The 275,713-nt window shown below is 39.2% G+C and overlaps 3 protein-coding genes across 5 annotated transcripts; 1 reads left to right on the top strand and 2 right to left on the bottom strand.

Annotated features, from left to right (window-relative positions):
* Positions 1-8,673: 8,673 nt before the first annotated feature.
* pde6a (phosphodiesterase 6A, cGMP-specific, rod, alpha) lies at positions 8,674-41,572 on the bottom strand. The gene is made up of 25 exons (XM_070836365.1): positions 41,511-41,572; positions 36,430-36,501; positions 34,752-35,088; positions 34,077-34,218; positions 31,007-31,159; positions 28,986-29,075; positions 28,400-28,540; positions 27,283-27,357; positions 26,573-26,637; positions 25,880-25,946; positions 22,773-22,820; positions 20,879-21,028; positions 19,505-19,648; positions 18,964-19,029; positions 18,460-18,606; positions 17,657-17,764; positions 16,910-17,019; positions 15,236-15,323; positions 14,806-14,906; positions 14,605-14,712; positions 14,443-14,506; positions 11,872-11,946; positions 9,900-9,983; positions 9,444-9,612; positions 8,674-9,140 (listed from the first exon to the last, which is right to left on the bottom strand). The coding sequence occupies exons 3-25, from the start codon at positions 35,078-35,080 to the stop codon at positions 9,097-9,099; spliced, it is 2,568 nt and encodes an 855-aa protein (XP_070692466.1). The 5' UTR covers positions 35,081-35,088; positions 36,430-36,501; positions 41,511-41,572; the 3' UTR covers positions 8,674-9,096.
* On the top strand, positions 38,397-44,480 carry slc26a2 (solute carrier family 26 member 2). Its single transcript, XM_070836364.1, has 5 exons — positions 38,397-38,473; positions 39,849-40,461; positions 40,715-41,005; positions 41,515-41,963; positions 43,576-44,480. The coding sequence occupies exons 2-5, from the start codon at positions 39,865-39,867 to the stop codon at positions 44,408-44,410; spliced, it is 2,172 nt and encodes a 723-aa protein (XP_070692465.1). The 5' UTR covers positions 38,397-38,473; positions 39,849-39,864; the 3' UTR covers positions 44,411-44,480.
* A 45,474-nt stretch (positions 44,481-89,954) lies between these two features.
* Positions 89,955-241,496, bottom strand: htr4 (5-hydroxytryptamine receptor 4). Of its 3 annotated transcripts, XM_070836647.1 has the most exons (8): positions 241,090-241,496; positions 197,132-197,210; positions 161,764-161,877; positions 154,732-154,932; positions 138,587-138,740; positions 132,782-133,362; positions 114,023-114,122; positions 91,267-91,325 (listed from the first exon to the last, which is right to left on the bottom strand). In XM_070836647.1, exons 2-7 carry the CDS (start codon positions 197,185-197,187, stop codon positions 114,059-114,061), a joined length of 1,170 nt encoding a protein of 389 aa, XP_070692748.1. In that variant the 5' UTR covers positions 197,188-197,210; positions 241,090-241,496; the 3' UTR covers positions 91,267-91,325; positions 114,023-114,058. The 3 variants fall into 3 exon arrangements, with proteins under 3 accessions (XP_070692746.1, XP_070692747.1, XP_070692748.1); XM_070836645.1 differs by lacking the exon at positions 114,023-114,122 and having other exon boundaries at positions 89,955-91,325; XM_070836646.1 differs by lacking the exons at positions 114,023-114,122; positions 241,090-241,496 and adding an exon at positions 240,306-240,328 and having other exon boundaries at positions 89,955-91,325.
* Between the last annotated feature and the right edge of the window lie 34,217 nt (positions 241,497-275,713).

The following is a 275,713-nucleotide window of genomic DNA, read 5'->3' as shown; positions in this document are numbered from 1 at the left end:
CATCTAATGACTATCAAATTCACGAATGATTTCTTCTTTTTTAACTTAGTTTTTGGTAAAAACAAAAAAGGTAAATACTGCTAGTGAGATTTTATATTTTTTACATACATTGGTTTTATTTTGTGTTTTTTTTTTTTTATTTATACGCCACTTAGTTTGGATGTCTTTAAATGGTGTTATTTTCTCCGTTTTGTGTGATTTCATATGTCTTGAGAATGTGGAGACAAAGGCATTTCAGTATTTTTGAATTGTTAAAATCTAGTTTCATAGAAGCGGAAGTATCTGATGTTATAAATTATATTTTAATTCATGTAAATAGTTTAAAACAGAAGACTATGGCTTCCTTTTAAACTGAATACATTTCTCTTCAGAGATTGTTTACATTATGAAACTGTAGAGATGTGCTCCTCATATACTGTATAAAGTACATATATTCATTGATTTGCCTCCAAAAATAAAACCCTAATGAACAGCAGTCTTTCAGTCCACGTGATGATTTTTTAACGATGTAGAAATCCCACATTAGAATGTTTTTGGTTTAGCTCAATATTTTATGTATTAAGTTTCAGCTTCTCTTAACAGGACATTTTAGGATTTAAAAAAAAAAAGAGAATTTTACCCGTGTGAAAATGCTTATTTAGTTTATTTTCGTGCTGTATTGAGTACTTCAGCAGGACGGCGGAAATGGGTCAAAATAAACTAAGTGTGCAGTTTATGTATTCATGGTAATGAAAGACCATGTTACCCAGAGAGGCTCATTTCTGTATTTTTACAAGTAGGTGCCGAGGAATAAGAAATGCCATGTTTGGATACTCATGTTGGTTTGAATCTTTAAAAAAAAAAATCTTTTTATTGAACTGAATATTTAAATTTATTAAATATTCCAGTGAATATTGAATTGATTGTTTTGGTTCTGTTTTATAAACATTTCTTGAAGCATCTGTAGAATTCCATTAGAGTTATGATGATGATGATTATTATTATTATTATTATTATTATGAAGAAGAATTTTGGTGCTTCAAACAGAAACCGAGCCCCATCCCCTGACAGCATTGTTGGATTGTAATGAAATCTGCCCAGTGGGTTGTCACGTCCTCAGTGTGCTTCTACCTTGCATGATTGAATTTTGCTGTGGCCCATGAAAGGTTTCTTCTAGAGCACAATACAATTAGATTATTTCTTTATTTTATATTAGTTTTTTTAAGTTATTTATTTAAAAATGGGAAGTCTACATGCTGTCAGGAATTGGGCTTGGCTTTGATCACTCAAAATATCATAGATACATCTTCACGATGACATACTGAAGGGCTACAACAGACGGCACAAGGTAGTCTACAGGTGCATGCACTTGGTCTATTATGATTTGTATGAGGTTATGGCTGTACAGGGTTTCTCTGTAAGTACACTGTACTCTGTAAACAAAGACAAATGTCAGTTTCTCAGAGCAGTTCTTCATCTTTACTCATACACAAACACAAATAACACTCATGCAGGCGTAAGGAGTAGTAATAGCTAAAGCTGGATGTTAGCATGCCTACACAACACTAGGTTTTGTGTGACTGCTGTGATCAGTCTTATCCATGCTGTGGAGAGGTTTGGCTTTATACAACGGTACACTTATGGACACTCATTCTTTCCAGTCTTCCCCTGGTTAAACAGCATCCTATTAACAGGCCGCTGGCAATTTTCCGCCTGGCTAAACTGTGATTCACATGTCAGTGACTGCACTGATGATGTGTGTGCACGGGACATCACTATACCAGCACTGCTGTACTCATGGTCTCAGGTCTCCTGTCACTCCCACACCAGCAAAAAAACACATGGCAACATTTGTTTCACAAAGCCCCAAGGCTACAATGGAAGAGGAAAATCTGGATTTACCACAATACCAAATATCAATTGTCTTTAACCTGGTATGGAGCAAAATGGTCCGTGAGAGGGCAGAAGGAAAGAGACAAGATAGGAAACATAATTTCATGGATGATGAAATGTGAACGTTTCATTACGATATCATCTCAGATTAATGTCTTAATGATTATTTCAAGACTTCATGACCACTAAAAATCTGAATTCTTACAGTTTTATAACTCTATAAACCTTTCAGGATTTACGAAACAAACCTTTTGTGCACAACTGTTCACACCACTACTTCTTGCATTTTTGACCTGAAACCAGCATATGGGGCAACAAAAAGTTGCAGCCAGATCCAACAAATTACAGGAAATTATCACAAAACACTCAATATAGTAACTTCTTTGTTACATACCCAGAAGTCTATCATCAGTCGTATCATAGCCTCAGACAGGAGCCGACTCTCGCTCCAACAACCTCACATTTTGGTTACCCACCATTGATGAGTCACAGTCGCTACATCATTTGCAAAAAGAAGATATGCAACCCACTCCCTAGCTAAGATGGCACAGGTTCTGTTCAGTGAATATCACAAACCGAATCGGTGACAGGGAACAGCCTCGACAGAGCCTTCAGAGAATACAAACACAGCTCTCCTTTATTTCTAATTGAGCCAAATGGCTTGTAGAAACAACTCAACAAACTATATATCCTGCAGTATCTCAAAGACACCATTTTCTAATGAGGGTAGACTAGATGCATAACATAGTTCAAAAGCAACCCAAATTAAGTTGAATCAATACTTCTCTAAAGTAGTTTCAACAAAAACAAAACATAATCTTCATGAAGGAAGGAGATTGCGAGGCTGATGTATTAGACTGAATTAGTTTTAGCAGGGTGTTCCTAATAAACTCCCAACTAAGAGTATAGACTAACAAACGTCTACACTAGTGAGATGGGTATTGATTAATTCATGTATCATTAAAATAACGTTTCATTGGTTAATATGACCATTTGTATAGCATCAACTGTTTTTTTCTTTTTTTTTTCACGTTGGTGATTAATCGTACAGCCCAAAGCCAGAGGAGAAAGCAGACAATTAGAAATCATCCTGTCAGCCATTTCCTGCCCTGATGTCCTCTGTTTGGTTGTTTCTGTGGGGCAGTCGTGACTGCAGCAAACAGAGCTGCTCTGCAGTGCAGTGCAGAGTTATTAGACACACTGTGTCATCCCCATGAGCTTCAGCTTAACTCTGACAGGAACACCAGGACAAGACACCACTGTCAACCATGAACCTCATGACTTCAAATTATTTGTCACAGTCTCTCGTGTTGAGATTGAGTAAATGACGTTTCTTTATCGAATCTATCTGATCGCGTTGTGCCCAAATTTCTGGCCTTTTTAGAATCACACTGATCGGGTTCTGTTGGATTAGGGGCACATTTGGTCACTTATGTGTGTCAGCCGTCCATCAGTGTGTAACATGTAAACACACTGATGGCTAATTTGTTACTGAACCCTTAGCAAAAGAAATGCATCTCAAGACCGCCGCGGACGTTGTCTCACATTAATCTGCTTTTCTGTACGGCCACAACCTGTGATTTTTTGCTGCTACTGTATGGATCATTTGATCAGAATAAATGTGGGGCTCACGCTGTACACGAGCATGGAGCCCCCCTGTTGATTTTGTCTGTTTAAAACTCCAATATAGTTTATTCAAAGAAGACGGCAGCTGTTGACAAAAGGAGAGAAAGGAACTAATAGTTTGTGCAATTCTACATGGACAGAAAATGAGGAGGAAAAAGAAAACCATGCAGCTGCAAATGGCTAGAAGACTGCAGTTATTGCCCACGGAAAATACCACTCCAGTAATATGAAAAGTAGTTCACACTGCAGACTGTGGAACTGCTCAAATTGCAGCCAAATGAAGCTTCAGACATGTCAAATCCAACTGGTTGTCTGAGAGCCGGATCATTCATCGTTGATAAATCAGTTAAATGATAACCAATTCGGCAGAATTCGGCCTAGTTTTAAAATAGTTGGGAGATAAAACACAAGGTAAAATTAGGCTTAATCCGTACAGTGTCTTCAGAGGAATTGGCAGATGATTGAGCACCAAATTGACAGAATTATGCATCTAAATGTTACATTTCAGCGTTTTAATAATTACACTTCCTATTGGGGAAAGTTAGAAGCCTGAATGAATTCTACCATTTGAAGAATATACTGTCAGGGGAACATCCACACGCATTGCATTTGACAGTGTAGGTCTTCCAGACAATAGCGTGCACTACAGAAACAAGTTTTATCTAAATCCTATATGCAATTATATTAGGTACAGGGTAAATAATTTGGGGCAAAACTGGGCAACATGTTTGGACTTTTTTCTATCAAATTGAACGAACATTTAGAAACATTCTCAAAACCACTTCATTAAGCTTTAAATTGATTTCAATACAGTTTAATTATATTCATTTTAGAAATTAGGTTGTCATTTCAGCATTGTTTCTTGGGACACCAACCGAGCTCAGCCAGCACATGACGCGTTGCAATGACACATTTTTGATATAAAAATAGATGATATCACCCCCAAAACATCCCAACACCTCAAAGGCTTTTAATCCTAAGATAGAGAGCAATTACTTCTCAGTACACTATTATTTGGAGCTATAATCACCAAACAGAAAGTCAATGAGTTGCAGTTTGTGATTTGGTTGGTTTCTGCACAGATCCTGCATATTGCTCAAGTTGTAGGAAAAGCCTCTTAACTGTCCTCATGAGACATGCTGATCCAAGCAGCCACATACATCAGACCTGCTGGCATGATTTTTTTTTGCATGTATTAAATGCTAGAAAAGACATGATGAAATCACATCTCCTCGCTCAGTTTTTGTTACTTTTGTTGATGACGACAGGAAAAAGTCAGCTATCCCGCGGTTATTTTACACTGTTCTTAGCACTTCTCTTCTCTCTGCGTATGAGTCATGAGTGTAAGTAGGACTAAGCTCCTAAACTAGCATATAACTGCACTTTGTCTTTTTTCTTCTTCTTCTTAGCTTTTTGCAATGTGATCATCCCACATTGATTCATAGGGATTTAACATGCCCCATTTATGTGAACACACAACTGTTTTTTTTAAAAATAATCAAATCAACTAGTTGCACTTTCAAAGTAAAACAGCATCTATGTATTTCCACTGCAACTCTGCATTGAGATTTAGGGAATTATTACTTAAACAATAGCAGTAAAACCATATTTCACACCATGATGGTAGTTGATGTGGGTCACAGATGTATACTGATCTATATTGAAGTAGAAAAGCCTCACATTTTAGCACTAATTCGGATTATATTGGCTGTTAATCACATTTACCAAGACAGTACCTTGGACTCTAGTTATTTCCAATGGGCATTTGACATTTCATGCACTGACTAATCAATTAACCTACATAAATCAACCTTCATAAGTGGCCTACATAAATTAAATTGTGGTTATATCTGTGGTTTGAATGCTGCTGATTGTGACCAACTGTCAGAATTTCAGGTAAGAAATCTTTCAGGTTAGATGGTCAGAGCAATGGGTTGCAGCTAAATAGAATAAATACAATGTATACAAATGCGCATCAGAAAATGCTGATAACACTGCATTGCTGTGGCAATGAAGCCTGAGCAAACTAGTCAGGGGACTTCTTCTGCATAGAAACTGCAGCCGACCCATGCATAGTCGTCCTATAAATAGTCCTGCATCGCTCTCACGGCTGTGGCTTGCAGGCTGGCAGCTCTGCAGTCACGACAGCCCCCGATCGCTGCTCGAATGAGGCTAAAGCTCTCTTCCTGTAGGCTCACTGGTGCTACTGCAGCTGCTGCTCTCCCTCTCTCTCTCTCTCTCTCTCTCTCTGCAGTCACGGGTTACTCCTGCGTCACAGCAAAGCTTTGCAAGCTTCGCTGATCATCACAGCCATATACGGCAATCCTTTGAGCTCCCAGCATGCCCTTACGTCATGGGGATTTACGTCATACCTCAGTGACGACACACTTAGATTATGTATCCACGCTCTTATTATATTACTACAGAATGTGAGGGAGGGAGAGAGGGAGGGAGGGATGGGCGATGATGAATTTAGCTCATGTCCTGCCCCCCCGTTGTGGCTCCAGTGGCGATGAGGTTTCATTATCCCACTCTGGGATCATGTTGCGTATTGTAAGAGTATTATGTATGGCAATGTGGGCAAATTAGCTAGTGTGTACAAACACAGACACATGCACACAGATAGTGCAGTTGGCAGATACTTAAACATTGTCAGCTGTTGTGTAAGTTGTCTTTTATGCACGTTTCCTTCAGCGACCCTGCATTAGTGCTGCAGACAACTCTCTCATCCACACAAATATTTAGTTACTCACATACAACCGGTTTCCAGATGTTTACTTCTCAACAAATATTTACATGTTGTGCAATGAGAAAGACATGTACGCTTCAATAAGAATGTACTCCCATAGCCGTTACGTGCATCTGTTTTGCAATTTTCCTCTGATTTCAATTCAAAACAGGTTCCAAAGCTGTTTCAATTAGACTTTTCCAATGATTGGTTTGATTCTTAACATGGGTTTACCATGAAAAATTTTATGCTGAGGATGGGCCGTGCGTGGTGCCAGGATTTATCATCTAAATGTCTGGGTTCACACTGAGCTAAAAGTGCTTAAAAAGCTCAACTTTTGCAGACATATATGACGACAGTATTTAGCCATCGTTGAAATATAGGAAAAACAATGCTGTAACAAGAGTTGTTATATGTAACCTATGTGTCTGAAAACCTCTTAAATTTCAACAGAATTAAACTCAGTTTTATCCTAGATCTGTTTTGAAAATCAGCAGTTACAGGGTTGCTCAAGCTCAGTAATAAGGAAAAACACTCAATAATCCAACCTTAAGTTCTTGTGTTTTGGGATGAAAAGATTTTGAATTTTGTTTTTGATGCAAAGGCACACTACCAGGGGGGGATACCTATTTTGGGGGAAATACACTTTGGCACAACACTTGGCTGGCTCCTCCACTTTGCTGTCAGTCAAATGCTTGGTGGGTTGTAAATCCTCATGGTTGAAAAGAGTGCAAAACTTTTCCAAACAGAGTCTCTTGGGAATGAAATAAAAGTGCAGTGAGAGTTCAACAAACATGCAGAAGAAAATCTAACATGTGTGTCTTAGAAATGAAAAGCTGACAGAATTGCATTGAAATATGCTGTCTATGTAGAAATACGTCACCATACGTACAGAAACATGTGTTTAATGCCGAATAATATTTTTTTCTGTGCAGACTTTGCAACTACACAAACAGATGTGGATGCAGTGGGCTTTCACACTGTGCACACAAACTAAACACGCACACACACAACACTCAACATCATTGGTGTATGTGTATGGAGGTATATTTTTCACAAAAGTAGCTACGATTGGCAGAATATACCAAGACACAAGAAACTGGAAATTATCTTCAGTGCACTCAGCAAAAACTAACACACTAACACTTCACATAATGTTAACACTAACTGCCACACGGACACAGCTCAGTAAAAAGACAGACACCAAAGTTATTTCGTAGGAAAATAGCGATACATCTTTACTAATCTCAGCAAAGTGACCTATAAGCAATTTCCTCATTATCAACTACAGTTAAAGTCATACATCCTGTGTGTTGAGTGAGAACTTAATCCACAGAAAGACATTTTTTTCCTATGTTGATTCATTATAGTTTTCTGCAGAAGTATTTACAAAATTTCACATGAGGACGATGGTGCTGCATGTAATTCTACAAAACTTAAACTAACAAATGAACATATAACAGACATAAATATATATTAAAACCAATGCTGCGGAGCAGAAAGCAACATTATACAAATGGTATTTGCATCGTTCATCTATTTTACAAGCAATGTTATCGGATTCTTTTCGTGGTCAATTGCATTACAAAGTTATAAATTCTGACCACTTGACAGCATGTAGACAAACAAGCTGAGATGAAGGTGGCAACATAGCCAACGTCACAAGACTCAAGCAAAAAAAAAAGAAATGAAATAATTGACATTTGATTACCAGACACCGTTTGACAAACCCAGTAAGGGAAGTTACCTGTGAGGATCGCAGTTGTTTCCCTCTCTGTGTTTATAAAACTGCATCAAAATGGATCTACATCTACAAAATCCACGATATTAAGCAAAATACCTTAAAATACCAAAATACCATCGATTGTCTTAGATCTATTTTGACATTATTTTCATTTTCTTGACATAATTCATAATCGTCTTACGCAACAATGAGCATATATTTGCCTGGTCGAGTCAAGTGCCTCCATCTTTCAAGTTAGAAAGATTTTCTCACTTCCTCAGACTGCATTTTTTTTTTACAACATTTTGCTACTCCCATCCTGCTGTGAACCACCAGAAATTCAACCAAATTCCATTTTGTTTCAAATTCAAAAGCGTTTTGCGCAAACTATTATTCTAAAGCACATACATTGAATATGCCAGCTGATCCTGAAGTATTAAGTTTAATCAGGTTTCATCTGGTCCATCTGCCGATAATCCACCAGCCATTATCATGGGTACTTTAAATTGACTCTTGAAGGAACAAACTGATGCTTTTCATGCTTTAGCCCATTAACTACTCAACAGACTGTGTATTGTAACACTTCTGCAGAACATTTTTATAGCACAGAAAGCAGCACAGCAGCTGCTGCTTTCAGTTAATGTCAGTGCAGCATTATAATCTGTTTAAAGTGACTGTTCTGGAAACTGAGTGTATTAGGAAGGTCTAACTGACATTCAACACTTCAGGAACACTTTGAACGTAAGGAGCTTCCAGATTTTGACAAATTCCGTGTTTCCTTATTGTTGGTGTGATACGTAGCTTGGAGTGTGTAATGCGTCTCGGTAAGTGACTCTCAAATGTTGAAATGCTGGAGCTTCTCACAAACACCTGAACACACCATCAGGCCAAGTGCATCTAATAATAATATAACTAATAAGTTACACAATATCAAAGAATGGACAGGAATAAGCAGTGCAGAATGAAAACAGGACAGAGAAAAGACGAGACGGACAGCAATAAATAGGAGATAACTGTGAAAGGTATTTTGAAGCGAGAGATTTGTTCTCTGTAAACTGGATCTTTCAGATGAGATGTCAAAAACCCAGGGAAACCCAGCTATGGACCACAACCATGTAGCAAGCAACCTGGTAAGGTTGTAGCATCTCTAGCTGATAATACAAGTCTTTGATTGTGCCTGGGATGCAGACGCTGCAGGGTGAAGGAAAGAAAGAACAAAGGAAAAAGGAAAGGAAAAAACAGAAAAGCAAAGAGGAAGTTATTTTCTATCATTTAAAGTGATATGAAAAATAAATTCAAAACTACATACACCTCTATGTGTGTATTTATACGTCTCTCTGTGCTATTATGGTTACTAAGCAGCAGTTTTAGCACACAATTCTCACTCAAATGTACTTCAAAACTGACACATGGACTGTTTAGGATCAGAGACATTTAGATCCTACGTGAAATAGAAAGTGTGATGTGACAGTGTGTGTTCACATGTCCTCCTACCTTGTTTTGTTGCTGCAACTTTCTGATCTTGCTCCTCCTTAGCCTTCTTGGCCTCCTCAAGTTCAGCCAGCTTGGCCTCGTGCACCTCCTTCAGGGCGTTCCACTCCTTCCTGTTGTTCAGCAGGCGGTCCAGCATGGGGGTAATCTCCACATGGAAACGACTAAACTCCTGATGAGCAGGAGAGGAAGACAAGTCAACACAAATCAAATCACCTCAAATCAATAGTTTTTACATACAACATGTATTAAATCATTTGAATATAACACCAACAAATGAAGGTTGGAACACAGTTGATTGTGGTAATGCAGTCACACCCCTGACCCACAATAAAACAATACACGCACTTGCATGTAAATATCAATAGTTCAGCCAGCTGCTCGTGTTCAGTGCAGTGGATGTTGGGTAGGTTAAAGAAGATGTGTAGTGAGTGTTACTGTGGTGTGATGATGTCTGACCTTGTATACAAAAGCGCAAACGAAGTCGATGAAACCACACTGCATTTTCGGCAGGTCGGCTGATTTGGTTCTGTCCATCATGGGCTGAAGGAGAGAGAGAAAAGTGTTTATTGCACTCACGCATACTGATCCAACCATACTGCAAAGCCCCTTGCATTTTAACGCCTCGATCTGTACTATGATTGAATATTGCAAGCATAATACCAATTTGTCTTTTTTAATGTAACTTGTTGCAAAGGTATTTGTGCATAAAAAAAACACATCAAGGCCTTAACAAAGTGTATAAAGTGTTGTCACACCGGTAATCTTTGGAGTTTAAACAAGCACAGAAAGACGGACGCTTTTAATGGATTTCTCAACTACAAAGCTTGGCTGAAACTACTTATTGTATATTGTTAAACGTATGCAAATACTAATGCATCTTTGAGATCCGTGTTGCATTTGTCTTTGTACTGTATGCACTTGTAAACAATCACCAGTTTTACCAGCAACAGAACAATCGCATATAGAGAAAGTGCTCCTTCTCCCCTAAGAGAGTAACTGTTGATTCACCCTGTTTGTCCAGAAAAATTTCAAATAACAGAATCATCCAACTGGAACCCAAATAGTTTCCTAAAAGCAGCAGTGAGTGAATGCTCCTTGGTATAAGAAAAAAAAATTAAATCAAAAAGTGTAAACTCTATATCTACATCTATAATGTATGATGGTGTTACTTTCCCAAACGATGCGAATGTGAGCACAGCTCTGACTGTAAAACCCTGAGAAAAGTTCACTCTGGCTGTAATTGCCGGTGAAATTGCCCACCTACGTTTCCTGATAAAATTGTTCGAGTGTCGCAGCCTCTGCAAAGTCTTTTTTTCTTGTCAGACCACAATGAGTCACAGAATGGACTGCTGGGAAAATACAAACTGATCAAAATGAAAAGTTTTCCCTGCTGACACAGATGCTATTAAATTCGGAGCACTGTAAGGTGAGAGTGTGGGATGGTGCTTCTCGCACTTCAAGTGTCTCAAGGACATGAGGGAATGAAACAGTGCAAGAAGAGAGAGAGACAGAGGCAGAATGGAGGAGAGAGAGCCAGGGGAGGGTACGGTTGGCTGGGTTAGGACCACAGAGTCGCTCTTTCTGTATCGGTGCTCCACATAATGGCCTGTACATCGCTCAGCGCCGCCGCCACAGGGAACTAAATCTGTCTTTTCATTTCGTCTTCCAGCTGCGTTGCTGCCTCTTGTTCTCCTTCTTTCTCATTGTGTCCTTCCTGCTCTTCACCCCAAATTGAGGCCCCAAGGAGAGTCTTGCCCTGTCTTAATTCCCATGATTCTTTTCCACCCACCAAATCCTCTTCCTACTCTCTTCAAACTTGCTGCTTACTGGCACAAACTGATTTAAAAAAATTAAACAACAATAAATAACAAAACAATGACAAAATAATAATTGAAAAGTTCATGTAACAAAACTATCTAAGCTCAAAGGCCCACCTACCAGTTTTGGGGATATTTCAACAACAAAAGAAGTCATCATGGCCAAATCAGAATCAAAAACACAATTTACTTGTGTTAGTTTCTAAGAAAAACAATCATATTTGTTGAAATCATATTTCAACATGTAGTGTTTCATTTAATGAATCTGCAATCAATGAAATTGCATCAAATCATTACATCACACGTGACAGAACCAGATCAGATTTATAAGAAAAGGTTGAATCAGCCTCAGATTTTAGCAAACAAGATGTTTTTGCTAATATTTTAGTCTTCCTACGTCCTGCCATGACCCATAGAGTGATTATTATGTTATGCTTTATTGATTCTCGATTTTTTTTATGTCAGATGTCGACTGTAAACACGACTACAGCACCATTGGGGCTTGAGAAAGTTCTGCATTTTTGCTCCAGGGAATGATGCCGCCTCCATCCAGCCCTCTAAACCTTCTCTAAGCATCTATCTCACGAGCATCATGCTCTTTGTGTCCTTACGATGGGCTGTTGCTCCAGGACTGTCCTCTCCAGGTCTCCCTGCTCCCAGAACTCTGCTGCGACAGACAGCGCCACCTAGAGGGTGAATCAAAATGGTTTGAGATGTCAGTCAAAAGCAGTTTGTCTCATTGGCACTATTGACAAAAGAACAAGCGTTTACAATCATAACTGTTATGTTGATAATCGCTTGAGTCCACTGGACAAACGCAACATGTGTGATGGTTGAGCAAATAACCAAGATGTTTTTAAGTTGGGGATCAAGGTTTGAAAACACGAGTGACAATATGTTTTTTCTGTAACTGTAGGGCTACAGCATCACATGTTCAGGGCCAAACATGTTATCTTTAAGTTCCTTGTTTTGTGCAACCCAAAGATGCTAAATGCACATAGAAGGTGAAAAGTAGCAAGTCATCATACTTGAGGAACCAGAGAAAAGTGTTAACCTGGATTTATTTTCCTCCAGTTTACAAAGTAAGATTAATGATTTCAGCACTACATGTTCTGATGGAATTCTGCTTTAAGAAACAGGCACGATTTCCATGGCGTGACTTGAGAATCATTTCAAAAAGTAGTAAATCATCCCGTAAAATCATCATATAAAGCTTTCCCAATGTCCCCTGAGTGAGAATCTTATTCGCAGCTCACAAAGCAGTTTCAGGCTTTGTGTCTTGATGAGATGAAAGCCTGGTTTGTCTGCCCTCTCAAAACTAAAATGGAGCAACGTGAGATCTGGTGAATAATATGTGAATTCTGTATTCAGGGTAGAGACCTCATTTTAGAATGACTTAGTCACCAAGCCAGTTTTGGGGAACAATTGCCATGAGGCTGGTGCAGCCTGTAGACAGATATTCTGTGTGTGTGGGAAGCAGAACTGAGTGAAAAAATATAATACCAGCTATAAAGATGTCAGTGGAATATCTTATCAAGAATGAAGCAGCTAGAGCTTTTGTCTGAGTAGAGAGAGGGCTGTCTATCATCACTGAAACTCTGAAACACTGAAAATTTATCTGTACTGATGTACTGATGATTCTTATGTGGGAATCCGATCTTATCAACTTAAATCAAAAAGTAAAGCTACAATAGAGAGATGTGCTCTTGTTACGGCACATGATAATCACCAAAACTAGAGTTTAGAGGGTTTCACACGACAGCTATAATATGTTATCACTGCACTCAGGGTGGAATTCAACTTTAAAAAGAGAGAAGTAGTCATCAAACTGCTTTTGGAGCACAATTCGCAGGAGGGCAGCCAGTGCTGTAGATAGATACCCTGACAGTGTGTGTGGGATGTGGAGCTGACTCACCAGGTGCGGACAAAGGTGAAATCAAACTAGAAAAAAAACATCTGCCAAAAATAAAAAGTGGAGTATCCTAATTGGCAGTAGTTGTGCAATGCAGGAGGAGTAACTGAACTGTTCTGAAGTCAGATATTTTCTTGTCAGTTAATGTATAGTAAAAATGACATGTTGCAATAACAATGCTAGGTATGGTAATAATTATTAATCAGTTCAAGTTCATGTTCATATGATGGAATTTTCTGTTCAATATTAGAATGCACATAGCTCATAATGTAGCCGAGTCAGTACAGTAGACCTATTAACAGTTTATGTCGCCCTCAGTCAACTAGACTACTGTTGTTCCGTTTGTGAACGCAAAAAAGAAAAAAATTTCTAGCCATGCTGGACAGATAATCATTAGACCAAATCATCTGGAGAGGAACGTGCGTAGGCATCTTCTAGTTAAGACGTTGGATGGAAAAAACATGGACAAAGGTAAGGCTGTTTGCTGACTTTGTAAAGCTAAAGTTCAGTAATGTTAGGCCTTAGTCACAGCCTTGTATTCACCAATAACCCCACTTTAAACAAAACATTGAGCATGACTACAGTTTGGCGTAGTGATGTCACTTTGTCAAGAGTTCCTCATTCACGATTTCATCGATAGACGACCTCTATCGGGTTGTATCGACTTGCTTTCTGTTCATCACCAAGACTACACCAACTGTGCTTCAAATTACCATTACTGGTTTTGTTTTGGGGTTCTATGATGATGAAATTGCTATGAGCCTCCAGTTTATGTGTGTGTTTAAGAAAATGAAGCAGGCATAACTGAAAGAGAGCATATATTACCAGTCACTTGCAGACAAATAAAGGTAAAAAAAATTACCCTCCAGCAATGGCTGTCAAACAGCCAGAGACGCTTCCTGTTCTTATTGATATGCCTGTGTGTGCGGGCTCAATGGCGATGTGTATATTAGATATTTTACTGTAATAAAATGCTGAGCCTGCCAGGCAGTGATGAGGAGAATGAAAAGCGCCAACTTGCATTTGATGCATGAGGCCGTCAGGAATCACTGCTGAACGCTGCCGAGAGAAATGGCAGCGCTGACAAAATGTCATTCTCTGTCTACTTTATCATGGGCTCCCCTCTCACAGAGCCTCTCCAGGAGCCTATGTACGAGTGTGTGTCCCATTACTGTGAACGGCTGGATGTTAGTGAGGCTGGAGAGCTATTTTATAACTACTACTCTGAAGTATGAGAGGGACCTTTTGTAGAGACCGCACAAATGTGTACCTTGCTCTGAATCTCCCACGGTTTGGCGATGGCAGACAGGTCACAAGCAGTCATCATCATGGCCCTAGAAACACAACACACGACTGAGATCTGTATGTCTGCATATCTCTGTTAGTACCTTCCTGTGTGTGTGTGTGTGTGTGTGTGTTAATTTGTGCCTACATGACAATCTCTTTGCGTGTGGTCTCCAGCATCATGTATTTGGTCCAGTCGTTCCAGTTCTCGTAGGTCTTGGACTGGTCCACGATCTTCTGGAACATCGTCCTCTTCCTGCACGGAAACAAATAAAATCCAATAACAACAGCTCCAATTGTTTGATCAATAAATAGCTGTGTTCATGTATTCGCATGCTGCTGTACTGACTTAAAGTAGAGAGCCAGGTCAGTGGCGATAATGGCGATGTCCATGAGGTGGATGACGGTATCGTGCTGACGCCGGTTGAGATTCTGGTAAATGTTCAATGCCTGAAACACAAGAGAAAGGCAAAAATAGTCATTTCTCAAAAAGGCAAGCTTCAGAATGTATGAGGAGAGGTGCCTGTGAGGGAGCGGGCTGATCCCAAAGGTTGAGGTTCTTATATTCAAGACTGGAGTGATAATCCAGCATATCTGGTAAAGTAACAGTGGAATAAAAATGATCATTTTCAATTATTTCAAACATTTTTCTTTTTGTCTTCACTGAGTTGGTAGTTTAACAAAGGCTTCCAAAGAGAGGGGTGGGGCTTTGGTTGTTTATATTTATGTATCCCCCTTTATGCATGTGTGTGTGTGTGTGTGTGTATTCTGCAGCATACGTCATCTCTCAGCAGAGTCTTTCCAATGTCCAGATGGTGTCTTTCCAAGATGGAGGAGCCATGAAGCTTCGCCAGAGGATTACCAGACCTGGAAGCGCGCGCGCACACACACACACACACACACACACACAGGGAGGTTACACTATGATAAATCATGCATGTTAAACCCAGGGTGGGCCAGGCCTGCTGTGTCCACGGCTAATGGCGGCTCTCATTAGCTCATCCATCAGCAGGCGGAGCAGAGCAGCTGGAGGTGTATCTGGTCAATATCAGCTCACTGATGTTCTCAGTGAACTGACATTACCTTCAACTAACATGCTGAGGTCAGCGCGTTTGTACATAGGAGGAGTGGCTGCTGTCACTTTGAGTCTATGAAAGGGTCTCAGAATAACCAATAAGTCTGATTTCCAAAATGAAATTAATTGCATCACTGCTGCAGTAAGTGATTAATAAAATCTTATATGTAAAGCATCATAATATTTCTCTTATTGCTGTCCGTATTGAATTTAATGAGCTTTTTTCTCATTTGACATGTTTTTCCCTTAGTTTACAGTTGTCTGCACGGCAAGTCCTATTAGACTTAAAAGTGCCTGCTATGTCTAGCGGTAGCTCTCCCCGACCAAAGAGAAATCACTTGTGAGCTACAACAATGTGCAGGTATTGTATTTTGTAGGCTCTTTGTTGAAAGTACTTGTTACTCAGCTAGTCTCTTTTCGCCTCAGCAACCTTTATGTTCTCGTTTATCAAACCTTGAAGCCAAATATTGTGAAAGCCTCGGTGTTCTCAGACTGATTCTAATATTTGCAGTTCGATGAATCCCAAGAGCCTCTGAGCTAAATAAATACAGTTTTGCAGAAACAACCACACCCCTAACCTAAAGCACCAAAAACCACGTTAATACGAAAAAAATACATACTGTAACTAAACAGTTGGTGTCGATTCTAATCATATTGGCTAAAATCACAAAAGACAGCTTAGTTAAATCATTAATAACTTCTAAAATGACTAGCTCTACACGTCCGTATGTCAGAAGCTGAGGCTGCCATCAGAGGCAGTTATGCCATTTCGCTTCATTTAATAATTAAATATAAGAATAATTTACGTTCTTGAGTGAATATTTTTGGTTAATCAAGACTAAATACGAATAACAAATACAGAAATTAATATATGTTAATTCTGTGTGAAACCAACATATTGTTGCACTGTGTTTGGGTAGTTAGGAGGTGCCCTCCACACCTGCCAGGCTAAATGGAGGAAGCTGGGTTATTGCTGCAAAGAAATATTTCTGAAGACTAAGTCAAGAGAAGAAGGTTGAGTCGACATGAGGTATGCTCTTATGTTTGTTTCAACATTGTGTTTGTAATTACTGGATATGTTGGCGGAGTTGATTGATGGAGCTCATTTATGTTTCACTTATTGCTCAAGAAAGCTAGTTTTGCATACTTCTTCTACTTCCTTATAGCCTTAAGATTAAACTAATGTATTATGAAACAACTTGTGTTACTGAGATTTGTTTTGTCTAAATGATTATTCTCTCTAAGAATGTATTTCACCACAAATATTATATATATATATATATATATATATATACATATATATATATATATATATATATGATTAAAACGCTGAAACACCCCCATTCTTCTTCCTTTTCTTCCCCCCTGTAGCTCTTACTTCATCTGGTAGAGATTGTTGGTCCCTCTGTGGTCAATGTCATGACACAAGCCAGCGGTCACCATGGCCATACACTCCAGGTCCGTGTAGTAACGCTTCAGATCACCAGTCTAAGACCACAAACACACACAAGTCAGAAAAGGAAAGAGGGGATAGATGGTTTATTTATAGGGTCACTTGTACACAAGTGACTATGTATGCAATCACTATTCATTGAGCTGTAACAATGAGTTATGTTAAAAAAAAGTCTGCACACACGCATGCATGTGTGCACACACACACACACACACACACACACAGGCTGGGTTTCCCCATATGGGCTGTATGTTCATAAACAATAACGACACTCACTGGTTTTCTTATTAATGACCAGTTCAGGCAACACTAACTCACTTTTCATTTACAGACACACTTCATTATCTCTCTCATTTACACACAAACACCCACAAGCATACAATTCACACCGACAAGTATGATCGCATATACAATACATTCCAGACGATAATACAGGGAATGAAAGAGGGGGAGAGAGAATGCTTATTACTTTGAGTCAGAGAGAGGAGGAGGAAAAGGAAGGGTGACTGATGAGGAAAGATGAGGGAAAGGAGGAGAGGAATGGGTGTACCAGAGAGAGGAGGACGAAAAGATTGAATGTAGGAGGTGAGGGATTGATGAGTCCTTAGGGAGAAGAGGGAGATGGAAGGAGAGGGGGGTGGAAGAGTGAGTCAGTTTATCTGTGTGTCTGACCATCAGCAGGGTGAACATGGTCTGTCCGACATTGAATCCGTGTCTCCAGTTGTGGTAGGTGATCCTCCTGTAGCCTTTGCTGAGAGAGTAAATGAACCTCACCAGGGCCTGCAGAACACACACACACACACACAGCTTTTTAACGTTTAACATGACGATTTAAAAAAGGGAAACATAAATAAACAACCACAGATAAAAAGCTCTGTGAAATACGACACCGTTTTAAAATTTTGCAACATCATTGCTCAATAAACAAATGGTTTCATTTCAGGGAGAAAAGAACATCAATCTATGTGTTTGACTTAATGCTGCATGTCCGTGCAACAATTTTTCACTTCTCTCACTGTATCCTCACCGTTTGACTTGAACTGAATCCCAATGTGATTATAGGACCTTGTGTTATTATTGTTATTATTATAAATGAATGATTCTGAGCAAGCTGTAATTAAGACTTTGGTCACATGTACGGCATGACAGGCGAACACTGCTTTGAGCATCGATTTGATTATTTTATGTGTAATCTTGCAATCGTGATACACTACTATCAGAAAATATACTTTTTAATATTGTAAAAATGATTTCTACCATATTTCAAAAGCCCTAATTGAGACAGATGTCATTTCAGATCTAAATCCACCGTTTTTATTGGGACTCTTTTGTCAAAGCATCATTTAATGCATTACAAAGCAGTATGACAGGAGCTTCCAACTTCCTGAATCTCCACTGTGACATTGCAGCCCTTTGAGATGCATATTACGAAAAATTTACTTATCAAATGTGAGAAGAATGTCACCGCCACCCACCTCTCTGGGAATGTGAAACTTGTCCACCACTTTCAACTCGTAGTACATCTTGATACCGCATTTCACCAGCTCCACTTCAGAGTGATGGATGTCATAGAAGTGAAACTCGAAGATCTCGGCCTTCTTCGAGTTTGGCAAGACCTCTGACTGTGGTGAGAGATTGTCAAATCAATATAAATTCATGTTGTAGATTTCTTGTGAGATTATTTATGCATGTAGAATAAATATAATTATTAATAAAGATTATTGACACATGTAGAATAAATCTTGAAGATAGAAGAACGAAACTGTCCCATACTGTGGTGGAAAAGCCGGAAAATGAGAAACCTTACATGATAACCAAAAGGTTACAGGGTTAATAAAAGTGGTTTTTACTTCATAACCAACTTCAAACTCCCACGTTTCTCTCCACCTTGACAGAATCATTTTGTATCGGGGGAAATGCATTTGCTTTTTGTGCATCTACTTCAGGATTTTCTTCTTTTTTCTTTTGTCGTTGTTTACCAGAATCTCCTGGAGCTCCTCCTCCTCACACTCATCCGGCTCCTTCCCCCATCTCTCCCTGGTATTCTGGGGAAACACACATCATCAACGCTCACCTTGGATGAAACGGTTCAGCATCAATCAACTGACTCCTGATCTAAGGTCAAACCAGGTCATCTCTCTGCTTTTGTTCCCTCTGTCTCTCCTTGTCCATTGACAAATCACCTCATAGAAAATCTGACAGCTTATTTCGGTTTAAAAACGATGCTCACCTCTTATTCATATCTTTGACATCAACTGACTGGTTCAAAACTGACTGGTTTTGTTCTGTCTAGCACAAATATCAAAAGGATAAAGCAAGCACCAACTCTGCAGGGTTGGGAATTACATTCCCGGTGTAACTAGTGCGCTCCGTCTCCCGCTTTTTTTCTCCATTTACTTAAGAATACATTCTTCATCTCATCCTGGAAGCACTGGATGTGGTTTTTATTTACTTTCAACATTAAAACAACTGCTATTATAAAACGTCTATTAAAATGTTCCATTCGATGTTATTACTAACCAGAACATTCTGGATTTCATCCTTGCGACATTTGACGTGGTACATCACCATGTCCTGGAAGATGTCCTTCCTGTTCTCCAGCTTGTTCATCCTGTCATAGGTGTCAGTGTTCAGCACTGACCAGCCCAGGAACTGCGTCAGAGACTGGACACAGGTGTGTGTTTGTGTGTGAGAGAGAGAGAGAAAGAAAGAGAGAGAGAGTTAATAGCCTATTACTGTTGAAAGTGTTGAAAACAAAAAAGGGTTGAAGTGTTGAAAACATATAAAAACAACTACATAAATGAGATAAAACTGTCTGTCCTTTACTTGAGTAAAAGTTGCAACACCACAATGTGAAAAACTTAAATGTGAAACTTCAATAAAATGTACGGGAGCGTTATCACTTATAATGGAGAAGATAAGGTCGTAAAGAGAACGTATTGTGCAGTTTGTGACTCTCCAGTGTTTCTGTGAACCATGTTGTTTATTTCTAACCTCCTGTAGGCAAACAAAATTTTGAATTATATTCACACTTTTCTGCAGGCGTAAAGACGATATACGTCAATTATGTTTTATTTTTATGCTTTTATCACACAGACTGCACAAAACTGTTGTAAACTCTGAACATGAACAAAAGCGGGACAAAGATACAAATGGCGTCCATGTCTGAAATAAAACCTTGGGGTATTTAGATTATATGTTGAAACTGTCTTGCTTTAGTCATAAAATGCATAATTGCTTTGCCTATCAGCCCCACTATTATTGTTATTGAGCTATCATTGCCGGTGAATTAATGTGGAAGCAGCATTTTAATGTTGCAACATCACGGTGAAACTACTTTTATGTTGCATTTGTATGCTGCATTTTATGTTGATCGTATGTTGGGTGTAAAATCTTAATCTGCAAAGTAATTGGTGTAACTATAGATGCCAAATAAATGTAGTGGAGCATTTCCTTATATTGGTTTTAAACAAACCAATATAAATTCACTTCATGTATAAAGGCTCAAGTATCTTATAATCATAATTGTACTTGAATAAAAGTTACCTTCCACCACTGTCAGTTTGTTTGGCAAACGTCACTACATCAGAACCGCTGGATTTTGGTCAAATCACTTTTGCAGCGGAGCAATTAAAGATTAGCCAGTCATATTCAAATGTCTAAATGAAGACTGCTGCCTCAAACTACTTTGATTTTAAGGAGCACTTGAGGATCAAACTGTCATGATGTGTATTTTAACTGAATTCTGAGCAGAGAGGCACATAGAGAAACTTCAGTAGAGAGCCTCCAGGCCCAATGATAAATAATGTAGACACTCCGAATGGTCTGAGTGTATTTATAAACCAGTGACTCAGTGCTGCCACACACACACACACACACACACACAGCCCGTACCTCCATCAGTGTTTCGTCCATTTCATCAAAGGGTTTCCCATCCTTTCTGTTATAGAAGGTGGCCACACCCACTATCTCTTCTTTCTTGTTGACGATTGGCAGAGACAGAATGTTCTTAATGGTCCAGCCAGAGTCGTCCAGGGGCTCTCTCTGTGTACAAACACACACAGAGTTCAGCATGCATTATTTCTATTACTACACATCACAATCAGCTTCATTATCACTTTGATATGTTTAAGGCAGTAGCCTAATGTAGGGGCACATTTTTACAATTCTTTGATCGTGATTATGATGAGGAAAGCACGAAACTTACAAAAATGTAACATGACCTTCTACATTCAGGGGAAATGTGAAAGGGAATCAATAATTCACTGCTCGCTGCCCCCAAAATCAACAGCAGCAGCAGCTGATGTTTCACTTTTGATGAACTACTGCTACACTTCAGTTGGAAATGTTTACAGCTACACAGCTAATGTTAATGTTTAGGAAAAAATAAAACCAGAAAAGTCTTGTGTTACGTGATGACGAACTAGATGAATAAAATATTTTCATCCTTCACAGAGTTCAGGCATAACTGTCGTGTAGTATGTTCAGACTGGAAAAGTGACAAAATGAAGAGCAGACATGATAGTAATTTCATTAGAAGTGAAAATCCAAAGTTTGGTTTGAGTGACATCTGATTTTTGAATATTCACTGTTTAAAAACTGTGCTTTGATAATTAGTATATAGTACATACAGGACAGCATAGAATTACTATGTAGTATGGCTTTGGGACACACCAACAGACTGATTTCTGCAATCAGAGGAGCATTAAGACCAGAATGCAACACTGCAATGCACTAGCGTACTGAACAACATAAGTTACGTGACCTAAACTATTCCTTAGCTTGCTCATGAAATTAGTTACAACACATAGTACCAAAATAACTCCCGGATCTCAATGAATGAACACACACTGAGATCAAACTGAGAAAGAGAATCAGTGGATTTTCATGGTAACATTCAGACCCTAATTGTCAGCACTAGGATTGATGTATGAGCAGGAACAATGGCTACCACTGTGTCAGGAACAGGGTGTAATAAGAATAAATACAATGGGTGCTTTATAGCTCTAATTCAAACTAAGGAGAGCAGAGAATGAGGAACATGTCATCTATTCAGTTACTGCAGCACTATATACCACAATCATTCCTGTCGATTGTTCCCTGGCGGTCTTTCATGGTACATGAGAGTCCATTATATTGCTAAGGTGATTTTTAATACGTTATTTCAGCATATATTCTAAGACCTAACCCTAACTCAAGAGTAGTGGTTTACACATGATGAAATTACTGTGATCTGACTTCGAAATGTCAATGTCATCTATTGCTTTACGGAAAAAAATCTGAGTGCAGATAATGGGACAAATTGTTCAACAAATGGTGTTAATGTACATAAGGATATGAACGTGATACAAACGGCAGCTTTGAGTATATTCTCTCCAGGATAACTAAATGTATGACAAGAAAAATTATAAATTAAAACTGATGTTGTGGATGGATCATATTTGTACTTCCCTGTGGACGAGTGTGCCTATTCAGATTTCAGTTATTAATTAGGACATTTTCATTTGCCTGCACATTAAATCAATTTTGGAAGCAAAGTAGCAAGAGTTTAATGAATTCTAGTGTCTGCAGACGTCCATAGAAGATGAAGACACAGAGATAACTGTGTCAGAGACCTGTAAGTCCAGTGAGGTGTTTTTAAGAGCATGCTGAAGAAAAACTGACACATGTTGGTGTGTATGTGGTTTTTATCTTGCTTGTATTACTCTGTTGTTGCAGCTGAGTGGTTTGTGGGTTTTTTTTTGTCTCTTAACCAGTGCTACCTTGAAAAAAGTTGCAACCATCTTACCTGGAAGTTGAAAAAATCATCCTCAGCTGCATTCATTATGTTGCAAATCTGTTGAAAAAGGAAAACAAGAAGAGTTAACAGAGTTGAGGACGTCGATAATTGATGAGTGGCTACATTGTCGGAGGAAGGGGGGGGATTTGATTCTCGTGATGAGAAGAATTCTAATGTTTATACCTTGAATTTGAAAACAAAATTAATTCCCAGAGTAAGGGCATTGCAAAAATAAGAAGCTGTCATATTTGTTCTCATGTTCTCACATGAGAACTCATATGTGTCATGTTCAAAGCTGACAAAGTTGTTTTGCCCCACAGGGAATCAAAATCTCTTGTGGTGCATCCAAAGCCATTAGTGTCAAACTGCCATGTCTTTTTCCCATCAGCTTATAGAAGGTGGCTCAGTGGAAAAATTAAGTTTTCTCCTCTTACATGATGTAGAATAGGAGGGAAAAAAAAGAAGAAGATGTGGGAGGAAAGATGATGTAGAGTTGAAAAATGGCAAGCGCCAAAGACAATGAAAGGACAGGACAGGAGGAGGACAGACAGGGATGAAGCAGGAGGGATAGATAGATGAGCGACGGCACGCTCAGCGGTTTGGGAAAAGCACACTGTGATTAATTACAACGGCTGCAGAAATTACAATTATACATCATAGCAGCGTGTGGCTGAGCACTTTTCATTTCCACAACTGTGTGCACACTGACAACTGTGTAATAAGGCCTAATGGTGTTCTGCTCGTCTGACCACCTGCAGCCTCCAATGAAGATCCTTTGAAATAAAGACATTATAAAAGGACACTGGTTTTACAAGGACTCCTGCACAGCTGAAGAGAAAGTTGTCCACTAAGTCAGAGTAAACGATGACAAGAATTTTGTTCAAAATAAAAGTTTTGGTTGAATCAGGACACACTCACTGATTTTGAAAACATTACATGACTGAAATAATGCTGGACAACATTTATGCTCACAATAAGTGATAAAGCACGTAAAGATGATCCTTAATTTCACCATACAACGTCCATTAATATCTGCTAGACTAAATCAGAGTTGAGATATCGTTATGAATTGGCGCTATATAAATAAAAATTGATTGATTGATTGATGTAAATCTTGTGTATATGCTAGTTTGCTACTAATTGTACATATAAATGTGTGTAAATTTGGGGTTTTCTAAGATGCTGCTTAGGAAGCAATCTTCTTAAATCCATAAATGTTTGGTTTAAATTATTATGGTTTAGTTTTGGTAACTGTAAAGATGGTTAGCTCAAAAGGAGTGATAGACAAGGAAAAAGTAGAAGTTAAATGGAAATAATGTCCTCCTCACTGTAGTTTCGCCTTAATTTGTATTCAAACCTCAACTTGTATTTGACTTTGAAAATCATAAAAGTGATTCTAAATTGGTTTATATGTATGCAGAGACAATTGGTAAAATTGCCAGGCTTATCTTTAGTAGTGGAAAAAATGTCAAATTTAAAAAAAATATTGCAAGGATTGGCTCAATATGCCTTTAAGGCTTGTCTGCACAGTTTCAGCTCTGTTTTTCCGTTGTATTATTAGAGCAAGACAGTTCTGCATTTATGATTGTGTGACTTTTAGTCCCAAAAAGACCTTGTGTTGGGATTTTCTGTTCCACTTGTTTGATAAAATCTGCTGTAAAATGGTCAAATAAATTCTGTTTTGCATCACTTAAGTTGTTGTCGTTATTACTGTTTTTAAGTTGGCTTGCTGAATAGATCTGCCACTCTTTGTATTCAACCTGCGCACTGGCCAGTGGCCTTTCATTAATTATTCATGTTGTTGTTTAATTCATACATGTTTTGGGCTCTGGGGTAGCTGAGTAGTTATTGAAAGGTCACATATTCAATATCCTCGGTCACTGTGTGACACATGACACACAAAAGCGCCCTTCATTAACTCATTGTAACTTAATGTAAATGTGAGAGCTAGATGCCTTAAATTCAAATCTGATTATACCTCTTGTCCTCAGATGGTCTGGTCAGATTTAGGGCTTTTGAGGGAACTAACTTACAGCAGCCTTATGAAATATTTCTGTCAGAAAGGTTAGACGTCTACAAAATTCACACAGTCCATTTACCATTTACTAAATTGAGAAAGAGTGATGGAATATGCTTTGACACCTTAAATGTGCTCAGAAAGCACAGAGTTGATGGCTATTAACACCGACTTACAGGGGGGCCTGTGGAGTTTTCTTGTAAATAAACGAAAGTTGTGTGTACATTCAGTGTTTCTCACAAAACGAACTAACTTTTCCTTCCTCATAAAACATTTGCAAAGCCAATTTAAGCATTTCATATTAAGCATTCATGATAATAACTTGGATTTGTACGGCGCCTTTCAAGAAACCCAAGGAAACTTTACATAGAGAGCAAAGAAGAGAAAGCAAGAGCAGAAGCAGAGTCAGGAGAGGTTTGCATTGTTGACTAGCTTGCCGTTTTCTTCTGCAGTGCACATTGCTAAAGTAGTAGTGCTTAATAGTGTCACACCATTGGTTGGAGTGTTTGGTTGGACCTATACGTGTGTGCATCCTCGTGTACTTGCATGAGATACAGTAAAAATAAAAAACAAGGGGGACCCACTTTTAGAAAAACTGCTCTGTAGCACTACTAGAGGTCTAAAACTCCATGGGGAACCTTTAAAAGGTGGCATAAAGAAACTCCCCGGGGCAGGCTGCTGTTAATTCAGGTGTTTTCTAGCTTCATGTAAATATGCAAATTCAAAGTAGAAGCCAAATCAAGCCAAGTCAACCTAAAACTGCATTGAATTTCACAATTCAGATCTCAGCAGTCAAAAAATTTCTCTGACGCTATTCAAAGCCTTTTCTGTGCAGTGCAATGACATACCTGAGCCAATGAAAGAGAAATATTTATCTGGAGTCAATTTGTTGGACTTGTAGGCCTCACTGGATGTTGTATGAGGTGGAAGGCTGTGGAGTTCAGCTTTGATACCCAACACATGACAAGTGTACAAATGGGAGCGTTTTTGTGAGAGTTCATTCTTTCTTTCAGGATGTCGTGTGAGATTTATTCAGAACCTCAGAGCAAACTTGAGATAAAGGAGAGGACAGGAGCACTACAGAAAAACACACACTGACCAGCCCAGTCTCTGCTACGTAGGTTGGTAAACCGCTAACCAGGCACCAGTGATCTGCTGGAGGATTCCTGAGGATGAAACACGACAAGCAGAAAAGTAAATTGCTATAATAATCACCTTATGAAAACGACAGGGAAACAAAATAATCATGTAAATGACTTTCTCGTTCAGTGATAAGAGAAATTTGACTCACCCAGGGTGATCTAAAGATTATGTAAAATCATTAAAGTCAAATAATCCATAAACAACTTTTTTACGCAGGTTAAATTATTTTGCAGTGAGATATTTGAAAAGCAATTATTTCTGTTTACAAGCGGAGCAATGTTAGAAAATCGAAAAAAAGGACACACACAGGATCAGAATGTCAGTGACTTGTGTTAATTAAAATCAAATTAAAATGACGACATCTAGCCTTGGAAATGATCTTGTAGGATTTTTCATAAAAGGTCAAATGTAGATCATATTCAGTTTTGTCAGGGAGGAACAGACAACATTAATATACCTCTGGTAACAACTCCCCAAAAACCTTAAATGTGCTCTGTAGAGTCTTCTCATAAACAAAAGTTATGTTAACATCCAGCACATGTGCGTCCACAAGCATAAGAACAAACAAAATGGGGGCTTACAATTTAAAAACCTGCTTCATCACACGACTAATAGTCAACCTCTAAAGTAGATCTCTGTGTTGACTTACGGTATGACTTTGATGTCCTCTTTGCCATGTAGGATGTAGTCAATCAGTTTGTAGAAGATAACTTCCTTGAAAAGACACACACAACATCACAATTAGACAGACATTATGTGGAGAAGACATTTAAACTGAATCAATTGGGATCAAAAAACTCCCAACGACGATACAAACAGAGTAATATATTGCATGACAACATTAACTCTTCATTAAGTGTAGACAAAATGTAGTAACTGTGACTTAGTAACAGTTATTTACTATATATAATAATTATTGTATTTTCCAAGTTTGCTAATAAGCAGTACTGGGAAACTAATTTATATCAAATTGTGAAGAAAAGGTCCAGGTTTGTTGATGTGTGAAATACTGATGGCTGTGAAAACTCCACCTGAGTAAAAAACATTTTAAAAAACACGAGTTGCAGTTGAAAACTCAAGTAAAACGTACAGCATAAAGAGAACTGGACATGGCGTCAGAGGCGAGGCTCCGTTCATTCCTATGAAAGTTGTACAGTGGTGCAAGAAGTCTTCCACCATTAACCTGGGAGCATGAATCTGCTCAGTAGGCTGCCAAAAGTTTTACTGTTTACCTCTCGTGGATAAGTGACAGTCAAGGGGACATTTTGGCCTGAGGGGGGCAGTAGAGTAAATGAGCAGGAGCAGTGACAGTACTGGCAATGGCGGTAGTTGTCGTAGCAGTGATCAATATTTCCTCACCCTGCCATCAGGAGTTTTAGGTCCGTCATATGGTGGAACTTCTCCCATCAGAACTGGCCACAGGTCAAAGAACTCCTACACACACACAAACACAGAGAAAAAACAGGAGATTTTAAGTGAAACAACATTGCTGATACGGACGCTTCTGTTGTTTCATTATTTAGATGCACTTACTGTATATAGTAGGTCCAGCCTGAAAATACTAATGCCAGCAGCCTCTTAGGAGCTTGTAATATTTTCTGTTCTTTCTTCAAAAAGTGCAGTTTTTAAAACATGGGCTCAAAGCTGAGCCACTACTTTTGTTTATTCTTAAGTGGTTTATTCATGAGATCCAGTGTTGTTACCAGACAGCCATCTGTGCAGGCAGACAACATGTGTTTGTTCTCAGATAGCAGGTGCTAGGAATCAACTGGCAGCTGTGTGTAATTAGGTGACAGCCACAGCCAATAAGTAGTATCTATGGCAATATGGTAGTTATCACAAATACATAGGGATTGAACACCACTGATCAGAACGGGGTGTTTAGTATTTCTTTCATGAAGGTCTGACAAAGAAACCCCAAAGGAGTACTCTTCCCAAATGAGGAGGGAGAAAAACAGGAGAGGAATCTCAATAAACTCTGAAGAGAATGGTACAAACACATCAGTGAATAATCAATGAGCAATGGATGCACGTAGTTTCAAATTTGTAAAAGTTGATTGTAATGGTGGTTCCATTTTCCCAGGATGTCACGGTTCACTGTGGCTCGTGCCAAGTTTTAGGATTTTGTGAAACCGAGCACTGTTACGTTTCTCAAAATCTAATTCAAGCCCCAGATGTAGATTATTTCTCCCTGGTCTGCTTTTATATTAAAGTTTAAGAAGTTTGACTACTTAAGCTTTATTTGGGTGACCTGGCTCCTAACTCTGCAAATGAGTGTAAATCTGATGCAACAAAACTTAATATTCCGGTGACATCACAGTGTAAACTTGGAACCTGACCATTTAAAAACAGTGAAGCACGGATAGTAAACCACAGACAGCGGATTATGGTGCTGCTTCCTGACCTCTGTATTAATAGTTTTGCTTGTTTACAGCTTTTCCCTGACTTCTCTGGGTGTGTATCTATGGAAACCCACCTTGGTCTTGGTCATGTCCAGGAGACCCACAGAGTAACGGTCACAGTTGAGGAAAGCTCTGACTGTGTACAAGGCCTTGTGGAACTGCCTCTCAATGTCCGTCAGCTCTTCAAACACCTTGCTGGCCGACCACAGCAGCACCTGTACAATGTTGTGGATACAGAACAGTTGCAAAGTTCATGTGCGCCATAGAACCTGAGGATTAACCTGTAAATTCTCCTCCTGTCTGACTGTCGCTTCTCTTACTATTACGACACATTTTTTTTTTACAGTTTGTGCTTTTAGAATCAGGCCAAATCGAGGCACCTCGTCAAATACACTAATCAATTTGTAGGACTCTCTTTCCATCTTTTTCATGCTCCTTTCTTCCATATAACTATGTCATCAAGAGAAGAAGAAATGTGGATCCATGCACCTTTTTGCTGTTCACATTGAGTCTAATAAGCATCAGATCTGAGACTAAGATGGAAAAAAGGTCAGATGTGGGACACTTTCAGCTTGTGTGAATGCAGCCTGAGAACAAACTCAAATGAAATATTTCCCAAGGGAAAGACTAATTGAAGTCCTGCATGCTCTGCCTGCTCACCTGTCCCCTCCTGGTCTCACAGTTGTGCAGGTAGCTCAGGTGGAAAACTCTCAGGAGCAGGTTGCCAAAGTTGAGATACTTGTTCAAGGTCTGGAAAAAAAAAAAAACAGCACACTTTTCACACACTTTCAGCTGCTTTGTGTAAATGCTTAGAGGTGGTTATGATTGCGGGTTCTCAGCAAAGGCCCAGAAATAAACATTAAAATATTCATCAGTTTTAATTGATGTGCTCCTCACTTTTACTTTTGTACCACCACTCAGAGCAGGTGACACATTTCACACAAATGGCAGATCTCTCATTTTTGAGTCAAAGAATTGCAAATAGCTACATGGTTCAACTGCTCTTTTAGATATAAGTGATTTAGGTAACATCGTCTCCTCTCTTGACAAAGAAAATGCATTTCTGTGTGGTCTGAATGCCACAGAGAGCTCTCAGGTGATGAAACACAGATTCAGGCGGCCACAGTGGAGGCCCACAACTGTTGCTTGTTAATTGTTCGTGTAAAGTTAAGCACACACTTTGATTTAGGGATGATTTCACAACTTGTACTGACTTTGTGACTGACTTTAAACTATTTTATAGTTTTGGTGGTGAAGCATCTGCTGTGATGTTTTAGTTTGTAGTTAGTTTTGTGTCTTAGTTTATCGCTTTGCACCCACTAGAGATCTCTCTCTCTAAATGTTCTATGACAGGCCTCTCTTGGCTGAAAAATGTTCTCCTGTCAGCTTTCAGAAAGTTAAAGGATTAGAATTGCTAGTAATGACTGGAGGGGCTTTAGATTTATGTAGCAATATATCAGCATAGTTTAGGTGACTTATACAACAACTGCTACTGCAGGCCAGAGTAGGAGCCATAAAGCAAACACATGGTTTTATGCAAATAAAATATTAAACTTACTGACTTAACCACATCAATTGTTCCAGTCCTATATAAAACACTGACTTTACTGGTTGGGAGTTTAAATGTCAAGCTAATTTAATATTTCATCATGATTGTCTCCCAATCATGATGGTTCGGCTCTGTTCAGCTCTGTTCTAATAGATTAGAATTTAGATACTGTCCAAAAACCCAGGGTGCCAGCAGCCAGCCAGCAAATTGTCTATATCAAATACAGATTCTAAATTAAAATTTAACAAACTGGGAGAATAATTGTACCCAATGCTCTCTGAGTCATTTCTAGTTGGTATTTTGCACCTTCCCATCATATTTAGAGTAAAACAAGGATTATATAAAGTTATAATGTAATGTAATTGTACATTACATGTCCTCAGCTAACTTGACGACAGGGTACTAGGATGCATGCACCCAAAGTACCACTGACGAAGCAGGAAAATACAGCAGATTAGCCGCAAAAGCATTACAAGCAGGGCCACAACTGTCTGTCAAGACCCCAAATTAGCATCACCAATTCTGTATACAACCAAATGAGAAACATGGACACAATCTTCCCTTCTGTTCCTGAGTTATGTCATTGAATAATGGCCTGAAAAGTGTTTTTGCAGGACATAATGATGTCACAGTGAAGCTGACCTTTGACCCTTTGCATATAAACTGACATCACGTCATCATTTTATTCTATTAGACATTGACTAAAATGTCGTAATTAGCATATGAATTGAGTCATGGCCATATACATTTATACCACATTTGAAGAGATTCCCTGTCACAGTTGCAAAGTGATTATTATTATTATTATTATTATTAGCAGTAGTAGTTGCAGTAGTATTTGTGGCAATCATGTTCTCAGTTGTATTGTAATGAACTAATGTCCTGTTCTACAAACACCAGTTTGAACATTTTTATTCAACAAAGTGAGAAGAAAACAAACAAAAAAACCTTCAAAGTCATCCATCTAAATAAAGATAGCCCTGTGCACATTGGGCACCTAGTCCAGGACCATGCGCTGCAGCAAGTTGCTCGTAAAAGACATAATAGTTATGGTGTTCTCTATAAAGCCGAAAATGGAATTCATGGAAGTAAGTGAATGTGCTGAATTTCCAAGACAGTATTAGATTGTTACCTCTTCATCTTTTGCAGTGAAGGATGGCCCATCCAACTTGTTGAGGGCCATCATGACTGCCACCATGTCTTTACCGTTCATGATGGGGATGGCGAGGACATTCTTGGTCGAATACTCAGTCAGCTCGTCCACAAAGTCACTGAAATGAGGGCTCTAAGAAGAGAGAGAGAGAGAGAGAGTATTTCATTGTATTAATTGCCGGGTCAGTGCCCCTGCACCCTTCAAAACATCCAGACTTTGGTGAACACTGCTTGCAAAGACATTCTCTTATGCACAAACTCAAGACCCTTTCTGCTACACTCCACCTACTGCTCCTCCTGTGCAGCAAGGGCCATCAGTTGCGTTTCTCCAGGCGTGAAACAGAGCAAGAGCGACTCATTAACTCCCATAAACTAAAACCTGAAGAAAGCACACTTCAGAGGACCAAAATTGGTGACAGAGCCCAGGTTAGGAAAAGGCAAGGTGTGAGATTTTGTGCAGATTTTACTCTCTGGTTAGAAAAAGACAAACTCATAAGCAGGGTGCATTCAGGGAATCAGTAAGTTAGTAGAGTTTGCAAGAGAAGCATAGTTTATAATATTTTGCAGAGTGCATAATACATATAGTCTGATTGATAAAGGACAGGTGGAGAAATTATTGAATTAACTATTTCCAAACACATCTATGTCATTGCTGTACTTAAATTTTTTGGAATTTATCGGCTGATACAAGTGGCAATACTGATATATTTTGCAATAAGCTCGTATTGGCCGATTTATCTGTCAGGCTCTACTGCTTTATCTGCCCCTTTAACAACCTCACACTCACCAACAGGAGAAAACTCCTCAGAATCAAACATTTGTGTCATTAAAGTTTCATCCTCCAGCCTCAGAAACTTTAATGGTGCTGCAGTCACGTGCAAAGGTAAGAAGCCTGAGCAGAAACTCAAACACACTTCTACTGAGCTACAGATACACATCCTGGATCTGCGTCCTGCATCCTGAAAAGACCTTTCATGGGTTTAATGCATTTGTGGGTCAGACCAAATGCAGTAGACTGACTCTACTGCATGTTATACTTCAAAAGGAAAAGTGCAACATGTTCCTTTTGAAGTATGCACCTGCCCTTTCTCATTCTCGGTTTTTATTTTGAAGTTGTACATCTGTTTGAGCATCAGTAATGGGATTTATGCAGTCAACAGAACAAACTAAATCAGCCTATTTATTAATGTTAAAATTTGTTTTTCTCTCCCTTATTTTGCTGATCCTGGATCAGCAACGCATATTGACTTGTTCGAGTGCAGCCTCACACAGCTTAGAAATGAACTTGTTCCAAAGATATGGGCCGTTTGACAGGTTCTTATTGGATGACCTTTGACCCCCTAAAGCCCAGAGAAGTCTTCATCCTGCCTGTTATCAGGGCACGCTTTGCCCTGACCTTTACTCAGGAACTCTACACTTTAGAAACATAATCTAAGTGCAAGTTATATAAGTATATATTCATAGACACCATTTATTTATGTAATTATATATAACATACATAGACACAAGGTGTCTCTCTGGCCAATTTAATTTCTCAAGTTATGACACATTAAGTGGATTTCAGTGTTTCTTCTTCAAAGATGAAAATTGGAAACAATACTGTGTAACAGACTAGATTAAAGGTGTGTTATAGTGCTGAGTCTGTGAAAATGGCTCTGGGCCTGTGTGACCTCTGGGAGTAATCTGGGATCGCTCTAATTCAGGACAGATTAACCGGCTTCATCTGCATCCTCCCCCACTAACATTCCCCACCTCTCACACGCACATCCCTCGAGTAACCACACCTCATATAATGGTCAAAGTTATTAGTCTGTAAATTATGGGATGATTAAAGTTACTTTGAAGGAGAAAGGGATAGAAGAAGCGGGAGAAATGAGGCCAGCTGTTGCTCACCACATAATCCCAGTGAAACATAATTCCCACCTTCCACCTACATGAACCCTGACTAGTTGCACTGGATTGGACTGGGATGGAAATAGAGCACAGAGAGACAGTGATTCCCAGTCTCTGCATTACTCTGAAAGGCCATCCTTAGTGCATTAGCATCATAAAGCCAACCAATTATATGGAAACATAGCTGTTCTTTCACTACGACTGGGGAGACTGAGGCTTGGAGGCTTTGATATCGTTCCAGTTGCCACATTTCCCAATCGTGCTTCAATGTGTTTGTGTGAGACAGACGAATGCAGGTTTTGAACAGCGAGATGGTGTCTGTTCTGCGGTGGCTCACAGTGAAGGCACAACCGGCCGGCCTGGCAGCAAAACTGACAGATAAAAACCAAACGCGAACAATCAACCCGGGTCTGTTTTGTTCGTACATCAGCAGCTGAGCTTTCTAATCTCCCATGAAATGAAGTGGTTGAACTGATACAGAGGAGGGCTTGTAATCCATCAGTTATGCAGAGTGGGCTGTTGCCTTATTATGTGTAAATGTCACAATAACAGTTTGTGCAGGGGTGGCCAGGAAGGAGGGGGTGGAAGTGAAGTTAGTGGACCTGCAGCAGCATGACAAACTTGAAATGTACATGGGAATGAGCTTGCCAGCCATTTTCAAATGCCAAAGGTATTGGCTATAATGAGATTGAACTGGCTTTGGTTGGAGGGAATTAGTGGAAGGTACACTGTGATGTCAAGTCGCCATCTGGTGGTCAAATAGAGACAGAGCAACAGGAGACAGTTTTTTACTCCTTGGCAAACAGAGGAAATTGTTACTTTCTATTGTCTAATCTTTAAAAAAATGTCTGGCCATGACCTGTGCTGTACTGATTACACGACTAATCAGACTGCTTTTAAGTTACCATGTGGCAGTAACAGAGGGAGGACTTTATCTTATATATAAGATATATATATATATATATATATATATTATATATATTTTCTTTTACATATGTTATTGTGGATGATAGATTTGAGTTTTTGCATGTTTTGTAATGAGAAGTAAAGAAGTAAAATTGAGGATGAAAATCAATTGGGAGGAAAACGTTTTACTCTTTAAATATATATTGAAAGTATGTGTGGGAAGATTCAAACAAACAGTTGCATTTATCTACCTCAGCCACATTAGGAATGTTGACCATCTTCTTGCTGGACGCCACGTGGCCCACAATGCCCAAATCCAGCGGGTACACAATCTCACTGTCAGGTGGCACCAGGCATTCATCAAACACCGCATCTTTATGCACATTGAATAACCTGAAGGTAAAGATAAAAAAATATAATGTGTTGTGTAACTGAAACAGGTTGATATCTTTTTTTTTTTTTAATTCTTTAACTCAAACATTTAACTTCAAAGCATTAAAACCTGCACAAAACTCAATCACTAAAGACAGGAAATGCAAATGTCCCTCAACACTTCTCAAGGTTCTAAATCATCACTGGAGCTGTCAGCAGTCAAAGTCTGCTTGTAGTGGGCACCTGATGTTGGCATGAAAATATGTGGGAAAAAAAAACATTCTATTAATTGAGCTGCCAAATATGAGTGTCTGAGATAGTGTCAGTGTGCTGGTGAAAAAGAGTAAGTGTGTTCATTCAATACGTATTCCAGAGGGATTTATCTGAGAATGATCTTTGTCCAAGATGTTTAGTTTTCCAGGCTTAACTGTTGCTGCTTACTAACAAAATCTATGCAGTTCAAGTCATACCTTTATCATCTTTTGACACTAACACATAATCTCTGTTTCTCAGAATAAGCTACATGTTAAACTTTAGCAGAGATCCCCAGTAACCTGGTTGCCAGCTCAGCCACTCCATTCCTCTGGCGGTACATGAAGAGACTCATGCGGTCGGCCCTCATCATGAAGCTGAGGTGTCTCATGAGGTTGAAGACAGACTTCTCCATCTGCAGGTTGTCCTGGATGTCTCGCATCAGGTCGAAGAGGATCTCGCTCTCGTCCGCCATCGTCAGGTCGTGGTACTTGCTGATGTCCAGCACCACCTTCCGGTTGTTGTCCAGCAGGTCTGAGACGACCTTAGGCCGGAAGTTCGTGTCGTAGTACTGCTTGGCGAACTGAGGGTTGGCATCCAGGAACTGCTCTGCTGCCGCTGCGTCCACCATGGCTGCTGCTGACGGGGCACAATTTAAAACAGATGGCATTAATTTTTGGGGCTGGATGCTCAGCAATCAAAATGCAGAGTGAGAAAAGTCTGGTTAGGGAAAGTGTATTCAAAAAACCTCCTTTCATTCAAAAATTACTCATTAACTGCTACTTAGCAGTGTATTAAACCAAAACTGATCCAACAGAAAAAGCCTTCCACTTAAAGATACAATGATTGTTTGATTACTTCAGGTCTGAGCTAATGCACAACAAGGAAAAAAGTCATATCAGTCCAACATTTACTTCCTCTTTTAGCTCCAGTACGGTCTCAAACAACTCGTGCTGGGCAGGTAGTGCACAGGGATGATGAAAACACTGAGACTGAACCATACAGTCAATGTGTAACGAATGAATGTCTTTATTGTCATTGCAACAAGTACAACAAAATTGAAAGGTGCAACCTCCTTTAGGTGCCATAAAAGGTATAAAAGAAAACACAAATAAATAGAATAAAAAGTACACTAAAGTGCAATGTAGGAAAAAATAAATAAATATCATCCACACCCAAACAACACGTCACTTCAAAAAGATGCGAAAAGGAAAGATAGAGCTGGAGCTGGAGATGATTATTGATTAATTCTAATTGGGTTTATCACTGCAAGAGCCCTTCCCTGTAACAGGCAGCCATATTAGTTAGCATATAGGTGGTAAGTAAGTACTAAGCAGTACATACAGCATTAAGTAGTATATACAGTAGTCTTATTCAACTTGGGTTCATCAATAGTTCATGTAGACAGACAGTAATTTCATAATAGATGGAAACCTGTTATTGTCCGTCTCCAGTTACGCTTATCTTGAAAAACTGTGAAACAAATTGAAAACACAACTTAAACAAAGGCTGTGTGTTTCATAGCTCTGTCACCATGTCTCTAATCATGAGTCTTTGACGCGCACTGAAAATGTTATTTTGTTGTTCAATTTCAACTTCACGTCTTTGGCTCTTAACCTTCACTGTCGGCTATGGAGACATCTATGCTTATTCTATCATAACACAGAATAATTGAAAAAAAAATGCGTTGTGATAAAAGCAAAGTGGGCGTCATCCCTTTAAATCACCATAATATGAACGTTAAGGCCAAATGACTCCCGACAATGAATTCAACAGGCTTTGTGTTGTCACAACAGGACACATTTAAGTTCATTTAGTACTTCCCTGTGATTTTCTGTCCTGTGTTGCTGTTCCTTATCAAAGGTACATCAAATACATTCACCAATAAAGTTATGCAATATAATAATAGTAAAATACAAGTGACCCCTCTGTCCCACAAACCTTATATAGATTACTTTAATAAAAGATGAACAGTCCTACCTGTTAAAGTCCTTGTATTGTCTCCAGCAAAGTGTGTAATCCGTCTGTCCTGCTAACCAACTCTGCAGGTGTCTGAGAAAAGAAAAGGGATTACCAGGATGGTTTTAAATGGTCATGTGTAGACATAAGCCTGCATCCAATTACAACGCTGGGATTACGACACCTTCCATGTTTAATGATACAACATGGGATTCCTTTTTCTGTGTCACTCTAAGGCACCCAAAGCACTCGATTGTATTGGTTCCTGTGTAGTGTCACGAAAAATTAGTACTCATGGCGTATAGCTTGCTGATTTGAGATACTGTGTTCATAAGATATATGACAACCTCTTGTCTGCATGATTTTGGAGATACCTCCACCCAAAAAGCTCATTAGGAATACCAGATAAAGACATTTTTAACGGACGTAGTTTTAGTTTAACACTTCTAACACATTCAGTTAGACCTCAATGAGCTAAACTCTCTCAGAAAGTGTCCCAATTTCACTGTAAAAATGTTACTTTGCTAGAAATTTGGGGTTCGCAGGCAATATGGTAACGGTACTGCATGTCTGTGTTCATAACAAGAAGTATTTAAGTTACACTTCCGTCAAAGGCTCTCATTTTAGAATAAATGACTCCCTGTTTGCTTCAACGGTGGCCGATAGAAGATGGTTATTTCCTCTCCTCTTGAATATATCAGTTACAAACAATCCCAATGGTAACAAGATTTCAGAGATCACGTAGAAACAACTTATACATTTTATAGTAATACAGTAATATACCATAAAATAAGAGTTTGAGCTAAATGGAGGAGACGTTGACAATGAGTTATAATACACAACACACTAATAAACTTTTGTTGAAAAGTAACTTCTGTTAATCAAGTTGCTCATCAGTCTATATTCTCAAGAATCCAAAACTTAATCTAAAAGTACACTGTGCTATTTCTATTTTTAACGAGTTGCTAAAAACTCTCAGTATTTCATAACCATGACAAGAGGCCTGAAAAACATTAATATCAGTCTCTGTTGCTTGCTACTGTACAAATGAGCAATATAAATTATGATATCATTTAGTCATTTAGTCAGATTGCTCATGTCATGTCATGTAGGGCCTCAGCAAAACTGTGAGTGCAAAACCAAGACTCACCAACACCCTCTCCCTTCTGACCCTCTATTACCTTATTACCTTATTACCTGCTGGCATGCCATGGGATTCAGAAGTGTTTGGCCATAGCAAAAACAAAGAATAGTCATTTACTATCATTATTATTATTATATCAAGTGCCTCCACCTGTGGTGATAAATCAGAAACATCAGTCACCCTAACGCCCCCTCTAAGCAATCTGAGACAGAATAACAAACAGCAGGAACAGAAGTCATGTCATTGGTGATAACAAAAACCTTCACAGAGCTGCACAGCTGCTTTCACTTGTATGGACTCAATCAATCTGTTCAGAGAGTTGAAAAGCTAAATGAATACTCACTATCCCTGGATGCCCTGTCACCAACCTCAATATGAGTTACAGAATGAGTGGCTCATGGACTTTGGGTTGGAGAACAGTTTTTCCCTGACTAACTATATGCCAGATATTTCTACACTAGTTTTCCACTGTTATTCTGTTTTCCAAATATGCGTTAAAAAAACAGTTTAGGGATTTTTTTTTTATTCAGCCAATTGTTGAAATAGAAAAGTTATGATAGCTGGCCTTCTGTTTAGGTGTTTTTCAAGAGCTGTGTGACTGTGCAAGGATTTTACATTATGAAGATATACTTATTTTTTTAATGTAAACCTTGTTATCTGAACATAACTACACATAGTAGCTTCCCTTGCCTTAAATTCGGCATTATAATTTATAATAATTACACATTTCTTATTTTGCTACAAAGTGATTCATCTTCCTACACAAACTATCTTTTGTCTCAGTCGGTCATGTGACGCACGTTCCGTAAACGTCATGACGCACGGCGCTAAAGACCGGTCCCTAATGCAATTGAAGCAGGATGACACTCAACTGTCTGAAGTCACGAGTAACTTTGTAAACCACGACTGACTCGAGCTCAGGTCAGTTACACTTTACACTTGTACACAACAATGTTTTTTTTCTCTCCTCCTGCGGAAAAGTAGACTGTTGCGTTAGTTAACCTCCGTTAGCTTAAAGTTTCAGCTGGTGTCCACGTTGACAACTTGTTTACAATAGTGCCCATTCAGGGCTCCGCTAACGCAGCGTTGGCAGGAGTTATGTTAGCTAGTTAACCCTGCGGGGACTGAGCTAATAAGGGATTTTCGCAAGTAAACAATGACTTTGAGGAGATTTTTACACCGGCAACATTAGATATAAGCGTTAGTATATATTACCGTTTAGTAATGCTGCTATACAAGTTAACATTTTGGTGATAACGCTTCCAATTAACAACTGTCTGCATTTAAATGGTCTGCAGGCATGGCCGATCATCTCATTAACATCACTACACGTGAGTCCTTTGGGGAAACAAAACGAGTTAAGGTCACTGTAATCCTATTGACGTTATAATTTTGAGAATGCATGCTGTGGAGAAGTAGTCACACAGTCCCAGTAGGGATTACTGTAAGCACAGTTTGGGTATCTACAGGGTAAAAAACGCCTGTTAAATGTGATCAGCTGGGTTGTGAGGTGATAGTTTTGTTTTTGATGTGCTTGTTATATAAAACCAATTCGATCCCCAGCGTTGAAGTTAGTTTCAGTTCAGTTTCTACACGTGGTTAGGTCTTTTTTGGACAAAATATAGTCGCTTTAATGTTGGTCTGTAGTAAAAACTGACTTTTCAACCAAGTTATGCCCAGACTTAACTTACGCCAACTTACAATTTTTGACATGGTAATTCTAGAATTGGGAAACAGAAATAAAGGATCCAGTCATTATGTAGCTCAGGCCTCTTTACATGATGACCTCAAGCGGCCAAGTCTGTTGAGGGGAATAACATATCACATTACGTGAGCCATTATTGACATCTTCCTTGGATTCCTGTTTTTGTCCTGGTAGAGATCTGCACTCGGGATTACCAGCAAATGATAAAGCCTTATTTTTCTGTGTACGGGTCGCTAAAAGCTTTTCAGCACAAGCTGAATTGTATGAATAAGGGGAAGTGTCTTATCTGTATTGTGATGTAACATCAAGAGGAGGGAATATTCCTTAGTCTCACCAGAATGTCAGCAATATGTAGTCAAGCCCACGCTAACTGTCATGAGATTTGAATAGCACTTCTCCTCACCCCGCACCTATTGAGTGTATGTGGTTATTATTGTAGCGAGCAGCAAATGTTAAAATATGCATTAGAGCAGATGATTTGGCTCAGGCAGGGGTGTGGAGGTCCACTCATTATTTTGCCTGTTGTAATCAGTTGTTTGAGATAAAGCTGCTATGACTACTGGGCTAAACTGAACTCTATTTTTTTTCTAGTCACCACAGATTGATCATGACTCATGGCGATGAGGAAGATGGAGCTGAAAGCGACCAGCAGCAGCCTCTCATTCTGGCGAGACTGGAGAAAGAAACGGCCAAAGGCTGGCAATCTGTCGTGTCACATCGGCTTAAGAAACACTGCTTGTGCACCCCAAAGAAAGCAAAAACCAAAGTTCTGGGCTTTGTCCCGATTCTGAAATGGTTGCCTCGCTACCAGCTCAGGGAATGGCTGCTGGGCGATGCCATGTCAGGACTGATTGTTGGAATCCTATTGGTCCCCCAGTCCATAGCGTACTCCTTACTGGCCAGCCAGGACCCCATATATGGTCTCTATACTTCGTTCTTCTCCTCCATCATCTATGCTTTCTTGGGCACGTCTAAACACATCTCAGTGGGGATTTTTGGGGTGCTCTGCCTGCTCGTGGGTCAGGTTGTGGATAGAGAGTTGGCTCTGGCGGGATACGCCACGGAAAGCAGCAGCATCGGTAGTAACAGTAGTGCCATTCTGCTGGCTGCCCAGGGGAATGGCAGCGTTGCTTTGGAATGTGACAGAAGCTGCTATGCAATCACAGTGGGAGCTACAGTTACCTTTACTGCTGGGGTTTACCAGGTAAGTGAGCAGGGATGACCTAAAGCACTAGAATCCAACAAATCTGCAGCATGCTACTGTAAACAAATGCTGTCTGATTCAGCTCAGTCACAGCTCATGACTTTGGTAAACTAGGAGGAAATGCAGTATAGTCTGGAATCTATGAACAGACCAAACAATATCTCTAGCGTCTTTTTGCGAATACTTCTATGTATGTCAATTTCCTGCTTGTTTGGAAACTGTTGACTTACTCCTGCGTATCGCCTTCTCTCAGGTACTAATGGGCATTTTCCAGGTAGGCTTTGTCTCCGTCTATCTCTCCGACTCCCTTCTCAGTGGCTTCGCTACAGGAGCCTCCCTGACCATCCTTACTTCCCAGTTCAAGTACCTTCTTGGCCTGAAAATCCCCAGGCCCCAGGGCTGGTTCACGCTGTTTAAGACCTGGTACAACCTGCTCATCAACCTGGGAAACACCAACATTTGTGACTTGGTGACCAGTCTGGTGTGCTTGCTGATACTGATACCCACCAAGGAGCTCAACGATCGCTTCAAAGCCAAGCTAAAGGTAAAAGTAAATGGATAAGGTGCGGCTAATCTGATTTCAAATAGAACTCTGCTTTTTTTCTGAAATGATTTGCAGCAACAGTACAACAATCTTTGTCAAGATTGCAATCAAAAAAGGTCGGTGGGATGGTGATGTTTGGTCATCACTTGGCTACCCTGCTGTTTTTTCCCCCAATGTAATTGGTCCATGAAATTGCGAAGTTGGATTAAGGCTCAAGCTAAAATATGGCTATGTGTAGATGTATGCCTTAAGATCCAAGGGTCCAAATGAGTTGAGGCATAAAAAGCGCAACTAAATCAGACAAGTTCATACCCTAAGAAGGCCACCATACGCAGTACAACCACTTGACTTATCTTGTCATGGTATTTCCCCCACAATCCTCAGACCAAACTTTACATTTGTAACCCCGCTAGTGGTAACAATGTTAAAATTAAACTAACATCCTTACTTTTTTGTTATTCTAACAAAAAAAATAACATCCAAGAATTGTGTGTCTTTTCCTTACCCAGGCTCCAATTCCCTTTGAGCTCTTTGTGGTGATAATTGCGACACTGGCCTCTCACTTTGGTCGCTTCAATATCGACTATGGGTCGGGCGTGGCTGGCAACATCCCCACGGGCTTCCTCCCTCCCCAGCTGCCCATGTGGTCTCTGATCCCCAATGTGGCCGTTGACGCCTTCTCCATTGCCATCGTGGGATTCGCCATCACCGTCTCACTGTCGGAGATGTTTGCCAAAAAGCACGGTTACACAGTGGATGCCAACCAGGAGATGTACGCCATTGGCTTCTGCAACATCCTGCCATCGTTCTTCCGCTGCTTCACCACCAGTGCAGCGCTAACTAAAAGCCTCGTCAAGGAGTCAACGGGGTGCCAGACTCAGGTGTCTGGGCTGGTCAGCGCCCTCGTCCTGCTGCTGGTGCTGCTGGTTATCGCACCGCTCTTCTATTCCCTTCAAAAGTAAGCACAACAAAATCTTAATTAGCAGTATTTAATTAACGTTAATTATTCCTCTTGTGAGTTAAACCTTTTATTAGTAGGTGAGAGCAGTTAAATGGTAATTAAATCTGATTTAGTGGAATGACAGCTTGCTCTCATCAATACAGTGATGAACTTTAATCAGCTTGTTTGGAGTGGTGTTTTCACATTGATAAAATTTCCACTTGTAAAGGTTATATAAATCATAATAGCAAAACAGAAGACATATACAGTCACACGATGGGAGTGGTAGAATAACAAAAATCAGCTGTGTGTAAAAAGCAAATAAGCAATATGCAGAAACCACTTCCTAAACATCTCTAACCTATAAAATGCATGTTGAGGAGAATCATCAGTGTGGAGCAAACATCACCAGCCTGCCACATGCAATTTAGAGCCACACACATTTTGGTTCTGAGCAAACACCCAGGCCCAGTGTCAAGGTTGATACATTTAAAAAAAAATAAAACCTTGCTAAAATAAATTCAATGGTAGAAGGACATAAATGCATGTCATCTGTAAAGCATAGTTTCTACATAGATCGATTAAATTAATGAAGATTTTTGTTCAAAAAAGCCAATATTGGAATATTAAAATGGTAAAATTCTGTAAGTGATATTCCACCCAAAGTTTAAATTGCAACACATAGCAGCATACAGCTCTGACACAAACATTGACATTATTTGTTTTATGAGTCAAAGGTTTTCTATCCAGTGTAATGAAAAACCTAAACGTTTGCTTCTGGTTCTTATCTTGTTTACCGTGAAAAGAAGTTTCAAGGGTAGACTTAGACAAATACAGATAACCAGCAGAGTCTGCGTTAACAATAGGTCTCTCTGCAGAGGCTGTGCTAGTTCAAATATCTTTAAGCAACAACGTGGAAGTGACGACACAGATGTTCAAAAATGTTTAAATTCATAATAATTCAAAAACCAATTAGGAATAAGGGGGAGCAAGGAGCAAAAATATCAGTTTATAAAAAGAGGTAATTGCTAATTAGAAGGCAAAGAGGGCTTTTTATCCATTAGGAGACGCTTTGGGTCTCATGTGAGCCTCGATCGCTGCCTATTGATTGAGATTGCAGCTGATGATTGGTATTGATTTGCTTCTGTTACCTACGTACACACCCGTAAACAAACACACTCGCCAATTCACTGATCGTATGGAATGTCTTTGTCAGTATCGACACCCATCTGTTAAGTGCAGTTTTTAATCTTCGTTCCTTTTCTTCTTTTATTATCCTTCCTCTCTTATTTCTGTAGGGCTTGAGCTGACACCGTCTGCTGCTCTCATTATCTCCTTCGCCCCTCAGTGTTTTTGCTTTTGAAAAATATGAAAAAACACAAGTTTTCATCTTTTTTATTTTTTAATGGTAAAAGGTTGCACTGACAATTTAAAAACCTTAAAGTTGACAGAAGCCAAATGTTTTTATACTGCAAATGGAAAGTGAAGACTTGTAACCTTGTGTTTCTTGAACAGCTTAAAATACCTTTTACTCTTCAGATTCAGTTGCCTCCTACCATGAATACCACCAAGTGACACTCATAACCTTTATGTTTTTCTGCTTGTTTTCTTGCTTCCCTCTCCTGCCCAGATGTGTATTAGCTGTCATCATTGTGGTTAACCTCCGCGGAGCTTTACGAAAATTCACAGACGTTCCCCGCATGTGGCGAGTCAACCGCGTCGATACTGCCATCTGGGTGATCACCATGGCGACCTCAGCGCTGGTCAATACAGAGCTGGGTCTCCTTGTGGGAGTCCTGGTGTCAGCCCTCTGCGTCCTTGGCCGAACTCAGAGAGCCCAGGTCCTAGAGCTCGGCCAGGCTACAAACAGGGAACATTATGAGGACCTGTCATCTTACCACGGCCTTCAAACGCATCCCGGAGTGGCTGTTTTTAGATATGAGGCTCCAATCTATTATGCCAACCAGAGCCTGTTCAAAAAATGTCTCTACAGGTGTGCAGGGCTCGATCCTGTGAAGGAGAAAACTCGCCGTATGAAGCTCACGAAGAAGAGCAAACAACAAGCTGAGGACACAGGAGTCGCAAATATGAAGTCAGACGAGAAGAATGCTGCGGATAACGAGGATGAGGTCGAAGCTGGTGCGCCTGTAACCTTGATACTTGACAAGAAATCTTCCCGTAGATTACACAGCTTGGTGATCGACTGCAGCGCCATCTTGTTTCTAGATACGGCTGGAGTGAATGCTCTGAAAGAGGTCCGCAAAGATTACGGAGAACTTGGGATCAAGGTTGTCCTGGCCCAGTGTAGTGCCTCAGTACTGGACGATCTGGAAAGAGGGGGATACTACACCGACAAAAAAGAATATGATGGAGAGAACAAAACCATATTCTTCACCATTGGAGACGCTGTCCGCTACGCCCAAAGCCTTTCAACTCCTAATGGAGATTATGACAGAAAATGCTAAAAAGATAATCTGTCCAAATATCTATGTTTACATGTAAGCAGTTTACATCTCACAGAATACAAAAGAACGGCCCGTTGTTTCCTACGTGCCTTGTAATGCTACAGTAATTGCTGAAGTTATGAAATTTTGTCAGAACTGCTTCAGACAATCTTTATTCAATACTGTTTCAGCAGGTCCAAACAGCAAGTCTACCTTATAGAAATGGAGTCAAAGTACCGAGTAAACCGTAAAACTCGACAATGGCTACATCTGTTGTAGAGGTTGACCGATTAGCTGATGATAAAGCTTTGAAAAGCAGATAACCATTTAAAAATCGGCCAATATTCCTCCCCACTATCAGAGCCAATTGTGCTAATACTGATAACGCATGCAATCAGTGCTGATGATTTGGCCAGCAGATTAATCAGTCAACCTCTAATCTGTAATTCTTAGAGCAACAGTTTCTCCTTTTTGCACGCAGAGACCGAAATGAGTTCAGTCACCTGCCACCTGCCACCTGCACAGGCTTATGTAGTCACATGCTGACTCAGTTTGAAATTGTGAAACTGGAAAAATTTCTCTCTCTCTCTCTCTCTCTCTCTCTCTCTCTCTCTCTCTCTCTCTCTCTCTCTCTCTCTCTCTCTCTCTCTCTCTCTCTCTCTCTCTCTCTCTCTCTCTCTCTCTCTCTCTCTCTCTCTCTCTCTATATATATATATATATATATATATATATATATATGATAGAGTTACAATAGCAATACAGTTCTGTTTGTTTTTCTAAATCTACTGTACAGCACAGTAAACGTTCAATAATCAGTGTCATTTGCTATTCTAGAAATATTTATTTTGTAAGAAATTGCCAGACTGTGCCTGAACATGAATGCACTATAAGCAATGGTAGCCCATAATGTGGTTTACCAGTGATAATCAAGGGAAAGGGTTTTTTTTTTTTTCCTGTGGGAAAGACATGGTCGTGTTTACAAAGCCATAAAGCAGTAAATGGCGATAGGTATGATATTGTAGAGCAGACAAACGTCAGTATCTTTCCATTTTGCGGCCTTCGTGTATCCAGACTGCAGTGCCTTCACTATGCAGATGTATATTCTGTGAATGTTTTCATATCAGGTCCTTTGACATATGAATGCCAGTCATCTTTGACTGTTACAGCTGGACAACTAACTTGCTACTAACTAAAACTATGTATTTCTATTTCTTCCAGAGAGCACCTTTAGCTCATAACCCACAATCTTCTTGTTACTGTAACTGTTTTTTTGTCATTTCATGAGATCAAAGATCATGTTTTTTGACGTGAAGGATCTCACATTTAAGGATGTGGTGTTTTTACAACCTGGTAGGCCTATGCTGAATGTGTCACTTTGGTTAAGTACTTTATGAAGTTTGTCCTCAATCCATGTTTGCTGAGGGCGACAACATTACTGACGTCGCTTTAGCCTCTGTTACTTGGTAGTTACTGAGCTTGGTAAACACACCAGCTGGGTGATGAATGTGGGGCAAAGTTTAAGTTAAAAAAGATGTACATGAAAACAGCCTCCTGATGCTTGTTTTGGTGACTTTTCTGTTGAATTGTATGTAAGAGAATGGCTCATCAAACTACAAGCTAGTTTATTATTGTTAGTATAATTACAACTACTGACATCCATTCATTTCTCTTTTTATAATAGCACAATGTTAAATGAAGATGTGATTGTGTTCTTGGTTAAAAGGTACCCCTGTGGAGTTTTTGACCTTTAATAGTGCTTTGAAGCCGCATTTTCTTTGACCGGGCCTCTGATTTCGCTATGATGCAGCAATACAGCTGCAAAAATAAAGAATGCTAGTTAGTATCCACGAATGCAAACAATGCAGGTTTAAAAAAAAAAAGGAAGGAAATTAACCCACACACATTTCTGAGGTCTCAATGATTCATTTTGTTAAGTAACCCTGAATGTTAACATAACTGTTTATAAAAACAAAATCCACAGAGTGCCTTTAAACAATATCCCAAACAGTAGAGCAGAAAAGACAGGACGTTCTGGTCTCAAATAGCCTTTGCCTTTGCTGCAGGGTGTGTGAGGTCTGGGAGGAGCAGCGTTGAAAGTCAGGTAGGGAGTGTAGGCCTAAAACAAACATGAGGTTCTCTGGAGCTGGAGGAAACATTGTTTTCTCTCAAGGACTCCTGCAGCGTAAATACTGTCACAGGGGATTGGATCATCTTTGTCTAGGACAGTCCAGATTTATTTATGCAACCCTCACTAAAGCCTTTCATGAGAATTCTTTTATTTTAAAAACTAGTAATGTGGTCCCCTGACTGTGGACTTTAATTCCAAAAACAATGACTGTTTGAAGAGTCTGGCTTGTAGTTTGAACTTGTGTTTTCTCTGTCGCACAAAAGACAAAGGGAGAATGATCCATGCTGGGGCTAAACCCAGTGGATACTGTTATGTTGTCTACATTTGTGTAAGTAGCTTTAGTTGCTAACATTAAAAAGCCCTTCTAAAATTGTTACAAATGACAGTTCTTTAAAAGTAACGTGACACAACTGTCTGTTGTATGTAACAATGCAAAACAGCATCAGTATCCCACACTGCTGTTTTACTGGTCATATTTTATATCCTATATATCTCCTATACATCTAAGTTTTTGAACAACTATTGTACATTTTTATTATGTGGGTAAAAAAAATGAAGCTACTGTATATTTTAATGAATTAATGTATAAGTTTGTATTATTTATAGAGGAACCAAAGCCCCATCGTCAGTCCAAAAGCCCCAGATCTACCATGAATAGCATGCATGCAACTGTACAAATATGAATTAGGTTTACTGTCACCAACTGATGCAGTTCTGTGGATTTACACCTGTTTTGCGAGAGCATTGTTTTATGTAACTGAAATGTTAGGACTTGCACTTGTAACACCACCGTTGAACCCCACCCTCTTCAATAACAACCTTTGCAACCCAGCTGTAAAGGCTTTTTGAACTGGGGCTCAGGGAAACCGCCACAAACCATCCCACTGCAACATGCCACCGCAAAGTCGAAGTTCATGTTCACGTTGTGTATAAGCTGAACTCAAGGTTTAAACTTGAGTGGACGCCCACTTCCTCTTCCTATTGCACAATCTCAGTGACTCTGTCCATTATGGAGAATGAAGGCCTAATCTTCTCCTCATCAGTAAACTGTAAAACCAACTCTGTCCACCTTCAACACAAACACACAAGTGTTATTGTACTCTTATCACCCAATTTAAAACAACTTTATTCAGCAAGAATACTTTTGTTTTGTCCTCCATTTAGACTGAATAAAATGACTGATAATGGTGATATGAATTGCTTCTGAAATGTAAAAAAAAAAAGTTGTTTATTCCTTATAATCATTTCATTAAACTAAGAAGGATTTCAAGGACGGAAGAACAATAGATTTTGTGTGTTCTGGTTTTTGTGCATTATTATATTAGAAACTTGAAATGTTGAGAGTTTTTTGTTCATAAGAATTGGCCTTGGGACACAATAGAACTTGTTTTGGGTTTGCCTCTTTTCTCTAATATTGTTGCTCTCACTTTTTATATATATATATATAAAGTGACAGCAGTATATTTATTTTATTTTAGTGTTTTTCAAATTGTTGTTTTTATAAAGAATACAGGCAACATACAACATTGCAGGAAAACATTGCAAAAGTGTATTTCAGAACAGACTATAACCCATCGATTCCTGTTCATTATGAAGTTCTTCTATAAATGATCTGTTGTGTAGACATGTTCAGTCAAGGATTTAAGTAACTTCTAGAAAATGATCCATACTTTTTGTTTCATTTTAGGTTGAATGCCAATTTGGAACTACTGACCTATTTATAGCACTCAAATAATCAAGGGAAAACTAAGTCTCTCAGCATTTGTACCTATTGTTCTTGATTTAGTAAAATGCTTCTGAATAGACTGCATCAATGTTGTTTTCATGAAGGAGGTCAGATAGCCCTTCCTAAACAAGTGTACTCAAAAATATTGACTCAAGTGCTCATTTACTTGACTCTTTTGTGTCGCAGCTGCTTAGCTCAGTGCACTGCTCTTAATGTAGAGAAAATGTCCACTAAATTGGAGGTTAAATCAGCTTTTGAATCATCTTTGTTTACCCAGTACCACAAACAGTCCAGTAGGTCCTGCATCACACGTTATTATGCCACTGAATTACTAACATGCTTCTATCAGCTCCTCACTGATGTCCTTGAAGATTTACTGGATATTCTGCTGTTCTGTCCCTGTTTTCAGGGATATTTGATTTAGCATTTCCATCACAAAAATGCATATGATGCTTGGATGCAATCATGGCTAACAACAAAAAATAAGCTGTGCTGTTTTGTAAATTACTTTATATATTTCAGTTACTTTACATTTAAAAAAAAAAAAGAAGCCCTACAAATATTGCTGCCATCTAGCAGTAGGAAGTCTTTCCTGCCTCTAAAACACAGTGACGTGACTAACTTTCGTCTCCCACATGAGCAGCAATAAACCTGAGGACCACATTGAACTATTGTTCTTACCCTTTGTTTCTCATTAAGGCCTTCCCCTGATGACAAATTGCAAAGGACAATAGAAACACTGGCTCCAGATAAAAGTCAATGCATGTTTCAAGGTGAATGAGAATCAGTCAATAGCTGAGTCCGGGTCTCTGAAATTCCAAATAAAACTATCAAGACAAAATAACCAGGACTTCTCTGTTCGAATTTCCCAGAGACCAAAACTATCAATGTCAACTGTCTGTCCTTGATGCCTCTAATGCAATGCCATGCCAACAATGGCCTTCCTCATGAGAACTGCAACATCCAAAGGGATTTACATGTGCTCAAACTAGTTTATTTTATAACATTCCTCCTCTCCTTACAGGTTCCTTCCTCTGTGATAGTAGACTGCCATTTATTTAACACTAAAGTTAGTTTTTAAGGTGAAGCTGAGTTAATTTTTCCAACCAAAGTTATATGATAATCTGACTTTTTCCAATTACTTTGTCAGAATACAACATTTTGGGCGGCAGGATATTGTGCTCTGAAAACTGGAGTGCTGGTAAGAACTGACTTTACAAAGCGAGGAAGTTTTTATTCACTTAAGAGTTTCAAGGAGAGTGAGATTCATGTAATTCTCCACCCAAGGTGAGGAGAAAGAATAGTCTACATCTTTGATAAGATATTAAAAAAAGAAAGGCAGTTACCAAGACCTAGACTCATGTCAAAACCATATTCAGCAATTTCGCACTACAGTAGATCCACTGAATAATAAGCTGGGAAGTTTATGCTGCAACCTGACTGTGCCACCGTTAATGCTGCAAACAACTGTTTAAAACCTTTTCACACTGCTTTGTATTAAAGTTCAGCTGTGATGGTCTTATACGAGGCAGATAACGTTAGCAATGCTTTAAACTGGATGTGAGCATTTTGTGCGAATATTTTTTCTGCATTTTCCTTCCCAAACATTCCAAGTATATAATGTTTCCACTGAATTACCCAAATTAGATTGTGGTCATTTAAAAGAGCTTGTGAAACTTCCTTCCATCAAATTATCGCATCAGTTGGCTAATGTAGTCTTCCTTAAGGCAATGGACAAAACAAGTGGCCAACATCCAACATCTCATACACACATTAGTGCACACGTGCACATTAGACTTTGTAACTACTACAGTTTTACTTTACTTTGTTCTACAGAAGAGCTGCATTAACTTTATGAGTCATTTGAATTGTACTTTTTATCCTGGTGTTCTTTCACTGTCTTTGTCACTTTACCCAGATGATAGTGGACCCTGTCTGGAAAAAGAAAATACAAAATATCGACGGGCATTTCAAAGTGACTAAGGATCATTCGATGCCCCATCGGTACTCTGATGCTTTAGTCAATAACCAATTTGGCTCTTGGTAAACTTGTGGGGGAGATAAGAGTTTATAGATTATAAGTTTTGACTTCGTCTTTATCTCCTGGTCTCATATTCTCCCTCCCCTTTATTCTACTCATCCTCATCTATCACTTTCACCGAGGCTACGACAAAGGAACAATGGTGTCATATTTGATATTTTTTCAACTACGTGTACATGATTGTGCGTTTCGACATGCATGTTCCCCTATGCCTCTTATCCATGCAATTAAATGTTATAGATGATGTACAAATAGATGAATCACTGAGTGTTTAGGGCATCTCTGATAGCTTAATTTAGTGTTTGCTATCTTGTATCAATGTGTGTTTCTAACCGTCCACAAAATCAATAGATTTTTCTCATGAGGCTAAAAAGGTGTTTGTGGAAGGATCATACTTGGGAATCATATGGAGGGAAAGTTTGGAAAATTGTCTTAGGACTTATTTCACTTATGGGTTTAAATAGCACTTTTCAAAACATTCAAAAAATGCAATTTATCAGAACGTGTTTTTCAAAAGAAATGTAAGGCTTCTTCTGTAGTCTCACTTATTTAGGCTGGTGCTGGGTTATTCTGTACTATCCCACCACAGGCAGTGACTTTATTTTGCCACAAGGGGTCAGCATTGACCAAAAAACTGGAGAGACCTTTGACAAAGACTGAAGTGACATTGTCAATCTGGGGAGAAGTGTGATTTCTACTTGGAGAAATACATTCTGATGCTTTCAATATTAAAACACAGGTCTATGAAAAATAATATTTCCATGCATTTAACTTATTACAGGGAAACCCAAGCCCAGAACAACACTGGAGGGAGAAAGTCCCATTATACACTACTCACAAAAAGTTAGGGATATTCGGCTTTCGGGTGAAATTTCAGGATGAACCTAAAATGCATTCTAACCTTTCCAGGTGAACTTAATGTGACCTTCTCTAAACTTTTGAATGCACATGTCCAACTGTTCAGTGTTTCAGTACTTTTTGCACAAGTTGCTGTTCTCTAACAAGAAGCTTAACAGCAAAATTCACAACAGGTTTGATCCATGAATCGACCAATACATTTCCTGCTTCAGTTAGAATTGGTATTTAAACAGTCCTCCTCATCATGCTGTTCACATTCTGACATCATGAGACCAAGACGACACCTAACAATTGATCAGCAGCACCTCGCCATTGCGAGGCTTCAAACAGGAAGTCCTCAGATGGTTTTTTCTGAGCTTAGAGGGTCACAGAGTGTCATCAGGAGGTTGTAACAGTGATACAGAGAGACTGGAAGAGTCACAGAAAGGAGAGGAGTGGACGTCCTTTGGCCACATCCCAATTTATTGAGACACTGAAAATTTTTTGTTGTGGTATACCTACCACTGTTGTTAGATTTTCTTTCAATAAATTGTTTAAAATGAAGAAATTACCATTGCATGCTTCTACTTAAATGCTGAACCTTATTTCAAATCAACCTGTTCAGCTCTGTGGGTGCTATACTGTATATTGTACATTATTGATAATCTACTGCACTTACAGACAACATTTTTTTAAACGTGTTGTAGCTCAAAATGAACTGGATTGCAGAAGGCAGGGACAAAAAGCTGCTGAATTCACAAAGACCATATCAGTCAGTTGGTCAGTTCCACTTCGTCTTAGAGCTCAGCTCCAGTTTGGTTCAAGTTGTGCATCCTGCAAACTTAATCAGGTAAAAAGAAAAAACAGACAGATGCGACTCAGTTGTCTGCAGAGAGTAGAGTAAAGCAGAGGTGATTATAGTCTCATTCACGGCTTGTTGCCTCTTGCAAATTACATTTACTGGGGAATGGCGCTTGTGTTGATTGGTACATGACGGAAAACTCCATACAGGACGAAGCTAGTAAAATTACACTCCATCTTACTTCCAGTCTTCATATTTTTTATTATCGCTAAATCCCAAGCTGACTTTCTTAATCAACCCAAGGAAAAAAAGAAACAAGTGTTTCTTCTTCTTGAGGCAAATGATTCTAATGTGATCCAAATTTCATCTACGGCAACTTTAACATGATGCTCAAGAATTTCTATGAAATCTATTAAACTTTTCCAACAAAGTACAAAAAGTGTCCTTCCTATATAAATATAAATCAATGTACTAATTTTTTCATATTACTTAAAAATGTGTTTTTTTATTGTATTATTGAAGTTAATAAACTATGACAAAATGTAATATGACTATTTTTCCAAGCTGTAGAGTAGTTTTACATTTGTATAGCACAAAAAGGGTATTTTTACTATTTTTTAGGCAATATTTGTTTTTATTAGAGAGATGACGATCAGAAATGCTACGTAACAAAAGGTCACAGATCCGACTCAAACTCCCAGGCTACCAGTGATCCGCACAGGGAGGAAGATGAGGTGGTGGGTTTGCTTAAGTACAAAGTGTTGATCTGTATCAGTAAAGACCAAGATTTGGATCCCATCTTCCGCCAACCAACCTTTATACAATTTTTTACACAATAAGACCTTGAGCAAGCAGCCGAATCATAAAAGAGGCAGAACTCATATGAACCGTTTGTTTTTCTTTTGAGATACGAGTCATTCTGAGTGGTGCTTACTGACCTGTTTTGTCATTTAGGCCAGGGATTTACTGTATGTATCAAATGCATTATGTATCAGGGAGATTTTTGTTAAATTTTGTCTCCAGTTCCTGTTTTCATCTGTAACCCACCAGGTTAATAGGCTTGAATAAGGCTACTGTAAGGTCAAGCGTAACCAACAACACATTCCATTTTCAGGTAATTGAGGCAGGAGTCTGGACAATGAGATACTTCACTGGGAGCACAATGGATCTCAAACAATTTCTGACTACAGTTCAGCAGGTTGTAGTGCTGCTCTTCTCTGTATTTTTAGTTTATTGTTATTTGCAATGTGGACAAAAGCTGCTACATCCCATCCCATCCCCATTTCAAGTGTGCATGTATTTTATGTTCTTTTATGCTTCCACTGCTGCACAATCAATTGACCCATCGGGGACAAATAAAGTTATTGAATTGAATTGAATTGAATTAACTGCAATGACTTTACAAGGCATCCAATTGTTTGTTTGTGTTTCCATAGACAGAGACAGACAAAGATTGAGGGAGAAAGCAGGAAAGAAAAGCTCATGGATAAAGCACTTGTCATCCAGAGGGGCATTTGTTTCAAGCTGTCAAAATCCCAGTGTTCTGTGAAGGGACATTGCTATATTTCAGAGGTTTCAACAGGAGAAGCCAATAGGCGTTTTATGTTTGCTGTCAAAAACAGTTTTATCACCACTCTCTGGCATTATTTTTTCCCCAGATACAGCTGACAGATCTGGAATATCTATATTTCTGCCAAAGAACTGTGTTCAGTGACATAATAGTGAATAAAAACATAGCTCACATGACTATTTTTCACATAATCTACTTTGCATAACTAAGAACCTGATAGCAGAATGGAGTTTTAACTGTACAGGTTGTTTTCTGATACAGAAATAACATCATTGCTTGTGTTAAATCAGCACTGGAAAACAACAAAAAATTTGAGAGAGGTTCTCACATAACTGCTGTATGCAAATAATTGTTGCTGTCTGTTTGACCTAACCAGAGCACCAGATGGGTGGGTTTGGTTTCATGGCATCAGCACAATGCCCGTGGTGTCAGACACTGTAGGAAAAGCTGTCAGTCAGAGGTGTACACCGAAGTGCCTTTTAAAAACGTGGCTCTACTTTTGTTAAAATTCTGGAAAACATTGTGGTGCCCCAACTGGGATGAACTCCAGTAAAACGGCTTGTTAAGGGGTCGGTTTACTCAAATCCTAAAACAATATTTCTCACTTACCAACAGAACTGTGCAGATAGTTTTACTTTTATGTGCCAAGCTTTTGAAATTTTTACTTTTGTATTGTGCCAAAAAAACAAGGATTACCACAATGTGAAAATAATGTGAATTAGAGGGAAACAATTACCAAAATTCTCATATTGAATTTGATAACATTTTGTTGGGACTTTCACAGCATTTGAATGACCTGCTCAAGTTGCTGAGCCACAGTCATCCAACATTTACCTTCTCTCATATCACTGAATGATCCTCATCCACACGAGTAATTCTGTGTGTGCCTGTTGTTGAGCGTCCCTCTCGTCTCTCCATGTGTAAAGAGAACTTGAGCGCTATTCGTGTAGTAAGCGATCATGAGTGAAGACAATGTCCCTGCAATTAACAGCAAACTAAGGGGCGTCCATTTGGCACAATATTAATTCAGAGCCATGATTGGACTCGCTAAAGTGGCCAACAGAGAGCAGAAAGGGACACTGGGTACTGCAGCGAGCAGATGGCGTGGAAGAGGCAGAGGGCAGCAACACACTCACTCACATACGTGCGCAAGTGACACACGAGCAAGTACACACACTCTCTCACATGCATGATGACCCTTCTGAGCCCCCACCACAACACCAAACACCCTGCTTCATACTCTGACTGAAAATTAATGGATCAGTGGATCAGCTAGGGATCACTCTCTCTCTCTCTCTCTCTCTCTCTCTCACACACACACACACACACACACACCATCATCCCACCACCAGAGGCTCTGACCACATATCCGCCAAAGAATAACTGTCAGATGGGCAATGAGAGTTCTCTGTTCTCAGTTCTATGTTGATGCCTGTGGGACGACATTAAGAGGGCTTAACTTGCAACACACTGCATACACAAGATCAGCAGCCAGAGAACATAAGTGACATACAAATTTAATGTCACGTACCATCTTGTCCTTGGACTAAAAAGACTCTTGTAAAACCAGAGCACAACTTAAATAGAGAGAAGGTGTTATTTATGCTGCATACTTGGCATACTGTGGTGGTTCGTAAATTTATTAGTGACAGGATTAATAGTAAACAATGTACCATCTGCAGATGTAATCTTTTAATGTGATCATTAAAAAATGTGTCTAATAGTGTTTATATTGTATTACTGTAGTTGAAAACTCAACAGCAAAATGTAGCTGGAGAGTAGTTTCACGTCGTTATGGCACAACAAACCTAGGGAGTATTTTTAGGTAGTTTATCCTTGTATTAGAGAGATTACAGGAAATGGGTAGAGAAAGATGTTCCAAAAGATGCCCGGTTGGACCTAAAAGGCCACCAGAGTGCTCCACACAGGGAGGTAGGCGAGGTGCACAGCGTCGGTCTATAATAGCCCAGCCCAAGATTTGCATCCCATCTACCATTAACTTTTAATACACCCTTTGCCCAACCTTAAGTACTTTTAGTTGTACATATTTAGTTTGGTTTCAGATGCTGAGAACCCATATTGAGAACCTTTAACACCACCTTCCATAAATAAACCCTTTGTCCCTTCTACTTTCTGTCATTACCACATTGTCATTGAGGTAAAATCACTTTCATCATTGCAATAAATACATGGTAATATGAAACTGCCATTTATTTTCCTCATCAGTGCTTGATTCTTGATTAAAAAGCAATCTGCACCCAAATTACAGAAGTTCTGGAAATCAGTCATACAAACTTTGTCTAAGATTGTTGGTGTGAGGGTGCCTCTTCACGCAAGGATGTGTGTGTTGGGTATATTTCCAAGTCAGTCAACACTCATCGACTTTGGATTCCTGCAGGCCAGGAGATTGATATCTTTATACTGGAAGAAAATGGACGTACCCTCAAGACATATGTGGGTGGGGGAGATGGCATCTTGTGTTGTACTGGAACAACTTACTTATATTGTCAGAGGAAGAGGAGGGGATTTTGAAAGAATATGGTCACCTTTAACTGAGTTTCTCAGATGTTACAAGGCCAATTAATTTTGACAGTGGTGCTGAATTGCTGAGCTGTATGCTGTGTGTTTATATTTATTTTTATTTATTTATTTTATTTTTTCATTCTTTCATTCTTTTATTTATTTGGGGGGACTATGTTGCTCTATGTTTGTTTTATGTTGAGTATATTGTTAATTATTTCATAATATAAAGCCCAATAAAGATATTGTTTAAAAAAAAAAAGCAATCTGCCAATAAAACCAAGAAACAATATTTGTGTATTATTGAGAAAAATGTGCATAGAAATATTTTGCTGCCTTAATTCGTGTACCATCTACTGTTATTTGCTGTGAGATAGTGAACCAGGTAGCCACTGTATTAGTTTGCGTCTTGGCTTTAACACCAGGGCCCCCTGGCACCTATGATCCCTGTGTGTTTTGTTGTACAACTGTGATACTTTGTGTCCCTTGTTTTTTTTTTTTTTTTTTTTTTTTTTTTTTTTTTTAAATTCTCTGTGCAATATTACCTACCTGAAAGTGAAGTGATGAAATTGCTGCTGTCATATTGATTTATTTCACTGAATATAGCAAAATAAGTCAAATTGAGCGTGGAATAAAAAGTCAACAACAACCTATCAGCATCAAACAATAATCCACAAGACAGCAAAAGAATGACAGAGACCTAGAGGGCAAAAGAGGCTGCAAAGATTGTATAATATTAATAGGTATTACACCGATTCTCAAAACAAACATCCAATGAATTATTAATACCAAACACTACATGTAGCCTATTTAAAAGAAAACTTTGTGGAGCCGATTGCAGTATACTCTAAATATTGAAATTCACAAGCAAACAGAACTGCCAATATCAGCATCAGGACAAACCTATGAACTTCGTCTCCTCACGAGGCTCACTGGCATCTGGCACTAATGCCTGTTTAATGAATAAAGACTCCTCATAAATGTCCCGTCTCCCTCCTCCAATAAAAGAAACGGCTGATGTGAAACACAAAAGGAGTCCATTTTCCCTCTGTCCAAATAAGTCGGCTCTTTAGTTCATCCTTGTTTCCCTTTCAAAGAGAAAAAGCTTTTTTTTAGCAAGTTCAAATGATGGATTCTAATATGGCCTCTGTGTTTTGCTGGGTTAACCTTAACACGATTATGGATGCTAATGGAATCTCAGCACAGCATTTACTTTAAATACAGCTGACACTTAATGCGTCTGTTTCCTTTTTGCTTCCATCTTCCTTTAAATTTGTGAGGACTAGTACAATGCAAATAAGTTGCTTTTCATTTAAAGGGAACATAATATGCAAAATGCCCTTTTTAATGTATTTTCAACATAAATGTGTCCCTGGTTTGAGTAGTGACCCTAAAACTATGCTAACAGACCGTTCTCTCTCTCCTTTTCTTCTGCTCCATTTTTTACTAAGTGTGTGTAAAAAACCCCTTTAGATTTGGCTCTCCTTATAATGGCAAGTGCAGGGCCAGGTATAACATGCAAATTGTTCTGCCTGTCTTTATGTCCTCCCAACATCTGTAGAAGTGAAGACGTGCGTGTAAAAAGCTGCTTTATTCATTCAAATGGTACATGTTCAGGGTGGATTGATACCCGCTGGAGGGGGGCTTGTCGTTCTGGTGAACAACAGGTGGTGCAATCCTGCTCATATAACTATCAAGGAGCGCATCTGCAGCCCGGACATTGAACTGTTAGCTGTTGGTCTTCGTCCACGCTGCCTGCCACGGGAGTTTTCACATGTTGTTGTGGTGACTGTTTACATTCCTCCTTTTGCCAACCCAACTTCGGCGTGTGACGTCATCCACTCCGCCATAGCCCGGGCACAGACTCTACACCCGAGTGCACTCACTGCTATCTCTGTCTTCAACCATGTCACCATGGCAAAGGCACTGCCCAACTTCACCCAGTACGGGAACTGTTTCACCAGAGAGGAGAGGACCCTGGACTCTGGACTCACCTGATTTACTTTTGTGTTTGAAGTTTATTCTTATTCTTTTGGAGCTGTGTGTAACAAAAAGCAATTTCCCCCTGGGGATTATTAAAGGAATTCTGATTCTGATTCGATCCGGCTCCCCTTTGGAGTACAGACTGCGTTCTGGAGATGTCAGAGCTGATCCAGGAGTTGGTGTGCGGTCCCTGCTTAGGTTTTTTAGGAGCTGACCAATCAGAGCAGACAGACTTTTTTGTCATCTTGTTTGTGAAGATATGTAGAGTGCACAGTATGAGAAAAATATTGTTTTTTTTTCACATTACAGCAAGTAAACATATTTTAGTTGAACCCCCAAATACAATTATGAACCTAAAAATGAGCAGAAGTCTCTTTTAAATTTTGCTGCCTGAAATCCGGGTTGCTTGATGAATGTTTTATATTAATTAATAGTAACTTCGGAAGTAGCCCCTGCTGAGTGCTTGCTATCTGCCTGCCTGCTTTGATAGTTTACATCAACTGCAATTTCAGTGTAAACTTTTTACAGTTTAATTATTTTCCCCGGCTATTAAAAGTACTTCCTCATGCATAGAGAGAGGTAGCGAGAAAAGGAAATGGAGGGGAAAACAAATAAGAATAACAAATAAAAAGAAAGATTAAGTTTCTCACCTGCTCAGAGGGCCGCCAGTGGCATGAATATTTTTTTTCTGTTTTGATGAACAGCACTTGGACTCACCAACAACCGTGCCAAAATGAAAACTGAACATCTAAAAACAGGTCAGCAGACTTCAGTTTGCATAAAAACAATATGCACTCACAGTACGAGATCAGCACTTCTTAAAGTGCTCATTTTCAAACATCAAACCAGACGCAGGTAGCAGCGATAAATCATTATTATTCAAATAAAGAGAATTAAAAGGGATATGGTAGTTTATGTCATACCATTTCAACACAGTAATTAGTATTAATTGTATTAAATTGTGGGACCATTTTACTCATGACCTTAAAAAAAGGATTTAGATTTCATTAGATGATCTAATTAATAAATTAATTAATTAAGTTTATCATTAAATTATTGATTAATTGATTGGTTATGTAATGACATACCCAATCATTCCACATTATAACATTTTACACCATACACACCAAACCATGCGCTTTATATTGATTTCAGGCAGCAAATGATATCCTGCTGTAGTCGGTCATGTGCAACCTTCTGTATGAAATAGAGTTTGACACCAGAAACCAGGTTTAATGTGACTCATGATACTTAAGTCTAGAGATGTGAAATCTGACCACATTCCAACATTAACCATTAAGAATATTACAAAACAAATTCATAAATGCTTGTGATTTTTTTTTATTTTTCAATACGAACAATGTGAGAGGGGGATGGACTAACCTCCAGGATAATTATTGGGGAATGAGAGTAATCAGTGATCTCTGTCGTCACTGTATGCCTCCTGGTAATGTTAATCCTGCGAAAACAAGGCTTCGCTGAAGAAAAGTTCTACCGAGTGTGCATTGTGCTGTATATTCCCCGTGTTTTGCATAATAATACAGCTTTTGAATAGAAAAGACAGCTATAATACCTGCACGGTGGAGGGAAAAGAGAGAAAGAAAAAGATAAAGTTAATGGGAGTGGAAACGTCCCATTACCTCCTCTTCACATCAGGTGAAAACTGAAAGTGAATTACTGCTGTAGAAATATGTACGTGAGCGACAGAATGAAGAAATGAGAAGAAAGGGGCGCTGCAATAAGCTGAGCAACGTAAGAAGCAGCAGCGTATGAGAATAGATCAACAAATGAGGTGTGCTGTTTAGCAAGCAGCTAACTACCTGTCTGGAAATTACACGATGCAAGTAGTTTAATGAGAGAAGATTCAACCCTCACAAAACACAAAAGTATAACAAATATACATAAAAACATAATGGTGATTCTTTCATCCTTAATAGTGGTTCATCATTGTACTTTTTGCATTTTTGCTATTGTATACCATGTACTAGCAGCCAACAGTTTCATTCTATACAGTTATATTTGCCAGCATTAGAAAAAAGTGGTTAGCGGCTACGAATTTCACCTTTTAAAGTTAATAAAACTAGCTATAATTAAAAATATCACTCTCATTACTCTAAAATTGCACTCTTGAAAATAGTGATTTTGTTTTCAAATGAGTAATAGTTCAAGGAGCGATGTAATAGCAACGATAAAAGGAAAGACAGACCATCAGGAGTTGAGTAAAATGACAATTTTTTTGTGTTTTTAGTGTCTCTTCGCTCCTCCCCTCTTTGGGTTTTCTGCTTTTTCAGTTAAGCAGGAAAGCACATTCACCGTACGTCCCATTTCAGATAAAAATTGAATAATAGGTTTTTTACGAGAAGAGCAGCACGACTCTGAACATCTGAGCACATCATATTTTTCTATGGCAAACGGGAAAGCTCAACCAGTAAAGCCAGATTTTCGGCTGCTGATCACAACTCAAAATCTGCTCATAGTGGACGAGTGGACGGTGACTTAAGCGGTTTGCAATTTCCTTTACTGCCCGTCTGCTTTGTGAATCAACGTCTGATGGCAACGTCCGACAGCAAAATCTCTCTCTTCCATCGTCATGTTAAAGCTGGTGTACAACACCCGGTAAAAATCAAGGATACGTTTAACATAAAACCTGCAAGAACAGTAAAAAACAAAGGATTTATTGTCAAGGGAAAAATAAATATCATCTGTGGAACCTGTTATCACCAAGAGCACGAGATTTTATGATGTGTTTTGCTCGGCCATTGTCACAAATGACTTGAACAGATGCTGAGTAAAAGACCCTTCAGCCTGTGAGCATCACTTTAAATGATCTTTTTAGCAGGACAAAATTGTTTCTTTCCACTTTGGGCATTAAAAAAGTCAATCTGGTGAAAAGTGAGCATTCGTGCTGTACATCGTCCTTCCTCATGTTTAAATTGTTTGACACAGTCTGAGGAATTTGTTTTGTTAATCATGAACTTGCTTCCTGCATCACCTTAAATGTAAACCATGAATTGTTTGTTAGTGTTTTTGAATTAGTGAGTTCACATTTGTGAAACTTTTCAAAGATTATTTTTGCAGGCTCACCCTAGTGTGAGCACCTCCTGAGATGCCCCCTGAGATGCCCCCTGCTGGACCATCCCTGCACAGCATCGGACTTGGCAGAGTTTAATGAGAAAGGTCAACAATGTGTTCAGCTGTGGATGAAATACATCTAGCCAAGCTATGGAACTTACTAGTGGACACGAAAGAAGAAGACCCTAGTGTTTATGAAAACTTGAAGTATCTAGAATTCAATTTGGATGGACAGGGGTGTTGGGCGAGACCACAGATTTAAGCGATGTGTCCTCTCTAAACATATTTGCACACCAACACCTATGGTGTTTTTCTGTGGTTTTCATGATTTTCCTTTTAATTCCCAAAGTCCTCTGAAACACAGAGCCCCGCACATTACTCTGTGCATCATATTGTACATCATTCTGAATTCACAATGCAGTCTTTGTATATTCTTTGTAAAAAAAAGTGTAGGGGTCTAAATACTTTCTGAATGCACACATTTTTCCTTATCAATCTGGAATCAATACAACATAATGGGAAAGAAAAACAGGATTTTAGATTCTTTTCAATGAATTTGCAACAAAAACAAATATCACATTGAAACAAGTACTCAGACACTTATGTCAGCACTTAGCTGACGTCCCATTGGCAGCAATTACAGCCTCTTCTGTAAGAATGACGCAACAAGTGTGCACACCGGGATTTGGGGATTTTCTTGCCATTCCTCTCTGCAGATCATTTCACCCTCTGTCAGGCTGCATGGGGACTGTTGGTCAACAGCCCTTTTCAGGTCTCTCCCGAGATGTTTGCTTGTATTCAAGTTGGGACCCGGGCTATTTGAGGACATTCATGTCTCTAAGCTGCTCCTGCATTGTTTTGGCTGTGTGCTTGGGGGTCATTGTCCTGTTTTAAGGTGACGCTTAGGCCGAGTCTGAGGTCCTGAGCACTCTGCACCAGTTTTTCCATCAAGGATGTCTCTGTACTCTGTACTCTGTCGCTGCCGCTAAAAAATGTCCCCACAGCATGAAGCTGCCACCACCTCGTCGCTGTCTAGGTGGTACTGGTCAGGTGATGAGTTGGACCTGGTTTCCTCAGAAATTAATGTTAAAATTGAGGCTAAACTGTTCAGTCTAGTTTCTTTTGACCCGCGTATTGTTTTAGAGACAGTCCATGAGTATTTTAGGTGCTACTGCAAGCTGGCTTTTGTGTGTGTGTCACGGTGGAGACCTTATAGGCAGATGTGTGCCTATCAAAATTACGTCTTAACAACTGAATTCAGCACCGGCAAACTCTAATCAGCACATAAAAGCATCAAAAATGATCAAGAGATGCAGGAATACTTAATGTCAATATGATATGATATATGATATATAATATGTTGATTTAAACAATTTTGGCACAAGGCTGCAATATAACAAAATGTTGAGTCTGAACACTTTACTCTATATGATCCTTGAATGTAGACTTTTCACTCTCGCTGAGCTTTTGAAGAGGCCATATTACATTAGTTCCCTTGGATTTTCACTATTAAAACAGCACTAAAGAGGGCAACAAGCACACCCTGGGGGCAAGTCAACAAGGACTGTACCACTACAGGAACACTTCGCTGGGTTTTTAATTTGATGAGTGGTCACCGGCAGCGAGTGCACGAAGCAGAAAAGGGCAGTGAAAATCTGTGATTCATGTGTCGAAGTGAGAAAATGACTGCTCATTTGGCTCAGATAAATCACTACTTGATGAAATCTTGCGGGCAAAAGGTCAATCCGCTCCACCAGCAATACATTTGACAAAAAGGTGGTATGAGGTTAATTTAACACAATTATGGATATTCAGAACTACCAGTAAACTTCTATAATTTTAGAGATCACGAGGCATTATTGATTACCGTTTCATAAGCGGCCTCAGTTCTTAAAAGTTTCAGGGTAAAACAAACAACTGAAATCCGGTGCCTGGCTGTCAGTAAACATGCACGTAGATAAGATCAACCTGCAAAGCGGATTTCCACCAATCCACATTTGGAAAGTCCAAATGTGTAACAAATTTATCAGATTTCAAAAGAGCTTCACATCATATTGTATGAGTTAAAGGTTTCCCAAAAAAACCCAAGCGCTGGTCGACTTCTGGAGGCTAGGTTGATTTAAAATGAGTAGTGACACAGGAGGTTTAAAGCAAGAAAAACGTCGTCATATTTTAGTACAGCCACAAAGAATCTGTTACATGTAAATAAGCTGAAGTTGTTGCCTTAGTTTAGTTGGAGTATGGTCTAAATCAGCCGCAAATGTATTAAAGCCTGTAAAACATGACCAATATCGGTGTAACTCCTGACTCTAAATTATTAGAGAAGTGGCTGCTGAAGAACAGACATTCACTTCTGAAATGTTTACTGTAAAAATGCTATGCTATTGCTATTAAACTCACATAAACACGTATGTTACATATAAGTAGGCAAGCTTTAACTTAAAAGGACATTAGATTGAGGCGAATATGTTGGCCTTGGGTGTTTATTTATGGAAAATCGCAAAGTCTTCCCCCACGAAAATCGAGATGAGAGTGGAGGCAGTGTTAGAGTGAAGATGGAAAGTGAGTAACTTATTGACTATTCTATCTGATATCAGGCAAGCAGCATCTTTCTCCAGATCTGATCATGTCATATTTGAAACAACCCTGATAAAAACCAAAATAATCCAAAGATGTTAACACTTGAATGTGCCAGCTTTCATGCACAATCTATAAATACACCATATTTGTTGTATAGACGTTCAAGTTTGCCACTGTAAAAATGCATAAAACCTAAAGAGGTCATTTTATCGTATTCTCCAGGAAACCATCCCTAGAAAGATCATATTCCTACTTTGATGAAAAGTAATAAAAATGTGTTCTAGGTCCATTTGTCTAGTTGAATGGTTTATGGTTTAAGTGCAACTCTCTAGGACTAAAAATAAGACAATTGTACTGTGAGGTAATTTTCTGAATCACTCACACAGACCTTGAGTGTGATAATTCCCAAACATGTCTCACATAATCATATTATTTCATGCATCACTGATAGTAATAAAACCTTGTACCTCACATATATGCAGCTATATTTCACTCAGCCACGGTGTCACAATTCTCAAAATCCACATTTGGTTTCTCTTTTGATTTAAGGGTCACAATTCAACTTTGCAGTCGCCAGTCCTGAAAGAAGAAATGCTAGTTATGTATTTTTTTTTTTCTAATAATCTTTTTAAATGTACCACAAGACCATATGGTCAAAATGTGAAAAGAATCAACTTATACCTGCAAAAAGCAGATCCCAGTGGTGGTGAATATGTCCTGACGTCGTGTTCGTGTTGTGTTGCCCGACGTGGCGTTTGGTACCTGGGTGTAGCATGGCCTACAAACTGTAGGTTTTTTTCTGTCAATCACTCGTTTGTTGTTTACATAATACACAGGGACTTAAAAGAAGATGGTTTTCCAGTTCTGTAGTTTCTCATCTCATTTTCATCTCATCTCCAAATCTGGCGGTGGCCATGCTGTTTTTGAAAAGTACAGCTTCAGGCAATCGATTTTTCTCTCTTTGTACGCACATAAGTAGGTGAGGAGGAAAAGAAAAAAAAAAAAAAAAAACCCCTAGGAGAATCGCCAGTCCTTTCATATTGTGCCAATTTAAATCAAGTGTGAAATAATATCTTGAAATGATCATGACGTCTTAAGAGCAAATAACTCATTTTGGCATGTCAGAATCATGTTGATGTCTCATCCTCACGTGTCCGAAGAAGAAAACCTTTAACTATTGTTTGTATCAACAGCATATTATTTACATTTCAGATTTTGTGCTGATAGACATTTTGTGATTTTGTGCTCCAAGTCTCTGTGGCAGCATTTGGAAAAGATTAGACTACTTACTCTATCTATTGCTACTTTGCAGCAACTTGAGTAAGATTAGGCAATTTACATTCAGTTCCCCAACGTAGCATTTCAGTATGTTAAGAAGGAAGCCAGCCGTAACAAGCAATATTCTGTGTATATATGATGCGGTGGTGGAGTCTCTACGATAGCAGTTACAAAAAAGTAAGATCTCGTGTGAAACTATATCACAGTTAAATACTCTGCACTCAAGATGAGGCTTGATGCACAATGCAGTCTCAATATTCTTTATAAGCCAAGGCTATAAAAACACCAGCAAAAACCTTCACAAGCATGCACACATACAATAAAGTAGAATTGGAAGCCATTTAGTATATAACAGTAGAAGGCACTTTTGTTTCAGTGCAAAGTCAGTCAATGATATCCTAACTCTCTTACAAAGATGAACACACATTTCTGAGCAAAGTGCTGCGCGCACACACACACACACACACACACACACACACACACACACACACACACACACACACACACCCAAGCGCACAGACAAAGTCAAGCACACACACACACACACGCCCAAGCACACAGACAAAGTCAAGCACACACGCACACTTCTCTGCATGAAGGGAGACAGAAATGTCTTCTCTTGTCAACAGGAATGACAAGGCAAGCAGACTGTCAGGATGAAAACAATGACAGCTGCATTCAGCAATTACCTGGAACATCAACAACAAACCCATTTACCAAGACAACCCACTGGGATGTCCCATTATTCCCCCTGTCAAGATATATGCCAGTGGGACTCCCCATTATTCCCTTTGCTATCAGGGGAAGCCACACACACACTGTGGACCAAGACGAAAGCAGTATGTCACATACACCCTGTGAACGGAGTATATGTGATAACATCTGAAACACGTATACACACCATCATGTCAAGAAATAACTATTATGTCTTCAACTTCAGATAGCCTCATGTGTGCACTAAAAAAGAAACACTTCGATTAGACAAAAAGAGTAAAAACCTCTTCCGTATTGAAATTATATGACTGGTTTAAAACAAACTGATGCATCATAGTGACATCTGCATTACTTTTAAGTCAGAATTTAAAATCTAGCAATCAAGTCTAGTAATCTAGTAAGTAAGTATTTCTATTAATTTCAAATCCATTACAACTTGCACTTCAAAGGGTCTATTTAGGTTTCAAGTCTATTTTCTGCCAAGTTAAGCACATAAAGCATATGATTAGACAGCAAAATGGCAACAACAAGCGATCGATAGATGAGATCGATAGGTTGTTGTGTGTCAGTTTTCACAAATAACTCTGGCATCAACATATTTCTTGCTCCTGGCAACAGGTACACGGCACATAAACACAGTGTCAGACTGGAAGGATGAAGTGAAACTAAATGTTAATTCAGTCTGAATATCACCCAAACTTTTCTCTGAAGTTAGACTTACAGAGTGACGACAGTCTAACAGATCCTGTTATAGGGTTATTCAGTGTCAAAACCCACTCATGTCCTATTCAACAGTAGACCCTGGACTGGCTCATAAAATCTCTTGATCTAATGATCCTGCAGCCAGCATGTAGCCAGTGTCGTGTACTAGTACAAGCAGTGAGTCATGCACCTTAATTACACTGCTTGTCTGTATGTGTGCAGTGTTAAACCCACACCTTAAAACCACAAACACGCAGACGGGTGTCAATTCAAAAGGAGGAACCTGAATAAACGAGTGGAGAAACATAATGAGTGCAGATGCTTCTACAAAGATGCAGCGAGGGCAGAATTTAGCATTCAACATCCAATCATGATCTGTGGCATGCATAAAATGTTGCGAATGCCCAGTTGATTCTTATTTTGTGTCATGGAAGCAAAAACAAAAGATCTATGACTGTATCCTACGATGAAACATGTCTCGTCTGATGAGAACGGACAATGCCCTCCATCCACAGGGCACAAAGAGTCACTGAGTGGTTTGATGAGTGTGAAAATGGTATGAATCATATGCTGTGGCCTTTATGTTGGTTTTTTCCTTTAAGTTGTAACCTGTCTGTGTATGTGTCTTTTCACATCAGCGATGGGCGGCACGTCATGAACTGACGTGTGTGTGTGGGTGTGTGCCCAGCATGCCACAACTGAGCTCCTTCTGATACTTCTCAGCAATGGAAAAGAAGGGAGGCGAGACAGAGGAAATACAGAGTTGACTTCAATCAAGTCAACATATGCTGCTCAGCTTTCTCAATCTGCACACACACAGACAAGCACACGTACAGGTAAGACACACACACACACACACACACACACACACACACACACACACACACACACACACACACACACACACACACACACACACACACACACACACACACACACACACACACACACACACACACACACACTCAGGGAAGCTCATGTAGCCTACACCACAAAAATATTCTTCCTGCCACCCTATAATTGTTGACAGACTGTTCTCAGATACAGAAACCAAATGAAAAGAACACTGTGATTCTTGTTACTCTTACTTTCTTTTTTCAAGTAAGTACAATGCCTTTCACTCAGTAAATAAGTGTAATTATGTTTCTTCATTTGATTTTCATTGAAAAATGTCTACAGATATACCTATCCAGTTATCAATCTCCCCGGAGGTCAATGAAAGTTTTATATAACTTGGTTCAGGAACAATGAACACGCCTCATTTCCACACCAAAGTATTAAAGCTCCACATGTCTTCCCCCTTTGACTCAGTTTTCACATCTCTCTCTCTCTAGACAATGAGAAGAGACAGCTCCCCCACCCAGAGTCTCGACACCGCGGTTCCCTCCTGTCTTTATTTTGCCAGCCGACAGGATCCATATTCCATATTCCCATCCTTCTACCCTCACCCCTTCATCCCTCAACTCTCCATCCATCCTACCTACTTCAACTCAGCCGAACTTCCTCCCTTTCTAATAAACCTTGAATCAGCTTTTTCCGTTTTCTGTTTCAAGAGATCCTTTGCTTTTTCAGAATGCAACAGGGTGAGCTTGCTGACAATGTAAAGTTAACTCTGCTCAACAGAAATGTTTCATGATTCAACAGCATCTGGATGTTTGGGCCACTTTTATTTTCCCACAGTAAGAGGCATCAAGATAAAATGCTGCACAAAAGGCCTGAAGGGTCACAAAGGAAAAGTATTCTGACATTATTTAGAGTTCAACAGGATCGCATGTTAATCCTGAATGGAGTTTGCTGTGCACTCTCTTCGATAATAATCTGCCAAAACTGTATACAGGTTGGATGCCAGCGTGCAGAGGAGGCCCCACTGCTCACTCAGTAGTGACACACTTTCAACTTCAAAAGCACTGATTAGATGCTCCTCTGGCTTTGCTTTCAGCTTGTTCTGTGCATGCAAATCTTGCAGACTGCTGCCACTCAAATATTATTTTCTACTCAGCTAGCACTTTTGTTGCTACAAAACTTCCAGAAACAAAAAACAAAACAAAAACATAAATAAAAAATATTTATATATATGCAACAAAGTTTCTCCTGTGGTTTTGGAATGATTGCATGCAGAGTTTCAAAATACTATGATGAGAAAAATGGATGGAATGGAAAATATGGAGTGTTATGGAGTGTTAAATGCATCTCTTCTCCTTGTTCGCCACCACATTTAATTTAGCCGAGGTGGGATTATGCATGTCTGACATCCCCTTTCTGTCTTTCATTCTACCAGTGTGCATTCATATTTCCTCCTCCTGAGACACAATGTGCTGCCTTCTGTTTCTGGCCTTTCACATCATTTAAATTCTCTTTTAAATATCTTTCAATATATTTCTTTCAAGTATCATCCCTACCCTTATTTCTGTCTTCAGAAATATTTTAATCTGTGGGAACTACTGTAAATACATGGCTTAGCAAGCCCACATGCATGTGCTTTCATCAAATGTGGCATCGCCTCAAACAGATACAAAAATGGTGCTGTTGAGGAAAAAAAAAAGTATCTATTGATTATTCATGAGTTTACCAACATGAAGCTCAAACTCCCATTTCAGCATCTTCTCCAGAGGGCCTGTAACGCATGTGTGAATGGAACATGGATTCAAATGCTTAGAAGACAACAAATAAAGCCTCAAAAGAAAAACAAACCCTAAAAATATGGAACAACATCCAAAAGGCCACTAGATCATGAACTAATTCCCAGTACAACTCTTCAACTCCACCAAAGAAAAAGTCAGCATTTGCAAAGCTATTCTAATAGCACAGTCTTTTAAAAATGAGCACACCTACATGTTCCTTTTCATACAACTGGTCCCAGCTAAGCTAAACTGATATTTTGTTTTAATAACCCTGTTTTAGTTGTTAAAAATGAACAAACATTTAATTTCAAAGACAAATATGTCTGCTTCTACTGAAGGCATGACTGTTATTAAAGCTCTTGAAACATCATTCTGCTGGTGATACAGGAATTTATCCTTATTCTACTAATGTGCCTTTTGAGAGTCAATCTGGACTAAAACACACACACACACAGAAGTTGCTCACACAGGGCCCTCACACCACCCACACTCTAATATGACAACCTGTTCCTACAAACATTACTTAGCATAATCACTGAACCCAAATACAAACTAAATCAGTCTCTTGTGCTTGGACCAAGTGAAAATTCAGTTTCTGTTGATAGTGACATGCTGTCCACACGAATTCCTTCAAGCAACTAAATTGAAAAGACCTTAAAGTACATAAATTACAGTCCTTTTTTAATAATTCACTGAATTAGTGCTGGTGTTTGAGTCAGCCAGGTATTGCAGTTGATTGAGATATGATTCAAGGTATTAGTACATTTTTTTTTCTGTCTGTGCAGAACTTAAGCATCTTATTCCTTCCTTACACACGTCGGCAGTAAATTTAATTCATAGATCTTGGTCAGGTGCGATTGAAATGCATCTCTACTGAGCTCAGTGCTGAGTGTGCGCTCATCTTCAACTTTTTGTTTTGCACGATTACATTTACCTTTGCACGTGCACCTGTCTTCTAGGTCTGCATTAGACTTTTTAAGACGTTTTTTTTTTTAAACACAACTAGTGCAATATGTACACTGGCTGCACTCTGTGTGTATTGATCCCCAGAGACGCTCAGCTGACACTGATAATTCACTATCATGAATTTCCACTTCATGGTTTTACTGATTACGATTATCAGGTGTTTACATTGCTTTTTGGAGGACAAGTGGTCAAGTACTTTGATTCTGCTACACACATGCACAGATACACACTGCATATGAACACACAATGTACAAATGGGTACTCACAGACACTTAAGGACAGATGAAAACCTAAGCCTATATGGTACACACATGCATGGATGCACAGAAACCCACACATTGATTCATGTTCTTAAAGGAAGCTGCAAAGCTCTGATATACTTTTCTATTTTTATGGTCACTGAGTGCAAAATCTATGTTCATTATTTGGCAAGCAAGGTGCATTTCATCTTTTTGCTAAACATTTCCAACTCTCAGCAAAACCTTTTGATTCAATTTAACAGGAACAAACTGCCCTCTTTCCAATTTAGTGTGTCTTCATCTTTTCTGTTCTGTAATTATAAAACAGTGAAAACTTACCGGACATGTCTGAAGTCTCTGAAAGGCAGATCATCCTTGAGCATTTCCTAGAGTGGCTGAACCCTTCCATGGTCCATTTGTGTTGCCTCTCTCTTTAGACGTGTAGTTATTGGACGGAATCCATTTATTCTTTTTTATATTTATCAATTCCTGCCAGGAGAAAGGATTAGCTTTTTTAGCGGGCACATACCATCACAGAAAATATATATATTCCCTATTAGATTTCAAATATTTCTAATATTCAAAAAGCAAGCAAAAGAGATGCTACCTCACTTCAATTTTAACAACACTTTGACTTTAGTCTTTTAACTTGAAAATTACTTTAGGCATACCCTCCCCATGCTTGAAGTCATATAAAAAAAGTGTACAGTGATACAATTCCTTACTTTCCTCTCAGTGAATACATTATTCCAACAATAAGCAATTACTTTGCTATAGCAGGTGGCAAAGATGCTTTTGAAATACACACCAGCAGACAAATAGCAGATGATCAGATCACCACAACTGAATGTGAAGACTTCAAAATACAGATGGCACCATGCCAAACTATTTAGTTCAGAACTTAAAAATGATTGTAACAGACCTTTTTCACTGCACATATTTTCGTATGTTGTAGCAGGAAAAGCACAGATGTAACTAATAACATTACTAACGGCAGAATCAACATTAGCTACAGTAGTTCTGAGGTTCTGGTATTCTGCATGCTGTTAACTGGTACACTTAGCCTTCTTTAATATATTGTGTATTGCGCCATTAGACCGCTTTTCCACGAGCACCTACTCGGCTCTACTCGACTCGACTCGACTCGGTCTTTAGGGTCTATTAAGTGATAGTACCTGATACCAGGTACGTTTTTAGTACCTACTCTGACGGGTTTCCAAGCGGGGGTCGAGCCGAAAATGTGACGTCAACAGACTGCAGGCCACTGATTGGCCAGGGAGTGACGTTACTGGATGAGTCATGAGAGCGACTCGTTCACAACAATCAAACCCCGCCATTTTTAAAACCATGGCAACAGCGACCGTCCTTAGTTGTGTTTTGTTTGTGTCGCATACAAATTACGCCACTGGAGTTTCGGGCCGCCTTGCTATGACGACGCCACCCACTTTCAGGTGGTTATCAATTGTAATGGAAAACGAGTAGTGCTAAAACTGTAATAAATATCTGCCTGAAAACATTTGCTGAAGGATAAAAAAAACTACTACTACTAACCCTAACCCAACTTGTTGGTTAAACTTAATAGCCAGGAAAACAGTTATGTTTCTAAATAACTTGACCTACTGCCTCAACAGAAACTTTTTGACAAGAATGAGTCGTCCACACAACAGTACAATTATTTTCAAGTACTGTCACAGTTCAGAAGACTGGACAGAGGCAGGGGTAAGTCAGCAGTGATTTTACTGAAGGATTTAGGCCGTGAAGTAAAGTGCAGTCCATTCCAGAAGTCAAAACCAAAAATACAAACAACCAGGCAGAGGTGAAAAGCTGTCAAGCAGAGATGCAGGCACAGGTCAAAAATCCAAAAGACAGTAGAAACTGGCAGGAGCACCAACTACAATCTGTGGAAGATCTAAGGCAAACTGAGTGGTACGAGTACCGAGGGCTACTGCTGCAGAAAACCAGCCACAGGTATGTGGCAGACTGAACGGGCTGGCAGCTGATAGGCTGACAGACAGTACAGAGGAAGTGCCAGTGGGTGTGGATGGTGGACTGAAAAGTTGGCAGGTGCTGACAAGAGGATGAGCAGAGGGGTGTGTGTGGATGGAAGAGAAGCAGGATGCTTTAGCAATGTCCATGACAAGTACCTTTTAACAAAAACATTAGTTAATTATAATTATAATTATTAAGCTAATTATAATGTCAAAGATAACATTAGCTTGATTAAGCTTGTCCACATTTTGGTGATAATTACAAAGCTTGGGGCTTTTTATGATACTCTCTGGATGAGTAGTTCTTGTTTTCTGACTACCGTGGCATTATGAATGAAACTTTGATTTAATTCAAATTTTCTTACCTGAAAATCATGTGACTGCAGTAGAATAACGTTAGGAGATGGAGTCCTGCACATCCACCGACTTTGTATTGCTTGAGGGGGCACTGGATGTTGTACTGCATCTTTCTGCTTGTAAACAAAAGGATGACTAAAAGCTGCTGTTGGTCAGCCCTATCTGGTGAGTAACACTCCACCATAGTATTGGTCGAACACCACTTTTAAAACAAAAAAACCAAAGCAGTGGAATTAATTTAGACAATAACATAAAACAACTAGAACACTGTAATCTGATGCTTGCTCATGTGGGGATTCTTGAATCCTTAATTTTGACTTCCTGAATCGTTGGGTCTCTCTCTTAATTAAAGAGTTTGGTCTAGACCAGCTGCTCTATATGTGAAGTGTCTTGAGATAACGCTGTTATGAACTGGCGCTATATAAATACTCCAAATAAGATCTCAGGCAAAGGAGCAATAAGAGCAGCAGTCCACAACCAGAGGCCTCCTCTCTCCAAAATAAGAGCCTTTATCAACTTCCTGTCCTGGGCCAGGTGCATCTCGTATTCAGGACTAATCAGGTGTAGAAGACCTAAGCAGTGCTACAGACAGGAGAGGAAAAGTGACAGGGAACACAAACACCCGTAATGCTGCTTTGTGGTGGGTTGCACTACCATCAGGGTAGTTTTTATAAGCTGCCAAACCAAAAAACTGAGCTTCTAAGAAGACAAAATGTAATTTTATATGTTAGGTATATTAAGTGAATATATATAATGGTCCCTTTATCTTAATTAAGATAAGGAGATCATTTTATTATTAGGGTAGAATTATATTAGAAAAATCTAGGCAAAGTCAAACACCACCATAACATCTAAAAACATTCTCACTAATAATTTTTTTGTCGTGCACAGTCTGTTTTAGCTACCTGGACACGCAACAGGAAGCATACAGTGAAAGGTAGGCATCAGATGGTTTCCACAAACACAAAAAGCAGTATCTGAGTCATCTGGTTTGTGGGGTGGTGGCCTGTTGTGATTGAGAAAAGAGCCCGTTTCAAAACACAAACAGGCCTGGTTTTACGCAGGGAGTTCTCTTTTTGAGAAAATAAAAAATAACACAGTTTGACACAAATCTGTTGGGTAGGAAATGAAAGCTGAGGATATAGTGGAAGTGGAGAGTTGGAAAGGCAACTCCACACTGAAATCAATCTTAAAGGAAGCTGGCTGAGTCAGAATCAAATTGATTTCTTCTTTCATTTTATTTGCTGTGAGGTATGGAAGAAAATAAACTCACTTTGAGTTTGGCAAGTGTGAGAGGAGGGAGACTGGAAGAAGAAGAAGACAAAGAAAACACTTTCATTTCAGAAATATTACAAATGTAATTGTAACAGTTTTTCCTACTTCAATTACATTTTTTTTTAACTCAAATGTGCCTGCAGATGAGGAGATCATTGCATAGATAAAACTGATATCTGGACTCAGATTAGGTTTAGATAGGTTAGGTAGATAGATTAACTGTGTCAGCAGGATCACTGTAGCCTATTACAGTTATTTTGTCTTAATTATTTAGTCAAATCAGTAGGTTGTGCTTTTATGTGTTTCCCATAAATCCATAAACTTGATGAGAAGCTTTGCAGAGACCTTTAAACACCCCACACAGGGGCCACGCAGGAAATGTCACCATCAGACAACAGAGTGCGTGACTTTATATCTACATTTCTTTAATATTTCAGTCAGTAAATCACAAGGCCCCTCGTGCCTCTGTTCTCCTCCACTGCCAAGTCCCAGCCACTAGACCTTAAATGCCAGACATACAGGCCAAGGAACAATGGTGTCATTGTCTTTTTTTCTCCTTAATATCAAATATTAATTTTTTTTCTCTGCCTCCTCAAACCAGAACAATTACAGTGAGGGCTGCAAATAGACATTGTGAGTGAAAATCCATTTAATACACTGGGCTAGAAATGAAAAGACTTCATGTGGGTGAAGGAATAATGGCCCACTGTCAGTCTGGCTGATAGATTAATACAGAATGAAAATTGCCCCTGCTTGAGCTCACATGTGAAGCTGTGGGGATGAAAGCATGTCTCAGGGGATATTTAGATATTCTTTTAAAGCATTTTCTCTATTGGGTATCTGTTTGGCTTTTTATATTTCATTTAAATTCAAATGCATGCAGAGAGCAGGAGATATTGCTGACTCTTCTCTCTCCAGCAGTTCAAGCTTGGTGAGCCTTGACCAACAAATCTGTACAAACACCATTAAGTCCAGTTACTCAGTTAAAAGTTGGACATGAAGTGAAGGAGCAGTGGGCTCAACAGGTGTGTGGTACTTAATATAAGTAGCCTTTAAGGAACAAATCAGTATAGAGACTTTCTTTGTCATAATGAACAAGGGATCAAGTATTGAATTAAGGTCCTTTACACCACATTGAACATCAATATAGCATAAAAAAAAAATTTGCTATGTAAACATATACTGGAGTAATGGTGTCCTGATCAGAGGATGAAGTCACACTCGCACTCACTGTTCACTACTGGAGAAGAGTGTGACGTGTGACATTTTTTCACTAAGAGGGACAAAGTATTAAAATCATTTCACAACTCTGACCATTTCCCCCGAGGCATGTTGTGTTTCCAGGCACATGGACTGATGTGGACTGTCAATGACACTATATGCTCCTTTGATAGTAGCTGTTTGTGTAAGAATAGTGAAAAAACAATACAATATGGATCTTACAATAAGGGAATAACGCTGCAACATTCCCGCCTTGAAAAGGTTGTGTAAAAGGTGCCTATGACTCGACTTCTCAAGCTAACATGTACCCTTGTCCGACTTGGCACTAATAACTCAGCATTATTAATTGGCTTTATTCCATCACTCAGTCCATGCAGCCTCAATTTAACTAGACAGATGTTCTAGAGTTTAATGAATCCTCATCCATTGGGTTAGGGGTCTGCCTGTGCATTGTGTGAATATAATAGACTAGCAATCAAATGACAAGTGAATAGCCAGTCTTTAGCAGCAGTTGACAGAAGGTTACAGACCACGACATGCCATAAGACATTCAGCACACACACGTATGTACACATGCATGTACGTATGTGTCAGAAATGTACATTTTCAGTACAATGTTTTTGTAAAGTACGAGCTCCTTTCTCTATTATTGTAATCTAATTATATATATTATAGTTCTTGGGGTACAACCCAGGTCTCTTAAATTGCATGTTTCCCTCAGTTGCGTCTTGGTCCGTCCCAACGAGGATTCATGGAGAGACGCAAGGAAATGCGAGGAGAGAGGAAATGAGGTAATATGATTTTTGACAGATGAGGCATACTTACCTCTGAAACGTCATGAGAAATGATGACGGTTTTTGGTGACGTGGCAGCTGATCGCAGCTGGTTCAGCTGATCAAAGCCTGATTAGCTATCAGTCGGCTTTAACAGCTGTAGAAAACATTTGTATCTGCACTGTTGCACTAATAGCAATGAAGGTACACAGTTGTCAGTGTCAGAGCAGCCCGTTGCCTGCTTAAAAAACACCTGCACATGAGGAACAAGCTGCTCTCTGTATCTGTACTGTGGACTGAGTCCTGCTTATATTATTTATTCATTATCTGCATCTGTATTTATTGATATTCTGATTGTGAAGTCATTATTCGATAATCCAGAATATTATTGTGGTGTCTTGTGAACACTGGAAAAAAAGCTATTTATGAGACCAAATGTTTCATGGATAATTGAAATGATGTAACTCACGTCACACCTAACGCTGAGGAATGATCAGCTTCACATGTGACTGAAAAGAAATTATTAACGCGGGAAATAAAAAATGTTTCTAATAAATTAGGTTTTCTGTCGCTCTGTATTCACTCCAGTGTGAAACTCCAGTGATGTTGTGAAGTATCAGGTCAGTTCCATCAGCCACAGTGTCCAATCAATAGCTGATATCCAATATGGGGGCATGTTGGCTGGTAAAAGACTTCCTGCTATATCCTCATTCACGGCTCCTCAGAAATCCCTCCTCTCTCCTTGATCCTCACTCCTCAGAGCAGAAATAAGAGCTCTGAGACGGCCTTCAAGATAGTGAAACAAAGTCAGATTCAAAGAGCAAGGAAATATCTAGTAAGAGACTTGGGATGCACCCCTTATATTCTTTCATTGATTTTCTGTATTCTGTATTCTGCAATCACGTGATGGAGTTGGATTTAGTCTAAACAGGTTTGCTTTAACTGCCTTTCCTTTCTCCTTTCCCTCCTCCACCGTGTCTTTCCCTCGAGGAGGAAACTCGCTTAAATGTTGCATTGGACCTTCTCCATGACTGTGTGTTAAAGGTCAATAGACTCCCTGCAGAAACAATAGAGACTACATCTGCTTGTTGACGTGGGCCATGACCTGAGCAAGCAATGAGAAGGAGAGGAAAGCTGCTTGCAAAGGTAGTGCACACTTTCACTGCACACACTGATGCACACACACTGGTAAGGTAAAAACAAAGCAAACGTGAAAAGGTGGTGATACAGACTGGGTGTCTGCACGTGTCTCCTCAGCTACCGAGTTCCTGAAAAGGTTAACTCGAGAATTTTTAAACCTGTGCCCTATTTTTACATACTGTGGATTTGAAAATAACAGATACAAAAGGACAGCAGATACAAAAGGTTTTTCAAAATTGTCCAGTTAATTGCCTCAACTGTAAATGAGCTACAATGGCTGTGATGTAAAATTACATTTGTCAAGTAAAATTACTGTTTTGTCAGTGGAGCCTGGTGGCTTTGAGCTGCACGATTCAATGACTGCACCTGGTTGAACAAAAAGAGATCTTACAGGTCTATCTCTGTAGGAATCCTTTCTACAATGTTGTCAGACACTTCAAATAACAATCTGAGCCAGTTGGTGGCAAAACCAAGACCTTTTGATGGAGTTACTTTAACATTGCTGACAATCACTGAATCACATTTGCAGTTGCTGGTTGAGGTGATCCACTTGACCAATTTAAGACCTTTTTGTACCGACCAGCTCTTTTGAACCCAAATAATGTAAAAATAAGCCCCAGTTTAAAAATGCCTCTGTCGGTTTATTACTTTTGTCACACCTGAAGCAGTTTTCTAAGAGTTCATCACATTTGGAAAAGCATGAATGCTGCTTATCACACATAATCACATATCTTTCTTTTTTTTTTATCATTATAGTTACTTAACTAGATAAATGCACCACTTGAGTTTAAGTCATCATTACATTCGAACAAGATAGATAGCAACATAATAAGACTGCCATCCATCATTATGTACAGTATGAGCACACAGTAAATGTTACATTATAAAAACAATCTTTGAAAGAAAAAAAGCATTACTATGAACCCTCTCAAAGGTGCATTTCTTTCAAATTCATCCATTATGGCAAGCCAGCCATACAGGCACGTTTTCTGTGGCTCATTTGTTCTCCATAACAAAGACATATTTCACAGCCATGGCGTTGATGGAGTACAGCGTTGCCGTGGATGCATTTTGTACAATCAATCCACAAGGTGGAAAAATTCTCAGGAGTAATGACTCCTCTTCCAAAACAACTGAGCAAACTGAAGAAGGGTCAAATATTTGTACCAAGTCCAATAAACCGTACTACTCACATCCCCAGGTGTACAGTTTCACAAACCTTTAACTTGGAAACTGCATTGCCTATTGTACACATAGGGACGTGTGACGAATGACATGGCATCTGAAGGACACTTAATATCAAGCTTTTGGGGATTCTTGTACAGAAATGATTCCAAATACAAGAATTGATGATGACAAATTTACACTATAAAATCCCACATGTAGGATCTTTCAGTTTGTGTGAGAGTTACTGTGAATACATACAGTGGCGTAACTTAAAGCTTGGTGTCTGAAGCCTTGTTGCTGCCACAGACAAGGAACCCTCAGAGAGCTGTCCTCAATCTGTAACCACATTAAACTCCAGTCAGGAAGGATTCTCTCTTCCTAATTGAATTGACTCAATGTGTGGGCTGGCTGCTTCGTTAACTTCACTATCTCTTTCTGCTCATCTTGTCTTTAGTCTTAATTTCTTTTCTGTTTAGCATGCTTTTGTTGGGTATGTCACTGTCTCTTCCCTTTTCAATTTGGTGGTGCTTTTTGTTGCTTTAGAATACAGAAGTACTTCCTGCAACAACAAAAAAAGAAACAACATAGAACAAGAACAATGAACAAAAACAGCAGTTTGATATCAATAAAAACAAAGTTGCAATACCAAATCAATTAGATCGTAACATTTTATATAATTTACTGCCAACTACATTTCAGTGCATGTCTGAAGAGGTCTTACAGATTTCCAAGAATTTTGCAAAAAAAATCTAAAATCAATATTCAAGTTCTTCTGCACCAGCATTCATGTCATTGTTAGTAGCCAGTTCTTAAATATTCAACTCATCATTTCAGGTTGTTTATCCGATCCTGTGCAGTCTATAAGTCTATCAGTTATAAAGGTGATTACTCGTAGCTTAAGTTTTTATCAAGAGTGGCTCCCAATGCAAGAATTATACAATATTCAACCATGATTGGCCACAGAGTGAGAGGAATCTGCTGATATGAGACTTTCTTGGTCTAATACAGCAAAATCACCTGATTAGATGGGGCTGACTAACTAGTTGATGAGAGAAGCCAATCAAGCCTAAGTACTGGTGTAACAGGGTTTGAGTGTTATCCTGAAATTGCATGGCAAAATGAACACATTTTAAAAATAAGTGTCCTCGTACCATTTCAAACAGCGTGTTATAATATTTCTATTGATGAATTCATTGCATAAAATAAAACATAGAAAACAGGTCAAAATGTAGGCTCCATCAATTACAGCAAATACTGTGGAGATCAACCAGCAGCCGAGCTGTGCACTGAAAATAGTAAACCAGTTACAGCTGGGTTTCCCCTGATACCACGCACAAGAGGTAAAAGCAGTGAACGAAGCTCAAATTCAAAGTGGAGCAAAATCCAGAACATGCATGTATAGCAATGAGAGAAAACTTCACATTTGTAAGCACATCTCTGAGAACCACAGCACAACACCTCTGTGCTTTGTAAAAAAAAAAAAGTGCTGCCCTACATGATGTGTTTTTCTCTGAGAACATGTATCCTCCAGGTTTGACCATATATCGACGTTCTGCTGAAAATTGTGGGTCTGTGGGGATGGATGCAGAGTCTGACTGAGCTGAATCCAACACATGCTGCCAAAGCAAAGTGAACTCCAAACCATAACAGTAAAACTGGATTTCAGTTTGAAGAACAACAGCAAAAGTTGAATCACTTCCAGTCCAAATTATGAACAATATGTAAATTAGTATTTATTCATTATTATTTTAGTTTTATCTGTGCATGAATGTGCATGTGTGTGTGCATGAATGTTTACCAGTGTATGTGTGCACAATGGGTTACATTTGAATCCCTGGTTGAATGTGTATCTTTGAACATATGATGGAGTTCATGGTCTCAGTGTTGCTCCTTGCACTGAGCTCTCTGACATGTATGTGAGTCATTTTGAACACAGTAAACAATAACATTTAATTTCTCTGTTTCTCGCTCCGCTGCGCCGCTGCGTCCCCGCTGGCCTGCAGATTACAGCCTCACATCGACTGTCAATGAAAAACAGAAAAACAGGAAGAAGTCCATCCAAAAGTTCGTTTCACAGAGCAGTTGGTTATGTGTCTTCTGTAGCTCCTGAATGCCTGAATAATGACACTGTCTGTTTGGAATTTTGACATAACTTAAAATGGTGTCACTGGAAGGTTGCACTGGGTAAGCCTGCAAGTGTGTCAGAAATGCAAAGTTAAATTTATTTTACTACTTTTACTACAAAAAAGTGTGATGTTGAGGCTAAGAAACTTCAATTAATCAGCCAACAAGCATAACTAACTTGCTCTTGATTCCATTCATGCAAAAGTGAGAGCTTTCTGGGTATTGTGTTACAGTCAGGTCCATAAATATTTGGACATTGACACAATTTTCAGCATTTCGGCTCTGTACACCACCACAATGGATTTGAAATGAAACAATCAAGATGTGCTTTAAGTGCACACTGTCAGCTTTCATTTGAAGGCATTTACATCCAAATCAGGTGCACGGTGTAGGAATTACAACACATTTTATATGTGCCCTCCACCTTTTTAAGGGACCAAAAGTAATTGGACAATTGGCTGCTCAGCTGTTCCATTGCCAGGCGTGTGCTATTCCCTCCTTATGTCCACATTTATGTACCAATACAATCCATTAATTTCAAGTAGAATTTAGAATGCAAAAACTGTAACAGAGTTTTTAAACACTGTGGTATTGATACTTTTACTTAAGCAGTAGAGTAGAGTACTTCCACCACTGTGACACACAACCAGCATGTGCAGGAATGCAACACTATCACTACATTAGATTTCACCGAGACCTCATTCCTGGTCTTGTCAACAATTCTTGATAGCGTATTTTCCTTTAAACCTGCAAATGCCATCAGTGTTCCACAAGATTAATAGCTGCGCACTGAAAGAGGAGAGGCTGAGGCATAGCGATGAGTTTGGAAGCTATGTCTGACGTACTGTTAGGGACTTTTTTTGAACCACCAGTTCATCAGCTCTTCTTTAAAGAGACACAGTGAAGGATCATACAACTACCATGTATTACTTCAGACAAATAATTGTGACAGCAACAAACCAGAACCATTCATTTATTTTACCTAAAATATAAAGCCAGACTGCATTTCCTGAGATTTTCTCACTTCTTCAGGAAATTCATATTGACGTGGTGCACCTAGAGTCTATTGCATTTTTTTTGTGTGTTTTTGTGTCACACTGAGTCACAACAGAAGAGACCTGCTTACCACTGCAGTTTGGACAGTGTTAATGTGTCACAGCAACAGTCAGAGAGGACATGCATGTGAAAATGTAAATGAGGACTATAGTATCTAAACCTAATTTACATACCAGAGACATGCAGCCAGAGCTGCGCGGATCTTTTTTCTTTCTTTACATGACTGCAGACTATATGCAGAATTGGGACAATGAGCATTTGCATATTCTAAGACTCAGGAGATAATGTTGCTTCTTCTTTTCTGCCAGAATGAATGTTAAACCAATTTTAAAATTTTAATAGCAACTCTTTAATAAATAAATGCTTTGGAAATTATATGTTACGATACTTTAACTCCCTGTGTACAGAATCAGTCGTTGGATCTGATATCAAAGGGTTTTGGCTTGAAGTCCAGTATGAAGAAAGGCTTGTCAATTCAGAGCTACTAAAACTAGAAAGATTTCTGTGTCTTCTGCTTGAAAATCATGAAACCCTTTCCTTTGAATGACCTCCTGACCTTTTCTCCGGCTTCTTAACATTTTTAGCTACAGTGCTGCTATTTTTGTTGTTCTGTTCCTTTAAATTCAAATTCAAAATGTTATTTACCAATTCAAAAGCTCCTAACTAAAGGACACACACTCACACGGACCAACTTACTCTACTAACAGTTATTTAAACCAAGACAAAACAATATATATATATATATATATATATATATATATATATATATATAGTGTATTGACCTAAAACGGTTCACTTGCAAGTGAGAGCTACCAAATAAAATAGAATGTGCATTGGCTAGTTGTTACTCACAAATCCCTGAGGAGTGATCTGAAACACGGACAAAAGATGATGAACTGGGCGATGAATGATGAGGGGAACGATGAGTGGAATTACAGGCTGGCTGGCTGGCGGCAACAGTAAAGATGAAGTGATAGCTGAGCCGGAGACATCTGCTCTTCCATTAGGATTGTTTCCAGGTCCTGTCAATCACTTTACTCATCCTGGGTTTCCTTTACTTCTCACACTGAGTTTGTTTGAGATTTAAACTAGCTAACAAAGTTAACACATACTAGCAATACACACAAGTAACATTAACTGCTACTACCTTGAAATAATATCAAAAGTGCACAATATATGCCAATCAATATTTTTGATTATGATAAACTGTTAAAAAATACAAGCACACAAAGTTGTGATATGTCGGTCTACCTTTACGATTGCAATGACAAACTGGTTACAACCAAAGCAATTAACAAAATGTGAAGATGGACAACCTAATGCACTCTGGGACGAGGTTGCACGCCAACCATGCCACTCTTATGGATTCTGTCTAGATGGTAATCCTAAATTTGTGAAACACTCACAAGATTTGGGTTAGGGGTTAAAGGTTAGGCTTGGGTTCATGGTCAGGGTAGCAGTAGAGTTTAGGGTTAGTGCTGCACAATGACAAACGCACACAACAAAGAAACAGCATGTACAAATCTTGCAACACTTGCAAATCTGTGGTTGCTCTAGACACAACCACTATGTGCACATTTGAATTTCATGTACCTTTCTTAACACAATGACAAAGATTTGTTTGTCCACCTATAGCATTTTTCACCCCTCAGGACTTCTGGAATGAAAATGAGCACGCTGACATCCAGAGGGTCCACAGGTTTAAGATACTTACCCTTGAATCGCAGCATCCCTCATTCAAGTCCTTTGTTGCGAGTGGTCCTTCATTTCGCTCCCCTCATTTCCAGTCAGCTCTACGCTGTCTCGCGTCTAATTGAGGCAAAAAGAAAGAGCGGCCTACATATGTGAAAGACTGACACGTGTTACTTCCATGGTGCCGTTTAGTATAAGCAGGCTGTTAGCCTTATCTTTGTCAGTGCTAGCAACTATAAAGACAATCAATCAGTAACCATTTTGATAAATTATTAATCATCAAAATAAAAAAAATGTATTCCTCACAATGCCAAATATTTGCTTGTTTCTTCTCAAATGTTGCTGCTTTTCTATATTTTAGAAAATTGTAAATTGAATTACTCTCAAGCAATTAATCAACTGAAAAAAGCAACATCAATACAATCAATCAGTCAATCAAAATGTAACCAATGAAAGGAAAATATTGATTGCAGCCCTAAAGATGAGCTATACTAGTATCATTTCCTGAGGTCCACCGAGCAGAATCAGAGAGTCATAATTCATTTGGTGTAGATGTGATGAATACAAAGAGTGAGAATTATCACCCTGACAAAGCTGCGATCGTGTGTCATGCTCTTTCCATTCATCACTATCGTGTATCTCTGCTAAGAATACGTCCTTTATGTGCTTTTATCTTTATGAGTTTTACTCTCTGTACCGCTGACTTAATCCTCCCGAGTTCCTCCAAGGCGTCAATGTTTCACTTACAAAAGAGAAAGCAGAGAGAAAGAGAGGGCTTGGATTAGCTCGTCGAGGAAACTGGAGGCCTTTGAGTGAAGTGAGCGCTTTAATGATGCTTTAATCAACGGGCTAACCGACGCACATGCTGTTATTGAAATCACAAAGAAAGTCAACACCAGATTATCAACATCTCTTTAATCTTTAATTAGCCTTTATCGGAACTGTCACATAGCAACAGAAAAAAGTCATACATGTTTCAGCTCCCTGAAAGAGAAGCCTTTTATGGTCTTTTAATACATGAAAATACCCATTTTGTTCTGTCAAAATAAATACTGAAGAGTTTTATAAAAGTTGTTTTTTGTCAGTTTGTGGAAGTTTTCTTTATCTACACATTCATGCTGTAAGCTGCAAACATAAATGAATAAATTAAAAGAGATGGAAGGGATACAGAGCAGGAGTGGCGAGGAATACAACTCAGGACGTTCCACCTACAGCAGCCATTGTCAAAGTCCAGCTCTTTGCACCACATTTACATGGGAATAACTCTGTCTTCAGTGATAAGGATCCAAATTAGTCTAGTGTCCTGCAATTGTGTCAAAAAGTAAGACTTAGACAGTGGCTGCATCTGAGAAATTCTGCAATTGACATTGAAGAAGGCAGGTAAGATGTCACAAACATATCCAAAGAAGTTTTGCAAATAAAGAAGGCAAAGAGGCTGTGCTGAGAACTTGTGCCTAATATTCCAGCACTTAAAAAAGTCATACCGGGACCAGAAATGTGATTATTCTAGATAAACTATAAGTCTCTCTATTCGAAGAACTATTGAACCGTCGATTACGGAAAAAGAAATGTTATCCTATAGATGATTGGGGCATACAAACTGAATCACGTGATATTTAGGAGGCAAAAGACTTTTAAGGGCTACAGATTTTCCTTAAGGTAGAAATAAATAGATTTTTTTTTCTGTTCTTTTATGAATCTCTATGAATTTTTGCCGAGAACTGTGACCATTATTATTATTTTTGGATTGGTTGCAATCTTTGCTGCTTTCTGAGCAAATTAGGCAAACTGAAACTAAGAGACAATGTCAGAACAGTAATCCAATAATTCTGAATTTGTCATGTAGTTTCAGATTGTAATTCCTCTTTTGCATTGATGAGAGTGACACATTTTCATTTTTCTGGCTTAGTTATATCTCTTTTTTGTAAATAATGTTTGCCTGTGATAAATTGAATATTTGACTAAAGAAGTATTCCCTTTGATTCAGAAGGACTAGGATTAGGATTAAAATCCTAATGTTTGTTTGTTTTAACTTTATTATGAATTATTTAATACTTAAAGGGTTTTAAGATGATTTTGGAAAGCCAACCAGGCGTCAGAGGAGACAGTGGGTGTTGGTCTGTATGTCTCTGTGGAGCATTAGCAAAGAACAGCTCACCTCCAGCACTCTGAGCTCACTATGCCGAATTTTTTCAAACGTATTGAATCAAACTGATGGTCACATGCACGCATCAAGCTCAGATATTACTAATGAACCACAGAATTCTAAGACAAACCACAGATTTTACTAACTTAAATCAACCATAACAGGTGGACGGATGCTCCAACTGTTTCTTTGAAGTGTTGAAAAGAAAAAATCTAAACTTGAATGTAATTCCATTTGGGGCAGCGGGCTTTGCTTCTCGCTCCTCCTTGGCTTTGTTCTACCTGAAATAGCTACATGACCCCTTGAATCTCTCAGATGGTTCCCAACTGGAGCGTGCTCAGATTGATTTTTTTGTAACTCATGATGTGTTTGGTAGATCTCCAAAAATGGCCTTCCTCACACTTCTTGGCTCATTAAATTTCATGAAGGTAGGCGAACTCAGATTTCAAATTTTAGACTTTTGAGGAGCTTACCCAGGCAGCACACACATGCACACACACTCACACCCATGCACAAACTTCTCTGCACAAGAATGGACGTACACACAGCCTGACATCAGGCTTCCACAGATGTCATGGAAACTACAGCCGTGGAAGTGGGCGGCTATTGAACAGCAAAGTAAAAACACAGAAAAACAAAAATGAGTCATGCCAGAAAGACCGTCTCCTTTTATACTTCAGGAAGACCGACAAACAGATGTGTGCTAGAAAAGAAAATTGTGGGTCTGAAGATGCTGAAAACATGAATAAAAAAGGTTGAATATGCAACTTCTTAGAACTGAAAACGTCTCTGCGGAACTGTGTATCATTTCGTTTATATTCTGCTGTCTTTGTTCGCAGCCATTTGTGGCCTCGCTCTGCAGTTAGAGGTATGTTAGAGAAAGTTAGAGTGAGGACTTCTTAAAGTCAATCACGAGGATGCTTTTTCAGGGAAGGAAGAAAAGTCAAACATATAACAATATCATTAATCATAAAAAATTTTACTCTCATTACTAACTTTCACTAATTTCAAGCTCCATTTATTCAATAATGGAAATTCAAAATCATCTGAAAGTTAAGGCCAACTTCCTCTGGGAGCAAAAACTACTAGGACACTTTTAATGAAACAAACTTATCAGACTAACGTCCATCAAATCTGAGTTAGCCAGTCCAAGTCAAAATGGAATAAGAAATGCCTTTTTGTCAATTTTCATGTTCAGCTCTACTTTTCATAAACTACAGTTCAAAAAAGTCATTATCTTTTTTTAAGAAAAACGAAATTGGAATTTTACAATCACTTAATCTTTCCCCACATGCTGTAAAACTTTCTTTCCGTAACTGTTTCCGTAAAAAGTTTAAAAATGAACATTGACCTTTGCAAAAGGGGAACAAATGGCGACTGGTCCTCATGCATTATTTGCATAATTGGAGTTCAATATCAAAATAGGTCATCTAGATCTTAATTATCTTAACAGCAAAGATCAGAAAATAAATAATATTCGAATGCCCTTCAAAAAGACATCCACAGGTTGTTCTTGGGTGGGATTATCAATTTATGGAATTGCTCTAATAAAATTATGTCAGACTAACTGCTAAATTGATCCTTCTTTAAATCACAAAAAAAGTGCTTGTGCTTCAATTATGGAAGAGGTCACAGTTTGAATGAATCCCTTTTGGAAGAAGAACAAGTATAAACTTGTTCATCAAAGAATAGGAAACATTTCTCATTTTCTTTCAATTGTTTGATGTTGACATTTCATTTGCATTACAAATAAAAAGTAGACAATTCTGAAGTAGCCACAAAAATTCAGCATCCATATAGTAAACTCCTCCTATGATAGCCTTGTCTGAGTGCTTCCTTGTCAGCTTGCTACACTACAAACACCACAGCATACAGACAGACTTTTCATGGGTTTTTCTTAAGACTTGAGATCATAAGTCACTGAACTGAGCCAACAACAGAATGAAAATGGGTTTTGAAGCTTTTCCAATATTGTGACAAAGCATCTTGGATTTGAGAAAGAACTCTACACTTTCCTGAATTACTTTTTTACTTGCTGTACATTGAGATACACAATTTTGCTGATGTTTGCATGGCACTTTTATGAACCTATTCTCAGTCAGACTGAGTATTTTAGAAGTGTTTAGAAACAACTGAAAAAAAGAAGCGGCAGTTCTCTTCCAAGAACACTGAGCTGAAGAACATCATCTGCGCCAACTACAGGAAATTATTGAAAATGGAAAGTAGTCTATGGGTAGAAGGGGATTTATGATGGCAAACATGTTTTTCATGCTGTGAAATTGGAGTGTAACAGCATGAACTGAGGACTAACTGTCTGGTATCATGAGTAGTGGTTTCTCTGTGTGTTTTTTTATTAACTTGTGTGGAAAAACAACAGTTTATCTGAATACATTTGTTTTTTAACTCTTTCCAGTAGCCCCAAACTTGGTAGGATGTTAGGCTACCAGAACTCTATACACAAGTGCAGCGTCAAGCCACCACTATGCCACCATTCACTATGCCACAGAGTAGGAAAAGCATTGAATCCCCATGAGCTTTGAAGGCATTCTAAAGGCAGTATCAAACATACCACTTTAAAAGCAGTCTGTAAAAGCAGAACAATTTTCACAGCAGGGAAATGTATCAAAACATCCATAGAAACATCTGAAATCACTCAAGCAGCATATTCCACTTTTCTGCCATTGATCTGTATGCCTAATATATTCCTTTTGCAAAATATGGCTAAATATAATGCTCCTCACCATCAAAATCCTTGATTGTCCTTCAGCAGAACCGGTCTTTCACCATATTTTCAGAAGTAAATGACTCTTTGGACAATACTGATATGGATAACAGAGAACAGGGTTAACCCATGTAGAAGAAGACGGTCTGTTGACCTTGTGTAACGCTCCCTAAAAGTTCTAAAGGTGAAGAACGGCCTGAACCTTTACAGAACATCCAGGACGTTCCTAAAACGTCCTCTTTTGGTTATGAAAGTGCTGCAGTTCAAAATTTAGGACATTTAACTCATATAGTTACATAGCACCATTACAAAAAGGACATTTGGAAACATTACATTATATACTATATTACATTATAGTAATGTTCAGGACAAAACGTTTCTAGCCGGGATGCTGCAGGAATGGTTGGAGAAATTCCTATTTACATTCTGTTACTTAAAAGTCAACGGTGCATTTCAACTTCCATTTTAGCCAACATAATCAAAGCTGACTTCAGTGGCTGTCGTAATGAATGAAACTACAAAATTCTTACAGCCTTTATTGAAGCCCACAGAAGGTGGATGATATCTCTTAAAAACTAATTTCAAGGACAGTTCAGCATGATAAACAGTTGCCTGCAGATGGAAATCATCTTTCACTTCATACTGGTACTATACACCAACTGGCATTGGCAATATTCATGTTGAATGTTGGTAATGGTTCCTGAAAGTTAACAAAAATTGTAATATTCAAAATATAGACATTGGATAGAGTATCAATCTAAGTGAGCTCTGTAGCACTTAAGTGTCATTGTTGACATAAACATGAGTCTTTTTGGAATGAAATATGGCTTAAAATGTGGACATTTCACTGTCTGCTATGTAACATTTTCTGACATGATACAGACAGAATTGAAATGAATTGTGGTGTCCTAAACTTCAGAAAAATGCACATCATGTGCGATGGTCTCAGTGAACCAGCTGTCCTTCACCTCACTCTCCTGGCTGAAATGTAATGTGTGAGGGCCATATTTATGTATCTGGAGTAACATGAGAGCTGGTGTCACTTATGAAGCCCAGATTGGATATTTCTACTGAACCATGATTTGCTAAACTGGGTCAATAGGCTTGTCTCTGCAGGGTTTTTTTAATTAGCTCTCCTGCCCGGTGTTATCAAGAGCTTTTTGGCTTTTCTTTTTGCCAGTGAACCAGTGGTCAACTGTGTTTTCATCTGATTAACTTGAGAAGGCTGTGTTTGTCCCTCTGCAGCCCTGTTTAGGGCTCACTTTTGGAAGACATGATGTTCACTATTTTGTAGCGGTCCTCTGAAAGCTGTGTTTCCAAAATGTCAACTTTCAATTAACGAAAGACAAACAGTCTTGCTTTAAGCTCTATAACATAGTAATATAATAGTATAACATAGTCTTTGACTTTATCTGTAAACTGAAATTCAATGAATTTAGAGATGCATGGTTGTCACTCAACAGCAAAAAATGTTGCAGAATTGTACGTGTGATTCATAGAAAGTTGGGCAGCAACCATTTATGGGGTTTGTAACTACACTTTAGTCTTTGGTCTGGTCTTTGGAGGTCATTAAAATGACCAAGCTCTAAAGTCAAACTTGGAATAATGCTTTTGATTAATTGATTTTAGCTGCATTAATTATGTCTGAGCACTCCGCAAAAGGCTGACTGAGACAGCCATGACATATTGCAAGTTTAGAAAGCTGTTATGGCTAATGTTTTGGCAGTTTCTGGTGTATTTGCAAATCTAGCAGACACAAAACAGCATTACTAAACTATTGTCGCGTTTCTCTCCACCTAATGAATGCAAGTCCGATATTCACGCCCCTTTTAGCTCTGCTTTGGTTTCCACCAACTCCTGAGAACATGACCTGGCACTAGATGGTCCACTGCCTTCTCAACCTATTTCCTAACTTTGTCTATCTGCTGTTTGGTGCTGGGCAGGTAGCTTACGATAGGTTTATTAGAACTGGTTTGGTGACTAATGACGTATTGAGATTCAGCCTTTGTGGCCCAGTGAATGGCCCTTTGAAATTTTACGCTTTACGCTAGTACATTACAGTACTGGAGGACACAGAGAGTGGACACTACAGGATGTTAACTATAACTAAGTCTAAACAAAGGACAAGATCGCATTATGTGTACAGGTAAACAGTTGGCTTTAGTGTTCTCCGTTTCCATGATAAACAAATGGAAACATTTCTATACATTCTTTGACATGGCCTCCAAGGAGAGCAGAGACGGAGTGAATAAAGTTGCGTTGAGATGGAGTCGGGGTAACATAGCGTGGGATGATGGGAAAAGGGCAAATGTAAATGCAATCACACACATACCATAACCATGCACATATTGCTCTTACATTATCGCAATGCCTGTTGAATCATTCATTAACAGCTCTTGTGCAATGTGGTCCTTTTAAGTTCTTATTACATAGAAAACAATGATTCAGACGGAGCCTTACGGAGTGATCAGCATGGAGTGTGAGCTAGCAGCCTCTATAATAATGCACTTCAACAGTTTAGGTCAAGGATTTAACGCAGCCTTGCAACCACATTTTCATTTCAGCTTAGTGTGGATTTAGCAAAGCTGGAAAGCTTCAACCTGGGAGACATACAGGTCCTTGTCTGTGTCTAAAGCTAAGACACTGATTTTTTTTACACATGTGATGTTTAGCAAAAGAAATATTGTTCTCAACTCTGCCTCTTCTTATGAATAACACTCGTTTTAAAAGCTCTTTTTTTGCCACGTTATTATGCTCGTTTTACAGGGAAAAACCTCCTAAAATCTTTCTTTAATCTTTAAGATTTGTACTGGAAAACAACAGGGAGCATCATATAATAATCAGAAATAGGTCCTCTGTATGCAATATCAAATAACTTTGGCAACATAATTCACTTCGATGACTCCCGGTCATTAATCACATCTCGTGCTGTGAAATTCTCCTACACATTCCACTGAAGCTGCCGGTTCTCCACAAGACATGCTGGACTTCACAGATAGATACCAGCGGGCCTGCTGATTGGATCACAGTCACGTTCTGGCTCCGATTCAGTTCGACTGGGACAGCTCAGTCTCTGTGGGCCTGCAAACGGGAGAACCAGCATGACAGAAACAGCATCACAAAGACAGAGAACTTGTTTCGTTACAGTCCACGAGGTCCCTGCCACCTTTAAAGACCACAGAGTTTCAGCTGAACCTTGAAACCAGATGCACCCGCTGCAATGTCACATTCCTCGCCTGGATCCTGAAAATCCCATCAGGACTCTGGTTTTTGGAGCTCTGCTGGATTTGTAGCATCTGCGTTGGATTTCAGCTCCAGATGTGGGGAGGCTGCGGTGTGTTTCCATCAACTCTGTGGTGATAGTGTGAGAGCGGAAGGTCATTGGAAATGTGACTGACGAGTTGTTGTTGGTCACAAACAGGACTCGTGGGACTCTGTGGCGGTGTGCAGAGACTTCTTCTGCTCTGTGTGGTTCCCGTTGTGAAGGACAGAATACCTGAGAGAAACCAGTGAGAGGGGTAGGAAGAGAGAGATTAATCATTTAGGTCGTGCAAGCAAAAAGTCCAAATTATTTGCTGCTTCCAGATTTTCATACGCAAGATTTTGCTGCTGTTAAAACAAGTATTTTGACGATTAAGTTGTCAATTTTTACAAAAACAAGCCATTGTTATTTGCAGCCCTAAAACAATAAAACTACTGATAATAACAATAACAAGTACCCACAGTGTATGTAAATCAGCAACATATTTGATACAGCTGAAAAATGATAGTAGTGCCTCTAAAACAGTAACTAAATACTGCAGACAATTCTCTCTTGAGTGCTGCACTGTAAAAACCAGTTACTGTATCCAAACCTAAATCTCTCTTTAGGCCTGTGCGCTGTGGTTGCTCCTCTGACAAGGCCTTGAGGGATGCAGCAAAGGTGCAACAGCAATTCAGCAGAAAAGCAGAACTTGTCCAGCAGCTTCATCTGTGTCTTATAATGCCAACGATCTTCCAAACCACATGAGCTGGAGCAGACATTTACCACTGATACACAGACTGAACTGCGACAGTAAAATAAGATTATTTTCCAAGATTACCAGCAGTGCACTGAGTACCAGACCTGGTGCCCTCCACTTGTCTATTCACTGCCAAACAGTTCAGACTTGATATGCCTTTATAAAGGTATGATACAATTAGTTAATTCCTCATAACATTCTCCTGATGGGAAATGAGTCATTTCTCAAAATAGACAGACATTCCTGGAAAAGTGATCGCACAGTCTGGGTTACAGGAAGGTGAGTGAGAGAAGTCGTCAAAGCTGACAACTGTTAGTTAATAACTCTATTAGTGGTACTGAAAGGAGTGATAATAAAAAGTAAAAACCAGGCAGAGGAGTTATAAATGGTAACCTGAATATTTGAAAGGCTTTTAATATGCTCTGCTACAGTGGCCCACGTACCACAGCTGCATGTTCTCAAAACTGATACTGACTTGAATAGTAATCTAGCTGACTTTGTTTCTGCAGTCCGATGAAAGTGCAAAGGAGTGTGCGTCGAAGTAATGTTTTTATTCTATGGTCAGCATAACTAAGGATACAAAGAGTCACGTTTAAGGATGTCAGTAAAATAAGTTTAAAGTGAGTTAACTTTTGAGATAACTTTGCCACACATTATCTTCTCTCTATTATGTTTAGGTAATTCCTACATACGTGACATTTTTGTGTAACAAGTTGCCTTACAGCAAGGAGGTCTAAGACTAGGTTAAGTACAGAAGTAAAAGTGAGGGGTGTGCTCACCCCTGATACTGATCCTTGATTCCTAGTTTACTTTCAGTTGGAAACACTTCGATGTTTTGGGCCTCACAAAAGGCCAGAACTGACCTTTACCAATGCTCATCCTGCCCACAAGAACACTTAGGATAGACACAGGATAGATAGCAGCAAAAACAAAATTGGAGAAATATGGAGAACATTTTTGGTTAGGAAACAAGTGTGATACCTGGGGAGAAAAGCAATTCTACAGTGACAAATACCAAGTGTGTAATAGACACATCCATCCACTGGAGGATACCATGTCAATGTCACGTTTTGTCTCAACTACACATCAAAACCACACATTCTCATTTCAAGGTCAACTTTGCAATAATAAAAAATGCAACATTTGGTTATACTTTCAAAATAAAGCACCAAAACTACATGGTTAGATGATGATTTGGCTTAAAATAAGTGCACTAGCACTTAAAGTGACTCAACATTGACTTTTCATTTCATATGGGAAACAAATTCCAGTTGTGACATAAATTACGGCCTTTAAGCTCTTTCTTTATGGGTTGTAGGTTTTCAAAAACCCACTCCATCGTCTTGTCACAAAGCTGAGAACATGGCTGCTTGTTGATCTGTTAAACATTTAGATGAAAAGGTCAAGGGAAACATGAAAGAAAAACACAGGTGAAATGTCAGTTCATCCGTTACCTTAAGCGAATTGACCCAAAAAGCCAGTTGACAAACACATTTACTGTAATTGTCACTGAATGAATGTGAAGAAGCACACCATGCAAATAAGCTTAGTTTTCTTCTATATGTTGCACTAATTGGTTCAAGCAAGCAATTCTATTGCCAAAAGAATGTGACACAAAATCTAATGTCCAATATGTAACAGTAATTGGTTCATGCAAACAGTCTTGCACAAATGTGACATTAGTTCGCAACAGCAGCCATTATAGCTCTTCTCAAGAGCATGAAGCACATTTGTTAAAGTCAACCATAAGAGAATCTCATTTGGCAACCATAATGAGTCTCATTTGTATACAGTCTGTAGGCTTCACTGCATTTGAATGAGAAGAATGTATGCATGTGTGTATGGAGATATCAACAATGAGTTTTGTGTAGACGAATCTGTGTATATGTACAAAGGTATGTGTGTGTGTGTGTGTGTGTGTGTGTGTGTGTGTGTGTGCCACAGAGGCCTCACCGCAGGCTAAAACCATTATGGGCTGTTTACACAAACACCCTGACCAAAGACACTTCCTGCTGCCAAACTGCCCGTGAAATTTACCTTCCCGACAGCCTCGAATATTTAGGGCTTTTCAAAAGGAAACAGGCTAAAAATTCCCGCCGGAGCGGAACCCAAAATTGCTGCCACATTGCCACGTTAAATCATCAGCTGGTCTCTCTGTGGTTCTGTGCGTGTGGAAGTTCCTCTGCTTATTCTCTGCAGCAGAAACAAACGTTGGAAATCCCTGTTTGTAAGGGGATGTGGGGAAAGTTATTGATGACTTTTTATTGATCTTTCAATTAGTGCAGGCTACTAACACCAACGTTTCAGTCTTCTAAGTCTATATTGAGTAAAAACTGCTAATTAAATGTCAATTTGACTATGTTCAGAGGTGTTATTCTTTGTCACAGATGTATACACTGCTGGTGCATTGCTGCATTAATCTTCATGGTTGGAAAACATTACTATCATGCTTGACTGCTTCACACCACTGAAATGAGTCCAAAAGATGCTATAGATGATACTGCCATCTGTGAAGTGATGAAACAACACACCAAAGGGTGTCTCTAGGATGGGTGGCCCTGTCAAAAAAGCCCTCTTAAATGTGGAAAAATCTCAGCGACGCCATCAAACATCATAAGCATTCATGATACAATCAGTTTATTGTCGCTGTGTCATTTTTAGGGATAAACAGATAAACTGAAGGGTTTGCTCTGTCTTAAACTACAAAAAAACCCATCAACTCTGTCACAAAGCTTAAAAGAAGGCTGTCCTTATTTTATGAAAATCTTACATTTCGGACAGTTCACAAGGTTTTCATTGTGCTGTGACACTATTTGTTTAATCATTTTATGTGGTCCTGCTGAGCAGGACAAAAAGCATGACTTCTTCAGTAGAGGAAATAATGGAAGGCCACATTCAGCAGAACGCTTCGAACTCTGAGGTGCATGATCCCATCCCAGCCACCAAAACAAAGAACAGAGAGGCTCAGACAACAACACACACAAAGGGACTTCTACCACCAGTAGACTGTTATTCTACGGTAACTTTACATAGCAAATGGACGTTTGCTGTTATATTAATATTCTGAATGTCGTATATACGACCATTAAAGTATTAATCATATAAATCATTAATAATTTATAAATTAGAGAGGAAATGACAAAAATTCTAATCTAAACTCATTAAAAATCCCAAACTCTTTACATGAAAGCAAAATCTTTGAAAAGGAAAGTAAATAAAGAACAGAGTGAAGAAGTATGCAGGAGTACTGTTAATATACAGATATACAGATATACAGTATGTATAGTAACTGCCAGCTGTTGGTGTGTTCATTTGGAGCTTTTTTTCATTTATGTGTTGGGATCAGATGAAAAATTGGAGCAGGACATGTGGCTGCATCCATTCTATGTTTATTTGTGGTTTTGTTTGTACACAGTTTAGCCAGCAGTCCAACTGGCAGAGCAGGAGACAGGATGGAGATTTGTTTAATGAGGCCAGAGGAGAGAGAGACAGAAGGCCCGGATTACAAGCAGACTAAACATTTCTACATATTTTGGGCAGCGATGTGGCCAACATTCAACTCGATAAAGTGCCCTTAAGCAAGATTTTTGAATGCGCTGTGTAGCAGCCCCTGATGTCAGATGTTCCTGAGGAGGAACTGGAAAGGAAAGAGAACATTTCTGAGTGAATGATCAATATGGTTTAAGTCCAAATGACATTGAAATATGTTTTTTGAAATTTGGCTGGAAGAGTGCATTGCATATTGCACTTGCAAAGCTGATAAATAATGGTTTGCTTGTTCGCTTGCTATTTGCCATCTGGGTTTGATTTTCCAAGAAACTGAATGCAGCGCTATTAAGCAGTTAAATTTGAAATGTACAACTTTCACCACAGCATTAAAGGCAAAAAGTCAAAGAATAAAGTCCCTAATTGCTGAATTGTAGCAAAAGCATCGTGTGTTTTGGTCAGATTTCTTGCAAACAATAAATACAAACAGTTGATTGACAACAAAATCTCATTCCAAACTTAACCGTCTTGGTTAGAAAAAAAAAAAAAAGAAAATGTAAAAACAGAAATGTGCAGGACTGCTTGCCGCAGCATCTATGCTTTCAATTGAGTATTGCTGCTAACTGATAGCATCTAAAGGAAAAGTCTGCATCAGTTTTACACAGTAAAGCGTGTTTGCCAACGGCTCAAGGAAACATTAGCTGCAACTAGCATAACACACCCAAACCTCTGAAAGAACTGTGCCGGTCAAGTTGCATTATGGGTAATGTAGGTTTAGACAAGGAAGACAAGTGTGTAGAATAAAAGATCAATGTTGATCCTTGTTGATCCTTTTTACAAAACTGTCCATTGTGAGTCAGACAATATGGATGTGCAATGCTTTATTTTAACCTGGTTATATGATTATATTATTAGAAAATAGTTAAATGCAATGCAAAGTTGAATGATTTCACAACATCATGATATACATTTAGGGCTAAAAGTTAGATAAAGGGTGTTAGATAAACTTTGTGTAAAATGATATGATGAAGAAGCTAAAAGCACGAGGAGGGTAGAGCTTGTTTCTGTGGAATTAATGAAGAACCGATTAAATAGTTTCAGTCACTTATCGTGTGAGATTAAAAGCCAAAAACCCATCTCAGTTTCAAGATATTTTACACATTCTCCTCACTTTGAACATGACTGTCACGCTACATTAGCACTGAGGATGAAAAGTGACAATACAGCGCTCTTACTGCACCGCATTAACCTGAGAATTAACCTCCTCGAATGAAAACTGCTGTGATAGAACACTGAACTTGTCCTTTGCTTTGTTTATTGAGTGTATGACGGAGATTTACATTTAGTACGGACAAAATATGATAGAGTAGAGCTCTTACAAGAGCTTTTCAGAGGTTAATTTACAGGTTAATAGACAGGACAGAGAATGCTGGGAGATAAAGTTTTATTTTATATATTCTAAGAGGAGATTCACACCATACAAGAAAAGTCAGCTCTTACAAGGGTGAATAAAAATAAAAAGATTAAAGAGATTTTTTTTTAGATTTTCACTTCAAACAGTGTGAAAGAAAACGTCCTTCACATTTTCAAGCATATTGACTTCATTTTTCTGGACCTCGCTGTCAATTTTGTAAACCCACAGAAAAAGTTGAATTACGAAAACCACTGAACTAGCCTTGAAGATAAGTAAACGTCATTTGTACTCTTGCTAAGCTTTAACTTTTGTGTTTGTCTTATCTTGTCAGCTTATTTTTCCACCTGAAAATACCTATACATCTTTGATGTGCACATGTCGGGGCTTTTCATGAGAACTTGAGTGTTGTAAAAAGGTAGGCTTCTTCCTTCACTCCTACACTTGAGAGTGTAACTCATTAGGGGTAATGCTTATGGTCATACATATTCACCCAGCTGACTTTTTCCATGACTTTACCAGCCACTCTTTTACACAGAAACATAAACAAATATTAAAATATTCATAAGGTAATATTTTACCCTGCTTCTTCAGCCTTTTATGGGCATCAGGATCTTTTCCAACTGTACTCTGTCTTTGTTGAAAGTAATTCCTTTCATGCTTACAACTGGAGCTGCAGTTTCAAATCAATGAGCTTGACTGCTTTGTGGCAACCATTTGCAGGATTTTTGATAAGTACCATGATTTATCAGGTATTTAACTGACTGGATGCTATGAAAATTGGTTTTATGGAATCTATCAAAAAGATCACACCCATGTCCACATACTCATGGCCTCATTGCCCTAACATGAGTGTTGGACCTCACTAATGCTCGTGTGGCAGAATGGGAACAAATCCCTACAGCCACGTCCCAACATCTGGTGGAAAGTCTGAGTGGAGGCTGTTACAGCCACAGATGAATGCCCATGGTTCAAAGATGACATGTTCAACAAACAATATTTGCGTGTCCACATACTTTTGGCCATGTTGTGCAAATGTTACAGTGAAAGACTTTAAGGTTTTAAGGTAAGATTTTAAGGTCACTTGATGTCCAATGAATCTGCTTGACAACTCTATATCAACGCTATATCGTAGGAAATTATAGTGTTTCTTTCTGTCTCAGATGTTACTGTAAGCCAGGCGTATTGGGATTTATGATGCAGTTAAATTGCTGGATGCCTTATCAATCTTTTGTGATAGAAAATGGCATATAGTATACTAACACATCTTCTGGGGGTCAGTGATTTACAGGCAACAGATTTAACAAACATTATTACTGACTGAGCACAACAAAACAATCTTTGTCATTAAACAAATTGCTGGATTTGTCCTTGGCATGAATGATGGGAGAAATGAAGCTTTTAGCAAAATTTAAACTACAATGACTCATTATTTTCATTCCCTCTCTCCATCGCTCACTCTCTTCCTGCTTTTATCTCATTAGCTGACTATGGGCGTTTCACTCTTTCATTTAAACCAGCCGCATTCTTGCTTCTTCCCTCATGAGCCAATCATCTCACAGCTGTAAAAGTTTAAAGCTCTCTCCTGCTGCTGTCAGTTGTCATCTCAGGCAAATCGATGCGCCCCTCCTCCACGCTATTCACCACCAGTCCTCATTCCCTTCGCTTCCCATCTGTCCCTCCACCGTGCTCCTCAGGAGTTCTGCTCCTCGTTCATCTCATCCTCAGATCTCAACATTGCTCTTCACCGCTTCATCACCACCACCACCACCACCACCATCACCACCACCAGTGTCTAGACTCCAATTCTATAATATGATGCATTTCTACCGCCTTTAAATGTGACATCTCTGTGACATGCATGGGGGGTCTAACTAAGACTGTTTGTCTACATCACGCATTTGTCAATAAATCTTGTATCACTCTTTGAGTCTCTAGTGAATAAATAACTCTGACTGAAATGTATATTTGCAGCAGTTGATGAAGATGTGACTGCATCAATCTTCCACCCAGTTTCTCCACAAGTGCTCCAATCTTCCACTTGGGAAAGATTAGCTGCCAACACTCCCCACTCAGTCTCTCTCTTGATGACCACTCCAGGTTTCTCACTCTCTCTCAACTCCTTGTAATCACATACTCAGCCTCTCTCTCTCTCTGTCGCTCCACTTCTTTTGATGATCCCGTTTAGTGTCTTTCAGAAGTACAATAATTGATCATCACAATCAGGAAATCTTTTCTCCTCTTTCTTTCTTTCGCTCTGTGCTGTGTCAGGGGTCCACGTACAGGTCACCGCCTACCAAGACAACAAGAGGCCTGGCTCAACTGCACGCCACCGAAAGAACTCACGACTCACTCTGATACTAATGAAAGAAGAGAAGGAAGGGGAAGGCAGAAGAGGTCAGGGAAAATCACGAGAGGAGCACAACAGACTAGAATTTGAATAGAAAAGAGATTACACCGCTTTGAGCAAAGTAGAATAAAAAGAAGAAGACAAATGTATGCAAAAACTATTCAGAGTTTACACCCACAGGGAGAGTTTGCTTGTAGCTCAATAAAAATATGCATGTTGATAAGACCAGCGTGACTTTCTAAGTCTTTCCAAAGAAGAACCCCTCATTGTTTGTACTACACTGACCTTGAAAGACAATTTGCAACCATAAGATCCAAAAAATGTGCACAAGTAAGCAAAGCCTTCACTGTAACATGAATTACAGTAGGTAAGTGTCCTCACCTCAATTACAACGACCTTGAGTAATTCTTTCTGTTGCAGGGTGGTTGGGAAGAGGGAGCGAGAAAGGGCACAACGGGGAGTGGAGAAGGAGAAAGATAATTTAACACAAATGCAGTTCGAGAAGATTTAATGTTCACAATCTTTTGACCAGTGAGAAAAGTTCATAGCACTAGAAAAGTCATGACGTCCGTTTACATCACTTCCCAGAATAAAATAAAACTCGGGCGGAGGATCCGAAAAGAGATGACTGAATGAGGGTATTCAAATTGAAAACAGTCAACTTAAAGTTTACAGCCTATTAGTGCTAAAGCAACATTGCTGACACCAGGTCTACTGAAGGAATCAGAAAGTTGGCCTTTCATGGGATTAAATCTTGCTGGCTAGTTTTCTTCCACTCCTGCTCGATGAGGCTGGTCTTAAGACACGTCAGAAAGCATTAGGGAGAGCTGAGAGATTTTTAGTGGCCAAAGAAGCCAAGTCTGCACCAGGCAAACAAAAACAGAAGTGAAAGTGTGTTTCCACAGTGATGGAGCACCATGAACATTTCATATACGGTCCGAGGAATGTAGATGGAAGGTTAATAAGTTAGTGGTGTGAAGTGTGACGTGGACAGTACGTTTTGTAACTTTTCTTGAAACTCTGTACAAAGGTTATTAAGGCAGACTTGTGAGCAAAAGCTAGTGGCATCAAAAACCCACAGCAGCTGAAAATAGCGGATAAAAAAAACAGAATCAAAAGCTTACTTCTACCTCATTTAAAGCTGAAAAGTGTAACTTTCTGCATAACTCTTTAAAGCTGGGGTAGGCAGTTCTCTGGAAGAGGCAAAAAAAAAAGCCACAGTTTAAAAAAAACAGCCCTCCTCCTGCAGCTCTCCCCTAAGCAAGAACAAACTAAGTCCCCTAAGTACTAAGCCCCTGTCATCAGACACACATGGGCCTATGCACTTTATACGCACAGGAGAATGCTTCAAATAATCCTCATCATTATTGTGTACTGTATAGAAGAGGTGGATGTAGCCACCTTGATATTACCCATTGGTTTGTGAACTGCCGTTTAGAAACCTTGAATTTGGCCCTTTTTGGTGTTGCCATCTTGGTTTTGGAACCAGAAGTGAAGTTAGTTCTGTCAAGACCTCCACCTCTGCTTGGTTAGGCTTCAGCATGACCCACCTCTGATCGGTTAGACAAAACGTGGTCCCAACCTAACGCTTATCCTGCTTTACCAAATGAATATCACGCTGTATTGAAGACAGTTCTAAAGTAGTGACTGAGGCCATAAACTCATTAGGAAAGTGTTAACTGAGGTAATAAATCACGCGAGAAGTAGAGTTATTTTCTCACGTCTTTTCATACATTCATTCATACATTCTGACTTCGTTTTACAATCAGCAGAGCCAGTGTAGAGTTTAATAAAGCAGTTTGAAGGCTGGTTTGCTTGGTTTTTCCACAACGCAGTGCACGGACACATCATGGTCCAACTCTTATCACTTCAGAAACCATGATGGTCTCTACAGGTTTGCTGGAGAGACATCTAACTATAGCAAGCGATATAACCCAATATAAAGTTAGCTAGTAGCCGTTCAAGTTAAGCCACATGGTGAGCAACCAAATTAGCTTGCAGTTTGCAGCCACTCACTGCAGGAATGATTCTTTCATTAATAGAGAATGCAGTATAGCTGCATCATGGTCAGGTTTCACCTATTGGTAAGATGGAATAGTCTGTGCCCTTGGTGCTGAAAACTGAAAATACACAAGAAAGATAATGGAAATCACTTGCTAGTCAGTCATCTGCAACAACTCGTGATCACCACCATTTATAGACAAGGACGTGTCCGTGGACTCAACTGTGGGGCAGCTCTTGAGGTTCAGGGCAAACCAGATCAAACTGTCTTTATAAACTTCTAGTACAGTCAAAAGATGAAACATGATGAAAAGATGAAAAGAGCAAAGATGAGAAAGATTTTTGGACTTTGGTCAACTCTCCCTGGTTAGGTACTTCATCATCAAACTGAATATGACATGTTTTGTCCTGCAGTGGAGTAAAAACATAAAACAAAGCTAGGTGAGAATTTGGAGCATTTCAGAGTGTGATACACTGCTGAGAGGACAAGCTCCTCTGAGCCTGACTGCATGTCACATCTCCAGCTGCTCTGCTAATCAGCATATAAAACACCACAGTCCTCCCCATCTTTCCTATCAACTTCCCTCGTTAGGATCTGATGACCACCAACTCCCCTGCCGAGATGTGTGGGATCAGATGGCAGAGCAGAGCTCGCTTTGCAAAGCGTCACTCGCTGTAAACAAAAATTTCGTTCCCTTTTATGTCACAGGGATACCATCTACAATTTCGAGTCGAGGTTCAAAGACAGAGACAGTTGAGGGGGGGGGTGGCTGTCATAACCTTGGGTTTGTGTCAGGGCTCAGAGGTGTAAGATGGACGTGTAGATTTCACCTGTTATTTCCTGTTTTAAACCAGTGGGCTCATGAAGCTCAATCTGACTGAGGCCCTCCACAGGATAATTCTGAGTGCAGACAGGATGATGGACTTGTTACTGATAACAAGGACACAACAAAGTCACCAAAATTGGTGCAAATTAGATGCATCTTTTCATGAGTCAAATTTAAAGAGCTTTGCTGTAGTGCTTTATGTAAATACAATCCATTTACCAGTGGAACAAAACATTTTCAGTACTCCTGTGGCTACTGCTAAATCAAGGACTGCAAGGTGGCTTTGAGCCAATACTGGCAACCTCTAATATACTCTCATGGCATGGAGACCTTTTACACTCTTAATGTATTAGCTTTGCATGCCATCATAATTATATAGGACATACTAAAATAAAAAAGGAGCAAACAACACATAATGGCAGATATCCTCTGTGGTCATTTTGAAAGTCAAACTAGTCCAGATTGTCATTACAATTTTTTCCAAATTGCACATTTTCTCCTTACTCTGCATTCATAAAGTTTTTTCTTTTTGCAGTGGGTCAGGTAACAGCCTAAAGAACCCTTTTCTGAAAATTATAGTGAAAGTTTCTTGTTGAGAGTAAACTCTCAGGCGGCTTGGAGCCGTACTGAGTTGACCCACAGCGCTGAGCTGAGCAGCACTGAGGCTGAAAACACTGAACCTCCTGCTCTGTTTGTCTCAGAACATTAAAACAAGGCTTTAGCTTGGACACAAGCACTGAGGCATGAGGGTGAAGTACGCAGGCAGGCAGGCAGGCCTGTGGGGAAGTAAACACAACACACATGCATGCGTTTGTCTACAGAATGTGTGCGTACGTGTGTGCAGCATGTGGGCGCACACACACTCGTCAGAACATGTGTATAGGAGCTGAATCCTTAAGCAAGCACGGTTCTTCCTCAAGAAGATGCTGCACAAAAAATTCATGTAGAGTAGCCCATGCTTCAAGGTAAAAGGGTTCTGATTTCTGTGTGTGTGTGTGCGTATGTGTGTGAGTTTTGAGAATGAGATTGGTGTACTGCTGGCTCTCAGTAGATCAGAGGTTTGATTATTTCTGGATGACTGACGCCTGCAACGAACCCTTTCTTAACTAATTGCTTACATGACTGGAATGAGAAGAAATAACCATTAGAAGAGTTTTTGTGAATGTGTGTATGTGTGTGTTACTGCAAATGCACATTATTGTGTGCCATACCTGTATGTAAGTTGTATATATTAGGAAATGGACTATGTTTGTGTACAAGAATTCTTATTTCCAGTCCAACATCAACAAATATTCTTCAGGCTGCTTCTATTGACTCAGTTTCTTAACGAATTCCTTCTTTACAGCATGGACGGGCAGTTTTTCATCTCTGTTATCATCTATATCAGCTATATCATGGAAGTTTTTCTCACTTGGATTTCTCTGATTGTGGATATTTGAGATCCATTATAACTGATGTAACCAGAGTGATTATTGTTCCATACATAAAACAAGAAAACCAAAACAAATGATTATTTTTGTCCAAACCCACATTAAATACAAACTGAATTAAAATTTCAGTTAAATTAATAATAATAATGTTAATTAAAACCCACAACTATAACATGTTTCACTCTATTTATGAATTTACATTATATGATGAAATAGCTCAATGTGGTTTCATAGAATATCATGGTCAAAGATAATGAATGAATATTATTAGCAAAATACCAAAAGTTCTGATTGTGAGGACACCAAAACACCACCACAGCTCAGCATTTTTTTTTTCCAAACAGCTGCTAACACATGATATTTTTCTCCCCAAATTGGAATTATGGCTTTTTGGAATGAAATCTTTTTATTCTCACATCGCTGCCTTTGATGTTCATTATTTCTTGTCTGCTAACCAGCAGGTCTGGTTGTCTGGGCAAATGAGATCCTCCTACACTGACAAAAGAGGTTTTCATGTCTTTATCTGGTGGGAAAACATTCACACTGACACTCTATTAGCTACAGCACCCACAAGACAATTGCACAGGGGATTGCACAGACTGCGAGCAGCAGGCCGGAGGCATCTGCACAGCTCTGGCCACCATGAAGAGTTAACCGGGCCAAGGTTCAAGCAGGGCCAAGAGCTGCTCTATGTGCACATGACTGCTGCAGTCACTTCAGCTGTACAAGATATTCTCGGTTTATATTGCAGGGATCATTAATTTGCAGTTAATCTGCAGCAATATAAATCAATTTTGTGAAACTACTTCTACCATGTCTTTGCATTTTTCATTAAAAATCTCAAAATGTGCAGTGAGTTCATTTGTGTGCAACTACAGCAAAATATACGAACGTAGCGTGGAACATCATTTACTAAAAACATGACAAAATGCTCAATGTTTAATTAGAAATCACACATTTTTAGAGCGAGTGCATCACATCATGAGCAAACCAAAGGCACCAGAGGTTAGCAGCACAGGAAACCCTACAAATAAATATCACTGTGCGCTAAATAAACTCATAAAAATAAACTGGGCATTTAAAAACAATATACATAAATCAAACACCAGCCTCATTTCACTGTAAACATGCATCTGTAATGGTCCCATGATTTGAAAATCAATGTTTGTTTGTTTTGTTTTTGTATTTTCAGTGCCTGGGGACAAATTCAAGCCATCAAAATCTTGTGACAAAAGCGCTTGTCAGCAATAAGAGGGAGAAGCTATGCAATTTGACTGTAAACACTTGTTTTGATGTGTTATTGTGAATCTCTCATGTTTGCCGTGGTCCTCTGGGTTTTAAAACCATTGTTTGTTGTTTTTTTTTTCAGCTTGACTGGGGACGAAATCAGCCTCTGTCAAACTGTCAGAACACGTACGTGATGGGACTACTTAAATGATAAAATGCAGACAGAGGCTTACCACGAGGCCCAGATAAGTGGACATGCACACTAAGACATTCAGAAACACGCATTTGTACTCTGTGCAACATGTAAAATCATGCCCATAACACAACACTGGCAGACACTAGCAGCAAGAGCAGGTACAACTACCACCACACACACACACACACACACACACACACACACACACCACACACACACACACACACACACACACACACACACACACACACACACACACACACACACAGAGGAGATAGTGTTTACATCCCCACCTTGCCAGCATAAGGCTCATTGAACATTTATGTGTTCTCAGGGTATCGTCATGTCAGCCTTACTCGGTCAGAACTGTAGCCTCACATTCATTAGCTCTCCACTCAGACTTACTGGCAAATCCTCAACATTATTAAAGGCCACCTTTCAAATGGAGAGCAGTTTAGGGAAATAATATTTGCCTTTGACCACTTAGGGGCATTGAATATTGAATACTGGCATTTAAAAATGTTGTTCGGGTGGACATGCTTGGCAAACAGATGCACATTTACATATCCAGCAGACTCAAGGCAGCATTTAGCATCCATTTGGCACATAGTCATTAAATCCATTGTGAAAATAACATATTGATTGCTGCAACTTCAATAATATCTGAAACACTGTCATTACAAAACTGGAACTGGAGTTGAATATAGGGTTTGAAATCTTAACCAACCAGATTGAATGAATAGTTTTATTCCATGGTTGGTCATTTTGCCCTCGTGTAATCCTTAAGACACAACGTTATTTCTCTATGTTTTCAAGAAAAAATATTTGAAAAAAATAATCTAAAAATATATATATATAATTAAAAAGATATTCAGTTTAAGCTCAAACCTATGTAAATCAGTAGACTGTCAGAAACATTAGGTCATTTAGGAAACATAAGCCTTTACAGTGAAAGCTTCTGTCGGACCTACATGGACACGTGCTGCCACAACTCTACTGTCCCCTCTGTTTGAATGAAAGTGAGTGTTTAATCTGATCCCTGACTGTAGATCTGCCTGAGGTCAGTCTGTTTTCAACTCTGGAGTATGATCTGCTCACAGCTACAAAGCAGAGTGCCATTGGTAAATGTAGTATTTATATTATATATATATATATATATATATATTATATAGGAGCAGTAAGGAACAGTAAGCTATGAATATAACCTGTACAACAACAAAACCTTTTCGTAATAGATATCCATCATGTGTAGATTATCTGCATGATGAGCATCCTGTAGTAATTAGAAAAGACAATCTCAACACAAGCTCCACTTACTAGTATTTTCTGGATGCTTTTAATCGGTGACGCAGTTGTAATCAGCAGATGGAATTTGCACAGTTGGTGTGGAGATGATTACCAGATGAAGTGAAACAACTGGGTGCATCTCTGTGACATCTAAGCAAACTCCGTCCGCTGAGTAACAAGAAGGAAAGCTTGTCGTCCCTGGAGGTGGGGCCATACTGTTAAACATCTCTGTCTCTGAGGTTCTTGTGGGTTTCATTTTTTTTGTTGTTGTTGCAGTGTATGTGATTACTTTGTATAATGTACTTGCCGCCCTTTTGAAATAATAATGTAATTTAAAGGTTTAATGCTGTTTAGCAGTAAGGCTGCGTAGCACCAGATGCATCACGTGACATCATCATAACACCTTAGAAGAATATCACAGCAAAGTCTCATTAATTCATGGCATCAGGCCATGTGACCTTCAAATTGTAACCAGCTTGACCTAGAACAATATATTTATTGCCAAATGGCAAATATATAACATATTGGAGATAACTTGTGGTTGTGCCAACAATGACTGTCCGGGCTATGAAGGAAAGAGGGAAGTACCATTTGTTGCACTTCCATAAAATTGAGGGACAATGTCGGGTTTGATGGTTAAACTTCCTCCTTGAACCAGTCATGTATGTCTGTTTATATGTATGACACTAACCTCTTTTTTCATTTAGGTAAAATGAAAACCCTCTCAATCCACATCTCTACACGGCTCTGCCTTTTTCTCGCTGCATATTTCACCCACTTCAGGACCCTGCGTGAGCCGCTGTGGCAGTGAGGGGGTGGAAAATTTCCTGCCAAGCACAGCTTTCTACCTGGAGGGAGGAAAAATTCCACTTCTACAGCATGGAGTCCCATGAGAAGAGGGGAAATATCTTCATATTTATATGATGCTCAGACAGAAGAAAATAAACAGACATCCATCAAGAGCTGGGCGGTAATCATGAATGAAACCTCAGAGAGACAGAATTTGTGTGTGTGCTGATTTGTGTGTTGGGTTTCTGTGTCCACTTATGTTCCACAGAAAGCGGGGACAAATATCCAGTGTGTGACAGAGGAATAAAAAGAGGGAAAAACTAATTTTCTTTTTCCATCTCACATTGCACAGCCCAGAAGAATTAATTAAGAAAACTCTCTATATATTTTTTTATGTATACATATTCACTTGCTACTTCATTTCCAATTAAAGAGTGGTGCCACCCACAGTGGCCGTGGTGTTACCCATGGCAACGTGCACCATTCAATTTCGCCACCAAGCCTTGATGAAAAGTTCAAATTATTATAACTTTAAACATGATGCAGTTGACCTTTCAAACTCACTGATGCTGTTGCTGTGTTTGATGCAAGCAGGTGTCAGGGAAACAAACTCCCAAAATGAATACCTTATAAAGTATTGCAAAGCAACAACTTCAGTTATCAGGATGTAAGAATTATTGGAAATGATTATTGAAAAAGCAGACGGATAATGTGACTAATAAGGCTGTGCAGACGCACGTAGCAGCTGTGACCCACATATGGACTATGGTGAATTTATTTTGTATGTGTGTGAGCAATGTGAGCCTGATGCATCTGTATTGTTTATGGCAATTGTCGTCTTTCATCTTGGCAGAGATTTGTGTGCGCCTATGAGAGGGGAGAGAGGAGGAGGGAGACGGGGGAACAAAAAGAAATGAGGGACAGAGTTGTGCAGATAGAGATAGTGAAGTTAGCGAGGCAGCAACCCACACAGCGAGTCAATTCAATTAGGAAGTGAAAATCCTTCCTAACCAGGTTATTGTGGTTAGTGATTGAGGACAACTCTCTAGCTGCTCACTACACATTTGTTCCTTGCATATTCCTGCCACCAGTCCTCCTAAAGAAGGCAAATACATCAACGAAATAGTGAATCCTAACTTTTAAAATCACCTACATCATATCTGCAACATGCATCATGTCCATAACTTCACTTCACTTCTAGCTAACAAATTTATTTTAACTCAAACCATCATGTTTTCCTAAGCCTTAACATGTAGTTTTGGTGCCTATCAAAATGCAACTGTTTCACAATGTTATTACTGTTACCATCACAACGAGGGTATGCTGCATCTCTCAACGATATTGTATGTGTCATTTTAGGAGTGATATGCATCCTCTGGTTTACTGCTAAGTGCATTAGTAGATGACATTACATATGCTAAACAAGCGCATATGTAATTTCATTCAGATATACAAGTGTGCACAAAAGCATGTCAAATGCATACCGTAAACGCAACAAATACGAAAAAAATAACTACAGCAAAACAAGTAACTTTTAACAGACTTGCTGTTGCACAATCAAAAAATAAAGATTACATTTATTTCCCAAAAAGGCATCTTATGAAACGTCTGATGTTTATCTTTTTTTACCTAAGCTATTAAACTGGCATAGAATAATCTACATGTAGTTTTGCTCTGCAGTATTTCTAACTATATATCTGCTAGGCTGTATATCAAACAGCAGCTCAGGTCCCTGGTCTCACCATCTCACCATCCATCCACTGAACGCTGCAGAGAAAGTTTACTTTTACAAGTTTAAATTATGTGTGACCCCAGCCTTGAGATGTTCTCTGACAGTCTGAGAGTGTCACTGCAATGCCCTGGTCACCCCTGCCAAGGACAATGACAGTTTTTTTTTGGTTCTGAATATTTTAGATTTCCAGCACAAGGAAGAACTCAGCACTTTTCTTTCAACGTAAGAAGAAAAAGAAACCCCGTGTTGGAAAACAAGCTCCTGATTGACGCATGACTTACTGTCACACAGTTGGAAGGGACGAAGCTCAACAATATCACTCCCAAACCAACACACACACATTCAAAAACTATCAGCATACACTATATTTCTACACCTTAGGCGATGCTTGAAAAGCAGGGCCTGCAACTTATTTTAGAAGCACTTTTAGTTATATTGGTTGAAATTTTGAAACAGCTCGACAGCAATCAATACATGCATACAAAAGAGAAAAAAAAACTCCAGGCATTTTACTCACACTGAATTAAATGACTGGACAGCCAACCTGCCTGTCTACGTACGTACCTGCCTACCTGCGCCTATGCTGTGAATGCCCACACAAGACCGGCACAGAAAGTGCGGCCAAGATTTAAACTACGGCTCAGCGACAGACTGACGAAGCACACAGCCACTGAGCTGAAGAACGAAAGAAAGCCGCTACTGATCCCAACAGACTGTGGTTTAGTGAAGTAACAGCACAACGCACAGCCTCTGAGCCGAGTGAGCAGTTGCTGTGAGCTAAAAGTGACATTAGGTTTTGTGATGGCTGTTTTGCTTGTGTTTACATGATTTTGTGGCATTTAACAGAGTTGCTTATTTGTTAAGACTGAAAAACTGAGAGAGGCTGCGGGTTGTGTGCAGAACGAGGTTTCTCATCACTGTCGTGGACTCATCCTCCAGTAGTAACTTTAGTCAGGCAGTGTGTGTTCACATGTTGTGAGGGAATGGCTTTGGAGCAAAGCCTGGAGAGATAGCTAGCTGTTTTTTCACCATAGCAGAATCTGCCTTTAAGTGCTAAATTGTCCACTCAGCCACTTAGGAGAGGCCACATCAAAGCCTTAATACTTGCGATGTCTTTCCTTCAAACATACTTTATGATGATTTATTCATCTACGACAGCGACGAAGGCATCAAAACTTGTCACACGTTTGATAATTACCACATCCCGTCATATAGAGACATTTAATTCATCAAGTTTGTTTCCTCTGCAACCATAGGGGTGTCCCAACTGACCCTGCTGGTCAATATTAATGTACAGTACATCCTCTGATTGAAAAAGAAGAAAGAGGCAAGAGCAGAATCCTTCATGAAGACTTCCTCCACAGTGGTGGTGTCGCGGGATTTCAGCTGGCTGGTTAGTTGAGCGCATATAGCAGTACCATTTAAAGAGCTATGACAACTTTCACACTTATAGCTCTGAAAATGGCGCTGCCATCTGCAACAAACAGAGAGGGTGGAATCTGAAGCTGGCAGTTTGTCAAGGTGTTCATCATATACACATATATAGTGATAATACACACATGTACACATGCTTATTAATTATCTCTTGTCACGCATGTCTGTCGCAGACACACAGCTCTGAGACCAGCTCTGACCACAGATCAGCATCAGTCACATGGTGACCGTGCTCTGTTCTGTCCGGAGGTCTGGAATCCACGTCGGGACCAGAGAAAATAAAAATCACAGTGGAAAGAACAAAACAACAGCAGAGCAGCGGAAAAGTCAGCGACAGGTTTGCAAACATTCAGACATGTTCTGCATGTCAGCAGAAAGTCTGTGGAATAAAAAAATGCTCTGTGTTTTTGAAATTTTAAGTGGAAAATTGGTACTCACTTAATTCTAACACACACACACACACACACACACACACACTAGCCATTCTACTGTCCAGCCTAAATACCAAGCATCCCTTTCTCAACCCCCTATGCACACACTTGCAAAACGTATACTACACAGTGTATTTCAAGTGTACATTTTTGGTGTGCACGTATGCTGGGGCATGTGCACATGCACTTAATGTATATATTTGGTTGCATATGTTAATAGAAGAATAGTGTGGATGTCCATTAATAGATGCATTGAATTTGTGAATCATGAAAATGTATGTTCTATTTCTGTGTTGTTTTAATCTACAATTCTGTCTTGCCATCTAAGTGTGTAACGTTAGTACAACTTACTGTTTTGAAAGCTTTTCATTCTTGTTTTGTCACACCAGCTAAGTGATTTTTGACCATTGTATAGCACATTTAAAGTAGCTTTTTTCCCACCGTGGGCTTTTGATTGTTGGCTGAAAAAAGGCTCTTTAAGCAGTCATGGCCATGTAACTCTCAGGACTGTTGTCTCTTTATTTCAAGTACTCTAAATGCATGATTTGACACAATCAACCCTTTAGGATTCAAATTCAAAGTCTTTCATAATCAAGCCAATGTGTGTGTGTGTGTGTACCCAGGAATCTGGCAGTCTAATAACCCCCCAGGGGGACAGCCAGTGTTGAGGAGTGATGTAATTAGACATCAGAAGCCTGCCAGCAGCAACAAGCGGACCAGAGAGTAGAGGAGAGACTTGAGTGGACGATGAGGGGAAAATAAAAATCTGCTCTCATCCTGGCACCCTGACACCCCTTTCTCTTATGTTTCGTTAGCCACCCTCTAATCCTCCCCGCCTCCCTTTGTTTATTTCTTCTCCCTTCTTCCAAACTAAACAAGAAATTGCTGCTGCCTTCATAATTGACCTGTATGAGTGTTTTCTGATTTGATGTTTGACTGTTAGCGCCTTCTAAAGCCGTTACAAGTGGTACAAGACTGATTGTTCTGCTACATCTCTGGTTAAGGTTTGGTTAGATTTAGGCAGCTAAAACTAGAACATTATACCGCCACTGTGCATTCAATGATTAGCGCACTGCTTTGCGTGTTTGCTACTTGTTCCTGCAGCTTTAGGAGTAGAGACTCTTCCTTAAATCATCTTCACTGTAATTTGCTTCATTGTAATGAGAGCAGACACTAAATGGCTAAAATGCAAATGTAATAACATGTAAATGCATGTAAATGCATTACTCTAAATGGTATAAACACACACACACACACACACACACACACACACCACAAGATCTGAGATAAATCTAATCAGTTTTAAAATGGAGTCTGTGTTTCATGCTCCATTAATTCACGCAAATTGTTGTAAAACTTTCTGGAAAATGTTAGCGCTGCTGTTTAGTGAAGATTGGAAAATGAATGTGAGCTTATTGTATACTGTTTTGCAGCCTTTGCCCTGAGGCAATACATGGAGATGCCAGGACTTCTTTCTTGGAACATTTATCAGGCACTTCTCCTCTAGTACGTTATGCAAAGGCTTTAATTTCCCTTATCCTGCCTGCCTTTGTCCTCTATGTGTTTGACTGTTAAAACCAACATTTATTCATCCAAAACATGTACTTTGAAGGAGAAGATAAGAGATAAAATGTGTAACTGAGTAATAAAACACCTTCAATACCAAACAGCAAACTACACACCATTAAGAAAATAATAAGATTTTTTTTAAAAAAAGGGCTACCAAGGGTAAACTAAGTGGAAAAGGTCTGTGCACACATCATTTCCTCAGAGATCACATGTGCAGTGACCAGTTTAAATGAGCATACTGATGCACTCTCATTCTTGTGGCTACCATTGCATTCTGCCTCTTCATTGAGCGCAAGTCGACTGCAGCATGACAGAAAGCAACCTGAGATGTGGACAAAACCAGAAAAGGCTGCATATTTCAGCTTTCAGCAACGTCAACAATGTCATTAATGAAGTTTTGTCCTTCGTCTTTTTATCTCAAAAATCGTGTGGCTTCTCTTCTCGCTCAGTGGTAGCATTTTAGATTTAATGAAGAAGAAACTGCATTTCCTCAGCATTGGCTGGCATTGGCACTGATGTTGACGACATAGCTAGAGCCCAATATGCTTTTCCACTTTAACTTTGTGCCTCCTTGGGCAGAAGAAACAGCGTGCACACATTACACATTAGAACTTTCAATTTCTAAGCTACTATTTGGGTTTTGCATTTATTTACTGCACTTTGCAGACTACAATATTTTTCAGTGTCTGATGACAAAACCTGTAACTCAGTACTGCACAGTACAAAAGAAGAAATTCTCAGGTGTTACAACTTTTGAATATGGGACAACATTTTGTATTAGTGTCGATGTGAGTCCTACAGTTAAACATGCACACACTTCAGTTACACTGTTTTCTCTGCAGACAGAGATTTACAGAGAGAGTCCCTCACCACTGTCATGCTTCACTTCACTTGTCATCACACTGTGTGCAACTCTTCATCCTTCTCACAGCGCAAGCTAATGATCAAGACTCATTCAAATACATCTCAGGGAAAACATTCACTTTGGCCATTTGTGAGAGGAAGATGACGAAAAGCCTGAATTGTTAACCAAAATGTATTACTACGAGTGTATGCTTTTCAAGTAAATGAATACAATAATTATTTTTTTCGTTTAGATGTATGAGTATTTGGGGACTTTTTCAAACCTTACACCAATCAAAGTCAATCTGCTCTGAGCAGAGACACGAATCATATCAACAGCCAGAGAAGACAAGCAGCCAGGCCACACACACAAAAGCCCAGATACACACACACACACACAAAGACAATAGTAGGAGAAAAGAAAAAAGAGGAGAGGGTGTAAGAGGGGAAGAAAAAAGGAGAGAAAGAGAAAGCAGAAAAACAAGAGGCATAAAATCAACAGGGGGGATCAAACAGAAAAAGAAGAGAAAGGAAGGGGGACACTTGTTGTGACACACACACACACACACACACACACACACACCATCATATAAAACTGTTGGTTGTAGTCTTTTCATGGGATTAGTTGAAATTAAGAAAAATATAGTGTGTATATATATATATATATATATAAACCTGGCTGAAATGTCTTTACAGTCAAGGTCTAATAAAGTAAAACTTTATTTTTCTGTTTTTTAATTTTCTCCTGCTTGGTGGTGCAGGTAGGGGGGTTTCCTAGATCCCGACAGACATAGAATTCATAGTTAATGCTAACAATGATGAATGCTGAATTTGTATAGGACCATAGATAAAGCATTGCCTGTGCTACACTATGTTATTAATGTGGCAATAAGTCAGACATTCTAAGCAAAAGGTTATGGGTTGGGCGTTAAATGGAGACTAGTGACTAGTCCATTTCTGTTTTGTGTTATTAAAACTCACCCCGCACTACAGCACTGGCATCATGAATACAGTTGTCTTGACCATTACAGTAAGAAGCTGAGGTGGCGTCATTTTTTTTTTAATGTGCACCTCTGCTAACAGCTCAAACATCTGACCTAAGCGGGTGTGTCTGTGTGGGAGAGTGTGTTTCCCTGTGAGTGTGTGTGTGGATGTGAGTGTGTGAGGCAGCAGACTCACTTGATAGAGCCTTGAGACGGCCTACACACACAGCAGTTAGACAGGCACTGGCCTGGTGTTGCAGAACCAGAGCAGCAGCTTGGAGGCAGAGGAGCAGCCGCTGGAGAAACCGGTGAAGGAAGAGGAGGAGGAGGAGGGGAGGAGGACGGAAAGGTGAAAGTGAAAGCAGCCATAAAATGATACAGATGAGATAATGAATAGTAAGACGATAGAGAAGAGGAGGCAAGCGGGAGATAATTAAGGGAAGAGGAAGTGAGAAGAGTGGAGGAATTAAGGAAAAGAGGGAAGCAATTGGAGAGGAGAAAGGAAGGAAGAAATATGGCAGGCATGGCCAGTGAAAGAGAAGAAATTATAGTAATGACCAAGGGAGAGGATGTAGGGAGCAGAAAGAAAAATGACACGAAGAATATGAAAGGGAAGAAGCAATAAATGCCATGATGAGACAAAATAGAGGGATAAAATAAGTTGATAAGGGGAAAGAAGAAAACCAGACAAAGAAGAACAATGCAAAAACAAATGGATAATCAAGATAATTAAGGAATAAATGAAAGGAAAAAGAAGGAAGAAGAGTTGGAACAAAAAAAGAAGATATAGGAAAGAACGGAGAAGCAGAAATAAAACGTGGGTATGAAAAGAAAGAAAGGATGGAACAAAGGTGAGAGGCAGGAAGGAAGGAAATAACGGCAAGATGATAAAAAATAGAGGAGCATAAGTAGGAAGAGCCAAGGATGTGAGGAAGAGGGTGGCAAAACAAGAATGGAGAGAGAGGGAGGGAGAGAGAAAGGGAAAAACAAGGTTAGTTTACACCCAGACGACCCATTAGACAGCAGGCAAGACAAAGACTTCCGTTTGTGTGTGTGTGTGTGTGTGTGTGTGTGTGAGATAGCTGAGGATGTGAACATCATGTGAGCATCAACATAAATCAAAATTCAGTTAAATTTTGTGATATGTGCTACATTTTAAATCAATGCAGCACACATTATCTGTGGCGTAATGTTATTTTGATGTTTACACATACAGACTCATACAGGCCCGCATTTAATAAGCCTACAGCTCATAAACATATTTAGCATTACCAGCATACTCTAGAACACTGGTTTTGTATCAAAGCTCATTAAGGAGAATTGGGAAGCTGTTAATAGTGAATCTCTCTTGATTTTGCTGTATCTTAATGTACTTGAATAGAGCTGTAGCTAGCTACTTCAGTTTCTCATCAGAATCACAATGAGCTCAGAGAACACTTCTGTAGAGTTCAGCGTCTTTTCATTTCTACAGGTTGTGTCGCTTGCTGCTAATTGCGTCTCTGAGCGGTAGTGGGCGATGCTGCACATTTTCCAATGTTCAAATCAGGATCATGATGAAACTGTCTCCGGAGTTTGAGACTGTATGTGTGAACTAAAAATGGAACGTTTGTCTTGAGGATGGCACAAGAGGAAAGGTCATGAGGGTCATTGAAAATCACAGGGGTTTGTCCTATGAGGAGCATGAATGTGTTATTGTTATTGTTATTGTTTTATTAGATGATGTTGTGTGCATTGTTTCTGAGAGGAAGGTTAGGAATCATCATCTGGGGATGTTGAATATCTTTTTTTGAAATTCCTTGACAGTCACATCAACAGTTTCTCCTTTCCTTCTAATCACACTCTGGTCTTTCTTTTTAATACTCTTCATACTTTCTCTCTCTCACACACACACACGTGCACAAACAAGTCATACCCGCATCAAAACTCAGTCGGTGGGTTGGGGGTAACTGTGAAATTCTGGGCACATCTGACATTTAATGAGCTCTACCAAAATGCGTCTGCTTTGGATGGGGAAGGGGAGCGGTCACGTCGGCATGAGTGACTTGTTATTGGGCAGAGAAAGAGAGACAAGCTGACAAATTACGGACTGAGTGACCGCGAGCTGAGAGAAGTTGTCACAGACGAGGACAGACACAGGCTGTGATATCAGCTACTGAAAATAGTACAAGGAAGCCTGTCCAGCATTCCTCGATAGTCACAACATTTCTAAAGCATACAATGAAAAACATCTTCTTTGACACAGAGGGAAACATCTGTGGGGAGATTCTCAGTTAACAAGCTGACAGTATGTCTAGATACTGTCTCCTAAGTCAAAGGCAACTTAAACTGCAATGCCTGTGAATACTGTGTACATTAAACACTCAGGTGAGCCAGTATTTCTTTAGTACAGGCATAAGCTTCAGCAACATCTATAAAAAAAAAAGATCAAAATTTTTTCAAGTCTGTCATAAAACAATACTCACATGTCTTTATCAGGTTTGAAAGTGTTATGAGTTACTGTAATTATTTCATTCAATCATAAAGTGATATACAGACCTCATTCTGTGTAAAAATACATTGAGAAGTTTACCTGAGGCAAATGTGGAGTTAATTCTATTATACCATACTATTGCAAACCAAATATAAAATCTTGCAAAGTTGAACCAAAGTCTTCCAATGGCTGACTCGTAAAGTGAAGAGATCAACCGCACAGACAACTTCAGGGCAAAATCAACAATTTCTTTAAATATTTACACAAATATATTTCTAGTCAGCACCAGAGCATTCATGACTAAACCATATTTGTTACTGCGTTCATGCTAAAATGCTAAGCTACATACAAAGCTGTAACAGCATGATAACACTGAGAGGAAGTTGTTAACATACAGTCAGCTGTCGTGTTAGTATCAATGGTTACAACCTAAGTTTGACTGTGGCACAGCCCAACATTTTCTGGCCCAGAAAATGTTAGCCAAGTTGTAAGGATCTAAGAACAGTAAAGCCTAAGCCTCAGGCAGCACTATAGGCAGTGTTTGGTTATGACTTTCAAATGTAATGAATACTTCATACATAATCTTTCCTTTGTTTTGATACTGAATGCAGCACAAATTTGTAGTAGACCTCACAGGAGCGTATATAGAACATTTTCGATTACCCCCTTCTTTCATGACACATTGCTGGCTTGAATCCAGATGACAACAATAGCTATGAAACAGCACAGACAGATAAAATGTCTCCACTTACTTTGTACCCAAAGATACGTGCTGCTATGGAAGCCACTGACACGCATTAAAAATAAGCAGTCCTTTTAAGTAACCTGCTAAACCCGATGTAGACTGCATCTCCATGGCTTTTTTTTTTTTACTGATATTGAATGAGCCTCAACAGTTTCATTACTTTCTCTTACCGGTTGACCCGAAAATCAAACAGTGGTAGATGGGAATACTGCTTCAGCACACTTAGTTTTTAACTAAACAACAATGGAAAAATGTTTCAAGGAAATATGGAAATTTAAAACAAAAACATAATTAAATGAAACCAAAACCATTTGGTACGGGCTAATTGCTGACAAAGAACAAATTAAAGTTGGGGTTTGGAAATGTAGAGTTTGCAAAAATTTGTCTAAGTTTTGGAATTGGAGCCTTTGGGGTTGTATGAGTTCAAGTCCAGTTGCTGTTGAGTCTCCTCAGCCATGAATCTGTGTTTCTTTAAACAAAAAGGTTGATGATTGACCTCTATGTACAATAAAACTTTTTATTATATAAGTTATTTGAAATGTAACTGTTTCCAATCAGCTCAGTTTATCATAATCTGTTATAACACTGGAAGCAGAGCCAGATAGTGAGCATGTGTGGAGTGTTAGCTGCAGTTGTTTGTTGTTGAACTTGTGGTTGAATGCAGCTGACAGCATCACAGGGGCATTTAACCCCACCGCCAAAGAGCAATGCTTCCTGTTAGGGTTTTCTCGGTTTGATTTTGTTTATATCCGTGAGACAATGCACTCCAGACACAGGCGCACACACACACACACACACACACACAGATGCAGAAATAAACATAGACACTGTAACAAAAAATGCAAATAAAAACACACACTCCATCTCTTCTCTTCCTCTCAGACGAGCACACATCCGTTATCTCCTCCTCTTTTTCATCTCTTGCACGAGCGCATATGCATATGCAAATACAACGAGTGGGGACAGTATGTGTGTGGTATTGCTCCTCGGGTCAACAAAGAGATGAAACCCAGACTGACTGCCGGTGCAAAACATGATGTAGAGATGAAGTCAAATACACTTATGAGAAGAGATGCGGACAGGAAGAAAAGATAAGAGGGTGGGAAAGAGAAAGACGATGGCACAGAGAATGAAAGAAACCAAAGAGAGAAAGAGTTGAAGAGACGGAGGAGAGATGAAGGAGGTCAGCACAACGGAAAAGACATCCACATTCAGGAAGTGAGAGGGAAAAAGGAAGGAAGAGACAAAGGAAAGTAAACATACACATCTAACTGTTGAAAAAAAAGTGTCATAGGAAATAGTTTGTCAAAACCGGAGGACTTTAACTACGCAAACTATGAAACTATAATAGCTCTAAAAGCAAACCTGCTCCATGTTAATGAAGCTATTCCAAAATTAACATTTTCCCCCGTTGCCTTTCATTTTAAAATTACAGTTTAAGTGCCATTTTATAAGTTCATCAGTTGGTGGCTTCACTAGTGACACAGTGAAATAAAAGTTTGAGAACACACATAAAGAAAAGTGACGCAAATTGTCTCAGTGATATGAATCCCTGTTACATCTAAATGCTAAATCACTTAAAAAGCCAGTTGGTGGTGTTTAAAAGAGGCTTTGATATATTATACAGATTGTGTGGGATGCAGTGCAAAGTTCTCAAATCCAAGTATGACAGGTTTACTGTAAATGAGTCATTGTGTTCAGACAAAAATAATTAAAAAAGGAAAAAAAAAAAAAAGTAGTAGCTCACAGCGTTCTCAGTATTATCCTGGAAAGGCTGTATGTGGAAATCCCAAGACGACAGATCTTTGGTTAGTGCTACAAGTGGCGTGTTTAGTGCCAACTATCACACTGAAACGCAGAACGATCACTCATTTTTCCTGATCTAAACCTCTCCTGTTCCACACTTTGATTATATTTGGCAGAGCATCCATATCTGTGTGTCGTTGTTCAGTAGCTGAGTGTCCTGCCAACATATAAAATAAAACAACAGTGTGTGTGTGTGTGTGTGTGTGTGTGTGTGTGTGTGTGTGTGCATGTACATGTGTGAGTATTTGTCTGGATTTGTGTGTGTTGGCTTTAGTTAGTTTTGCGACTGGCCTCCAGTGCTTCTGTTATTAGCGTTGGAAGTGATGCATAAAGCTGCCGTTTGTGTGTGCGCCAATACTGTCAATGCCAATAATGCAGCATGTTGAATTCCTCAGACAAATACCAGCATTACATAATACGTTGTGTGTGTGTGTGTGTGTGTGTTCATATGCTCTATATATGTTTCTTTGTGTGTATAAACAGTATCTTTGTGTGCGTTTAAAAGTGTCTAACCCTTTATTTCACCTCTCCTCTAGCCTCCTGTATACAGAACAAACAGAGCAGTGGGAGGCTGAGCAGCAGCTGTATATTTTCAGCCAAAGGTAATATTCCCAGCTGGAGAGAACTCAGTGAATAATGAAGAGAGGCTGTCGTTTGTTCCGCCAGTAAAAACCCGGCCCCCCGATTGTGATAACATTTTTACATCTCAGACCATTATCTTAAAACTTTGAGAGAGAGAGAGAGAGAGAGAGAGAGAGATCATCTGTGGCTGATGTTTAACACTTTTCTGGAGGTTGCCTTTGTATTTTGGAGGATGTGTATAATCTACCTGTTGGTAAAGACACTTTCAATCAACCTGCCTCATCTACTGCGTCCTTAGTCAGTGATTTCCCACAACACGAACACGCCACTTTCCTCAAAATCCAGCGTGTGATGCAGCTGCACTGCATTCAGGTCTGTATTCTGCTCCTGTGGGTGTTGCAAGCTGGTCTGTGTGCCTCTTCAATGACGGATTTCTCCTTGTACAATTACTGAACATTGGTACAAAATGGTGGTTGTGGAGATGAACCAAATTGAATTGGGAAATCGATTCAAAAAGAGTAGTAGTATATTGCTACATTAAATCTGTAATTATTCTTTAATTTCTCTCTTTTTCTTTTTCAAGTTCGGCAGTTTAATGAGAGCAGCGAAAATTAAAATCGGTGATACTCAAGCACAACCTGCTGGAACTAGTCTTTGTGGTTTTATTTCTGATTTTTGCTGGAGCTATTTGTCAAGACTTTTCAAGTTTTGTATTGATTGTAATTGTATTACTAATTTCAGCCAGTTCCCTCAAAGGGAAATCGTGTTTGGTTTCATTTAGTTTGATTTATTATCCTAAATAGGGGTTCCAATGTGAAACCTGCACGTTTTTACAAGAGGCGAGCTTTACAACACCAATGGCCCTATCAGAACCACAAACCAACCCAGTCTTTATAAAAGTAGCCCAAATATTTATTTCAGTTTAGGAGCATGATGTGATGATGTGATTCTTTACAAAAAAATGAGTTAAATATACTGAGTATTGTATGCATTGAACTATTACATCATAATACAGTCGTATACAGTTTATTATGCATTATTGCATAGTGTGAAAGAGCTCAGTAACATCCAATTGTAAATTCAGTCATGGAGGACGGCAAAAATCTAAATATTTTAACTTTGAACAGCAATGTCATCTACCGTTACCATTGCCAATATTCTCTGCCAGCACAACCAAATTTTGCCATCCTGCTCCCTTTCATGACAAAATGACATGTGGTTTACCATCTACTGTCTTCCTGAATCATTGTCAAGGCAGCATGTATAACTACTGTAGGTGGCCCCCAAATCACAGATACTAAAATACTAAAAAAAAAAAGGTCTCATTAATCTTTTGCATGAACAGTCAAGCGTTTTTACAGTTTTTCTCGCACAGTTATGACTCAATAATCATCTGAATAGGAAGACTTTCAGCCCAGATGTAATGGACGGAGATGTCATTAGATTGTCGGCAATTAGTTATCAGGTATTTTTTGTCGTGGGGCTTTTGAACTCCACGTCAATCTTAATCATAACTGAAGGAGAGGAGCGAGAGAAGATGAATAAATCTCATCGTATCTTAATTTACGAAACCTCGAAATATCGGACTGAAGGAGCTCTGATTAAAAAACTGCAATGTAATACACTCAGCTGCGCCAATTTAATCCTTTTGTCACATGAAAATAATGTCTCTTAATGAGATGAAAGGCTAAAATTAAATGAACTGAATTGATTCCATCGCAAAAGACAATTACCTTTTAATTGAAGTACAGAGCGTCTTAGTGTTTTATGAGTGTCTGTTAGAGAGTGTGAGAGAGACTGTATTCTGCTCTGTATCTGCACTTGTGTGCGTTTGTATAACTGTGCATGTGAATTTACAGAAATACAGAAACAAGCAGAGGAACCCTCTCTGCCCCAAAGTGCGGAGGGAGAAGGTTTTATGTCTGGATATTTCACTCAGACAAGCTCTTAGACTATAAGTGCTATTAAAGCTTCAATGGGGCACTTTGAAAAGCAGATATAAAATGGATAAATGCAGCATGTGGTCCTTTAGAGAAGCTTGGTAAAAATGGTTTTATGAATCTAGAGGTACTTGAGGGAAAGTTTGAGGCAAAGTATCAGTGAGAGGATAAAGAGCACTGTTTAAACAATACATTTAAAAAAAAAAGTAGACTTGTAAAATGGCTGCTGGAACTTTGGATCCAACTGAAGTTTCATTTATATATTTTAGCATTATTGATTGTTTGTTCTGACTTCTGCACTAATTAGGCCAAAATGAATCAAAAGGACACATTTAATCTCAATTTTCCATTTTCTGTTTTTTAATGTGACACAAAACACTGATTTAAAAATGACTTCATTGCTTCTATAAAAACAGTCTGTTATACAGAAATAACAGACCGTAAAATGCTGTAATTGAATTCAGAATCAGGGGATGTAATAAATGACAATACTCTGCTGTGCAGCAACTTGGCTGTGCATTACTACTCACACCTCCGCCAATTTTACGATTAATCAGATATTCAATATTATCTTTGGTTATAGTTTTGATCTCAGTTTATATGGAGTAGCTCAGTACTCATGGTAACTGAGCACTGAGGTCACAGCATTACCTGCTGGACACATAAAATAAAAACATAGAAGCTCAGCAACCCTGAGTGTGCAGGAGTTTGTAAATGGCCCATAAAAAGGTGTTGCAGTAAGATGCTTGACAAGAACCATCTCTTAGGAAACCAAGGTACTGTGAGCTAACTTCCACCCTTTTGACTGGAATACAAACTTACCAACATGGCTGGTTCCTCTAATTGCTGGATGTTGTAAAGGGACAAACGGTTTAACTTACAAATGATGCATATCTATGTGGATGCGACAGTTTTGTGACACACAGCTGTAGTATCATTAGGATTTATATTTCCTTACTCAAACACTAAGCTGGTTCATAAACACTATTTTTAAAACTACTTTTTCCCCCCATGCTGCTCAGCGCAGTTGTAATCACTTTCACTGCTATGTGTGTGTTTAACCACCTCTGTGTTTTATTGAGCTACATGAGCTGGATCAAAAACTTCAGCACACATACCATCTACATGAGTCCACAGTGGAAGACCTCAGCGCTCTGTTTTCTCTGCTCACTGCAGGTGGTGTGAGCCTTTATATGCTGCAGCAGCATGTCAGAAATGATGGAAATAGCCTATTAAGTCAAGACTTCAAAAAAGTAAGACATAAATCATGTTGGCTGTTATTTAAGGCCTGAGAAAGAAATATCCAGAATAAACATGAAATTGGGAAGAAGTTCTGGAATTATACTCTGAAACACATCTTTCTCCTCTCCTTTTCCTTCCCCCCCTCACCTCTCCAGTCCTCTCTCCCTCCTCTCTACCTTCTTTAGACTTTAGACTTTCTTTATTTGATCCCCCATAGGGGGAAATTTTCTTGTTACAGCAGCAACAATATAAACAGGGAGAGTCAAAAATAAATATAAATATAAATATATGGTTGTGATGAAATGAAATAAATATTTACACCATAGGATATTTACACTTAAGACAGGAATGGAATGACATGGATGGTAGGCAGTATATTAACATCAGCCAGTGATGCTGGTGTTATAGAGTCTGATGGCTGATGGGAGAAATGACCTGCGGTAACGTTCCTTCTTGCAGGGTGGGTGCCTCAGCCTGCTGCTGAAAGAGCTGCTGAGGGCCCCCACAGTCTCATGCAGGGGGTGAGAGGGGTTGTCCATGATGGACTTGAGTTTTGTTAGTGTCCTCCTCTCACTCACCTCCTCTATGGAGTCCAGGGAGCAGTCCAGGACAGAAGCAGCCCTCCTGACCAGCCTGTTCAGTCTCTTTCTGTCCCTCTCCGTGCTCCCTCCTCCCCAGCAGACCACTGCATAGAGGACTGCAGACGCCACCACAGAGTCATAAAAAGTCCTGAGCAGAGTCCTGCACACTCCAAAGGACCTCAGTCTCCTCAGCAGGTGGAGACGACTTGTATCTACTTTTATACTTTTTCTATTCTTCTTCCTCTCCTTTGTTTCTTTCTCTCCCTATTTCATGTCATCTCATTTCCTGTCCTGTGCTGTTTTCTTTACATTCCTCTACCTTTTTCCTTTCCTCTCATTCTCCATTCCCATCCTTTCCTCTCCTTTTTCCTCCTCTTTTTTTCCTTCTCCCTTTCATCTCCTTTCCTCTCTTCTCCTCTCTTCTCTTAAAACCTTTCCATACCCCCCCTCCCCCCCCCCATCCTCTCCTCTGGCAGTGAAAGATTCCTTCTTGAATGCAGTTTGTTCTCTTGACAATGACAGGTTTCAGATTTATGACTCTGATGAGATGCGCGGGTGCGAGTGTGTGAGTCTATATAATGGAGTGTGTTAATATGCCTTGGAGGATTAAGCATTATTATTATAAGATTATAAAGTATTATGTGTCATGCCTTAGTTGGTCACTGTTAACTGGCTGATGCATCATTTTCATCATTAACAGCTGCTCTTCACACAGCAGGTTTACCTCGACACTATTTCTCTGCAGCCATGCCTCTTTTTCATTATGCCTCTGTCTTTGTTTCACTGCTGTAGAGTACTTCCCTGTCTTTTTTAAAAATCACAACAAACAATTTTTATTGAAACAATATTACAATTATTGCATGTTGTGTTGTATTTGAGTCACTTTTTGTCCATTAATGTTCACCCTCGTCTTTGTGCGAGCATCAAATTTGCGGCTAATAGAATATCCAATATTTATTACAACTCTGCTCGTGTGTAAAGAACAGGGTAATGAAAGGGACACATTATTCAATGTAAATTTGATGTATGCCACTTCTTGCTTATGAATGTGTTATTTTGCTGTAGGGATGTCTCAGTACTGTGGTGATATCACGTTGTCGACTATGAAAATAAGATATTTGTTATCATTTGAAAAGCCCAAAAATTACTATGAAATCTTGGCTTTGGCCTTTTTTTCAGATGGCAGGCATCTCATTTTGCCTCCAGACTCTCCAGACTGTTTCAAAAATCCACAACTGTACAAAGAGGAACAACAATAGGCCTCATCATCATTTGTAGGAGAAAGTTTTAATGATACAAGTGCGTCATGACCTTTTCCTGGAGAGGAACATCCAACCCTTTTATAGCCAGTGATTAGCTCTAAAACAGAGGCAGCCGAGAGTCAAACAGGAACTAATTCCAATCTGTGTAAATTGAGCAAACAGCTTGAATGTTCTATAACTGGACTGTTTCCCAGAATTCTATGGTACTGTATATTTTTTTACAGCCATTGCGTTAGTTAAAGTGAGTGAATTACGTGTAGTTCTATTTTTGTGCTCACAAAGACGCATCACTGCGTAGATCACCCTAAAGCTCCCAGTAAGAGGCCATTACTGTGAAAGTGTGGTGCTGGACTTGCAGAAGATGAATGAGGAGGAATATGAGCCTTGACTTCCGTTAGATAATGACAGAGCACAGCCAGACCCTGAATTCAACACACTGTGTGACTCAGACGAGCATTAATCCCACCTTGGGTCTCTCTGAGCTTTTTCTGTTCTTTAGCCAGTCAGAGAATCAGTTGCAGTCTGAGCTGACAGACCCCTGGCATTTTAGAAGCCGTTCCCCAAGCTGTGATTTTTCCACCAGTGTTGAACCCCTCCGCTACCTAAGGCAGGCTGAATGGTCTGGCTGTAATGAACAGTGGAATAAAGCTTATATAAAACAGGGTTGTACCCATAAAGTTCCCCAGTGGGATGCAGGGTTGCCTGTTAAAAGATGAATAGATGGGTGAAAGTGTAACTTTTCTGCATCCATGACTGTCTGTCCTGCCTTTACTTTGATTTATTTCATTTGAAATGTGATGTCAGTGCATGATATCAGACAGTGAGGGATTAATCTGTCGAAATCAAAAGGACAGGTTCACAATTTTTCAAATCTGTCTTAAAATAATAGCCAGATGCCTATATGAGTACTGAAACAAGTTTGTCTTGCAGTAATAATTCATCTTTGTTTATACTGGCCATCAAGAGATCCTTTCCTACTTCAATGAATTTCAATGAAAGTGATGGGGGGCAAATCCACAGTCCTCTATCTGTGCAAAAATACATTTCAAAGTTCATCTGAGGACTATATGTGGAACAGTGTTTGTAGTACAACATTTCCCTGAAGAAGTGATCAAAGTACAGTAGCTGGGTTGTGCCAATCTGGGGATTGAGATTCAGTTCTAGAGTCAACAACTGTTGTCTCTGGGAAATAGCACAGTAGCATATCCTGACAAGTGTGCTGATAACCCTGCTGTGTTTTGCTCTTTATACCCAGTAGAGCAGCATGTAGTCACTACCAAAGATGTACTGTTTTCCAATAAGTAGCAGTTTTCAACTGTACAAGTTCAAGTGCCCGTTTTATGGGATATTTAAACCATTGTCCCCAATGGAGAAATAAGGTGGACTTCTGAAAGCATTCCATCATGTAAAGTCCTCAAACAAAGAGTGGAGGGCCAAAGTAACACTTTCAAAGGTTTGGGCTAAGAGTTCTATAAAGAAAAGTGTTTTCCATCTGCCTGCCTGTCACCTAATACATGCTGGCATGTGCTCCATTGTGTCCCCTGAAATGCAAATAAATGGGTATAATGTAGAAGATAGAAGCATGTGTGCATGTAGAATACATCGACAAATGCATAAGGTCCTGAACATTTGAAGGAGGTTTGTAGTGATATTATTATACAGTATGAATCTACTCCTACCTGATTACCCTGTAAAATGAGGAGAGAACTTTAAACTTGTGTGATTTTTAATATACTCAAATCACCATGACTATGACTCTAAGAAAAGACACATAGTGCAAATTGACTTTTTTAACCAATCCTACTACAACACTGAGATATTAAGAAATGCAGTGATTTTTGGATATATGAGTACTGTGAGTCAGGATGCCAAGTTCCTATTGACCATTTCCTATTGCCTGGTTAGTGAATAACATGGCTAAAAGCACATGTCAAGTTCATCATCATCCATCATTATCATTTCATGCTCTTATCTATTACCAGTGAAGCTCGTGGAAAGAGGCAGTGGGTTCAGATGACTCACAAATTCTCCCCCAAATTACAAGACAATTTACTGGACAAATTACTCCAACAAATTATTGATGCAGACACTTTTTGAACACTTTTTGTCCATTCACGAAGACTGCAATCATTACTGGTGCATAAATCTTTGCCAGTGAGCTGGACAAAGGAAGAATGACGGTTTTCATCTTAAAATCTCAAATGAGATGATAGAGAGATCCAGTTATTAAGGCCACTTTAACAGCACCAGGCTGGGTGGATTCATACTGAAAAGCTGAGGAAAATTGTGCCTGCAATTGTTGACGAATGAGGCTACTGACCTGTGCAGAGCTCTTTTAGAAGAAACAGTACTGTGAAACATATGTAGCTATAAAACCCATTGTATCCTAGAATGGCACCTCCTGGATAAGTAGAGGTCAGATGAGTTACAAAGATTACAACCCCTGGGGGAAAATGTCTGTAACTGTAAGTGTCAAGGAACAATTCATTCACCATCAGTGCCAGGATCGATGCATCCGCCACACTAGAGACAAATTAATGCAGCTGCTCTGTGTCTGAGTTCAGAATTATTGAGCTTTTTGCTTGCAAAATTTGTCCTCTCAGAGGAATTAGGCCTGTGAACGTACATTTATTTCATTACCACAACCACTGCCACAACCGTTATGTTATAAGGTAAACAAAAACTGTACATTTTCTTTTCTTTTCTCTTAGGATCTGCCTTTATATGTCAATCTCTGAACTGGATGAAGTCCTAAATGGTCTCATACCAGTGGTGGGTGGAATAAGTGGGTGGCGTAGGTGGAATTACAGCAGCAACAGTCTCATAAGTCTTTACAGCTTCTATCAGCATTTTATTATGGAGCTCCCTCTCTCCCTCTGTATGATCGAAATGCAATGAAAACTCTTCAAACATCCTTTACTCTCACTTCACATCTCTTTGGCTTTTAATTGTGTCAGGCCTGCTGGAACAGTGTACATGCTGGGGGGATTTTTGTTTTGTTTTCACATTCATGTATTCTGTTTCTGTTCATCGCTATCCAGTAAAACAGTGGTTCCCTGCCTGGGTGGTCTGAGGAAAAGAGAGGGTAGAATAAAGGAGTTGGACAAATATAACCATGTAATATATAATTGATACCAATATGTCCTAGTCCTTCCCACGTTGTTTGATTGACATGGGATCTCTGCAGCACAGAAACTCCACAGCCATTAATGGAGACAACAAATACAACAAACTGACAGCTGATTACTGCAATCTGATTACTGCACTAATTCCTGTTTCCTCTTCAAAATCTATCTGTTGAAAGGAGGAAATGATAAAAATAGACTTAAATTACCTCAACAGTAGCAGTAGCAGTAGTAACAGTAGCTTGTGGCTAAATTCATTTCCGGCAAAACTAAACTGCTAAAAAAAAAAAAAAAACAATTCTTTAAGTCTTCTGCCTTAATGGGTTGGTGTGTACAAGTATTTGATGATGTAAAGCAAACTCCCTGATTGGGATACTCTGTGTTTGTGCATGCGACTGTTTCCTGACGAATGTCACCAAGAAGTCACACGTAACATTTTATGTTATTAGAAAAACAATTAAACTGGCAGCCTGCCTCTGTTCTTAAAATCAGAGAGGAAAACTTACAGCTATAGTTTAAGGAGTTAAGGTTGTATTCTCTTTATATGCTGAGGTGTGCCATTTCATTACATTTTCTAGCTCAGCTGGTGCATGTGGGTAGGTATCATGTGGAAGTATTGCTTGACTTATTTGACTTTGCTAGCATTGCCTATGGGGAGGGCCGGGATCTTTCCTACTAGCACCACCACGAGGTTAAGATTAAAACTAAAAATGAAATGGATAGCCGTGACATTTTGTACACAAATTCATATTCGCCTCAGGATGAATTGAAAAAAACTTTAATCCCATAAACTATTATCTAGTGCCATCCTAAAGTCCATTTTTTACTTTGTCCAACACTTTAGTTTATGTGAATAAATATCTGCAAAATGAATGACATTCTCATCAATGATAATGAGACTATGGGTATTTATTAATTATTTATCATTATTTATTAAGAATGCTATCAGAATCCCTTCAATGATTATTCTGTTCTATAAATCACTCACAACAATCACAGCAAAATATATGCCTTTAAAATGAGACGTGGGAGTAAAGGAGTAGCAGAGGAAACTCATCAATGATATATCGTACATAGACACAGCAATATATGACTTTGATTGTTACTTGCAGTGTGTGTCTGGCTGGCTGCCTTCACCTCCTTTCACTATATAATGTTCTTTGATTATGTATCTAGAAAGTTTGTGTGTGTTAGCTTGACTTTCATCTGTCAGAAGACTTGAATGTTGATATTTTTAGTCTGAAAGGCCATAACAAGAATTGAACCTCCAACCAATCAACCAAATGTGGGAATGCAACATGTGTGTACATGACAGGCTATAATAGCCAGAGAAGGCAGAGAAGCTGAAGGACGTGTTGATGTGAACAACATCCTGATGAGCTTTTGAACAGCCCACGCGTCCAGTTTTCTTCTTTCTTTGGAAACCAAGTCAGACTAATGAATGTACTGCTGTAATGCCTTAATAATGTAATGCCGTATGGCCACAAACCTCTGAAGTCCACAGGTGTTTCAGTGCACTGTGGAGTTTCTGCATATCTTGCAGAGGTAATAACATTCAGAAATGTCACCAGGTAGGAATCCCAACTTCTAATCACTTTTATTATGTAAAGTATGGTATTACATTTGCTGAAAACTCATAATGTGCACTGTAGTTAATGAAGGCAAAATGGCTATCTGTCAGTAGGGGATATTGATTGCCATTAGTGTCGCTAACATAATTTCCTGCAGGGAGCTTCATAGACGCTGCTGTCCTGCAGGCTAAATTCTGTACCGCTGTAAACATTTCTTTTTATTTTGCTCAAAACTATTCAAAATTGGAACCACTTGCGGATTTGTGACACTGATAAAAGCTCATAGATTGATAAGCATAACAGTTACAATCACAACATGAAAACAGGCTGCACCAGCACCTGTGCTTAAACAGCTTGTTTCTAACTTGGCTACAATTTTGCTATTTGCTGTTAATATGGCAGTTTGTCATAAGTTATACTATACAGTATATTGGTACAGTAATATATTCATGTGTACGGCAAGTTCTCTGTTGGTAGAGGATTCAGCTGCTCTAAGGATTGATGATTCAATCCCCGGCTCCTTCCTCAAGAAATAAATGAGAACATTTTAAAAATGAGAAAAATGTGCATTTTTTCCTGCAAAAACTTTTTTTTTTTTTTTGCCTGTTTCATAGTTGACTAAATAAATGAATAAATCAATGAATTCATAAATAAAAGCTACATTTCTTTGTTTGCTTACTTGTCTCTTTGATCTTTCATAGGACTGCTTGCAAGAAAAATAAAAATGCTGCTGACAAATTACTGAAATGCTCACATCCGATCACATCTGTTTTTAGTTATATAGTTGGTAATTTACAGTGCAATTTAGGGCAATGAACACAGACAACCTTGGAAATCACTGATGGTCCCCTGCTATTACTATTAGTGTGTGAGCAATTGTAATTTCATTCATGTAGTAATCACTTATGACTAAAATAATGACTGTATAGATGACTTCCATATGGTTCACATTAATAGCAAGCTATCTGTCCTCAGTAGCAACTCATTGGAAATGAATTGACCAGGGCTTCTGTGCTGCTATAAACACACTCATTATTTGCTTACAATGAGACTCAACTCCCTATGTTTCAGGATGTCAACACCATTTTGAATGAAAATACATTTCCTGCCTTGATATTACAACAAGTAGGAGCCATTGTCCCATATTGTTTTCCACACACAGACAAATCACTCAAACAGATTGTTGCTTGAGCTCAAAGTCTCAAATTATCTGCAACATCAGTGTGCAAGTGGATGTTGTTTCATTTACTACTCAATACCTAAAGTGAAACCGTGTGCATTGATAAAGTCTCCTATGAAGTATTAAATATATGTGTTTCTATCTGCCAGATCATTTCTCTGGTCAGAAGCAGAAAAATAGACACTATACTATATATATATGTCCAGCTCCTGTTGGAACCAAGCAATCTAACATTTGGCAGAAGTGTGACTTTTCAAATAACCTCATCTCTGGCTGACATTCTCACCATTATAAAAAAGTAGAGCTAATTAAAATCATTACTTTCCTGTTCCAGAGAAAATGTCATTTGCAGGTATGTAAAGTCCCACTATTATTGTCAAAAGGCTCAAAGGTATTGTCCCTTCTTTGAGGAACTCATCGTAAACTGAAGTGAAGGGATGATCATCATCTGACCTTTAAGTGCACTGGATGAACGAGTTGTAAAAATGATCTTTGCAGAGAAGTGGTACTGCCCTGTGATAAGGTTACTCAAAGTGACACTGAAAAAGCTGTCGGCCATGATTAATGTGTGTTTTATAGAGGACACATATGTATAATTTAAAAAATTGTAAGAAATTGTAGATTATCTTTTCTTTCTCATAGTCAGTGAATCCCACTAAGAGAAGATCTACTGGTAATAGGACCACAAGGCCTGTATCAGACATACAAGCGCGTGAACAACGTTGAATTAACTGCCACAGAGGTATAGTGAGATGATATTCTACATGGCTAGGAAGTACGAGAAATCTTAATGTGATTTAGTCTGTATTTATAAAATTACTCAGGGGAAGACACAGCAACCTGCTGCAAGAGACAGTATCAGAATTGTTTTCTGTGGACGATTCTGGTGTTTTTGCATATCTAAGCCAGATTAACCCAAATCTGTTACTGTTTACTACTCTGTAAAAAGGTGCCTATCGAATCATTAAATATGAGCAGAAGAGTAAAGAAAAGACAAGGGGGAACGTGATCACAAAGTCTCCAGAGGAAAAAAGACTTAAAAGCCAATAAAAGTGGCTATTGTAGAGTATATACATATAATGCATATGGCATTTCCTGTTCAGGGTCAGCTATAACAAATGTTTGTGTGTTTTAGCCAATTAGCAAATTGGTTCATGCTCTGTTTTAGAGGAGCAACTCATCTTTCTGGCCACAGTTTCAGCGATGCAGTAATGGAGGAGATGATTAGATCGGCATCATGAGTCACTGCACTCTGACACAAAAGTCAAATGCTAAAGCAGATTTATTGTATTAGTATTTAATAAAGTGTGTCATCTGTTAACCTAGTGTATCTCTACTCTAATTAATTGGATTATTTGTGTCTAATTTGTGAATGTAACCTACAGATTTTGTCATTTACAGGTCACTCTAGTGCAAAAAGGATAAGTATAGAGAAATGGAGGCATGAGGAAAAGAACACGACCTCTGCTGCTGAAAGTCCTAGTGGGGTCAACGGGTGGTATATTATCTCTATGATACCTGTAAGCCTGTATGCCCATAAATTATTCATACTTGCCACATACATACTGTATATAGATAAATCCACAGTTATTTACCCTTCCCAGAATAAGAAAGACCTCTTAAGCTGCTGTGCTACATTCAACATTATTGAACAAAGATAACATCGTCCTATCCAGACATAGGAACAGCAGATATGAAAAAAATACACAATAGGTCTCTATAAAGTACATGCTAAATGCTCTACTCTTATCGCTGTGAAACAAGTGTTCTATGTTTAGAGCCATAGGTCAGGAGAATAGTGAGTCAATACTGTGCATTCAAAGTGAAGCGACCGGGAGATAAAGTCATTTAACACACCAGCAAACAAATCATTGTTTTATCACTGTTGAACTGTTGCCACTTGATGTTTGATCCCACTGCACATTATTCAGAAAATGTTTGCAATAATTAGTGTGCAGAGGGCAGACGAAGGAGAAATGGCTCCTGCTGTATTCTGTGAGATTACTACTGCGATGCCCACACAGAAATTATGCGAAGAAAAGTATGGTGCCAGTGGACAGACAGAAGTGGTAGTTGGAGTAGAAGTGGTATTAGTAGACAGTAGCAAAATAACTGACAGAGTGACTCTAAAGATCTAGCAGGTGTAAAATCTCAAGAATAGAGAATTTCATGAATAATGTTTTTAGAATTAAGGGATGGTATAAGAAAACATCATAATAAATGAGGCTTTATGATATCATAGGATACTGTATAGCTTTCTGTCATGATATATGACATTTGTATCCTGAGAAAAACAGTCTGCTATGGACCATTACACATCACCTAAGGTGCATGGATATCTTTGCTTTCTTTATTTTCATTTCTTTTGTATTTTTTTTAAATGCAGAGTACAGTGTGATGCCCGATGACATGGAACCAGACGTGAACGCTAAAATGATTTAGAGGACTTACTTGAGGACATGCGTGGAGCCATTGATCTGTGTGGCTGTGCAAGGAGCGCCTGACCCCAGGATGGATGGCCTGCGGTACCTCTTCCTCCCACAGCAAAGGATGATGAGGAAGGCATGGCGGAAGGACTTGTTGAGGAAGGCGTAGAGGATGGGATTCAGCATGGAGTTGATGTAGCCCAGCCACAGGCAGGCTGCCCACAGCTTGTCTGGCACTGTGTAGTCTATAAAGGGGTCCACCACATTGGTGACGAAGAACGGCGCCCAGCAGAGGCAGAAACACCCCATAATGATGCACAGAGTCTTTGCTGCCTTAGTCTCTGTTCGCATACGGTGGTTGCGTTGATGATCAGCTGAGTCCGCAGCGGTGCCAGGTGCACTGGTACCGGCCCCTCCTGCCCGCTTCAGCATGCTGATCTGCAGGGCGTGTGCGCGGGCCGTGACATAAATCCTCTGGTAGGCCAGCACCATGAGGACCAGAGGGATGTAGAAGGCCACCACAGAACAGGTGAGGGCGTATGGCTTATTGACCATGAAGACACAGGACGTGGAGTTGCTGCCCTCGCTGTGGCGCCGCTGCTCAATCTGGTCAAAGAAGTCACATCAGAGAAGAGTGTTACACAAGCACCCCAAGTCAACAGTTTGATGCTGTATTGTTTTAGGCAATATCATAATGCATTTTTGGATGTCTCATGAGCTGTTTTGAAGCCTGGAGTTTGGCATTTTCAAAATTACCATCTTGACTTAAGAGGCAGGAGAGATGCATGAGTTTTTTCCCCAACTTCTATTTGCTTAGTCATAAGGTAGTCCTGTCCTAAAACATACCCTGCTATATTATTTATTTTCCTCTAAATAGGACCATAATTTTCAAAATGAACAAGATATTGTATTGAAGAAGACTCATTGGGTAATAAATCAAGCGAGCCATACAGTTTGATACAAACAGACTTATTCTTGCAACTAGCAGAGTTGCCCCTGATGGCCATTGGAAAGAATGCAGGTTTAAGATACTTCTTTTCGGACCTGGAAGTTACATCCACTTTGTCTATGGGCAGTATATGGGCAGGCTCAGCTCTATATCATCAGACTTACCCTGAAAACCCATACGGCCCCGCATTGAAGCCACAGCCCGGTTTTGCTCCATTCCTCACGCAGCTTTAAATCCCACTGGGCGCATTTCAGAGGTGTATTTGTCTAGCTGATGAGTTGAATTGCTCAGATTTAGTTGATTTGGTCATTTTGCCATGGTTTTCAGGCTTTTAACATGAACAAACAGACCACATTTCTTATTTTGTCTGGTTTAAATGTGTGTCTTGTATGTATTTACTACTTTGTATGTGTTGTAGCTACAGACAATGGGTTAAAGTAAAGGTGTTTTTCCACGTCCAAGATGAACCTCTTGTCGTCCATGGTGTTAAGAAAAATCCCTGACTGGTTAACTTCTGGCCTGGTGCCACTGATTAAAACCTTTTACTGATGTGATGGTGGTGTGTATGACTGAAAGTCTCCACGGGGTGTTTTACTGTGAAAATTGACCGGATACTCTTTGCTGTTTGCTTGTCTGACTTCCAGCCCACCTCATCTGCTCTGTGCTGCTTGACACAGCTGCTGCTTCCATCAGAAATTGATTGCGTGTATCTTTAGCAGAGCAGACTACATATATATATATATAAAATATAACAGACTACTTGAGCATGAGAGACATTTTTTTTACAATTCTTTAACTCGCAGGAAAAAGTAGGAGTGTGTAGGTCGGATGGACCCACAACAGCAGCAAGGATTTACATACTTCTTTGACCAGAACAGTCAATGATTATCTCTCTTCACTATGGCTATAAGTACTTTTAATTACCTAAAGCATTACCATATCATAACCACAAAGGGGGAAGATGGGAAAATGCTCATATAGGTGACTTTTTTCTCTGTTTAGTTTACATTGCAAAAAGATTCTGAATGAGGACTGATGGGCTGCCCCATTGACTGACACTTTCATTGCTAAGCCACCTGCAAAATCAAATGTGCTGCACTGCTATGCCATGCGATGCCTCCGTACTTTACAACAACCCTCTTTAAATCCTCCATGCTCCTCAGATGAGTCTCCATAGTAAAAGGAGAGCAGCGCTGAGGGAGAGGGAGACTCTGCATGTCACCATTAATCACAGTGAAGTCCTATCCCATTTTTTCCTCTGCTATGATCTAATCTCTGAGGGAAACTACAGCTCAGGGCTATGAGATGAATAACACACACTCAATCCATGTTGCGGCATGAAGGCCACGCTCACTCGTGTGTAAACTGAGGTTGGTTTTATGAATGAGCTGACAGGTTTTAAAGGTTCAGTGATTCCATGCGAGTGTTAAGATTACCTGCCCTGCTGCATGAATGAACACAATGATGACGGTTAAGTAAAAGCGTAAGCATGTAAAAACAGGATAAAATAGAAATATCTGTGCTTCATGCAGGTATAGTTGACAAAGCTCTTTTTTAGGCTTCACAGGTCTTAAGTGTGAGATATTGCACTTGAGCCAAAGGGCACCTTGGAAGTAGTTCCTGTCATTCACTCTGTCATAATCTTTGGAGCATCGCTGTAGACAGTTAAATATAGAGTTTCTGCCAAATAATTAAAAACAAAAGAGAAAAAAAGAAACAGCAAACAGCCATGGCTAGATCAAATTAGAACTGTAATCACAATATGAAACAAATTCAGAGAAGGCATTTCGAGTGGGAGATAATTTGACGATCTCTTTTAAGTCATACTCTTATGTATCAATCTCTTTGATAGAAATGGTTTAAACAGTGCGTCATTTTGTATTATGACTTCTAAATTCAATTGAGAGACCATTTGAAGTAAGTGGGTTCTAACGTTATTTGTTTCCCTAATCCAGATGATAAAATATCTAACAAATTAAGAATATTAAAGGGATACATATTAGCACATATTAGCAGTTTGGCAAAATCTCCAGTGGTGGAGGAAGTGATCAGATTTACTTGTGTAAAAGTAGCAATACTGCAATGTGGAAATAATCTGTTAAAAGTAAAAGTCATGCATTCAATAGATAAATAGATATTAAGATAAAAGTACAAAATGTAATCAAATATACTGCAAGTGCCGATGGTCCATTTCAGAATAATGTATATGTAAGGTGGAGCTAATTTTGGTTAGTTATTAGTTTCTAAATTGTAGTGGAGTGGAAGCATGGAGCAGAGAATGGAAATACAGTGACTCAAAATTGTATCTAAGTAGCCTACTGTACTTGAGTTAGTTACTTTTTAACACTGAAAATCTCTTGACAGTTAATACATTTATATTTTCTCATGATATAAATCTTCATAGTGGCCAGTCTAACTTTTTTGACTTGAATGATGTGATTCTGTCTCAGCCAATCAGAGCTGTGTCTGCCAGAAGGCCATGCAAACAGACGGAAGCAGTAAAAGTAGACAGTGACCTGTACTGCATGTGGGTCTCTGGTGGCACCTGAGTTCTGGTTGTTTTGTTGACTTTTGGAGTTTGGAGCCAGATCTGTCTAGCTATTCAAATATTCAACAGCTCTAATTGGACCCAAAGAGAGACGTTGCTATCGCTGCTGCACAGCATAAGACTGCTGTTGTAGTGCTCTGTGAATGTGTGTTAGAAGGAGAGGAAGGCAAAGATGTGTGCGTATGTGCTATGTGTGTCACTACCAGTGCTGCCAAAAATGAGTCAGCCAGTCCTCCTGTTGACAGCTCGGAAGTAACTTTCACTGGCATTCAGATAGATGCAGACAGGGGTAAGCGAGATTAATAGTCTCTCTCCCTCTCTCCTCACACACTCATGTTGTCATCTGTTTTTGTCCGCACATCCGTCTTCCTGCATCTCTCCTCTTTCTGCTCTGCATTCAGAACAGTCTTGCCTTTAGTAACTGATTTCCTCAAAGTTTTCATTCATACATTTGCACAAAAATGTCCTTCAAACTTTGATATGGTCACATATGTAATGTTTACTACCCTCATGGAACACGAACAAGTTTCCAAATATTCACAGACTGCATACATTTATGAGTTTTGGCTAATTCACATCATGTTTACATGATCATATTCACATGATGTGAAATTTGAGCATTTCTCTCATTTTTGTCTTTTAACAAAGTAAGTAATTTTTTGCTCCTTTCAAATCGAGGGGATATCATACAGGCAGTTAGGAGAAGTGTGGTTGAATTCATTTATTAATGAGAAGTACATTATTGCAAAATTTAGAGGCAACTTTTGCAAACGCTTGGTCGCCCTTCATTTTATTAGACTTTAAGTTGTTAAATGGGCACAACATTCTGAAATGTACTCAGGGGCTTCATCGTATGGTGCCTGATAACAAAAGTTTCAGTTCACAGTCTATACTCTATTGGCAGCAAGTGGAGTAATGGAAAACTGGAGGAATTTGCTCCCTGAGCTTTGTCTTTGGCGACAGCTCCTTGACTGAAGCAAGAGTATGATGAATTACAGTACTCTAGTCCGGAAGATTCACCACTTTGAAATGATAAAATATGTCTAGGGGCATATTTCCTAACAGGAAAAAAATCATTATTGTTCAAATTTCTAATATAGGAATGGAAAAATCCTGATAAGAATTGGTGTACACCTTGATATTAGAGGCTAAAGGTCTCAGAGATTGCTGTGAGGTCTTTAGAGCACCTTCAGATCCAATAATAAGGACCTCTGAACTCCTTTATCTACAGTTTTCTGTATGATCTTATATAAGTTTTATGTACTCAAAGTGATCTGGCCGAAGTAGCTGTTTCTTGTATTCTAATTCAGTCTTCGTTAACTTTTATGGCTTGTGATCCTCTCAAACAAATCAATATTTTGCCCTCATCACCACAAGTTATAGCTTCACTGTAATGAGTAGTTCAACTAAAGGTTGATTTTTTTCCTACTTGGACTGCTTCATTTGAAGGATCTTTAGAGGCTTGAGGGGAATGAAGCACATTACCCAGTATTTAACAAAAAAAAAGCTACATTTAGAGAGAAGTCAGAAAAAAAACCCTAATTTTGTGTAACATAATTTGATATTTCTGTCTCCACATTTCTCACTAGATCTTCCACCTCTGACCAACTTGTTCATTATATCCTCAAGCGTTGTTTCTGTGATTCTGTCTCAGTTTCAACATCAGAATATTTCCCATCATCCCTCTTTCTGTATTTTAGCTTGCATCTTATTTGACATTAAACAAACCTCACTGCACGAACAAGACGATCTTAACAAATGACTCATCCATTAAATACTTTACATTTTCAGACTGAAATAAAGAAACAGCTTGACTCCATGTCTTTGGTGTCAGTGGCCTTGTCCTTTTGTCTGTGTCTGGCATGTTGATGCAGTTTCCATAGCAACTCATTAAGCATCTCTTCCGTCCTGTAAACAACTCTCCTTAGGACTATAATTATGTTTCTCAGCACATGTGGACACTAATTGTTTTTTACGTTTATGTAAAACATGTTTTTATGACTGTTTTTCTCAATTTTGTACTTCCTGCTACCCTCCAGGCAGCTTCATTTTCACTTAACTGCAGTATATTATCAACATAAACTTGTGTATCCTTTGGAGGTGTACAATGTTTCTGGGTCCATTTCTATCTCCATGAAAAACCAACCCAGGCTCCTCAGTGAATCCTTTCCCCTGGTGTACACACACACACACACACACACACACACACACACACACACACACACACACACACACACACACACACACACACACACACACACACACACACACACACACACACACACACACACACACACACACACACACACACGCGCACACACAACAGTACTCACCAGGTGGTCAATGCCAATGCTATTCCAGCCCTGCATGATGGGCAGGAAAGAGATGAAGGTGGGAATAACCCAGCAGCCACCGATCATTAGAGCCACTCTCATGGGCGTCATTTTGTTCCGATACACCAGAGGCTGACAGCAGATAGCGTAGTACCTGCAGACCAACCATAGAAATGGGAAAACTAATTAGCTCATCCTTACTTTACACCAAGGGGTGGCACAGATAACATGGTACAGCATATATAGACAGAAGAAATTTGTCATACATAACTTAATTATGCAGAAGAGTAGGACATAGGCTGTCAAATTGAATTGCCTCCAAAATAAAACATGCTGATAAAAGAAAACTTGGACATGACAGAAAAGTTGTCAATAAAACCTTTGTGAATGAAGTCCTTTGCAAAACTTTGCGAGCAGGCGGAAGTATTTTTTGTCAAACACTTGCAGTAAGTGAACAGTATCAGAGACTTTAATTCCTACAACAATGAATGAGGAGTGATTGCACAAAGGGACACAGCTGAAATACCTCATGTTGTGAACTTGTTTCTTGTGCTTTTTGCTGTCATTCAGTTTCTGTCTCTTTTCCATTTTAAATGAGCTCTTTTGGCAAGACACGAGGGTGTTCGCTGCCAATGCATTTGTAAAAATACGCTAACCAACAATAATGGAGCACTTGAGAGTTTTTAAAAATCAAATGTCCCCCTCACGTTTTCCTCATGTCTCTTTCCCCTCTGTCTTTCACTCTGTCCCTCTTTCATCATCTCTGCCTCCTTTTGTATTTAGGTTTTTATTCCTTTGTTTCTCTATCCTTTTTCACTCCTCACTCCATTTCTTAATTATCTTAATTCTATTTTTTCCTTCGATCCTGTCCTCTTTTACCATGACCTTTCACTATAGCTACCTTTTATGCTATTTCTGAGCTCAGCACTTCTTCCCCATGTCCCCATTTCTAAATCTGATATCTCATGAAGACGGGATGCTCAGTTTGTCAGCTGCAGCTTCGCATCACTTGTCCTCCATAACAGTTATTAGTCCTAATGTGGGGGAATGTGCAATGTCTTGGAGTAGGGCTTCATGTGTAGTTCTTAGCGCCTTGTTCCAGTTTACCAAGATCTGTGTGATGCTGCATGTTGACTGTGTTTTGTGCATTTATATGGAAGTATTGTGTGTCTATGGAGTGGCTGCGTGCTTCACGTTCCATTTATCTCAGGGGGAAGACAACAAAGGCTAATCTAAACTAATCTACAAGAGAAAAATGGAGAAACAGGCTGCAGATACACCTTATCATGTGATGCATCTGAAGCATCTGTTTTTTTTCCAATTTTTTGGGGGGAGTTTCGGCTTTATTTTGACAGGATGGGATAGGATATGACAGTAGAGAGAGAGAGAGAGAGAGAGAGAGAGAGAGAGGGGGGGGGGGGGGGAATGACATGCAGCAAAGGGCCTGGGCTGGATTAAAACAGATGCAATAAGGACTTAGTCTTGCTGATGGTGGTACGGACGTTACCATGTGAGTACTGGAGTGACCAGTAAGCCTTCCTTATTTTCCCATACCATATATTTACCAGGCACAGTAAGGAAATAACTTGAGGTCAAGATTTAAATTAAACAAAAGACAGTGTAGGAAAGCTGACAACAGATACAAATGGACAAACTTTTTATGGCCATTAAACTTTGATACTCAAAATAAAATGTTTTTTTTGGAGTATTCCTTTAAGGAACATTTAAAATCCCAGTAGCTTTCTTCCACTCACTCTGACCCAGATCTGTCTCTTCTATTGCGTTTCCTTCCCTTTTTGTACACTCTCCCTGTTCTTTGCGCTGCTTGCTATATTTCCCTCTTTGATGTCAAAAAGCCAAGCAGCTTGGATTTTAACACCTTTTGTCTTTTGAAACCAAATGGATTTTGCTTGTTTCCAGTTATCCTGCACAGAAATTGAAGAGCACTTTATTTATACATCTGTACATCTACATCTGTCTCACCTAATTTGTAACTCATTGCCTATCACACATATTCGGTCCAACTGTGACGCCAGCAAATATGTGCCTGAGTGTGTGTGTGTGTCTGTGTGACCACAATATCAAAGCTTTTTTTTTCCCAGCATGCTGTCAGGCAGTGATATTGCTGAGACATTGCTGGCGCTAAACTGCATGAATGGATCCCCACGGATGATAGAGAGAAAAATTATGAATGAGTGCACGATAAGAGAGAAGCACTGAGGGAGATGGAATATGAAAAGAGAGGAAGAGGACGAAAACAGGAAGAGAAGAAGACAGAAAAGCATAGGAACAGAAGGGATGCAAGGAATGAAAAAGACAAAGCAAAGGGGAAAAGGAGAAGAGGAAGAAGAAGAAAAAAGTAGAGAAGGATGGCAGGAAGCAAAAGGAGGAAGGAAAGGGTAATAAACAGAAGGGTGTCAGAAAACAGAATGAGAGCGATAGACATTCAGCCCTTTTATAGAAAAGCTCAAATGACAGATGCTGCATTGCTTACTGTAACAAATCCTCTACATCTGCAATTTCACCTGGCCTGGTAAACGGCTGTGTGTGTGTGTGTGTGTGTGTGTGTGTGTGTGTGTGTGTGTGTGTGTGTGTGTGTGTGTGTGTGTGTGTGTGTAGGCACTGGGCACTCAGATCTGTTCTAGTGTGATAGGAAACAGATGAAGTCAACCAACCAAACCACTCAGACCTCCATTACCCTCTAACCTAAAGTCTACGTGTGTGTGTGTTTTGTATGAATATGTACCAGTGTGCTTCTATGTGTTTTTGCATATATGTGCCTTTGCATGTTACAGATATACCACCTTGGCAATGTGCATCCATGTCATGCTTCAATGGGTTTATGATTCCCTGTGCAGAGCTGCATCAAGCTTGCAGCATACAGTTGGTGTGAGTATTTAAGGCGAATCCCTCTAATAATTGATATATTTGTGAGTATGTATGTGCGTGGGTCTACTGTATCTGTGTTTATTACTTTTCCTGCCATTTTATTGTAATTGTAATTGTAAAGAGGTATAATCAGGCAGCGAAAGTGAACACATCTGTGTCTGTGGACTGCGGGAGCGTAGGAACTTTAGATGGTAAATAAGTCATTCAAAGTAACAAAATTACAGGGAATTAGCCCTTTCTTTACAGATTTATGAAGGTGAAAAGCTAGATTTCTTTTTCTTTTTTTTGAGGCCAAACCAGAGCTAAAAGGTGAGTGAATATTGGTTTTGTTATCATCAGGTGGACACAAACATGGCTGAAAATGAATACTAATGTTAGTCTGTGTTGTATAAATATGATGCCATTATGATACGATTACTGCAGCTTTGGAAGTATTTAGAAGTATCCAAATATTTGAATAATCATACGTATGATAGACAGTTTGATTACAGTACTAGATCTCCGTTAGTTAAAGCTTAGGAGACTTACACCCAAACTCATCCTGTCCACAGCAGTTGAATTTACACATTTTTATAACCTTTGCTCATCCTCAAAAGGTCAACTGAAGACTGTGCTCTGCTGCAGCAGTATTAAAGCTAATCCAGTTTATACTATCGTCAGTCACTATTGATATTTTGCTGCCTCCCCTGCAATGGTCCTACCTCATTACCTACATGCAGTGCATGGCATTTCACAGGCATCAGTAATTTGGAGTGGCTGTGTATACTGTGTGTGGTCTTCATGCGCTGTGGCATTAAAAAAGGTCAAGAGACCCTTTCTATTTGAAGTGACAAAATAGTTGTGTTGAAAGGTTGCAAATGGATTCTTTAAGTGTGGATGGGGAGACCTGAGTGACACAACCCCCCCCCCAAATGTCTCCAACACAAGCATAAATTCTTTTTGTTGAATATAAATGTCCATACACTCAAATACACACTCACACAAAAGCACAGCATGCATGCACACCACAGATGCTTAAACACATACAAAGACTCAATAGTATGCATAGATGCATTAGGGCACATACACACACTCTCACCCATGTTAACCTGGGGAAGATTAGAAGCAGACGTAGCACGGTTGAATGGCAGCACGTCCTAACCATGAGCACTTTAAATGGTTCCTGCTTCCTTTTGATCTAGAAAGCGTTTCTCTCTGTTTATTTCTGACATTTTTATTCAAACATTATTCATATGGAAGCTGGTTTCTGAGAACAGCCGAGCCCAAAATATGTTGTTGCATTCCACGCACACACACACACTGCTGCGGGACAGAGAATGACCAGTTCAAATCCTCCCCAAGACATCCATCATCCAATAGATAAAAAAAAAAAAAAGCAACTTTGTACAAATTGCATACCAGCTTCAAGGAATTACTAATTCATGAAATTGTGAAGACTCATTTGTGAGTCAGTTACCACCTAGATCACCAATGAGAAAACAGTCTTGCTATTTTTTTTTTTTGCTTTAGCTGATTACACTGATTTGATCCACCTGGGGTGCCAGGTGGGTGCAATCAAATGCAGTTAATTACATGTCAGAATAGAAGACCAACACCACTCTGGGTCTCAGTGCTGAGAATGAAAAAAAAAAAAAACGCAGCCATAGCCTAAAGAAACTGGGTCAAAACGTGATTTTTAGTGACAAATTACTTACAGGTTTGGACATTTTTGACAGCAAATGAGGTGAGAGTTGGCTCAGTGTCGTGCAGAAAAGCGGTATAAAGGAGACCTCTACAATGAAATGAGGAAGTCATGCAAGAGGCCGTTAGCATTAAAATAGATTTATGTAAAAAGATGTCTTGAAGTTTTCTAAAAGGCATTTGCTGTTACAACATCATCAAGACTCAGTTCGTGCTTTATGTGGAAATACATTCACTTTCCTTGGGTTAAATGACTTTGCTGTCTTCAGCTCATTGTCTGTTTACATCACATAGCCAATCTTTGCTACAGTTCATTTCTTTACACTATAGCTTTCTGCTACGAGCGGCTGACTCTGCATCACAGAGTCCTTTACATAAATGCTGGGATTTTATTTCATTCCCTTTTGTCTCCTCCTCCCCCTTTTTTTCTATTTACAGCACTGATTTATTAATACACACTACTTTATCAGACAGTAATGTCAGTATTCAGTATCAGTATCAGTATTCACCCTGCAAACTTGTAAAAACAAATAAACGCCAAACAGGTTGTGCACTTCAAATATTAATGAACCATATGATCATTGATATCCACCGTTACTGTACCTCCAGAATATTGATTACAAATATAAAACTGTGCAGTTTTGCAGTGGTTACATTCGTCTGTTATATGGCCCTAAGGTAGAAAGTGTTCCTTAGTGTTTTGGGGAAAAAATGGCAATTTAAACTCCATGAATTCAAGATTAGTTTTTAAAACATTAATTTCAAGCAAACAACAGTTCATACATTTTAGTCCAAACATTATTTGGTTTGGCACTCAATATCAATTTCTATAATCACTTAGTAATAGTGAGTGATCCCAACTATTAAACCATGCAATTACATTCAAGATCTTTGTAAATCTATGTCTTTATTTCTTTTTCTGCATATTCTCCTCTTTTCCACTGTCACTTTCTTTAGCTATCCATTGAGTTTTCCTGTGTTTCTGTCTCAGTCTAAATGTCTCCCTCTATCTTAACCTCTCCACTGAATGCCTTTGTGTTAGAGCATCCTCCTTGTGGGGGTTTTGGTATTTTTAGTCTTAATTCATTTCCATTCAGCCCTTTTCAGCATCTTCAGTTTACAGAGGATGAATAAGAAGCTTTATCCCGCAGCTGTTCACTTATTTCCTATGTTCTCTCACTTTCTTTCTGTTTTCTTCTCCATTTCCCCTCCTTTTCTCTCGATATCCATCTCTTTTCTTTCTCTTTCTCTGTCACGCACACACTAGCTTGTGTTGTCTGTCAGCCAAGTTCTTAAAGGAGAAATACACCGGAGGCAACAGATGTTTCTTTCTGCGCACTGCAAGCATCAAGTGATGTTTAAAGCTACCTCTTTCCCTCTGCTTTCAGCTTGTTGTTGTTTTCTTTTCAATGCAGTGTTTTTATTTTTTTCTGTTTGTATCAGCAGCCACAGTGACCTGCTTCAAGTTCAAGGTCTGCTGAGACGAAAGCTACAAGAAGCTAAGATCCAAATGAGGGAAAAGGTAGAAACAAGCACAGGCGTAAATAATAAAATGAAAAATGTCTGAATCCCATTCAGCTGCTTTGATTTCAGGGTACTGTTACACTGTCATGGCCATGGTTATGGGTGAAAATGCTTACTGTGAAAAGGACCTATTGTAGGTCTTCAAATGAAGGGCTAGACCCTTCATTTGAAGTCCTACAATAGGTCAAGTTCAAGTCAAACGGTGTGTCTACAAAAGGCATTTCTGTGCCTCAATCCAAAGTATTGCCTCCTTTGTAGACACAGTGTAAGAAAGCCTTCGTTTTCTTGTTTATTCACTGGAGTAATAATGTGTATAAATGCCACAGGTGACTAGAGGACACGTCTCCCCCAATGAACAAAAGAGAGAAAATTGACCTATCAATCTATTGAAACAGGTTGAAGTTCAAAGTTGTCTGTACTTAATTACACTAGGTCAGGTGAAGGCACCATTCATTGTACTGAACGTAGCGGCGTACCAACACGTGCTTGTATGTGCGTGTGTTTGCGTAAACACCTTTCTGGTAAAAAGAGACCATGGAGGCAAAAGTGGCGGACAGAAAGCAGATTTATAAGATGCGGATTTGAAGTTGGCACCTAGACACTGTATTACTCAAAGCACGCTCACATAGCAATATTGTAGGCAGCATGTGGATGTTGTATTGGACATATACAAGAACATGATTTTAGAGTTTGTCCAGAACAGGAAAAAATTGTTTGTTTAGACCTTGGCTGGCAGCCAACCGCCATATCCAAGCTGTTAATCTGAGGTCTGTCTCTCTCTCTGAGTGAGCACTGAAATGTTTGACAGACTGCTTTTGAATGCAACCACCTTTTGAATGCAAGTGGTCTGGTGTTTGATTCAACTGTAGGTGGGAAAATTGGGAAAAAGGCAGAAATGTATGATTTCCAAACAACAATGAGTCAAAAATACAAAGTCCTAGCCCTGAACTTTGAACTGTGAGTCCATAAAAAGGTCATTATGAGATACATTTTTTATTTTTTATTAAATTTAATCGAATTCATTTTTAACTAGAGAGTAATAGCCTAATAGTGAGAATGAATTATCCATCCATCCATTCATTTTCTATACCGCTTATCTGTCAGGGTCACGGGGGGAGCTGGAGCCTATCCCAGCTGACTCCGGGACTTCGGGACACGCTGGACTGGTCGCCAGCCAATCGCAGGGCCACATACAGAGACAGAGACAGACAACCTTTTCACTCTCACCTACGGGCAATTTAGAGTTACCAATTAACCTAATATGCATGTCTTTGGATTGTGGGAGGTACCCGGAGTACCCGGAGAGAACCCACGCTAGCATGGGGAGAACATGCAAACTCCACACAGAAACACCCCGGGACCCCCGGATTCGAACCCCGGACCTTCTTGCTGTGAGGCAACAGTGCTAACCACAGCACCACCATGCTGCCGAGAATGAATTAATGATAGTAAAAATAAACTTGATTTAAATGATTAAGTGGCTTAACCATTAATCAAAAGGTTGGTAGTTCAATCCCCTGTTCCTCAGAGTGTGTCATAGTGTACTTTACCAAGACAATAAACCCCAAATTTGTGTGTGTACATGGAGAAAAACTTGTAATGTACGTGATTTTTCACCCAGATATAATCAGGAACATTTTGCCAAGATGTCTCCAAGAAGACGTGGTACTGATAAAGAAAAAAATAAGAACAAATTAACTTTAGAAAACATAATCTGAGTGATGTTAGCAGGTTTTTGGCAGTAAGAACAATCTCTGGCTGAATTTCCCCAACAGGTGACTGAGTCAAAATGATTGAAATACTCACTTTGCTGCTCTGAAGGAAAAAGATGGTCGCCACCACAACAAACCTGACAAAACCTTGTGTGTCCCAATACAATCTGTCAGCATTTTTTTTTCATCGATGTTTACGCCATGTTATGCTCCTGTGACGCTCTGTCAACAATGTGACAGAGCATTTGCTTGGGGTCAGAAAATATTTTCTACATATTAAATGCAGTGGCACCATTTGACAGCAGTAAAACTTAAATAAAATGACAAAATTTGAGTTGACAGTGTTTATATGCGGGTAGAAATGTTTTGCTGTTTTCTTGTTTTGCATGTTTTTTTTTCTTTTGAATTATTTCATGTTATATATTCAAAGGTTTGTCATTGTTTCCTTCTGTGTTTATGCTCTTTCTCTTCCAGTGATGTGGTCAACAGATGCGAAATGTGTTCTTTCTTGTTATTTTCTTGTTTAGCTCATTTTCTCATGAAATCAGTCTCAAGAAGCTCTGAAACTTTTGGGTCTGTTTGTGCAAGTAAGAACAGTACCTTCTTTAATTTCAATCCTATGAAGCAGCCCTGCCCATTCCTCAACAAATCTAATTATCCTTATAATGGTGGTATTGATTGTTTGAGAAAAATAGAATAATCTCTCAAAATTAATAAGATATTGATTTGCTGGTGCAAAGTACAACTCTGTCTCTTTCTCATTCAAGGTAAGTAATTCAATGAATCAATCAAATTTAATGGGATAATGAGGCTCTTGTGACAAGTAATGGAGAATTCTGCAGATAACAGCAGGGATCTCTTATCCATTATTGCATTTAATTGTATGGTAAAATAGATGACACGCACAAAAAATGTTTTAGTGTAGTTTTGTAAAACATGTATGTCCCCAAAGCACATTAATGACATTTTACTTTCATCATTAATTGGTTAATTTCACCAAAAACTGATCTGATTTCCTGAGCGCCACAAGAAACTCAACTGAAACAGACTTTTCAGACTATTCTTGATTTACGCTGATTTTGCGTCAAAGTTATTGATCTTAGAGGGTGCAGTATAAGCTTCTAAACTACTTCATAGAGAAGTTTGAGATATAAGAAGAAATAATACAAATTTGGGCATAATGGTGGACAGTAAAAGGCATTCAGGGTGTTCCACTTGGTTGTTAAAACCAAATAGAAATAGAGAGTTTGAGAAGGAAGGGTCCACCTCCACCTCCACACACCTGCCCAGTGTTTGTGGACGTGCTTGTCAGATGATTGGTTTGCTAAAGGGAGGGGGGTCAGATGCTGTTTAACAAACCCACTCGCACTTCATTAAAGGCATACTGATGTCTTAACCGATCCCTTGATGAAGTATATCCAAAGACCATCACAAAGACCTACCTTGGCTGTACACTAACCTGCTTCAAACCCTAAACTTAAAAACAAAAAAAGTTGTATGCTGAATATCATCAGGTTTTCCATTTTCCCATTGCAACTTTTTCTCTCAGATCAAAATATTTAGCTAAATTCACGGTTTCAAAAAGTTGGTAAGGCAGTGAGGGGTGCAGCTCTATAACTTCAAACTCAGCCCAACACAATGCCTGTCAACCCATTTTTAAAGACATACTGTGACAGGAAGGGAAGCGGACTCCCACTCAGCCTGTTTTTAACACAAATTAGTATATGCTAAATTTGCATGCGTATTGGTTAATGGTCAGCTCCATGACAATAAACTGAATGCATGCTTTGTCTGTTTCTCTGCATGTTCTGCTTTGGGTTGGCTTTCATCAGTTACAGTTTATCCTCAGAGCACAAATAGCAGCAGAGGCCGGGCCTCTTGTGACAGGCCATTTCTTTTCCCCATCCCGCTTAACCAGAGCCCATCAGCGTCCAAAACATAAAATGCTGAAAGCTACCTGAAGGCCAAGGCTTTGAACTAAAGTTCTGCCTGCACTACAGAGGTGAGAAAACAAGTGAAAGGTTTTTATACCATGGCCAAAACCAAAATTTCTTTCCACCTCCATCTCAACTATTTAACCTCACTTTGGCCAGGAAAGGCTAACTGGACTCTATGTTGCTTACAAGCTAAATCCTGCTTAAAATCAAAACATTCCTGCAGGGAGCTGATCGGTAGTATGATGTTGTTTCACTGATGTAAGCAGGGATTCTTTGCCTTGCTTCTGGGTAACTTGAGGGCAGTAATTATAGGAGGGAGAGGATTCTTTGTTCCCAAATAGTTAAGCAGTAAACTTGAAAGTATCTTGAAGGTTGATTTAAGGGAGGATTTCTTTTTCTTTTTTACTTTCTTCATCAAACTTTGTGTTGTCGATAAAGCTTCTTTAACCTCAAGGTTGACAGTAACTGAAGACACTCTGTTGAAGCCCCAAAAAACATTCCTCAAAGAGTATTTTCATGTTAGGTTTTCAGGGGAAATGCATTTGCAGATTGCAATAAAAGTGGAGCCCTGGGGGATCCCTGAGGAACACCTTCATAAAGGTTTCATGATTGTTGATGGAAAGCAGCAGACAACACAAGGGTTCAGCAAAGATACCCTTTTTTCTAGAAAGAAAATCCAAGTAACACATATTTGAGGACATGGTAAACAATATCACTATTGTAAACTCTTTACATGAATGTTGGGCATAAAATTACAGTAAAGAGGATCAATCAACTATTTCTCAACGTTCCCATTTGTGGGATAGCCATAAATAGTGGCAACACAGTCAAATCTAGGGATAAATCTTTTTTCAGTTTTCTTCAATCATTAATCTCTCTCTTTGTCTTCTGTGCGCCTTTCTATTTCTTTTTTCAACCATCTTCTTGGCAATATTTTTCCAATCCCCGTCTCTCTCGCTTTGCTATTTTCAATCTTACCTATATTGCAATTTGTTTTACAGTAGCCAATTTTCTATTCTTTTTTCTTTTCCTTCTCTTCATCATTTTTTCTCTCAGCTCCTTGTGGTGCCCATGAAAAAGACAGTTCTTATTACTTTGGTAGGTCTGCCCAGTAGCTATCAACAGAAGGCTGGTATAGTGTAAATGCTTCTTCTGAGTTCTCATGTTATGTTGTATTTTTCTGTGAATCGTAGTCTTAGTCTGTCATGTTTATTATTGCACTGACAGTGAAGAAGAATCTCCTTTTAATTAAAATAAACTAAATTGCTAAGTACTACTGCAACAGTCTATAAATCTTTCATGGATTGTTTTAAGCGCTAAAAGACACAAAACCGTTTGCACCTTTTAAATGTATGTTGCTGGCCCCAAATCTCAGATTGTCTAGCGAAATCAAGGCCTGTTTCCATCACTGTTTGGTCAAGGTGCCCTCACCCAAGGCGCATAACCCCTGTTGTCTCCTATGGAGCATCTCAGCAGCTCTAATTAGTGTGGTTTGCCCTGACTTTGGCCTCTGGGGCAGAACTGCCTCTCAGTCCTCTTTCGCTACTAGCAGACCTAAGAGCCAACTATGTCCTGAATATGAGCCATAAACAGATGAACAGCCTGGGAAGTTTTGCCTAGAGGGTCTCAGCTAAAGGACCAGGTTTTAACTGCTTTGCTAATGAATCATGTATACTTTACAGTTATGCTGAGTACTCCAAATGCAGGGGATATAGTTCTACATTTTTATGTGATTTTATCCGACAGGCAGCCATTAGTTAATATCAATTCTTTTCATTTCTGTGCCAATTAAAATCAATTAGCAGTCTCTTGGAACTTGCTAGAGGTGCATAAACCATGCAAAACTGACATTCCCATTGGGGATTTGGTTGGACATGACCCTGTCACTTTCCACTTTTCAGTTTTAACAATTGTCTCACATCCTGTTTCTGTATTCCAGATAACAGAGAGTTTAGGTTGATAGATATGATGATATGCTCATTTCGGTTTTCTTTAATTGCTACCATGTGCTTATAGCAGTAAACTGTATGAGCAGGAGTGAGGGTTTTGTGTGCTTTTATTCTCCTGAGTTTCACCTCTAACGTGACATAGAGGTTGGCCTACCCCTCAGGTTGGCGGGACTTGTTAACATGTATATTTCAATTTATGGGTGACAATCTGCACTTAAGGGATTCTCCACTGTTTGCGACATGGTTTTTCTGTTTTTTGTAAATGTGCTAAAACAGGCAGATCACGCATATAGTTCTTTAAGGTCGCGAAAGTCATATCAAAGTCAACGGCAAATGATTGTGCAGAGGTCATCAAATACTCTGGTCAAATAAGGTTATTTCTATATGCAGAACAAACTCTTAATTTCTGTATACAAAACCCCTAATTCTTTGTTTTTGTGTCATTTATCTCATCCTGGCAGATGATCATCCTACACACAGAAGTAGTTATGGTTCCAAGTTATGGTACTGGAGGATTACCAACAAATCCAGTGTTCAATCTGCCAAGACTGGTTTTAATCTTTAGTGCCTTTGTTTCTGATGATCAGCAGAATGTGACAGATTTTTTGTGTTTGTTGAATATTTGAAATATCCCACAGAACACACATATATATATACACAGACTGAGAACAACCACTAATGTGGGGGTTTTCACCACTGGGACTCCAGACTCTCTCTCACATTTTGCTGCAAATGACTGTTGACATTAATTCTTAGTCTCATCTGCAGTTTTACAGAAGTACAGACTTTCAGACTGTATGTCTGTCAGTCTGTCTCATTTTTCTTGAGAGACAAATGACCTGGCAACCTGTAATTACAGCATGACAGTTTATAAGCTACTTGACATGAGAAAGTAAAAAACTGATTAAAACACTGACAAAATGACGTTCTATTATAGCTGAAAATCACAGCTCATTATCATGTTATTGCATCACCATTGTAATTAGAAACTGGTACGTATCTTTTCCAGAGATATGGCAAAATTGCCAGAAGTGTGTAACTGTGGTCAAGAGCTATCATTTCATTTTCATTGAATCTGTTATTACTGTCCTCATGAATAATCTTGGCTTGGCCTGTATTGCTCAGTAGGTATATTAATGATACTTCGTATAAGGTATTATTAATTAGTATTACTATTATTATTACTATTATTAGTAGTGATATACTTTATAATTACAAGAGAAAACTGTACAAATAAAAATACTAAGATAATGAGATATCAAGACAGGAAATAAAACAAGAACAGATAACACTATATTGGATATTACAGCAGCAACTTCTTTCACAGATTAAGACAATATAAATAACCAAAGCACAAACACAATACCTGACTGTATCACATTTTCTTTATCAGCATCTTTACAAGCAGTAAGCAGTTGAACGAAGGAGAGAAACATCAAAATCAACAAGAAAAGAAGCAGGCAAAGTAATTGGAGGAAGGTGGAGTCTACAGGGGATGTGATATGACTCACTGGGGACAGAGGGGACATGGGGCAATGAAGGGTGATTGTCTCACTATGAATTGGAAATGGAAGCTGTGCTGTTCCAGGATGCGGAGGCAGCTGTATGTAGCCTATAGAAGAGTACACTGCTCCTCCGACCAAATAATTGAATAAAGGGGCCATTTCCTCCTTCGCTGTTGCTGAGCTGCGTGTCTTTGTTTTGTCTAATGAAGCTTAACCAAAATTCAACCCAGGAAGTCTGTCTAGTCATGATCACACATTATGTACACTCTCACTCACTCTCTTCCTGCTTGTAGCTCATCAGTTGATTGTGAGAGTTTACACTCTTGCACTTGCACCAATCAAATTCTCCCTCAAACCCTCATGAGCCAATCATCTCATAGCTGTCGATCTTTAAAGCCCCCCCTCTCTGTGCTATTAGCTGTCATTTGAAGGCAAATTGATTTGACTCTCCTCCAACCCATGCACCCCCAGTCCTCATCACACTCAGCAGCCAACTGTGCTCATCAAAAGTCTGCTCCACATCATTTCAGTCCTCAGCATTACTCCTGAAACCTTCATAAACATACATGTCATTTTGTCTCATTGTTAAAATTTGGAAAATTCTCTTATGATTGTGGCTCTGTCAGTATCTCCATTTAAAACACACGTACATGCATATGACATGGAGCTCAATTAAGCAGATATTAGGGCCATTAGACATTTACTTTGAATTCAGCCTGCATTATCACTATACCTGCTTCCGTGAGAGGTCACAGAGGTTCTCCCCATTCTTCTAGTTTGTCTCCTGTATTCTTGTTGTGGACACATCATTACTAGCTAATAAACTGTAAAAATCTGGAGAATAACAGCTCAATATTCTCTCAGCATCCAGCTAGGGTGGTGCCAGTATCCTCCACTAATACCTTACAAGTGCTTTTTACCTTAAAACTCCTAAGATTACATTCATTGTGTGGATCTTAAATGGCAAAATATTTTTTTTCATGAACTCTGACTTTCAGAAACTTCTAGTACAAGAAGTTTCCTTCCCATTATTTACTCCCTCCAATTTTTCTTAGGGCTTACAATATTGCAGACCGTTTGAAAAGGCAGAACAGCTTGTGAAGTGAGAAACCACTGATAAGACCGCAACACCTGTTTCAATTTGGGCATTGTTGGGTTGAGGTGAAGTTTAATCCAGCTGTCTGCATGATAAGGCTTACACTGTCTGGTGTGATTTTCTCGCATCGCAGGCGGCCACACTCACCCTCAACACACAGCAGCCACTAACTGTATGCAACTGAAAAATAATCACAGAAACTTTTCAACCAAGTCACAGTTTGTTTACTGGTTAGCAGGCTCTACTGGGGTTTACTGACTGCATTCTCAGGCAGGAAAAAGCAAACATTCACACTATCATCTGTGAGCAAAATCTTTCCAACCACAGCATATCTGATTCATGCAATATTATTATTCATGCAAAATTATTTTCAATGGCGAATGTAGATTACAAAACAGATGCTAATAATGGTTTACTAAAGTGATTAGAGGCGATGAGCATTACTGTCCCAAAGTGTGATATAAAGCTGTAGGCTCCCACAAAACAAACATACATGCTTCTAACTTGGTAGCCGGTTCACCTGCTTGCTATAGGCGCACTTTTGCCAACTGGAGGAGTTTGTTCACTTACTTGTGCACTGGGCCGCAACTCAGCAAGAGGGCACCAATAGTCAACCAATCAGACTCCAGAATTCTCAATAAGCATGAGTTATACTGATGAATAAAGAGCATTTGGATGTACTTCAGGGAAAGTGAATGAATACCTTTTACAACGCTCTCTTGCAAGTTGAATCATCTGTATTGTTTATGTCAGCTACTCTGGTGCTGTATATAACAAAGTGTCTTTTTTCTTCCTCTGTGTTGCAATGAATTCCATCAGTCTGGCTTTAGAGGCAATAAAAATAATGTATTCATTCTACTTCCTCACACAGTCCGCAAGTCTTGTCCCTCGAGTTAATAATAAAGCTGTCTAAATGAAAGGCATTGCTTAAATCAGACACCATTAAATTGCACTCCGCCCCTGCTCGCCCTTATAAGAGATCCATTGAAAAAGTTTATGATGTAGTAAGAAACACCAGGGTGCTAATTTCATGCAGTAAGTGTTCTACAACTAAATCTCTCCCACTAGTTTGCTTACAAAAGACAACTTTTTTTTCGTTAAGTTTTAGGTTAGTCATGATGTACTGTAGACCCTGACCTTAACCTGGAATGTCCCCCTCGCTAACCCGTTACAACTGTGTCAATGTAATGCTGCAGATGAACAGTATTTCATGTCAATCTAGCTCAACAGAATCACACCACTAGATTATGAACAGAGCATTGGACATTCCTGTGAAATTGATATCCTGTGAAATAGACATTTTATATTTACTGTTATATATGATGCTGCAGTTACATTTGTGTTTTTGTTTTTTTTTTTGCATTTAACAACAAAAAATGTTTTGATAATATATTCTAATAGATTTTCTGAGTTCAAACACCCGAAGTGAATTTCGGTTGTTTGAAGAATAGTGATTTTGAGGATTTATTTATTTTAAATATACATACTATTTTCATGCATTGCGATTGTGAATATGAGGGAAGTGTTGCATGAATGTAGAAGGGCTGCTGTGTAGCTGTGAGAGGAGAGAAAATGAGCGTTTACAAATTTAATCGGCTGTGTGGACCTACTCAGAGGCTGAGTATGTCAGATGAGGTGTGAGTTCACACCAAAGGGGAGATATTACAAAATATTAACCATTTTACCAACAGTGCAGACAAACTTTGAAACAATAACACACACACACACACATCTGAGCACAAAATGCAACATATGAAGTATCAAAAATGCAGCTTAAACCTGTGCAGATTTATTGTTGTTTCATGCTACATCAAACCCTCACACGCAAACACCACCAGACCAGAGAGTCTTACCTGTCCAGGGCGATGCAGCACAGGTGCAGTATGGACGCGGTGGTCAGCAGGACGTCTAGCGAGGTCCGGACCAGGCAGAAGGTCTCGCCATAGATCCAGTGCTGGTGGACCAGCTCGATGGCACCAAACGGCATCACCAGCACCGACACCAGCAAGTCGGCAAACGCCAGAGACACGATGAAGTAATTGGTCTTGATTTTCCTGATTGAGGCAAAGAAGGGAAAGATTTAATACCACCTATACATTGTCACTTCTTGTCATCAATGAATCATTAATGGATGATCATTATTTAAGATCATTAAATGAAATGTGAGTGAAGTAGATAATAGCCTAAATACTACAGATTTTTTTACTTCACTCCAGAAAATACGATTTGAATATATGTTGAATAAGGTTTAGTTTTACATTTTAAATTGCTACATCACTTTAGCATAGCTGTTTCTCAGTGATGGTGAGTCACACATGTAGCCTAATTGAATCTGAGGGAGAGCAAGAGAGATTGGCTGTTGTAAGAGCGATTATACTGGAGAGCAACTACAGCCAATAACAGCCACATTGTTGTTGTAAAACATTTTTTTTCTATTGAGGGGAGGGGTGGGGTGAACCAAGAGATCCATGAAAAGCAATTATAGAAAAACAACCAAACAGCTCATGGGAGGTCCTCTTACTCAGGAAAACAAAACACAAGGTGCAGCAGTTTTATTATTTTTTTTACAAATCATGATCTATTATAAAGGAGAAATCAAATGGAGTTTTAATTAAAACTGCACAGGTTAGTTTGTGCACTTGTGGTACAATTTACAGTAACGCAAAAGTGCATTCAGAATCTTGCTCGATCTAACAACTTTCCTCTTTCCAACTTCCCAACTTTGTTTAACTCTGCTCCATGGTGTTTGCAGCCAGAGCTCCCACTTCATCATCCAGCTTGTTGTCCGCATTTCCGACATTTACTGGCTCTAGGGCCTTTATTTAAATGAATAACAAAAAAAAAAGGAAGAAAAAAAACAGTAATTTTACTGCCAACAAGATGGATGAAGAGCAGGGACCTCTTAGTGCAGGCAACATGAAGTCAAACGGTTCATTTGCATATACTGCCTGCATTGTAATGATGAAAAGCCAGTTGAAAATCATAAAATATGGCTTCAATTTAAGATGTTAACCACAGTTATGTGATGTTTACATGGGAAGTTATTAAGCATGAAATAGAGGTATGAAGGAATCGAAAAACTTAATGGATAAACTACTTCAAGATGTTCAAGTTCACTTTGCAATCAAAGGCAAACATGGGAAGACAAAGACAAGTTGAGGTTCTAAATTTCTCTTCAAGTAGCAACAACAGAAAAAAAAAAGGAAATCTAATTTAAAATCAAATATTGGTTCCATTACAAAACAATAGACTGCAGGAGAACAACAAGGTAGACTGGAAAAAGGAAACATCCATCTTCCCATCCACTGGAGTGGAGGAGGAAGACGGAGAGAGATGCCAAGTTGTGAAAGTGAAAAAGTTGTGAAAAGTCACCAAAATGCACAACTTGTTCCAGACACATACCGAGTTCAAATTAGGTAAAATCCGAAGAGAGAAAGAGATTGACACAGATTCATTCTCTGAATAAGTAAAACTTAAAGGGGATATAAATGAGACGTGAGGACTGAATCCACCTTTATTGCTTTAACTAACAGCCTAAAGAGTCTTTATTCCTCTTTCTGTGATAAAAGGGGATTTTCTTTATCTTAGCAAAATAGACAGAGGTTGCGCTGTACCTATAAAATAGACAATCATTACAATAAAATTGACCTCATTTTCATCTAGACGTGCTGCACGTGCTACATCTCTTTGTTTAAGCACTTCAAAGCTTCTTTTCTTTACATCAGAACATAACAATCAAAGATTTCTGACAACAATAAATTCAGACTGACTCTCAGAGTAACTTTGAACATTTTTGCATAGTGAAAATATAAAAGTAATTTTCCAATGATGTATCATTTGCTTTTTTGGAGATGTTGAAAACATCTCCTTCCACAATTTGTCACGTTTATTCAGCGCCTAGTAGCCCATATATTTCTGTTATGCAGTGTATATGAAACAGTGGTGTGCATCGATAGCACTGTCAAAAATCAAGCAGTTTTTAAGGTTCAGGCTGACAGTTTAAGCTGTGCCTCATATTTCTTTTTTTCCAGCGTGAGATTTCCAATGGCTCAAAACAAGGTTGAAACATGGAACACACAGACTGTCACACGCAAACATGCATAAATACTCCCTCGGCCTCATTGTCTTGTGTCTTTCTCACTCACACACACATTCACACACAGGGATTTCTCCTGTACAGCTGTTAGCATAACAAAGACCAGGACTGCTGACACAAAATGGCTGGATACCACTCTGTCAGCCAGCTGTTAAGTCGGGGGCTCAACAAAGGGGCTGTGCTTGTAACCTTAACGATAAATCAGAGTAATTAATTATTTTCAGATTCATCTGTATAATTGTTAGTTTCAGCCCCATTTATCTGTGACCAGTAGCCTGGTATGATGGGTCAAATGGAGGATGAAAGTATTGTGACATGATTTACGTACACAAAACCTGTCAACTTGATGGACAGTTAGGCGCTCAGTCAGCTAACTGGTTGACTCATCAGTCCATCAATCTGTCGAATTGGGAGGAAGTCCTGACAGATTGGCAGTCAAGTGGAGAATGATGAGATGAGGTTGGTAAACCTTCGCATTTACGCACCAAGAGCACCAGCCAAGCAGTTAACCAGTGAAAGAGTCGATCAGTCAGCTGCACGTCCTCCATGATCTCTTCAGCGTGGATGGTCTGTGGTCTATAAATAGCGTCACTAAGAGCGGATGGCTGTGAGGGTTTTCCATCTGCCTGTCACTAACCCAAACAACCCCCTTAAAACAGGCTGTTAGCGCTGGAAATAAGCAGCTGTCTGCTCCGCCTGCTGCATGTGAGGCACATGTAACTCATGCTGGACATGCATACTCACACACATGTTCACATACACACATCTGAAGCTCACAAGCACATATGAATAGATGTACAAAAGACAGCTCAAGCACACATAAATATTGTGTACACACGGACAAATACTGTCAATTAATGATGCCAGGATTATTTACACCCGTGCTGTATATTGTATGTGCATGCTCAAAAACACACACACACACACACACACAGAGCAGTGTTGGCTGTAATCCAGAACAGTTTAGAAACCATTAACATGCCCCGAGGGGGAGGTGTCATGTTGAGTCAGGATGACATATTGTGTTTAGCTTAAAGTGCTAAGAATAAATAAACCTTAAGGATTGTGTTACTGTGAAGTTGGTGTAATTTACAGATGCACGTAGTATCCACTGTACAAAATGTGAAGTAAGGGGAGGAATACGGAGCCACTTTACAAGAAAATACAGAATCATTTTTGACTAAATGAAATTCTATATTACAAGATTTTGATGTTAGACATAGCTACCATTTGAATCTAAAAGTATGTATCTAATGTAAAATGCAAGAGGCATAGGCTGGTTGAGTCTTCTTCAGCTTGTGAAATGGATTACATGGCTAAACACATGTCATCCAAATGTATTTTGGGGGGGGGGGGGTGACAACAAAACAACTCCACTGCCAATAATAGGTGATAAGATCAACATTGTCTTACCCAAGTTACAGTATTTAATGGTTACTTTAATTCCAAAATGTTTTTTAGTGTCCCTTTAAAGCCATTATGGTAATGTTTATTAGTTTAATTATTGCATTTAATAAATTACTTTTCCTTTTTACTTTTTTTTTTTAAACTTTTTTGTAGAGAAATAAGATAAGTGTGATAAGGTCTAATCTAATGGGGTGGAAGCTTGCATTGTCTACCACATCTTTTGATATCACAACTGGGGGAAAACCAAGCACAACGCACATGTATGTGTATCGGATGAGAATAACAAACACCTAAAACTAAGTGGTTACAATAAGGAACCAAAGAAAGCTGGCATGACAGCAGATTGCACAGATTTACCCGTGCAATTGCTTATAGATCTGTCCAATGTCCAGTACGGCGTGCAGACTGCGTGGCAGCGTGTGTCGGTGTGTGTAGGGGTTTCTTGTTCACACACTTGACATGACACATTGAGAGAAACAAGAGGTGGTTGGTAACAGTGGTTGTGTTTGTATGGTGGTTATTGATGAGTGGTTAGCACCTTCTGAATCACCCTCTGCTGGTGTCATTCCCTAAGTGTGTGTGTGTGTGTGTGTGTGTGTCTTTTAGGTGCATATGTGAAATGCCTCTGAGTTTGTCTGGCAGCTTTCCTCTCCGGCAAACTGTACAGACCTCACTTACAGTCCTGTTTTTCCACCTGTTTATATGACTACTTGCTATGTATATATCTTTAATCCTGTTACATTGCTACTGTTGTGATTCTTTCCCCGTCATGGCTCCTGAGTATAACATGTTAAACATTCAACATGTTTTGTCAAATCACTAATGTATAAGTGATTAGATGGCTGACCGGCTGTTTGGCTATCGGCCCCGTTTGTTCACACTAAAGTAGGATGTAGGAGTACAATGCTAAATCAGAGGAATGCTCTTTTGAAGGAGGAGAAAACTCAGCCTGTCACACTGATAAACACTGATGTGTTGCTGTTTGATGAATGTAGATGAATACAGTACATTTTAAAACATTGACTGACTGTTTCTTTAATGATTGACTGACCTAGAAACAGTCTTTAATGATGCGATGAGAGTTATGTGTTATTTTTTCATCACAAACACTTCTACCCATGGGAGACTCCCACTGAGCAGATGTCTGTATCTGTTTTTGTGTCTCACTGTTTGTGTACATGAAGGCCTACCTAGCTACGTGACTGTGTCGTTTTTTATATTTAGACATGAGCTATGTTGGGGGGTAACACGTAGGATGTAGCTGTTTTATGTAATTAAATTAGAAAATGAATGTCCCTGTAATCCTTTGCAGTTACTGAGGAAGAAAATATGTAATTACAGTTACTAAACAAAATGGTGATGATTACAAAAGGGGTTACATCTGCTTAGCTTATATGTAGTTGATATGTAGAATAAACCATTTATTCTGTTGCGCTGCATCTTCACAGTGCTGGAGGTGCCACAGGACTGCCTCTGGCTGCCACAGATGGTCAAAGTGCTACTAGGTGTCACAAGAGGAATTGTTATGACTGACTATTAATCATCAGTGAGAATTGTATTTCTATTCTTTTTTATTATGGGGGTAAATCATGTCTTCCTTGGCAAAACTAGTTACATAAAATCAATAAAAAAAAAACGTAGAGCATAGATGCGCAGCAAACCGTCTTAAACAGATTTAAGGCTGCTGATCTGTCGTGAGAACAAACCATGCACACATCACTCATAGCTGGCAGCGAGTTGAAGGAGGCGTCTCTCAGCTGCCAGCAGAGTACCACTGTGGTGTCACTCAGCTTTGCGGCTACGTGACGAGCGCCTAACGGGTGCCGCTCGCCTGCCACTGTCAGTAATCACACTCGGGACAGCCAGAAAGTACAGACAACTGTGCGCACTGTTTGTGTATCCTGTACGCTGTCTTTCAATCCCTCCTAACCATGTGAATATGACATATGATTAGACTGCACTTCAGAGAGCAAAGAGTAGGTTAAGAGCACTTATTTTTCTTTTCATCTTTATCACAGAGTTGAAAACTTCAATATCAATATAATCAAACGTGATAATTAGCAAGTAATAAGTTGCACTACTTTGAGAGTGTAAAAAACAGTAGTAATAAAATAGTTATATCACGTTTTACAGGGTAACTAGTAATGTGTAACCTATTCCATTTCAAAAATAACACTGCATATGAGTTTATGTATACTGGGGAATAAAGACAGTGTGTGTGTGTGCCTGCATGCACATTTCCCTGTGGACAAAAACACAATGTGGCAGGGAGAACAAAAATGATGAGTCATCGTTATCTCCTCTGGGAGGTGAGACATCACAGCGGTGACTTTGTCACTCATCGGTGTTCTTAAATACACACATTCAGACACACTCACACACACCCACACAATGCATGCACACAATTATACACAGAAATGAAACCTCACTTCACTTCCATTCATTCCTGCATACATGCACACACTCACAACTGACACACACCTGCCTACGTTAACTTTTTTTTATAACATGCACTCATCCTCCACCCAGGACACACAAACACACACACACACACACACACACACGTCATGTCAACATCCTGGGGGCAAAGGTCACCCTCAGCTCTCAGGTGTCACAAGATAGAAAGAGACAGAGAGAGCCCAACTATCACAGAGACAGTAAGCACAACAGAAACAGAGGGAAAGAAAAAAGAGAGGATGAAGAGAGAGGGAGATGTCACAAGGGAAGAAGAGAAAGAAAAGGTGCCGAGAAGAGGAGAAGAAAAAGAATAATGAATCATTGCACATGACCAGCCGTCCTCAGGATGACCTGCCAGCTCTGCATTGTTGCCGTTTCCCATCAACCTTGACAGTGCAAAGGACATTCACCCTTTCTTTGTACAGTATATTAATGTATTGCGTAAAATGTATTTTTTTTTTTTCCTTGGTTATGTGTTCACTGTTAAGGGAACCTACTTTCAAAATTCCTGTTTTAGAAGCAGTTAATGCATTAATTAACTGTGGCTTCCTTGCTCTATTTCTCTTACAGTCTCGTTTCTGTCTTGCAAACATCGTTTCTATCTTTGTCTCACTTAAACACACAAGAGGACACACACACACGTGCACACGTACGCACACACAAACACAGTCCACAGTCGTATTTCACTTTGGAGGACATTGCACTGACTTACATTTATTTCCTGGAGACTTACCCTTAACATAACCATAACCTCTACTTGCTTACTTGCTTAAACCTAATCCTGACCTGTAACCAAGTCTTCAGCCTAAAATGTACTAAAATGTAACACACAAACACTCTCATTCATTCTCTTATTGTCACTCACACCATGACACTCTCAATATGTGTATAAAGGTAATAAAAAGGAAGTAAAGCTCTGTCCCACCTGAGTTGTCTGTCCTTGCAGACAGCCACCATGACCAGCAGGTTTCCCAGGATGCTCATCAGCATGACCAGAGACAAGAAGCAGATCAGAGCCATCCGCTTTGGCATGCTGTCGCTATGGAAATGGCAAAGAAACAGAAGCACAGCAACACATCAGTTCAGACCTGCAGAGTGGAGCTACAGTCTGTATCATTTACAGATACGAGTGATGAAGAGAGGAAAACTTAGTTTAGATGAACTGAGACAAGTTTTTTTAATGTAAAAATCAATACCTCTTTTCTCAACTCATGAAGTGGTGCTGCATCAGTGAAAAGTAATCCCTTCCCACTAAATGCTTGACTCAACTTTTCCAAATTAAGTTCAGGTACTGGTGCAGTCATTGGCAGAAAAACATTTCATGAGACCGAGCGCTCCTTAGGGAAAGCTGGATTCTTCAATCACATCTTCAATTTGTCTCAAATTAGAAATCTGACACACTACACTATTAACCTATAATATTGAATCTACTTTATAGTATATGTACATGGTAGAAATTCATGTATTTCACATTCGTTATATATTCAGAGTCACATGATACAAACAACCTCAGAAGTTTGGTATCTGGGGTTTTCTGACTGTTGCTATCATATATATATCAACATATTCAGTCGCGCCCATTGAGAATTATTTATATCTATTCTATTTCCAAGGTAGACTGTTTGATCAGAGCAATCAACCAGGCAGCACAACTCAAAAGACGCAGTAGCTATGACATAATGCCTTGTGTAATTTGAGGAACATGTTTATTCAGCCAAATGTCAGTATTTCTGCTCTTGCTGATTGCTTTAAAAGGCTGTGATTCCACTTACATTCCTTTATCACAGAAAGTTCTACATTTCACATTTGTGGTTGATTAAAACTAAACAGAGAAGGAACTGGATATGCTAGAATAAGCTGCAACAACCTGAACAGACAGGAAATACATGTAGCATGAAAAGAATCAGAGCTATAAATATGTTAATATTCTACTTTACTTCTCTTTATTTACTTGTTAGATTTGTACTGGAGGTTAACACAACAGAATGTCACCACACACTGAACTGTGTATGATTGTGTATGTGACAATATAACTTTGATCTGATTTTAAATGAACACCACAAACAGAAACTCAACTTTTTTGCAGTCCAAAGTCTCATTCACACTGTTTGATTGACTGACAATAAACCACTCAATATTAATTGGCACGAGCACAGGGGCAGATTTTTGGTCGACACAGATGCTGCCGTACTGGCAGCTAGGGCTAGTTAACATGACAGTGATTAAAGAGCTCTTATTTTTGTAAATTGATTTGACCACAATCTGCACATCTGCATTAATCACACCACTCTCCTTTTTTGTGGCCAATTTTCTGTCGCCAATTTTCTGGCTCCAGGACAGGAACACTACATCCACTTTCTTAATTCTTCCTACAAAACTCTGAAACTCAAATGTGGGCAGCCTTTCAGATGTCTGTACATGATAAATGCTGTACATACTCAGCATTTACATAATAGTCTACAATCAAAACAAAATAATACACAGTAATTTCAGAAAATACAACTCGTCTGTACAATTATGAGGTCCTTAAATTGAGTAATTTCATCAGTGTTGCAAGTGGTTGATGGTGTAAAACTCACTTTGACACCTAAGATCCAATTGAAGTTTCCCACTACTGACATTGACAAAGCTTTCATCCATAATGATTTACAATAAGTGGATCATTTTTCAAGGACTCTTTGATAGGACATACAAAATCCAGGCTGGAAAGATTTAAGAAGACCAGGTGGAGGGAGCTAATACACTATCCCCAACGGAGTATGTGAAATATTTTATGACATAAAACTGCAGACATTGCATTTCAGCTCCTATACATATAACCTTGGCATTGTTTCAACAAAGGTCTAAAGGTACAGAAAAGTAGCCGACATGAGTTACTGAGTTGTGTGGTTTAAGAGCCCTCTGAAAATGACTTGTTTAATCTCAAAGTTGTTTGACATTTGTAGTGCATTACAGTAATCCTCCTGAGGTTTGTGGTCTACCGTACTTGAAGCCTTGACAGCAAAGAAAGGGGGGTCAGCGGACAGAAACACACCATCACGGTTGACTTTACACAGCAGGAGTGAGAATATCTCTATTACCGAGCGTAATTTCTTCGTCCTGCAAGTCTACAGAAAATCAGTCTGGGGGCAGTTTTGGTGTGGCTTTTATGTTTTGTCCGCATTATCTCTAATATACTAACAAACACTTTTACTGTATGATTTACAGCTAGAGTAGGAAGCTGTACACTATCCCTATCTGCTAAATTATTTTACTCTCACCATCTGAGGTTCAAAGGCGAAGTGATAATGTGCAAATGAGGCCTGTTCTTTGATCAGTGGTGCCAACACACTAATCAGATCAAATGGGAACGCTGACAGCTTCTCAACAGAAGCATCATTACCCAAAAAAAGGTTGGAAAGGCCTTAGTAACACCACACTAATTTCTTTCATCTTGAATTTGTCGGCTACACAGTCTGACCTCTCCCCTAAATGAGACATTGATATGCATGTTATTGTAGTAGCAACTACGTTTTAACACAGCCGTGGGTATGACAGGCAGCATACTAATTTCTTCCTCGATTTTGGATTCGACAATGCAAGCAAGGAGTAAGAGAAGCTCTCTTTAAGCTTTCAAAAAACACACTTACTGATCATTAGTTGCTTGTCAGCGTCAGATTGTAAAGATGCTATTAGGAACAATAAGTTCATTACCCAGCTGTCCAATGTAAAAGTTGCACTTTGAGACAATTTCAAAGAGGAAGAATGTGTTTTTTCTTACATTACCCACCGTCATTTTCCTTCCAATTCACAGACTTGACCCTGCAACCCTACTCTTCTAACCCCCTGCTTAGTATTCAATTACTGATTTGCAAGTCAGAAATTATCTATGTGTTGAAAACTGAGCAATACTTGGTTGGAAAAGTCAGATGTAACATCGTTACATAAAACCGTTTATCAACACCTCTATATTTAGGCCCTCTTATTGACCACATGTTAAAATGTGGCAATTGAAATGCTGTTTTATCATCACTTATACGTAAACGTCGAGGTAAGCTTAAAACACCTCACACAAAATTCCACTGGACCATGTTTAAAGTGTTTACAGTTGTTTTGAATGTCTATGCTTAAAGGTTAGGCAACAAGCCGGCACACTTTCATGCTGTCTCTCGTCGATTTGTGGTGTTGCACTTGTTTATTCGCGAAAACAGATTGAACTAGCTATGTAAAGAGTGAAAAAGAGAGCTTGCGAGAGAACTTCAAACCTTGCATACTGCTTCAGCTTTACACACCAGCCTAGTTACTGCATGCAGTGGGCACGGTTGCCATATTCTCAGTTTTTGAAAGTTTTAAAAATTGTCAGATGCAGCACTTCTAATTCCAACAGAAGACGTGGGAAAGATGTGACTGGAGGCGTTTAAGATGCTGCTTGACTGTCAATGAGTTGTTTGTTTGAAGCATAACATTTCACCTTTAAAAGTGCTATTTTTCAAATAATGCATTGCATTAGTCAGTGCAGACACAGACCTATTCAAGCTCCCTTATATGCAATTTGTGGTAAGAAACAAAATAAGCCCATAACATTTGGGAGCTGAAGTAAACTGGCAAAAAATGAGACGGTGGTTTGTCACACAGGTGAGACATTAGAGGCATTATTCTTCATGTTTTTTTTTTTTTGCACCGCACCATGTGTTCTAAATTGATTTTCCACATGTATGAAGAGCTCTTTCTGCCTGCTGTCATTTGATCCCAAGTCGTATCTGTGAGCATGTGAATGGCACACAGAAACTGCAGAAATGAGGAGGGGAAAGGACTGAGCGAAGGAGAAAACCTGTAACTTTGATGACATCCGATACACATGAACTTTGAACTACAGCTAAGCTGAACTTCTGGTGGGCAATCAGAAGGCAGCAGCCTCAATTAGGCGTTCAGAGACAAATGAGGGGTGACTGGGGAAATACCTCTTCCTGACATGAAGCTTTAGAGCTCCAATCCATCACTGGGCAGCTGGTTTCCTTTGCTACGACAGAATGCACATATACAGCCTGTCGTTTCTGCACCGTTTTGAGGGTTTGAGTGATTTTGATGCCTCTGATAAATGTAAGACAAAATCTTTGTCAAATAAATGCCAAGATGTTTGGAAAGATCTGTCCTCAACTGTGTCAGAAAGTTAAAAAAAAAAAGTCCCAAAGCAATCACCTCAGCTGCCTTGGAATATCCTCTGCATCACTGCTTCACAGCTATTCTGAGAATGTGGCTTTGGCCTTTAGAGTGGCTCCATATCAGGTGGCTACACTGAACAAGCTGCTGAAGTGCTGCTGATTGGATCTAAAGAGCAGGCTTTTTTTTTTTTTCAGCCCTGATGACAGTGGCAGTTTGGAGCCTCGGTGGTCCACGCAGATGTCCTGAAAGAGCTGATGTAGCAGGCAGGGAGCTCATTGTGTGAGGCCGCGTGAGAAATCACATGTCCGACAGCCCACCACAGAGTCAACTGAGGTGAACTGATTGCACAGAGGTGGTCAACTTTGGGGGGCTCTACAAACTTACAGTGAATATGGTGAAAGTATGTGATATTGCAGCAAAGCTTAAAGCTGCAGAATGCAACTTTTTTTCTCTCAAGTCAAAACAGAGGTGGGCTGTTAGTTCCACCTTGGTTCCCACCTCAATGTTCAACTGTAGCAGAAATAATGGGACTGCTAAAATGCTCAAGGGCTTTGGTGAATGCAGCTAGTCTGGAATATAAAACAGAGCTGTTTATTTTTTTATCTTAACTTTTAATCTTTTCATTTGTCTTTTTGTGTTCTACTTATAATTGTCTTTTCTTTAATCCTTCTGTGTGCTGCACATTTACAGTGCTAATTTGCTTAATGCCTTTAGGCCTCACTATTAACTCCTATTGGTTGCAATGAGAAGAACTAACATGAAAAAACACATTAAAACACAAACATATTACAACATATTACAACATGATTAGATTGAAACGTACTGAAGTATTGAAAAGTAATAACACAAAGGGGGAATCTAAATTGTTAGATTGCTATATTGTGCAGAGTAGAGCGCACAGAAGACTCAAGCACTAATTCATGATTTAAGTACTTCCTTGTACTTGCTCTTGTTCATTTGAGGACACAACAGTGACAAGAAACTACTTACTATTTCTGGGTGAGAGGTCCTACAGAAAAGAGTTGTCCTATGAGAGAGTAGAATTTCAGGGAGAGCCAACAGGGTGGGAATGGCTGGCCATATATTTCAGGGTATTTTCAGGGAGAAAACAGAAGGATGGTCATTGCTGATCACATCAGAGCACATTGTCAGCGCAACTGAAATGAAAAGCCTCAGAAGCCTCAGAATGTGAAAGGAAAGTGACATAAACTGCCAATGTTTTATCAGGTGGATGGACTTTTCTGGCCAAAATGCACCATAACTTAATTGACCTCCCTCCTTTATATCAACAAGCAGGTATCACATATTTTGTAACAGTTGTTCATCTTTTGTGGTGGTGATTCAACCCAGAGAGTTTCATATCAATCCAATCTTTGGAAGGGCTTCAATTACAACTCATCTCAATTGTTTATGCAGAAAATTACTTAACTTTTACTGTAGTTCTGGATCTTCGGGCACCTGAAGTAACTTAATATGTGGAAAGAAATGCTTTAACGAACGTACTCTTTAACCCCTATTCACGCGTGATCATGGGTTCATGGGGTTGTGAATTTCCCCCTATGGGGAATCAATAAAGTAAAGTCTGATATATTTTCATTATCACTCATTAAATACCTGCTATCTAGATGCCAGCTTCATATATCTTACGAAACAAAATTTCTATAATGGAGGATGCATGCTTGCTACCTCCAGATGACCTGATCTCACCCCCATCCAATCATTCAACCCTGTTTTCTCTGTTGCTGCTCACCCAAACATGTCCACATTAAATGTTTCCATCAGACCTAATATGTGGGTGAACATCCTATCAACAGGGAATGGTTCCAACTTTACATTGTCTATTATAAAACAAACAAAAAAATCGGAGCTGAGGGCCTCAGTGGGAATCCCTAATTGTAAACAAAAGCTGTCTGGACATTGGCGTTCCCTCTCAGCAGGCAAAGACAAGCCTGCTATTATGCAGACTGGCACCAGAGGCGAAGGGTGGCGTCAAAACTGCTATCAAACGCTGCTTCTCAGCGTTACAATTGGGAAAATGTGTTGGACCAGAAGGCTGGGTCAGATTCTCCTGTTGGCTGAAACCACAAGAGAATGAAAATGGAGGCTGAAAGATGAGAATAATTATGCTTGAAAGCTCCAGAGGAAAACTAAACTATGAAAGCAGGTGGTTCACTCAGCTGGAAAAATACAGACAATATATCAATGCACTAGAGTAATGGGCATTGTTGATGCCTTTTTTTATTTATTTAGTGAGAAAGACAAGAAATCAACATGTACTTTCTTATTTAAAAACTAATATTCAATGAATTTTTTGTATATTTGTATCAAATTAGACACCCAAATCTGAGATACCGAGTCCTGAACTTCAGTAATTTTATCACATCCATATCCATCTAAAACAAATATTTGCTTATTTTTGTTGTGACCAGGACATGAAAATAAACCATCAGGACACCAGAATGGAAACCGTTCAGCTAAATACCTGTTGGAAATCTTTTAAAATATACTTTAAACTAAAAATTCCTACCAGCTCTAAGATCAATAAATGAAACATCATTTACAGCATCTAAGTTTCAAATCTTATGTTACACCTCTTAGAAGATGTATAAAAAGTTTTGACGTAGTGTTTTAGTCACAGTGAAGGTGCCCACATCTGTTGGTCTGTGATTTGCACTTCCACCTGAGTTGTGTTTTTCCAGGCCCCGACGCTTATTTTCTTTACTATGACAGGGGCTCTTTAAGCAAATGACTGTGGCTGCTGCTGCAGCTGAGGTTTGCCTCTAAACGTCAGGTCTCTGTTTCAGCACAGAGCTGAAGGGTCAGACTACAGTTTTGCTCCAAATAGGCTCTGTTATCTTTACCTCACCTTGGAAAGAGAGGTTTTACATCATAAAATTGTGCAAAAGAGGAGCAGCAAAAAGGGAACACAATCTGTTTTAAAATTGTTGGCAGTAAACAAGCATGAGAAAGTGTTCAAGTCCCAACGTTCAGTGGTGTAGAAGTAGTGTGCCTTTATAGTGAGGCAAAAAGTAAGGATGAAGGGGTCGGACTGGTGGGTGGTCATTTAACTCATCTGACATTCATGTGATCAGAGTTCAGGTCCTGTGACAGGCCTGCAGTTAGCCTTTCTATTAACTGTAACTATGGTCTTGCCCTACCCTGCCTACACTGTAATTGCCATGTTGGAGAAAATAAATACAGCCACAAAAAAAAGAAAATATTGTCGCTGAATGTATTCTGGTGATTTTACAGAACTGTCACTTTCAGTTTTACCTCCAAAAAAAGTTTGGGTCACTGTGATAAGCTGTTCGCTTGACAGTTTGATTGTGTGACTGCTCATATTTTGTACCTGTGCGACTTTAATATGGCAACACAGAAAGGCAAAACAAAGAGCGCTGACATACAAAATCTAAGAAATCTGAGAACATTTGAAAGCCAATTTAATTTGTAGAGACTCTCATCACAACATGTTTTAAAAGGCCTCTTCTTCTACAGATTAAACTACTAAACAATCAGTCACAAACCAAAGCAATGCTACAAAATGAAACAAGGACATAAGGCAAAGGTGACAACCTGACTTGACCTGACATTTAACGATATATACGATATATTAACAGGATATTTTTGGTTGTGACGGTTGTATTTTTGGTTTTGGTTTGCATTCATTCATTCATTCAGCTAATTGAAGCCAATTAAAGCTTGCTCTGTGCACAACTTGTTATGATTGCAAATGTCAAGTTTGTGTGACTCCCTCCACTTTCCTTTAGCTCATAACTTTGCTGAACTCACTATCTCAAACCTATAAGTCCCCAGTCTGGTTGTCTCAGAGCTTTTAAACTCCATAGCTCAGAATTAGTCTAAAATACAGCATTCTTCAAGGATTCAGATTGGTTCCAGACATCAATTTTTGACAACTCTCCTCAACAAAAATGCATCATTTTAACCTCCCAAAACAGAGCTGACAGGGTGCAAAATGCAATGCTATAGCTGGACAAAATGGTGCAGTTATGCGAGCAAAAATTGAGATGACATACACACAAAGATTAAAAGTTTACAAAATATAACAGTTTTGGCAGTGAAAGAAAGAAAACGCCACCTGCACAAGATACACTGCAGAAAACACAAAAGAAGCAATCATCCTCATCACCAGTGCACAATTACAATCATTCAGTCACATATACACACACACACAGACACTCAAAGGTTCACATGATCTATTCAGGCCCCTCAAACTCACACAAGCACACAGATTCATTTGTATATCAATCAAAACCCATTCACCCCCTCTATTTCAGCATTTTCCGTTGAAGATGTAGCATCTCCCCTTCTTCAGTAAGGACACAGGTTATCTCTATCTCTCTCTCAAACACACAAAAACATGCATCAACCACAGCCCTACCCATTCCACAATGCTTCTACTTCTATCTCTAACAAGTGTGTGCATGTTATCAGCACACTAACAACATCTCATTTTCCAGACAGGGCTGCAGCACAAAAAAGCATCCAAGTAAAATGCAAAGGATTCATGAATTTAAATTCTGGAGTGAGGTAAAGTAACTTTTCCTTTCACAATAAGTGGTAAATAGAAATTCTGTTAACGACAATACAAAAAGTTTTACTCTCAATGTTTCCCTGAGGTGTTTATATCCACATATGATTTACAAATGTCATTATTTAGCAAACTTGAATTTCCAATAGTTTTTTTTATTTTTTTATTGCTGGCCACACAAATATGACATCACTAATTTTTTCCGAGGGCAGGAAGAATTTTCTGAGTCAGGGCGCTGTCAGTGCTCATACATCATAGTTATGTTGCAGGTGACTGGGCCAACTGACAGATGACTGACAAGACCTCTCCTGTGTTGACATCATCAACAACATCAACCCCCTCCTGTAACTCGTGTTAATGTGCTACGTTTTAGACTGTCCCTAGTTTTGATTCAGTTCCCAAAGTTAGCAATTGCAAAGTAACAATTTAGGTCAAAATATGGGACCACATCTAAACCTTGCTAGAAAATGTTTTCCAGACTTTTAATTGGCAGGTAGATGTCTGTTTAAATATGTAGCAAACATCTGACATAAGATGCAGTCTGTTCAACATCCTTCCTAAATCGTGAGCTAATGTGCATGAAACTGCTGATAACCATGGCTAAGGTACTTCTATGTGCTGGTGCATCACCATATCCTGGTTACAGAGCTCTGAATCTCTGTTTGATCAGCAGATCTGTTGTTATCACCACTGACAACTGCATGTACATAAATAATGTCATTAGATTAACTGCTCCTAGCCAATCTGTAATGTCTGAGGGACAACTACAGTAGTGCTTGCTGCTTGCTACCAATGCTACAGGAAAAACAACATAACAAAATCCCATAACACTATGTTAGTGAATTACTGATTATCAGGCTAGCATCACCAAAAACAGTGAGAACACTCACTGAGACACTGACATTGCTGACACAGTGCTGCATGTCCATCATGTAAATCATTTTCTTACAATGAAAAATCCCTCAAAGCTTATGACAAACTGCCAGAAATTAGCCAACAAGATGCAGCAGCAAAACTCAGTGTTCCTCAGGCGACTGTTTCTCAACTCAGCAATGAGAAACAGTCATAGCTGCTGCTGATGGAGACAGAAAACGAATGCACATGGGGAGAGCAAGTCAAGTGGACTGATTCCCATAAAGTATAACGTGATAAATGGTAAAGCTCTTCGCTTCATTACTTTACAGTCAAATACAAATGTCAATTAGATGGTGATCTGCATAAAATAAAAAATAAAAATTGTTAGAATAATCATCTGCTTATCGTGATCAGTTTGATCCGGACAGATGTGATCACTATAAGATCAAACAAACTGTGAGCAGAGCCAAGCTTTTCTTTGGTATGTGACCACGGTATAAGCACAATTATAGACTGCCCTGATATGGAAAATATTGGATGTCTGCTTCAGCCATTATGTTTGCATATATCAAGATGACTCATTTATTGATAGTATAAGACCTGGTTAAACAGATGTAAACTTGCTTTGCCTCTGTCCAGAGAAACAAGAAATACCAACTGATAGATTAAGTGCTGCTTTTTTAAACTGTGCTCACTAATCAATCTTTACCAGAAGTAAAAAAAAATCTTCGCTTAAATGTCAGAACTGAGAGTTTATGAACATTTATAATAGACAATCCTACAATAAGTGTGGATAAGTTGTAGAACTTTAGGATAATTCTGAATTCAGAAATGTGATTTTCACAAATGGATTATTTTCTTATTTTCCAGTCTGCTAACAAAGTCAGCACTTCCTATTTCCTCATAGTGTAACGCACTGATGGACCAGGAATAGCTGAACCCATTTCAGGCTGTTAAACTCATCTGCACTCCCAAGATGTTTGCCTGAACGCAATGCGAAGACCCTGTCGTCCTGAATGGGACGGTTAATGATGTGTGACCAACAGCGTAGGCAGGGACAGACAATCGGTGTCCACTAAACGTCCTGACATTAAATTCACCAGAGAGGGTTCAGAATAGAAAAACGACCTCAGAGTCATGAGCACGTCTCAGCGTGCAATCTGTCTTGTGATAAAAATCACTAAAGTCCTGGATGTTTCCTTATCACTGAAAGAAATAGAGAACATAAACTTTGCTGCATTTTTGTATTTGGTCCATTTAACTTCATGTGGCTCAGATACAAGTGAAACAGAGCCTGTGAAAGAAAAGTGAAACAAAATAACAAGTTTCTTTACTGCAGTTCCTTTTCTTTGATGTTCATAATACATGTACAAACTGTTGAGCAACAGCCCAGAATGTGAATTATTTTTCTTCTGCCATTTCGGTTCAGAATATAAACACATTGTTTATAAAGAAAATCACAGCTGTTAGCTTTAAGTTAAGTTCCATAGCTTTTCAGCCTCGATCTTACTCTCAGAGCTGTGTCCAGTCTGACTCTGGCTCAAGCTAACTTTGAAAAGCTTGAGTTTGTTAGTATGCCTTAAATAGAGATTAGTTTGTCTGCACTTGCATACAGTGGTTTGATAGTTAACCTGTGAATGGAAAGCAGCACTTGTGATGCATTATGTGAGTGTCAATACTGTGACTTATCAAATTGGACGAGTAGTGAAAATGGAGCCACAATAATCATCATCATCATTATTATTATTATTATCAATGCAATGACAACTATCATACATTTAATTGTCAAGCCCCAGACAAATGTTAGAACAGATTTCAGCATATAAAAGCCTCGGTTTGAAATTGTTAAAGCAAATGACAAAGCAGCGTTTCAACGTCCAACATAATAAAGTATTAAGTCTTCATGACACGCTCCAGCTGGATCTAATCGTATCTAATTAACTGATCTCTAATTAACCTGCATACTCCTCCTCTAAGCTGTAAAATTGTTTCTTTATTGTAGCTACAATTACCTGAAATTGATACCCTGCGCTGGCTGTACCACAAACTTGTGGAGGCAGACATGTTGTGGGTTCTATAAATACTGGTCGCTCTAAGAGGTCAGTAAAGGTCATGGATTATTCAATGCACCTTTCAAAATGCAAGAAATAATGAGGCTCAGGCTTTTTCCTCTCCATCTAGCATCCAACCCTCCATCTCTCCATCTGTGATTTCGGAGTGGGTGAAAGCAAATATGAGTGAGTCACAGTTCTGATTTCAGTCAGAATTGAAGGAAACAGGCAGCTAATTTATCCATTTCCCAGAGTCATTGACTAATTTCCTTGTGTGATTCAAGATCAAATTAGCGACAGAGCAAAATGAAGCATGCGACGACTGCTTGTGTTAATGTGGAATAAGAAGCACTGTGAGTCATTTGAAGCTAATTGTCTTCATAACAATTTCCCCAGAGACACAAGGCGTGATTCTGGCAGCTTCCCCCACACACGCACACAAATCCCAAAGTTGAAGAAACACACGACAGGCCACTCAATATGAGCTCAGCTTCATCCAATTACTTTACATCACGTTGTCTGGTAGTATATCCATTTTCCCTCCAATTATCAATCAGTTATTGGCCTCCTCCTGATGCTTTGCCCATAATGCAGCAAGGGGAAATCTGGAAATGGGTTGCACCTGGGGCCGGGTGGGACTGAGGGTGGGTATTGAGACAGCGTTAACACATGTGACCCATCTCCACCCACAGCCCCATTAGACAAAGCCATGCTTCAGAGGTGACGCTAAATTACTAAATAACTGCCAACTCTGACTGAAAGCAATGATTGGCATCTCTTTACATTCAAATTTCAAAGTCGGATCTGTCTCTTTTTCTTTCCATGAGGTTGAATAGGGAACATGTCACTGTGCTGCTTAATTTCAAACCAACTGACAGCATGTTATGAGTCAGAACTATCAGCTTCCAGTGCGAACCCTCTGCACGTGCTCGCTGTTGTTGCTTTGCCAAGTAATACTTCCACTGAAAGAACATTTTATGAGTTACATCCATGAAATTCTGAGTTGCAGGGGATGATAAATAATGATAAATGAAGGCCAATAAACAAGATCGGGAGTCTCCAGCTATGCATGCTATGCAAAGCTGTACCTCAAGTGCAGCAAAGCCGTGAGCTACATGCTAATGTCAGCATGCTAACATACTGACGTTTAGCAGCAATAGTTTAGAGTGTGCTAACAACTGCTTATTAGCACTTAACATATAGTACAAGTGAGGCTATTGGGAATATGTGGGACATAATAACACGGGACATAACAATGGTGATAGATGAAAGGCCAGATCAAGAAAGTTGTTGTAGTTTATCCTAAGGATGACGTGGATATGTGTAGCAAATTTCACGACAACCCGTCAGAATGTTGCATAGACATTTCACTCAAAACTGCAAATATCAATCTCATAGTGACACTTGAAGGAAGGTCGGTTGTTCATTAATCATACCATAGAAAACAGTTTGCTTCAAACATTTGGAGAAAGCGTTTTCCTTCTTAAACATGACAATGCCCCTGCTTCCAGAGACAAGCCTTATTGCCCAAATCCAGTGACTTCGCTAATGCTCTTGTGTCCGAATGGGAACAGTTCCCTGCAGCGTTCCCTAGAAGCATATTAATGCCTGTGTTTTGGAATGACATGTTCAACCATTCAATCACAGTTAGAGAGCATGATTCAGAGGAAACGCAGCATCATTTACACACTGATACATTTTAGTTTTTAATAAAGTGACATTCATCTTCTGAAGACTCCCGGGGAATTTCAAGCTGGTGATGGCAGCAGTCAAACACCAGTTTGTGTTGCCTGGCAACATGTTTTTTTACCAAGAGTAAATGACTCTGCTTTTTGGTCCCAATCACACTAACAGAAATGCTCAGACAAGCCTGGTGATTAGAATCACACAGCAAACAACACAGAAAAGAAGGTTTTCAGGCACAGAGGTTGTTGAACAAACCTTACTCTATGTCGAATGTTTGTCCAATGTCAGTGATGTTCATGTGAAATAGATAATTAGCTGAGGAGTTGTACTTCATTGCATAGTTGCAGAAAATAATTACAATGGCAGTCATTGTAGAAATGGTAGTTATCCTCATTTGCCCTGCATTGGTGCTGAAGGCAATTAGATAACAGGACGTAAACGCAACTCAACATGTTTACAGTGGGCCTCAACCAACCTCTCATCTTCAGCTTCTAATTAACTTCTAATTAATGAAAATACCAAGTATCATTTTTTTGGCACACATGTTACATTATCTCCTGTTAGTACAAAACAGTAAAGTTAGCCGATTTGTTAAACACTAACTAGAAGAAGGCAATGGCAATCAGTGTTAGTGTTAGTATATAGTATACATTTGGGACACAAAGGGGAAGTGCAGGCCACTGCACTCTATGCCTGTGTTACACAATACTTTACTGCAGAGAGGATTTGCATTCATCACTCTCTCACAAACACGCTATTAGGGGTCTTCTTGTTATACTGCAAGCTTAATGAGTATCTTCTACTATAATTGTGTACATTCTGAGCATCTCGTCATTTTAACCAAGACATCGCAATTATCTAATTAGCACAAAATATCCACAGATATTATCCATGTCAAAACTTCATGTCAAACCACTCAGTGGACGAGACAATACCTCTCCCATTTCTTCCGTCACTTACTGTCTAATTCAACTTTTAAATTGCAATTGGTAGGCGGAGATGAGCTAAAAAGGCTAATTAATCTGTAGCTACAGCACACTATTACTGTGAGTTGACTTCTAATTAGCAGCCTTATTCATTGATATTTATTAGTGACTGCCATATTCTTTCAGGTTTCTTTTCAGTCGCTCCACTGCTGACTACAATAGAAGCAAAAAAAACCTCACCTAATAAAACATTTTTTTTAATGATTTCAGTCAGAATTTTCAAGCGCTTTAATAAAGCAGCATCTAGAGTATAATTCGAGATGACATGCACGGCAGAAATTGAAGTCGGGGTATTTTATGTTGATCTCTCTCCTGTTGGATACAACATTGAGTCCATGTATAGAAGCAGCCATCTAGAACCGGTCTGTGACAGGCCCCAGACAGATCCTCTGCGGGTCTCCTCCTCATCCCAGCAAGGTACTTGGCTGAAATTAAATCCCCCTTGATTACATAACACTCCTAAGCACCATCTGAGGAAACGAGTTTAGCAAAGCTTTATCTATCCGGGAGGAGTAGTGATTATCAAACCTGAAATGGTTCACAGCGCTGCTATCAGACTGCTGTGTGAGAGTTTTTACTTCAAACTGTTCTTATCATAACTGAGGCTATCTGACGTGTAAGAGGGAGTGTGCTTCCCTAAAAGAGCACACTGTTAACAAAAGCAAAAACAACAATTCAATGTGATGCTCACTCAATGAACAAATACTTGTATTTAGGAAATAACCTCAATGACAATGATATTGCTGAATATTGGGGAAGCGTGTCTAAAATGATGCACCAAACTTCAAAGTCATTAAAGGTGAAATGAGAGGGTAAAAAAACAGGGTTTATGCTGTTAAAAACAGGGTTTATGCTAACAGCTAGATGGGCACTACACATTGGTGCTGAGATGCCCTAGTTGGGAGTGACAGTTCTGAATGGCTGCCGCTGTACAGCTAAAGGGATTTTCATACTGGATTCTAGGAGCTCAGAAATGTAAGTGTATGTCGAATAGTCAAAGACACTGAGAAGGTCAATAGGGGAATGAGAGACAGAAATGGAAAGACAAGCAGACAGAGGTTAAAGAGAAAGAAACCAGAAAAAGAAACATGCGGCCAAATATGAGTGACAGCTAGAAAAAAATGGTACATATTGAACAAACAGAGAGACGATGGAGAAAGGAGGAGGTGGAACGGCGTCTGCAGACTTTGTCCAAATCTCACCTTGGTACGACTGACCCACATTAATCCATCACTCGGTGTCATCACATTTGCTCAGGTCAGACAGGCCTTCAAACTTCACTTAGAACGACTAGAATCAGGGTCAAACTCATGTGAAAACGCTCATTTCTCTACACTGCTCCGGCCTTCTGCCCAAAATTGGCTATCAATGTCCTTTGGACCTTGTACAGCAACATGATCATCTTTTTTCTTTCTACAGCAGAGGGGAACTGTAAGAATTTGTCTGCTTTTCAGCACTTGCCCAGTTTCAAGTTCATTCACATCCACATGCTGACCTCCAGCCTTCCACTATTGGATGTTGATCCATTACACAAAGTGAAAATGTGGTATCTTTCTCAAGGAAACATTGAAAGTAGCTGTTGATGTGAAGTGTGTGTTTACTTATATTTGTGGAATTTTACTGGCTGTGTGCATACACTCGACTGCAAACCAAAATCACAAACAGTCATTATAAAGTTTTGCCAATATAGCAAGGAATAGCTCAAAATTGAAAAAAAAACAAAAAAAAAAAGTTTATTTGCTTTCTTGCAGGGGCAATATTCTCATGTCTGTGTGCTAAGAAGGGAGCTAGAACCAGGATATGATCAGTTTACCTTAACATGAAGAATGGAAGGAAGGGGGTGGCCAGAGGAGGTAGATAGGACAACTAACACAGCTAAACAAATAGTTAAAATAAGTAGTGTTAGTAGTTGTATTTTCAGATTTTGGACAAACCAGGCTAGCTGCTTTTGAGCATGCAGTTATAAGTTTCGCTGCTTATCAGTCTAAGTTGTATTTTGCTAGCACATAGGGCTTGTAAAGTTTACAGACCAAGGAGGAATAGCTGAAATTTGGGGTGCTGCACACAGGACACTTCAGAGACGTGATACATCTACTCGCAGCATGCAGCAGCTGAGCTCTGACACAGTAATCAATGTAAGCTGCTACACCTCCCACAGAGACCACACATCCCTGCTGCTGAGCCACGCAACCAAAGTGTGAACATCTCATTCCTCTGATAGAGAGACTGCAGGGGGTGGACTCAATGAAAGCAAAATCTGCATAACATAAAGTGACAAATCTACCTTTGTCAGGCTTATACACATCGACCTTTGTCGGATCTGTGTCAGGCCAAGTGTAATAAAAGTTACTAACTAACTATAGCTTGAAATATGACCAATACTTTGAATCAACACATCTGACAGAATCTTTGTTCGTGTTTACTGAAATGTACGGTTGCTATGAATCATCCATCAGAGAACAAAATTGCCCAAAATGCTGCATTTCCTCAAAACTATTGAGCCCCATTGCAATGCCCCCCTGCCCAACCAGGACAGCAGAAATAAAGAAAAACATAAAGAAGTTCAGAAGCTTCTCTCCTGAGCAATGCATCTCATAGTGAAAGGGCACTATAACTGATATGGTGATTTGGAAGTAAAGAAAAAGAATTAATTTATATGTCTCGACTTTTTTAGACCATCTGGATGTAAACAGTTTATACTTTTATCAGGACTATTTATCATTACATGAGGCTGAAATGAAAACTGTTTACAGTGAGACAGAACATGTGCAAAATACTGACGTCTTTTTTTCACAACATTCTGTTCAGCCTAACTGTAACTGTATAAGACATTTTAAAGGAAAATATCTCAAAACCGATTTGGGTGAACTGACCCTTTAAAAGCAAAGTTTGTTACGGTCTAGAGCAGGAGTGTCAAACGTACGGCCCGTGGGCCGGATCAGGCCCGCGAACGGGTTTAATCCGGCCAAGCGAGATGAGTTTGCAAAGTATAAAAATGAGCTGCAATTTTTCAATGAAAGAAACTGCTGTTCTAAATGTGTCCACTGGGTGTCGCAATAGCAATTCTGTTAAGCAAGCAAACTGTTTTTAGCGGGGCTGAGCGAGTGGGCCAAGCAAGTACAGCTAGCTACCTCGGAGCTACCTTACGTCTTCTACTTTGAACATTACGTGCTTTGGCACCCTCATTGCCCCAAATGTCTCTGTCGAAAAAGAGAAAAGTGGACGCAGAGTGCAGAGTGTTCCAAGAAAAATGGTCATCCTCCTATTTATTCACAGAAGTGAGTGGGAAAGCTGGGTGTTTGGTGTGTTCACAGCATGTTTCAGTGCTGAAAGAATATAACCTTCGTCGCCACTATGAGACTCTTCATGCCGACAAATACAAGAACATTCAAGGACAACAGAGAAGAGAGAAGGTGAATGAATTGTTGGCGGGTCTGAAGATTCAAGATTCAAAGATTCAAAGATTCAAAGCGTTTATTGTCATGTGTACAGTGCAGAAACTGGTTTCCCTGCACAATGAAAATCTTACTTTGCCATCCACACTGAATGCCAAAGAGTGAAAACAGAAGAGGATAGAATAAAATATATAAAAACATATAAATATAAACTACTATTGCTAAATAAACTGCTATTGCTTGAGATATAAATATATTTACAAAATGTGCAACTTAAAATAAAGTACAGAGAGAGCGGAGCGAGCAAACACGTCTGCCACGGTGGGCGCCATCTTGCATCATCAGCAGTCTGTGTTTACTCATAGCAGAGACATCAGTGACGCTGCAGTGAAAGCTAGCTACCTTGTTGCTAATGAAATTGGCTTCAAAACCATTTAGTGAGGGTGAATTTGTGAAAACATGCATGCTGAAGGCTGCGGAGGTCGTGTGCCCTGAAAAATGCCAGGCTTTTGCAAATATCAGCCTGAGAAGAAACACAGTTGCAGACAGGATTTCTGATCTTTCGGCAGATTTGGTCAGCCAGCTGAAGCGCAAAGTAAAGTCATTTACTTGTACTATTTTGGACCAAAGTGAAACAAAGAAAACAATCTGAAGTTGTCGTTATTTTTTTTTTTAAGTTATTATGCCATGATTTTACCGGTCCGGCCCACTTGGGAATAGATTTTCTTCCATGTGGCCCCTGAGCTAAAATGAGTTTAACGCCCCTGGTCTAGAGGAAAAAATCTCTAAGTACCACTTTTTAGTGTTTCAAACTAACAGCATGGGAGTTTTCTCCTCATCTTCTTTCCACAGTGAGGAAGAACTCTGATTTATAGTTACAATTAATTTTATCCAAACACTAACTTTGTTTGTGTCTGATTTATTCCAGCTGTCTCTCCTCACCTGCTGTCTTTGTTCAAGTGTGAAATTTACTGTATTAATGGGAAAAACATTCATGCACGCACACACCCACACTTGCAAGCTTTCGAACATACACATGCACACAAACACGCACACACCACAATGAGTCAGTTTCTACCCAAAAATAATTCATACTACTATTTAATTGTATTGCCTAAAAATCCTGCAGGTTGAGTGAACACCTGCAAAGATCCAAAGATATCTGCAAGATAACTGAGCTGTGGCTAAAAATAATCTATGTTTGGACAACTTTGTCCAAAATGACCAAGAACTGTCAGGTTTAATGAATATTGTGGCCAGTGTCACAGGTTTTTTTTTTTATCATTTTGTTTTCTCATAGGGCCACTGGTTTCACACAAATGCAGCACCTTGTTTCTCTCTCAGCACTTGATTAGATGTGTCCTTGCAGTTGCTTGGTTACTTGGTTTCTTTGGTGAAGGGCAGCCAGTGAAAAAGCTAATGTGCCAACAAAATAAAATCCATGTAGCTGGTCAAATACAAGTCAAAGGGGTTTTACATCGCACACCTGGACAGGAGACATCATCTAGTGAGAGAGTATGTGTGTGTGTGTGTGAGTGAGATCGCACACGTGTGTATGTGTGTGTAAATAAAGAAGGAAAGTGTGTGTTTAAGTTGCATGTTCTTTTGTTTCTGTGCTACTCTTTCATACTACAATTTTTTCCGTAAATTGAATTGACTTATTATGAGCAGTTAACTATTCTGTGGTGTAATCAGGAAGGTAGAGAATCTTCTTATATCAGATACTCTCTCTCTGTCTCTGTCTCTATGCCTCTCTCTCGCTATCCGTGTCCGTTCCCATTTCCAGATCAATCAGCTGACTGACATCAATTAGAAGATCCAATCATCATCTGTACCCTCAAAGTTTAAAACTTTTCCATTCTTTGCTGCTGTCAGTTGTCATTTTAGTATTTCAGTAGTCCTTCCAGCGAGCCCATTAGAAGTCCCGCTACACATCTCATCGATCCCGATTTTCAGGCACTGCTCACCACTACCGGTGTCTAGAAACCATTGGGGGAATATTCCTACAGCTCCTGGCATTATTACCCCCTTAAAATACTACATCACTGCGTGAAGTCTATTTGTCAAACATTCTCCATTTCCTATTGTGCACCATGTCAATAAATATATTTTATTATTCATTTAGCAGTCTCTCCTGATTGAAGTTGCATTGATGAATGCTTCTAATAAGAAAGCCTCCCTCTTCTTCTACCTAAACTATTGCATACATCATCAGTACGTGATGATTCATTGCAGAAGCTATGATTATATATTTTCGGCTGCCATTGTGAGTAGGACAGGGTATCGTATCGTTCAATGTCAATACCCCTGAAAAATTGCATTAGTGTTATGTCTTCCTCTGCAAAGGTTTTCTTTCACTTGGATTTTTGAATCTGGGTGAAAATTTGCACTTCCAGAAATAAGCCCTCACAGTTGAATCCTACAGGACTCACCACAGATCTGCCTGATGTTTGAGATTACTGAAGTATTTTCTGCTTTCAAACTGTAGATGCTGAAAAATATCTAGACAGGATATCTCAAAACAAACATTTGGCCAGTTATTAACAGGTAGAACATAAACAGTTAGGTTGGCTGGGAAAATGTGATATGTGTGATGTGATAGTGACTGCTTTTAATGCAGTTTTATTTCCTTTTTTCTCTTCTTTAACAAGTCAGAAATAAAGAGAACAGCAGAATAAACTGATTGATGCAGATTGACATTGACACAGGGGGAATATACAGTTTAACTCCTTATATTAGCTAAGAGCAAGGCAGAGAGAGTCTGGATTATACCGTAGAAGATACAGTAGAAGCCATATTTTGTCCCTTCCACCTTAAAAGAATTCCACCAATCCACAAAACGGGGCAGTATGTTTTACTGCAGGTTTACAATGGGATCAGTTTGATGTTCATCACTTGGTAGAGACATGAAAATAATCCAAAAGCCACCTGCACTTTGCAACTTGCACCTTGATCTGGTCTGAGCAGGACCAACATGACAGCAGAGCTGCTCCAAGCAGCCTGATTCCTCCTGACACCCCTCACTGCGGTTCCCCCTCCCACTCAGCCACAGTCAAGCTGACAGCGAGTCACCAAAGTACCAAAAGGGACGCAGGCGAGAAACAAACCTGGAGTATGTGCGGCAGATGAAAATGCCACTTTGCTGGCTCAAAGCCTCACTGTTCAATGTGAGAAAAAAACACAGTCCAGAATGGCAAACTGGCAAGATGGAAGCAGAAACAGCCGTCCTCATTTGGAGCTGGCATGTTTGATTATTAATGAGCCAAGATCAAGAAACACAGTTTTCCCTTTCTGTAGAAAAGAGACACTGTGACACAAACATCACGTGTCACATCACAATGTTTTACTGCATATATGAAAAAGGAGATAAATGTGTGTTTCATGTTTTTCACTGTGTCAATGTGTGTGCGTGTTTGTGTATGTATGTGTGTGTGTGTGTGTGTGTGTGCTGAGGCTGGCTTTTTCATTTTTTTCATCTCCTTTATTACTTTGTATGGTTATTTGGCAAAGTTGCTTTGATCCCTCTAATGGACTTTCTAATGAGCTTTAGTAATCATCTAATTCATGAATAACTTTACATAAAATAATCAAATACATTCGCATGTTTCTTCATTTCAATTAATAAAGTAAAATAAAACAACCATAATCTGAGATATAGCCTGTTGTTTGAACAACTTGAACGTGGTAACTATAAATCTTTCTGTATGGATAAATACGTATTTGTTCCCAACAAATGTCAATACTCCTGGACTGAAATCTGGCTGGATATCTGGATAATGTTCATTCGATTTACCTGATAGTTCTTTTTTTCATGAATGCCCATTTCAGATTTGAGAAACCTGCCTTTTGTAACATGGCCCGATGAAGAAACAAATAGTGAGCCAACGTGCTGCTCATTTGGACATCAGTAAAACATATATATGAAAATTTCTCATAAATGTTACTAAAAGATCTGACAGGTTTTTCCACTCTACTTACTGTGATTCAAAGCAACCCACTCACCAGACTGACAGATTCTGTTCTGCAAAATCACCCAAATTCTATGTAATTCCTAGAAATGCCAGGACTGTGCAGTGAAAAACCTCTAGCTGATTTGGCTGTCATGGCTCGAAATTTCTCATTTCTCTTCATACTGTTTGTTTTCCAACAAAACGGCACACGAATGCCACACTGTTAAATCTTGAATGATTGAAACTCATTCATGGGGAGCGACTGGAAGTGTTTCTGATGCAGTAAACTTCACACCCATCTGCTGCATGTTCATTCAAACGAACAAAACTGTTAATTGTTATTAGGAATGCGTGTTGCAAATTAATGTTTGTGCTTTAATAATCATCTTCAGACTGAGATTGTAGCATCTCAGTGTCATGCTGTAGGATGATCCTCCAGAGTTCAAGGACAGTCAGTCTACTTATTACCCCTTTTTTAATCCACAGTTAAAAAGATGCGGAAAATAAACTCTAATTTCAGATCACGAACCAGGCTGCTTTTTCCATGACAGAAGAGATGAAATCTGCCTTTCACATTCATCACTTTAAAAAACTGACACACTGCAGTTGCAAAGTGCTTTCATGCAAATAGAACTCAAACACTGACTGCTGTGCACCCTCTTGAAAACTTTATTATGAACAAGGGGATTTTCAAGCAGTGTTTCGGAATTACACGAAATCAGAAAATTTGTACTTCCCTATTCATTCAAGTTTTACTAAGCAAAGTGTTGATTGGTTTTCATGCACACCCTGAGTCACACACATACACACACACACACACAAAGGCAAAAAAAACTACGAAGATTCTAATGAAGATACCAATGAACGAAAGTCAGGGTTGTTGTATGTGTCCATAGGTAGCGATAAATGGATGTTGACACACCCTGTTTAACCCTGTGTGGATATAATCCATCACACACACCAGTGTATAGTGTGTTGTCAGTCATTAGGGTCTAGTGATTGATGACATGGACGTTTAATCTATGTCATGATGTACATTGTTTTTTTGGGTTTCTTATGCAAGTATCCTGTTCACATTTTCATTTAAAAAATTAATATATGAGAATATATGAGTGTATGTAAAGGTTAACTGGGCTTACAACAATTTTGAAATCAAATCTTTGTTGATTCTACACTGAAATAAACACAGAAGAAATCTGCAGTCTTTTCAATTTAATTTTGTCCTCAACATCTCCATATTAACTGAAGTCATTGTATTGTAGATACACCGTTCATGTCCCTGACCAGCAAAGTGAATGCATGAGCTGAGCTGAGCGAGGTCCAATTCTTCAATTACCAAAAAGGAAGCAAAGGTCAAGGTATTAAGCCTTCTTACAATACCTCTAAGAGATTAAATGAAAAGAGAGCAAGTATGTATGAGTGTACGACAAGAATAAAATCAGAGCTCAGGAGAGACGACAGGAGGAGTTCTGATTTAGTAAGGAGCTAGAAAAAGCACTGTTTTCTGTAGGGGTGGATGGGTGGACAGCTACAAGCAGCGAGCTTTATGTTCTGAAGCCAAGAGGCACCATTCATCAAGCGATCGTGTGGTTGAACAAATGATACAGTCAGCAGTGTCATGTGATCAGAGAGGACCTGGTTTTAAATACAGAATGGCGCCCATCTACGGTTACATCACAGGCCATGTAATAAAGGGCAGGTGTCCTTTTCCTGAATGGGATGTCCAGAGGAAATACTACACCTACTTTCACAGCTCTTTCTCATAGCTGCACAGGCTTGTAAACAGTCACAGAATCACTCATTTACAGTGAATGTGGAGAGAGGTGACTTGATGGTACTGCTGCAGGAAGAATTTGAGAAGAAACAGTGATATGAACACACAAACTAAACTAATTTGAGCTAAACACTTGTGCTGTTTTGATAGCTTACAGGTATCAGTGGTGCAAGCTCTGAATTACTAATGTGCGTGCCGTATTCCTATCTTTACTGCAAAACCTCATTAACATTCACCACATCTGACTTTAATGTCTTTCTGGTCTCTCTGCATGTTGTAGATAAGATTCACAGCTAGACTGAACACATCAGTCATATCTACTTGATATTCATCACAAAGAAAATGTCCCTCTCTGCAGCATGTTCATTTTCTTATCTCCTCAAGGTGGCAACTAACAGTCTCACTTCACCCAACACACTCAACCACACACATAACACTATAACACAATGTAAGAGAAGACAGAGGGAAGAACATCAATGCAACATGAGATATTAATTTCTGAAAACATCAAGGAAAATGTCATTGAAAGGATTAGTTTTCATTTATAATGTGTTTGGGTTTGGCTAAAAGAGTCAGCTGAAAATCAAGGGACTACATTGAGGATGTAATTATCCATTCCAAACACTAAGATGAATGTTTTGACATGACTTCGATGAAATCTACACCAAAAGTGATGTCTTTTTAGACTAAATGTGGCTGCATTGGAGACATTATTTCATTACATTTACATTACATTCATTCATTTCAAGCTTTTGTCCAAAGCGATGTACTCATCTTAGCTTTTTTCCAGACAGACTATCAATCTTTTTTGGCTAAATTACTGTCAAAACATGCAATTTAGCAAATAATCACAGTTTGCATGGACGCTTTTCTCAGTGGGATGTCAAATTTCTGCAAGTAAACCTTAGGATTGTCAGCCTCTTGGGCCTCTATGCTTCATTTAAAATTTGAATTTTTTTTCAGGACAACACATCCCATTGCAAACTGGGCTATACAGCTCTCTATTAAAGACAAACAGAAGAAGAAGCATGAGGCAAAAGAAAATATAATTTCCACATGGGTGTGGACATTTTTCATGTAGAATCATAAAAGAATTGTTTCTAAGCTCCATCTGACGCACAGATTCTGCAGAGAACGAGTTTGCATATTTAGTTTTGCATATCGGGTGTGTATCCTGCAGCTGTAATTTCTCTCCCCTGTTTCCCTCTCATGGGCTAATCCCTTCCATACAGAGAAGTAGCTGCTGTGGCTTTAATCAGCAGTGTGGAGACAGTAACGACTAAAACCACAACACAGGAGCTCAAAGCAAACAGCAGTGTTTTCCTGTTTTCGTCCGCATCATTAAAATACACTCCTGGATGCTACTGTACTGCGTGGCTGTCGTGCATGTGTGTGTGTGTGTGTGTGTGTGTGTGCATAGGATTTTGTGAGAATTGTGTCCATGGATGTGTGTATGGATGACATTGTGTACATAGGATTTTGTATGTGTATGTTTGTGATACCATAAAAATCATTCTGTGTCTGTGTGTGTGTGTGTGTATAAGATCATAAAAACTCTCTGCAGCTGGCCTTTGCATGTGTGCAACAACTCTGTGTGAAAACACGGGGCAGACTTCAGCTTAGAGGCCCTTGTCAGCACAAATTAGCTAATTGTTCTGCACTTCAACATGAAGTATGACATATTTGTTTCAGTGGAGAAGCTGGCAAATTAATTTTTTTTCTATCCCATCTATTCTATCTCTTTTAAGTTCGTATTTCATTCTTTCCTTCCGTGTGTGTGTGTGTGTGTGAAAGCAACACGACAAGGGTTAAAATCGTGTCCTCATCAAAGCAGGAGTGACATCCTGGGAAGCAGGTGGCAGGTGAAAAAGTTCCGCTTCCTTCGTTTATCCTGCTTTTGTCCTATACTAATGCTGTAGAATGAACGTGCTGCATATCCTGAGTGATATGTGCTATGAGAGTCTTATGCTTGGTGATGGATGAAAGCAGGAGAAAAAGATTAAAATATTATGCATAACCTCTCGAATTTCATTCAACACACTGGTGTGAAATGGTTACGTACAGACAACTGTATGAATATAGAAACTGAAATACAAGACTTGAAGAAGGGCCAATATGTTCTACAACTCAAAATTTGAATATCTTTTTAAGAGCCTGTTTGATATGGAAATCAGAACGTCTTTGTCAGCAAACTGCAGAATATAGTCAGGAAGAATAATACAGTGAGTACGGTGTTTTGTGGGTTTTCTACTGCTTTATGTTCTTTTCTTTGTTTTCACTCTTGCTTTTCCTTTTACATCTGGCAACAAGGACAATTCTCTCAAGGATGACATTTACACAAAATGAGAGACATTTATTTCCTAATTTTCCTCCTTCAGCCAGCTATATCTAGAACTTTACACTCAATGAATAAATTAGCGTATTGTGACGTTATCTTTTGTGAATGTTAAGCACAGCTGGCTAAAGATCTCCTTTAAGGGAGGAAGGCGAATTCAAACATCGAACATAGAGGTGCTCAGTATATGTGCGAACAAATCTTTAATGCCAAATCTTCAAACTGAACTGAGCTAACTAACTCACAATTGTCACTGAACAAATCAGTATGTTTTAACAGTGGAGCTTCCCCGACTGGTGACTGACAGCTCCATTGTAGGCTCAGCCTTGTTAAAAACTAACTGAAAGGCCACAAAGTCACTTAAATGTTGTCGATATAATAAGTCTGTTGCAAATATTTGGCTGTGGAGTTATTAACTCTCTCTAAGTTCTTGCACGGGCTTACCTTTGTACTGAATTGCACATATGAGTTTAAACCAGCTACAGACTGAGCCTACTGAATAGCATCAAACATCATGGTACAATTAGTGCATTTGCCGACTGATATAGATGGTGAAGTGCATTTGAAAGATGAGGATTGATTGATTAAAGCTTGATATTTATTCTTGTTTTAGGTCTGTGTTCAACTTCCAACAACACCTGAGATAAATATCCATTTGTTTAGCTGCTAGAAGCTCCATTTTGTCTACCACCTAGTTGCTGACTGTTTGCCTGCTGTTTTTGTGCTGGACAGGTAGTGTCAAGTGGGTTTTTCAGAGCTCGAGTCATTAAACCAAAACATTGAGCTGAGAGACACCAAAATGCTTCAAACAGCTGAAGAGAACTGCAAAGTTGCGGGATAATCGCTGGAAACTTGACACTTAACCCCTATCATACGCAGTAATTTGATCCATTGCTACTAAAAATGCAGCTTTAACAAAATTTAGTATAAAGCAATTTTGTTATCAGCCTTTAAAAAAGTTTAGAAAACATAAAGCCTTTAAAAATCTTAGGTCTGAACCGTGATTCAATGAAGCCTTCAAAGCCCCCCCCCCCACACACACACACACACACACAACTTAAAGATGACACAACCTTTTCCTCAATTGAAGCCACACCCGTGATGAATCTCTTTGGAAGAAATGTCATGAGATGTGTGGAAAAAAAAACACGCTAATTGAGAATTTTGCAGGATGTGTGGAAATTTCTAAAATGAGAGGATCAAAGAGCAGGAGGAGAAACTGTAGGCATGTGCCTGGAAGAGCCATCAGTGACAGGTGGGGTAAATCACCCTGTCAGGCATGAACGGAAACGGGTTGGAAACAGTGTATAATGGAGCACCCAACACTCACACTCACACACACACACACACTCCACCTCCTGCTGACTGCTGTCCATCTGGGATGATAACAGACTCAGAGGCTTGACAGATGTTAGTTTCATCGGCAGAGATTCTGAGGTATCTTTAGCGTGCTTCGATTCCGATATGATCCTGCTTTATTTGAATGAAAGCCTAAGCGTCCATTTTTTTCTGTGCTTCAGTTTGTCCTGTGCATGCTCAGCTCCGTGCATCAGCAAACGCTATTTTGTATGAATGGAGGATTTCTTATTGAGATTGCGTAAGCAGATGCTGAATGAATTATTCAGTGCGTGATTTAAAAAACACGGTGTACTGTGTTGGCTGCCAAGTGTGCACTCTGCAACACAGCCACCCAATGGCATAAGTAGGGCCTGAATGGAGGGATAGAAAAAAAAAAGCAGAATAGACTCAGATTGAGCTGCTGCCAATGCTGCAGTGAAGAATCAATGTGTCAAAATCATCTACAGGTGGCTCAAGGTGATGGATGATGAATAGATCTCTGAATATAATGAAAAGATGGTAAATAAAGGTTACAGAATGTAAACTTCAGGCTTAAGAGTTTATTTACTCTTACACAACAGAAGGTGTTGGTTTATACTATTGGACAATAGTAAGACCCAGATATTACTGCAACACACAAATGGCATAGTTGGGTTTTACTCAAGCCGTCGCCTCAGAGTAGCAAAGGAAATGACGTAATGTTGCCACATCAGTTACATTGTTTTGTTTTTTTGTTTTATTTTTATGTCAAATGCTTCTCTCTACAATGTCTAATGTCTGTGATGGAACTGTGTTTTTAAAAGAATACATTCTAATCTAATATTTTCTAATATTTCCTAGGGATTCTGGTCATATGGATACTTTGTGCAAAGCACCAACAAACTATTTGTTTTGTTATTTAGGTATGAGAACTTGTTGGCACACTGATCTTTAAAAGTAATTCTTTAATTCTGCTTTGGAGCCAACAGCCGTTTTATCTTTTTTATTTATTCTGTTTTCAGCAAATACATTTTTGAATATATTCAAATTTCCCTTCAGAGTCCCTTTGGGTCTTTTTCTATCTTTGAAATCTGTGTCTATAAATTACATTATCTACAGGTGTCTTATGTATTCGTTTTACAAGTCATGTCAGCCTTTCATCTTAATACTGGATAGATTGCCTTTCCTAGTTATTGCTCATGATGTTTTGAAATTGCAAATAATAATTTGACCTTTATCAATTCATGCTAATATGCTGCTGTGGGATAATTTAATTTCTGTGGTTGAAGTTCTGTTAATTTCGTATCTTGTTGAGCATGACAATTTATTCTTTAAGGACAAAATACTTATGTTTTCATGATAAATCTCAAGAAGAAAAGAATTTCTAGTATCAATCATGAAAAGTAATTTCATTTTGTCAGACTGCTGTTTTGTTCAGTCTCCTCACCTTATAGACATAGTTTACATCCTGATCCATTTCTTGCTACGTCTCTGGGTTGGTTACATGAATAACTGTTGAATGAACTGAATGAATGAGCAAACAAGAATGAATGAGCAAACAATTGACAAATGTACTGTAACAACAGAAGTGAGCACTGGCGGCCTGCTCTTTCCATCTTTTTGTTTGGTTTCATGCTGTCTGAGGCTGAACTTTCCTTTTGAAAGCAATCATCCAGAAAACAGGATCTGTCACAGAACACCTGAGGTGGCGAAGAGAGGGAAAGTAAACAGCAGAGCGAGAGAGAAAGCCGATTCCGGGAGAGGAAAGAGAAGCTCACTGCTATCTGATCACTGTGAGTCTGACTGACTGCATCTTATTGACTTACGGCTCAAATAGGTATGGCTCTTCCGGGATGATCACACTTGGTGGTTGCATAAAAATGCCTGACATGAACTACTACATTGCAGGATGTGTTTAACATTTGAAATATTAAGTGCTGGTAAAGGATAGCTATACTGTGACATCCCATGGGATGGGACATTCTTCTTTCTGTTTGCTGCGTGGTAGAAAATTGCCTACAGACGACTCAACACATGTCAAATAATGCACAAAACACAGATGAATTGATAATCAAAAATATCATCGTGCAATAATAGCAGACAAATCTTGTTCACAAACAACCTAAAACCAGGGGGAAAGTTTCTGTCTCATTGAAGACATACATTAAGCATCTTTTCCAGCTTGTCTCCCATAAGAGCTCATGAGATGATCACAAGACAATATGTCTCCAAACTTGTGGAAAATAGATGATAATTCTGAAGATGAGTTCAAATACAGTTCAGTACAAGGCTAACCATATCAAGTGAATAAATGATCAACTTTGAAACTCTACCAGCTGTGAAAGAAAATCAGCAATGAGCATCAGAGTTTTCTTCAAGGGCCATTGCAGCTTACCATAATGAGCTTGCTGCTGGAACTTGTGTAATGTCTTTTACAACTTGTTTTGCAATCCCACCAGTTAGCGGAAGAGCTTTACATTTGCCGATTAGCCAAGTTTAGAGAAAAAACACAAGCATACTGTCAAACAAAAAGTGTGACAGTTGACTGTTCCTGCTGGTTTCACAGCGCATACAACAGTAGATTTTTCAAAATGACATGGCAAAGTTCATGTGTACCGTTTACATTTGGACAAATACTTGAATGGATTGATTATTGATATTAGTGAAAAAGGTGATTCATGTTCCATATTGTGGTGTACATATGATGTAATGAAATTGGCAGTTCAAATGGCTATTAAATACACTAGCCACAAAAAGTTAGGGATATTCGGCTTTCAGGTGAAATTTCAGGATGAACCTAAAATGCATTCTAACCTTTCCAGGTGAACTTAATGTGACCTTCTCTAAACTTTTGAATGCACATGTCCAACTGTTCAGTGTTTCAGTACTTTTTGCACAAGTTGCTGTTCTCTAACAAGAAGCTTAACAGCAACATTCACAACAGGTTTGATCCATGAATCGACCAATACATTTCCTGCTTCAGTTAGAATTGGTATTTAAACAGTCCTCCTCATCATGCTGTTCACATTCTGACATCATGAGACCAAGACGACACCTAACAATTGATCAGCAGCACCTCAACACTGGAGGCTTCAAACAGGAAGTCCTCAGACGGAGGTGTTCACTGAGCTTAGAGGGTCACAGAGTGTCATCAGCAGGTTGTAACAGTGATACAGAGACTGGAAGAGTCACAGAAAGAAGAGGAGTGGACGTCCTTTGGCCACATCCCAATTTATTGAGACACCGAAAACTTTTTGTTGTGGTATACCCACCACTGTTGTCAGATTTTCTTTAAATAAATTGTTTAAGATGAAGAAATTACCATTGCATGCTTCTACTTAAATGCCCTACTTTCATGATATAATATCACTGTAGCATTAACTTTTTACATTTTCCATATATTTCACCTGAAAGTCGAATATCCCTAACTTTTTGTGAGTAGTGTAGGTGTGATTCTGATAAATAGGATCTTGTGAGAAAAAACTCCAAACCATCTGTATATTTCTATGCAAATTATTACATGAATTCTGTGTGACATAGAAAAATGTATCATCTTATTCCCTTGACAATCTGTCAGAAAGCATTGCAAAACCGTCTTGACCAATGAAAACCTCTCAAAGAACTGGGTTGTGCTTTACGAGCCCTAAGGACCCACGGTTCTGCAAAATTTCCACCTGGAGGGAAGTGGGTTATCATTTCAGAGTGGCGCTATTGTAGATTAACCTGACAGCCCAGATGGTTTATAACACAGAACCATCTTATCCTAGATGGTTTGTAACACAGAACCATCTAGGAGGCTTTCTGTGGAAACTGTTTGTAAAGGGGCAGGCATGTTCAAAAAACACTTGGCAGATGATTGGATAAACCATTTATGAACGTCTGTCCATCATCATCTAACACAGAATTGCTTCAACAAATCAGATCAACGAACCATATAACTCTAGTCAAAACCAGTCAGGAGAATTGAGAAATGAAATTATACTCTCCAGTTCAGATATAACTGATGCTTTAGCAGTAATTGCACTAACCTCTTTGGGAGCCGCCATTGTTTTTTTTGTGGTTTTTTTGCTGTTAGTTGCTTTTTGCTGTCATCACATCTAAACCCCAGTTATATTTTAATGCTGATTGGTTCCAACTACCGTCATTCTACCACAAACGCATAAGAGTCTGGCAACATGGATGTTTATGTGATAGTAATCTTGCAAATCCAGCTGCCTCACAAGGTACACTGCAGCTTACGTAAAATTTCAAAATCCCATGCAGGAAAGTGTGCAAAATGTGGAACGCATTTGGCACAGGTGCTGATGTTAAAAGGTGTAACTAGGAATCATCTATACCAGAGGACAAACCCCAGCATATACTGTAGGCTAGATGTTTGGTAAATGAGAGATAAGACAGTAATGTGACACTAAACTGCCAGAACATGCAGTGCGATATGTGTGATTTGACAAATATAGGTTTTTGCCCCTTGGTAAGTTAGCAGCAACAGCAGATAGTGTTTCCACTAACTAAGCAAGAGTATGTTGAAGATTTAGAATTATGCTAATAATGCTAATTGGGCATTAAAAATGATCTCCCTCCCAGTAGTAAAGGATGTTTGCCAATTTATGTCTGCATCTGTGTTTGAGTGTGTTTTTAGGATCTATATACAGTTTTCATTTAATGCTTTAGCAGATTATCTGTCATTCTTAAAGATGGAGATTGGATTTTGAGAACGTAATAATACTGAGATGTTGGCCTGTTTTAGTGCATGAATGTGTGTTACTTATCTACCACCTCATTTTGCTCTGTCATCAACCAAACAAAGAACATGTTAACACATATGTCACCACCCTAATTAACATATGTGACATGAGGATGTATGTATGTAGGGCACTGCGTGGGATGGGTTGATATGGCATCATAAATCACACTGGCTAGCTGGAGGTTGAGCTCAAGGCTGCTGGAGGCGTCCGTATTACTGCCATTACCATTACTGCCATTACACTCATATGGATCCCTTTCAGAACATCCCAACTCAAAACTGGGTCATGTAATGTGACATTACCATCTCATAAATCAAGACCTTGGCCTTCAACATTAAAACCCTAATTCTAATCCTTTAACAGACATACACTCCCCTCCAAAAGTATTGGAACAGTGAGGCCAGTTCCTTTATTTTTGCTGTAGACTGAAAACATTTCAGCTTTTATTTCCAGGTATTTACATCTGGATGTGATACACAACTTAGAAGTTAGCATTATTTGTAACGGAACACCAAATTTTTAGGTGAGCCATTGACATCACCAAACTTTTGCATTCTGCTTTTGTGATGCTTTTCCAGGCTTTCACCGCAGCCTCTTTCAGTTGTGGTTTGTTTTGGGGGGTTTCTCCCTTCAGTCTGCTCTTTAGCAGGTAAAATGCATGCTCTATAGGGTTGAAGTCTGGAGATTGACTTGGCCAGTCTAAAACCTCCCACTTCTTGCCCCTGATGAACTCCTTTGTTGTTTTGGCAGTGTGTTTTGAATCATTATCTTGCTGCACCATGAAGGATCTCCCAATCAGTTTGGTTGCATCTTTCTTTAAATTGGCAGACAAAATGTTTCTGTAGACTTCTGAGTTCATTTTGCTGCTGCCATCATGTGTTACATCATCAATGAAGATGAATGAGCCCATCCCAGAAGAAGCCATGCAAGCCCAAGCCATGACATTACCTCCACTGTTTCACAGAGGAGCTTGTATGTTTGGGATCATGAGCAGATCCTCTCTTTCTCCAAACTTTAGCCTTTCCATCACTTTGGTAAAGGTTCATCTTTGTCTCATCAGTCCATAAAACTTTGTCCCAGATTTTTAGGCTTGTCTCTGGACTTTTTGGCAAATCCCAGCCTGGCCTTCCTATTCTTCTTGCTAATGAGTGGTTTGCATCTACTGGTGTGGCCTCTGTACTTTTGTTCACAAAGTCTTCTGCGAACAGTAGACTGTGACACCTTCTCTCCTGCACTCTGGAGATTGTTGCTGATGTCAACAGTTGTTTTAGGATCTTTCTTTACAGCTCTCACAATGTCTCTGTCATCAACTGCTGCTGTTTTCCTTGGTCTACCTGTTTCCTTGGTCTACCTGTTCGACGTCTGTTACTTAGTACACCAGTGGTTTCTTTCTTCTTCAGGACATTCCAAATGGTTGTACTGGCTATGGCCAATGTTTGTGCAATGACTCTGATTGATTTTCCATGTTCTCTCAGCTTCACAATTGCTCGTTTTTCACCCATGGACAGCTCTCTGGTTTTCTTGTTGGTTACGCCTCTAACTATAAATGTAGTCTGCACAGGCAAAACCCAAATCTGAAACTGAACGTAGACATTCAGCGCTATTTATTGTTTGAATAATCACTGTAACAGGACACACCAGGGCAACAAAACACACCTGTCAGTCACATGTTCCAATACTTTTGCTCACATGAAAAATGGGTGGGTTCAAACAAAAGGTGCTAACTTCTAAGTTGTGTCTCAGATCCAGATGTAAATACCTGGAAATAAAAGCTGAAATGTTGATCTCTTGTCTCATATTCATCTTTTGATGTCAAACCCAAATGTTTTCAGTCTACAGCAAAAATAAAGGAATTGGCCTCACTGTTCCAATACTTTTGGAGGGGAAGTGTACACATCCTTGTACTTTCTTTTAATGTTTTGGTTTGGTAAAATTTCGTTTAGTGTAAGAAATAACCACGGTTAAATCCATGAGGTCATCTTAAGAATAACAGATAATTACTTTTCTAAAAATTAGTGCAAATTTCCCAAACAAAAAGGCTTATTGAGAATTGATGATTAGCGTAGACAAACAATAACAGAGACATACAATTTGATTCCAGTGTCCGTGTGATATTCTAATCTATCCTTCAGTGTCTGTAACCTTTTGTATTCTCCTACTGTACCTTTGCGTTCTGTCTTTTTCTGTCTCTTTCACTCTATGCATATTTTTCAGCATATTTTTTCCCTTTCTTTGTGTGTGGGTCTGTGACTCAAAGCAAGAAGCCTTTACGGTGACAATTTAAGAAAATTCCAAATCTTTTTCTCACCCCCCAGGCAAAAGGACGTTAGCCAGACAGAGGAAACTATAAAATGGCTCTTTACATTCAAAAGCAGCAAAATAAAAGACCACCCAACAGTTTCAGCAGGATTGCTGTTTTAATCAAACCAATGGGCCTGAGGGAAAGAAAACTACAGAGGGAGTAGAAATCCCAAGCTGTCCTTTGTGTCCTCAGTTGAAATAAAAATCTTAAGATCCTTGAAGAAGTAACCAGAGCAATCATTTCATGTCAGAAAAGTTTCATGTCATTTTGTAGGGGCTTTTAGGTCTAACTTTCCAACTACAAACTAGAAATCATAAACAGTGACTGTAACTTGTTGTCTTTTATTTTATCATAGTGTTAAAAACACTACAGGTGACAATTTATTGAGAAATGTAAGGGAGAATCATAACAAATGCAGATGCTTCCACACAGGTCAAAAGGACACCAACTACTAAGCCTAGTAAACACCTCTGAGTGTGTTGGCACTTCCCATCACCATCACCAAATGAGAATGAATATCTGGAAAATGCATGCCATCAAACAAGGAGGCCAAGAGTAGAGGAGTACCTTACTAAGACACTTAATGTTGCTTTGTTTTGTCTTTTCTTTTGTTTTCCTTTAAGCTGTTACACTGTAACTGTACTGTATGGAAACACCACTAATAATGTCAGGGGACCCTTTTATCAGAGAATAATTACTAATTAACCTTATTAATTACGGTCACAGAGCAACCCCCAGATGTCAAGATGCAAACAGAATGTATTCATTTACAGATGCACAAGAAGAATAGGAAAATTCAAGTAAATTACTGAATGTTGTTTTAAGCCCACCAATTAACCTCACCAGGCTGCTTGGGTTCAAACATGTAATTGAAGGTCACATGCGATTCAACAGTGTATAGAATCTTTAAATACAGAAAAACATATAATAAACATAAACTTAGCAATTTTGAGAAGCTATCTGGAAAGGTGATATTGTGATGTGTTACACAATGGGTCAGGAAGTGTTCATTCAGAAATAATAATAATAATAATAATAATAATAATAATAATAATAATACATTTTATTTTTAGGGCGCCTTTCAAAGCTCTAAAGGTCGCCGTACAGAATACACATAAAACATACAATATAATAGATATTTTTAGCACATCACATGACAATAACAAATACAGCAATCATTGTACATTAAAGCTGATTAAAGCTCACCTCTCACTGACAAGCTCCTCCATCACCGGCATCTGGCCTGCAGCGCTGACATTCATGTAACCATAAATGCAGAGAGTCCCTACAGACAGAAGATCACAATTAACAAATTAGCATAATCATTCATGTTATTATCGCCTGAACTTTTAATTACAAGTGTAAAACAATTCATGCAGTCAACAGACTGAGTAGATTACATTAACATAAATGTATTAAAGACAATATTTAATACATATATATGTATTAAAAAAAATTCTGCAAGTGCTTTTTTTTTTTTTTGCGTCCACTGCCAATTGACCAGCACTGTGTATGTGCTATCAGATTCTTGGATTAATGAGGGGGAGAGTAACATTAAGTGCAAATTCATTCACATGTTTAAGAATAATAGGTAAGGTGTATGACCAAAGCTAAAAAAAGTGCTTGGAAAGTTTCACATGTTGCTTTATAGAACTAAAGACGTTTTGTGGTAATTTTGTCATCAAATAGATTTTACTATTAAGATCTTCTCTATCGAAGGATTTTTTTGGAGTATTTAGACAACAACAATATTGGTTGTTCATTTGTATTAAAAGTGCGATGTCCAAACGTTTGTTTCGATCTGAGTTACAGCTTCATCTAATAAAGTAAAACAACACAATCCTAAAATGGAGAAAAATCACAGGTAGAGGAATTAATATATAACGGCACAAGTGGCACACACTTTTGTACATTTAACAGAATTCAACCAAAACAGCAACAGAACAAGATTGACTGTAGAGTTAATGTAAATTTCCACGGCCATGCAGGCGAGTGGCAGAGAGGATGGACGGTGAAGGTCGGCCTGACAGAGAGGTCAGGAAGAGACCAAGGAGGATCGTGACCTGCAGATTTACCCCCTGAATAACAAAACCCATTATGCTCCAGCCATATGGGCGGCTGTCAGAACCAGTTCATCATGTGGACATTTAAAGCTCAGCCGCCTCTGCACAAATCCAGCAGCAGACTGTAGAAAATCCTCATGTTATCTACGTTACAAATAACACAAACGCAGAGCACAAAGCCTAGACGATAGAGCATTTTGTATTATGCAGCATGAATACATTATTTTCTGTTATTAAATAAGCAACAAAGGAGGAACACATTTACCCTGATAAGGGAAAATAGAAAATATATGTCTCACAAAAACATAAAGATGTTTTTGTTCTCTGGCCTTGGTAGTACCATGAAATATGTTCAGTTTTATGGCATTCAGAATAAAGCTGGTGTACTGTATATAATCTTCTTACGCATTATTCACTCTCACACACACACAGATGAAGTAGTAATACCAACCACAAATGCAATCAAGTAACAACAACAGATGGTATATGTTCAAGATGCTTAAAGGGTAACTAATGTTTTTAAATGTGGGAACTACTTTTATTTGGATTCTTGTAGGTATAAAAAGTGTCAGAATTGATCCAGCAGCGACAAAACAGGCTGCAATGGTTGCACATAATCCTTTGAGGCAACTGCAACCCCTTGGATCACACCTATCTCTATAGTGGTGTTTTCCATAATGTTGTCAGAGACTTCGAATAACATTCACAACATTAACATTAACATTGAAATAACAATCTGAGCCTGTCAGCGGCAAAAACAAGCACTTCTTAGATGTAGGTACAGTTCACCCAAAGGATTTTGCTGTAGTTATTGTAGCCCCCTTCCTGGTTGCAGGCTAAGGCGATCTACTGGGCCAATTCGAAAACGTTTCATACACGGAGCTCTAAAAATAGGGTTACCCGTTAATGCACATTCACACTGGACTGGCATACTTAGAGTCAACTCCTATGAATTATTCTGGAATATTTACAGCCATGAAAATGACTTCCAGTATTCCTTAAGACTTAGCTCAATCTCCTTACGGAAACTGGGTGCAGTCATTGTTACTGATAACGTTTTTAGACCATTTATCTTGAGATATCAAGCCATTACCTTGTCATAATGATTATCAACATCAAGATGACACACGGTGCTGATATTTAGCTCATTTTACCCCCCCTAAAACTGCTTCTACTTTCCTTGAAGTATATTTACTTGTCTAATTCTTTGAAACTACTTCCAATAGAGCACAACAGAAACAGAAAACAACAGAGCAAAAATAAAGAGGATTTAGGGATTAAGGATGAGGATTAAAGAAGCAGACATTCATGAAAATGATATCATCATGAGGGCCTCTATTTGTTACCATTATTATCTGCAATTTGATCATTTCTGATCATTAGTGACATCAATTTATCTCTTGATAACAGACTAAAAACTATTAGCACAACACCCAGTCACCTAGAAATGCCTTGTTTCCATGGTTCAACTTGGTAGCATCAATAGAGAGACCCGGTTAAAGGTCAGCTGTATAGATGTTTTGAGCACAATGACATGTGAAAGTGTCCCAATGAATAATCTTCATGTTCAAGTCTATATATGCGCCTGTTAGGATGATTTATCCTCAAATACATCTATACTACACTCAGAATAAAGGAGATGGCTGTAATCAAGTGTCATGTGTATACATTCGTGTAGTGTTTCGATAGACACCATTTCATATACATTTGCACAAAAGTCCTCACAGAGAAGCACATGCAAATCCATCCGATATGCCAAACCAAACAAGCATGCATGTTTGTATGTACTTACAGATATGGACTCATAAGATGCTCTCCAAATGGCACATATTCCATTCACATGAACACACGCACACACACATAAACACTTTAAGCTTGCCTACATTCTTTTATGATAGAGGATTAAGCTCTAATATGTACATATTTAGATATGATGGACCACGGCTTATAAAGCAGTGAAGCCTATTAAAGCTATGGCATCATATACTAAATCTATCATGAGTCTGAGAAAATTAAATTCCTGTGTTTGATGCCTGAACATCAGAAAAGGAGAGCATCATGTAAAATTTGAGATTTATTTTGGAAATCCAATATCCTACGTATAAATGAAGAGTCTTCATTAGGTCTACAAACTGCCTGGATCACTACACACTACAGTAATTTTAAATGAATGCACAACAATGGTCTCATACACATGCACACAATCTGTTTGGCCCCACTTGGTACCCCACAAATGGAACTGGATCTAAACGTTGAATTTGGGTCCCTTCGCAACACATGATGCAATTAACTCTGCAGACTCCACCGTGGCAAAGAATCACCACACCACCAAAAAATCCAGAATGGAGTTTCCATCATCTCCGTCTATTTGGCAAGTGCCAGAGTTAACACATTTATTCTTCAATAGCATTACTTTATTAATTTGCCGGCAGGTTGTATGAACTGGCAGCAAAGTTGGGCAAGTTATTTGAAAAAAAATGCAATCAATTCCTCATTAGCAGAGGTAATTAATTTCATTATTCACTACATTTCTTATTACTATTATGTATTCCTCCACTTATAGCAGAGGCAAGCTGTGCCAAGTTAATATGTCAAGCCAGTTTCTCCACCGAAGAGACTACTATTATTATTATTATTATTATGAAAGACTATTATTATTATTATGAAAGATTATTATATCATCATAAAACTGATTTGCCACCAGTCTGAAATCTCCTTGGCACTGTCTTCAGGTCGTGGCGGGGCCTGCCGACTCTGTTCTATAATAGACACAGTTGGGGAGTTGAGGCGAGTTGAACGCATGACAGAGCTAATGGGCGAGGCCGCTGAGAGGGTTTACTGGAGTCTGTCAGCTCTCATCCAGTCACACAGAGGAGGAAAGGAGAAATACAGGGAAAACTATGTGAAGTGAAAGAAAGAAAGGTAATCGCAGAAAGGGGAAACGGGGGAGAAATGCTCAGCAAGAATGGGTCAGGAGGGGACAGACATGATACAGCAAATTTCTGTATTTTTGTGCACTTTCTTAATGTGTTGACTCAGAAAAGCTGATTTTGGGTCCATGCATGACAACAGAGACGACAGAAAAGCCGAGATAAGCTTATACTCCGGTATAAGGAGACTCGCTGTTAAGGCTTCTTTCTGTCACTGCTGCTGTAGCATGGAAACATCAGAAAGTTTGGTCTTACTCGGGATTGTGGCTACATCCTGATATCAACAGAAGCCATGGCAACAAGCAAAGGCAGAGGAGCCAGAAAAGCCACATCGTTTTATAGCTGGCAGTCCGTTGAAGCAGTGGGCGGGACATCACAAGTGGACAGAAATATTCTGTTAAGAGGTTTATTCATGGCAACGTGAATGGGAGACTCAGCGGCAGGATATCAAAAATGCACCAAAACATTACAGCCCAAGAGTACAGCCAGTGCCCCAGCTAATGCTCACAGATATGAACACAGCTATCGATGATATGAGAAAGTGTCAATGGCTATGTTCACTTGTAGGAAGTAAAATGACCATTGGTCCTGACGGAGCTGCAGCCTCACAGTTTTCTCTGCGTCTGGGCCTCCCTGTAGACATTAAGAAAGCAGCTGACAGAACATTCCTGCCTGAAGACTGAATCTCATAAAATATTCAAAGTGCTGCCACCAGCTGCCCCTCAGTTTTGGAGAGGTGTCTGAATTAAGTCATGATGGGATGTTTTTTCGTTGATGTTACATTGACATCCTGGGAGTACATTAACCCCAGTTATCTCATTATTTATATTGTAAAATATTTTTTTTAAAAAAACTTTCCATATTGAGGCTACAGGGAACTCAATAAATAGCAGCAGTTTTTTTTTTTATGGTTATGTTGTCTTTGCAAAGAAGTTTGATGGCATGGTTTGACGTTTGAGTGAATATTTGTCTAAGCAGTTTTCATCACTTTAATTCATTGGTTATGATGCTGTTGTAAGCTCATATTTACCGTTTAACCAAAGGTCTTATTTCATTAATCTGTGAGAAAGTGTCACATTTGACACTTACAGAATAAATGCATTTGGCAACATCATTTTTCAAGAGAAACCGGAATTCTGCATCAATGTAATCCATCATCTGGAATGCAACTGTGCAAATGCAAATATTTCTTCATTTTATAATGTGTAGGACGCTTTAGGAGGCAGACAAACGGCACTGAAAAGGTTAAGAGAATTGGATATTGTGCTTCCATCCTTCTCAGTGAAAGATGCTTTTGAATTTTTAATGGACACACTGCCTTAAAATTGTGAGAATTGTGAGAAGTGTTACATGATCTGCATTTTCAGCAGTGCTGCCACGTCGCCAAAATGGCAGCATAGCCTGGCACAGCTCCTAAGTGACCTCTTGCGGGGCCATTGTCTGATTGTTGAGGTGCATGGATCACTGATTCCCTGTAAACGCCTTGTGGATCAACACTATCAGCACCAAGTCTGTTGGCAAGCTAAAATACCATCAACAAATATTGTAATTCATGTTGCGGTCCTAATGGTTGTTAGCATGTCAAATGTCACTCAGGCTATTTTTATATATTGCCCACTGGTGTTTTGAGATTGGATTGCCAATTCTACTTCTTAATAGCACCTGTACCCAACCGGGGCTGTTGTTGCTGTTCTGCCAACAAGAGAAACCAGTCAATTCAATCGGCTTTCTTGTTCTCCCAGTATAGGAGGTTGTCATGGAGAGCAGCTTAAGCCTGACCTTAGAACAAAAACAAAATGAGAAATAAAATGATTGATCTAAACGTATTGCCAGCAATAATTTTTCTGACATTCAGAGGATGTTCTGACCAGGGAAGAGTTGTGTGCACATACAAAGTAGTCAGAGGAAAGATGTGAGATGAGTGTTGTCAAATAAGAAAGTTGACACAGGAAAAAGAGACAAGTAAATGAGCAAAAATTGGGAGGCATAAAATGTGACTGTACAAATAACAGAAACAGACAAGCAGAGCACTCCAGACTGACTGACTGGAGCATCGTGGGGGTGGAGTGCTCGCCTGTGTTTGCTAAACTGTGTGGTAGAGCTGGTTCAGGTCTCCTGAGGTTCAGCCAAAGGTTTCCAGTGAAAGTGGGGCTGATCTTCAAAACTAAGCTCTTATACGCAACACATAGGAGATAATAAACTGAGCAACAGAAAAAACAATACTCCACATATATCTGAAATATTCTGCATATCTGCAGCTGTGAAACCATTAACAATGATATATCTATGAAACAATACCATATTTTGGTGGAACATTATAGGCCTTTATGTTTGTTAAAATGAAAAACACACATTTTAGATCCACTTTCACTCCCTAAAGTAGCAGTTTGTCAAATTCAGTATTTCAGCGCATAATTAAGCATTTCACTCCAGTAAATGTGTATACTTTAAGTGTAATTTAAAGTAGTTATATTTAAGTAGATACTGTAAGTGCTGTGTAAATGTCCACAAAGAAAAGCATACTGTATGCCATGTCAAAGATGACAAATGTATTCTAGGTGCACTTACAGTATATTTATACATACTACACAGCTAATGAGCGATATGGGAAGACAAGAAAGACATTAGCTTACAACATCGAAATAAATGTTTCTAAATTATTCAGCACTTACACTGAACTTAGGATGTAGTGTCAAACTTTTGAAAATGAAACACCAGAATGGGGAAATGAATACAATAATAAAGCACTTGCTTCTGTCTGTGTTGAGCCAAAACGTCAAAGGCAAATCTATGCTGCTAGTTAATTCAGTCTGCCTACAGCCTGCAGTGAGGTCAAACCAGTGACTTCTTTACTGCAGTGAATTACAACCATCCAATTTACTGACTCCAGCACAGAAAAAACAGTTAAGCTCCTTAACGTTATTTAAGGTCACATTTTTACACAACTGCAGTCAAGAGAGAGCAACTGACTTTTAGGCTTTGTGACATATAATTACTTTAGAAGGACATAGGTACATTAGATGGAAGCAGCATAGTACAGTAGAGATTTATTTATGTGGCATTTACAGTGACCAGTGATTGGATAATGCAATAGTTTCTATTGGATGATATAGTCTGCTGTGATCTCTTTAGTTCAAGTACACACTGGTGTCCTGCTGTTATTACCAGTCAGGCCTGCTCAAAATGTACATATGACTTAATATAGCGTGTTAAAGAGATAGCTCTAACTTTTTGAAGTGGGGTTGTATGAAGCTCTTATCCATAGTTAGTGTATTACTTAGAAGAAAACTGTATTCAAGTCACCTAGAAAAATAAAATCATGCAATATTTAGAACATTTTCACTGCTTTACATTGCCATCAGACAGCCCTTTCCACAGAAGACTGAAGTCATTCTCTCTTTCTCTTCGCTCGCTTCAAAGCCACAAAAACAATAGCTTTACATTGCAGAACAAGGGAGTTTGCTGTGCTGCTGCTGCATCGATGAATTAACCGTCACACTAGTTTGGATCTGAACAAACCAATTAAAACAACAAAGTCACACAATAACACAAGAAGACTAACCGCTTGAGGTGGAGGTAGAACAGCAACTCCCATGTTCTGCGAGGTATAATTACTGCTTTTTTCAATGGCTTTGAAGCGAGCGTAGGGAAAGGGCTGTCTGATGGCAAAGTAAAGCTGTGAAAATATTCTAAATAAAGCATTCACTTAAACTGATAATGATTTTTCTAAGTGACTTAAATACATTTTTCTACTGCTCCCGCTCATAGCAGTAGGCTACTTTGCTTAGCGTCTGGGCTGGGACTCCTGCCAGCTTCTCCAAACTGTGGGCATGCAGACAAAGATCTACCAAGGGCAATATACTGTATTGACTATACACAAGTACCTCTTAAACCACTGCTACAAATAGTCCCAACTATCACTTTAAGATAAAGCAAGATGAAAGCAAAAATGATTCTTTGGTTTATTCTTTGTTGCAGCAAGAGTTACTGATAAACTGCAATATGAGGGCAGAATAAATAGATTTTAGAGATAAACAGTGAAATTCAGGATCAATAATCTCTAAAACCAATAGTAAAGCAGCATAGTTAGTGAATGTATGGCATGAAGGTTGCCAGATCCACTTTGAAAAGACAAAATAAGCACACACACACTCAGAAACACACACAGACAGTTGACCTTCCGGCTGGCTACATATGTGCTAATGTACTTTCACATGGGAAATGCACTGGATGTGTTCAGGGGATTTTAACACGAATGCAACTCAAACTAATGGTTTTACTAAAGGGAAGGGATGACGTCACGCTAGCCTGTAACTGACCAGTGAGGTTTGTGCCCTCCAGGTCTCTCACACATACACACACACACACGCAAACTAGTTCCGCACTTGTGAGGACCATAAGCCAAACAGCCACAACAAAACATGTAATCTTAACTTTAACCCTAAGACCAAGTAGAGCAAAAATGATTTGCTGCTTAATTAATTATGCAAAGGCAACAGTTTAAATAACTGACTAAATCTTTAATCTAAAAACTTAATCCATTGCCACTTTTCAAGGGTTTACATCAACGTAAGCTGAATATCTTCAGGTTTTGGAGTATTAGTCAAGGCTTTTGAACATGTCACCTTGGACTTGAACCGAACTTGTTCAAGTTCAAGGAGTTTTACAATTTTCGGACATTTTGTAGACCAGATTATTACTCTAAAATTAAATGTTAAAACCAAGTTGTCCCTTAAACAGCCCTTTGAGGAGTGAAGACTGGAACAAATACCTTCAGTGTCTAAAAATGTGTCCAAACTGGTCCTCACAAAAACTGAAGTACATAACCACAAACATCTATGAGGTTTTTCTATATGAGGATATTAACATGTATTAAGAATAGGAATTTTTTGCACTCAGTGACCTAAAGCGTTCAGCTACATCAACTGAGGAACACACACACTTAAGACAGATGGACTGGAAGTAATTAGCAGACTGTGTAATGACCGACCACACACAAACCTGGAGAGCAGCCACTGAGTGCTCCACCAAGGCTACACAATCCGCTACATTTGCAGTTTAAATCAAAGAATCCAAAGAATTATTTTATTTTGTCTTTGAATCTGGATCTGCATCAAAATTTACATTTTGAATCATGACATAGATGTACCAGATTTTCTGTTTTCTGCAAAAGCTAATCACTTGCTCCATGGACCGTGACCCAAGTTTCTACTAAATGAAGGCAAGTTTAATTATAATGAAAAATCACACAGGGATTTATAATCTACATAAGACACCCTTATCCTCAGAAAAAAAAATCCACAATAAGCTGAAGAAATCTGTTAATGGGCTTTCAGGAGACACACTCTTAAAAATCACATCTCTGCTGGTGATAAATACTGGGTAAAAATACCCTTTTTAAGATTTCTCATGAATTTCTCGGATTAAGGCTTGAGGAAAACACAGGAAGCGAACTGAATAAGGGAGAGAGAGGGAGATCAAATATGTTTCCAGAGAGATTTATCGTCCAATCACATCAGAATACATTAACCAACACGAGAGAGGAGCTCATCCCAAATCAGCTCTAAGTCACAAATTATGCCGCCACTCGTAGCACCACAATCACTGAGTATGATACAGGTACATTTTAGCTTAAAATATGTCCATATAGTTTGGGTTTTGACTTTCAAACACAGTGTTCATTTATCTTTGACATCTCTCTAGTAGATATAATGGAATAACAGCTTGGTAATGTTTTGTTATACTCCTGCCAGGCTTCATAATAATGAAAGTTTAACACCAAAACTCAGCATATTATTTCAGCTATACGTGCAGTGTTATTCCAACAAAATCATATTAGTATACAAATATACATCAGATACAATATGTGTACACTTACTGTAATGCATCCATTCTTTGGCAGTGAGGTGGTAATATAGGATCACTCTCAAGTAACGATACAATTCAATTCAATCGTTTTATTGTCATATGTGCAGACAAAAATAAATGGGGTTGTTTCAATTATAATATTATTCTAAATGTTGTTTTTTTGAAACCAAGGCATTAAGTAACCCTGCTAAATTGGATACAGGAAGCGGCACTTTATTATAGTATTTTGAGGATGGAACCCTTTCTTTCCAGTTCAGAAACCTAAAGGAACAAATTATAGAACTTCAACTAAAAGATTTCAAATCAACTTGATGTTAAGAGTGTGAACATTGTCACTGATGAGTATGAAACACTTGAACTTGGTAAAATCTATTTTATTATATCAACACTACATTATTTGCAGTGAGAATGTTAAAAAAAATGCTGTATTTTTTTTAAATGAACATACAGTATTTATTCTGTTTTCAAGTTTCTAAATTGTATTTTTACCATTCCTACGATTTTTAATTGTAAGAAAGATGGACACTCTCGACTACTGATGCTCTTCCAACATCCAAGTGTCCGACCATCATCACCATCCATATCCGTCCTCATTTTGTTAGTGCCGGATTTCAATTACCCTCCTTTTATCTTTCATGCAGAAACCTGCTAGCTCGACTGTTTTACATTTCCTCACACCAGCAGGGAGTCCCACAGTGCCAATGCTTCAGAGTCAAGCAGCATGACTGAGACATGGCACAGCTTTGGTGCTTTCATGCGTAACAGGTATCAAACTGCATTAATGTGATGAGTCAAATGACGATTAGGCCAAGCAAATGCTTCCTTCTCTTTCAGTGGGGAGACACGGTAGAACCAAAGCCTTACGATGGCACTATGAGTTTACGTGCACTACCATTAACAGCAGGACCTCCTATAAAACACTGAATACAATTTTTTGGCAAACGAAACACTGCATAAATTACAATTAACAGTTTTCTTCCTTCACATTAATCTCTTAACAACATATAAACTGCTAAAAGGAAATTAACCCCATAAAGGCAAACACCAATTAAAGGGATAATTAGCCAAAAGGAAAAAAAAGAAAAGCTAGGTTTGGGGGAATCATAAGGAAAAATGGTCTGCTAACACACACACACACACACACACACACACACACACAGTTCTAAGATATGAAGTCATCACCAATATAAGCCAGATGTATGAGTGAGTGTAGTGTGTGCTTGTAATGATCCAGCTGTGTGGTTTTGTCCTCTACACCATCTGCTGCCTGTCTCCCGACTTAGAGGCCCAGTAGAGAACACACTGTTGAGGGAGGTGACCTCAGCTGGACCATGTCAGGGGTACATGAACTCAACCAGGACCTCTGACAGTAAGAAGAGTCCCTAAAGTAAGAACCTGTCCCGTGGAGGCCCCTATGAGTGTGAGTTCCCTGGACACGGAGCAGGGATACAGCAGAAGGGAAACACACCTGAGCTCATCGGCTAAGTGTTTCTACTAAGCAAATAAGTATGATTATGATGTGTACGCCTGATTTATGAAATCTTCATCAGTGGATGGAGTTTGCTCGCACTCAGTGGGAAAAAAAGCAAGCAAGACCTTGATTTAAGATTATTTTGCAATATTATACAAGATTCAGCTCAGTTTATGAGTTAATATAATAAAACAGTACTACTGTGAAGGATCTGAAACCTGGAAATAATGTATGAATTCTCTTGCTTTGTTATACCTGATGGAAAGAAGTTTAACAGGGTTAGGGGGTAAATGCATGTTCCTAGTCTAGGACTAAGTGATTTAAATCTTTATTCCACCACTCGAGGGGGGCTGAAGTTCGCCCTTGCCAGCTTCTATCTTCAGACCAGCTGCTGCCCTACCTTGAATTCCTCCCTTCTGTTTCAATTCGCTCCAATTATCTGCCTGCTCCTGTGTTCTGAGGGCCTCTCCGACCAATCCCTCATTACTCATAACTTTCCCCTCTGCTGTGTTTTAAGGAGCAACAGAAATTACCCTTTAGACATCTGGACAGACTCACTCTTGAGTTTCACTCCAAGTGCAGGCACACGAATGACTCTGTTTGGTTTTATTTGAGAGCGGTAATCAAATTTGCCTGCCTGTTGGTGAGGGGCAATCCAGCTGCCAACTGTGTGGATCTCCAGGTGGGTTAATACTTCATTGAGAGAGAGTTTGAATCAAAGTTGGTTGAGGGAGAAGTATTGCCATTCTGGCAGAGAAGGAAGCATTCTTCTGTGTCCACAAGAAGAGGACACACACTTCTGTACCTCTTGATGAATTTTCCAATTTAATTTAAATGCTAATTTGAGTTTGATGGCAGTCTTGGGGCTCTTCTTTCTCATAAGCAAGATGGATGCCTCTCCTTCAGTTGCTGTGTAGTATTAAGCCTCAGTAAGCTCCTATTCATTCTCATGACTGTTTCAGTATAACTTCTACACATAGAGGGCGAGCTAATCTAGAGAGTCAGAGTGCTATGCCCAATTTGCTAAACTGATAGTAATGAAGATCCTGTGGTCTCTGGGTACACATGCAAGAACACGGTGCAGCGTAGACAGTCCATTTACTCTCCACAGAAGAAACCCACCAAGGCTTTTTGGCAATTTTCATTTGCATACTTTAAACCAAACTACTGTTCCAGGTTCATAAGGGTATTGATCAAGGACTTGAGATGAACCCTTGAATTATTCATGTGTATCGTAATGATGGAGAGAATGGCAAAAAAGACTGGATAAAGGTAGCAAGAGAAATTAAGGAAAATAAGAAGAAGAAATAAAGAAAAACCAAAGGCAGGAGATGATAAATATCAAAGATGAAAAAAGACTTAGAAAGAAAAAAGAAAGAAAGGAAATGGCAGAAAGAAAGAAGCATTTTGGACCTTGCCGAGAGTTATTTGACTCTGTGTCTCATCATGTTATTGATTCCTAATATCAACTGACACTGGATGGTATTTCTTGTGCACTTGCCCTGCTAAATGTCAGTATGGTCTTGGTTCAAGGCCTCTGACTGAAAATAAACTCTGAAAAACCAAATATAGAAGAGAATGAGGAAATAATTGGAGCCATTTCCTTGAAGGTGAGTTTTTTTTTTTGTTTGCTTGCTAACTACCTGAATCTTTATTTCTTTTCTGTCAGTAACAGTAACGTTACTCACCAGTTTCATTGCTTTGCAAGTTAAGTAACCGAGCCCATTTCAGCTAATTCAAGCCTTTAATACAAATAACTGAACTATTCATGTGAACAGCAACCAACAGGTAGTGCGGCTGAAACGTTTGTTTGTGTGTTCTTCAACGTGTAAAACTACATGTGCAGCCAAAGTCAATACAGTGGATCAAAGATAAACCAGGAAGTATCTCTGCAGGGTCAAATATGTGTTCTGGATGTTTGAGAACAGACAGTTTGCATTTTTAATTTCACTTCCTCATAAGTGATTTCATAAGTAGGTTAAAATTTTGAAAGATCCCCCCAAATTTATGTCCGTCCCTCAACGTGTCATTTCAACAGGAAATGCATTAAAGTAAGGGTGAGGATCTTGCATTATCTGTGCCACTGCAAGTCTAAACTGAAGCATAACAACATGCATGTCAGATATACGCTTCATGGAGTTATGTCCAAGCTACAGTTCCTGCATTAAAATTGGATAAATAAAAATGGCATGTGTGATTGAATATTTCCAAATTGATATTTATTAGAAAAACGTTCACTATGTTTTTTTTGGGGGGGGGTCACTCTCAGTAAATTAAACTTATACAAACTTTAATTAAGAAAAATATACAAAAGTGAAGATCCAAAAATAATGAAAACACCACCAAACATTGTCCAGTTCGAACCTCGCAAATGGGAGGATTTGCTGCTTTTCTTTGTCATATGTTGTAAACTGAATATCTTTAAGGTTTGGACAGCTGGTCAAGCAAAACAAGATATTTTAAGAGATTAACTTGGGGAAGCTGTGATAGGCATTTTATGGACTGATCAAAAATGAAAAACTAGTTGCAGTCCTGAGACAGATGTTGTAGGAAAGAAACCCACTTAAATACTCGATATCATGTCCGCACACAGACAGTTCAGAGCAGAAAAAAAAAATGTCTGAGTGGAAGAATAAACGTCAGCTGGCACTTTGTTCACATATAGTCTTGAACTGAATGTCCCTGTGCTGTGAGTAGTCATCAAAATTGACCTTTCGATGCTGACTGACCTGTCCTGTCAGGCTCCTGTCTGTCTCACCATCTGTCTGTCCTGGCTTAGTATGTCTATATGAGATTTCTGAGCGTCCTGCTGCAGGGTGACTCTGTGGAGATTTAAATTGCAAAAGCCATAAAAACCTGTTGGACTGTCCACAGAGCATGTGGAGTGACTCACTACTGTAGACACTGAAGACGAACACACACACACACACACACACACACACACACACACAGTGATAATAAAATCTATGGCCAAAGAAACTCACACACACACCAAAATACAGCATCTTTAAAACATCAGCCCAAAGCCATAATTGTCAGAAATGGCCACTACTTAAAAGCAAAGTTGGTACAGAGTTTAATTGGGAACAGAGGAGAGGAGAGAAGAAAACAGCAGATGGAGGACAAATGGGAAGAGTACTGATGATAATTTAATAGAGCAGTCCTGAAAAGTCTTGATTATGTAATAAGTCTCTTCAAGTGCAAACACACACACACACACACACAGTTTTATATTCATTACACTTGTGTCAGTAACCTTGCATTGCCTCAATTCCTTCTTTCCCGAAGGCAAGTAGCAAAACTTAATCAGATCGTTGATGGTGACAGGTGTATTCTGTTTCTCGAATATGGACAACAACCTGTCCAGTAACCACAGACTCCCTGGTAGCTTGCATTTCCATAATAATATGTGCTCTAATGACAGCAACATCGGGAGGTTAAACAAAAAACACAAAAGCACCATTAATCTTCCTGATCCACAGTAAAAACACGTTGCCAAACACATCAGATTCACATCCAGGTGGTCTGCCGACTGACGATTTCAAGATTTGTTTTTAGGTTTGAGGCCTAAACCTTGAAGAAAAACATTATTGTGTAGGACCTCTAAAGTCAAAGTGCTACTCAGTCAGAAAAAGGGGAAATGTATAAAAGAGTAATGGCATGCTAATAAAGAGATGGGAAAATGCAAAGTGGCTCAATGAATAAACATGTGGGAAAGGAATTATGCACAGACAAAAGTCCTCAGTCATACTAGCGGCTCTGTAGGGCTGTGAAAGGTTGTCTGAGCTAAATGCTAACATGTTCACAATGGCAGTATGCTGGTACATTCCCACTTACTGTGTTGCCAGTGCCACTGTGTTGTTCCTAGTCAAGAATGTTAGACTAACATTTTTTAGCACAAAAGCCAAAGCACAGTTGAGGCCAATCCACCCAATAGTTTTTGAAACATTTCACTCAAATGACCCCTTGACCTTTTTCTAGTGGCACCGTGAGGTTGACATTTGTGGCTTTAAGTCATTGGATTTGTTGTATGTATCCCAAAGTTCAGCATTGGGGCTTTTGAGTGCCAAGAGCCTGTTTCAGCAAGTTCATTTCTGGCCACCTTGTAGCATTATTTACCATTAAGGTATTGGCCTGTGTGCAGTCTTCTAGCTTCATGCTCTGTAGCAGCCAGTGTATGGCTGATAGTTCACCATGTCAAAGTGGGTATGTTTTATCTGCTTTCCAATATTTCCATCCTGGATTCCTTCTATTTAGAGACTTAATAGACTGAAACAGTAAGTCCTGACTAATAATTCTGTTGTAAACTGTTGAGAGGTTTAAAAATCTGTTTTTATTTGCTGCCTGTTAATCATGACTTTGGCTGAGTTAATGTGCTCTGTGTATAAGTCTCAATCATTTAATTTGTGGCTCATTTAAGCTACAGCTAAAAGGCCTTTGTGCAGTAACTTTGCTTTCACCGTTCAGTAAGCTCTCCATTTGCTTAATATGCTACTGTTGTTGAGATTACATATCAGTTAAATGTATAATTTCTGTTCGGTGTAGTCATATATTAGTTGTGGGCATGTAGACTGGTGGCAAATTGGATAATTAGTGTGTAGATTAATCCATATTGTTTCTACATTTATTATGTTGCAGAAACCACATCAATCCACAGATATTGATCTGAACTCGGTCAAACTCACACTATATGTGTGGTGTTTAATAAAGTACAGAGTACAGTAAATGGTAAATGTATAGCGCCTCTTTAGTTATTTCGACTACTTTACATCACATCCTCATTCACCCATTCACACGTCATTCAATCAGGAGGAATCTAAGTTGGAGGAGTCTATTCTTTCACACACACATTCACACACTGAAGCCGTGCATCAGGAGCAAGTTGGGGTTCAGTGTCTTGCCCAAGGACACTTCGACACGCTGACCCATAGGTGGCAGGGATTGAATCTGTGACCTTCCAATTGATCGACGACCCACTCTAGCTCTGAGCCACAGTCGCCCCAGACAATCTGTGGTGATTGCAATCTATGATGACCAAATTTTCATGGTGCTCTTGTGTAGCAACTGGAAATTATTGTCTACATAGTCTATCACTTGTTATATGTCTGCAATAAATCACAATCTCATGACGAAAAAAAAAACTGACTGAGAAGACACAATGGAATTGCAGTGTTCAATATCTCAGAGCAGAGCACAATCTCTGACTTATAGTTTATTACATGCTAAAGCAATGACCCCCAGTGAGGTCACCACCTGCTAACACAGACACACAACTTTGTGTCTCACCTGTGAACAATGCAGCCTCTTGTTGCATTATTTAAAATACGCCATATTTTTTTACAAGCTAACACCCCCAACAATTTTAATGAGTCATGGCTGCCAGCCCTGCTTCCTCTCAGCCAGGTCGTCCAGGGCAAAGTCCAAGGCCTGGGCGGCTTTCCCAAACCATTCCCTTTGTAATACTGGAGCTCACAGGCTGGTTATGTTGGCTAATACTTCAAGGTGTATGAATAAACAATAAACAGCCACTGTAGATTGTCATTTTCTCCCCTCCTGTGTTGTTATTACAAGAGGTTAGATCCAAAGCAGAAGAAATAAATGACAGTTAAGCCTTCAATCTGACTGCAGTCTGGCAAAATCTAGCACTGTGTTCCTTAGCGCCAGACTTTACAGCTGCACTGGGTGTGTTATGACTACTCAGGAAATAGTGCTCAACCTTAACTAGTGCATAACCATCTGTGACTGCCAACTGGCAAACACTCTCTTCCCTTTTAGTGCGACGGACATATATACGACACACAAACTGAAGAAGTGAAATATAATGCAATAAAAACCATGAGGGGGATATGATACCGAACAAATCAAACCAAACAGACATAACTAAACGAATGAGTTTGTCATTGTCAACACTGCCTTCCAAAACAACTCATTGGAGCAATATGAATCTGCCACCTCTATGGCTAATGTCTGGTTTAGGTGACTGAAACTACTTGGCTAAAGCTAAGATTGCATTCAAAAACTATTAGCTGAAGATGGGAAGAAATAGCTCATTTTGTATTTCAAACTATCCAGCCCGACCTCCTCCCTGAGAGGTTTAGTGGCGTTCTACTAAACATTTACATATAAAGTCACTGCAAGGCTGCACTGTAAATATGGACACTAATGGTCAATACACTAATGGTCAATAATTCGTCATTTAGCAGTCAGAATTGAGGTGAATGCGTGTCCAAGAGAATTTAAAACATTTAAAAATCAACCAGAAAAATTGTGAAATTTGCTTAACCAGAGATTTTATGACTCCAATTTATGAACACGACTGTCGGAGGCAAACAATGCTAGCAAGCTCTGCATCTATACAAAAATGAACAAGGTGAAAATTCCCTTTCAGTTCTGTTTGAACACAACTTGAGATGTTGGCCTTGATTTTGATTAACATTGCTACTGTATCCTTAATAATTACCTCCCTTTTGTCAAGTAATGATTATTTTCAGAATGAATTGATCTGGCATTATTTTTATTTGGTCTGGTCTCGATTTCCATGACCCACAGTCTTCAAATAGCTTGTTTTTTCCAACCAGAAGTCCAAAAGCCCAAAGATATGTCATGTAGTGATATAAAATTGAGAAAAAAGCAAATCCACATATTCAAAAAGATGGAAGCAGCCAATGGTAAATGACCTTTACCATTTTTTGTTGATCACATAATTGAATTAGTCAGCATTTACTCATCTGGATTCTTTAGCTCCATCCTCTTAAGTTAAGCCCAATCAGTAAGATGAATTAACTGGCCATTAAAAGCCACAATAAGACCTATAAACACAAAGTGAACTTGCAGAAGCACATGGGGAACAGACTCCACCAGAGCCAGCATGTGTCCCGAGTCCCATTAACCTTAATAGTTGTTTCTGTTAAGCGGCATCGATATGAGCAACTAGCACGAAGGTCACAGACGTGCCTGTACATCACTGTAGCAGCTCATTAATGACAGTGGCAACTACCTGTCCTGTGGTTAAACAGCCAAAGATAAGAACCTGACAGCAAGCACAGACGTGGAAATTCCTTCTGTGCATTTCTGCACAAATGAGACACATTCCCTTTATCAGGCAAGGGACCGTATTCCACCAGTAATGGTCTAGGGTCATTTTCCAAAGAGAACAGGATCTTCGTGGTAGTGCGTGTGTGAGTGTCAGTAAAAGTGTATTACATACATGAGGAATAATCTGGCCTTTTTTAAATGTCACCCAGCTCCCTGGTGATTTTTTACAATTCATTGTATTTTTGAGGGAATGGTTGTGTAAATTGAAATTTTCATTGAAAAAACTCTATTTCAAACATGAATGAAATATAAATGAATTAGCTTAACACACAAATATTCACAAATTTGCCACATTAAATCTTTTAATTTTATCTGGGCTTTCAGGAGATGTATATCAGTCAGACTGCGATGCACTTGTTGCCCTCTATTTGTATGTGTGTGTGTGTGTGTGTGTGTGTGTGTGTGTGTGTGTGTGTGCCAACACATTCCCATGCATAAGAAATGCCCAAGTCTGTATCAACACACAGTTATGCAATGGCCTATCATGAGGTAATAGGGTGCATAAATCTGCCACGCACTCTGTGTAGGTGTGTGTGTGTGTGTGTGTGTGTGCATGCATGGATTGGTTTCTCTGTATATGCATATGTGTATATGTATATTTGCAGGTTGCTTTATTTTTTGCCTTGTGCAATTTCCTTTGGGAGTTTGTGTGTTTATTTGTTTTCACCATTTTATTGCGGTGTCATAATGGTGATAGTCTTAAGTTAGCAGTTCTTGGCACTGTGGCACACAGTTGACAAACTGACCTTAGAGTCCACAGCCATGTGTCAGAGTATTATAAACCATCTATCTGCAGGGCAACTATCTGCTATCTACTAGATTAGATCTTTTATTCTGCTGAGAGCTGGAAACTTGGAACAATAAAAAGATAAAGAAATGTTCTGCAGCTCTCCTCACCCTTGCCAGGAAAGCTTTAAATTAGAAAGAACGACTTGCAAGGAAGCGAATACTTTCTGACTGAGTTGGAAAGCCACAACTGATCATAATTTTCATGTGATAAGTTTATCATCAACTGAGGACAAACCTCGACCTCACAGCAGCAATGTCTTTTCATAGTGGCACATCCAGCTCTTTAACTACCAAAAAGAACTCTGAACCAAGTAAAAATCTACTAATCAATATTTTATATCAACATTACAAATAATGATTATGTCTGATGAGAGGGGTTGCTTGTAGTGGCGAACCTAAAGGTAATCACCACCTGTCGCTGCAGATCCCCTCAGCTCTATTGAGCATTTCAGCGTCCTTCAGCTAAAATCATTCCATAGTTTTGGTTTTACAGCCCATAACATATTTCCAACATTGGAATCTTCTTTTATTGAAAAAGGCTGTGATAAACTCAGTTTACGCGGCCTGCCCAGCACCCAACGGCAGACAAACTTCAGCTGGTAAAGCAAGTGGAATGTGTAGCAGCTAAAGAGCCAGATATTTTTCTCAGGAATTGGTGAAGACCAAGGCGGAGAGTGGATATTGGACACAGATGACCAATGCATAACCATAATAAAAGTAAAACCAATCTGATGGCGGTATGTGGGATCCCATTAACACCTTAAGAATCCATCCATCTCTGGCCACAAGGCAGAAAAACAACAGCAAAGCAACAGTGCCGTAAGAAGTCAGGCTAATGTGCTAGCAAGCTACAGTATATCCAGCAGCCACAAAGCAACATTCATTTGGAGTTGTATTTGTTTCCAACAAATGAATCCGAGTCCAACATTCACTCTTATGTTAGCTCTGGTTTGGTCTCCACATCCTCTTTCCCAGTTATTCACCAGCGAACTTGTCTGTCTGTTGTTCATTGCTGGGAAAACACAGTACAATGGGTTTATCAGAGCTTGTTCAGTGAGAGCAGATCACTGAGACAGTGCAGTAAATATACCCTAATACCAAAACTAGAGTAGGAGCTACAGAGGGCGAAATATCAAGGGCTGCAAAGTGGGCTGATAATTCTCTGCAGGTGCGAGTCAACCATTAATAACTAATTTATTGTAAAAACATTAATACATAGAGCCATGTGCCTGATAACCATGCACCATAAAAACACACAAGTAGCTCCTGTTCCGTGTAAATCAGAGCTTAAGATTTATACTGCAGGTCATTAGTTTTTCTCAAATACAGAAGTTGTTCACCTGCCAAAAGTTCCAGGGCTTTATCTTTCTGTGGAAAACAAATCTAGTGTAGTTTCCCATGACACGTTTTTCAGGACATGCGATTACATACAGCAGAGACTGAGAATGTGATGTATGTTTAACCATCACTAAGGATTATCTTTCTCCCCAAGACATCTAAATAAGTTGATGGACAAACAGATTTTTTTTCTCAAAATCCTCAACATGGTGTGCCATGTATAGGAGAGTAAATACAGCACAAGAGCCTGTTCTGCCATTAACTGAACAAGCTCAGATATTTGTAGGAAGGAGCAGTCTTCAAAGTAGACCAGTCAACACAGTAAGGGCTCAGCTAAAAATAGGATCCATTACATTAGCTCATCACAAGTGCACTGGCTGGGCTGGCAGGCTGACTCATTCCAGAGGCTCAGTAATGAGACTCCACTCACTGGGACTCAAATCAAACATACGCTCAGCAAAGCAAAGGTAAGACATGCAGGGACGCAACTCCACCCACGGACACTTCTTTTGTTGGTCTTCATTTTGATGTTTCTAAACAAGACAGGTTGATTATTGAGCTCTACATATTCAGGTTTCACCCTACCAGAGAGATTTATTCATGCCTTAAGAGCCTCTGAGGCAAGTTTGCATAACTTAATCTCCATCCTGCCCACTTAAAATAAATATCACCCTCAATACTCTCACTGCGCTCACACTGTTATGGTCAACACATTCCAGGACGTTTACTCTGACGAAATGTTGTAATTTATCTCTTTGTTACAGACACCCTAAACCCGCTCTTGTCTATTTATACCCTATTTTTCAGTTATCTACATTTTCAGGAATTACAACAACATCCAGGGAGGCTGTGTCAAGTTGTTACATCAAGCGTTCTGTTTTACAAAGCGATGAAAAGATCGAATTCAATATTGAGGAAGAGCGTTAGCAGATGACAAAAAAATGTTTTATCACTCATGAAGCCATGTGCAAAAACAAAGTTTTACCAATAACAGATCAATATCCCGATAAAAATCCCAATTGAAAGTTCATCACATGAGGGTGTTGTATCACCAACACATTAACAAGGATGTAGGCTTGGTTTCAGATACATACAATGGTGAATAATTTACTTACATACATTTATATTAACCTTTATTAGCAAATAGCACATTGTACTCAAATGGTCTTCCAAAACACAAGACTTGCAGCTTAAATGTCTTTATAATTAATGCACTAAAATTATATTTACTTTCATTCTGAGGCTAAGATGACGCTGTATTTGCACCTCTAGCCAGAGCCCACTGAAACAAAAATAAAGATCACGAATCTCCAGCACCCTAGAGATACAGTAATGCTCTGTACAAAGGGTATTTCTGGAGTTGATAAAAGATGTCTGGCAAAGTTTACACGGATCTGAAAAAATGGTGGATGTAACAGTGTCAGTTAAACTAAAATAAAATGATACAAGAACTGGTTTCTACTAGCAACAGTATATTCAACTGAAAACAAAATACTTTTATTAATATTTCCCAGCCCTTTTTATTTTATTTTTGAAAGTATGTATTAGGTGGTGATTGGCTGAAATTAGTGGTTCATGGGTGATTTTACGTATTCAACAGTGTCAGATGGAAACAGATCAGTAAAGACACAATCAAAGCAACAATTGGCCGTTTTTAAAGAGGGCATAATGTGGTTGGACCCAACAGCAAAAAGTGGATTATAGTGTGTTTTACTGAGACCGTAACACAACTAGATTTTGTTTCTGCATTTATCTGGGAGACAACCATGCAGAAGGACTCAGAGGCCTACAAAATACAACATGGCATTTCTGTTACTTTCAGGCAAAAAGATTCTATATTTAGGCTAATGTCTCATCACTGACTTGACTTTTATGTGCTCGTAGCTGAACAGGATGACGGCTGGCAGATGTTGTTAGTGTCACTAACACTGAGAGAGCAGTGAGTAAGTAGGAAATGACATCTGTCTGTAGTATGCTGGTCCTTTCTCAGAGGAAAAACCTTGAAAACATCCTTGTACAACCTTATTGAAATGGGATACAAATGCACCACCAGCTATGTATCTGAATGTTTAACGTGACTTTCAACAGCGCTGGTTAAAATTCAAGAGGTGAGTGACAGGAGATTTCAGTTTTAGCAAAAAGTTGCTAGTCTAGCCATAACCGCCACCCAACCCGAACCAAAGCTTTTAATCATTTAATCTTTACTGAAAGCCAATACACTGTTGAAAACAGTCCGGCCCACAACACCAAATCCATATGTCAAAGTACTGAAGTACTGAATATTTTTCTACTTTCCTCTTCTTTTCTCATTGTAAAGACTTGATAACTTAGGTGTGTCTCACATCAGCATGCAGCTAAACAACCTCTTCAAGTCCAATGTGATTAAAATGACACAAATTGTAGCTGATGGTACCTTAACCCTTCGGAGTCTAGGACCGCCACACGGCGTCAAAGTCACATGTCGCACGTTTGAAAACGTAAAGCTGTGACAGGTGCTCAACTCAAAGACTGTTGGAAGGCGGACACTTCAAACTTTTTACAAGTGTTTGAATTTTGTCGATCGGCCTATTAAGACTAAATTTATGAAGAGCCGAAGTCGCGCACTACAGCTCTTCTACGAGTTAGAAGATGCTGAATCTGGGGAAGAACGTTCTGATTCTGAGGAAGACTCCTTTCAGAGGATGAAGTGGATGCTGCGAATGAAGACGAACGAGAGGAGGATCCAAAGATCCAACTAGTTCCTACTCGGATTTTGTGTTTCTTTTGCACTTTTACATACAGTGTGTCCATATATTATGTCAAAATAAATAAATACTTGTAGAATCACATAGGTGAGGTTGTGCTGAAAAGAAAGACACAAAGAAAGGCAAGCTAAGCAGTTTTAATGGGAAACACAAAGGTAAAATGAAAAGTAGTAAAAACGCTGTTTTACCCCAGACTCTGAAGGGTTAATGTGGCAATCTGTTCAACTTAAAGCCAGGGGAGGCAGTTCTCTGGAGGAGGCACAAAGAAAGGATTCCTCCTGCAGCTCTCCTCTACCCTCTCTGTGCTAAGCTCCTCCTACCAGACTACCATGGGGGGGGGGGGCAGCCCAGGCATTTGCACGTGCAGTTCAACTGATTTGTTGGCCTGTTGTGAGTGTGCTTGTGATCCCATTGCCATTACACTGTATAGCAAAAAGAGAATTACCATCCTGCTGTTTCTGCAAACGTGTGGACTTATAAAGCCTTTTGAGATTATGTACGGGGAAGCTTGAAGGCTCTAACGTGAGCTACCGCTAGCTACATAAACATGAACTGGAATTAAGATTGACAACACATTTAGATATTCTAGGACAATGAAGTTAGCAGCTTTGTTGGAAAGTTCTTTTTATCTCTGAAGTGCGTCACCAATACTGACTCATGCTCTATTGTGTTCATTGTCAGCCTCTCTTTTAGACTCTCTTTTTGATAAGTCTGTCTTCCATTTTTGGGTCGCTTTGCAGTGTAGACAGTTGTTGCCAGTGCTGGAATAGCAAGCCTTTTCTGCAGGACTGACTTGGATTTGTAGTATAGTAGTTTTCTCACACACCACTTGAATTCCAACACAGTTACACACAAAAAAGCTAGCTACCCCAGCTTTAAATGAATGCAGATGAAACGAATATCTCCACCTACTCTTGCTGCTCTTAAAATAAACACGTGAAAACAGTATTTTTTTTTTTTCCCATTTTACAATTATGAGAGCTGTGTCACTTAAGGCACCACTCGGTCTTGTTTGTCTGGCATGTTTTTCCAGACAAAATGTTTTACTGCCTCAGCTACTTTGAAAACAAGTAGTGCTCTTTACAAAATCATACATAAACAGTAATAAATCCATGCACTACTTCATGGGCTTCCTCACTAAAGGATAATAAATTTTAGAAAAGGAAATAGCTTCACATGATCAAAATAACAAAGGGCGTTCCCTCCTTTCGGTTTCTTACCAGTAATGACTTTAATTTCAAAAACACAGACTGGATCACTTATTTTATTTATAACCAAACTGGCTCCGGGTCACAGATATCCCACTATTAAATCAGTAGACTAATTCACCAGATAGTTGCTAATATATTAGCAGATGACAGTTATCTCTCCCAGGGAACATTGTGTGATGGGAACCGTGGCCTCTTTAATCATGTCCTATTGGAGTTCTGCTAAAAATAAGTCCTTCCACAGAGCGCCTCAGTCCGGTTCATGTACAGCAGGATGCAGTCAGGACACTGTGGGGAAAGGTCTGATGATTGGTGGAAAGCTTTCTACCTCTTAATGGATGTCTTCTATCCAAAATCTGGGTAAAACACTAAACTTAGGAAACACAATGGGGTCTACATCAATCTAGATAATTAGTACAACAGTTATGAACAAATGGAGGAGAATCTGACCTTCACTCCAGAGTTCTGTTTGGTTTTGTTCAGCTTTCCAGGAATTAGACACTGCCAAGTACCAAAGCAAATTTAAGGGAATACTTTTTTGGTTGGTTAGTTGGTTGGGTTTGAGTTCTCACTCTGAGTAAACTGTAGCACAGTTCTCTAGTTAAATGATCCAAACCTACCAAACATGTAGTTGGTCTTTTGTCGATTATGTCATTGCTTCCCAAACCAAAGTGGCCAAATAATGATTTTTTGACCTCGTGATAATGTTGGATGGAAATGAATGCAATTCATCCTGAGGGAAAGGTGAATGTCTGTACCAAATTTCATGGCTATACATCCAAAAACTGTTGAAATGTTCCACTGAAAGTCACTTGTGTGAATCCACAATGTGGTGTTAGGGGAAAAGTCAGTCAAAAGTCAGTTAGAGTCATCCTCTTCACAACATGAATGCTTGGACCAAATTTACTGCTAATTCAACATGTAGTAGTAGAGAGATTTCAGGCTGGAACAACTGACTGTCCTTGCAAGTCTAGCTAAGTGAGAGATCAAGTTAAGTACATAAAACTAAACACATCTTGTGAATTCAGGCATTGTTTTTTTAGGTCCTGGGGTGTTATTGGTGCCATCTCAGCTTGCCGTTATTGACTGCCCAGATGGCCCCGCCAGGATAAACTGATGAGTTCTCACCAACCTCACAACCTAAGGTAAATACTCAGGCAGTTTGCAGACGGGTGTTCATGGACTGATGTTCAAGTGTCAGCTCCATGCTGTGCTTTCGCTCTCTGTCTCTCTGTCTGTCTCCCTCCATTCCAGGGTTCTGCGAAGCTGAGAGACAAACTCTCTCCTCAAACGGATTCTCCGCTGTCTTTCCATGTAAGAGAATTGAGAGTTTTCTGTGGGTGATTATGGAAGCAGAGCGCAAGTCCAGCCAGCGCATGCAGACAAATGGATGGCCCTTCCAGGCAAAGTGCACTGGTCCTGCACACAAGTAGGACACCAAGGATACACTCTTTTCTCTTTCTTCCATCATATTTTCCTTTCTTTTTGCCCTCATTCTATTTCTTCTTTTTGGCCAACCTCTATCAGAAATCTATATTTTCCACTTTTCTCTGACCTTCTTTCCCTCGCTCCTTCCACATTGCCTGTGGTGTGCATGAATACTCGTTTCCAGTTGAGCTGATAAAGGGGACAAAAGAGATTAAGAATTATACTAAAGAAGAGACAGAAAATCAGTAGCTGCATTAGGTTATCTGTGATAAACTGTCACCAGATCAGTGCAGGTTTCTATACATTTCTGGGACTAAATACAAACATGTAGTTGGTCTTTTGTCGATTATGTCATTGCTTCCCAACCTTTTTTGGTTGTGATCCCTTAATGCACAACTAGTTTTGTTTTCCTTGTTTTCTTTTTGTGACATAAGTCCATGTTGAATAAATTACAAACTGGGAAAGTGATTGTAGTGTAATCTGTTGTTTAATATGGCATTTGTTATTTTAATTTTTGGAGCAAGCAAAAAGGCTTAACAAAGAAAAAAAAAACACATGAAAGCAAACGCGCCAAATCAGACTAACATCTCTGTGATAAAATATCAGCCCCTCTCTGCCTGCTCTGTTTGAAACCACTTCTCTCGTCTCTTCTCTTTTTACCTTCCTCTCCAGCCTCTTTCACACAGACGCAGAAAAGCAAACACTTGGAAAGGGTGTCTGTACATCAGGGCCAGAACAGTTGGGGGGGGGGGGGGGGTCGATAAAGCCAGGTGGCATAGGACCGAACCTCTGTGCACCATGCCAGTTGGCCTGCAAGCCTCTCCAAATCAATCGAGTTTGGCAAAAATTCTGTATGCGCACAGCTGGATGATTTTGTGTCTGAAAGTCGCTGCAGTGGCTGAAGGAGATTCCCCTCTACACATACATCCTTCACTTGTCACGGTCACTCCTTCGTGACGCCTGCCGGCCTGTTGTGAGAGTGTTTTGTTATTTTCAGCCCTTTTGGTGTGAGCGAGGCGTGCTTGATGTGTTTTGGTTTGTCTATTCGCAATCCTTCCCCTTTGGCCTGTGTGTTGCTCTCTGAACACCTGCCCTTCATCTGCAATGAGCGCACCTGCTGCCATCACGCCATCACCTCTCCCCTACAAGAATCCTGCTCCGACAGCCAGTCCCCTCCGGATCGTTGTGCCATTCACTATTTGTCAATGTGCCATGCTTCCAGCTCGTACGTGAGTCTATTTGCCTGCCTATCTAGTTTTCACTTAGTTTGTTTGTCTGCCTGCCACTTTGCTTACTCCCTTTCTCCTTGACTCTGGGATTACTTGACTGCCCGTCTTGCCAGTCTGCCAAGCCCATCAGCTAGCTCACTGCCATGGGATTCTCTCTGCCCAGTACAAACTCCAGCAAGCCGGAGTTTTAATTGCGAAATTTCTTGGAGCAATTGACATCGAATTAGGTGCCAATTAATGTTCTGTTGACAGATTAATCAACTAATCTAAATTATAATTAATTAATTAATTAATCTAAACTAATTAAGCGATTAATCAACTAATTGTTTCTACACTTGCTACATGTCAATACTGCTGAACCACTTATATGTTGGGGAAAATAACTTTTTTTGCTCCTCTCCTTTTGGAGATGTTCTGGATACATCCGGCTGGGAGTAGACCCCTGGGCAGACCCACAAGTCACTGGGGAGGCATTATATATCTCAACTGGCCTGGGAGAAGGACATCCAGACCTCCCTGCTTAGCCTGCCACCACCGTGACCCAACCCTGGATAAGCAGAGGCAAATTCATGGCTGTGACAGCCATAAAAGTTCCTTAGTGAAAAAAAACAGCTGTAGGGGTCTTAGACTGCACTGCTGCCCCCATGCAAAGCACTGACCTGCATACAGTATTAGATTTGTGGTTCCAATATGAGCATTTAGCTGTTTGCTTTGGGCTACAGCTGGATCTTTTTGGCCACCTTTATCTCTCCCTGTGTTCTGAATGAGCTTAAGGAAAAACAGTACAGTTCCTAATAAGAGGTTTTTAATATACCTGGATCTTCAAGTTCACCTGGGGGGCTGATGATTCAAACCTTGTTAATGTCTGCCAATTTGCAGAGAGGGAAATAATCAAAGACATTCATTAGACAGACGTTACAGCTGCAACACAAGCAGTGAGAAAGATGCAGACCCAGTTTTTGCTGCAGTTCTACCTGCTGCTGCACTTTGGTTCAGACCACCAGAGGAGCGGTTTAAAAAAGTCAAGGGTCTATTTTCAGCAGTTGATAAAAATGTTCAGTAGAGAGACTGCTGACATTAAAATGTACCACATGTACAATTTGAATATGCTTCTAAACATTTAAGGGTCCCTGTGGTTATAATGCAGGATCTAAATTCATGAAAGGGGATTTTAACAACTTGTGACAATGCCGTTTTTTGCTATAAAACACAGCACAGCGTGTTCAGGGACAATGTTTGCCCTACTTTAAAGTTGATCGCAAGGAAAATACAAGAAAACTACTGGAGAGCATGGGACTGTCTTATCAGTGATTGTAGACAGTAACAGGCTGAGTTGTGCAGAAAGAACACGAAAAAAGTGTTGTGTGGTGAGACGTGACAAGGAGCAAAGAGAAACCAGGTTACTCATCTCTGTGCTTGTGATCATTCAGTCCACCAGTTTGGTTCAGTCGGATACATTTTCAAAACTACTGGATAGATTGATATGGCATTTTGTACAGACATCCATGGTTCCTACAGGATGAATCCTACTGACTTACCCCCATTGTCTTTAACTTATCCTGATGATGTATCTCTCTGACTGCTGATCTGATGAGACCAATACAGATGATCTCCTGACTTCATCTCTAGCACCACCATGAGGTTGACATTTGGGGGCTTTTAGTTAAAATTTCTCAACAACTACCGGATGTATCGTTATGAAATGTCCGCTTGGTTTGTGCTTAGCACTAATTAGCATGCTATCGTGGTGAACTGAGGCGGTGCACAAGATACACATTCTGCCTATTAAACATCAATCATCATCAATGCTCAAAGCATTGCTGTGTACCTACAGCCTCACGGAGCAGCGAGTGCGGCTTTAGGCTCTTAACAGTCCTGTGATTAAAATAGGATTTGTGAGGCTACACACCAGAGCAACACATTTCATGATATTCTCTGCATGGAAGTCAACAGTCAAGCCGTCTGAAACTATTATGAATGCAGATGATGACTTGCACATTAAGTTTCTCTTGTCTTTGAATATTCATGAACAGCATGGTCAAAGCTGGTCAAACAAACACAGCAGAGGCTTAAACAATGAATGCCCTTTCTAGTCTATAAAGACCAGTAGAGTTCACAGATCAGATTAGTGTTTACTTACTCATGGTCTCTGACTTTGATAGAAGTCATTAGGAAGGATGGAAAATCATTAGGGGAAAAAACAAGTCCAGAATTTAGAAAATAAGTGTGAGAACTTGCTAAGAGACGTGAGTTTTGTGTCACAAGCGACTTAACAGTTGTGAAACAATGAATCATTGGAGAAAGATTATTATGTGCGGCCTGAAAGGAGAATTGGATAATCATACTGCTGCTCCTGCTGCAGCACAAGTGAGTTCAGAACATCTGAACAAAGTTTTTGTTTAGAAGAGCATATCTGAGATCAGCTGAGAGATCTAAACTTTACAGCGTCTCCTAAGAGCTGCTTATCACTAGCCGACCAGCCGCCGTTTCAACAAAAGACCAGTTAATAAACTCACCGATGTCAACAATGTGATAAAGGCTGTTGACGCGTCGAAACACAACTGAAAAAAATCGGACATACACTGCAAATATAAGCAAGCATGTGGACACATGCAGCCCTTTAAAATGCAGGCAAGCACATACTGTGGAGCTCAGACTTTCTTCTGCCCAAACAACACTTTAGGCCAATTATCAACATGTCCCTGAATTTAGAATAAAAAATGTAAATTTCCAGGTACAAGGAATGTGATAAATCCCAATTTTCATGTCTAAGAAATACATTTATACAAATCCACCACACAGGCACACATACACACTTGCTGTGTGTTTACTCTGCAGCAATTCCCAGAGAGATTGTATCACTCAGCCACATCTCATTCCCCCACTGAGATTTACATGTTTATCTCACCGAGAGCTGACCGACTATCTAACGCTGCAACAGCTCTACCTCAATTTAAAGCTCCTATTAATTATTCACCATGTATAAATCAGGTATTCAGTGCTCAGTCTGTTCAAGATAACACAAAAAGACAGGAGGAATGGGTGAAAGTGTTTGTACAGGCATTAATGACTCTTTACATTAGTATCTGTGTGTGTGTGTGTGTGTGTGTGTGTGTGTGTGTGTGTGTGTGTGGACAATGATAATATTGAATGAAGACTTTGAAGCCTACACAAACATCTTATATATGTTCTTTATTGCGCTACGTGCTCTGAAAAACAAGTCAGCACAATGCTACATAGTTCTCTGCATTAAGACCTTAAGCAGCGCGATCAAAAATAAGCTGACTTCCAACCCCACACGTTCCCAGTGTGGTTGCAGTGTTCGCTATACGCACTGGCTAGAATGACAGCAGACAGTTCCTTGCAGCCACAAAGGAACCAGAAGGGACATTGCAGGTAAGTTTCAAACATGGGTGAGAACTCCCTAAGGTGTTCAGAAATAAAGGAATTTTAATATCTGCAATTCCATCACATCTAGGGAAACTGGGGAGATCATGTGATATGACTGAAAGACCAGTGACCAGGGAATATTGCCAGTAAAATAAATGTTATTGTATTTAATTTTAGGGGAAATTTCAATTGGTCACATGTATAAATACCAGGGAAAGAAAAGAGACATGTAAGCTTGCCCTCAATACATCTTATGTATCACATCAACATATGATGGAGCTGAATAATTCACCCCTGACAGTAACGCGTCTCCGATGCATCCATTGCCCATCTTCCCTTGATCCGATTTTCATACACGTCATTTCTTTTTGGCACATTTATGTCCTCTTTATGTCATCTGGTATTACATTATTGTTGTGCTGGATGGATAAAATATGCCCATGCGTCGATGTTTCTTTCCAATAACATCACTTGTATGTATGTCCTGGAGACATTTTGCATTTGCATTTCAATGTTAACAAGACCAAATGAGTCTCAGATCACTTCTACAGCTGGTTTGTTTGATTTGATTATGATTGTCAACGGGCCTTGAGCGTGAGTTTACGGCAGCGTTTTCTGTGATCGAGGCGTGATTGCAATCTGATTAACCAAGATGCACCCAGCCTCAAACACACACACACTAGGATTAGATGTAAACTCATTCTTCATACACACCACCACATTAACACAAAACTCCCTCACCAATATCTATATTTCCTTTGTGTCTGGATCTTTGTATCTGGATGTATATTTTTTCCCTTTCTCAGTTTCTAATGCTCAGCTTAAAGAACTTGAGTTGAGTACTTCTACGACAGCTAATGTAAAATCAGAAAGCACTCAGAACACATAACTGACTGCACAATCCACTGAATTTCTTATTTAGTAGATTGCGCAGTCATGTTTTAGCAGGTTTATTTTTTTTGGTCAGCATCTCCACATATGTGACAAAATGAATTTGTAGGATGCATTCATGAGTTCTGTGACAATGTCTTAAAAAAGATTTTATCTACCAAAAAAACGAACAACTTATTTTGCTTGCCTTGACCAACTGAACTTCCCACAAATTAGTTATCTTTGCTTTGAGTTTTCTTTAAGCTATCCTAATAAGTCACAGAAATATAAATAGAATTGAAATTAAATGTTTTTTCTTCACAATTATAGATAAAAACCATAATTGTCCCTGAGGAAATAAAAGCAGAAGTTGCTCTAAATTCTAATCATTTTTTTTTCCTTCCTCCCCTGAACTACTTTTTTCTTTTATAACAGACGTTCTTGCAATGAAGTGATAGAGATTTCAAAGGAAAAGAGATGCAACATTTAACGTACTGTAGATTAAGGATGCTGGGGGAAGAATGTGGTTTAAAGTGTCTGTTTTTCCCTTTGCCTCCACCTTCTTCTGTCTTTTTCTGTCTCAGTAAAAGCCTCAACAGTGCTGGTTAAATCACTCTGATGTAAACAGCTCTCAGGGAGGTGTTTTAACACTGGCTTGAGTTTCACACTAAAATTCCTGTCTGCATTGCTCACACACATTTAAGTGGAAAAAAATACCCCCAAAAAATACAAGAACATTGAGTGCACCTCATAACTCCAACACCACTAGCCCTCTCTCAAGATCACTTCATCTTATCTGGATGAAAACAGAAGTGCGCAGACACAATGTGAACCATCTTTGGTTCTTCCACACGTTCTCATCCATCTGTCTGCTTTGGTTGGACTTTTATGAAAAATAAACAGTGCAGAGATCGGTGCTTGACTCCTGGCCTCTTTAAAGCGTCTAGCTAAACAATCGGTCCAGTATAGACCAAATATGTCCAACAGTGCTTCAGACAGGGCAGCACTTCTGCAGTTTTCTGAGCTATTGTTGACTCAGAATTTGACTCAGATTTTAAACCTTTAATCGTTTCTCTAAGAGCGACATTTTTATAGTGGAATCTGCTACTGTAGATGCAGCCAGTACAGCGACTAAGTGGGTCAACTCAACTCAAAATTGAGTACATTGCTAAAGGGGCACTTTGCTTATGGTTCTTATTCACACACATGCATTTGCCCTCCTAATTCAAGGATTTGAACCAGCAATGTTTTGCCATTACCCTTTTTTTCAGTGTTTAGGAAGCAGAAGCCACCTTAACTGAAAAATAAAATCCATGCAGAAGCTTCTCAACCTCCAAGGTCTTTACCAGCTAGTAGAAGCTTACCCAAGCAAAACTCTCAAACTGTTTTGAATCCAATAAAAAAAAAAAAAAAGTAAAAGTCCTTTTCTTTAACAAGAAGTCACCATACTTGTTAAACTAATGACTGAATTCCACCCAGCCTAGGGTGCAGATTAAGGCTTCCAAACTCAAAGCACAGCTCAGAGTAAATGCATCTGAGTATAGCTCAGTCGGGTTAAAGTTGAGTATAATCTGGAAATGTAGAGCTGAGCCTGACAAGCTGAGTCTGTGGCCACCACACAGAGCATAAAAAGCTTTTGATCTCAGGGCTTTTCCTCTAGCATCACTCTCAGGCCGAACACCAGATCTAGTGGTTATGGTCTAAGGATAGTACAGTCATCTCTCCATTTTTTCATCAATCCAACAATTTGGTTACATTGTGTGGAATGAGCAGTGCAGGCTCATAAGGCTGATGGTGGAGACTTTAGTATGGTCGCCATAAAAACGCTGTATGTCTGCAAATGCAAGATTTCTTTGCAAAACTCTCTAATCAAAAATAGCTGCATATTCTCAGAATACAAAAACACATACACACTTCAGTCAACTTAAGGTAACTCAAGTTAGAGACATCTATAAAGGTTTACTCATTTTTAGTGAAGAGTGAATGTAACTGAAAGCAGTTATCTTTGACACAATATTAAATAACAAAGTATCAAAAACAAATACAGGATTACTGTAAATTATTGCATGGAAAAACAGGAAACAATTATTCAAATATTTCAACATTTTTTTGGCTCATATTAAGCCAAAAATTCTACATTTTAGGCAACAAAAGAAGGAATAGGGAATCACCAATATCACCAAGTTTCATCCTTGGGACCACAAATTTCACAGCAAGCACTGTGACATTGTTATCCCATTGAGCCATTATAAAGCATTACTGAGGATACTCACAGATCTCTTCCTTGTGTCTCACTGTCAATATCCAAAAGTAGATGTTCAACTATAATAGTGAGAAAATGTTTCTACACCAGCCTGGTTCTGGATACTGCACACACACACACACACACACACACACACACACACACACACACACACGGTTTCCTAATATAATATCTTATGCTTGCTCATGTGGGGATTCTTGAATCCTTAATTTTGAACTCCTGAATTGTTGGGTCTCTCTCCTAATTAAAGAGTTTGGTCTAGACCTGCTCTTTGTGGAAAGTGTCTTGAGAGAATGCTGTTGTGAATTGGCGCTATATAAATAAAGACTGATTGATTAACATTTTATTCATCTAAAGCAACATTTACGTGGCTTCAAAAATTTATTTATAACCGCTTGAAACTTTCACCTCAGAAAAAGGTTTGTGAGTGTCTTGTCTTTTTCCTCTACGGCTCCATTCTGCTCTCTGTGTTTTTTCGGTTTGATGTTAGAAGCTTGTTAAAGTCAAAGTATTCCTCAACGCCTGCTCCCTTTGGTGAATGTCTCATAAATGGAGTGGGGATCATGGATCATCGCTAAGGTCACCTTTCTGTGTAACATTTGCTATGTGACTGCAGCAAACTGCAAGCCTGACTTCTTGAATAATGTCAGAGTGTCAGGTCTTTATTTTTGGCTCACAACGCATAAAGACGACACTTAACCTTTTCAGAAAGGGTATGCTGAACATGTTGACTTCAGAATCGCAGCCATTGTGAATAACTTTAGATAATAAGTTAAGCGTATTAAATAATCTAAATGTAAATTGAGGATAAGAGCAACAGCTAAATGGGTAAAATGTTAATGTGAGAAAAGTGAGCAAACTGAGACTGCAGCAAAATCGAGATGCGAGTGTGCTCGAGATGTTTTTCTAAATGAGAGAGAGAGATACTCTCTGTGGCATTTTGGGTTCATCAATCAGTGTTAGAGCCAGAAACAGAGTCAGAAATCACAATCCCATGCCCACTCAGTCAGTGATTCGACTCCCTTCATCAGCATAACTTGAATAATGAGGCGAGTTTTGACAGACAGAAAGGCTGAGTCACAGATCAAGTCAATACAGCTTCTCCGAATATGCTGAATAATGCTGTGTGAGTGCCATGGGCACAGTATTTTAAATCAATCAAACCAACAATCAGGTTGTTTGAAAACTGCAGTTTTGAAGACATGCAAAAAGCTAACGTGTCTAATTAAGTCTTTGTTATGTTATTTTACTTGAAAATAAGTTTCTACTCTGTTTAATTGTCTGTCAAATAATTGGTGAATCAACTACTGTAACAGTTCAAGGAATTAGATATTAGTTGTGTCTTAAAGTGTGGAAGTTTAAGTGTTAGACACTTTACACTTTGTTTTCTTATTTTGATTTTATTTAATTCCTTTCTGTAATTGTGTATACTGCTTCAACTTTTGTATTGTATTCTGGCAAAATAATTTCCTTCAGGATTAATAAGTCGATCTTATCTTATCTTATCTTATCTTATCTTAAAGCAAATGAATACCTTTTATCGTCATACCACAACTATCTGACCACTGTTCAAGTCAAGGACAAATCAATTAAACATGAAAAGAGGAACAGCAATTCACCCCTTGCACCATCATATAGTACTAGAAGATAGAAACAAGGCCCTTGGGACCTGCTCCAAACACCCTAATAATTGGCAACAAGATCCACAACTTTATGTTCATACAAAGATGAAAGAAATAGTGTAAACCGAGCCAATGCAAAATTAAATACTATTCAAGTTGCAGAGGCCCAACTCATTTGTCCCAAAAGGAAAAAACACAGCTAAAGTAAAAGAGCTCTGGTGAGAATGCTTTAACAAAAGACAACAACTTTAACTACTGTCAATTCAAAAGCAAAAAGATCCACAATGTCACCAAAGATTTATTTCAACATAAAAAATGCACACTTATGATAAAAGAATCAGGGAAGAGCAAAGACAAAGACTTAAGAGATATTTCTGCCCGTGTTTCAGCTTGAAGAAAGCACCTGAGTCTTATTGGAGATGAAGGCAGACTCCACCAGCCTGCAGCCTGCATGCATAAATAATGAGGGAATACATTTGCTTTCTCACATTTTGGGGGTTTAGCTGACGGTCTTATCTGAGGGGACTTAGAGAGAGTCTGCGAGCACAATGAATACAACTCCAACTTTACTGGAAAACAACAACAAAGCGAGCACGGGTCAGAGTTCAGGAGCTGTGAGACTGAACAGAGAGTCAGTCCTGTAAAAGCTGAAAATGAACATTGACATCAATGAAATATTCAGTGCTCTAAGACCTTCACAGTGGTCATTAACAGGACTAACAGTGGTTATTTAGTTACAAGGTAGCCGTTAAGGTTACAAGAACTTTACCCCTACAATAAGGGAAATAAGACGAGACTTTTTTATTGATTGTATTCAAAGTCAACGAAATTTTGCAATAAAAGATTTTGTTGTACTAATATACCAATACTCTCATTGTAAGGGCAAAGAGTTTTATCATACCAGAGCCATTATGGAGGAAGAATTAGTCGAAAAGGTTTTGTCTTCTACTTTGGGCATCAGTTTGCCCCGCCCACTTACAATTATTTGAACCAATGAGATTATTTCTTTCTCCAGAGCAGCTGTGCGTCTGATAAATATTTGTCTGACTAAATGAAGTCTGTGTGCAGAGTTTGAAGTAAACGGATTTAAACGAAAGCATTATCGCTGTCCATTTGACTGCCAGAGAAGAGCGTGGAAACATTTAGGCGACAAGATCCAATTAATCTACACCCCAAAGTCATTTTGGGAGTTAAATTCTGCTGGAATCATTATTGCAGTATGTTCGGGATGCACAAACACACACGCTAAATATAGATACATATATATGTACACAAACGGATGCTGGCCTGTGATGCATACAAACACATAACAGAATCAACAACTCTCTGACAATCTCACCAAAGGTTCAAATTAGAAGCTGCGTTCATGGTATGCGTCCGCACTTGTACAGGTAAACACTCAAATACACACAGGCATGACACACATTCATTCATACAGATGGGAGTATATCATTTAACCCTTCAGAGTCTGGGGTAAAACAGCGTTTTTACTACTTTTCATTTTACCTTTGTGTTTCCCATTAAAACTGCTTAGCTTGCCTTTCTTTGTGTCTTTCTTTTCAGCACAACCTCACCTATGTGATTCTACAAGTATTTATTTATTTTGACATAATATATGGACACACTGTATGTAAAAGTGCAAAAGAAACACAAAATCCGAGTAGGAACTAGTTGGATCTTTGGAGGAGCGAGGGTCTGCGCGGACACCTCCTCTCGTTCGTCTTCACGCGCAGCATCCACTTCATCCTCTGAAACTGGAGTCAGAGTCTTCCAGTGGAGGAGTCTTCCTCAGAATCAGAACGTTCTTCCCCAGATTCAGCATCTTCTAACTCGTAGAAGAGCTGTAGTGCGCGACTTCGGCTCTTCATAAATTTAGTCTTAATAGGCCGATCGACAAAATTCAAACACTTGTAAAAAGTTTGAAGTGTCCGCTTTCCAACAGTCTTTGAATTGAGCACCTGCGTGCTTGTGTCACCGCTTGACGTTTTCAAACGCACGACATGTGACTTTGACGCCGTGTGGCAGTCCTAGACTCTGAAGGGTTAAAAGGATGACCAATGATAGGTGTGATTGTGTGTGGTCAGAAATGTGCTGTGTTGAACCTTTAATCACACCCAACCGTGATGTCACCTCACTGCAGCAAGGTGAAAAGCCACTGAACCACTGAAGGAAGATAAGATTTTCAGGGCTGCTCATTTACTCTTTAACTGAGTACACTTCTGAAGAAGCGAGGGATGGAGAAATAGCCGGAAAATATCTTCACCTACACTTTTAAGCTCTGACACCCTATCTGGTGTTTTCCAGTCATCGCTCTCACACGTTTGTCTGTTTCTACGGTTTGCCTGTGCTGTCAGACACTCAGGATTAGAGCTGCAGCTGACCTGCATGCTGCTCATGTTAAACCGCCAGTGCGAACAAGGTGTCAAACTGAAATTAATCTTCACATCGATAGAACTACAAAAGTGCACACACACCTACAAAGACAAATATATGTCGGCACAAACACTAACAAAGACGGACATACGTCAACACACACAGCAGCTAAACTCTGTTAGAAAGGGAAAAATCCAGTTCTGACATTTTCTAACGCGTTGTCATGACACTTCTCTGACTTTTTGGCTGAATGAAGTTGTCACTGCTCCAACAGAATAGCTCTCTGTTCTCAAGACTGCCTGAGGTGATACACCCAAAATAAATACAGACACTCTCTCTTCAACAATAAACCACTGTCGCTCGACCCTTTCTCTCTCTCCGTTTCCCTTTTCTGCCCTCCACTCTTGCACTTTCTCACATCCTTTTCTAACATCCTTTTCTCTTGCTCGTGAACTCTCTGCAGCCGCAGCTCCACTCTCAAGCACCAGTCTGAGTTTGAGTGTTTGTGTGTGTATGTGTGTGTGTTTGTGTGTGTATGTGTGTGTGTTTGTGTGTGTGCTTCTGTGTGATACTCTTCCTTCTTTTAAACCCTGGCTGGTCCGTGATGCATTATCTTCCACCTATTCGGTTTTCTTTTCCTTTTTTCATTTACTACTATATGTGTTTAACTTTTGCTGTGGTATTCTTTTTTATTAGGCACATCTGTCATATATAAATCAATCAATTGATCTGATATTTGTCTTCACTGGTCCACCTTTCTGACTTCTTTTTCTCAGTAGCGGAGTATCTGGCTGGACAGAAAAAGCAATTTAAAATCGTCTCCTTGAACTATAGCAAATTGTGATAAGCATTTTTTTAAACCGTTTTCTGATATTTCTTGGACTAAACACTTAACCAAGTATTTGAAAAAAATAATTGAAAGATTTCATCGATAATGGCAATCACCTGCAGTCTTTCTTATTTCTGAGCAGGCTCTGCACGTGATTGAACAATAAAGTTCATTCTTTTCCCATCTCTCCACTGTTTTTATTGTGTGAAGTTAACGGTTAGACATGAAAAGTAGACCGTGTTGACAAAATCCACTCCTACACACACACAATATGACACCGAGTCTTATGAAATCAGACTGACTTCTTCACAGACAACATTCCCTCTTCACTTCATGAAAACAAAATTTCCTTCTTGAATTGTCTTTTTTTTTTTTTTTTACATCTTCATCATCTCTGGAAAAGCTCTGAAAACTCCCACACTGTCAGCTGTCACCGCCCTGAATCCTGTGAAGGTCGGCGTGATATCAGAGTCTCAGTGCATTTAGCTGAAGCTGCGTTCAGAAGCAGATCTGACAGCGGAGCGCATCAAGGACTGGAGGTAATTACCTCTATTCAGCGGCTCCGAACACACACAACAGGCTGAGTGGATCGCAGAGATTTCTGCCTCATTCTGATGCTGCTGAATAATATGCAAATCACATCTTTTGCCTCAGCACTGCATCCTCATGTTTGAATTAGTCTGTTCCTCTGTTTGTGTGTTTGTCCCTCTATACAGAATACTGCTGCATGTGTAGTCAAGTACTGGCTTAGAGCAATATTTCTGCCAGCGAGCTCACATGGAGCGGATTTATTACAACCGTAAGTTCTCATATAAAAGCTGGGTCACGTCTCAAATAATACCTGGTCTGTTCACAAAAGCAAAGGATGAGAGAAAGTATGGGGGTGGAGGTGTGTAGTGCATTGCACAAAATTACCTGCACTTTACTGTACTGTTTCCATCAGTACATCAACACAGTCATAATCACTCTGCAGCTGCAAGTTTCTTTCTTTCTCTGATCACATGTTAAACAACATAAACTAATTTGGAGTTAGATATCAGGTTGAATATGACTTTTTGTGTCCCTGGGTGCTTATTTCCAATGACCGTATGCAAAAAGTGGATGTAGCCACCGTGACGTCACTCACCGATTTGTGGATCACCGTTTTGAAGCTTTGAGTTTCGCTTTACAGGCGTCGCCATCTTGGTTTCATAGCCATTGCCATCTTGATTTTTGGAACCAAAAGTGACGTTCGTTCCATAAAGACTGATTGGTTAGTTACAATGTAGTCCCGCCCTAAAGCACACCCTGCTTCATCGTCTCTTTTTCTCTAAATGGAACCATAATTCACTAAATGAACATCACGCTGTCTTGAAGAAGACTTGAAACTAGCGACTGAGACCATAAACTCGGAAAGTCTTTACTGAAGTAATAAATCTAGTGAGAATTAGGGTTGTTTTTTTCATAGACTTCTCTTTGCAACCAGCAAAGTTGTCCCCTGCTGGCTAATAAAAAGAATGCAGGTTTAAGGCACTTCTGCATTTGCTTCACTTTTCAGACCTTGAAGCTACATCCACTCCTGACATACAGCTCATTTCACATGGGGCTGTAGCGAGGGTGTAAAGCATATCACCATTTCTTCAACCGATGTGAAAAGCATTAATTTTACTGCATTTATCAAGCACTGTCACAGCTTCCATAAAACAAGTAAAAAAACACTGAAACCAATAGATAGGGCAGGGCAAGATCGTCATTGTTAAACAACTAAACTTCAATTACCCTGATTGGTTGTGTGAAACAGGCCAAAATCCAACGTCTTCACCTTTCCCTGCAGAATATGAGCAACCCCAATACTGGCTCTGAACGGTGTGGGTCAGCATTGTGTTTGTCGAAAACAAAATCATTAATGCACGTTATTTGCATATATACATAATTTGTAAAAGACTGGGGTGGAGTTGTTATTTTGCCAGCACAACACGGCACAAGTACTATGCTGCAACCAAAAGTCATTCAGCTTATGAGCATATTACAGTCTGAAATTAGAAATACAAAGAAAAACTTCTATTGAAATCCTCCTATCCTGTATAACAATACATCACCCCCTGTCTCATTTGTCTAAAGGCTTAAAATCTCTTACTTGTCATCTTTAGCGCTCCTTCATAACTGACTTTGACAAAACTGTTAATTAGGATGCTGGCTTTTCTAGAGCTTTTCATTATCTCATGTATCACATGGTCCACTGGTCGAATGCACCATCAGCACCATCGGTGCCTGCAGCCTCAGACAAATTGTACATCAAGTCCCTGAATATACATAATGACAAAGTGCTGAGTGTCAACACATTTAGTGATATACAGTGATGCATGTCCTCCACTGAATGTCAGTTGCAGCTATTCTGTACTATGTGTACTATTCTGTGTGTTACCAAATGAATCAATGCTAGAATCATTTTCTTTGACATCTGTATTGACTGCTCCATACAGTGCTAACACATTAACTGACTAAATATAGCTTATACTTGCACACTTATCACAGCAGGATGCTGAAGATGACAGACAAACTGCTCGTCACTCCGCCTTCAAGTCAGTGTCAAGATAAGCATAAATTATCCCTAAAAACTGTGAGTCAGCACTCAGACTTAAGCCCTCAAGAGACATATCTCATTGCTCTGGTGTGCTGATCCATCAGGTTCAACAGCTTTTACCAACCCTCTAAACCTGGTGGCTCTGTGTGCTAAGATGTTAGCGATGAAATCTTGACATATTGGTACAGTCAAGGTAATGCAAAGAAAAATCATCTGTTGGATCAGTTGGCTGCATGAAAATGAAAGGCTGATACTAACCAATGGTCCGTATGTAAATCATCTAATTGTTGTTTACAAGCTCCAGTTCATCCAGTGTGGGCCTAATCCAGCTCAATGTGACAACCCAAATAGGGCTAGCATAATTATTGTCACTATAAATCTGTTCTTTTATTTCAAGTTTGACTTGAAATAGGTTTTACTTAAAATAAAATTATCTGTTTGTCCAGTTCCTTCCATTTCTGTCGACATCTGGGTCACACAGTTAAGCAAGGTAGTTTGTCCTACCCAGCCCTCCCTGGGGGATTCAGAGGCATTCCCAGGCCTGCTGAAATAAATAATCTCTCTAGCGTGTTCTGGCTCTCCCTAAGGGTCTACTCCCAGTTGACTTTAACATAAAATGTCAGAACTCATGTCAAATTCTCCCCAAGAGTTGCTTGAGTCCAGTATTTTATCTTAACCTTTCTCTTTGATTCTAAAGTTTTGCCATCTTACTTGATAATTAACAAATGATCAGTTGTCTCATTTATAATGCATTTTCTGCCAAGCAGCTAATCAATCTGACAACCATTTTAAAGAAGTATGACTTACACTGAAAAAACTGTGGGTTTAATCACACCTTGTTCCATGGCAACAAACTGTATTAGCTCAAGGCTCATAAACCAGGAATTTTCCTTAAAGGCTTCTTTGGAAACCCATTGCAAACACAACCTCAGTCCACATGAAAACACTATCGCACAAATTTATGCGCACACACAATCGCACAGTTTCACGGCAATCACTGGTATTCAAAGAACATACAGCACTCAGCAATACTGTGCACAAACCTTCCAGAAAAATCCAGGCGCACAACTTGAGCTCTACAGCAAAGCAATAAAAGTCAACTTGATCACAGGCGCATCTGGTGAAGAGCAGCTTCTTGTTGTAGTGTGGGAGAGATTTGCATCCATAAGTCGATTCAAGAAAAACTGGAGAGAGCTCAACAGCTATTTCTTATTTATCTCTTTTAAAAGAAGACATCTTGTTTTCCTGATGCCCATGGGTGCATTCCTGACTACAAGTGTATTGTTCCAGCGTAAATAAGGAGTGTGTGCAGTGCACCAGTGTGTGCGTGTATGTCTGCGTGTCTTACATATGTAGGAAATAAACTTTGAAAACAGTTTTTTCCCTGTTTTTAAGTCAGTCAATCCGAGGAGCCCTGACACCCACGTTAATGTATAACCTACAACTGAAGTCATTTGCACTGACTGTGAAACTGCAAGTACTCTGGCTGTGCTCCAACCTATCTCACATGGTTCATTATCCGCAGGCTCTGACTAGTCGTGGGCGAGCTGGAGAGAGAGTGAACTGTTAATGATACAGCTGTGATCCTCCGATCATATCAGTCAATGCAACGACACATTGAACCTGTACCTTTGATCGAGGCACTAAATTCCCTGCAGGTCTGTTCCATAATATTACATAGCCATTATAATCAAAGTCCTTAAGTAACTGAACAGTAAAATGAGTCACATACAAGTGAACTGTTGAAGTTAAGACATTAAACTTTTGACTGTCAAGCGAAGAAATGGATAAACTGCAGCTCGCCGTCTGTATTATTGTACAGCATTTAAATGATTCACAAATGAGAAACACAGATGGAAGATAAATGAGAGGAATCTGACAATGGCGTGTAATCAATAGTGCCATTATCATGTCAGAATAGCAGACAGAAACATATTAAGAATTTGACTGATTTCTACCTCAAAAACTTCATCTTCAAAAACTTCATCTTTACAGCCGTACTGCCTTTAAAAGCCATCTACAGCAGGTTTCATCAGCACGACTCAAGCCATTTAGTAAAAGTGCTGTAGGCATTGTCAGGGTCTCTATTTGATTCTAACAGTTCAGAGTTGAAAATGACAGAAATCCAAATAAAAAAAGCTTATTTACTGTTTAATTGAAACTCTGTTGACAACCAACTAGGAGCAGAGGGAAAAAAACGAGTCTATATAAAGGAATTAGAAAAATTTGAGGAAAACCCCATAAAATGTTAAAAAAAATCAAGCACAGTTAATTGTTGCTACTATTAACTGAGACCCACAGAAACACAATAATGCAGCAATATTCTTTTCCATCACTGACTGTTCACTTACAGGATCCACCGGGTCTCCACAGCCTCCTGTTTCACGCACACAGCATGTGACAGCTGACAGTCTCTCCCCTCTGCGGATCTATAGCCTTTGTGATCGATAGATGACTTACTGATCGGAACAACAACCAAAAAAAAAAAAAGGCGCAGCAGCCCTGCAGCCTCACATGTATGGAAAACTATGGAATTCACATTTAAACAGGTCGATATGGAGCGAGGGAACAGGAGTTTCTACACGTGGGGGTCAAAAGCCTCACCCAATGACAACTAAAGGCTAAATATTTCTTTTACACATTTGACTCTGAAAGGAAACGCAAACTTTGATAACTAGAAACAGTCATTTAATGTTATGGGATGCAATGAAACATAAAAATACCATCACAAGTCCAAATACCTCTGATAGTAACATCAAAATGCCATCAAATTTAAAATAAGCTCGCTACTGAGAACACAGTTTGGTCGTTAAATGCATATCTAACGAGGGGATCTAATTGCGTAATTGCCCATTTTGGAGTTTCCAAATCCATCCTGGGTGATTTTAAACCCACACGTGAGTGCCACAAACTTCAGATTACAGCCGCAATGTTAGATTATTAAGATTCTTTTCATTTGAGGAAGGTCACACGTCCTCTGGTTAGTGAGCGCCACTTTATCTACAGAGGTCAACCGCTCACTGGAGACAAACGAGCTGCAAAAGCGCACAGTCTGCTGATAATGTGCGAGAATAAAGCGGATTTAACTCACCATTTCCCTGTGGAGACGCCGGGTTCTGCAAGTATGTCACGACACTAAATCCCCATGAGCCAGAATCACATTGTTCTTCAGGTCAACGCGAAACTAATTACTGAACCTTGCAAGAGTACTACAGTAGCCCGGAGTTGTGGCTGGCGCTCTTCAGGAGGAGTGAAATGATTAGGAGGAGGGAAGGTGGAGAAGTGTCCGTGCGCAAAGAGCAGACGGGCGGTGCGCGCCCGGAGACGCCGGGGAGAGACCGCGGAGAGAGCCGGAGGAAAGTGGAGGAACCTGGCGGGCAGCCTGGAGAGAGTTGGTGTGGAAGTGAGGAGAATGTGGAAGAACAGCGCGAAGTCTGACCCGAATGAGCGGAGTCAGCGGTGGTGATGTTGAGCTGTGCCGCTTTCCCTGAACTCACAGCGGACATTAACCCGCTCTGGTCTGGTCCCTCCTCTTTAGCCCTGAAGTGAAGGAGGCATCTCTCTCTCTCTCTCTCTCCCTCTCTCTCTCTCTCTCATTGTCATTGTCACTCTACATTTGTCCAACATGATTCATTTGGCTGTGATCGTGTCGATGCTCATCTGCGCGCTGGAGTGAGAGGAGTGATGTGACTCCGTAGGGCAAAGGGGCACAGAGGCCAGGGACACGGAGAGAAAAGAAAAGATCTTCCATTTTTCATTTAACGATTTCTTCGTTTAGCTGAGTTATTTGAGAGTGGAGTAACTGTAATTGGTTTCAGACAGCCAGTATTACCAAACAACCAATAGATATTATGTGCAAAGGCACTTATCTCACTCTCACTCTATCTCACTTATATCACTTATTATATTTAATGGCAATCCTTCTTACCAATTTTTCTATTTTATGTATTTATCTCTTTAGATTGATATTTAGACTGAGAAGAAGGCACAGGTCTCAGTGTTCCTCTTTGTGTCAACATCAGGAGGAGAGGGGCATAATTATTTTAACATTTCAGACTGTATTTGTACTTGTGTGAAATGTCAATGTGGACTGCGACGCCCGTCACGGAGAACATGATGTTTCTCTCCACTTTAATCAGAAAATTGGTTTTATATTCGAATTTGTTCTAGATGGTATACTAAGCCAGTTTGAAATTGTTTTTCATGTGTATTTCTACTTTTTGGTGGATGCTGAGTGGTTCTGTTGATACCTTAAAGGAACGAGAAATGACAGGCAAAGACAGATTATAAAATATAACTTCAAAGTCCTGTAGGATTGATAAATTAGTAAAAGCTAAGAGGTGATATCCCAGCTCAGAGAACGTCTGTATGCAGTGTGATGACTCATGGTTACCATATTTGGTTTGGAGAGGAGACTACATTAACAATAATGTAACATCTGGCACATCTCAAGAAGTGGCAAAATGGATCAGATTTCACTCTTAATTGCTCTTAGGAGCACCTGTTTAAAAGCAGATGGTTAATTTCCACATCCGGCTCTAAACTCAAAAAGCGCCCCTGAAATCTGTGTGCACTGCTCAGCTCTGCTGCATTGCCCTCTATGGATTTAGCTTTGAACAAACCCTGTTGTGATGTACAGTAGTTGCACCGCAGCACTACATGCAAAGTTGCAGTAAAGAGTGTGTGACCACTAGAGGGCACTGAAACAGGATTATTAGATTGGATGTTACGACTTCTGCGAGGGTCAGTCAACTCAAATCACAACTATAAGACAATTAAAAAATCCCATTAACCCCTTAGTGATTTTATGGCCATGCAGATGATCTTATTTGCTGAGGTTTCAGGATATCTGCCATTGAGCCTCCTGCTACCAACCCAACCAACGTGGCCAACTGGAATTTAATTTGTTGTCTCCGAAAACTACAAAAAAAATTCTTCAGTCGCCCTTATGGCTCAGGGGTCAAGATTCTGACCTGGAACTGCAAAGTCCCAGCTTCGAATCCAAACAAGAACCACTGTTGTATCTCTCTCCTCTGTCTCTCCACTGTCTGATAAAGAGGTATTAGATCCCCCAAAAATCTCTTCCAGTCAAGAAAGTTCCGGGTTTGAATTTGCTGGCCAGCAAAATGCAGTTTGCATGTTAGAGTTTGCACGTCTAAAAGACGACCAAGCTTGCGTGGGTTCTCTGCGGGTACTCCAGCTTTCTCCCACAGTCCAAAGACACACAGATTTGGTTAATTGGAGACTCTAAATTGCTCGTAGGTGGGAGTGTGAGCATGAGTGGTTGTCTGTATCTGTGCGTCAGCCCCGTGATTGACTGGCGACCAGTCCAGGAAGTATCCTGCCAGACAGTACGAGTGTTACTTCAGAAAACCCATTTTTCGTTTGGTAACTGGATGAATGCCTTTTGGTGCCTTTGTTGGAAAAGCTGTTGAGTTAAATTAGATTCTCACCTTCCCTCATCTCTTACATAAATCTTAGTGCAGCAAATGAAGATCAACATAGACAAGTTTCTAAGTGCTTTCTGTATTTCTTTACAGGTGAATGAAGCATGCTACTAACACTTCCATGAATTCCACCCTCTGTAAATTAGTGAAAAGCACCAGTGCCATTTTGAATGCTTGAATGTAACAATAAGATGCACAATTTCCCCAATTTTTTGCAGGTTTAGTCAGAGACTATTGCAACTTTAGCTAAAATTCAATAAGTGAATGTTGCAGAAGCCACAATAGACGCATTCTATCATGTAATGTTAAAAACCAATTGGTGGAATTAAAAATATCGTGTCTGACAAATTTAATTTTCCTTTAGGCCAAACATGTGACAAAACCAATCAATGACACATATTATTCCCTCAAGTTTTGTTAAAATTTGATCAGTTGTGCTTGATGCATGACAGCTGGACAGATGGCCCAAGGCCGATCTAATGTCCCAACCACGATTCACTCATTAGACACAGCAAACGCTGAGGAGAACTGGTGACTGAAGAGGCTGCAAAACTCCTCTAACTCTGAGTCACAGTCTGGTTAATCTGTCAAATGATTCACTTAACTTATTTGCTCTTAGCATTAAGACATGCATAAGAAGATGGACATCAATACATATCGCAAGGTATAGCTAAAAAGAAGGGATAGGCTGAAACTAAGTAAATATAGAAAGTAGAAAAAGAAGTTTGAATGTATTTGTAGCCCGTCGAACCAGTAGTGTGGCTGACTCACTTGCCCTATGACCTCCTGGACTGTCCTGTGCCACAAACCCATGCTTTAACAGCGTACTGGCTGTGAATTAACCCTGAACTGACCGGATGATAATGTGATGAACGCTAAAAAGACTGACAAGTGACAATGATGAAGTGTTCTTTTGTCTAATGGTGTAACCCACATGTTCATGAATATCCAAGGATGACCAACTAACCAATTACAACTTTTGAGGATGCTGCTTCAAATCCTGTGATAACACTGCAATTCACCAATGGGTGAGAAGACTCAGGAAGTCCATATAATTAATAATCTGTGTCTAATAAATTAGAAACTAACCAACAGTATATTCAATCCAGGTCTGTTTAATCTGTGTCATGTGATAATTAGAGTAATGGAAGTTAATGCAAACTTGAGAATGTTAAAGATCAGGTCATTGTGTGTCATGCCATTTAGGAAGTTATTTGGTAAAGACTTAATGAACATATGTATTGGAAATGAAATATCTTGATTCTGTATACCATGCAGTGTTAGGAATGAAAATGGATTTGGAACATAGTGAATATGAAAGAAATCTAATTTAGTATGTCTAAAACTTTTAGTGATGACACAGGCGTCCCTCTGTCAGAGGAGAACACGCCCCTAAGATGCAGAGGATAAAATCTCTGTCTTCCCTTCTGTCATTGCTTAGCCCCTTCTTTCCGCTGTGCCGTTTTTATTTTTATTTTTAAGTTTTGCTTAGCCCTTCTTTTCTGCTTTGCCGTTTTTTTTTTAATTTTATTTTTATTTTTCCCTTTTAAGTTTTACTTTGTTACTTATAATCTTTGTGCCTGCTACCTTCAAGTTAAACTTTTGTAGACCGTCCTTCTGAAGTTATAGCTGATCACTACGACTGAAAGTGTAACGGAGTTTTCTTAAAGTCCTCTTAAATACCGTCTGAAACACCAGCCAGAACCAAGTACTTTTGATAGCAACTCTCGTTTTTGATAACTCTGAACTGTTGCGTGTGACCAGCGACAACTTTTTCTTAGTGAGCTTTAAATGAGTTTTGAAGCTGAGGCCAACATCCGAGCCAGATCCAGCACCCTGCGTATTAAGAGCTGAATGCCGCTGGCTGTCCTGCAGTCCGAACGGACCGACAGACGCCACCGCCAAGAACCAGCACATCCTGATTCACCAGAACCTTCAAGTTCCTGAACCACAGTGCCGAGTGAACTGAGCCGACATCGCCAAGGCCCTCCGGCCTCCTGTCTCAGCCTCCAGAGAGAGGTCCTCTCTCTCCTCCTCCCCTGGAAACCTGCCAGGGGTGTTAGTTCACAAGTTGGTGTCAGTGTAGCTCTGAGATCTATCTAAATCTGCAGGGAGAGTAGTCAGTGAATCCTCTGTGGTTCTAACTACAACGTTCTTAAAGTCAGACGGGTTTCCCTCGTCCTCCGGTAAAATCCGTATTCAGTTTCATTTCACTATCACCAATCCAAAGGTTTATCAGCAATGTTAGTGTTATGTCTTGATTGTTGTCTGTCTAGTGTCATTTCTGTCTCATCCGCCTTTATAGTCATTAGTGTTCTATGTTGATATTTAGCATTTATTAATAAAAAGGTGTATTAACCGCCACTTCGCTGCCTGGATATTTCTTCATAACAAGGTCTAAGAGGATCAATGCCACTGAGAACTTACACATTTAGAACTGAGTCTGTTTAATGTTTAATGCTTAATTCTTAAGGTTAAAGACCTGAAGCCATCTGTGCTAAGAAAATAATAAGTTGAATTTCCCGTCCAATGACGGGTGGTGCCCCTATTGATACGAGAGCTTTTAATTAATTAATTAAATGGTAGTCAACCTGCCACATTATTGGTGCCCCAGTGAGAGGTATACTTTTCTACATTATTGGTGCCCTCCTGAGAGGCAGGTATACTTTCCTACATTATTGGTGCCCCAGTGAGAGGCCTATATCTCCTACATATTACCATGGATATGGGCAATATTAGTGGGTAAAGACTAGGATGATAAATGATTAGCAGTGTATCACATAAAGTAATAATATCAATAATAACAGAAACTGTACTTATTTCTATACTGTGCAAAATGACTGACTAATTTCTATGAGACTGTGCTGACTCTTTGCAGGGCATTTGACCCTGCTCAGTAAGTACGTAGGCTAAAATACCACGGAAGTCAATGCATAAATGCATTTGCTCTTGTGGGTGCAGGAGTGAAAACAGCATACTGAATATAGCCTCTGTTATTAACTCTGCATGCTGAAAAAGTTTAAACACCGACAGGGCTGGATTAACCCACTACCGGGTTCCTGTGGCAAAACTGAGCTGTAGGCCCCCACACTTTCTTAATGTTGTGTAGTGTAACAAACGTGTGTCGAGTAGAAGAACCGAAGAGAAATAAAGCACATAACCCAACAGCAAATAAACATAATATAAGTTGACTTAGAAGGCTCTAGCCTATTATCATCACTTTAGCCTCAAATGGCCATGTGGTTAGTAGCGTGATAACAAAATGTTTAATTTAACATAACATATAATGAATAGTAAATACAGATTAATCCACTCCGTCATTTAGAGAAGTGGATAAAATACACTAGATCATAATCAACAGTCACAGTCTTCATCAGTTAAGGTACTACACCCGTTGGACGCACAAATAATAAAAGTGAACCTGCATGAACCAAAAATTTATTTCTAGTGCCAAAGGAATTTGTTAATGTGTAAATGACAACAGAGGAATGAAAAAGATTGGCATTAAACTCTTCATAACTGATTGCAGGACTAAAAAACACTAGACAGAAAAAGCAACCATCACACCTCCAAGTTGTTTGCAGCCTGTAAAGCATCTTCAGTCTCTACTTCTCCATCTCTCTCTCTCCATCTCTCTCATGTTCCAGGTCAGACACTACACATCATTTCTACATAACCTATCCTAATAAACCTAATCAGCCATTAACAAGCTTCTCAAAAAGCATCAAAAACCAATCCAGGATTCTTTTAGACGGAGTTAATTAGATAATTCAGTCAAGAGGAGACTTTATGAAAGCAGGCCGACTCCTGTGTAAGTGAATTTGAATTCCAGTAAGGAGAATTACTTTTACTGGTTGTGTTTCTTAAAATAGACTTGGTTTACTGGTATTTCTGTGCTCTTTTTAAATGTGATCTTGCCATTTCGCTTGTTTTACATCTGGTTTTATGTCCAGATGATGTCAATTATTTTTAGCTAGCTAACCACAGTGTCTTGTTAACAATCATTGTCCTTTTGATATAAAGATTTGGACCCCGATAATGGTGCCTGCTGGGTATTTTTGGGAGATTTGTGGCTCAGCAGTAGAGTATCTGTTGATTTTAAAAGCGCTCATATATAATCTGTGTAATATTTTGTATTAATTAAAAAACATGCAAGTATTTATACCTACTGCACTTCCACACACAGTATAATTAGTTTTAATCATTTAATCTAGTCTTTAATGGAGATGTTATGTACTGTACGTAATGGCTTTAAAGTTTGTCCAACATAGACGGATTTGTAGGAGTATTTAGAAGCCATAAAAGTCAGTCCAACACCAAGCATGAAACAGATTTCACAGCAGCTGTGTTTTATGGTTCTCTGAATGCTGCCAACTCTCTTAAAACACAAACTTAGTGGGTGGTTCTTACCTGCATTTTGGTCCTCAGGTAACAGGGTGTGTTTCATCTTCGTCTTTTAGGCTGTCAAAGATGACACAACAATGGTGGATGGCTGCCTTCCTTTCAGTTTCTGCTTCAGGATTTCTTGTTGTTATTGTAGAATATAACACACATATAATATTCTAATAGTTATCCTCCAATCTTCTATCTTACTAGAGTCTTTGTTTGATATCAGATCCAGCCCACCACTAAACCTAGATTACCCCAAGCTCAAATTGTCTTATAAAAATTCAAGGACATAGAGAAAACTTTCAAACAAAATGTCTTTTTAATCACAGACTGGAAGAGTCTAGATACGCTTCAACAATAAACTGGTGCAGATTAAAGATTGCTTGTGGATAATACATATTTCTGCCTTGAGAACCCTGCTGTTTTCCTCTCTTAATTTCTTGCTATTTTTATACGCAACATTCTTCTCCACTCCCACATGTTGGCATGTGTAATTACTGTTTTTGGTATGAGGTGTAACAAGATAATGTTAAAAGTTAATTGTGCTAAAGTGTCATCACAGACCATTAAGCAACTTGAAGTAGAAACTAAATTGAAGGGTGGACATTAAGCTGCTTCAACAGAGGACACTGGAAGAAGCACTAACATCAGCTAAAACATGTCATCCAGCTAATGATAGCTAACACGCACCAGCAAGCTAATGGTAGCTTCTATGTGAAATACAATGGCTGAGAGAAAAGGACTGACAGGTTCAGTTTGGGAGTTCAGGTGAACTCGTGAAAGTTGTTGCCATTGACCTTCACTAATAAAGAAATCATCTGACAGTGTAATGACATCTTTATGACACGTCCAAATTATACCACTGTCGTTGTCAAGGAAGCTATTCATGATAGGTCAATCTTAGTAGTCGATCAAGTTTGACAATTAGGCCTTCTATGGCATGTTTATGAAATCATCCCAATCAACGTCAATTTTCCATAAGATAATACATAATTAAACAAAGGACACTTGATGACAACAGTCAAAAACATTTACAAAAGATTCCTTTATGTACATGACAGGTGTCGTTTCATGTCACGTATTAGCATGGGAAGTGTTCCCTAGTTATGCTAATATGGAGCAGATATCAGTCTGTCAGTGACATGCATTTAAATGAATGTTGTTTTAAGCAGAATAGAAAGTCTGGACTGCTCTCAGTGTGTGGATGCTTTCTGCCACATGTAGGATGTGCACTGTTTTTTTTTGTTCTGGCCTCGCTGGCCTTTAAACTAAATTCCCCCCAGGATAAAAAGCATAATATTGTATCTGAACTACCTAAATATGAGGTACATTAGAAGTTGGAATAGAAGCGGGTGGTTGCTGGATCTCTGTGGTCTTGTGTAATGGCTTCCTGTGATGAACTTTCCTGCCACACAATTTTCCTTCTGTCCTCTCATTTCACAAAATCATTGTGAGTCTGTTTTTCTGCAACCCAATTTCACTTCAGTTCATTGTGGCAGCATGTAAGCTACACGGGGTATCACTCAGATAGGTGTCAGTGTCCACTTGTCATAATATGTATCAAGCTGAGAAATAAACTATTTATCAGAAGACACTTTTTGTAATGTTGGTGTAGTTTATATGGGAATATAAGACAAAACACTAAGAAATGACCTGTTCATCACATACAGTGGGTACGGAAAGTATTCAGACCCCTTCACTTTTTCCACATTTTGTTATGTTACAGCCTTATTCCAAAATGGATTAAATTCTTTTTTTTCCTCATCAATCTACACACAATACCCCATAATGACAAAGTGAAAAAAGTTTTTTAGAAATTTTTGCAAATGTATTAAAAATAAAAAAACTGAAATATCACATGTACATAAGTATTCACACCCTTTGCTATGACACTCAAAACTGAGCTCAGGTGCATCCTGTTTCCACTGATCGTCCTTGAGATGTTTCTACAACTTGACTGGAGTCCAACTGTAGTAAATTCAATTGACTGGACTTGATTTGGAAAGGCACACACCTGACAGTGCATGTCAGAGCAGAAACCAAGCCATGAAGTCAAAGGAATTGTCTGTAGACCTCTGAGACAGGATTGTATTGAGGCACAGATCTGGGGATGGGTACAGAAAAATTTCTGCAGCACTGAAGGTCCCGAAGAGCACAGTGGCCTCCATCATTCGTAAATGGAAGAAATTCAGAACCACCAGGACTCTTCCTAGAGCTGGCCGCCCGTCCAAACTGAGCAATCGGGGGAGAAGGGCCTTGGTCAGGGAGGTGACCAAGAACCCGATGGTCACTCTGACAGAGCTCCAGCGTTACTCTGAGGAAATGGGAGAACCTTCCAGAAGGACAACCATCTCTGCAGCACTCCACCAATCAGGCCTTTATGGTAGAGTGGCCAGACGGAAGCCTCTCCTCAGTAAAAGGCACATGACAGCCCGCTTGGAGTTTGCCAAAAGGCACCTAAATGACTCTCAGACCATGAGAAACAAGATTCTCTGGTCTGATGAAACCAAGATAGAACTATTTGGCCTGAATGCCAAGCGTCACGTCTGGAGGAAACCAGGCACCGCTCATCACCTGGCAAATACCATCCCTACGGTGAAGCATGGTGGTGGCAGCATCATGCTGTGGGGATGTTTTTCAGCGGCAGGAACTGGGAGACTAGTCAGGATAGAGGGAAAGATGAATGCAGCAAAGTACAGAGACATCCTGGATGAAAACCTGCTCTAGAGCACTCAGGATCTCAGACTGGGGCGACGGTTCACCTTCCAACAGGACAATGACCCGAAGCACACAGCCAAGATAACGATGGAGTGGCTTCGGGACAAGTCTGTGAATGTCCTTGAGTGGCCCAGCCAAAGCCCAGACTTGAACCCCATTGAACATCTCTGGAAAGACCTGAAAATAGCTGTGCAGCGACGCTCCCCATCTAACCTGACAGAGCTTGAGAGGATCTGCAGAGAAGAATGGGAAAAACACCCCAAATGCAGGTGTGCCAAGCTTGTAGCATCATACCCAAGAAGACTTGAGGCTGTAATCGCTGCTAAAGGTGCCTCAACAAAGTACTGAATAAAGGGTGTGAATTTAATCCATTTTGGAATAAGGCTGTAACATAACAAAATGTGGAAAAAGTGAAGGGGTCTGAATACTTTCCGTACCCACTGTATTTTTCAATTAATCATTTAAACCACTAATGTCACTTTTATTTTTAAGACATAATTTCACACTATGTGTCACTCACATAAATTGACCTTCAGTTCAACACACTTGAAGTGCATTGGAAGTACTTATCAAACAGTTGCAAAGGTACAGAAATGTATGAGGTTAATGCAGGAGCACAACAACTAATGCAGCTACAAAAGCGCATCTACTCATAACGCATCCACATCATATTCAGTGTGACAAGACAGTATGGCAGCCATCGTTAATGTTATTAATTAAACCTGCATTTATCCTGATGAGACAGGTTTAAATGTGTGCATTCAGTAGAAAAAGGGACGCGATATGAGGAAAAAGACAAAACACAGAATAATAAAAATATATTCAACAGCCAGCAATGTTAGCACTACTCATGCTTCTTTGGAGCCAGTTAAAGGAATGCTCCACTGTTCTGAATTATTTGTGACTCTCTGTAGGCTTTACATTTGGTTGGCAGACGATATCAGCTTTGATTATGTGTCACAGCAGGAAAATCAAACAAAAAAAAAATCAATATACATTTAACAAACCATATACTAATACACATATTCAAAATTCTCATATGTGTTTGCACATTTTAATAACATTCTTTAAGATGCTTTTTAATGATTTTTTTGGATATTTTACTACTACTAATAATAATAATAATAATAGGAGAATCCGCAGTCAAATAGCTACATGGCCAAATTAATAGTCAAGCCTGTGTGCTAACAGAAATGCCAACTAGGAAAATGTCAATGTAATAGAGTGACATGTATTTTAACACCACGTTCAGCTGTGACTTGAGTATTGATTAACTCAAACATATCAATATCTGACCTTCTGAGCTATTTTCGAACATGGTCTGTTGGACACTTGGACACTGATGTTGTTGACAGTATTTGAAAAGGTTTTTTTTTATTATTATTGCGACATGAAATTTCTCTCAACTCACTTTCCTTTTACTTTACTCTCTGCTACTCCTTATTCACCTACCGGAGATTTGTGAGTTTGGCCACTGTGTCAATTATGTGCCTGCTGAGAATGAATTTCATATTTGCGACCTGGCTGTGACTTCCTGTGAAATACACTTTGCGCTGATGCAGACCATGAGTGAACCTCCAGCTCTCTGTTGTCCATTTTAGTGAAATGACTTCCAACACTGAAGCTTTCAAACTGGGTCACATCTAATTCCCACAAGTTGAACCAGAGGTTTTAAACCCTTTTGAGGGCTCTGATCCTTTAAAGTGAATGAGTGCCTTTGAATGGCCCCTTAGCACAGGTGTGCTTAATGGAGAGCAAATATTTCAACAAAAGCAGTTTTTCCTGTCAAGTTTATTAACTTGATAATAAATGGTGGTTTCGAAATTGAAAAATTATTACATGTTTGAGAATAGCAAGAGCAGAAAAATCTACCAAAAGGAATTCCAGGGATAATTTTGTGAATCTACAAAATAATCTTTGAACACTTGTGACTCCTGGGTGACAATAACTGATTTAGACAACATTGAAGTAAACATCAGACAAGACTCACACAGCTCATGGAAACTTTTAGGCTACTATAAACCTGATTGCTGCAAAAATCATACACCTTCATATAACTCAAAACTGAACAAATAAACACAATGCACATATTTTTTGAATTATTGTGACTTTTATTTCCCAAGAATATTACTATCATTAATGTCCAACAGGAGTAAATGTCCATTAATCTGTTTAGGAAATATCTACTGGTTGAACTGACATGAAATTTCTGTGCAGACCTTCATGGTGGCCAAAGGCTGAATCCTAATGACTGATTTGTTTTCAGTCTGGACCAAAGAAAGGGGCTAACCAGGTGAGAGCATCGCACAAATAAACAGTGGCATTGCCATCAGCAGAGCCACATCACTTGCTGGTTAAGAAAACGCCACTGTGGCCACCGTAATGCACCGATGGCATACAAGACAGGCTGTTTTGCAAATAAGACACTTAGTTAATCAGTCAGCCATAGTTTTGGCAGGGATCCTGAGCAACCATAGAAACATTGTATATGTACATCATATCCTGCATATGATTCTTCCACAACTTTGCCGTCAACCTTTTGACCCCAACAAAGGCGCTGGCTAAAGTGTGCATGTGTGTCTTTCCACAGAAATCACTGTGCGTCGGTCTGTGTGAAAACACCATTTGTAATCATTTGTAGCCGTGTCTGGGAATCCAAGTGAGGCCAGCAGACGTTTTGTGGAGGCGGCACGTTGCTGGCAAAGATAACGACCGTCAGACAAGACCAGCCAGCTTTGATTGTCGCTGCAGAGGCCCATATCGCTTTCTCTTTCAGGCTTCTTTCCAATTTCCTTCCTCTCTTTATCCTCTGTGTCTTAGTTTTTCTGTTGCTCTTTCTCCTTCTCTCTTGTTTTCGTTCTCAGTCTTTGATCCATTTGTAATTCTTCTCTCGTTGCGTGTTTTCTGTCTCTAACTGTGTTGTTTTCTTTCTCAATTTTCCTCTCATTTTTAGAATGTTTTACTGGCATTAAAGCCCCCAAAGGATATGGATTTATCTGAAAATTATAGTTAAAGTTGCTGAGAGTAGCGACATGGAACATTTTAACATAAATAGGTTACCACTAGAATTTGCTGTGATTACTTACAAATTTGTCTGCTGTGAAGATTTTTGCTTTTTCCACGCAAGCCATGTCGGACTTGGCAGGAAATTTCAGGATTATTTTACAGCGCAAATAAGGAGGAGGACAATGTTTTTTTCCAGATGATATGTACAGTTTCTGGTCATGTAGAAAGGATGAAAAAACAAAAGAAGAATCATTTACTCTTAAATCACCCGCAACTAAAACATTCTGAAACGCTAACAACAGCACCAAAGCAAAACACCGGTTTTCTGCTTTGCAATCAATTTCTTCTCATAATAAAATATTACAAATAACAGCACAATAGTGCACTGATATTTTCAAAGGTGTAACGAATGGATATGTCACTTGTTTTTCAGTCTGCAGTCTGCAGCTTTTTATGCTTTAACTTATGGTTACCATGGTTTTCAGTGTCAGTGGCTGAACTGTGGGCACTGAGCCCGGCGCTGGTCAGCATCCATCTCTGCACTACATCTCTGACTCCACAAAGACGCTTGCTCTGCCAATTTGTACTCTCCTTTCAGGGCCAAATAATTTTCAATTTACTTGGTATTTTGGTTTAGTCTTGTCCATGTTCCCGTTCTCAGAACAATATGCTTTTTCACTCCCGTTTTTAGTTTTCTTTGTCTCTTGTGCTCTCCCCAGTTATTGTCCCTCTAAGATTAATATAACGTCTCCAAAAAGAAAACAACTGCTCTGCTCACTCCATATGGCTCTTTTTCTTCCCATTGCAAGTGTTACGACCATAACTGTTGTGCGTGTGAGAGCATTTCTATTCCAGACAGAAAAAGTTGTTTCATTTGGGAAAAACACTGATTTGACTTTGGTACTGCTCTACTTCCCTTTCACAGTTTCTCATCTTCGCAATGATTCAGCTTTTGCAGCAGCTTCATATGATATGGCTGCATCCTCACAGTTCAGCTTTTAAGGTGGTGAGTATTATTGCCAATAGGAATGATAGCAAAAAAAAAAAAATAAGAAAGCAAGCAAGAAAAATGTCCACTGACTGATAATGTTGCATGTTTATGTATAAATAGAGCACAGTCACAACTGTCAAACGGTCTGGTGAGGAAACTATAACTTGAGATCCACTTAATAGTTTTTTATTTTCTGTTTTTCTTCCCCAAGAGCTTTAAACCAGCAAATGCTACAAAGTGAACCTTGAGATTTTTTACTTTTTGCAAATAACTGCTTTTTCGCAGTCAAGAATGATCTCTTCATGCACTAATTTGAGACTGCTTTACAAAAAAGAAAAACAAAACACTCATCAATACAACATTAGAAAACACAAGATAAAATTAAGTAAGTTATTGAAATACTTTAATTTGGTATTTCAGTTGATTTGCATGGCAATTGGAATACATTTATACCTTTTGATTAAATTATCTAAAAAGGTACCTAAAGTAAAAAGTTGGACCTGCACTATGACGCCTCAGTCCCATTTATTCCCTTTCAAAAACGTTATTTTAACTTGTTATCCAACAGCTTACATCCGTGGTGCTACCAGCCCCTTTCCACCTTGGTCAGTAATGAGCAGATTAAACCTGAGAGGTCATGAGTCATTTAACATTTTCACTTGCTGCTAGGCAAGAATGTTTTTGGGCAGAAAATCATCTGAGCTTCATGCTGACTGATGGCTTTCATGCAGCAACTCTTTTCACTAAAATGGACACAGCAAACATTCTCCTAATGCAATATCCATTTGGGAGATTGTTTTTCTGCCTGAAACTCAACAGTTTGCATTAAATACACACCTGTTCCCATCCACAGCTAACATTATCGCGTGGTAATAAGAGACCATTTTAAGATGAGTCATCATTTTGAATTTCAGCAAGAACCCCTGTCTTTTTTTAATGGCAAGAAAATTGCCATATTGGAGTGAAACCTTTCATTTGAATCGTGTTTTTTTCTGTTTAGGCGCAGCATGCTGAGCTCCAGTGGTCACCACAACAGTCTGTGTACCCACATTAAGCAGATTCCTGCTGTTACTGCCTGATAACTACAAAAACCTGTTCAGCACCCTATGGCTAAAAAGTACAGATCGCTGTCGAGCAGCAACAGCCTGTGGTCACCACCTCTTTCAAAGTTTTGTTAATTAGCCATCCTGAGTCATGGATGCTCATTTATCGTCGACCTTTAAATCACATACACAAGTCCGGTTAGTCAGAAATAAATCTCAACCAGCAAAGTAACCAGGGCAAACAAATGAAGGCCAGTCCAAAATAATGAGCAGATGAAAACACTCTGGAGGACATGTGACCTGCGTGGCTAATAGTAAATTAAATGAAATATACATTCCTATGCCACCAAACCCTGATATTATTTACACCATATTATCAGCTTATCTGTTGCTCTTTTTAACTGAAATAATATTTTTATTTACTAATTAAAACAAGTCGCTCCTACTTTGCCGTTTTTTTGGATCTGTGTCAAGCTGCAGTCAGTAAATCTCAACACTTCCTGTAGATGTTTCACAATAAAAGCCTACCAGGAAAGGGAGGAATTATGCCCACTGGAAGGTCTTTTCATGTGAAGCATGAGAGTGCCGACCTTAATTGACAGAAGCTAAACACTGATCGTAAAAACAGCAAAGGAGAACTGACTGGTCTCTGTTAACAGGCAAAACTGACATCAGTGTAAACTTGGAGGGCAGCAAATTAAGAAAGGATTCAGAAAGGCCTTCTACTAAAATATGATAAAATACACTTTCATTCTATCAAAGCCTGTTTAAAATATAAATATGGTTCTATTTATACAAATACAAAGTTTTGTACGGTATGCAAAATATAGAATTTGAGAATTGACAAAGTGGGACAACTGGTCAATATGAACCAGAAGCAGATGGATTTTGTTAAGGTGGTTTAGGAGTTTTTAAAGTAAAGAACACGGTCAGGGAAGTTTTTATACAAAGTTATAAGTTGCAATGAAATTACTTAATTGTAAATAAGATGTAATGCCAATTATCCATTAGTTTACTCTCTTAAAGTCATACAAAGTCTTAGCTGTTATTCTTCTCATGGTCACACATGTCTCATGGATATATACAACCACTCACTGTATAAAAGAAGTGGATGTAGCTTCTGGGTCTAAAAGGTGAATTCAATACAGAAAAACCTGCATTCTCTGTAAAGGTCAGCCTGCAAAAGAGGTCCAATTGTATGGAAGGCTATTATTAAATGAGCTGACTTCTCACTTGATTTATTACCTCAGTAAACACTTTCCTTATATGTTGATGGTCTCAATCCCTAATTTAAAGTCTTCTTCAATACATCATGATGTTCATTTAGTAAATTATGGTCCCATTTTGAGGAAAATATACAATAAAGCAGAGGAGGTTTTAGGGAGGGACTACTGTGCTCCAAAAAACAAAACAGGTGAAGACCATTAAACCAAGATGTCGACGTACATAAAGCCAAACTTGAGGCCTCAAAATGGTGCTCCACAAACCAATGAGTTACCGTGGCTAGGTCCAATTCTTACATACCATCTATGTATGCTACCTAGCACAGTCTCTTCATTTCTTCCTGTATGTGTGATTGCTGCAGAGTTGTCTGTTGGTTTAGCAGGGTTGAGGTGTTCTCATCATTATCTGTTACAGGATGACAATCACAAGAGCATGTCACACGTGCTTCAACACTTTGATTTATCATGGAAGGGAGATTCTGGCCTGTACAAAACTTGAATCTTATCTAATTTGTCTCATCTTTACGCAAATTCAAAATGAGTATGAGTGTATCCGTGGATTAAAAGTATCCAGCCCCATCTGCCTGAATGCGCTTGTTTTACAAGCTGACAGTGGTAGACATAATGAGCCAAAGCAAAACAGGCTTCCCAGAAAAAATATTGACAAGTTTTAATCAAATTCATGATATTTACTGAGGACTTACAGCCCTTCTGCAAGCAACAGTCAAATTGCACTGCACTGGTTTACAAGGTTTTATCTGCTCTCCAACAGTGATTTTTCAAAACTCATTAAAATAAATTGACAACACAAGTTTATTAAACTAATGTTTTTTCACATACAGCCTCTCTCTTATGGGATGAATACACATTTGTAGTTCCAAAAGTGTTTTCTCTTTAAAACAGTATTCCAAGATTAACAGCAGAAAAAAAGACCATAGTTTTCTCAATTGCTTTTTAGACTCATGCAACATGTCTTAAGCAGTCTTAAGCCATATTTGGCAAGATTTTATGCAATCATTTCCTCAAGAATGATCCGACGCCTCGATTGGCAGGACGCCATCATTCATGTGTGCCATTCACACTCACTCATTCAGTTATGATGTGACAATACCACTGTGAAGGTTTGGTTAGGTTTAGGTAGTCTGAAATTGATGACACAAAATACAGTTGCACCTAAAATTTTAACCAAAGGCACAGATGCATGTTCTGTAGGCCTGAATTGTTTTCATTTTGATTTTCGATTTCAGTGAATGGACAAAGGGGCAAAACAGGATGAAATGACGCTGTGGCACAAACTTTCCTCCCTACTTCCTGTCACTTTTTCTCCCTCTCTCTGCACTTTTCTGTCTTGCTCTCATGGCCACCGGATTGGCAGGAAGGAAGTGAAAAAGTTTTGCAGCTGATAGTCTTACTCTCTTGATTCCCAATTAATATCTGAAGGGTCGTTGAGTTTGCCATTGTTCTGCTTGAGCAAACTGAATACAGCCCGCTGCGCGAAGCAAAGGTAATTAGCTAGAATGGATACACACACACATTGACAAAAAACACATTTTCCATACACACACATCTGCCTCCATATAGACACACTTATTCTAACGTAATTATCGCTTAGCGCACTCACCCAAAATACTCCTTTGTACACATCCACATGTGCATATCTGCCAACTGATACACAAACACCTTGGATATTCCATGGGAGCAGGGTGTAATTACAACACCGTCTGCTTTATAGATCTATTAAAAGATGGGCTGCTCATCATTAAACTTTGTCTCGCAATTCTGTAACTTTGGCCTGTAAGTAAATCTCCATTACCTGCAAAAACACACAGACAAGACACAGCAACGTCGTACAGGTTTCTTCCCAAACTGCTATATAGATCTTTAAGAAAATCCCTTCAAGTCGATCAGTCACTCTATACTTTGTAAGATCTTAGTTGGCCAGTGAATATCCTCCAATATTGACAAGCTAGGATTCACGAATCATTACCTTCTCTTCTATAAAGTACCACAAGTGTCAGTATGCATCATTATTATTATTAAAAAATAAGGGAAGAAAGGCAACTTTAACTAAACCTTAGCCAAACTCTAAAGATGATGATTGTATAATACTAACTATAATACTAATGACGAATACAAACTAATAATAATTACAGTATTATCATGGTAATTATTATGATGTTTAGAATAATGTCAAGGCCAGAATCTAATTTCATATTTTTTGCACTTCTTCCCCTTCTTTTTCTATAGTTGTTTTATCATTATCATTATTATATATTATTATTATAGTCAACAGTGATACTGCGGTAGCAGTAGTCGTAGCAGTATTTTGTCTGCTTGTTTTGTTTGCAAAAGCATCCTCATCTCCCTCATATACGCTCTGACAGAAGCAACTAACATGCTCACCCACACACATTCAAACCTCAAATATCAAAATTGTACTTTTACACAATTTCATTCATATTTTGTTCTAAATTATGTTAAAGAAAACTTCTACTGAATAGTTAGAATCTGCATTAGTGACACCTTGCCATCAATACACAAAATGTATCTATAGGTGTGACTGGTAGAAAAATACTCACCTGCACAAACACAGTTTGTACCCTGCTCATGTGTGGGTGTGTTTGTTTATCTGTTATCTGTGTATCTACAATGTGTGAGTACAAATTGAGTTTGCATGTATGCCTGTATTTATGTTTGTATGCTTCTCTCTGCTTGAGTGTGCAAGTGTGCGTGTGTGCGTGTGTGTGTATTGAGCGCCTGGACGACTGCTCACAAACATAATTAGCTCTTTAATCTGAGTCTCTGAGCAGAAACAAGAGGGATTTAAAAGAGCTCAGCGGTTCCCTGCTGCTGCTTGTTGCTGGGAGAAAACTGTCTCATGTTTCCCATTAGTCAATTCAGTAGCTGTTGGACATTTAGTTCTAGTAAATAGTTCAAAGTGAGGGAATGTATCTGACAGCTGTGTAATAATCAAAAAAGAGACGGGCAGGTTTGCACCAGGCCATGTGTGTTTCAACTGATTCCATGTTAGCCAGCTGAAAGCTTCTGGCAATAAGAATGAAACCAAAGTCCAACAAACAGCCTGCAAAACTCAAATTGACCAATCAGTGTGATACATGACAGCATCTCATCAGGAATGTGAGAAACATGAAATTGATACCAGAGGTAAACACTTCAACACAACAAGCTAAAGTGTAAATGGAAAAAATGAAAAAATCAAATGCAGACAAAGCTGGTTTTCAGGTTTGAGTTGGTTGAATGAACACTGTCTGCCATTTATTGCACTATATGTAATTTACATCCTTTTATAAGTGTTCAAATTTTGAATATTGTGCCCTAAAATGTCCTAGAATGCAACTGTGTGCATTGGATACACACTACTCTATGCCAACAATCCCAAAATGTCACACTTCATCCTCAGTGTAGCCTCACTAGAATTAACCAGAAAAAGAGACAAAATTGGGAGAACTACATAATAAACAATAAACAAAATAAATTGGACGATAAATAAAACAAGGACACCAAAGAGGGTGCAACAAGCATTATGAGGCTACAAGAATTAAATAAACATCTCCCTTTTATAGCAGAATAAATCATCTAGAAAATCAGGCAACCAGCACAGAGATGTATAAACTGAGCAGCATCTACTACCCACAAACATACACATTAAAACAAAAGGAGACACTACAAAGTGTTTTTACAGCATGGCACACACACACACACCACTATGTTACCAGGCAACATAGTGGTTGGCTATGTCACTCTTTGCACAGTGAGTTCCATCCATCATAATGAGTGTGGTAGTCACCTGTGAGCCTTGAGCACTGCTAAGTATGGGCAGAAATTACAGGGGGGGGCAGTGGGTCCGTACGGCCTCTTCCTGGGAAAAAATGAGTTGTCTCCCTCTTTATATAATTGTAAGCACAACTGTATAATTTTAAATATCACGAGGATATGCATTGAAAGCAGTTGTGCTAATTATAAACAGAGTTCGGTCACATTGCAACTGCCCCCACACACATCAGCCCTTGGTACAAGTGTCTGTGGAGAGAAGAAGCTCTGACAGTGTGACAGTGGGGCCTAACTTCGCTAGCTACTTTGGAAAGGATTTAAAACAAAGGATGTCATCCAAATTTCTATACTTCTACCACTCAATAGAATAAAACACATTTACAGTTGTAACCAGACTGCCTTTTGTTCGCCTGACCTGTCCTCTTCCATCCAGCGGGTTTGCTGTGGGAAGTGAGTCTCTCCTGGTGAGTTAGAGAAGAACCAGCACGTTGCCAGAGCCACAGAAAAAGGAAGGTTAGTTGAATTCAGTCAGCTATAAAATGTCTGGATGAGCTCAGGGTGCATCATAATGGTTAATGAACCTCTCTGAAGGCAGAGGCTAATGTGGGAGGATCCACCGCGAGCATTTCAGCATTTAATATTTCAGCCAGACCCAGCATGCACCTGTTGATCCCGTCATGGGTGTGTTTGATTTTCCTCATTTAGCTTGCTCACCAGGTGGTGCTTCAATGATTTATTAAGGTAGATGCGACCTTTTTGAGCTTTTCACTCACTGTTTCTGCAGGCCTGGGTCGAGTCATTCAGGTCACTGTTTCTACTCTGTAATGGAAAAAGCAGCAAACTACAACAACCAACATGTGATAAAAAGTTCAAGTAATGGGAGTCATTTTTAAAAAAAAGTATAACTACATAAAAAGTATTCTAAAAAGTATTTTGTTTTAATCATTTGTATCTATATATCAATACTTCAGATAGCACTTCTGCAGAGGAGACCTGGCTAAGACAACAACCTAAACTTAACAAAGCGAGAGACCAGTCAGTCAAATGAAATGTCTAATTTGAGGTCTTTGTAAAGATTTGAGATTCATTATTGTCTTGTAGTAGTTGGTAAGCGTAAGTAGTCACAATAAATGAAATTAATGTGTCATTTCTTGCTTTTATCTTTTGCTATTTTGCTCATTACTTGCTTTTCATCTGCTGTGTGTTGTTTTGCATGCTGTCGCCAATTAAAGCTTAATGGATCACCAAGGTCTGCTGCGCTAAAGGATATCAAACTGTGTATTTTATGTAACAGGCTGTGCAAATTGTGCGTTTTATCTCCACATAATACTTTCTTATATTGTTTTGTTAAATGTAAATGTCAGAAGCAACTGTCCTTTAGCGATCAATTAGTTTGCTGAATTAATATTTGGTGCTTGTGTGTAAAATGTTTCAGTTTGAGATATGAATTGGTTTGGGAAATCTGTGTGTAGAAAGTAAATGAGGAACCTCATCTACCTCACATGCCATTGAGCAAGACACCAAAACAATAAATGTTAAACTGGAGCAGCTGCAGCTCCCAGTGAGCACATGACTGCGGTTGTACTGGGCAGTGATCTGAACGTGATGATCAAGAATCACATCTTTATCGACACTGCTCAGCCACACTCCGGTTCAAAAAGTTAGACTAACAAGATCACAGGGTCACTCCCAAGAACATACAGTGTGTCCATACTTGTCAGCGTGTCCTTGCACCGACTTATCTGGTCAAACAAATGTGTGTTGAAAAAAGAAAATGTGTCCCTCTGTGTGCAGCCCTAAACAAAACATCTTGTGATGAAGAGAGGATGAGTTCAAGGTTCAAGCAACGTCATTTCTAATGTTCTTTTCACCCTGTTCGTTTACAGAAAATCTCAAAATGATCCAAACCAAAAAGTTGATCTACATTTTGGCTCTGATATCAGATCTAATGGTATAAGCTGCGATATCCGTCATTAAAAGTCAGCCTCAAACCATGAGTAGCTCAAACAAAGAAGCACAAAAATTAGTTTTCTGATATGTTAGTTAACAATATAGTTAACAGGTAAGACAAAAACTTTGCAGTTTGCAGATCAGATATGGCACATCGGACATTCATTTGCAGAACTTTGTACCAATCAGCGCAGAGCAGCGGGAGGTCATTTCCATCATCTCCAAGCCAGGCGCCATGGGGACACTATGATCCATTGGTTCCAGCAGAGCTCCCTGGAACTGATCATCAGTAAGACCAAACAGCTGTGATGTGGAAGTCCTCTAAAGCCCCACACCCTCTGTCTGGACTACTCAGGCTAGAAGGGCAGGTGGTGGAACATGTCCAGTTTTTTTTAAATACCTGGGCACTGAGATCGGCCACCATCTTACCTTCACACAGCATGTAGAAAGAGTCTACAAAAAGATCCAGCGGCACGTGTGTCTTCTTAGGAGGACATTTTAACAGCAGTGTTTCTATTGGTCACTCCTCACATTCACCACTGCATCCTTGTACAACTTCGAAGAAAAGCAAGAAAAAAACTCAAGGCAGACTCCATCACTAAAGACCTTTCACGCACCTTCACCACTCCTTTCAAGTACTTCCATCACACAGCAGCTTCAGAGCACCTCTGGCAAACAAGAGAACTCTTTCATCCCCACTGTAATATCCATTTTAAACGAGGCCAAATGGACTGGCGCTTCTTTTTACATACCTGCTTCTTTATTTATAGAAAGGTTTGTGTTTCTACGCGAGTCTTTCATTGGTGTATGTTTTTTATGTTGTTTGTCAGCCTCTAACCTGAGGTATTGTGCATCAGCATGCATCCTATTGATATTGTAAGCACCTCCTCAGCACACTATGAATTGAGATGTGCACAAGCACTTATCTTAGGTTCTTTTCAAGGACGAGTAGAGGAATGAAAATATGATAGCAGCTGCTCGGCTTAGTTGGAACATAGAGCCGGCATTTATTTAACAGTAACACTGAACATAGTACAGTTCTCAGTTTTTGTCTTTTAGCGCAATTGAAAAACAAGTTTTTCAAAATAAACCTGAACTTCTCCCTGAATCCATATAGTTTCAGTTTAGCCTATTTTCCCCTATACTGTCCGTTCATTTTTTGGGAAAAACTCAAATGTCTTTTCAACCAACTTAAATTGAGGAAAAAACAAATCAAATCTGTGAAAATAACAACTTAAATAAAACCAGAGTTCATCTAAGTGGGTAGTGTATTTAGTCCTTTAAATGGAGTGTGGTGAGAGCTCAGCGCTTATCTGTATAATGACGAAGAGATGAGTCCTGTCCTTTTGACTGGTGAGATGCTCCTCTGCACATCCGCTCTGCATCTTCTCTTCCTCTGTCGTACGTCCTCCGCTTGCTTACTGTCTGTCCATCGGAGATTGGCCCAATGAACAGTCCGGTTCTCTCACAAATCAGCAGGCTGGGCATCACTTGATTAACCTCTTTAAATGAACATTTTTTACCAGATTTGGAACTTGTGTCAATCGAAAATCAAATTAATAAGAATACTTTTAATTTGACTGTATATTCAACCCTCTTGGCTGCTGTACATGTAAAACTCTGGCACTAGCATAGCACACACCAACATGACCAGCAATTTACTTCATTCTGACTAATTATACTTTAGTTTATTTGACTCAAGTTCTGCTCTGGTTGTATTTTTGTGAATGCCTTATCAAAAAATTGCCACGTTGTAAAAACACAAACTCAAGAAAAATCTTAGAAACATTATCTCCAACAGGAGAACTTCTCACTCAGAATACATTGACTCAGCTGTTTGCTAGCACAACATATACTCAACAAACACTAACCTGGAGAATACACAGTCATTAAATCCTCAGCAGAGAGTCGACCAGCTACATCTTATAACCCAGTTTGGGACAATTCAGTTCAGAAGAGCCTTCAAACTGACTTTTTATCTTGTGTTTAGATTCTGCATTGTTCACTTCCTTTCTGCTCTTTGTTCTCCTTCTCTAACCAGAAAACCTGTTGTTGTTTTACCCTCTGCAGCGCCACCACTGCCCCCTGCTGGGCTAAAATAGCTACTGCAGAAAAAACGGGAAATAAATTCAGACAGATTATTTTGGTTGGGTGTCAATATGCACAACATTTTCACATGCAGAGGGAGTTCCAGTGAGTCCGAAAGCAAAAATGTGTTTAAATTCCCATAAACAGCAACCACAAGTAAAAAAAAAGGTCAAGGGTCAAAGCCTCAGTGCATTTAAAAGGGCCGGCATGCATTGCAGGCTGAACATTTTGAAAAATTTGACTTCCATGTACACTGTATGTGCTATTGACGGGCAGACACGATAGAAATGACACCTGTTTTAAAGTGAGAGAGCTGAGGACGGTAGTGCAATGATATAATGATTATGACAATATAGCACGTATATATCAATTTATAATGTTTTCACATATATACAATTATAGCATAAAATTGTTTTCAGACGTAATGATTTTTGAACAGTTTAGATATAATTTTCTGTATTTACACAAATATATTTGCATGTGAAAGCCTGCAGGGTTTGCCAAAACATTCCATTAATCTTAGCTGGTTTGTCCTGTTCAGCAAAGCTTTTATTTTGTACTTTTCTATCATTGGTTCAAACTGTAGTTGGTGCAGTGAGCAGCGCGACCAGCCACAATCTCACTATGCTTTGATGATTTGTTCTGGCACTTTGTAGAGAAACCATAAAAAAAAAAAGATCCAGATTTTTTTTTTAATGGCTGATGTTATTTTAGTCTCCAGCCCTGCCACTCGAGTGATGAGCCAACACAATTTATTTTCCATGGCGATAAGCCGTCCTCTGTGTCTCTCTCCGTCTGTATCCCTCTTTCCCCTCTCTAATTTGCTGCAATAACAGTGTAAATTAAAACCCAACAACATGGCATGATTTCTGTTTTAATCTCACCTTTATCCCTCTGTTTTTCCCGCTCTGCCTCCTTTCCTCTTTGCTTTTCTTTTTCGTCCATTTTGCTGTGTAACATTACTTATAGGAAAATTGAGGCTCTTTCCTCCTACCTCTCTGCCTCCCTCTTCCTCTGTTCCTTCTGTTTCCTTTTCTATTTTATCCCCAGCGGAGGTAGAATTCTTTGTATTCCCACATACTGATGCGTTATACAGCCAAAAGTTAAACATGAAGTAATTTGGACTGACTGGTCATTCATTCTTCGGACAGTTTTGGTGATTGTCGTCCTGCATCATCCACAGTGGGAAACCAAAATGCACTCCTGCACCGTTTACTAATTACAAAAGAATTCACAGGGAATTTACAAAGAATTTACAAAGAAATAGGTGTTTTCCACCACAATTAATTGAGCCTGCAACTCATACGTTTATGGATGGATGCTGTAATATCAAAAAAAGGCCACAGTTTTTAACCCCTTTTACTCTCTGGTGTTCATAAAATCTTGGCACGTTTTTGCTTTTAGTTCTGAAATGATTTTACATCATAGTTTAGAGGAAATTGCTTCCTTGGCAGTTGCCATTATCAGCAAACAAATCGTGTAAATTTAAGTTCAGCTTTTGAGTTCATGCTGAAATCTAAGGCTGAAAATCTGTACCAGAATCTGTATCTGTATTTTAATTTGTCATGTGATTATGGTTTGTGCTTTGTCCTATTTATGGGTTTTTTAAAAATAAATACTCAGCATTCCTGATTTATTTTTTCCTTCAATTCACCTTATGAGAAATGTATTCTTCACTGCCTCGGCTAACTTACAATACAGTCCCACACAGCTGCCCTGCACTGAACTATTAGAAGCAAAGTCTAAAGTTTTACCTGTCAGATTCATGCTTTAATGCCTTTGTACATCGCCTATGATGCAAAAATATCAGGAAGTATGTGCACTCTGCTTCTGTTTGTTTACAGCCTGCCATGCCGGTACCCTGAGTTGCTCCCTGTAGAATGACATAACTAAAAAAAAAAAAAAAGTGCTGTGACTCAACCGACAAAATGGGATTTAACTTTGGGGCTTCTCGGCTCATGATTCAAATTAACAGCTTTTAGGGGGCATTCTTCTAAAATATCTACCATTACCAAGTCCTGTGGTTGGAACCACACTATAGATCAGCTGGGAGAAAACTGGGAAGAACACTCACAAGTGGTCCAGATGTGGTTATTTGGTACATTTTGGCTGGTGTGAAAGCTGTTTCTCAAACTCTTGTGCTGACCAAACCAAACAGGTACCTGTGGGAGCACCTTAAAGGTCTCAGCATTCTTCAAGCTAACCAGGTAGAGTGACATGTCGTCCAACCATGTCTAAAGGGAAAAGTGTTTAAAGGGACCCACACACAGGCGCCGCAAAAAGCCTGCTGCCATAACTTCCCTCTGGATGTGGACTACAGAGCTTTAGCATAGTCGATAATTAGAATTAGAATGTATAAATATTGAGAAAACAGTACCAAAGCCAATTAACTGTTGAAGCAGAGTAAAATGTACTCAAACAGCCTCTGACCTTTGCCTTAAAGCGGATTAAAGTTCACCAAAAGGACATCCACTGTCTCTTGTTACCGCACTGGTACAGCTTTCTTTTAATTTTCCTAACCAACACTTTTCTTTACCTTTCCTCAGAGTAATTTCGCCCTACCCTAACCACACCGTTTCAAAGCATCTGCTGTTTCATCCATTACACCCCCACCATTTCAACTCCCTCGCTTTTCCCAGTTACACAAATATTTTCATACTTAAGAGCAATCATTTTCTCCAAAGTGCAGCGGGAAGGTATCAGAGTTTGACAAAGGCCAGAGTTTCACATTTGATTGAGTGTCGGTAAGAGGAGACTTCCACTCAGAGGCCTTTCCCGTCTGTGTTGCAGCAGCTGAACTTAGTTTGACTTCCTCCAAAAGTTCTGAAGATTTTCTAATTGCTACAAAAGTATTTTTGGTGGCTGAATATCTTCATAAACACCATCTGTGCCATGTAGGTGGCGAGAGGAAGGAAAATGAATTGTTGCATTTATAATATTTCCATTTTTCCACTCAGGGAGAGGATGATTGGGACGCCTGATGACTCCGATTTACATATTGTTGCTACAAGACCCAGCGTGACGCCTCTCGCAGACTCCTGACTTTATTCACTGTACCTTCTCACACAGTCTGCTCCATTTTTTTCTTTTATACTTATACTATATACTTTTAGCCTCGCTCTGCCAATCTCCTACCTTTCAATTTATGTTTCATCTAATCATCAAGGACTGTGAGTCAGAGTAATAAAACCTGCAAAAAAAAATATAATGTGCTCTTGTCCTTTTGGATTTCTGTGGTTCTATGGCTCTTTAAGTCTTGGAGTAAAGTTTCTGAAAATAATTTGAACACATCCAAAATCAGGCTGAAAGACAATCTGTTTCGTTTAAATAATTTATTGAATGATGAGAGAAAATTAGAGGTACATACAGCCATACAGATTTTTAAGCAGGTGGAAATAGTGTAATGTCTCCATGTAATGTGAAAAAGAATTAAAATGGCAGTGGGTCTGCATGTCAATAAAGATGCAATATAAGTATATATTTTTATTGGTACTGTTTGGGTACACATGTTTTTCAAATGAAGTGGATTTCTGTGTTGAAGTTAAACAAAAGCAATAATAACCTTTGTCACATGGCTTTGTTGAATACTGATTCGTCATTAACGGCATTCTAAAGTCTTATTTCTGTACAGCAGATCGTTGCCATGTATAACAGACCGAGGCTATGGACGCCGATCATTTTTATAATCGATGAAATCGTATTGAAGTCAGTATTTGTTGTTAAAATTTCTCTTAAGTACAGAGCTGTGTAACAAACTGGGTAATGTAAAGGAGCCGTGGCCATTATTGCAAAACAACTTGAATCATCCTGATGGATTACTGTACATCACCCCTTACTTAGTTGAATAGCACTTTTCTAAACAATGTTACAAAAGGTGTTTTTACAGGAAAAAAGAAGAAAGAGCATTTAATGAGGACATTATCAAAATGAGACTGTTGCAGAGGGCCCTGACAATAAATGTCCAGATCTAAGCCGAGACGGGGGGGAGACGTGTCAACCACGACTTCAGCATTGAAAAATATAATTTTATTGTATCAGCAAAATGTAAACTTAGAGTATAATTTTGGTTATTATCCACCCGGCATATTTCTCTTATGATAAAAGAAGTTAGAGACCGAATTGGACAACTTACTTGGTAAGTTACAGATAGAGCTCTGATTCATCCAATATTCCATTCGGACTAAAGTTTCACACTTAAGATATTTGATGAAGCCTGACGGAAGGATCACACCTCCCCTAGAGCTCCTGACGACAACGGTGGATTACAGCTGACAATTTCTAGTATGCACAAGAAAATGTGTCTAATATTACTTTTGCTCAAATGTCAGGGACTGACGCAGATGTCTGAACATGCTTTCACTTAAATACACTGAATATAATGTTTTGACTTCTCTTTATAGGAGGCCTCAAGAATATTTGTATTTGTTTGAGTGGATTGTCCAAGGCAGATTAAATGAATGATGAAGCTTCTTGTAGAATAAAAATACAGTGACTATCAGCATTGAAATGACAAAAGTGGCACATGACACATTTTCTGATCATCTGATTATTTTTGTATTTGCTCTTCAGTTGTATTTTCATTTATTCACTAAAAGCCATTTCAGTTTGTACTTTGGACAGCAACATATGAATAGGATTTGAATTAGGTCTATATTTTAACAAATTTAGCAGCGTTTCTGAAACTGAAAAATCTTAGTATCACATTTAACATATATAAGTATAATCTCAATCATCATGAAATTGTGCTGTACACATCTGCTTGCCCCACAGTCACCTACAAATGGATGTTAACCTGTGTTTAGACATAAATTAGACTCATTCTGTCCTTGGGTTGGCACTGGTAATGTGCTGTATCAGTGCCAAAGCAGCTTTTGTGTCATTACACACAGCAATTATGTGTCTGAGCTGTAATAACCTACAGACTGATGACGCATAAACATGCCTAATTTATGATCCAATGAGCATTATTCTTATTCCCACACATTTCACATTTGTTTACAACGACTAATAAAATTATGTTTGGAGAAAGAAGCCTTTTAAGCTCTCTGCTTAAATCAATAAGACTCCCAATAAAGTGTCACACTCATTTCCTCTTTTGACCTTCTCTCAAACAGGTTTTCTGTGTCACACTCAGCTTAGTCATACCGTCAGTCTGTGTGCTGCTATTCAGGCATGGAGGGGAAAAAAATGACAGCATATTTCTGCGTTTCTCTGTTAAAGGGCTTTTTTGTTTATACATCTGGCCTCAGGGTTCTACACAGAACCTGGGTGTCTTAAAGGAAACAGACAAAAGAAAGACATGTTTACAACAGGGATGAGAAGTATTCTTTAAAGGATGACTCCAGCATTTTTAAATCTGGGTCCTATTTTCAGCCAAGATTGGGCGGAGAACGAGCTGCAATGGCTGCAATTTAATCCTTCGGCACAATTGCAGCTGATTAAAATACCTCCACTTGAAAATGCCTGTTTTTGCCACTGACAGGTTCAGGTTCTTATTGGAAATGTCTGAAAACATTACACAAATGATCGCTACAGAGATAGGCATCCTTCTCATTTAACTACAAACAGCTGTTGTGTTGCTCTGTATTTAAACCCACCAGACTCTATTGACAAAAACAGCAATTTTACCTCGCAGCACGTGGCTCGTCTACCGTTGCCTCAATCACTAAGTTTGTTTGTGTTATTTTGTGCTACAAATATTACCTATATTTCAAATATAACCCTTTGAAATGAACAAAGTCACACAATAACACAGCGTTAGACCAGCAACGGCTTGAAGCGGCTTTGAATTGATCGATGAAACAGCCGTTTATGGTTAAGCAAAAAGGATCTTACAGATCTAACTCTATAGGAATCCTTTCTGTAATGCTGTCAGACACTTCAATTTGAGCCTGTCAGTGGCAAAAAGAAGTGCTTTTATTGGATGTAATTTGGTTGGGCGCAGTTTCGCCAAATAATTACTATACAGCCATTGTAGCTCATTCACAGTCCCTCCACAGCTGCTGGCTGAGGCAATCTACTGGACGAGCATCAAAATTTTATGTAAATATCAGTGATTTTGAACCCAAAATATGTAAAAATAGGGCCCAGGTTTAAGAATACTGCAATTATCATTTGAGGGGATTTATACTGAAGATGTAATTAAAGGCATCACAATGTCTATTATTCTCATGAATCCCTCCTGCATCAAAAGAAAAGATAAATTAAGCTATTATGTTAAAAAAGACAAAAAACAGCGCTCCCTTTTTTTCTGTAAGAGGAAAATCTCTTTCCAACCTGAGACGTTGCGTCTCTGTCTGGTGGATCCACAATTTGTGAATACTGACATCGCTTTGCCAAATTGTAATGGCTGTTATTTAAAGCCAAGAAATAATGATAATAACAGCGTTCCTGAACCAAATCTCCATTAAGGGAAACCTTAACTTTCCTTTGCTCTCTGGTAACATGCAAACATTAAAAGTTAGGTATCGAGATGAGGTATCGATTTGTAAATGTTGGACAAATGAAAATTTTGACTTGTTGGTGACACTATAGGAAAAAAATTGAAGGATCACCAAACTTATATCTTTAACTTAAGTAAAAGTAACAATAATACGGTGTCGAAATACTGTGTTACAAGTAAACGTGCTGCAGTCAAATTAAATTCATTTTACTTTTTTTTCACCCTCTTTCTGAACGCTCCGTTACAGCTCCTGTCTCTTTAAGGTCCCCCTTTCGAAAAGCCCAATTTGGACAACTTCCACAAGCCTAAGCAGGAACCGCCCACCAACCTTCCGCATCAATTCTGCCATCTGCCGAGCACAGTCGCCACTCTAAAGGGGAGCAACATGCCAACGTCATGTTCAACAGACTAAACTTCTAAATAAAGAATAAAGCAACATAAAATCTTGCAAAATGTACAACTTCCAAGTTTGAAATCTGGTCACGGACAGCGGGTATCGATCCATCCTGAGCTTGTACTGTTAACAACCCTTGCTAAGAAAGCAGTAGTGAATAAATTAAAGAAATGAAGGGCTGAAGAAGGTCACATGATCAATAGATCCCCGCGTGTGACATCACAAGCGGGGCCTAATCTAAACAGAGCGTTTTCACATGCATTGAATAAACAATGGAGCAGGAGAAAAAGAGAAAGGATGGTCTTTTCTGGCAGTTTGAGGGTCTTTTGACACAACACGGACACACATTTATATTGAGAAGAGATTAAAAAGTGCATTTTGCCCTTTAAATAAAAGCACATAAAAAAGGTACCAAAAGTCAACATATCAGTTATATAGATTGACCCATTTCAGAATTATATATATCAGTGGATTTTGATTATTGATGTATTAATAAAACACTAATGCAGTGTCTCTTTGGATTGTGGTGGGATAGAAGTATAAAGTATAAGAAAATGGAAAAACCCAGAATAGTACTCAAGTACAGTATTTTAGTAGATGTACGAAAGTGACTTCTGTTCAGTGAAAGGTAAGTGATGACACTGGCCAAAACAAACCATTCTCTGTCTAATTAAAACCATTCATAGAGACCATATTGCTTGCACTGAATATGTGAGCCTGTCCTCAGCTGTTCAGAGAGACACGAGGTTGTATAGTCGAAAGGTATCCTGTGGTGCTTTTCTATAACCAAACACTGTTTACATGCCACGTCTCCAAGGAAAATGTATTGTGTGTGTCCTTCATGCTTTACAGGCGTTTCTGAAAGCATTTCCTCTCTCATGAAACATTTGCACAGTTGGTTTTTTAAATTATTTTAAATCCCATATTGTTTACATCCATATTCACAAGCTGGCAGTTTGATTGCTTCCTCAGCACTGTTGCCATGTGCTTGTGCATTGACATGTGATGCAAACAGAACTGCTCCACAGTGGCACTAGTGGTCAGAACCTCCACTAGGTACTTTTTTGTTTGTGTTTTGTGGTTTCTGGCTTGGTTTTTCTGATTGTAGCTTCAGTATTCTAGTCTCCCTCCTAAAAGCAAACTTTAGTTTTACTGCGAATTTCACAAAACGATAGCTGCACACTAGAACTGTCAGTTCATCAGTGCTATGAGATGAATCATGAAAGCATATCAGTGCCTCACTATGGTAAAAAGCACAGTCCACATCTGGATCTGATGTCTCTGCACTTTCTTTCGATTCACAGTATTGTGGTCAGTGGAACCAAGGCGAGGGGCTGCGACAAATGTGTAGACCATCTTTAAAAAGCTGTAGAAGAGGTTTAAAGAGGTTTAAAGCACTGCTAAAAATTGCTGACCGTCTTTTTGCAGTCACATTGGTTTAAGTCGTTCAGGATCATGCTCGGGGGATCAAGGGACACAAATCTGGGTCACTTCCACATCCCAGAAATGCAGAAAGTACTGCAGCCTCTTCCATTCTATATTTTGTGACATAACTGTAGTATGAATGTCTCCTCTTTTTCAGCAACAAATCCCTGTCTCCTTCAGTGACTGCTCTGGTGCACAATGACATCATTCAGTGTTGACAGCAGAGAAGTACAACCTGTCACAACTCATCTGAAGAGGAAAAGTGAAATGTGTCAAATGTGCACTCATTAATTACACAGATTTATGCACAAACCTTTGCTGGCGGATGTTTGATTACACGTTAGATGTTTCTTTGAGCTGAAACTATAATGAAGATAGTGAGATGTCCCTCCTTGGATGCATAGGAAACACAGTGCTGCCAAGGTGAATAATACTTACATTTTCTTAGAAATGTGTCATTTGATGCTGTTGTTTTGTGTCTTCTTGACATTCAGTGATGCTTCACATGCAATAAGATGCTACAGTCAGTGCTGCAGTGTAAAAGAAAAAGTCAAACAGCAAAGACGTAAAAGAAGTTAAAGGTCGATGGGGTTGAGTCAGTGAAGCAAACAGTTTCCGATAAACTTTTAAACAAGAATGTTTTTAACACTTAACACACAAGCAGGTCAGGTAGGGAAGGAGGACACAGGAGACTGGCAGTAAGTTAAGAGGATGAATGTTTTTTAAAGTTGCACTGATTGAGTTTTGGCTACCTGCTGCTATGGCTAACACGTCAGCAAGCGTTTCCCTATTTATACATCCAGCAGGTTCAGAAAGCAACAATAATATTAAATAGATTTAAGTGCACAATTCAGCATTTCATGCTCTAATGTTTGCATGATTTATCGTCTTCATGCCATTAATCTTGTGTCATGTGTCTCCCTTACACTCTCACTATGGATTACTTGGATTTTATAGTATTTTATTTTGACTTTAGGCCTGTGATATGTAGATAAATGTCAGGATTTGGCTGTTAAACACAAAGTTGTACCATCTTCCTACCATCCTCTTCATAAAACTTTTTTAATTTATTTGCTAAAATTTGGTTGTTGACACTTCTTAGGCTCCTAAAAAAAAGACCAACCTGGTGCTCTGTCTTATGTGCCATGTTATCAGGACTAAATGTGACAAAAACTGCAATGCCAGTGACCTGCCACCTGCGGTGCTGGAATTCTCTACTCCCCTTTTCCCATCCCCTGTTGCCATGTTGTTATTGTCATGTGATGTGCAAAAATATGTGCTGAGGTTTTTTTACCGGTCCCACACTGCACTCCACATGAGTACAGTCTGGTGTCGCATGTTTTTTCTCCTCCCCTCTCTCTCTCCTCTTGTTTTCTCCCCCCACTTTCCCCACCACTGTAAAAATGGAATTTCTCCCCTTGGGGGGATCAATAAAGGTGAATTGAATTGAATTGATTGAATTGAATAATGTATCAACGCTTGTAGCTAATTCTCTTTCACCTGTCTTAATCTAGTGTCTTGCTTGAGACGACTTCAACAGGGAAGTTGATGGCCAATATGGAAACTAAAATCTCTTATCTTTTACTGAATACATTTTTGCAATTTGCAGCCGTTTGGCTGACTGCTTGGTTGCTTAATGGGTGATTAGAGGTTTGACTTATTGTCTGACTGGTTGTTTAACTGACTGGTTGCGCGACTCTCTGATATGATAATGTCAATAACCTTGCATCAGTGACATTTGGCAGAAGGATACTATGAATAGCTCTTGCCTGGAGTTCCCATAATACATTAGTGTTTTTATTGTGGCAGAGCGGTGAGGGTGGAGGTCACTTGTATGTGTATCTATCTGCACATAAGTCTGTCTGTCTATATACAGTGTTTGTATTGTGTAGTGATTGCAATGCCCCTGAATCAACTGATGCTTCAGGGCACATAAGTATGATCTGTGAACCGGCCTTATGTTGCTCTTTATTTTAGCCCTGGAGCTGTTTAGTGTTCTCATATGCTATCCCCCATGTTCCTGTATTATGTGCTTTTGAAAAGATGAAAGGCACTGACAGACTGGATTAATGCAACCGCATACTGTAGGTTTAGTAATGATTCAACCCCTGCTGGTCCTGTGCCAGGAGAAAATCAACATGCTCTGTATCTCCTGTCTAAATGTAGCTCTTGTAGAGCCCAAACTTATCTCTGCATTTGAAAAGAACATATTTGATTTAAAAGAAAAAAAAAAACAAGTTCTTATTTCTTTGTACTCATATGGTCATATTCTAACAAGAGTTTACAGCCATGGAAGTGGTTATTTGCACTCAGCATGCTTAATAGATTCATCCTCTGGGGACCACGGAAATCTGTACAAAATTTAATGACATTCCATTTGATGGTTGTTGAAATATATCAGTCTGGAACTATGCTGCTAGCATAGCTAAAAAGTAGCTGGCTGAGACAAACTATAGAATTTTGCATTATTGTATGTTGACCAAAAACCAAAAGAAATTAGAATAATAATAATAATAATAATAATAATAATAAATAACACAGAGACTCGCTTGTATGACTGACTTTGTCATCTGCTGAACGATTATAAAATTCTTTAATTTAATAAATGTAAGTCTAGTCGCCATTCTCTTTTAGAAAAGGTTTGGTCTCCACCAACTCCAGAGAAAAATTTCTATCACTTTAGCTGCTAAATGTTCACTGACTGTTTGCTGACTGTAAGAATGCTTGAGTCCTACAAATGGCATTTAAAAAGGAGCTCGAGCAGCCTGTCAGTCCTGCGTACTGCAGCTCGGCTGTCTCTTCACATT

Source organism: Pempheris klunzingeri, chromosome 9 (genome assembly GCF_042242105.1).
Source record: "Pempheris klunzingeri isolate RE-2024b chromosome 9, fPemKlu1.hap1, whole genome shotgun sequence".
Lineage (NCBI taxonomy): Eukaryota > Metazoa > Chordata > Actinopteri > Acropomatiformes > Pempheridae > Pempheris > Pempheris klunzingeri.
Note: the sequence above shows the minus strand (reverse complement) of the source record. Positions and strands in the feature narration are given on the sequence as shown.

Bases quoted from the DNA above. Each gene is read 5' to 3' on its own strand.
- htr4 (XM_070836645.1), bottom strand. From the start codon at position 197,187: ATGAATGTCAGCGCTGCAGGCCAGATGCCGGTGATGGAGGAGCTTGTC. The intron at 161,878-197,131 runs GTGAGCTTTAAT...CCATTTCCATAG, and splicing joins GAGGAGCTTGTCAGTGAGAG to CGACAGCATGCCAAAGCGGA. The intron at 138,741-154,731 runs GTAAGACTCTCT...GTTGGTCTGCAG, and splicing joins TGCTGCATCGCCCTGGACAG to GTACTACGCTATCTGCTGTC.
- slc26a2 (XM_070836364.1), top strand. From the start codon at position 39,865: ATGACTCATGGCGATGAGGAAGATGGAGCTGAAAGCGACCAGCAGCAG. The intron at 40,462-40,714 runs GTAAGTGAGCAG...GCCTTCTCTCAG, and splicing joins TTACTGCTGGGGTTTACCAG to GTACTAATGGGCATTTTCCA. The intron at 41,964-43,575 runs GTAAGCACAACA...TCTCCTGCCCAG, and splicing joins CTCTTCTATTCCCTTCAAAA to ATGTGTATTAGCTGTCATCA.
- pde6a (XM_070836365.1), bottom strand. From the start codon at position 35,080: ATGGTGGACGCAGCGGCAGCAGAGCAGTTCCTGGATGCCAACCCTCAG. The intron at 34,219-34,751 runs GTTACTGGGGAT...CTTTACCTTCAG, and splicing joins GTGGCTGAGCTGGCAACCAG to GTTATTCAATGTGCATAAAG. The intron at 9,613-9,899 runs GTCAGACATCAT...CCTGCTCATCAG, and splicing joins TTTGCGCTTTTGTATACAAG to GAGTTTAGTCGTTTCCATGT.